Source organism: Python bivittatus, unplaced genomic scaffold, assembly GCF_059951505.1.
Source record: "Python bivittatus isolate LINGU-HERP-01145 unplaced genomic scaffold, Pbiv_v1 ctg000680_np1212, whole genome shotgun sequence".
NCBI classification, from domain to species: Eukaryota; Metazoa; Chordata; class Lepidosauria; order Squamata; family Pythonidae; genus Python; species Python bivittatus.
The window spans coordinates 10,045,208-10,289,713 of NW_028277095.1; the positions used below are offsets into that span (position 1 = coordinate 10,045,208).

Sequence of the window (244,506 nt, forward strand, 5' to 3'; positions counted from 1 at the left end):
TTGGGGGCCTTCGCCTCTCCTGCAGAAATGGGCGGGACGGTGGTGCAGCTCTTCCCACCACCTGCCGGGGGGCTCTCCCTCCGGCCGCTCCAGAGAGCAGGAAACCGAGCCGGAGCTCTCTGGATTCTTGGCTGGTGCCTGCAAGCGAAGATGCGCAGGGATGCCTGAAGGGTTTTTGAATCGTTGCTGCTGAACTGGGCAGGGTCCGTGCAGCACGTGGAGCTTGGCGTGATGTCTCCCTTGCAACTCAGCCATGCTCCGTATTCCCTTGGGACTCCCCGTAGAACAGTTAACAGGGCAGCGAAACACACAAAGGCCTAGTTTAAATTAAGGGAGGAAAGCAAAGCCCTGGAGGTCCGCCGGAGGTTCGCCGGAGGTCAAGGGGGATGCCGCGGAGGGAGGACCAAGCTGGACCACCTTCCCATCCCGTTCTGCCCCATGTGAGCTGCTGGGCCACCCTGTAAAAGCGGCAGGGAGGAAGGGCCGGACTGGAGTTTCAGAACTGAAGGGCAGAAGCAGCACCCTGGGCTGCGGGGTCCTTCTGCCCGCAGTCCTCTGGCTGCCTCCTGTTGCTAGAAAACGAGGGGAACAAGTGGAAACACCTGAGGCCGCCTCAACCGCCGTTTAGGGCTGGAAGTAACTCTAGACAGCTTAGATATTAAGGTTAAAATAACAGTAGAAAATAGTAAGAAAACCACATCCAAACAGCACTAGTAAATAGAGACGAGGAGGACATAAAGACATCGGGAGGAAACTCCACCATAATCCACGACTGAAACACCCTGGCAGGGAGTGCATGGCCTCTCCTCCCCCTGTGCCTGATGAAACAGATGGGTTTTTACAGCTTTGCAACAGCCCAACAGGGTCAGGGCCATGAAAACCAGAGCTGGGGAGAGATGCTGTTCCACAGGGCAGGCACAGCTGCAGAAGTCCCAGTGTGCCAGCTCGATTATGGCCAATTCCCTGTCCACAAGCAGAAGGGACCAAGGAAGGTCAGGCTGGCTCAGAGTCTCCCTTGGGGTCAAGAGGAGATCCCCCCCACCTCCTCCTGCAGAGCTAACCCAGCCTGTGGAGCAGACAGTTGTTTGCACCTCCTTGGTCTTCTGCTCCTGTTTTTCAGTGCTGCCTGGCAGATTGCGGTCCCAGGAATTTCCTCTCCTAGCAGGCGTCCCTCAGGGTTTGTTCCTGGTCCTCTTGCTTACTCCTTACGCCCTTTCCTCAGGTGCCTAGTTCACCACCAAGATTTTCGGTATCACAGTTATACTGGTAAGGGTCAGGGGCAACAGTCTCTGTGGACATGGATGTCCTGTCACCTCAAGCTAAACATGAGCACAATGGAGATTGTTCTTTCCAGCCTGAGGGCCCTTCCTTTCCTCTATTATCTCTTCCCTCTATTTATCTCCAGGGCTCCCAGATCACTCCTGGTCCATAGATTCATAGGAAGGGGCCTTGGAGGTCTTCTAGTCCAGCCTACAGCAAGAATCCTCAGACCATCCCATCGTGCCTGGGTACTTGAGGGGCCTCCTGTCTCCCATAGTATCTGCCTAGCCAATTCAGTCTGGCAGGTTGGCACACTCTGGGTTCCTTTGATTAAACAATGCCATCGATCGGGACCCTGGAAGCGGGTCTGCTCTCTGAAATGAGGTTCCCCCTGAGATCCAAATGGCCCCAACCCTACTGGTGTTTCAAAGGCCCTTGAAAGTTAGGGTGAGTGAGCCCCCTTTTTAGATTGCGTGGGTGGTTTTCCTTCATTGCTGTCCAGTTTTGTCATCCTTGCCATTTTTACTTTTCAGTTTTGTCTCTTCTTTTTTTAATGTTTTATTGGTAAACTGCCCAGAGTCACTGGGAGTTGGGCAGCATATAAATGATGATGATGATGACGACGATGATGATGATACCCCCAGTGAGGCACTACCTTGATGTGGTTCTGGGGTTTGAGTGCTCCAAGGAAGATGAGAGCCGTGCCATACTGGACAGGTCTCATCAGAGGAGCCAGACGAAGAATGCCTCTCCCATAAACAGTATGGTGAGACATAATTTACAGAAACCCATACTGGATTGGTCGTCACCCGGGTCAACAAGGACCGCGCTAGGTGTTCTGGTTCCTGGATATCTGGTGACCAGTGGGCTACAGGACTCAGGACTGTTGGCTGAGCAACCGGGGCCAGCAGCTGCAATGGAGTTTGGACTGGACAAATGTGCCACCCTTACCATCAACAGGGGAAAAACAGTGAAAACTGAAGGAAGCAAGATGCCCAATGGAAATAACATCAAGAGCCTGGATGAGGAAGATCTCTATAAATACTTGGGCGTCCTTCAGGCTGACAACATCAAGCACACTGAAGTCAAGAAGAAGCTGAGTAGTGAATATATCAGAAGAGTGAAGATCTTAAAGTCCAAACTCAGTGGCGGAAATACCATCGAGGTGATTAACATCTGGGCAATTCCAGTCATTAGATGTACAGCTGGAATAGCGGACTGGGCTCAAGCTGAACTAAAAGCCCTGGATAGGAAGACCAGAAAAATAATGACAATGAATCATCCACGCAGCGATGTTGACAGACTCTACTTACCAAGGAGCATAGGTGGGTGTGGAATGTTACAACTACACCAGACAGCTGAAGAAGAAAAAAGGGCACCGGAAGAATATCTGAAGGACAGTGAAGAAGATGCACTGAACCATGAAGGTTTACTGAATACCGAAGAGATCAAACTGGCCTACAAGAAAGACTAAATGAAGAATAGAAAAGAGACATGGCAAGGCAAAATATTACATGCCCAGTACACACAAAAACTAGCAGGCAAAGCAGATAACAACAAGACCTGGCAATGTCCAAGAGAGGAAAGTTGAAGAAAGAGACAGAGGAGCTAATTGTCAGAACCTCGCAATTTACTGCTTTGCTTAATGTTATAGCTGGCTTGCTCAGTTCTGCCGTAATTAGATGGGCGGGGGGGCAGGATCCCAAGAAGGTGTATAACAGTTAGTGCAGATGGCTTTGCTTTATCTAGGCTGCAGGAATGTCAAGGTCGTACCAGCATATGAGAGCAAGTGAAGGCGCCAGAAAATTAAGAAACCAAAGAAGGGGAAAAGGGGGGCAAGTAGAAGGGTTAAAAAAGAGTTGCTTTGTGCAGGCTTTTCAGTTGCAGCAATTTTATTGCCAAGGACTGTATGCTAATCTTCAATAAACTGACTTTCTTTTTGGACTGACTGAGTCTCTGGAGAATGTTTCTGTTTCATTGGGATTAAAGTCTGTGGTACCTGACACTAATTCTGGCTGCACAAGACCAAGCCTTAAGAACAAATGCATATAAAGCCAGAATTGAGAAGACAGCAACAGGCAGCAAATGCTGCCTCTGCAAAGAAGCTGAAGAAACAGTGGACCATCTAGTCAGCTGCTGCAAGAAGATCGCACAGACTGGCTACAAAAAATGGCATGACAAAGTACCAGCTCTGGTGCATTGGAATATCTGCAAGAAATACCATTTGCCTGCAAGCAAGAACTGGTGGGACCCCAAAACAGACAAAGTCATAGAAAATGAAGAAGCTAAAGTGCTCTGGGATTTTTGAATTCAAGCAGACAAGCACCTGCCACACAACGCCCCAGACTTAACAGTTGTTGATAAGAAAGGCAAAAAAGTCTGGATAGTAGACATTGCAATACCTGGAGAGAGCAGAAGAGAAGAGAAAGAATTGGAGAAAATCAGAAAATATAAAGACCTGCAAACAGAAGTAGAACAACTGTGGCAAAAGAAAGCAAAGACAGTACCAATAGTTATAGGTGCCTTAGGTGCAATCCCAAAACATCTGGAGCCCCACTTGAACACCATCAGCACTGACAAAATCACCGTCGGTCAACTGCAAAGGCAGCTTTACTTGGAACAGCTTCCATCCTGCGACGGTCCCTTTAACACCGTCAAACCACAACATCTGCCTATCCCAGGTCCTTGGGAAGGACTCAGTAGGTGGATAAAAATGCCAAATCCTATCTTCCAGTCTAAACATCTGGCTGACTGTGCGACCAACCTTAATAATATCAACAATAACAATAATATCCCAGACAAGTGGGTTCAAATCTTTTCTTGGAACCCCCCAATGCTCCAGTGATGGTGCACCCATGACTTTAGGAGGCAGGTTGGTTCACTGCTTTGTAGCTCTCACCTGTCAGGAAATTCCTCCTTATTTCAGGTTTGAATTTCTCTGTGTAAAGCTTCCACCTATTGATTCTCCTCCTATGCTTAGGCCATATGGAAAATAATCTATACCCTCTTCCTTGTAATAGGCCTTCAAGTATTGGAAGATGGCTGTCATGTCTTCCCTTAGCCTTCTCTCTTTTAAGGCTGCCAAGTTTCTTCAAACGTTCTTCATAGGATTTAGCCTCCAAGCCCATTACCATCCTTGTCACTCTTCCCTGCAGTCTTTCCAGTTCCTCAGCATGCTTTTTGTATACTAGCAATCAGAATTGGACCCAGTATTCCAGGTAGTCTGACCAATGCAGCATTCAGCAGAAAGATCACTTCCTATGATCTTGACATGGTCCCTCCAAAACTCTGTTGGCTCTTGGCAGCTGTGGTACATTGCTGTCTCATGTTTAATTTGTGGTCTACCAAGACCATGGGACATACAGTCCAGATCATGGGAAGTAATTATCCTGCTCTACTCTGCCCTAATCAGGGCTCACTTGGAGCACTGTGTTCAATTCTGCACATCCCAGTTTAAACAAGACATTGTTAAACTGGAGCAAGTCCAGAGAAGAGTTACCAAGTTGGTGAAAGGACTGGAAACCAAGTCCTTTGAGGAATGGTTAAAGGACCCAGGTATGTTTAGCTTGCAGAAAAGAAGATTAAGAGGGGCGTGATAACTCTTCAAATGCCTGAAGTGCTGTTAACATTGTACAGGGTTCAGATTTATTCTCACTTGCTCCAGAGGGTAAGACTAGAATAAATGGGATAAAACTTTAAGGGTGCAGGTACAGATGAGACACTGGGAAGAACTTGACAGTAAGAGCTATCAACCACTGGAATAGGCTACCACAGGGCATGGTTTCTTCCTCTTCACTGGAGGTTTTCAAACAGGCTGGATGGGATGCTGTACTGAATCCTGCAGTGTGCAGGGGTTGGACTTGATGACCCTTTATTTCTCTTCCAGTTCTAGCTTCTATGAAGACTATGAAGATTCCCAGATCCTTCTTGTAAATCCTTCTTGCAAGTACTACTGCTAAGCCAGATACCAGAAAGCTTGTGCATCTGGTTTTTCCTACCTAAGAGCAGAAGCTTTCTTTACTCAAAACTGAATAGCATTGTGCTGGATAGAGCCCAATGTTCAAATCTATCAAGATCCTTTTGAATCTTGAGCCTGTCTTCTGGAGTGTTAGGAAAGATCACTAATTTCATCCCATGATTATTCATGGAATCTGGGAGTTCTGACAGGAGATTAGCTTTATTGGTTGTTTCGCGCCTGTAATAATGTGGGTGTTCCTGATTCCTCTCTGTTCCTAACCTAGTCCAGAACAGCGCATTTGGTCTGTTTTGGATCTTTCATGATATGCCCACATTTCAAGACATCACAAGGCTACTCCCTGCCTCCCCCTCCAAACCCAAGCCGGGGTCTGTCTGCCCTGAATTTCTCTGTGTAGCCTGCTTGTTCCAGAGGCTCCTCCGGGGAGGGTAACCTTCTGTTCCTGTCTCTGGGACCAGCAGTCCCTAACCCTTTGCCCCTGTGGGAGTTTGATGCCCTTTAAAAGAGGTTTCAATAGCTTTTCTATGTGTGCAGGGCCTAGTTAGCACACCCTATTCTTATTAATCTTGGCTAATCCCTCTTTTATTTTAATTTTGGGTACAAATGCATTTGTTCCTATCACAGAGTATTGTTTTAAATATGTGTGGTGGTTGTGTTTGGGTGTTTTAATTGTTCATATTTGTTTACTGGTTTGGCTGTTAAGCTGTGAATGGATTTTATTTAATGCAACGTTGCAACTCTTTTTGAGTCATACCCTCCTTTGGCAAAGTCACATAACAGATGAGCATAGTGGTGATGATTTTGCAAACCTTCAGGTCTCTCTGAGAGGTACATTGCAGAGAAGGATCCGGAGGCCATGGGGGGGTTGGGGGTGAGCATGGGGCCCCAGGGCTGCTTGCCTCCATCTGCTGGAGGTGCAGAAAAGACAGGGCAGGGAGGGCAACATGATGTGTGGATGAGGCAGAAGCTAACTCTTGGAGATTTGCCAAAAGGTGCCTCAGGCCAAGTGCGCCATACATCAGTCAAGGAAAGCACAGCTAGAATGTTGCTGCAGTTTAGATCTCTAAACAAGACAATGGTTTTTGAATATGCTGGGTCTCATCTGAGGCCATGCCCTCTCCCCACATGACACTCTTGGACCCTTGAACTTTCCTTCTGATAGATGTTGTTCTTCATGAATTTTGTATAGAATCCACCTGAAACTATCATTGTTATATCCAGCTGCATCTAGAGAGCCAAAGCCAGGTGGATCTGATGCTTCTCAGCATCACCCTGATGCAAAAACAGATCCGAGGCAGAGATCTTCATACACCACCCTAAATCCAAGGAAGGCCAATGCTTGGGACTGCAGACTCAGGACACACCTGATGGCCACTTTGGAGGGCTTTCCTCTAGTCCACGAGACAGCCAAAGGGTGCCAGCATCATCTACTCTCCCCCGCCCTGACAGGTGGCCCCTCTTCCACTTAAGTAAAGAGACTGGCAAATGGGGCTGTCCTGACAAGTTTCATGGGGGACCAGCAAAGGAAAGTGATTGATGGATTTCCTGCTGGCGGGAAAAACAGTAGCCAATGGCTCTCCTTAGTATGAAGAGGGGCGACGGTGGGGGAGAGGTGAGTTGGACAGGTGGCTGGACCCAGGATTTGGTTGTCTGTCCAAAGTTGGTGGATCCTTTCTCTGTTTTCTGGCTCAGCTCCATTTGCTCTGCGAATCAGGTACCGCAGCCTCCCACAACCGTGATCCACAGCTTCTCTCTCATGCTCAGTCTTGCCCTCTCACTTGACCTTTCGCTCTTTTGAACATTTGTTCTCATGATAGTGTCTCTCTTGCTGTGTCAAAACTAGTTGATAACAGGTGGACTCCCCACTTCTTCTGCCCCCTTCGTTGTAGCTCATCCTGTCCCCCCTTCCTATTGCCAGGACAGCAATTAAACCTTCATGGGTGAACTTTGGATGGACTCAATTTAACAAATGAGAAGAACAGGAGTAATTTAACACAGAGAGCTCCCTTTCTCTTTGGAAGATTAAATTCTCCAGGCAGTTGCCAGGCTGAAACCTGTGGCCATGTCCACTGCATCTGAAAGCAGCCCACAGAACTGCCCCCAACGGGCCAGAAACCATGCAAGAGTTGGGAGAAGACGCAAAATGCCGCTCAGTGCTCAGCGGGCCCTGGCTGCGGGTCGGGGGGAAGAGAAGCTTCGGACGCCTTCCAGAAGCAGCTCCTGGAGCAGCTGCAGGTGCAGACTCGAGGGAGGGTCCTCCTACCCTGCCAAGGCTTCCCTGGCCAGGCATTCGCAGTATCCTTGGAGTGGCCTGGCAGCCCCCATTTCCCCCAGCTGGGCCTAGCTTGTCCTGCTGTCTCGCATTTGGTCTCTTTAGCCTGCTCTTTTCAGACGGCGACACACACATCCGGGTCAGAATGCTGAGACCAGGAGACCGAAGCCATGTGCAGGGCAGAGAAGGGGAGACCCTGGATGGCCCTCTGGTCGCAAAAGGCTGTTCTGGGTGGGACGCTTGTCTGCAGCCAAGCCTGACGGGCAAATTGGATTAGAAGAGCCACGAGCAAGGCCAGACTTTCTGCTGAAGCCAGCCGTCAGTTAACACTACCTCCCTGTGAGGAACTTATTCCTGCCATTTACATTATTACTATATCATCCAGTCACACGTTGTGCCTACCAGCCAAAGGATGCCTGGAGCTCTGTGCCCCAGCAGAAGACAAGAGGAGGGTTGGTGGCACTGAGGCACCAGGACTGGGAATTCTGGAATCCCAGGAATCCAGGGCAGGTTGGACAGCCTCCAGCCCTGGTCCTAGAAGCAGCACAGCAGCTGCTGCCCCAAGAAACGCTGCCCTGGCCCTGGGGCTTTGCCACCTCCTTCAGCCCTCCAGGGTTGCCAGGCCTGGGAAGTTGCTGGGGGCCTCTCAAGCATTACACTGCCCCACTGCATTCAGGTCTGTTCTGATCTGCTAAGCTTCCAAAGTCGATTGCTGGAAAAGCTTTCGCCATGGCTTTGGGATCTGTTCATGCTTCCCAACTTACCTACTTTTTTGCTGAGCTGGGTTTTTAAAATAAGACCATTAGGGCACGATTTTTTTATTTTATTTTATTTTTTCCTGCAACTCAAGTATCTGTTGCCTTGACACAGTGACATATCTGATTCCATGTGTGGAAGGTGATAGGAGAAGAATTAGAACTGGAAAAGCTAAATATAATTGCAAAATAGGGAAACCTATACCATGGGTTTCTCCATGGCCTCTAAACCTGGGAAAGTATCACACTGCATGTACAATGGAAGTCATTATCTCAGATTTTAATAGAGGGCAAATATTCTCCAAGCTGGATCCCATCAACTTGGGTTGTGTCTGGAGTCTCAATAAATCACTGTATTCACCATTTAAGTTGGTTTGCTGTGATTCAAAAGGCTTGGTTTTGGTGTCTCATTTGCTGTAGAGTTATTTCAGAATGCTATCCATGAAACTCTGGCAGAACTACCTGGAATGATGTGGAGGAGCACAGAGATGACTTTGGAGGAGGTATGTGGAGATCATTAGCAAAACCTGAGCCCAGTCCAGGAAAACAAGACAGCATAAGAAGGAAGGTTAAAGTTGCCCACCTTGATTCTCTTTGGTATCTTTGGGAGGAGACACATCAGTCCTTCTTGTGGTGTCTCTTGAACGGCTGACAAGGACTGAATCTTAGAGAGGACTTTCTTCGTTTCGCCAGTCAGAACATGATGACCAGCTTGCCTCTGTTTTTGATTGTTTGCAACAGTTTAGTCTTACAATCGATCCTGACAAATGCAAATTAAATTAAATTAAATTCTTTGGTTACATCTTTTCAGCTTCTGATGTTGCACAAGCCCCAAGGACATTAGCTCAATCAAGAAGGCCACAGAGCCTCCACATCTGTCAGAACTCTGGAATCTTCTTTGTCCTGCTGCATACTCTGTTTGTTTCACCCCAGAGCCAGCTACCTTCAGGAAAGCAAAGTTGCAGTAATGGATGTCCTCTCACTGAAAAATCATATGGAAAGATTTCTCCTTCTAGAATAACTGCCATGTCATACTTCAGTCCTTATTGTAGATGCCAGCCCTGTTAGTGTGGCTGCTATTCTAACACAGATTAAATTGGCCACATTTTCACCATTGCTGATACCAGCAACACTATCTGATTTGATGCCAGCTAGTCAAAATGCACTTCCTGTTGTGTGGGGCTGTTCACATTTTCATTTATATTTGCTTGGCCAGCTATTTGCAGTCATCACTCACCATAAGTCTTGGCAGCCTGTGTTTACCAATGTTTTGGTTGAATCCCATGCTCCACTGAACATAGATGATATGCTTAGAGTTTGATCTTATTTATTGCCCACTGATTATTTTCTAGGCATTTTTGTCCTAGTCATCCTGCCATGGACACAGCAGAAGCACATGAGTTATTGTCATGTCTAATGCCATTTCCCCAAGGCTATGGCACTAAAACAGATATAAAAAGGCACAGATACAACCCTTGTTTACACGCTTGAAAACCAAAGTTGAGCAATGAAAATGAGCTTTTCTGAAAGTTGTAGGGGGCATTCGCTGTTAGGATTATCTTCTTCCACAATCTTCTCACAATATCAAAACAAGAGCCCACTGGGTGCAAATGGGTGCAAATTTTCTTTGTGGAACTGGCCTTTGGGAACCTATTGTCTCTTGAGCATATGAAGGACATCAAAGCATTGTAAAATCTAAACAGCTCCTGAAAGAGAAGGTCTGACTTCCAAGGATGGACGAAGAAATGGGCACCTGGATTGGATCTTGTCTCTTTCGTTAGGCAGCACTGGATTTCTCAGGTCATGACTTCAGATAACGTTTTTGCCTTCTTACTGCTGGCAAGAAGACAGCCTTGGTTTTTGCACTTTCCTCCCTTCAGGTTCGGAGCCTCTCAGTGACTGATGCTTTCCAGTCATTAGCTAGTTTCTGTCTCAGTTCAGCTATGGCGGTCATGCTCCATCTCAAAACCATCCTCGTAGCCCATGGCATATCTGAAATGATCAAAACATATCAAATGATCTGATCTGAAATGATCAAACCAGCTCTCCTTTTGATGGCACTTCTCAACATTTGCTAGTTATCTGGGTTTTCATAATCAGAAAGGCCATGGGCCAATTGTGAGGTGTAAACTTTCATGTCCGCATCAAGAAAGTACTATGAATTGCAGAGGTTGAAGAACAAAATGCCAACCAGCATTACAAAAAATTCTGCAAAATTACAAGACAACACCACAGCTGTCAGTGAAGAAAAAGGACAAAGATATCCTTAGGAACGGAGGTAGAGCACAGTGACAGTGGGTGAAGAGAATGCAGAAGAGCCCAGAGGTTAAACAATTCTCTCATGCGATAGGGAGATATGTTTTAATGAAACACTTGCAGCCACAGATCAAATCATCTCCGCTTCATGTCTCACCCATGCAAAAGGTACCATGGCCAATGCTTAACAGGGACGCTCAGAATACTTCTCATTTTCAGAGGCAGTTCTCTGTGTGTGTGTGTCCCTGCCTTTGAGTCAGCATTGACTCCCAGTGACTGCCTGGCTAGCCCATGCAGTTTTCTTGGCAAGGTTTTCTGGAAGCGGTTTGCCCTTTCTTCTTCCTAGGGCTGAGAGAGAGGGACTGGCCCAAGATCAGCTGGCTTTGAGCCTTAGGCAGGACTAGAACTCATAGTCTCCCGGTTTCTAGCCTGGTGCCTTAACCACAACACCAGAGAAAGTGGGCTTCAACTCCATCCAAGAACAAGAGGTGGATTCAGACTGGGTTGCTCAGAAGTGATGGCACCTGGTGAAGATGATGGACTTTGGTGTCCAAGTCACCTGAATATAGAATGTTTCAAAGACTATGTTATAACCTAAAACCTATCTAATCTCTTCTCTTTCTGACGTGTCATTGTGTAACCAGGTGAACAGTTTGTGCACAATTTAATGTACGGTTGGAGCGACTTAATTTTTTAAATTAAAAATGGGATGGATGTAATGTTTGAAAATGCAGGCCAGGCTTTTGAAGTGTTTATTTGAAGGATTAGGATTTGGAAACAATCCAGTCCAAATTTTGTTAGCAGCAATATGGCTGCAGATAAGAAAGCAGCATTCCCTGAATGTCCTGAGGATACCCAATTACCTTCCTTCCTAAACCCGTGCATTTAATTTGTTTTCCTTCTGCAGGTGTCTCTCTTAAGTTTCATTCTGTTATCTTCGGATCCGCTTCTCCAGCCCAGGTATTAATGAAATGCTGGAGCAGGACTGCATCCCGTGCGAGGTCTCCCTCCAGTTTGACAAGGACCTGAAGATAAGCCCTCTGAATAGGGTTTCAGGCTAGGTGGACACAGCCAATAAACCATGGAGCTGGGCAAATCACTCCTCGAAGCCACACAACAGCTACAGCTGCTGAGAGGCTCGGCTTGGCTGCTTCGAACTTTCCTAGGCCATTGGAGGCGCACGCATGGGCTACCTTCTCATCCGCCCTGAAGAATTGTCTCTTGGACACCGACGTGCATGCCAAGGGATATTTATCTGTTTACTTGTTTATCTAATAAGTTGTCTGCCCACTCTAGTACAATAGTGTACAAGTTAAAACACATTGAATATGATAAGGAACAACAGAACGTGATAATTAAATGTGGGGCTAAAATGCTCTACGTGTTTATAACATTCCCACTTTACACACAGTGATGGAAAAGGCCTAACGGAGCTCAGCCATTCAGAAGAGTTCTGGAGTCCAGAAAGAGATTCAGGGTAACTCCGCCTTAATTATGCTAGATGCAAGTCAAGCTGGAGAACCGCTCTGGCAGACTTTCAAGATTCAGTTACATTACCCGACCAGCAATGAAGAGCTTTCCAGAAATCCAAGTGGTTCTTGTTTCCAGAGTTTGGCAGCCTTGCAGGGCCTGAGGCAAACCAGGACAGTCACACCCCCTCCATTCTGGTTCTGCCGGTAATCATCTACAAGTGTGATCAATACTGTCTCCACCCTAGATCCTGGCCTGAAATGTGACTGGAAGGGATCCTGATAAACTGATTTCTCCAGGGCAAGTGACCAGGTTAATAGTCCCGAGGATCCTGTCCACTTCCCAGAGCTCATCAGGAGAGCTTTGAGCAGCTAGGATTCAAGGGGCCCACTTCACTTCAAACATTTTATCAAATGATTTGTATAGGCCTAGTAGAGATCTAGCCCATACCTAAATCATTTACATTACTTAACTAGCTTAAGATACTTAACTAATAAGCCTATGCAAAGAGAGATTTGCTTCAGCCAATCTCTCACTGCTAGTTCCCAGGCTGGGGAGCTTCAGGACTCTACCCATCAGGCATCCAAACTGCCATCCTGGAAGAACTTCAGAACTGATGAGCAGTTCAGAGGAGGCACCAAGCTGTGTGGGTGCAGTACACATGCTTAAGTTGCTGAATGTGCCAGCAAATGTGAGAGCTGGTTTGGTCTAGTGGTTAAGGCCCCAGGCTAGAAAGCAGGAGATGGTGAGTTCTAGTCCTGCCTTAGGCATGAAAGGTGGCTGGGTGACTTGGGCCAATCACTTTCTCTCAGCCCAACTCACCTCACAGGGTGGTTGTAGGGAAAGTAGGAGCAGGAAGGAGTATTAGGTATGTTCGCCGCCTTGAGTTATTTATAAAAATAATAAAGGCGGGATTAAGAAAAACCTAAAATCTAAGTCAGTGAGGAAGCCGTATTGCTTTGCAAAGAAACTTTGAGTGGGATGCTCAAAGCTTCACTGAAGTGAAGCACCCCTCAAAAGCTTTGCAGAGCCCTATTAAGTAGTTTGGTGATAAGGGAAAGACCGCTGAGTCCAGCCCCTGCTCAGTGGAGGAATCTAAATTAAAGCTTCCCAGATATACGGTTGTCTCACTGCTGTTTCAACACAACCAGTGAAGGGGAGCTCACCACCAACTGTCTGAACATCATGATTCCATGACATTACACACTCGTTGGACGTAGTGACAATGTTGTGGCATTAACAGAGTGATTCACAATTAGCATAGTTTTATGCAGTTAACCCGTTCCAACGGGCTGTGTCTTCCCAGCTGGCCCCATTTGCAATGTAGCTGCGCAGCCTGGAAGCCCTTTGGCCAGCCCTGGGGGAGAAGCCTGGAGTGGGACCTGCTGCTGCAGCACTGGCCCAAGTCAGATTCAGGAGATGCCAGCGGCTTTGTCAAGGCAAATCCTGTGGTTCTGTGCTTCCGCAAGGAGAATCTCATGGTCTCCAGAGCATGAGTCTCTCTACTGAAGCCATCTCAGTTGCCTTGCACAGGTCCTGCTGCTTTGTAACTTGTAAGAAAATCACACTAGAACCAAGTGTGGCACAAGGACATCTATATGCATGCAAAAAACAACAATTTGAGGCAATAAATACTGCTTGTTTTTGAAAACTAGATTTGGAATGCCTGCTGTTTAAAGCCCTCATATCTATTTATCCTCACTACTGAGAGCGCTAACGTCAGCAGACTGAGCTAAGGAATTGTTCAGGCAGGAAAAAAATTGTAAGCCGCCAGAGAAAAAGGGAACCTCAGCAGAAAAGCTGGGTAGGGTCAGTGCTGAAGGGACACTGCAACCAGTTTAGGAAAGATCTGCCTTCTTTGCCCTGTTAGTGGTTGGTTGTTTAAAGTACTTATATGCCACCTATCCTCTGTGTCCCAGGTAACACGCCACATCAATAAACCTCAGAAATGCAAAGCCACAAAACAAGAAGCGGTTTTGCTTAACACCAGTCTTGACGGAAGACAGTTCACAGACCTTGCCAGGTTGGAACCTCACCCACCAGACTGTCTTCCAGATGTGGCCAGGCGGTTCCCCCTCCCCATCAGCAGTTGAGGGTGACTGAGAGTATGGCTGGCAAGGTATGCCTGGCTGATGAGAGCCAGGCTTTTTAACACCCACACACATACAGTACCCACAAGGGAACCCACAGCTTTCACCACTGTCATCTTGTTAGTAGCGTGCTTGTATTTCTTCCTTAACCATCATCAGCTGTTCTCCTCACTAAGGAAGATTAATATTATGGCTGGGCTTTTAATTTACATTCTTACACGTGCTGTATAGATACTAAAACATGCTGTTCCACTCTGTCCCTCAAATACCGTAAATGTGATCCACATGATTGTCTTCTGCTTTCGGCTCTCCAGTTTCTCTCCCTTTGATGGTTCCTCCTCTCCTTTCTGGAAGTCCAGTCATAACATCAAACTGCCTGCCGGGTCATTTTTGGTGGTTCTGAGGCAGACCAACAAAGCGAGAAGATGGCCAGACCTAAGTCAGAGAATGATCCGACGAGGAAGGACAGTCCCTTTACCTTGGAAAAGAAAGGGCAATTCCTTGAAAAGCTGTGGCTCCCTCATTTGTAATCATATATTGTCATTTGTAAATCTATTGAACAACACAGGGCCTACAAGAGATCTCCTTGATGCACCGCTCAACGCTTCCTTGCAGCTTGACAAGGTGATGTCAAGCATAATCTACTTCCTATACTAGAATCTCATGGGAGACTTTGTTTTAAGGACGTCAAGATACTGTATTCCATAGCATTCATTTGACTTGATTAAATGGATTATTCTATCAAAAGAAGAGATCAGATTGGTTTGGCAGGATTTTAACTCATGCAAGCATTCTTTCAGTGTTTGCAAACCAGATGCTTAATTATCTGTTCCAGAGTTTTGCTAGTATCAACATCAAATTGACCCCCACAATAATACCACTTTTGTTTCCTCTTGCTTGTATCCTTATCCAAATGCTCTTGACTCAGCTTCTTGTGCTCCAATTCCTGGACCTTAATTCATGCTCATTCTTCTTTCACAAATAATCACCATTCCTCCCTCCACTTTGGTCTGGTATGTTTTTTTTCCCCATAGCTTTGAGTAGCTACCCACCTGTCTCAGCATTTGACTTCTGAGTTTCATACATCAGGATTCAGTAATACTGTCTAAATCAGTTGCCTTTCTGCATTAAGACTTCTAGTTCTTCTCTTTGTTCCCATATTCTCTGCATTTGTACAGAGACATTAGAATCTTTGGGCCAGGTAACTTGGCCCACTAATTTCTTTTGTCCAGACAGTTATGAGCATGGTCCCTGGAGAACCCATCCAATTACCCTTTGTTTTTAGTATTATCCACCCATAGTATTTTTTAAAATGTAGTAAATTTTCAGTAGTCTTTTGATACGTGTAGCACAAGTTTGAGGAGGAACTGAAGTTGAGAAAATATGGCTTAGTTAAGGTCAATTCCATTTACAGCAGAGACTAAATTCAAGCTGTAAACACTCTAGGGTCATTGGCAGAAACATATTAGACTGGTACTGTGAAGCGCCATTAACTCACAGATGCTGAACTCCCCAGTTGTTGTCTTCTGATGCTATTCCTTTTTATTATTCCTTCCAACTCAATGGAAGGTTGTAAAGGAATTGTGTAAAGGAGCTCAGCACAGTAAACAGGATAAAACTCCAAAAAGAAAACAGAAATGGATCAAATTTGGTGTGATGGGTTGGAAGAAAAACAAGTTTGAAAATGGGACTGAAGGGGGAAAAGATTCCAGAAAAAAAACTCCCCAGTGCATCCTGATGGCCCAAGCAGAGCAACTCACCCTTGTCTTTTCTTCTTGCTTCAATTCGCTTAGCACCCTGGAAAGATCAAAGGCCAGGGGCCCCAAGTCACCTCTGTGGATGGCAGAGACCTTGAGATCAATGTTGCTGCTTTCCTCTTCCAGCACTAAAACTATTTTGCATAGACAGCCATCAGGTGACAAGCGGCTCATTAAAGGGTGTGAGGCTTCAGATGTTCCTGGAGGTCAAACAGCTGGGGGTGTGCTGAGCCTAGGAGCCCAAGGAAAATGCCTGGTGCACCTGGGAATCCCTAGGCAAAAAGGCTGTGCAGAGAGGATACAAAGGAGAGGAAGACCCAGCTGGTGCTGAGATGTGGCACTGAGGCTGGAGGAGACAGGTCAACGTATGAGCTTTGGGGCCAGAACTAGAGGCCAGCAACTATGGGTACCTCAGCGTGTAATTGCTACGATGATGCAACTGATTCCATGAGGCAGGCAATGCTCCTTGCCATGCAAAATGGCTGAGAAGCCCAACTTATGGAGTTCTGAAAAAGAGGGAGGGGATCTTAGCTGCTCATCACTCTCCCTCCCCTGCTTCTGCAGTTGCTGGATCCCTTTTGGACAGGATGCAGTTCCAACATAGCTCTGCCCTCTCATATCCTGAACCAGTCAACCCTCAGGCAGGGCTGTGTGAGTCTGCAGAAATATAGTCTGTGGAGGAGTATCTGCCCCCTTTCAGAACGTTTGCATATCTTTGTCCCTGAGGGTTCTCCAAGTTTCATGTGGGCCCTGGGGTCAGACTTCTCTCCAAGGCAAGTTAAGGAATTTCAGGTCTCCAGAAACTCTACTCTGTAGCAGCAGAAACTTCAAGGACTTAAGAAAGAGAGTTAAATTGCTTTATTGCTCACCAAGAGACAGGAAAGAGCCAGCTTCAAGTTCACCCTCAGCTATAGAAGCTCCCTGGAGGACTTTGGGCCAGCCACTCTTTTCAGCCTAGCCTACCTCACCAATACATGCATGCATAAGCTCCAGCATGTCTCCCATAAGCAGCTTGCAGAGGACATCAGAAGCACCAGAGCCTCTGGCTTTGGTGGGATGGCAGAATTCCTTTCCATGTGGGCTTAGAGTCAGGTTTGCTGAAGCAGCAGAGCATCCCCTGCTTGGCAGAGCTCATGTTCCTGCCACCAGCAGGCAAGCAGCAGCAGCAACAGCAGCAGGTGGACAGCCATTGGCCAATGGAAGGAAATGTCCAGGTTCCCTATTTCCTTCTCTGGGAGACTTGACACTGTAATGAGCAGCTTGCTGTCTGGTTCAGATCTTCTGCTTTCCTCCTGTTTGATTAACTGCTTTCATTCCTGTTGGCAGCGGAAGCTGAGCTTAATTAAATGCGTCTGATTTGCATTAATAACCTTTGCAGTTACGCAAGTTAAGACAGTGAGCTCCTGAGAAAAAGCACAAGTAGCAGTTCCAACCATTGGCAAAGGCTGGAGTGCATTGTTCCTTCAGACTCCCAGGAAAACTAATCCACGAGGATTAGAGGAAGGGTTCCTGGAAAGTAGCACAACCTTATCCCAGGTGGTGAAACAACATCTCAGCACAGGGCATTGCCCAAGTCTGGTCTTGTAAGCGCTGCTGGACATGACTATCAGCAGAAGCCTTTCTAGTCCCAAGAAATAAGGAGTCTTGAGTGAGAGAAGAGAATTGGAAGGGTCTTCAAAGAGTGTGTGATCCCATCCCCTGTCAGTGCAGAAAATCCCCTGAAATCAGGTCCCGGGAAAGTGGCCATCCCGACTCTCCCACAAAGAGAGGACAGGGTATCCTAGAATCACAGAGCTGAGAGGAGTCCATCAAGCAGGAATCCACTTGAAAGTACCTTTGACAAAACAGAACATCTGAGAGCCCTCAGCCAGGAGACCTGGAGATGGGTTCCAGTTAGAAAATGCTTCCACCTGTTGACCCAAGTGCCAGTCAGGCAAAGTGGCTGAAGGCTCTTCCAGGAGCCTCGTGTATGGTAATGAACCGCAGTAGCTAATGTGGATATTACCAGCCAAAACAGGCAGGCAAAAGAAGGGCAACTTGAAACAGGCAGGGCAATGGGCAGATACCCTGTACACTTTTGTAAATCAGCCAAGCGGCATTGGAGAGGGATTTGCCCTTAGCGGCAGTCTAGAAATGTTTAAATAAATGTTGTAATGAATTAATTAAATCTGAGAACTTCCACTGCACACATTTCTGAAGTAAATAATAAAAGATGAGCTTTGTTTCTCAAGGGTGCTGACTGTTGGAATTGCTTCCCTTAAACATTGCGGGAAATAAGGCCTTGGTAGTTGTTAGGCAGTCCTGATTAGGGTTTGGGTAGTTTTTCTTCTGAGCCCCCCATCTGGATCCAGAGGAGATGCGAGCCTGCAGATAACTTGGGGGGGGGGGTGCTCCAGGCAGGAAAAAGGAAATAACACAACCCTGAGGGGGCCAAGACCCCCCTTTAAGAAGTTCCCCAGAATAAAGATTCAGGTCCCCATGAAGGAAAATGCTTGAAGTTGGGGACTGGCACCTTTCTTTTGCAATATTTATTATTGTTATTATTATCAAGAGCATACATGGGTGAAATTAGCACCAAACAAAACAATGGATCAGTATATATTAACAAAGTGATCACATCCCATTTTGAGACATAAGTGGTAAGCATGTAAAATTTATTTATCTGAATATGTATGTTTAAAAGATTGACAGGTCAAGAGGGGGTGTTAAGGAAAAATGGTCATGAAAAATATATGATGAAACTGATAGCAGACAGTGTAAGAGTCACACTGGAGTTCCAAGTCCAACAAGTCCATTTCTCTAGCCATAAATGAGCAACTAGTCTTGGCGCTGTGCACCATCACCTGCCTGGGAACCAGAGCACAAACTTCTTCAACATAGATCACAGCATTAACTGAAGCCCAGGATTCAGCACCAGTTCTTTCCAGGAGATCTACATTCAACATCTGCTGAGTCCTCACAGCTCCTGTAACACAATTGTCAGCCCTATGAGGTAGACCAGACCAAGAAACAGACTGCAGATGTGCCTAAAACTACTTTTACTAAGATTGGCTATTGTAACAGAATCTTGCAAGTCTGGATGTGCTTCTCCTCTTCCTCTCTTTTTTATCTTCATGTGAATTGGGGGGTGACTATCTGAGATGCTTTTGGCCCCCTCCCCCCTCATCTAGGTTTCTGCAATGTTTATTTGCTCATTGCCTTGGTAACAGATCTTCTCTTTCTCCCTCAAGGTCATCCTCTTTACCCTCTACATCACCTCCTCCATCAACTGCAGGCCCCCCTTCCTGTGTTCCCAGAAAAATCCATGTCAGGGCCTTGGGAACGAATTGCAGATGTGTTGCTCACTTTCTCTGCCAGCAACTAACCTAGATCACTGGGGACAAGTCCTGTAATGCAACTGTACCCCAAGAGGTGACTCTCCCCCATTCCTGCTTTGCAGCCTGATCTTCATCTGCCATCTGGCAGTCCTTGCCTGCCCCCAGTCCAGTCTTTGGAGCTGGCAAAGTTTCCCTGTTCCCCACTTGTGCACTTGTCTGCTCTGTGTTCTCCCCAACCCAGAGAAGTCAGAACCTTGGTCATTCTGGGATGCCCAAGTCTTTTTTAATGGTGGCAGTTCATGTGACCAGTTTTCCTGGACATTGCAAGTGAAACTAATCATCAATTGTGGGGCATGCATATCCCTCTGACTTTGAATAGCCTTTCCGCTAGGTCAGATATTCCAAAATTTTCCCTTGTGCTTCAAGTCCATAATAGCCTCCACTTCATACTCTTCAACTCCATCCACCAGGAGAGGGGAAGGCGGAGTGCTTCTAGTTTGCCAAGTGCAGTGGGGGAGTGTTTCTCTCATAAGCAATGATAGAAAACAGGCTAAACCTTCATTGATACTGGAAGTTGCAAATGGAAGACTACAAGATCTAATCTCTGGGAAGGAGCCAACAACCTTTGAGTCAAGCTTCTTCCCTGGTTGGGCAGATGACAAGGGTTTTGTATAAAACCACGCCAGATCCCCCTTGGCAATCCTTACCTCTCCTGCCTGTGTGTGGCTCCAGCCCCTTTGCATGCCACCTGTACCAGATCCAGCTGCCTCTTCAACAGGCACTAGGCCGCTTGCCTCTCCTGCATGAAATCTGAGGCATGGGAACTGTTAATTTCTGAGTTGCAGAGGACAACACATGGGAGTGGTAACTGTAAGTCACCTGAAATGGAGACATGCCGATGGAGGAATGTACTGAACTGTTGTAGGCAAATTCTGCAAACTGCAATATTTCAGTCCAGTTGTCATGTCAATAGGAGATGTAGCATCTTAAATATTGCTGGAATAATTGGTTCACTCTCTCAGCCTTTCCATTAGATGTTAGATGATGCAAGGATGACAAATGAATTTTAATTTTTAATAAGTGGAAGAGGCTTTCCAAAACCTGGATGTAAATTGCGACCTGCAATCTGAAATGACATGATTGACTAGACTTCTGTATCTAAAAATGTTGTCCAAAAAAAGCTGTGTTGTTTCTTGAGCTGTGGGGAGGCCTTTGCAAGGGATCAAATGGTAAACAGATCCACTACTACTAGAATGCTGGTATATTCCTCTATCGTGGGGAAATCAGTAATAAAATCCAGTGATACTGTGTCCCAGGATCATGAAGGGGCATCTAGAGACTGCAGCAAGAACAGGTATAGATTTTGCTCTGTGACAGACATGACCAGATGAAACACAATCCCTGATATCTGCCCTCACTCTTGAATACCATAAGTCCCTAAGGATGTGATTCTAATCTTAAACACGTGTGCATGCACACACACACATACACATGTCTGGCCATTCTATTCTTGTGGTAAAGTTGTTCTCTTAAAGGAAGCAGGACATACAAACATCCATTGTGCAACACCTGCCCCTTTACCATGAAAAGTGATAAATTGTCTTGCAAGTCTCCTTGGAGATCATCCATCTGAGCACTGGCATAAGCATCATGCTAATGCTAAGCTTTAATCTGATCTAAGAGATCAAAGCCTGCCTCCCCGCTTCCAGTTTTTCTGGAGGATCTGACCTCTGGGGGACTCAAAGTTGCTTAGTTTCAGTATGGTGGTTGGGGGAGGTGAGTAGGAGAGGTCATATTCAGGCTTACATGATAGGGCATCTAGAAGTTTGTTCTATGAGCCAGGAGATAAGAAATATAAAAATCAAAAAGAGAGAAAAAAAGTGTCCACCTGATTTGTCGAGGAGTGAGGGATTGTGCTGTCTGCAGAACTTCTAAATTCTTGTGGTCTGGTGTACTTGTACTGGGTAGGCAGCCCCTTCCAAAAAGTGCCTCCATTGTGCCAACAACTGCTCACTGAAGATGTCATATTTCCTTTTTGCTAGTAGAAGCAACCAGGAGTAAATTGCTCATGGTCAGAAATATGTTCCCCTTTCCTTCTTTGCCTGAAGGAGAATTGCTCCAACCACCACATCTGAAGTGTCAGTCTACACTACTAACTGGTGGGTAGGGTCTCAGTGCCTGAGCAGCAACTGTGAAGAGATCTTTCCATTTTTGATATGCTGTCTGCTTTTGAGTAGACTACGTGAACTTACAACCCTGTTTTAGGAGTTAAGACAGCCTTATGTGGTCTGCAAAATTAGGGATAAACTTCTAATAGAAATTAGCAAAGCTCAGAAAGTATGTCTTTCACATTAAGGGGGGGGGGGTGCCATCACGTTATGGACTATACCTTTGCAGGATCCATCTGTATACCTTCAGCAGGATTAGTGCATTGCAACACCAGCCCTGTGGTCAATGTCATCTATTATCTCTGCCATCATAGTCTTCTTGAGAGTCTACTGTAGGTGGCAATTTTATTATCAAGGCTTCATATATGACATTAGTGGTTTCTCCTCAGTCCAAAAGAGCAGAGTTTATTCTCTGGCCTGAATCTAACCAAGGAGTAACAGGAGCAATAAAATGTGCTTGCCTGTTCTCGGCCATCTGAGTTCTCCTTAGTTGCTATGGGTCCTCTTTGGAATTCTTGGGAGAGGGCCCTGTGAAGTTTCTGACACTGCTGCCTTGAAGCAAGTTGGGCATTGCTCACTATGTGCTCCACAGAGTTACATTTCTGCATTTTGTCCCTAAATCAGGGGTTTGGATTTTAGCTGTGCATGATCTGGCTATATGCCTAATGTCAGAACCTGCAGCAATCAAAATGTATATAAACTAGAGGACTGTTTTACTAAGGGCTCCACAGTAAAAGCATGAATGTAGATCTCCTTTTCTTTGTTTCTCTCCTAGTGACATGGATCTATTGGCTGCTCCGATTTACATAGGCTCTCCTGCATTGGATTCTGAACAGGCCACTGGGAGGAGGTCTATGAAAAAAGAGAGGCTGTAAAACCTCTTCTCCTTGTCATTTCTCCCCTGCCTCAACTCTTCTGGTCATCCATCTATTATCACACAATGTTGGAATAGGTCTTCCAAATTATGTGGGGTACCTTGCCTCATCAATTCATCTTTCAGCTCATCAGCAAATCCTTCTCCAAATTGGTCAGTCAGAGACAAATCATTCCACCCCACATCTCTGGCAATTTAAACATTTTAAATTGTTATACAGGTAGTCCTCAACTTACGACCATTCATTTAGCGATCTTTTGAAGTTACAACGGCACTGAAAAAAGTGACTTATGACTGGTCCTTGTGCTTACGACCATTGCAGCATCCCCGCGGTCACATGATCAGAATTCAGGTGCTTGGCAACCAGCATGTATTTATGACAGTTGCAGCATCCCGGAGTCACGTGATCACCATTTGTGACCTTCCCAGCTGGCTTCCAACAAGTAAAATCAATGGGAAACTGCATGATTTGCTTAATGACCATGTGATTCAGTTAATGACCACTGTGGTTTGCTTAACAACCATGATGATTCACTTAACAACCACCTCAAAAAATGTTGTAAAATCAGGTGTGGTCACGTGATGCCTCACTTAACGATCATACTACTTAACAATGAATTTTCCAGTCCCTACTGTGGTCATAAATTGAGGACTACCTGTATGTATAGCCGCACTCTACTCTGACCTTGCCCAAATTTGCAGATCTCACAGCTGGCAGTTAGGTGTCGTATGGTATCATCAAAGGAACTTTTAAATCTTTGCATGAAATCTACATGGGGCTACCCTTGAAGAGTATCTGGAAGCTACAGCTGGTGCAGAATGCGGCAGCGCGGACAGTTCTCAATGCCCCTAGGAGGGCACATATAACACCGCTGTTGCATGAGCTGCATTGGTTACCAGTTTGTTTCCGGGTCCAATTCAAGGTGTTGGTCATCACCTTTAAAGCCCTTCATGGCACAGGACCAGGTTATCTGAGGAACCGTCTCGCCCCGGCTATTTCAGCCCGCCCCACTCGGTCCAGCAGAAGGGGCAGGTTGCAGACCCCACCGGTCAAGGAATTTCGATTGGTGGGGTCTAGGCAGAGAGCCTTTTCTGCTGTGGCTCCCGCCCTATGGAACATCTTGCCTCCCGAGGTCCGGTGTGCCCCCTCCCTCATGGCCTTCAGAAAAGGGGTTAAATCCTGGCTCTACCAGAAGGCCTGGGGGCCGGATGGGGGCTCGCATCTGTGGAGACGGCTGGTGGGGTGATGGGTTCCCCCCCCCAGCATCTTGAAGGTTTTAGGGCTAAAATTTATAGAGTTTTTTTAGGATATTTTTAATGCATGTTTCTATTTTTATTATTTGTGGATTTTAGCCATTGTTGGAGGGATTGGTGTTTTTTCCTTTTTTGTTATTGTGAGCCGCCCAGAGTCACCCATTGGGGGAGATGGGCGGCATACAAGTTTAACAATAAATAAATAAATAAAATAAAACCTATCATTTTCTAGCAGCGTCCCATTGCCCTTATGACCGGTACAGCCCATTTGGCTGCCCCTTCTTTTAGTAAGTAAAAGTCACCTTTGTGTGATTCATGGGAAACTCCACTGCCCAACGCACCACAGACAGTTCGCCCTGAGTCGTGACGGTCAGGAATTGGTCCAAACGTCTCTGGCAAACTCCCATGAGGACACAGAAGTACCGGCTGGCCTGCTGCTGGTCGAGGTACATCCTGTCCCAACCTTTGTAGTAGTTGCATCAGCACATTTTGAAAGTTGGTTATTTGTACATCTACCTGTCGTTGGTATTGCAACAATGCTGCAGCAGGGTGTTCAGTGGCAGCTGCATGCCAGTGACGGCCAGAGATGGCCAGGATCAGAGGCCATCCCCAATAATGAAAGTGAGATCTTCGACCTCACTTAAAAGAGAGCACGAGACTTGCACAGTTGATGTCAGCCTTATAAGGTAGACCGGACCAAGAAACAGACACCCGCAGGGCTGACTCCTGCTCGCAAGATAGGTATAGATCAACCTCTTTATGATCTGCTCTAGGATCTTTCCAGACAGATTTGAAGTTTCCTGGATTTTCCTTAGTCCTTTTTTTAAGACTGACAACATTTCCTCTATTCCAGTCATCTGGCACTTCACCAGTTCTTTAGGATTATTCAACAGTAATACATAATACATGATCCTGGAGATTTAAACTCCTTTAAAATAAAGAAGTATTCCCTGACCAATCCTTCATCCCGCCCTTCATGGCTTTCTGGTGTGAAAGAAGGCTGAAGCAAAATAGGCACTGAACAGCCTTTGTTTTTTCTTTTTTCCATGAGCTGCCTTCATTGATCAGCTTTCCTTTCCTTTTCTGAACTTACATCTGACAACGCTTTGCAGGACCTGCTTTTCTTTCATACTGTTGTTCTGAATTTCACTGAACATTTTGTGGAGTGGCTTCTGCTGTCCTCTTGCTTTTAGGATCTCCTTCCTTAGTAACTAACGTGTTTTGAGCTTCTTTTTCCATCAGCTTCTCGTGCCATGAGCTCCCAGTTATCGTTGCTCTGAGTTTATGAAAAGTCTGACGTTTGGGTGTTGAAGCCCAGGATATGCGGGTGCTATTTTTCCTTTGTTCAGCTCTGACCTGACTCAGGCAAACCTGAGGATCTGGCCCAGATAGACCCCAATCCTGTAGCAATGAAGTTGTAAAAGTCAGGGGAAAGGAGGGTCTCCAGCAGTCCTAGGCTAGATGAGGCCATGGCGCACAGGAGGAGCAGCCAACTGTGCCCCATCAAGAGAGCAGCTCTCTAGAGCAGAGGAGCCACGTGGCTGTTTGCAGCAGTGGCTTTCTTTGAAAGGGCCAGTAAGAGAAACATATAACTGAAAAGCTGCTGCATATAAAACATGTTTCCTGACATTTGCAGAAAAGCAGCTGAAGGAAATTTCATTTGACGTTCTACTAAATGTCAGTTTTATATGAGATCCAAACCTGAAGATGAATCCTCCAAACATTAATTGGAGACATGAGGCTCCCATTAGCTAGGACAAAGCAGTGTGTCCCTATTGCTTCTGATGCCTTGACTGATAAAATTATTCTTTTATAGTCTAATTAATCAGAATGTCATTCTGTCTGCTGGAATTTGTTCTTGAATTCACGTTGCTCCAAGATTTCCCCCAGCAGCACTATAAAACAGTTCTCCTGAGACTGGCATACTGTATGGGTCAAAGGACCCAACGGGACTGTTGTATCGCAGAAAAGGTTCCTTAGGAGTACGTGCCCACCGGCTTTCATTCCTCTTCCATGTCAAAGCATTCCTTTCCAGATCAATGACATAGGATGGGCAGACACTACCTGGAGTAAATGGTTGCAGAGATAACAAAGACCAGACTGGTGCAATACACAACCTGCCACCTGCCCCTCTCTTGGCCTTGCTATTGAGACCACTGATGGACCCAAAACCTGGGTGGGCAGATATCAAAAGAGATCAACAACACTACCCTTGCCCACCCAGGTCTTAGAAATACACAGCAGCTCTGCCTGCTTATCCACCACCAAATTGTGGATGAACATGGTCTCTAATCCTCTGGCAATATCCCCATCCTCCATGTTTCCTCAAACTTCACAGAAAGAGGTTCTGAGATGACATCTGCAATTCCTTCAAGGCTCTTAGATGTAATTGATTTACTCCTGGAACTAAAACTCTAACCATCTCTTTATTTACCTCTAAGGATCAGCACAAATCCAGGGGCAGTTGAGGGGGCAAATGGCTGCAGGCCTGGGCGGAACAAAAGGGTCTATGACCTGATGCAAGCAAATGAAAAAAATACTTGAGGAAGTTCCTAACTCTGCCAGGCAATGAGTAATCAACCTATGAAGCACCCCCCCCCCCAACCCCCAGAGTTTGATTCTCACAAAATCTGTTAGCCAGATTCATTGCAAGGAAAAAGGGGTCAGGTTATAGAACCTTGACAACTCCTAGAAAGGCTTGTACTTTAATCCTGCTTTTACCAGCAAGTACTGGTGGGTCCTCCCTGATGCCTCTTATCCTCTCTTTCACTTTTTCCCTCTCTCCTTTTTAAAAAATATTGTTTTATTGTATTATAAGACTCAAATAATACATCATATTATTTGTGTACAGTGGTATTTATACAACTATTAATACTGTGATGACTTATGTAACTTAAACCTTTAAAGATAAGGAAAAAGTTTATATCAATATTAACTATGCTTTCTAAAATGTTAATAAACACTCTTTTTCACTTTCTCTTGATTTAGGCAGGGACTGGTTAACTGTCTGAAAGAATGTTTTTGCTCCACTTTGTTTTGCAAATGTTCATTCTGGTTCTCAGGCTCAGAAGGTTCCATTTGACCACCTTAAGGTGGCAAAAGTCTCCCTCCCTAAGGACCCGAGGCATGTTCCAGCTGGCCTGGCCTGCCTATTGACTGCATTCTCACAAGTACATGGGGAGAGGAGGGTTGGATGGGTGGATGGTCAGGAAAAAGGATGTACAACCTATGGAGCAACAGTGCAATGCACCAGCCAAATGGAGCTCATTCATTCATTCATTCATTCATTCATTCATTCATTCATTCATTCATTCAATCAATTTATATAGCTGCTCATCTTAACAAGTGACTCTGAGCAGCAAACAAAATTAAAATTAAATTAAAAACAATTACTGTACACCAACAATACAAAAATTAAAATACATAGCAGCCAAGGAAGGGATCAAGTCGACAGCCATTAATGCAACCAGGAGATGGGCCCCTTCACACTTTCGGGGCCCCAGGCTCAAAGCCAGGTCTTTAGGGTCTTACCAAAGGCCAGAGGATCAGGACCATCCTAATCTCCATGCACTCCATGTTCCTAAAGCTCATTCAATTTGAGGAGCAGCCACCAATGAGAACCTTGAAGCCCACCCTGAGAGCGGTCACATGCACATTTGTCTACCTGGGACATTTAAACCTGTATTGCAAACTAGCCCCCAAAAGCCCCTCTGAATCTGTGAGGGGAAAACATGCCGCAGCTCCCTGGGGTACGTCTGTAATGTTTGAAAAAAGCAAAGCCGATTCTGCCCTTGGCCTGAGACTTCAAGCCTGCAGGGTATCAGCCAATGGCCTGGCGACATTCTGCCCACCTGGCCCCAGCAGCCTCTTCTGACAGAGGGGGAAAGTGCGGAGATCGGACACGCCGGCCAGAAATGCCTCTTGCGCCAGATCCTGGCAAGTAGCATTGGGGAGCCGGCTTTGTTTCTCCCCCGCTCAGCTTTTGCCTAACTAGCTACAGGTAAACCATGTTTGACCACAGATCTGCTACTTGACAAACAGTTTATTTTATTTATGTCTTTGTTCTTTATTTATTGATTTTGTATCTATATGCTCCCAACAAAGCCAAATCTATATGCTCCCAACAAAGCATGGCCAGTTTAGAAAAGCAGATCATTGTTAATGGAGTAATTTAAAGTGATGAAATGTTGCAGATCTAATTAAGACTAAAACCTTCAAGAACCCGCTGGATTATCAAGAAAGTGGCCTGCAGAATATCTCTATTCTCTCTTTGGGAGCCTCCTTGTCTCTGTTCAGGTATGATGGGAAGTCACCCATAAACAAGTCCCAGACAATGAAAAGGCCCCTTGGCCTCCAGTTCTGAGCGGGTGCAATGTCTCCCTCTTCCTCTCCGCCCAGCAGCCAGCGGCTTCGGGGGAAGGTCTGCCCTGTTTTTTCTGTGAGTTGTTTCCAAGAATTCTGCCAGCGCTGAGGATTTTCAAACCAGGTGGACGGGAAGCAGTGCTCGTAATCTGCCGTACTTGAGAGGCCCTGTGTTGAGCCACCCCGAGCCGCAGGAAGATGCCCTGCACTGGCATTTACCCACACAGCTTTTGCCTAGAACTCCAGGAGGGCAATGGCGGCGGCCTCTCCTTCTGCTTCAGGGAAGGTGAACGTCCGGCACAGCTGAGCCCCAGCTTCGTTCTACTCCCCTCCTCCCTCCTCATCAAGGGAAGGAACCAGGGAGGAGCCCCAGCTCTCACCCTCCACCCCAACTCTTACCTCTGGCCTCAAAAAAGTGGGGCAGACTCTTCCAACGTTTGGCTGGTGGAGCTGTTTCTGCCGCTTGTCACTCCCAAGTTCCCCAACAGCAATTAAGGGAAGCTCGCTGTGGGAGGGGGGAGCTCTTTCTCTTCTCATTCTTATCCAAATCCCCTTCCCCAACCCTGCTGTTAACTCTCCCCCCAAGATTCAAGGTATGAACAGAAACCCTATTTTTACACTCCTGCATTTCAGAACCAAAGAGAGTTTTGCTCCCTGCATTAAAACAATAACCATAGAGAACTACCCAGATTTACAAAGATCCATACTCAAGAATGACTTTACACAAGAGGAGCTACTGAATGCCCCTTGGCCTCCAGTCCTGAGCGGATGCAACCTCTTCCTCTCGCTCTCTGCCCAGCAGCCAACCAGCTTCTTTCTGAAGCCGGTACTTTTTAAACCCAAGCACATTCACACAATTCAGCCGCTTCAGCTGCCTTGCAAAGGGCTTACAGAGCAGTTCCCTGTACCCCTTCTTGGTTTGGTTTGATTCCTCTTGCATGTCCGCCTTGTGGGGCCCCACCCGAATCTGAATTGGCTGCTCCTCAGTTCTCCCACAGCCTGGTCCCATGGGACTTGCCCACCCAGCCAGCTCTCTGGAAGCAAAGCTACTGGCTGGCACAGAGAAAGTCCTGCACATTCTCCCTTTACCACTTGCTCATAAGTAATAGCACTTATTCCTCATGGGAACGCTTTGTCTCTCCACTTCCTTCTGTCTCCTGTCTCCTGTTCTGCCCCCTTTGCCTCCTTTCTCCCTGATTCCTGAGCGCAGTTTCTTCTCCCCTCCAACCTCTGCCCCCTTTCCTTCCCAGGTCGCTCCCTGCTCTCTTTCCTAGCTGTTTCTTCCCTGCCCAGTCTCTTTGGGTCAAGCCTGCCTGCATCATGCAGGGTCTCCAGATGTGTTCTTGCCCCTCAGTTTAGGTGATCTCCTTAAAGCTGCACCTGCATGCATGCCAGTCTTGGCGCCCATAATGCCACACCTTTCATACTTTTTCCAAACTCTCAGTTTAGTTTCTTCCTCTCACCTTTCACAGAGTGGCCTCACTGCTCCTCTCCAATAGACCCCCCTTTTTTTTTCTTTGAAGGCTCTATTTGCCTCTTATCTCATTCTTTGACCCAGTTACTTTATTCCCTCCCCCATATTTACTTTGTATGCTCTTTCCTCTGAATTTCAAAATCTTAGGTTGGAAAGTACCCTGGAGGTCTTCTAGAATCTTCATAGTATCCCAGAGAAATAGCTGTGCAACCTTTGCTTGAAAATTCCAGTGATGGAACACCCATGTGAGAAGGCAGGGAGAAGTGAGGGCCTCAAACGAACCATGTTTGCTAGGGGAGAGCGCTGTGCACCATGGGGCAGCCTTGGGGGGGGGCGGCAGGAGGGAGGATGGGCAGAAGGCACACTCGCACCAGAGTGAAGAGAAACGGCAGGGGGCGGCTGTTGGGTCAAGTGGGTATTGCAATGTGTATGGCGCTGATTGGATTCGGAAAGTGGAATGTCTGCGGTTTTGCGGTTAATTAGCGGCGCTCTGGGGCGGTAAAAAAGGTGAGATTGTGAGCCAAGCCCTTGTAGGAGGGGGAGGACAGATAGGGGGTATAAAAACCTGTCAGACCTTGTTTCGGGGTTCCTCCATTGCTGCGGGAGGGACCCACCTTTGCAAACGTGCCCAATAAAAAAACTTCTGTCTACTGGACAACCGAACCTGTGTCTGTTGTTTTCTGACAAAATTGGCAAGCCAGGCAGGAGTCCTCGACGTGGACCGGACTGTGGGGAACTGGTGAGTAATCGGCCGTAACACCCCATTGAGGTGTCTCCCGTTTTCCCCGGAGTCGGGTCCGGGACGGGACTCCAATCGCCAGTCAGACAGAAGTAAAGAGGAAGTCGGCCGATGCGGGGACCTCCGGGAGGTCTGGTGAGTACAGCCTACCCATAATCTCGGGGAGATTAGCGTGGTTACGAGGCGTTGGACGCCGCAAGGGGACAGAAGAGTCCGGGACCTTCTGTAAGGTGGGAAACATAGTCAGGAAGGATGGGTAAGGCGCAGAGTAAGAGTGTAAGGCCAGGGGCCAGTGGGAAAAACACAGTAGGGGGAATCCCCACGGATTCTCCATTAGGACAATTGTTGCAACAATGGGAGACACCCTGGTTGTGTCCATTCACCAGGGGTCTGGAAAAACCGACCATGATAACTTTGTGCACTAAAGAATGGCCAAAATATCCACTAGTGGACCCCGAATTCCCCTACCATTGGGATACTCTTGGAATCCCCAGTAATTACTGGGTGACCCAACTAAAAAAAACTACATTGTGGAGCATAAATTGTTAACCAAGGATGTGGAAGTCTGGTTCCATGTTCATTGGGAGGGGCCTCGACCCAAGTTAGCCAAAATTTTTGTCCAAAAAGAACAGGAGGATGAGGAGGACCTCTGGCTGACTGGACCCCAATGGGGGCCGCCACCTCCTCCTCCTCCTCCTCTTCCTACCGCTCCCCCTCCGGCGCCCCCACCCTATCCCGGGCTGCGGAAAGAGCTGGACCAGCTGAACCAAGACATTCAGAACTTGCCCTTTATTCTAAGGTCGGCCAGTGCCTTCCCCGTCCGGGAGGTCCCGAACGGAACGAACGCACAGGGGGTGGCCGTCACCAGTTACATAACAGTTCCCATCAAACCCAGTGAGTTGAGGGAATTAAAAAAGACCCTCCCTCGTATGCAAGAGAACGCCCATACCGCCGCCGAACAATTGGAACTTTTTCTCGGCCCAGTGAAATACTCCTGGGGGGAACTGAATTACATTTTAGCCCACCTCTATACGCCAGAAGAGAGGGGCCAGATTCGGCGAGCTGCGCTTGGGGCTTGGGAGCGAAGGAATGCAAATGTCCCAAATGCCCCGGCCGCAAATACTAAATTCCCTCTGGCAGACCCAAATTGGAATCCCAATAATGCTGAACATCGGGAGAACATGAGAGGAGTTTCCCCCTGTACGACTAGGGGGGTCATGGTTCCCCAACCGGGACCCACGGGGAACCCTTGGTAAACATCACGGTGGGTCCCACCGGCGAGGAACGGCAGTTCCTCGTGGATACCGGAGCCTCTCGAACATCGCTGTGCCAACCGATCCCAGGGATTGCGAAATCCCGGGGTGCGTCGGTATCGGTGATGGGGGTGGGAGGCTCTCCGGTCAAGGCAGACGTACTGGAGGGAGTGAGACTGGAGTGGAATGGGAAGGAGGTAACTGCAGATGTGTTACTGATCCCACAGGTGAGAGTGAACTTGCTGGGAAGGGATCTAATGGGTAGTTTAGGAGTGGAGTTGTGGAATGTGGAACAGGCAGAAAGGATGTGTTTGTTGCAGGAGGTGGACGTGGAGGTTGTGAACCCTGAGGTATGGGCAGGGGAGGGGGGGCGGGTCGGTTTCACATCGCCCCAATTATCATCCCCTTGAAACCAAGGGTGACGGGTTTGCGGCAAGCCCAATACCCGCTGTCCCGGGATGGGAGGCGCGGGCTGAAGCTCATCATAGATGGGCTGAGGCGGCAAGGGCTGTTGGAACCGGCTATGTCCCCCTTCAACTCCCCTATCTTAGCTGTGAAGAAGAAGGACAATAGTTACAGGCTGGTGCAGGACCTGCAGGAGGTCCCGCTGGAGGAGGGTGAGGTCTGATTTGTGGATGGGTCTAGCCGAGTAGAGCAGGGACAAAGGAAGTCAGGGTATGCGATAGTGGCGGCGGAGGGAGAGACAGTAGAGAAGGGGGCACTACCAGTGGACTGGTCGGCCCAGCTGTGTGAAGTGCACGCTTTGAAACGGGCACTAGAGTTGGGAAAGGGAGTGTCCCTCACCGTTTACACAGACTCGCGATACGCCTGAGGAGTAGTGCATACTTTCGGGAAAATTTGGCTGGAACGGGGTTTACTCACAGCTGCTGGAAAGGGAAGGTTGCAGGGAGGAAGCAGGTCATTGGGTTACAATTGAGGGGACCCCAGTAGTGAGCTGTGCTGACATGAGGGGGATGGTGGAGAAACTGCACGAAGGGTCTCACGGGGGGGTGCAGGCTTTGGTAGACACTGTAAAGCCGTGGTACTGGAGCCTAGGGGTTCAATGGGAACTCCACACCCCTTGGCATCCTGACTCCAGTGAGAAAGTGGAAAGGGCCAACGGGGTGTTGAAGCAACATCTCACCAAACTGGGATTGGAAACAGGGCTACCTTGGACAAAGACACTTCCGGTTGCCCTGCTTCGAATGCGGACAGCCCCTCGCAAGGATGTGGGGGTCTTCCCGTTCGAGTTGATGATGGGAAGACCTTTCCTGGCTCCAATGGGAGAGCCTATCCCTGAGCTAAAGGATGCCTTCCTAAGAAAGTATCTCTTGGTACTGTCACAATCTCTCTTGTCTCTAAGAAAACAGGGACTCCTCGCTCAACGGCCCCCTTGCTGAAAGACCAACACCCCCACAAGCCAGAGGATTGGGTCCTGATAAAGACGTGGAAGGATGAGAAGCTGAAACCGTCTTGGGAGGGACCATACCAAGTTCTCCTGACAACTGAATCAGCGGTTCGGACACGACAGGGGGGTTGGACCCACTACCATCGGGTTAAGCGAGCTCCCGACCCCCGACCGTGGACTGCCCAACCGGGAGAAGGACTCAAAGTAAAACTTAAAAGGAACTGAACTAAGGCAGGGGAGGAGATGACCAACATAAAGGCTTGCATCCAGGTTATTCTGTTATGTCACTGCTTAGATGCTCTACAGCACAGCTCTAACAACAATTTTTTTGTAGAATTGGCACAGACAGCTTTGAACAGCACAACTTTTTGTGTGGGGCAACTCTTGACTGTGAATGGTGTCACCTCCACCTGTTTCTTTGGAATGCCCATCAGCTTGGAAGCACTGAAGAATGTTACTCGGATAGCGAATATTGATATCACTGGGGATGATCCCCCGTGGGGGGGGATGTTCTATCATTTTGGGTCTTCTCCCACACCAAGACCCTGGACTAATCAAAGGCAAATGGCTCTAAATCTCTTGGGGATAACCAATGCAACTCAATGTGTATATTTCAACAATACCCAGAACCGTACCCACCCACTGCCCTCAAAAGGTCCTGCTTTCACTTGTGGAGGGGTCTATAATATCCCTTACGCCTCAACCCCTCTATACCTACCTAAAGGTTTCTTTTTGTTATGTGGACATGAAGCTTACACCTATGTTCCAGCCTATAGTTCAGGGGGCCCTTGTGCCATAGGGCACCTGACCTCTCTATATGCCCTGCCTCCAATGCAAGCGCACCCATCAAAAGAAAAAAGAAAAAGGGAGCTGCCATCTGATTGTGAGAGTGATGTGACACTCTTGTCTGAAACAGAAGCCATGGCTCTGGCCCTCTCCTTAGTAGGGGTTCCTGCACTAAGCGGAAGAACTTACCTGGACCTAAGGAAGGTGGCCTGCCTCCTGGCTAAAAGTGTCAACCTTACATCCTCTCTCATTGCAGCCCTCACTGAAGAAGTCACTGAGATCAGGAGGGCGGTCATTCAAAATCGGTTAGCTATAGACTATCTCCTATTAAGGGCAGGACAAGGCTGTGAATCTTTTCAAGGTCTTTGTTGCTTTAACCTAACCAACAATGAGAATTATATTGAAGCAAAACTAGCCAAGTTGAGGACCTTAGCCTCTCGCATATCCGAGGATCCAGAGGGATGGAATTGGTCGTGGCTCACTAGTTGGTTACCTAACTTTGCTTGGTTAAAACAACTTTCTGTGCTAGCTATTGGCTTCATTGCCTTACTGGTCCTAGTATGTTGCTTAATGCAATGCCTCCCTGCTTCCCCACTGGGAATTACCTGTCCCAGTGTGTGAAGCCCCGGGTCCGGGACGAGGGAGCAATCCTGTTAGCCAGGTTTGAGGCCCAACAGAGGCGTGAAAAGAAAAAGGGGGGATTGTGAGAAGGCAGGGAGAAGTGAGGGCCTCAAACGAACCATGTTTGCTAGGGGAGAGCGCTGTGCACCATGGGGCAGCCTTGGGGGGGGCGGCAGGAGGGAGGATGGGCAGAAGGCACACTCGCACCAGAGTGAAGAGGGACGGCAGGAGGGAGGAAATACTGCAGGCAAAAGGCACGTTCGCACCAGAGTGAAGAGAAACGGCAGGGGGCGGCTGTCGGGTCAAGTGGGTATTGCAATGTGTATGGCGCTGATTGGATTAGGAAGTGGAATGTCTGCGGTTTTGCGGTTAATTAGCGGCACTCCGGGGCGGTAAAAAAAGATGAGATTGTGAGCCAAGCCCTCTTAGGAGGGGGAGGACAGAAAGGGGGTATAAAAACCTGTCAGACCTTGTTTCGGGGTTCCTCCATTGCTGCGGGAGGGACCCACCTTTGCAAACGTGCCCAATAAAAAAACTTCTGTCTACTGGACAACTGAACCCATGTCTGTCGTTTTCTGACACCCATAACTTAATAGCTCACATAGGAAATTTCTCCTTAGTTCAAGTTTGGTTCTCTCTATAAAGCTTCCACCTGTTGATTCCTACCTGCCCAGGGGAGCTCTGGAGAATAAATCCACACCCTCTTCCTTGTGACAGTCTTTCGAGCATTAGAAGATTGCTGTCATGTCTGCTCTTAATCTTCTCTCCTTTAGGCTAAACATACCCAGTTCCTTTAACCATTCTTCATAAGATTTAGCCTCCAAGCCCCTCATCATCTTTATTGCTCTTCTCTGCACTCTTTACAATTCCTTGGTGTTCTTCTTGTATTATGGTGACCAGAACTGGACAGCATGTCCCAGGTGCGGTCTGATCAGTGCAGCACAGACCAGAACTATCACTTCCTGTGATCTTGACATTATACCTCTGTTGATACAGCTCAGGATTGCTTTAGTTTTTTATGGCAGCTGCAGCCTACTGCTGGCTCATGCTTAATATGTGGTCTACTATGACACCCAGATCCTTTTCATGGGAACTGTTGCCAAGCTAGATACCACCTATCTTGTACCTACACATCTTGATATTTCCTACCTAAGTGCAAAATATTACATTTCTCACCACTGAGCTGCATAGTGTTGGACAGAGACCAATATTTAAGTCTATCGAGATCCTCGTGAACATTGAGTCTGTCTTCTGACATATTAGCAAGCCCTCTCAGCTTTCTGTCATCTGCAAATCTGGTGAGCATCCCTTCTATCACCACCTCTAAGTTCTTTATGAAAATGTTGAAGAACACGGGGCCCAGGACAGCATGTAGGGTACGCCTCTGCATATTTCCCTTCACGGAGACATAGATCCATTAAGGACCATATATTGGGTATGGGTGTTCAACCAACTGTGAATCCATCTGGTGGTGGGGCCACCCATCCCACATTATTCCATTTTATCCAGAAGGAAATCTTGGTGGACTTTTATCAAACTCCTTAGTAAAGTCTACTCTACATTGACAGCATACTGTTGGTCTACTCATTTACTCTCTTTGTCAAAAATAGCAATAGGATTTGCCTGGCATAACCTATTTTTAGGTCTTTCTAATCATAAACCCTGGACATCCAGATTCCAAGTACTCAGGTTAATTCCATGCTTCTCATCATAAACCCCTACTAGTTTGCACCCTGATTTCCCCAATGTCCTGTTTCAGGTTTCAGACTCATACAAACACAGTTGCTAGGTGAGAATAGCAATTTACTGAAAGCTGAGTAGATAACCGGCAGACAAGAAACAGAACATAAATCAAAATAGAGTCTTTGGGAAAGAAAGCTTGTCTGGGTAATTTCACTTTCAACAGAAGAGAAGACAAAATCCAGTCCAAAGTTCAGAAAGCCAAGTTAGGTTTGTCAGCCAGTAGTTTTGGGGTTCACAAGCAGAATTCACAGGAACGACACACCAGAGCAGGAGATCAGATGGTTGTTTCCAATGGAGACACACAGGTCAGGGCTGCCTCTGAAATCAGGCTGCTGCCAGCTATCTTTAATTAAGAGAGCTATTCCCTTGCTCAGCAAGGAGTCTCATTCAGTGTATATATGTATGTATATATGTATGTATTTAATTTGTATGCCACCCATCTCTCCCAGGGGATGACTCTGGGCATCTCTGCTCTGCTCTCTGTTCTACTCACCAAGTCCAAGGGCTTAGTGGCCATATATCATCATCTGACTGCTCCAGCTATTCTGATAGTGCTTGTGTTTGATCAGCCTCACGTGATTCTTGGCTTGGTGTCTCCTGAGGCTGACATTCCACTGGTTCAGCTGGAATAGCTTTTTCAGAGTCAGAGTCTGCGTCCTGGGCCATAAGACTATCCCCCTCCACAGAACCCCCTAAACTGTCAGTTATAGGTTTGGGCTTCTGGGAGTATCGTCAATGGAATTGACCTACTAGATGTGGTACATGGACTTGGGATGCATCCTCCCAGGACCATTCCTCCAGGCCATATCCCTTCCAGTCTACCAGATATTGTAATTATCGTTGACACCATTGGGAGTCAAAAATACATGTCACCTTGTACTCAGGCTCACTATCATGACAGGTGTTGGAGGTGGAACATCAGATTGATGAGTATTTACTGGAGCATCAAGAACCAACAATGATCTGTGAAAGACTCCATGCACTTTGATTGATGCAGGTAGTTTAACCTGATAGGCTTCTGCGTTAAAAACAGCTTCAGTGGGAAAAGAACCAAGGAACCAGTGGTCTAGTTTTTTAGATGACCAGTGGTCATCAGGTAGCTAGATGCCAGGTGGATATCCAAACCAAGTCCCCAACTGACAAGGTAGCTCCAGGTTGTCAATGGTGATCAGCAAAGTATTTAGATGTGATGGAATGTGAGGGTTACCTTGGAAGATGGGGGGAAGAGATGCTGGGCATGAAGCAACATATTGCTCTACCTCCGTCCAGAGAAGTGGCCACCAGAAACCTCTAGCCACCTCTAGCAGCTTCTTCAGAGTCAGAGTCTGAGTCCTGGGCCATGACATCCAACATTGCTGCAACTCCTGGGTTATTTCAGCTTGCAGCAAGAAACCTCTTGGGAAGTCAAGCCATGTCAAAGAGCATCTCTGCTTTTGGTGATGGTGATGATGATGATGATGATGATGATGATGATGATGCTATGATGAAGTGGAGCTTGGCTTTGCAGAGAGAAGGAAGAGGAGGATAATGTCAGGTTCGGTCAGCACGGGGCTTCAGGGAAGCACGGGGCTTCAGGGAAGCTCGCAGCCAGACCACGCGGAATCCACCGGCGGTAGCTAGCGGGGAAAAGAGGAACCGAAAGCGCCGCTAATTAACGGGCCACCTGCGCCCAGCCAAACAGGAAAACCGCAGCGGAAGCTTTTAACTATAAACTGATAACGGCGCGAGCCAGCAATGAACGGGGCCGCAGGCAGCGAAACAAGATCGCAACGCAGCACAGAACCCGCGGGCTTGCACGTAACGGGGAGGAACCAACCCAGCCGGAGGGGGACTGGCAATCAAGGACAATAGACCCTGACCGATCCTGCCATCATGAACAATCAAGGGGGATTATTGGGGGCCCATAATCCGCAGCTGCAACGTGATCGCGGGGCGGGAAAAAAGCGCGGGAAGGGGGGAATATAACAAGTGATGCAATTGTACCAAGCCAGTCCTGGCTTTGCTTGTGACTACTACGTTACGCATGAGTAAACCTTCTTTGTGAACCACACGTGTCACGAGAGTTTCTCTGTCGAACGGGGCAAACCTTACATAAAGCCAGGACTCACCGTTAGCGCTACCCGGTACCACCGAGGAGCGTTTCCTTTTCCAATACAGGCATGACCAGCGACGAGGAATCCGTGGGTCAGCTGGAGCACGAGGAACCCAGGCTCGAGGAGGGACGGTCGGAGCCACCCGGGAGCGACGGGACAGCGGCCAGGACCGGGCGCCCTCCAGCCGAGCGGTGGTCGATGGGCGTGAACCAAGGGCCAGACGGTTCAGGCGTCACGATGACCCGAGGTTCAGGATCCCGGAACCGCGAGTGGGACGAGAAGTTCGCCCGACTAGAGGAGAGAGTCGAGCGGCGCCTAGACGCCATGGAGGCGATGCTCCAGACCCTGCTACAGAGAGTGGGACCACCTGCGGTGAGCGAGGGGGCGAGCAACAGGGGTGGCGGTCCGGCACCTCAGCCGGCACCGCCCACGACGCCCGGTCGGTGGACCGACGGGCGGCAGACGCCCTGAGACTTCGAGGTATCACTGGGAAGTTCTCAGGGGACCCTGAACAGCTGCCGCACTTTTTGACGCACGTTAGGGGGTTCATGCAGAGGGGTGGTCACCTATTCGCTAGGGACGAGGATAGAGTATCCTACGTGGCCGAGCTGCTAGATGGTCAAGCAGCTAGCTGGGTGATCGGACTATACGATGCCAACGCGGCGGAACTACGGAGTTTCCCGGACTTCATGCAGGCGCTCCGGGACAGATTCGAGGACACATTGAGCGCCAAGCGGGCGGAGGACGACATCCTGCAGTTCAGACAGTGGGGCAAGTCGGTATCAGAGTACGCCCTGGAGTTCCGGAGATTGGCAGAGAAGCTCACGGACTGGCCGGAGTCCCTGAGGGTGAAGTATTTTAAGAGGGGGCTCAATCCAGAGATCCTGGAGCGGGCACTAGGGCGGGACGACCCGTCCACAGTAAAAGATTGGATCTGGCTGGCCGGAACGGCGGAATCGGCGTGGCGGCAGATCCAACAGAGCGCGAGGCGACGGGACCAGCCGAGGGACCAGCTGAGGGAGAGAACCCCCGAGGAAAGGCGGAGCAGTCGGCAGCAGTCCACCGGGGTGCGAGAGGCGACCAGAGCCCCGAACCTGTGCTTCCGGTGCAGAGGCAGAGGCCACCGAGCGGCGCAGTGCCCGACGGAGCGAGAAGGAGCCCCACCACGGCCTGAAGTCAAGCCCCCGCGTGCGACCGGGAAAAGGGCCGGCGACCGACCGCGGAAGGGGGCAGTGGCGGCGGTGACCGAGAAAGGACGCGGGGGGTGGTCGACCCCGGAGACGGCGTCCTCCGGAGAGGACTCGGAGCCGGCGGGAAACGAGGCGCGCTCGCACTGAACGGCGTCCCAGTGCGAGCAGAGGAGTCGAGGCACGCGGACCCAATAGGAGATGAGGACTGCCCTCCGTTCCGGGTGAGAATACACATCCGGGGGGTGAGATCCGGAGGGGAGGCACAGCTGCGGGCGCTACTGGACTCAGGCTGCACCCACTGCTTAATGCACCCAGCTGTGGTCTCGGGGCTCGGACTACAGCTGAGGCGCCTCCGGGAGCCCATTGCATTCAGCCAGCTAGACGGCACGCTAGCAGGGGGGGGCCCAGCTCAGTATTACACCGAGCCGGTCCAGATGACGATCGGGAGTCACCGGGAAGAACTGAGATTTGTGGTGGTCCCGGTGGCCGACTACGCGGTGGTACTCGGCTTGGCGTGGCTACGACGACGGAACCCACGGGTCGACTGGACGGCGGAGGCAGTGCGGTTCGGGGTCGACAGGCCGGCGAAGTGCGAGAGCCGAGGGGACCGAGCCGGGGAGACGGGTGCGGCCGCAACCACAGACGGTCAAGTGGAGGATCCGGGACACCGGGAGATGGGGCGAGAGCAGACGGAGCCTGAGACCCGGCCGGCAGCAGCAGCAGCAGCAGCGCCGGGACCCCAGAGACCCGCAACGATCCCGAGGCGTGGGGAGGCAGCGGCGACTGGCGAGACAACCGCAAAGAGAGAGGCCGGGCCCGGGGAACCCACGACGGGCGGCGGAATCCCGAGGCAGTATCGAGACCTGGCGGCAGCGTTCGGGGAGAAGGAGTCCGACCAGCTCCCACCACACCGGCCCAGTGATTGCGCCATCGAGTTAGAGCCAGGGGCGACCCTGCCTAAGCCGAAAATGTACTCCCTGTCAAGGAGAGAAATGGGGGCTCTGCGGGAGTTCATAGACAAGAACCTGGCGTGGGGGTTCATCCAACCCGCGAAGTCGCCATTAGCGGCCCCGGTACTATTCCGGGAGAAGAAGGATGGCTCGCTTCGAATGTGCGTGGACTACCGGGGGCTGAACGCAATCAGCACGGAGTACAAATACCCCCTCCCCCTGATGAAGGACTTGATGTCGCATCTGTCTAAGGGGAGGGTGTTCACAAAACTGGACTTGCGCGAAGCTTACTTCAGAGTCAGGATCCGCGCAAAAGATGAGTGGAAGACGGCGTTCAACACACCGCTCGGAAGCTACCAGTTTTCCGTGATGCCGTTTGGATTAAAAGGGGCCCCGGGGGTATTTATGCAGCTAATAAATGAGGTGCTGCACGATCTACTCTATCGGGGCGTCCTGGTCTACCTGGACGACATCCTCATCTACACCGAAACCCTGGCGGAGCACGTGAGCCTGGTACGCACGGTGCTCCAGAGACTGCTGAAGGCACAGCTGTACGCGAAGCTATCGAAATGCGAGTTCCATCGAGAGCAACTAGACTACCTCGGCTACCGAATATCCAGCCGGGGAATTGAGATGGACCCGGCGAAAGTGAAGGATGTCCTGGGCTGGGAAGCGCCGCGAACCCGGAGGCAACTCCAAAGCTTCCTAGGGTTTGCGAACTTCTATAGACAGTTTATCCCGAACTTCGCCCAAATCGCCCTTCCCCTAACCGACCTGCTGAAGACCAAGGGCACTGGGAAACCCCCCAAGCCCAGCATGGCACTTGCGTGGACTGCAGAATGCCAGGGGGCGTTTGAGGAGCTAAAACGGCGGTTCACAGCGGAGCCGATCCTGCGCCACCCTGACCCAGATCGGCGGTTTATAATCCAAGTGGATGCGTCAGACGTGGCAACGGGGGCAGTCCTGCTCCAGCCCAGCCCAGAGGGGGCCATCCACCCATGCGCCTACGCCTCCCGCAAATTCACCGAGACAGAGAGAAGGTGGATGGTGTGGGAGAAAGAGGCGTACGCAGTCAAGTGGGCACTGGCCACGTAGAGGCATCTACTGGAGGGGGCAGCTGAACCGTTTGAGGTGTGGACGGACCATAAGAACCTCGAGGCCCTGAAGACCCCGCGTAAGCTATCCCCCAAACAGGCGCGGTGGTCCCAGTACTTCGGGAGGTTCAGGTTCACACTAAAACACATCCCCGGGAAGCGCAACTTCCTAGCAGATGGACTGTCTCGCATGCCCCAGCACGCCAGCCTACAGGAGGAGATCGTGGACTCCATCATCCCTGCCAGCAGACTGGCTGCAAAGGCGGTGACCCGAAGCCAGACCAAGGGGGAGCGACGGGACGCGGCGCCTGAAGTAAGGCGAGGGTTCGCGGAGGCGGCGGAGCGGGACGCTTGGCTCAAGCAGAACCGAGAGGCGCTAACCTGCCAAGAGGGGTTGTGGTGGCACGAAGGAAAGCTGTACGTGCCCGAGGGTTGCCGACGGGAGGTCATGGAAAGAGCCCACGACAGCCGGAGCGCGGGGCATTACGGCTTCGTAAAGACGCTCCACTTGATCCGGCGGCAATTTTGGTGGCCCACGCTCCGTAAGGACGTGGAGGCGTACTCGGGGGGTTGCCCGGTGTGCGCGACGGCGAAAGGGGCCAAAGGCAAACCTAGAGGGCTACTCCAGTCGGTAGCGGAACCCAACGGCCCATGGCAAGAGGTCGCCATGGAGTTCATAGTAGAGCTCCCGGAGAGTAAGGGGAAGACCGCCATTTGGGTGGTTACGGACTTATTCTCTAAACAAGCGCACTTTGTAGCGTGCCGGCGAGTCCCCACGGCAGAGGGGTTGGCAAGACTGTTCGTGCAACATGTTTACCGGCTCCACGGCGCGCCCCGATGGGTCGTCAGCGATCGGGGCGGCAACTTCATCGCGCGGTTCTGGAGGGAGTTCCTGAAGCGGGTGGGGACGAAACAAGCCCTTTCTTCCGCGGCGCATCCGCAGACGGACGGAGCCACGGAACGCCTGAACGGGGGGCTCGAACAGTACCTGCGCTGCTACGTGGGGCACCAACAGGACGATTGGGTGGAGCTACTACCATTCGCGGAAGTGGCATACAACAATGCCGTCCACAAGAGTACCGGGTTCTCTCCGTTCAAAGTAGCCACCGGGAGAGACTTCGTCCCCATGCCGGAGTTGCCTCAGCTGGAATCCCAGATCAACTCCCTGGACGCCTGGTTCGCCCAAATCGACGCGACCCGGCGAGCGGCGCACGCGGCACTGCAAAGAGCCAAAGCCGACTACAAGAAACACGCGGACCACAAGAGGCTCCCCGAGGAGCCGTGGAAAGTGGGGGACCAGGTGTATCTGTCAACCAAAAACCTAAAGACGCACCAGGCATCGAAAAAACTCAGCCCAAGGTTTGTGGGGCTGTTCCCCATTGCAGAGGTCATCAATCCAGTAACCGTCAGGCTGACGCTCCCGAAAAGCCTCGGAAGGATCCACCCGGTGTTTCATTGCAGCCTGCTAAAGCTGCACCAGCCGGGGAACGCCTGGCACAAGACAGAGGGAGTGCCACCACCCATCATGGTCGGGGGGGAGCAGCATTTCGAGATCAACCAGATACTGGACGCCCGGAGGCACAAGGGGCAGACCCAGCTCCTAGTGCATTGGAAACATTTTCCCAAGTCCCACAGCGAATGGGTGAGTAAAACCCACATAAGGGCACCGGACCTAGTGCGGGACTTTTACAAGAAATACCCCGGGAAGCCGAAATAGAGCCGGGGGGAATTGTCTTCAGGGGGGCGGTATGTCAGGTTCGGTCAGCACGGGGCTTCAGGGAAGCACGGGGCTTCAGGGAAGCTCGCAGCCAGACCACGCGGAATCCACCGGTGGTAGCTAGCGGGGAAAAGAGGAACTGAAAGCGCCGCTAATTAACGGGCCACCTGCGCCCAGCCAAACAGGAAAACCGCAGCGGAAGCTTTTAACTATAAACTGATAACGGCGCGAGCCAGCAATGAACGGGGCCGCAGGCAGCGAAACAAGATCGCAACGCAGCACAGAACCCGCGGGCTTGCACGTAACGGGGAGGAACCAACCCAGCCGGAGGGGGACTGGCAATCAAGGACAATAGACCCTGACCGATCCTGCCATCATGAACAATCAAGGGGGATTATTGGGGGCCCATAATCCGCAGCTGCAACGTGATCGCGGGGCGGGAAAAAAGCGCGGGAAGGGGGGAATATAACAAGTGATGCAATTGTACCAAGCCAGTCCTGGCTTTGCTTGTGACTACTACGTTACGCATGAGTAAACCTTCTTTGTGAACCACACGTGTCACGAGAGTTTCTCTGTCGAACGGGGCAAACCTTACAGATAGACCCTTCCATTTGGGTGACTTGCTAGTCAGTCTCTTTGGATTAGCCATTTTTATGTCACAAATTCCAACTTCTGGGCTTGGTAAGAAATACAGGTAGTCCTCAGTTAACCACAGCAATTTTTTAAAAGTATTTATTTATTTATTTATTAAATTTATATGCCACCCATCTCCCCCAGAGGGTGACTCTGGGTGGCTCACAATTAAAATCCAAATGCTAAAAGCAGTAAAAATCTAAATATCCATATTAAATTAGCTAAAAAAGTAATTCTATATAAAAAGACTATATACAATTCAAGATGATGGGGTGAGTCAGAATCGATTATCCCACCAGCCAATTCCAACAATGTGAGCCCCCATCAGGCCCCCAGGCCATCTGGCATAGCCAAGATTTCACACTCTTCTGGAAGGCTGTGAGAATGGGGGCGGACTGCACCTCAGGTGATAAGTTGTTCCACAGAGCAGGGCCCATGGCAGAAAAGACCCTCTTCCTAAACCCTGCCAGCTGAAATTCCTTGACTGGTGGGATCCGCAACATCTGCCGGACCAAGTGGGGCAGGCAGACAACTTCTGCCGGACCAAGTGGGGCAGGCTGATGTAATGGGGGCAAGACAGCTCCTCAGATAACCTGGTCCTGCGCCATGAAGGGCTTTAAAGGTAATAACCAACACCTTGAATTGGACCCACAAACAAACTGGCAACCAATGCAGCTCGCGTAACAGAGGTGTTATATGTGCCCCCCAGGGGTGTTCAAAACTGTCCACACCCTACATTTTGTGCCAGCTGTAGCTTCCAGATACAATTAGGACACGAATTGCCATTGCTAAGCAACATGGTCATAAAGCATGATGTCACATGACCATGCCGCTTAGCAACAGCAATTCCAACACTCTTGGTTGCCATTGTTAAACGAGGATGTCATGAGGTCACCATTTGCGATCTCCTGCCGGCTTTCTCATTGACTTTGTTTGCTAGAAGCTAGTAAAGAAGGTTGCAAGTGGCAACCACATGACTACGGGATGCTGCAACAACTGGGACTCCAAGAACCAGTCATAAGTACTACGCATTCAGTGCTGTCACAAATTAAAACAGTCGTTGAACAAGTGGACATTAAGTGAGGACCAACTGTATGAGGTTTAGCAACTATACTGAGCAAGTGACAGAAATTACTGGATGGCATTTTCCAAGCAACTAGAGTGACCAGCCCTGTGGAACAACTGGGTCCGTCCTACATTTCTGAATGAGAAAGCCCTGGTGCCCTTCCTTTCCCTGCAGAAAATGCAGGCACCTGAAAGGCTCTTGAGCAAGGGGGCAAGCCTAGCTCCTCATATTTTCTGCATACATCCCTTTACTCTAAACACACATTTCTCTATCTTGGCATCTCTGTGTGCTACAAACCAATACAAACTTACTCATAGGTCCATCAGGATTCAGAAACACCTGGCAAACCTACATTTATCTCTGTTTAGAACCTGCTCTCAAATGGAAGAGAAGGAGGAGGTGCTTCAGAGCCTAGTGATTCTGAGCAAGGCACCACTGCTTCTCTTCCAGGATTTCTGTATTTTGATGTAAAGGACTGTAGAGATGACCTAGCGATGGATGAACTGTTAAGGGAGGGAAAACAGCAACTCAGTCCTGGGAAGGTAGTAAGCACGAGAAAGAAACTCAAAATAGCTCCTCCTTGATTCTGTCTGGTATCAGATGGGGCAGAAAGAAACTCTGAGAGGCTCCCAAGAGCAATGCCAGTCCTTCCAAGTAGGAACCACAGGCTAGGAAACAACCAGCGCAAGGATTCCAGGAATGCTACCTTTTTGTTATAGGGTATAAAACAGAATCACTGAAACCTGAACATTAAAAAACTGAATTGTCATTTTTCATCCTTTAATGTTCGCCTGTTCCTTCCCCAAGGTCATTTCTATGTTCCTTTATAACTGGAGCTTTCTTGCCTTGCTCCTTTTGTCTGGGGGCAGCTGAGTGGGAGATGGGGGTCACGGGAGGCATGTGGAGGAGCCTCCAAGCAAGCAGCTCTTCCGCTGCCATTCAGTCCCAAGCCTCTCGCTGTTTGCCTGGAGAAAGCTACTCCACTTGGAGCAGATGCCTTCAGTGGCCGTGGTGAAGGCCAGCACTTCAGCAGAGCAGCCCCATCCCACAAATTATGCTGACCAGAAGGAGACTCTGGGGGGGGGCTACCCCCGTCCTCCCATATGTCTCCTGGCAAAGATTATCTGGTAGATAGTTTCAGAACCAAACCAGGCCTAAAGGAAAGGGACCTAGAAAATTGTTTCATCCAAAAGCATCTGGACCGGGTCAAGAAACACATTTCAGGTACTTTGTCCAGAAGAGAGATGTTGGCCACTGGCTTAAAATTATTCCATTGGGGTTTCAATTCCAGCTCCACTTTCCCCAAGCTTTGGAGTAATTAGTGCCTCCTTTAAACACCTTAGGGCCTCTTCTCTTGTAAAGAGGAACTTCCCGCCATTAATGGTGAAGAAGTAGCACTGCATTTGACAAAGTATCCCTTGCCATTCTAATTAGCAAGCTGCATCCTTTATCTATAAGAGGATCCACAGTTTCTTGAAAACCGTACTCAGCAGTGGTTCCTCATCATGCAAGAGTAAGGTATCAAGCAGGAGCCACAACAATTGATTCTAAGCTCTGTGATCATACGATGCCTTGTATGAAGGGGTTGCTTATTTGATTAGTAGATGCACAAATTGGGTGGGATAGAAGATAGAAAAACAATTCCAAACTATCTTGGTAGATTAGAGAAATAGGCTAAAATAGCACAATGAAATGTGACAAAGAAATGTGAATTCCTTTACCTAGGAAATAAAAATCCAAAGCCCAGGTGGGAAATATCTGGATTCAACATATGAAAAGAACATGGAATAATTGTTGGTTAGAAACTGAATATGAGTCAGCAGTGGGATATGGCTTCATAAAAGGTGGTTAAGCTATGTAGTTTTCAAGTTCCACATTATTCCATTATTCTGCATGAGTTAGATCCTACCTTAAGTACAGTTCTGGACACCACACTATAAAAGATTCAGAGAAATGCACCAGGGATAATCAAGGATTAGAAAGTAAGTCCTATGAAGAAAGGTAGAAGGTGGAGGATATATTTAGCCTTGAGAAATGAGTGAGGAGGATATGATAGCACTCTTCAAATACTTGAAAAGATGTCACATAGAAGGACAAATGCTCTCTTCTTCCAGGGTGCAGGACACAAATTGTAAGTTACAGAGAGGCAGAGTCTGAATGAACGTGTATTGATATATTATGTGCTATCAAGTCAGTGTTGACTCGTAGCAACCACTAAGAGATTTTCTCCATAGCTATCTCTCCCCAGTCTGGTCCTTCAGGTCTCCCAATGGCGCACCCATCACCACTGTAACTGAGTCCATCCATTTTCTTGTTGTCAACCTCTTCTTCTCTTTCCTTCCACCTTTCCCAGCATTAGAGCCTTCTCCAGAGAGCTGGGTCTTTGCATAATGTGTCCAATGTATGATTTATCTGTGTGTACTGTGACTTCTAGGTTTTGTATGAGGTTTATAGGTTTTGCATGAGGACAATGCAAAAATAGGTTTTGCATGAGGACAATAAGATGTTCTGGGATTCCCATTTTTCTAAGCACATTCTACAGTGTGACATGATCAACACAATTGAAGGCCTTTGACTTCTGATTCTAATATTTATTTCTTTTTGGTATTCTTTGGCTTTCTCAATTTTCCAGAGTGCAATAATGTCTCATATTCCTCGGCCTTTTCTAAAGCCCACTTGAACATCTGGCATCTCTTTTTCCATGTAGGTCTCTAATCTGTGTTGGATGATCCTAAGCATTATTTTGCTAGCATGTGAAATTAAGGATAATGCACAATAGTTTGCACATTCTGATAAGTCTTTTTGATATTGGAATATAGATTGACCTCTTCTAATCTGTTGGACAGTGTGTTGTTCTCCAGATTTGCTGGCATAGCTTGGTTAGAACCTTGACTGATTCTTCTTCTGTTGCTTGCCATATTTCTGTGGGTATTCCATCAGTTCCTTTAGCCTTCCAACTTGGTAAGGACTGGAGTGCTGGCCTATTTAATAAGTATTTATTTATTTATTGCATTTGTTAGGATTGCCCAACTCTAAGAAGATTCTGGACATAGTACAAAAGGTCTAACTTCATTTTCTAATATTAGAATTTCTTGTAAATAGGGAATATCTTCTAAGGTATCTTGGATGTTGACATCTCTACTGTACAGTTATTTCCGAATATTCCTTCCATATTGTCTTTGGTCTTCTTTGAATTGGTTATTATCTGTCCATTGGTATACCAATTCAAGGTTGGAACCTCCTTCTCCTTCTAAGTCTTCTATTGGAAGACTTTACTTGTTTTTCCATGTCTGTTTCCATCTTCAGTGTCTTTACAAATGTTATAATACTGCTTATTGTCTCTTCTAACAACCTTCTGAAATTCTTTGTAAAGTTTTTTCCTAATATTTTTTTCTTTCTTGGCTTTGGCTTTTCTGTTCTTGACAATTTCCATGGTTTGGGTTAGGGTTTGTTCTGACATCCAGTTTGCTTTCTTCTGTTTCTTCATTTTTGGCAGTCTGTTTTCACATTCCTCCTTAAAGCTTCTTTACATTCATACCACACTTCTGCTGGTTCTCTATCAATGAAGTTCAGGACTTTAAAGCAATTCCTGATATTCTCCTTGAAAATGGTGGGCATATCCTCAAGATCATATCATGGAAACTGGTTGGCTTTCTTCTTCTTTAGCTTAACTTGGAACTTGTACATGAGCAGTTTGTGATCTGTTCCACTGTCCTGGCCATGCCTTTGATGCTGTGACTGAGTCCCTCCACCTCCTTTTAGCAATAATATAGTAAATTTGATTTCTATGCACTCCATCTGGTGATGTCTATGTATACAGTCTTCATTTTGGTTCTTTGAAGACAGTGTTGGCTATGAAAAAAATCATTGGAGTAGCAGAAATGGATAAGTCAGTCTCCTGCTTCATTTTGGTTTCTTAAACCATACAATCCAACTATATTTTTCCTCGATATTTCCAGCTTTGGTATTTCAGTCTTCAATCACAAGCAGCACATCTTTCTTTCATGTTCTGTCAATTTCAAATTGAACTTGATCATAAACTCATCAACCTCCTCTTCTTCTACATCAGTATTCAGAGCATAAACTTGAATGATCATCATATTAAAGGGTTGTCCATGAAGTGTAATCAATATTATTTTGTCATTGATTGCACTGTAGCCCAGTACTGTTCCTGCTATATCCTCGCTAACTATAAATGCATTTCTTCTTTGTTTTTCATGTCCTGAGTAATAAACAGTGTGATCTTTTGACTGAAAGTGTCCCATCCGAGTCCATCTCAATTCGCTGATGCCTCAGATGTCAATCTGTAGTTGTTTCATTTCATCTTCCACTGTGCTGAGCTTTCCCGTGTTCAAACTTCTTACGTTCCACGTTCCGACCATAATTCTATCTTTGCAGCTTCGGATTTTCTTTTCCTGCATGGCAACATCGGTAACTAGACGTCCCAAAGGCTTTCATCTAGCCACGTCATAAACACCATCTGAAAGACCCAGCTCTTCCTCAGTAGCAAGTTGAGTGCCATCATCCAGCACTATATCGTCAATTGTTTTATATTTTCTATCCATGTGGTTTTCTTGGTAAAAACACAGGAGTGGTTTGCCTTCTCCTGAACAGTATGACTGGATGCCTTTGCCATTTTTCCCTAAAGGGATCCTCTGCCTCCAGCATCTTCCTCTATCGTTGCTGCCCAATAGAGGTGCCAGCTGGCTTTAGCCAGGGAGTTGGGATGACCTTCACACCTTGGGTGTCCCTGCTGAGAATATATAATTATATAATTATATATAATATATAATTCCTGGATCGGGATGCCCTTCGAACAGTCACTCACGCCCTTGTTGTCTCCCAGATAGACTACTGCAATGCGCTCTACGTGGGGCTACCCTTGAAGAGTATCCAGAAGCTACAGCTGGTCCAGAATGCAGCCACACAGGCTATTGTTGGAGCCCCAAGGAGGGCCCATATAACACCTCTGCTCCACGAGCTGCATTGGGTGCCAGTTTGCTTCTGGATCCAATTCAAGGTGGATTGGTTATCACCTTTAAAGCCCTACATGGCATGGGACCAGGTTATCTAAGGGACCGCCTCTCCCCTATGACTTCAACCCGTCCCACCCAATCGCACAGAGAGGGCATGCTTCGGACCCCTTCGGTGAAAGAACTTCGACTGGTGGGGTCCAGAAGGTGGGCCTTCTCTGCAGTAGCCCCCGCTCTTTGGAACATCCTGCCCCCAGAGGTGCGATTGGCCCCCACACTCCTGGCCTTCCGTAAGGCTTTGAAGATCTGGTTCTGCCAGCTGGCCTGGGGTGGGGTGAGAATTCCTCAATCTTGGGGATGGCTAGCCCCATAGAGGCCTCGTCCTTCAGCCTCAGGTTTTCATCCCCTTGGTCTCTCCTTCTTCTTTTTAGTTATGTTAATTTAATTTAAGGTTTTATGTGTTTATATATTTTATGTTCTAATGTTTATTGTGAATCGCCCAGAGTTCCCCCATTGGGGGGAGATGGGCGGTTGAAAATTGTAATAAATAAATAAATAAATAAAATAAAAATAATCTTGGCATACATGGATCCTATGCCCTCACTGGCTTTTTACAGTTCTGGGATTCTATGAAATGCTGGTGGGTTGACTTTTTCTGCCTCTGCCCCCACCATGGCAGGAAACCTCCACTTGTGCGATTTGTTCTGTGGGGCAACAGCTATAATTTCAAAGCAGCAGTTAAGGATGACGTTGTTGTATGGCTCAGGTGTGCTATGCAGGCACGAATCTAACTGTTGTTTGTTTTATTCTATTTCATTATTCACATTACTATGCTGATCTACTCTGACAACTCAGAGCAGTATACACAGAGAGAGAGAGAAAGACATGAAACCCCAAAGGACTAAATTCAATTAATTTTTGTGAAAGAGTTGCTGAAATTCTTGACCCAATTTTCCAGAAATCACATGCTTCTGTTCTAGCCCAAAACTATCTGTGAGCAGCTGAGTGTATTTTGGACCCAAGGTTGCCTTCAGAGTTGACCCAGCTAAAATTGGCATCTTCTTGCCAAGAATCCTCCCCCCTTCCAGATGCCGGCAGAGCCCCCTCTGCCTGAGGGCCAAGGCTGACCCCACTGCAGCCACAGCAGGAACTGGAACCTGCCAAAGGAGCTGGGATGGGTGGAGGAACTGGGCTGGCTCTCCCCCTCTTCAAGACACTCTCTGCTTTGCCTCCATATCCTGCGGGACACTGATGAGCCACGAATCAGACTTCTGGACTGGGTCAGCAGGAAAAGTGCTGCTGCCAGTGCTCTTCTTCAGTCTGCATCACTCCCTGGGGAACCAGTTCTTGAACAGGCAGTCGGCTGTTTCTCCATGTGGCAGGCCTGCCTTGCTATGGCCTCTCTCCCCAGATTCACTCTTCTGGAGGGCCTTGAATGAACATGCAAGCAAGCACGTTTGGAGTGTAGCCTTCGCCCATGGGGCAGTCTGGGAGCCCTACCTCACACCATCACAAGCAAATGGTCTGATACCTGACCAGTCCATCGGCACAACAGAGTTGGGTGGAAACCACCTCTCCCGCCTAAAACAGAGGGATTCAAGCCCATTGCCCCACACAAGGCAAGAGAAATTGAACACTGGTTTCCTTATCAACAGCACTTCCTTTTATTCACAGCAGTCCCAGGGATTCTTTCTTAAAGGCTGCATTAGCTTTCCTGCAGCATCTGCCCTTGGAAGGCTTTTCTTGCAGCTTCTTGCCTAGCTGGTGGAGAGAAATCTGACAGGCAGGGGTCTCCCGAGACCCTTCCCTTCATACCAAGGTGGAAGCTCCTGAACTCAGCCCCCAGCTGAATGGTCTGCTCTGTGCCCTCTTCTGGGCAACGGTTCATCATGCCAGGCTTGACAAGTTCTTCTAGGTTGCCTTTGTATTTTACATGCATGCTGTAAAATGGCAGGTTCAGGATCACAGCAGCTGGTTAGAGAACAGTTCCCTCCATTCTTGCTTTCCTTCGGCGTTTCCACTTCCTATGAGCTCTTTGCTATGGAGGAGAAGGAGGAGATTCCAGCTGCAACTCAGAGGTGTTGTGTCAAATGTCCCCATCCTCTTTGCCACCCCAAATGGTGCAGCCTAGCAGTGAGAGAGGTGAGGCCTGGTTTGGGGGATGTCTGAGCTCACACTCCCGTGTCCCATGCAAGGATCCTGAGAGGCCACAGAATCCAGAGAAAAAAGGAGGAAAAAGAACCATGGAGAGGTAAGGAGGGTGAGCCTGGAAGGAGAAGAAAAGGCAGAGAGAAAGCATAGAAGGCAACAGTGCACGGAAGGGAGCAATTCAGGCCTCACCCAGGGAGAGGAAGTTGGGCACCAAGGGCCCTGCAAGTCTGGGCTGAGAGTTGGATCATGGGGTGGGGAAAGCTCAGAACACCCTTGCCAGGACTGAAGGAGCTGTTGCCTGGTGTTGGATCCATCATCCCCGTCCACCAATTTGTTTCTTCATGGTGCAGAATAGAGGAGGGATCACTGAATGTCCTGCTTTCTATGTCTATAAAGCTGGAATAACCAAAGGCCACTCCCTTTGGGACGGTACCCAACAGCATTGTTCCCAGGGCCTCTGAACCTCTGTGCCTTTTAATATAGGGATAGATATATACAGTTGTGTGAAAAAGAAAGTACACCCTCTTTGAGTTCTATGGTTTTACATATCAGGACATAATAAAAATAATCTGGTCCTTAGCAGTTCTCAAAAGTAGGTAAATACAACCTCAGATGAACAACACAAATGGAGACACCATGTGTGAAAAACTAAGTACACCTTATGATTCAATAGCTTGTAGAACCACCTTTAGCAGCAATAACTTGAAGTAATTGTTTCCTGTGTGACTTTATCAGTCTCTCACATTGTTGTGGAGGAATTTTGGCCCACTCTTCTTTACAACATTGCTTCAGTTCATTGAGGTTTGCGGGCATTTGTTTATGCACAGCTCTCTTGAGGTCCAGCCACAGCATTTCAATTGGGTTGAGGTCTAGACTTTGACTGGGCCATTGCGACACCTTGATTCTTTTCTTTTTCAGCCATTCTGTTATAGATTTGCTGGTGCACTTGGGATCATTGTCCTGTTGCATGACCCAATGTCAGCCAAGCTTCAGCTGTCAGACAGATGGCCTCACATTTGACTCTAGAATACTTTGGTATACAGAGGAGTTCATGGTCGACTCAATGACTGCAAGGTGCCTAGGTCCTGTGGCTGCAAAACAAGCCCAAATCATCACCCCTCCACCACCGTGCTTGACGGTTGGTATGAGATGTTTGTGTTGATATGCTATGTTTGGTTTTCACCAAACGTGGCACTGTGCATGATGGCCAAACATCTCCACTTTGGTCTCGTCTGTCCAAAGGACAGTGTTCCAGAAGTCTTGTGATTTGTTCAGATGCAACTTTGCAAACCTAAGCCATGCTGCCATGTTCTTTTTAGAGAGAAGAGACTTTCTCCTGGCAACCCTTCCAAACAAACCATACTTGTTCGGTCTTTTTCTAATTGTACTGTCATGAACTTGAACATTTAACATGCTAACTGAAGCCTGTAGAGTGTGAGATGTAACTCTTGGATTTTTTGCAATTTCAATTGCCCAGTCTGACCTTGGGGTGAATTTGCTGGGACGTCCACTCCTGGGAAGATTGGCAACGGTCTTGAATGTTTTCCACTTGTGAATAATCTTCCTCACTGTAGAATGATGGACTTTAAATTGTCTGGAAATGGCCTTATAACCTTTCCCAGATTGATGGGCAGCAACAATTGCTTCTCTAAGATCATTACTGATGTCTTTACTCTTTGGCATTGTGTTAACACACACCTCAGTACTCAAGACCAGCAAACTCCTAAAACCTTGGCTTTTATAGAGGTAGTCACACTTGCTGATGATCAATTGATCAAGGGCATTTGATTAGTAGCACCTGGCTGCTACTTAGCCTCTTCATACCTATGGAAGCAGTAAGGATGTACTTAGTTTTTCACACACGGCTTCTCCATTTTGGCTTTATTTTTGTAAAATAAATGATGATATGGTGTAATATGTCATGTGTTGTTGTTCATCTGAGGTTGTATTTACCTACTTTTGAGAACTGCTAAAGACCAGATGATTTTTATTATGTCCTGCTACGTAAAACCATAGAACTCAAAGAGAGTGTACTTTCTTTTTCACACGACTGTAGACAATGGAGATGGCTGCACCTCTTCCACCCCTTGATCTCTTACCTGTGGCTCATGCCTCTCCCTGCTTCTGCCTGCCTTTTGCCAGTTACCTATTTTTGATGGGACATCAAGCTATCTTTTTTTGCTAGCTGCATGGAATGGCATGTGCACTTAGCTGTGGTGGGATGCAGGGAGTGGGCTGGGGGCAAACACAACTGGGCAGTGGGGTTAGCACAGGGCAGTTTTGCTTCCTTTAGGATTGCTGGCCATCAGGGGCCAGGAATCGTAAGCTAGAAGAGGAAAAGCTGGCTAAAAGTAGGGGGGCTCAGCAATACTGGGGGTACAGATGTGCAGCTCAGGGTGGGGAATGGGAGGAACCTGAGCTGGGGAAGCTACTTTACTTCATGAATCCTTCTGGCCTGGCCTGCCCAAGTGAGCTACACAGGTATGAGCTTGGAGACCACGAGGCCCACCCCACTTGGCCAGATTCCTCTGGCATCCATTATGGACCATGGAAGTATCTGTGGGAACGTTCCCTCTTCAAAAAGAGTCCTTGCCAGTCCCTATGTATAATTCTGGATAAGGTGCATGTAGTGCTGGGCCAAAATCTGCCTTTCAGTTTCTCAACCCATTGATTTCCCTTCAGGAGAAGCTTCATCAGAGGACAAACATTTTTAGAACAGATTTCACTTGGGTGTGTTTCTGAGTGGGCTGTGTGGTTGAATGCAGTGGTGCCTGCAGGGGCCACATGATGGAAACAGTGTTGTGTTGTTGCAATGAATGCCCCACCCCTTTTGTATATGCATTGCAAATGTGTAGGACAGCTGGGAGGGTGACACAATGTTGCCACACTGATCAGAGGTGGTAGAGGATCACCTTTTACTGACTCTATGACATCTTGGGTAACCCAAAGAGAAGGAGATTGTACTGTGAAAAGCAGGACGTTTACACACATTACTTTGCCACCTCATCTCTAAATAAGTGCAAGATACAGAATTCCTCTATGAGAATGTCAGTATGACTCTTTAAAACAAATTTCACACCCAATTAATCTTTCACCATACTGACTACATTTGATTTGATTGACTATGTGCTATCAAGTCGGTATTAATTCTTAACAACCACATAGATAGATTTTCTCCATGATGATCTGTCCTTCAGCTCTTCCAACAGTGCACTCATCGCTACTGTGACTGAGTCCATTCACCTTGCTGCTGGTCATCCTCTTCTTCTCTTTCCTTTTACCTTTCTCAGCATTAGAGCCTTTTCCAGAAAGCTGGGTCTTAGGGATAATTTGAGCCTGGTCATTTGTGCCTTGAGTGAGAACTCTGGGTTGATTTGTTCAATGATCCACTTGTTTTCTTGTCTGTCATGATATTCTCAGGAGTCTTCTCCAAAACCAATGTTCAAAAGTGTCAATACTCTTCCTATCCTGCACTAGTATAAAAATGCAAGAGACTTTTTCTGCAAGGTAGTTGCTAGGTGGGTCTACACAGAATAGAAACCCATGTTCCTATCAGTTTAAAAGGAAGAGCATTTTAAACAGTTCGGATTAGTTTCAAATAGTTAGGTGTTTATGTAAATGTGTAATTTTTGCAAGAATGCTGTCACATGAGATTTGTCAGATCCCTTGACAGTATCTGCTAGATGGAAACTAGAATAAGTCAACCCAGGACCTTGCACCATGGACCATATTTGGGGGAAGGATCATGGCATAGGAAGGGGGAGGGGGATTTTGACTCATCTTTGAATGAGTGAAGAAGGAAGAGAGGTCACCTGAAGTACAATTGACCTGGGACAGTGGGCTCCCTAAGTTTGTGCAGGTCCCACAATCTGAGGCCACACTGGATGGTGGAACAGACCACCCAGCCGAGAAGGATTGCTGCTGGGGCTGGAACAGACAGGTCCAGATGTCGTGGTTGGATCCCCAACTCTTCACTGAATGGCCTTGAGCGGAAGACAGTCAGGAGCTGTTTCTTTGTGGGGAGGATAAAACCCCCCTCCCAGGTCCACAGCCTGGGGAGGGAACAGCAGCAACTCCTGCTTCCTGATCTGGTGGCAGGAAAAATGCCATGCCTTAGGTAATTGCGTGGGGGAAGGAGGGCAAGGGTAGCCGGCCACCCATTTGTTCTCTACTTCTGCTCTCCCAGTAGGGAACCTATTTCTGGAGGAGATATTTCTCTTCTCTATGGCAATGCCTCTAGCTACATTTAATGGCTGAAACAAATCAATGTAGCTGTGACCAATTTAAATCCAAGTTGGGTGACTGCCTCTAGTTAGCTCACAGAAGCGTGGAATCCTAGGGTGGGAAGGTCTTCTACTCCAGCCTCTGCCCATGACAAGAATCCTCAAACCATCCTGTAAAAATATCTGACGAACCCCCAGTGATGGAGTCCCCACGACTCCCGAAGACAGGCTGCTCCACTGCTTAATAACACTCATCATCAGGAAATTCCTCCTTATTTCAAGCTTGATCTCTCTCTCTGTTAAGCTTCCCTGGGTGCCATGTAGAATAAATCTGCACTCTTTGCCCTGTGACAGGCCACCAAGTATTGGAAGGCTGCTGTCATGTTATCTTTAGCTTTCTCTCTTTTAAGGCTAAATTTACCAAGTCCTTCAAACATTCTTCATAGGATTTAGCCTCCAAGCCCATTACCATGGTTGTGACACTTTGCTGCAGTCTTTCCAGTTCCTCAGCATCCTTTTTGTATCAAGGCAACCAGAACTGGACCCAGTATTCCAGATGGTTGATCAGTGCAGCATTCAGCAGAATGATCACTTCCTGTGATCTTGACACGATCCCTCTGTCAGTGCAACTCCAAAACTGCATTGGCTGTTTTGGCAGCTACGGTATGTTGCAGGCTCATGTTTAATTTGTGGTCTAAGACTCCCAGATCCTTCCTGCAAGTACTGTTGTTAAGCCAGGTACTACCTATTTTGCACCTGTGCATCTGTTGTTGTTGTTGTTTTCCTGTCTAAATGCAGAACCTTATATTTCTTACCATTGAACAGCATATTGTTGAATTGGCCCAATGTTCAAATCTGTCAAAATCCTTTTGAATCTTCAGCCTGTCTTCTGGAGTGTTAGCAACCTCCACTCCCCCAGCTTTGCATCATCTATACAGTTTGTGAGCATCCCTTTTATTCCCTCTTCTAAGTCATTTATTTTAGTATTTTATTTATTTATTATTAAATTTGTATGCCGCCCATCTCCCCCCAACAGGTGACTGTGGAGATGTGAAGAGCAGAGTCCAGGACAGAACCCTGAGGTGTCCCATTGCATCCTCCGCGCCATGTGAACATACACCCATAAAGGATGGTGCATTGGCTACAGTTGTTCAGCCAACCATGATTCCATCTGGCAGTGGGACCATTCATCCCACTTTGTTCCAGTTTATGAAGAAGGAGGATATGATCTATTTTATCAAATACCTTATTAAAGTCTAAGTACACTACATCCACAACTGTCCCTGGGTCAACTAATCTAGGCCCATTGTCAAAGAAAGCAGTAAGATTTGTCTGGCATGACTTGTCTTCAATAAATCCATGCTGGCAATCTGGTAATCACCCTGTTCATTGTTAAGTGCTTACACACCCACTGCTTGATTACCTTTTCTAGCATTTCCCAGGTATTGATTTCAAACTGATTGGTCTGTAATTTCCTGGATCCACTTTTTTCCTTTTTTTAAATATTGAGCAAGATCAGCTCCTCCCCAGTCTTCTGCCACTTCCCACGTGCTCCAGGATTTCTCAAAGATTGTAATCAGTGGCTTTAAGAGGACATCCGTCAGTTCCTATAACACCCTGGGATGTAATCTTTCCAGTCCATACTGCAAAAAGTATGTCCAAATGAAACAGCCACTATAAAATCTGAAACAGATGCCACACTGAGAGAGCAGCAAATAAAGCTGACTTGAAAGCACTACACACAGAGACTCAGCAAAAGAGCAGGACAAGTTCTAAAGGATAAGGTTGCAGCAAACCCTTGATTTCCACAAACAAGGCATTATTTAGACTAAATGATTTGAGACCACATGAAAAAAGTGGGATAAAAATTATCCAGATAGAAGTAGGAGACGGAGATTGACCTTACAGAGGAAGGTCCTTGGGACAGACACAGCCAAGTTAAAAAAATATATACAATTTAGTCAAAATGAAGTAATTAAGCTATCGCTGATAGTGATGGAAGTGTTAAGCACATGTTGTCGAAGGCTTTCATGGCTGGAATACGATGACTGGTGTGGGTCTTCCGGGCTGTGTGGCCATGTTCTGGAAGTTTTGTTTCCTAACGTTTCGCCAGCACCTATGACCGGCATCTTCAGAGAGCAGGAGCACAGACAGGAGCAGTTCTCTCTGTGCCCAGGATGTGTCCTGGGCACAGAGAGAACTGTTCCTGTCTGTGCTCCTGCTCTCTGAAGATGCCAGTCACAGATGCTGGTGAAACGTTAGGAAACAAAACTTCCAGAACACGGCCACACAGCCCGGAAGACCCACACCAGCCATCGTTAAGCACATACTTAAATATTTCTCTAAAAGGAAGAGAGCATGAAAGTGCATGCCTCTGGATCATACCCAAATATTTAAAAAGGAGGCCACTCAATGACCCTAATCCTACAGGAGGATCAGAACAAGGATCATCAGATGCCCCCTCAGCCATGAACCTAATTGACCAAGGAGATATTGCCAAACAGCATAACAGGCTAAAGGAAGACCTCCATCCTTTGTGGTCAGCAGCCTTTGAGGTGCCAAGCCTTAGGACTTCTTTGCGGAAGAAGAATATTATTTGCCTAGGAGCTCTGGGTCTATAATCAAAGGGCAAATCATTGGGAGAGCAATCAATGCTAACATTTGAAAAGGGTTTCAAAGAGATACAGAAGGGCCCCAACCTGACCAGACTACACACTGGCCAGGTGAATGAAGCCAAGATGGTTTTACTACCATTACTGCTGGATGTTCCTGCAGTTTCTGAGCCAGTTCTGCTCTCTGGCCTCACATTCAGATATTTGAAAGCTCCTCAGGAAGCATCTGTGCCCACTTTGGGGAGTGCTGCCAGCAGCTGAGGGTCCCCCTGTTTCAAAGAGCTGTCCTGTCCTCTGCTTTGTGCGGTCAGGCTGGGCTATGGTAGCTATGAAATCTGGGCTGGAGCCTGGGGGGAAGTTTGCCATCCAAGTGAGGTACAGGGATGCTTGTTTGGAAGGGCAGGCAATGAACAGTCTTCAGAGGAATGATTCCACTTAAAGGCCAGGAAACAAAGCCAACTCTTGGAACTCCTGGGCACACTGAAGCCAACCCTCTGACCACACCATGCAGGCATGCAAAGAAGTGGAACTTTTTCCTGCTTGATTTTCAGAAACCTTCAAGTTTATAGTTTTAATTGACTTTCCATAGAGACCCAAGCATGGATGACTTAAAAGATATGGATAGCCAATAAGTCCTACTGTTTTATTGAGAATAAGGACTGAATTAGTAGAGGGGATCCTCCCTGGGAATCTTTAGACCAGCCCCTGTCTTTCCAGCCAGCCTTGCAGGGTGGTGATTGTGAGGAGGGAGTACTTCTGTCTACCCCATTAAAGAGTGTAATGAAATCTAATTAATATAATGTAATTTAAGGAGATCACTTGTTGTGGGTGGTCACATTCCACTACCGTATCTTCGGTAGAGTGCCTTTCCTCCATCTTTCCCAGATGGGCTTCCAAGTGACACATCCTTTTACTATTCTCCCCCAGCACGTCCTGCTTTCCGCCCTCTCTTCCTTCCTATCTCTTACACCATGCTGAAGGGCCCCTTAGGACTCTTGCTTTTCCTTCCTTCTACTGGGGGGTTAACTGAGCCATCGCTGTAGTTTATTTTGCACATAACCAATGCTCCACCCTTCATGGTTTTTTGCAGCAAGATATTCAACCTGCAAAGTTTCAGCAATTTCATGCAGTCAGTTTTTCAGGTAGAGAAAGAACGCACAAGGAGAGCACAGCAGCCCCAAAATGGTCCAATGAAGAACCAAGAGAGAAGGGCTGAAACAATGTACCAAGGGTCCTACTCCAATTCTTTCTTTCTTTCAAAAATTCTTCCCCCCGCCCCCCATCTTCCAAGGCCTTGCTTTTCTGGGCTGGCGGATTATTAACATGATGCCTTGGCATTCTTCTGAGGAAGTGGCTACATGCTGCTTATGTCACAATTTTTAAACAAATCTGAGAAGTGTGTATTATCATGGTTGTGCTTATACATTATGCATATCTCTGCTACATACATTATGCAGCAGTCCAACAGCAAGCATATACAGGGAGTCCCCAGCTGAAGACCGCATTCCAGTCCCAAGGCCTGTCCTTAAGTCAGATTTGTATGTAAGCCAGAACAGTATGAGTGTATAACATTGTATACCGTGTAATTAACTTGTACCATTGTGCATTTAATTCAAATTTTGCTACAGTAGGCTCCATTCTTAACTATGGGTCTTCTGTGACCCAGGCCTTCTTAACCCGGGGGATTCCTTGTAATCTCAAACCCTGTCAAGCAGTGTAGAAGTTTCACTCTCCCAGTTCAAGTAGCAGAAGAAAAGCACGAGGGAAGGGAGGGGAGGATGAAAGGCATACTATTGCAGTAATCGAGAGAGCTGATATGCTGGACACAGGGACGAACAGGGACAACATTCTAGGCCAAGACAAATGCAGACTGAGCTAAGGAAAGCTTGGGCCACAAGGGAGAGCAGAGCAGATTAAAAGAGGATCAGCCTGAGAGCTCTTTCACACAGCCCCCTAACCCCTGCTGAAAGATGCCTCCCTAACCATTCTTTAAGGCTGTGTCCTTAACAATCCAGACTTGCTCTTTGCTTGGCTTTGCATTTAGCTGAAGTGGTGTTTTCCACCTTCTCCTGACCTAAGCCTTGCTACAGGCAAAAGGTTGGTGCTTCAGCAGCAGATATGGTGATGATACAGTTGGGCTAAAGATCTGCCCGGCAACTTTCAAAGAGGTGAAAATCAAATCACCAATTAAATGTTTCATACAAGTCTACTTGCCATCATCCGCTCATTATAACAGATGGAATCTGGCTGTCAGAGAGACTTTTCTTTTAAAAAGCAGGCTACAGGCTATTTTTTTCTCCACAAACCTCCCATTTCCAAGTACTTATCAATCATGCACTGACAGACACAACAGTGACACGTGCCAACTTCTTTCTATCAGTACCATTCTAACGCTCTTCCTTCACAGAAAGCTAATGAAGAGTAGATATGGTTCTGTGCTCCTTCAACAAAACTGTCTGCAATGGTCTTGCTTTTCTGGGGCTCATCCAGGGTTCAGACAGGGATTATCTTGGAATCCAGCAAGGCTTTACTGCACACGTAACAAGTGTAGACTTGCTGTATGTTGATCAGTTTCTCACTGTCTTCCAAAAAATAGCTTACCCTATAAGCCAATGCAGGATTAACAGGAACAGGAGAAGATACCCCCAACCGCAAATCCATGCCTGAGTGCTCTATCTAATACCTTAGGCCTATGACCCACTGACTCTTCACTGAATCACCACTGATGTTCTTGCAAGTCCTGCCATGGGTAAGGCCAGGAAGCTGGGCATGTGTGTCAACCCATAGAATCATAGAATCATAGGGTTGGAAGGGACCTTGGAGGTCTTCTAGTCCAACACTCCACCAAAGGCAGGAGTCCTCATACCACCTCAGACAAATGGGTGTCCAATCTTTTCTTGAAAACCTCCAGTGATGGAGCACCCACAACTCTGGGAGGCAAGCTGTTCCACTGCTTAATAGTTCTCACTGTCAGGAAATTCCTCCTTATTTCCAGGTTGGATCTCCCTCTGATGAGCTTCCACCCATTGCTTCTTGTCCTACCCTCAGGTGCTATGGAGAATAAATCGATGCCCTCTTCTCTGATGCAGCCTTTCAAGTATTGGAAGACTGTTATCATGTCTCCTTTCAGTCTTCTCTTTGTTAAGCTAAACATACCTAGTTCCTTTAGCTGTTCTTCATAGAATTTAGCCTCCGGACCCCTTATCATCTTTTAAAAATATTTTTATTCAAGTTTTTATATATATATATATATATATATATATATATATATATATATATATATATATAAAACTAATACAAAACTAAAAAACCTACAACAAAAAGAAAGAAGAAAGAAGAAAGAAGAAAGAAGAAAGAAGAAAGAAGAAAGAAAAAAGATGACTTTCTCCTCCCTCCAAACAAGTATATGAATTAACAGTAATTTAATAACATCTGTAATATTACTAAAAAAAAGCCCTTTCTCATCCCTAAACAATAATCAAATTATGAAAAATATTCAACAATCAATATAATCAGCAAAAGCATTACAAGTGCTAGTAATAATTAACTATATATTTTAACCTTAAAGAAATAGGTCTATTTTGCATTTTAGCTTCTAAGTTTTTTCTGAGAAATAAAACCTAAAAGATCTCTCCCCTTAAGCATACAAAAGACCAATAATAATCACACGTGTTTTAAACTAAACTAAATAAATCACTTTTACAGATATAAACCATCGTCTTATAATCCTGGTCAGAAAAAGAAAATTCAATATTAACAATCCAAGATCAAAATATGGACAATTTAACCTTGTTCTGATAAATCCACTTTGAATTCCTTTCTCTTCTTTTGAAAAGCTCAGTCTTCAGTCTCTTCTCCAAATAAAACCCCAAATAACAATCTCTTATCGTTCTCTTCCTACCTATTTTCAGAAAAGGTTTCAGAGATTTGGTATTTCCATTCTGTATGTCCAAAATAGCATAATTCTCAAAGTCAGTCTTCCAGTCCATTACAGCTTCTTTCTCCATATCATTCTCATAATCAAGCAACTTTGAATCCAGATCCACAGCATCTTTTTCCATATCTTCCATATCTCTCTTATAATCTGGCATTTCTTTAAAGTCCATTTTAGAATCCTTATTCAAGTTGTCCTCCACTGCTATTTTATCCAGTAAAATCTTTTCTTCTTCTACAACCTCTGTTAGTCCCAATTTTAAAAATAGTTCCTGGATACACTGACTAGAAACAGCTAAAAATTCTTCTTTGAAAGAAGGATACTCTTCCATTATGAGATATATTCCTTTAGTCTCCATTCCCTCTGACCTTGAAAGTTCAGTCTTATCTTGTGTTTATTTTCAGAAGCAAAACTTTCCCAGGGCAGATTTTCTTGCAATTAAATCCAAATTCACTTACTATATTTTCTTAAACATTTAAAACTTTAAAAAGCTGTTTCAAATTCATCTAGCCTCTTAACTGCCACCAATCAACATTCTTAATTGCCTTTTGCTGTTTCCAAATGCTAAAATATTTATTTTTGATCTTTAAACTTTCCTTGGTCTTTTTTCTCCCAGGATAGTAGGAAATTCTCTCAGTGTACAGCAACTTGTCTCAGGAGGTCTTTAATTGCCAAATAAATCACAAATAGGCAGTTTATGATGTTAGTTAAAAGAGGAAGTAAAACAAATCTAGTGTCCTTTTGAAGGCTCTGCAATCTCTTCACAGGGAATCTCTGTAAGGAGTACCTCTGGGTGATCCTGTCAATCTCCTTTATCTGGAGATGATTCTGAAAAGCTGAACTGATGTCAGCTCCTCTAATTGCTGTGGGCTCCACAAAGAACAGAGCCATTTCTTCCCTGGAACCCAAACCCCTTATTATTTTTGTTGCTCTTCTCTGCACTCTTTCTAGGGCCTCAGCAACTTTTTTGTATTGTGGGGACCAAAACTGGACACAGTATTCCAAATGTGGTCTTACCAGTGCAGTGTAAAGTGGTACTATCACTTCCCTTGATCTTGATACTATCCCTCTGTTGATGCAGCCCAGGACTATGTTGGCTTTTTTGGCAGCTGCAGCACACTGCTGACTCATACTTAAGTGGTGGTCCACCAGGACACCTAGATCCTTCTCATAGGCACTACTGTTGAGCCAGGTACTGCCTATCATGTACCTGTGCATCTGGTTTTCCTGCCTAACTGCAGGACCTTACTTTTCTCTCCACTGAACTGCATCTTGTGGGATAGGGCCCAATGCTCAAGTCTGTCAAGACCCTTCTGAATCTTGAATCTATCTTCTGAAGTGTTAGCAATTCCCCCCAGCTTTGTGTCATCCGCAAAATTGATGAGCGCCCCTTCAATCCCCTCATCTAGGTCATTTAGGAAGATGTTGAAGAGCACTGGGCCCGAGACAGAACCTGGAGGTACCCCACTGCATACTTCCCTCCACGTAGATGTAGTTCCATTAAGGACCACACGCTGAGTGCGGTTAGTCAGCCAACTGCAAACCCATCTGGAGGTGGTATTGTCTATCCCACATTGTTCTATCTTACCAAGAAGTAGGCTGTGGTCTACTTTATCAAATGCCTTACTAAAATCTAAGTATACCATATCCACAGCATTTCCTCAGTCCACTAATTTAGTCACTTTATCAAAGAAGGGAATTAGATTTGTTTGGCATGACCTGTTTTTCACAAACCCATGCTGGCTTCCAGTAATCACCTTGTTCATTTCTAGGTGCTCACAAACCCACTGCTTGATTATCTTTTCCAGGATTTTCCCAGGTATTGATGTCAAGCTGATTGGTCTGTAGTTTCCTGGATCCACTTTTTCCCCTTTTTAAGGATTGGAACCACCTCAGCTCTTTTCCAGTCCTCTGGCAGTTCCCCCGTGCTCCAGGAGCTCTCAAAGATTTCATTCAGCGGTTCTGAGATCACATCTGCCAGCTCCTTTAGTATCCTGGCATGTAAACCATCTGCTCCAGGAGACTTGAACTCGTTCAGAGCAACTAGATGTTCTCTAACCAATTCCTTACCTATTTTGACCTGCATTCCTCTTCTGCCTCCCACGGTGCTGCTTTTGACAAGCTGGACTATTTTTTCCTTTTGCGTAAGGACAGATGCAAAAAAGGAATTAAGCAGTTCCCCCTTCTCCCTGCTGCCTGTCACCTTCCTGGCATCTTCTCCCACTAGTGGACCAACCATTTCTTGACTTTCCTCTTGCTCCTTAGATATCGAAAGAAACTTTTGTTGTTGTTGTTGTTGTTGTTGTTGTTGTTGTTGTTTTTGGCATTTGTTGCAAGTCTTAGCTCATTCTGAGCCTTAGCCTTCCTTGCAGATTCGGGCTATTTGCTCTAGTTACAAGCCCCTCTTTCCATTTTTTAGACTTGTCCTTTTGAACCGACATCAATCTAATAAATGAAGCTCCTTCCCAGACAAGGTCTTAGTCATTTATAGAGTCCACTTCAGGTTATTTACTCATTGGTCCATGATCACTCATCCAGAACACGTCCAACTCTTTCCCCTTTGTTCTGACTGAGAGTTTTAGTATACTTCTGAGGATCTTGCGTGATACCAACAGGGCCTCCATTTCTCTCTGAATTTCAGCTCCAGACATTTCTGCCAGTCCTACATGACTTGGGATCCTAGCCTGCAGCCCTCTCTTCTTCCCAGGCACCCATCTCTTTTCTTCTCTCCCTCTCTGTCTTTCCAGAAGAAAATTTGTCTGCACTACTCGTCCTCCCTCAGCCTGTTCCCTGCTTCCCTTGGGCTGTCAGCTTCCTTATCTTAGCCAAGTTGCCTGAGTCCTGCAGACCTACTACAGGCTATCTAGCCTAGACAGGCACCTCCTGCCTAACCTAGCCATGATCAGCATCCAAGACTGCCACTTATTCTTCTCCTGTATATCAATGGGGACAGTTTTGATAACATTTTAGCATACATTACAGGTGACTGCAATTTAATAGCCAAAATACTTAATATGGCTGCATTCTTACATAAATGTAAGTTGGACTATAAGGCATTTCGCAGCTTTCTCAACCTGACCTCTGGTCAACTCTGCAGCAGTGGCAGCTGTTGGAAAGCCCTTGCACAGAATCTGGGGCAACCAAGCTCAGGCAGTCATCCACTCCTCCCCCTCCCCCCCCCCCCCCCAATAAAGGATGAACTTAATGTCCAAGAAAACATGAGTTCAGCACCTAAAGAGTTGGTGCCAGGGACTTGTGCAGTTGACCACGGAGAGCTCCAGAAAGGAATGAAAGACAAATCTATCTTGAAGGGGGACGTCTGACTCCTGGCAACCGAAGGAGGTTCTGCACTTGCTATTCTGCCTGTTTCCCCTCCTCGCCATTGCTAGGCATTCTGTGATCTTCAAGGGGAGAAAACCTCTTCATGGTTAATAACCAGGAACAGAAATGGTCACCAGCAAATGCTCTCCTCATCTACTGTATCATAAGCTATTCCTATGAACTATGGCCTGACTGATTGATCGAAGCTGAGGAACCAGGAAAGGCAAGGCAAGTCCTCCCTTTATCCCCCCTGCTGCAAGTTGCCTTGGAACGACAGGTCATCTCTTGCTGAGGCCCCAAATGCTATTAATGTTACACTAGCCACTGACCAGCAGGAGGCACTACATGAGCTTGTTGTTGTTTAGTCGTTAAGTCATGTCCGACTCTTCGTGACCCCATGAACCATATTGCGCCAGGCCTTCCTGCCCTTCACTGCCTCCCTGAGTTTGCTCAGTTTCATGCTCATTGCTTCAGTGATGCTATCTAACCATCTCATCCTCTGCCGTCCTCTTCTCCTTTTGCCTTCAATCTTTCCCAGCATCAGGGTCTTCTCCAAAGAGATCTCTCTTCGCATTAGGTGGCCAAAATATCTGAGCTTGAGCTTCATTATCGATCCTTCCAATGAGCAATCAGGGTTGATTTCCTTTAAGATTGACTGGTTTGACCTCCTAGCAGTCCAGGGGACTCTCAAGAGTCTTCTCCAGCACCACAGTTCAAAGGCATCAATTCTTCGGCGCTCAGCCTTTTTTATGGTCCAGCTCTCACAGCCATACATTACTACTGGAAAAACCATAGCTTTGACTATGCGGATCTTTGTCGGCAAGGTGACATCTCTGCTTTTTAATATGCTATCTAGGCTTGCCATAGCTTTCCTCCCAAGGAGCAAGCGTCTTTTAATTTCATGGCTGCAGTCTCCATCCGCGGTGATCTTGGAGCCCAAAGAAATGAAGTCTGTTACTGCTTCCATTTCTACCCCTTCTATTTGCCAGGAATTGATGGGTCCAGATGCCATGATCTTCGTTTTTTTAATGTTGAGTTTCAAGCCAACTTTCGGACTCTCCTCTTTCACCCTCATCAAGAGGCTCTTTAGTTCTTCTTCACTTTCTGCCATTAGGGTGGTATCGTCCGCATATCTGAGGTTGTTGATGATTCTCCCTGCAATCTTAATTCCGGCTTGTGATTCTTCCAGCCTGGCATTTCTCATGATGTACTCTGCATATAGGTTAAATAAGCAGGGTGACAGTATACAGCCTTGTCGTACACCTTTCCCTATTTTGAACCAATCGGTTGTTCCATGACCGGTTCTAACTGTTGCTTCTTGGCCCGCATACAGATTTCTCAGGAGACAGGTAAGGTGGTCTGGTATTCCCATCTCTTTAAGAATTTGCCACAGTTTGTTGTGATCCACACAATCAAAGGCTTTTGCATAGTCAATGAAGCAGAAGTAGATATTTTTCTGGAACTCTCGTGCTTTCTCCATGATCCAGCGAATGTTGGCGATTTGATCTCTAGTTCCTCTGCCTCTTCGAAACCCAGCTTGTACATCCGGTAGTTCTCGGTTCATGTATTGCTGAAGCCTAGCTTGTAGGATTTTGAGCATAACCTTGCTAGCATGTGAAATGAGTGCAATTGTGCGATAGTTTGAGCATTCTTTGGCGTTGCCTTTCTTTGGAATTGGAACGTAAACTGACCTTTTCCAATCCCGTGGCCACTGTTGCGTTTTCCAAACTTGCTGGCATATTGAGTGCAGCACTTTAACACCATCATCTTTTAGTATTTTAAATAACTCAGCTGGAATACTGTCATCTCCACTAGCTTTGTTGTTAGCAATGCTTCCTAAGGCCCACTTGACTTCACTCTCTAGGATGTCTGGCTCAAGGTCAGTGATCACACCAGCGTGGACATCAGGGACATTAAGATCTTTCTTGTATAGTTCTTCTGTGTATTCTTGCCACCTCTTCTTAATCTCTTCTGCTTCTGTTAGGCCCCTGCCTTTTTTGTCCTTTATCATGCCCATCTTTGCACTAAACGTTCCTTTCATATCTCCAATTTTCTTGTAGAGATCTCTAGTCTTCCCCATTCTATTGTTTTCCTCAATTTCTTTGCATTGTTCATTTAAGAAGGCCTTCTTATCTCTCCTGGCTATTCTCTGGAAATCTGCATTCAGTTGCTTATATCTTTCCCTTTCACCCTTGCTTTTCGCATTCCTTCTTTCCACAGCTATTTGTAAAGCCTCATCAGACAGCCATTTTGCTTTCTTGCATTTCTTTTTCTTTGGGATGGTTTTAGTTGCTGCCTCCTGTACAATGTTACGGACCTCCGTCCATAGTTCTTCAGGCACTCTGTCTACCAAATCTAATCCTCTAAATCTATTCATCACCTTCACTGTGTACTCACAAGGAATATGATCTAAGTCATACCTGAGTGGTCTAGTGGTTTTCCCTACATTCTTCAATTTAAGCCTAAATTTTGCAGTAAGAAGCTCATGATCTGAGCCACAGTCAGCTCCTGGTCTTGTTTTTGCTGTCTGTATAGAGCTTCTCCATCTTTGGCTGCAAAGTATGTAATCAATCTGGTTTCGGTATTGACCATCTGGTGATGTCCATGTGTAGAGTCGTCTCTTGTGTTGTTGGAAAAGAGTGTTTGCTATGACCAGCTTGTTCTCTTGACAGAACTCTATTAGCCTTTGCCCTGCTTCATTTTGTACTCCAAGGCCAAATTTGCCTGTTATTCCGATTACTCCTTGACTTCCTACTTTAGCATTCCAATCCCCTATGATGAAAAGGACATCTTTTTTTGGTGCCAGTTCTAGAAGGTGTTGTAGGTCTTCATAGAAGCGGTCAACGTCAGCTTCTTCAGCATCAGTGGTTGGGGCATAGACTTGGATGACTGTGATATTGAATGGTTTGCCTTGGATACGCACTGAGATCATTCTGTCGTTTTTGAGGTTGTACCCCATTACTGCCTTTCCCACTCTCTTATTGACTATGAGTGCAACTCCATTTCTTCTAAGGGTTTCTTGCCCACAGTAGTAGATATAATGGTCACCCGAATTAAATTCACCCATTCCCATCCATTTCAGTTCGCTGATTCCCAAGATGTCGACGTTCAGTCTTGTCATCTCATGTTTGACCACATCCAGCTTGCCTTGGTTCATAGATCTTACATTCCAGGTACCTATACAATATTGTTCTTTGCAGCATCGGACCTTCTTTTCGCTTCCAGATACATCCACAGCTGAACGTCCTTTCGGCTTTGGCCCAGCCGCTTCACTCTTTCTGGAGCTACTTGGAATTGCCCTCTGCTCTTCCCCAGTAGCATATTGGACACCTTCCGACCTGAGGGGCTCGTCTTCCGGCATCATATCTTTTAGCCTTTTGACATTGTCCATGGGGTTTTCTTGGCAAGGATCCTGGAGTGGGTTGCCATTTCCTTCTCCAGTGGACCACATTTTGTCAGAACTCTCTGTCATGACCTGTCCGTCTTGGGTGGCCCTGCACGGTATAGCTCATGGCTTCACTGAGTTACGCAAGCCCCTTCGCCACGACAAGGCAGTGATCCATGAAGGGGACTACATGAGCAGTTTCATCTTATTGGGACTCTTCAGGTAAAGGGTCCTCCCTGCTAGATGTTCAGCGTCCAACCCCTTATGGCGATTTGAACCCACAGCCCTTGCACTTGATGACTGCACGGTGCATTCAGCTCTCTTGGCCTGGCTGTCAGTAGCTTGCAGGAAGAGAGGTCTTACTCAAGCCATGGAAGTGGGCCTTCCTTCTTTTTTTTCTATATGCTCTCATACTAGAGAGTTTTGTGATTTGTCATTATTTTTTAACTACTGACAGCCAGGCCAAGAAAGCTCTACAGCTAAAGGAGGGGTGGGCTGGAGGCTTCTAGCATGAGGCCAGACCAACAGAAATCACAAAACTCTTCTTGTATGAGGACACAGAGGGGAAAAAGGAGGGCGTAGCTGCAGAGCTTCTACAGAGTGCTTTTTCTGGGGAAAACAGGAAAAAGTTTCAACGTGTGTTTTAGTATCTATGAATTGATACTGCCACTGAATGTTTGCACATATATAGTCCTGATTTATTGTTTTATTTTAAACTCATTATATTCAATTCATAAAAATTGGGGATGCTAGTAGTAAACAATGAACAGCAAAACCACAAGTATGGAAGAGAATTAGGAGGTAACTAGTTAAGCTCCTTTCCCAAGTATTTAGTTTTAATCTCATGCCACTAATATAAATAAAGTTTCACCTGAAGTAAAGCCAGGGCTCACCCCAGCCAGAAAACAGCATTCGTAGATGGGATTGTCTGGAGGGTGGCAGAGCTTTAAGGAACTATTCCCTGCCTCCTGGCACCCCAACATTCCTGCCCTTTCCAACTTTGCCTGGGGTCTTCAGGGGAGGGCGAGGAGGAGGAAGCTTTTCTGTTCTCTCATAGGATCTTTCTCTGGCCCTTGGCCTGAGAAAAGCAGCCCTGCCCTTGCCTGCCCTGCGTGAAGCAGAACTCTGCCTCCAGTTGGGTCCACAGCAGGGACCGCCGGATTGCAGGCATTTGGCACAGGAGGTGCTGGGAAGTTGGGGCTCCAAGCATCTTTTGCTGCTTATCTGCAGAGCTAGAGGAGCGGCAGTAGTAGTCAGCAGTGCCATTCTCAGCTCTCAGTGGCTGCTATGGCCGGTGTTTATGGAGAATTGGCATTCATTATCTGGGGCAACAGCAATGGCCGTTTTGCCCTGTCGTCCCTCAGCTGCTTCTGGAAATAAAAGGAACTGCTGAAAGAGGAGCTAAGAGGTCCACAGCTGCAGACGGAGGGAAGAGGGTCTGAAGGCGTCCCTAGGGTTTTAGCAAACACATGGAGGCCAGAGGAGGGCAACTCTGAGCTGGTGGATGGTGGCAGCCTGCCCGCCACTCCTCTGCCCTTGCTGGACAGGCCAAAAAGCAGCGGGCTGAAGGCAGCCGCACTTCCCTCTGTCTTCCGGCTGCAGGCGGAAGCGCCTTCTCTCCGCCTTTCCTTGCTCTGCTTGTCTCAGGGCAGACTGGAAGTTGCGTGGGGATGCAGGAAGTGAGGCGTGAGCCTGAAAGGGGTAAGGGCCCATTTCCCATGGGTTCAGCCTATTTCCCCTGCAGGGACCTATCCAAAGCTCCTTGCAATCTGCAGGCTTCTCCTGCAGGAAGAAAAGGCCTCTTATGATTGTTGAAGCAGGACAGGATCCTCCTGAGGTGAGGAAGGATGGCGGTTGCTGCTCCTGACTGCCAAGGAGCCAAGCAGGGCACAGCCTGCAGCCCCTCACGAGGGCACCGCCCTTGAGCCAGGTGTGGAGAGTTTGCCTAGGCATAGCGTTTTTATTGACCTGAGTCCGGTGGTAAACAACAGGCAACTCTTTGGCACTAACATAATAAATCAGTTAAATAAGTAAAATTTCAGCCCCTGTGTCCGAGGCATCCCTGGGCATTGCGCAGGCCACGTGCTCAGATGAGCGGCATCTGGCAGGCGAGTCGGTGAGCAGGGCCCGCTTGGAGCTGTCCAAGGTCCTCCTTCCTGCCACCTCTGGCTGGGCTTGGGTTTTTTAAAAAGTAAATGTATTAAAGTTTTAATGACAGTTTAGCATCATCACAGATCATATTATGTATTTCACATAACCTGGGGGTTGATATCATTTATAAACCAAATATAAACCCTTTGGATCCTGTGGAATGACAGCTTGCCATCCTGTTTCTTCAAAGTATGAATTTTATCTGATATTTTTTCAAGAACAACTACTGACCAAATTGTATTTATGCCATTTTTCAATTGATATATTAAATTATCCAAACATTTCCAAAGCTGAGCAATTCACAGTTTAGCAGCTCAGATTCAACTATCTTTTGAGTGGGCTTTTCCCTGCTTTCACCTCACACAACTGACTTCTTGTATGAACCTCAGGTTTAGAAATTCTGGAAACTGTAGGGAAGGTTTGGATTAAGGTCAAGAAGAACACAAGCAAACATCAGATAATAACTACTCAGGATCATCAGAGCTGAGCCTTGGTCTGAACAGTGCAAACCTGCCTGTGGAATGAGAGCTGGATTTAATGGACACCAAGCTTAGTCCCACAACTTCCAGCTATGAATGAGAGCTCACCCCTATGAGAAATTATCCAAATATTATGTGTCTTTTCCATGGGCCACCTGGACTTCTTTTATAGGATAATCACAGATGCCATTTAGTCCAAACTCCTCCTCAGTGTAGAAGTCACTGCAGGACCTCTGGCAGATGACTATCCCACCCGTTTGAAGATCTTCAGCAAAGGAAAACTCACCACTTCATGCCAGCTCAAAAAATCATAAGTTTCCTCCTGGTATCCAACCTTTATAATCTTAACCCCTTGTTTCTGGTCCCACCCTCTGGCACAATAGAGAATAAATCTACTCCTTCTTCCGTGTGATAACATTTCAGAAATTTAAGATTGCTATCATCTCTCTCCTTAATCGTCTTTTCTGGGCAAGGCTAAACATGCACAGCTCCTTTAACTCTTCCTCATAGCTTTTGGTTTCCAACCTCCACCCTCTTGGTCAACCCCTAGGAACCCCCTCCAATTTGCTACTATCCTTTGAAAAATGCAATGGCCAGAACTGGATACAGCACTCCAAATGGGATCACCGGTGGTCCAGATTACCTCCTGGGATTTGGACTTTGTGTTCCTGTTCATGCCCCCCGAGAAGAGCATTTGCCTTTTTTAGCAGCTGCATCGTCTGCTGGCTCATAGTTGACTTGTGGTTGACAAGTGCAACCAGATCCTTTCACAAGTACCACTGAACATCAGGTTCCCCATCCTGGACTTTCATTTTTCTCCCTAGAGAAAGGTAGAAAACTTTTGCAGATTTTCAAAAAATCTCTGAAAAGGTTTTTCAACTTGTGCAAAACTTGGTCTTTCTCCCTGCTCATTCAGCCCACTGCTAAAGCCTGTCTGGATCTCTGTGAATCTCTCTCTCTCCCCTAAAGTGTTCACCACCCCTCCCAGTATTTATTTATTTATTTATTTATTTATTTATTTATTTATTTTTAAACTTGTATGCCGCCCATCTCCCCCAACGGGTGACTCTCGGTGGCTCAGAGTTATGTGCTGTTTGCAAGCTTAACAAGCACCCTCTCAATCCCCTTATCCAAGTCATGGACCAAAATGTTATACTGTGTCCTTGCAATGCACCTGTGTTTTTTTCTTACTCCTGTGAAAGCATGTTTTGACCCACTCTTGTGGAAAGCAGCCAAGCCTTGGCTGGAGCCTTGTTTCCTTTTCACAGGATTGCTAGTCAGTGCTGCAGCTGCTAAATCAAAGAAGGACATGGGAGGATACGTCTGCCATGGAGCATGGGGACCTGCTCTGAAAGGTCCAGACTCAGGTGGAGAACATCTGCTTCACCCACAGAGGTCCCAGCTTCAGAACTCCTGCCATGGGGGCTGCTGGTCTTCTCCACCACGTACCCTTGCAAGGCCCAGCAGGTCTACTGTCTTGAGAGACCAGGTCTTGCCTATTACTCCCCTCCTCACAGGGCCACCTAAAGGATGGTGATTGAAGCAGTGGGAAGCTGAGGAAAATGGTGATAGCAAGTCATAGGCCACTAGCAAGAGGCACCAAATCTCACCCAGCCCATCTGGTACCTTGCTGAAAAAATGTTTGGGGTCTGCTCTCCTTTGGCGCCCCAAAAGTGAGCTTCCTTCCTCCATCAGAGAAAGAGGAACAAACTCAATTCTATTCCTGGACTAGGAATGGCACTGATTTCTGAGAGTCCAAGGATGGAAGTGCACATGCACAGAGGGTCTGCTTTCTCTCAGGGCTGATACGTGGTTGCTGTTTGCTGCTGCATACCAGGAATGCCAACACTGTGGTCAGGCCTGGAAGGATGATGGGGCTGGGGGAAGGAAAGAGGACCCTTACTCACACGCCTCGCCACTACAGTGATAGGCTTGGATTGTGTTATGATGGAGTCATTTCACAAATGTGATGGTGGGGTGGCTGCAGCTAAGAGATCATCCATCCCCGTTTCTGAAGAGTGGTGAATTATCACCTGCAGTAATACTGGACAACTCTTCTTTCAGTGCCCCCCGATTCAGCAGAAATGTATGCATTGATTAATGCCGTGACTTCCTACTTCCAAAGACTCTCAGAGGCTTATCTAATTGCATGAAACCATGAAAACATAACATATAAAACCAGGCATCTTGTAGCAACTTCCTCCTTCTCTATGAAAAACTTTGCCAAAGAGTGTGTGGTCCTTTCAGCAGGTCATATGCAAATCATCTTCAAGCCAACAACCTGGCGAGGGGGCCAAGAGAGGCAGCTCTGGGAATCAGAGAAAGCAGTGCCTGATTGGTCACTGGGAAGAAGGGGTACCCTCTGCAAAGGTGGAAGACCCTCACTCAGCCCCCAGCAAGGAGGTTAGACAAACATGTCAGCCTAAAACAGGCCATTATCCGGCCTCCTTGTGTCCATCCCAGCTCTGGGAAACCTCTTCCAATATGGGGGCGCTGTGGTGGTGCACATTGCTCATTCCCACTGCATGCAGCACCATCTGGATTGGATTGCTCCCACCACCACCACACTGTGGAGGATTGTTAACAGAAAGCATATGTTATGTTTGAAATTAATAATCATTTTCATTTTCACCAGCTGCTGGTAATTGGCTTCCTTTGCACAAAGAAAACTGAGAACAGCAGGGTGGAAATTCAACCTCTCCTCAAATGAAATGAGAACCCATTGGCAGGAGAGATACTCAGATGCTCTTCCAGAATGAGGTGCAGCTGCAGACCCACAGTGATTACACCCACTGGATTCATGTGCTATTCATGAACTACGATCCAGGTTGTGGAGATCTGGTGAAAAAGTAAAATCCGTTGACCCAGATAGCACTCAAGGCTTTCGGCTGCTGTCCATATTCTGTTGGGCCAAGTGATCCAGTGCAGTGCAAATTCAATCAGAACACAAATCTGGGGGTGAGTGACAAACCCTCCTTTGCTATATCAATCAGGTTCTGTCAGGTTTACTTAATGGCTTTTGGGGGTCAGAATGTCCAAGCATCATTTTAAAAGACTGCTAATGATGTCATCAAAGTAGATAAAAAATGGAAATCCACAGGTAATAGACTCATAGAACCATAACATCTAAGGGTTGGAAGGGACCTTGGCAATCCCTGAGAGATGCCCACCTGGACTTGGTTTAAACAACTCCAGCATAGGAGAGTCAACCACTTGAGGAAATCTGTTCCATTATCAAACAGTTCTTATCATTACAAAGTTCTCCTTGATGTCCAACTAAAATGGACATTAAATTCCTTGTAATTTAAACCCATTGCTTCTTGTCCTATCTTCTGGATCAACACTGAAACTACCTCTTCATGGTAGCCCTTCAGATACTTGAAAGTATAGTATACTATCACCTCTCCCTGCAGTTTTTTATTCTCCAGACTAAAAAAATAAATGTCTTTTTCCTTTCAAGTTCCTTATCATCTTAGTTGCTATCTTCTGGGCATACTCAAGTTTGTCAAAGCCAGTACTTGGAACTGAATGCAAAATTCTAGGTGCAATCAGCCCAACACAGTATAGAGAGGAACAATAACTTCTATTGATCTTGACTCAAGACTTCTGTTTATACAGCCCAGTATTGCTTTTTTTTTTTTTGCAGCTGCATCACACTCTTGGCTCATGCGCATCTTGTGATCCATCAAGACACTCGGATTATTTCTTCACATATCACTGCTTAGTGTCTCCTTTCATCCTGTACTTATGCCTTTGTTGTGCAACTTTGCATTTGTCCATACTGAAAGTCATCTTGCTAGACCCTGTACATTGTTCCAACTTGACAAGGTCCTCTTAAATCATGATGATATTCTCTCAGATGTTTGCTATTTCCCTATCTTTCTGTGTTATCTGCAAATTGATCCAGCACACTTTGCCATCTTCCCTACTAAGATCTCATGGGAAACTTTGTGGAAAGCTTTACTGAAGTTAAGCAATAACCAAAACGATACGAAACCATGCGCTAGTTTTCAGTTTCACCAACAGTTTTCAACATTACTTTTTTAAAAAAAAGGAGATGAGGAAGTACTAAAAGTCCACAAGTCAGGTGACCCTCACAACCTCTAGCCTGCTGTCAGACTCAGTCTCAGGACATTATTTGTCAGTATGATTAATATCAGGTCACTGAACTGTTGGGGACAGTTCAAATGGTGGCTTTGGCCATGCAACCGTAGCCCCCGTCCTGTCACAGGACTTGGGTGGAGCCCTCATTTTGGGAGATGTCGCAGTCCACTAAGGATGTAAGCGTGTTCAAATGACTGAAGACCATTTCCAGAAAAACCAAATAGCAACAGCTGTAACAGATGCACTTGTAAAGTGGTTGGATCACCAAACTGTTTTTCACACTGATCAAAGCTGTCTCAAGAAGTGTGCCAACAGCTACAGAGGAGGTAAGCACTGCCCACCCAAGAAATAAAGGGGGAGCGAATCTTGGAAGGCTGCGAGGCAAATGTTCTATAGTTGGGTTTTCTATAGGTCGTGAGCATGTAGCTATTCAATCATGTCCTTAAGAAGTTATGTCTGGACTTCACTTCTTTGACTCTGTTTGCAGACAACAGGAACAAGCCAGCTTGCAGTGCTGATGGAGAGATAGATGTCATGGAAATGATGTGAGTGAAAACATCGGATTTGACAACTGGAGTGGAAACTCAAGGGAAATTGTGAAGTATGAAAGTAAGTGACCTTGCCTTGTTGCTCGAGAAAGACCATATTAGCTCTTTCGCAGATCCTGGAGGACAAGTGCAGTGATTTAATGAAAGAAAAAGGCAGACTGGCTGCAGAAGAGGTTCAACAACCCCCCACCACCACCACCACAGGGCCCAGCAGAGAAATAAGGGAGGGATGCTTACACTGGGGCTCCCTCCCAAGAAGGTCAAGCTCTGAGAAGAAGGTTTGAATGCTCTTGGAGCATGGCAGTGTGCTGACTCGGTTTGGCCTGCTAGCTCAGCCTCAGCTCAGGGTTGTTCCCTGACTGTAGATAAGGAGGGGGGCAGGGAAACATATATCAGATGTTAGGAATGTGTTCATGAAGCCACGTGTCTCAGTCAGGAAAAGGGTTGCACTGATCCTGTAGGCCACCTTGAACCAACCGGCATTGCTATCTACAGCATTTCTGATGGCCCGTGCTTCTGTATCTCCTCGGGGGCTACAGTGTCTGCCGAAGCCCTGCCCTGTCCCTGGGACAGTGGCCCTTTTAGTTAAGGATTTCAAAGCAGAGGCCAAAGACCCTCAGCAAGACACCGCAGTTTCCCCCTGTTGGCCTCCCCCATCCCCACCATCAAGCAGAGAAATCGAGGAGCAGAGAGAAATCAAGGAGAAAATGGCAGCTTGCCTGGCAAACCAGCTCCCGACCCCAGAAAGCCTCAGAACTAGCCAGCCAGGGCAGGTGTTCAGGTGTGGACCAGACTTAAATCCATACCCAGCCACAGAAGCTCCCTCTGGGCTAATTTGGGCTAACCCCTCCCTCTCAGCCCAACCTACCTCACAGGATTGTGGTGGAAAAAAAAGGCAGAGTAAGCATTCTCTGTGTCTCCCTGAGCTCCTGAAGGAAAGCTGGGGTAGGCATCCAGCCAATGAGAGAGCCAGGGAAGATGCTGGACTAGGAGTGGGAGTTAGCCCTGCGAGGTAATCCAGACAAGAGGCACAACCAGGAGCGCTAACCCTTATTTCTACTTTAAGGTTCCAGTAACAAAATCTTGCAAGACTGAAAGAATTTCTCCCCTCCTTTCCTTTTTCTCTGGAAAACTGGGGGGGGGGGGTCCCTTCTGAAATGCTCCCCCCTCCCCCTTTCTGTGGGCTGTCCCATCTGCGGTTGTCCCTCCTGCCCCCCAGGTCATTCCCGCAGACCATTCCAGCAGGAGAGCCAGGCTCTGTGGCACCCTTAGCCCCAGAGGCTCCCTGGGTGACTTGGGCGAGTTGTTCTCCCTCGGCCTAACTACCCCATTGGCTGCTGCTGGGGAGCAAAATGATGAGACGAGGCCCACGTCAATTGCCTGGAGCTCCAGAGGAACCATGGGACACAGCAAACCACCCAACAGCACTTGTGAGGAGGGGTGGGACATCCGCCACCCGCTGACCTGATGCCAAGGGAAGAGCCCCAGCTGCCCGCATGCTGGGGCACAGGGAAAGAGCGTTGCTCCCCTGTCTCCCTCTTGGGGCTTCCACCTTACCTGGCCTCCTCAAGCTGGTATTTTCAGCTACTCTTGGATTTCTCTCTCAGTCCCATTAGGGTCAGACTGATACTGTTAATGGCATTTCCATAGCTGAACAAGAAGCATGGCTGTGCAATATCTTGAGAGCTGAAATGCTCTCCAGGGCTCCATCAGCCCAGCTTTAATGCAGTTTATGGTTATTTTAGCCTTCGTCAAATATTCAGCAGCAGCTGGAAAAAAACTGCAGGCTAACAGGCAGTGAAATATGGGACCTGTTAGCCAAAGGAAGAGCATTTGTGTTCAGTTGAAGCCAGTCGCGGCACCAGCCCCTCCCCAGAAAGAGCCCATGGCCAACGGCCAGCAACTCTCTGGCCTCCTCGCTAGCCCTGGCAAGGAGCCCTCGGCCTCACCCCACCGGGGCTTGTGCAAGGCCTGGCCCCTGCCTTTGAGACCGGAGCACACCCAGAGGGTAGGCAGAGGCAGCCAATTTGTGAGCTCTGTGTCCAGCGAGAGAGAGAGCTCTCTCTACCAGAAGGAGAAGTGTGGATACCCTAACACATATGATTACACAAAAGCAATAGGAAAGCCACCCAATAGTAAGTGTCTTTGGGACTCAGGTGGCACATACAAGAGGGCACTCTCGGCCACCCCCACTGCTTCAAGCACTAACTCTGAATGAGTCATTTTTAAAAGCTGCTGAACCAGCCTGGAAAGGGTCCTGCGCTCAGGGTCTTCCTTCCACCTGTGATTCCTGGGCTTCATGTCCTACCTTTCCAGCCCAAATCCCGAAGTGACTTAATTTTAAGCAATATAATTTCAGAATCAAAGAATTACAAAGCTGGAGGGGCAATTTAGGGCCCCCGATGTGCCTGGCTGGCCTTCCCCTAAACTGTCCCAGTGTCTTCGATTCCTTCTTAAAGAAGATGTCCAAAACTGGACACACCACACACTGTGTAAAGTGGGGCGATTCCTCCCCAACCATGCTTTAGAAGTACCCTAACCCCTAACACTGTATTCAGGGAAACGAGATCTGGGGCAAAAATGGGCAGTGAGTGGGACGGGATGGTGCGTTATCTGTATCATAATAAAAAGATTTTCTAGAATGAAACCAGGCATGTGGACTGGGGGTGATGTGTAACCTGGTTGCCTTGATTTCACCCCATAGCCATGCTGAGCACCACCTTTGGAACTTTTTTTTTTTCAGGTAAAACTGGGTTTGCGTTTTACGGAAGGTCTGTAAAATATGCCAGGAACAAAGGGTGTTAGGTTTACTGATCTAGCTATTACAGGTAGTAAATTAAATAGAGGGAAAGTGTCTCCATCTCTCAAATGAGTTGTTCTAGGAAAAGCTGCACCTGTAGAAAGTAGGTCATTAATTTAATTAAGAGCCATGACTTTAATTCACAAAGATGGGCTTTGAAATAAAGTCAGGCCTGGAAAGTAAAACAACCTAATGAATGAACCCTAACCCTACCTTTTTCTAGCCCATGGAAATTCATAACTGAAGTATTGCTCACCACACTTTTCTTAGAAAGATGGTTGGGCCATGGACGTTGTAGTCCTCAGCCAGAGCCTAATACCCCCTTCCTGAATCACCCTGGGCCAGCTGGGACTTGTTCTGTTCCTGTGAGAAATACATATTGCAATCCCATTTGACAGGTATTCCAGGTTTTCTACAGTTCAAAACAAGTCTAATGCGGACAAGGGCGATGATTCATGTTACAGTAGAAATGCAATTGAGGATCCTCTGAGTCAAGAATGGACGCTTGGACGCTGGTGGCTTTGAGGGGATCAGAAATGGTAAGGATAAAGAGCTGTGATTTTGAGCTGCTGCTGTCTTCCAATAGAGGGTTCCCAGGATGGCTGGTCCCTGTGAGGGATCCCTGTGATGATTGCATTGCGCCAGGCTGGGCTAAGCAGCAGTGGGTTTTAGGGTTCAGGCAGCTGTAACTGAGACGGTTACGCCCATTACAATGAATGGGGAAATCAGTGCTAGGAATGGGAGGATAGATTGAAAGGGCAGGAACAACGTGCAAGGCATTTGGCACAGTGCAGGCCTTTGGGGACCTTGCTCACTAAGCTTGCCCTGAGGCACTTCATGTCTTGGCACCTCTTGGGCTTGCAGCCAAGCCTTAAGATCAGCTTGGGGTTTTCTTGAAGCTTCCTCTTCCTCTCTTCATCCTATTCTGGTGCCTCCTCACTAGACTGCAACTGAACCTTAATGGAATCTGCTATATACATATACTCTGAGGGGAGATTCCTCAACCAATGATAAGAGAGAAATTTCTGAATGCACTAATGGGGAGATGTCAGAAAGGGATTTGGAAGCTGAGACTGTCCCTGGTCATCTTTAAACTGGGCAAAATCATAGGAAGTCTTTAGAACCCTATCTCAGGGGTACCTGCACACCCACAGGATGGTCAAAGGGTTATCTGAGGGACTGCCCCCCCCCCAATTATTTCTGCCTGTCCCGTCAGATCTGGCAGAAGAGGCATGCTGCGGGTCCCGTCTGTTAGGGAACTGCACTTGGCGGGTCCCAGGAGGCGGGCCCTCTCTGCCACGGCACCTACTTTATGGAATCTTCTCTCCCCAGAATTGAGGTTAGCTACATCCCTTTTGACATTCTGCAAGTCCCTCATGACCTGGTTATGCCATCAGGCCTGGGGGTCCCAGGATACTGAGGAGATGTTGCGATGGCTCCCTTACTGCAGCTAACATCATCCGCTCCTGTTTTTGTGTTTTTTGTACTTTTTAATAATGAATGTTTTTATATGGTTGTTTTATTAATTGTTATATGCCACCCAGAGTCACTTTTTGTGACATGGGTGCCCATATAAATTTGATAAATAAATAAATCTGTTACTTGACACTACTTGAATGAGTGCACCCATCCTGACCTTCTCATTTGCAGTCAAGTTGTATCTCTGTTCTTGTGTGAATATGCTGTTCTTGGAGAGCCTCCCAACAGAGAGATGGGATGTGGAACTCACAAGCCTGTTTCAGAAAACTGGAAGGAGTTGAGGGCTAGGAACCTGTCCCAAGCATCTGGAAAGCAGCTGCCTTCTCTCTCACCTGGCTTCAGGGATCACTGCTGCAGGGCCAGCCATATCCTGTGCCTTGGTGTTCCATGGTGTCTGGTGGAGTGTCAACCAAACCATAGGCAAGCATAACAGATGGCCACCACACTTGCCCAGGATGGTGCTCGTGGTCATTCTCCAGCCCCACTCAATATGTGGCATACCAGAACATCACAATGTCCATGTTCTTCCCTTTCTGCACCTACATAATAGATGTATGAATAAAGTAGTCAACAGAAATTCAGTCTTGTAATGGGAAGAAAGAGTATCAGTCTTTCTAAGTGCCTGAGTGACAGAAGGCACTTCCACACCAGAGCTTTCTGCCATTTTGGGGTCAGCTCCAGACCTGATTGATTTCATAGCATTAGTTTTAAAGAACTATATTTATTTCTGACTCTGCTCTGATGTACTTGAAACCAAACCAAAGCTAGCATTTTCTGCAGACCTTGTGTCTGTGTTTCCAATGGGAGAACTCAGGGAACCCAATTCTCAGCTGCAAGGCTCAGGTCAACCATTACTCTCCCCCCACCTCGCAATTCACATTGGCTAGAATGCATCGCCCAGCCCCCAATCCAGCCACTGCAGCAACTACAGTCAGAGCTATTGGAAAAGACACAAAATTGTCAACATGTTCTAATGTTACAACCTATAGGTCTTTGTTTGTTTGTTTGTTTGTTTTTAATCCATCTGAAGAATGGCAGTAAGGAGGCTGGGAAGACATTGGAGGGTTTCAGTGTGGTTCATGTTTCTTACAACCAAACTTCCTTGCAGAATATTTCACCCCAGCAGTGTCTCCATTTATTTGCAGACCATCGGATAAAAAGAAATATTGGTATGAACCCTGGCATAAACTTATCACAGTAACCATTTTTATATGCCATGTCCTCGGGACATTGCCTTCACTTAATTCCCAGCCCACAATAGAGCAGCTTAAAGTTGTCTTTAGCTGTTCCGTTTTGAAAAAAAAAAGTGTTTTCCCTCTTCTTCCAACACAATTTTGGTCATGAATTCAACCTAGATCGTGAGGTTCTGCTCACAGTTAGTCATGCCCTCATCACCTCCCAAATGGACTATTGCAATGTGCTTTACATGGGGTTGCCCTTGAAGAGTATCTGGAAGCTCCAGCTGGTACAAAATGCAGCGGCACGGGCAGTTATACATGCCCCTAGAAGGGCACATGTTACACCTCTGCTCCGCAAGCTGCATTGGCTGCCGGTTTCCTTCCAGGTCCAATTCAAGGTGCTGGTTTTGACCTTTAAAGCCCTACATGGCCTGGGGCCTGGTTACCCGAGGGACCGCCTCTCCCCGACTACATCCACCCATCCCATCAGGTCTGGCAGGAAGGGTATGTTGCGGGTCCCATCTGCGAGGGACTCCATCTGTCGGGGCCTAACAGATGAGCCTTTTCTGCATGGCACCCGCTCTCTGGAACATCGTCCCTCCTGAGGCGAGGTTGGCCCCCGTCCTTGTGACCGTCCAGAGAGCTCTTAAAACCTGTTTTTGTCCAGCAAGCCTGGGGATCCGCTGGTGAGAGGGAGCCTGCACACTGACTATATTATACATAATATCTCCCCTCTTGTAATCTTGCCTTATTTATTTTGTTTTTAATCTATGTCTATTGTTTAACTATTAAATGTTTTAATCCTGGTTTTATTGTATGCCACCCAGAGTCACTTTGAGTGAGATGAGCAGTCATATAAATTTGATAAATAAATAAATAAACAAACACACAAACCTAGCATGCTCCACTGACAATCTAGGTGTGATCTGCTCAGTTCTTACTGGCCACACTAGGCTGCTGCAGACATGCTCCTCCCATCTAGTCCCTGGTCACTGACCTCCATCATCACTGCAAGGGAGACTAAACACCTGGCTTCTGCAGATCCATCTGGCCATGTATTGCCTGACTGGGGCTTTCTGAAGCATTAGTCAGGTTTTATGTGGGTTCCTTATAGACATGGTTTTAGCACTCTTTTGAGAAAGCACAAGTGGCCAACTTAAACTGGGAAAGAGAGCTGGGTTCTGCCACTGTGTGTCACTGGCTTTGTCACCATCATCTGCATGACAGGTTTTCTCCTCCTTGCATTAGCAAAAACTTTCACCTGGCTGAATTTTTGACAGTTTTGATTACTTTGTGGGAAAAGCAGCACCATTTTGCCTCATCCACAGCCATATATCAGCTACTTCCAAGGACCATAAGCTGTAAAGCCAAAAATGGTCTCACTGCCAGCATGCCCATTTCAAGGACAGAACCCATTCCTCATTCCCTCTGTGGCCTCCTTCATACCCATGACCTGCCAATCAGGGTATTTCTGAATACAGATCTAGCCCTCTTCTAAAAGAGCACTAAACCCATGTCCCAAAATAGCTCAGTTAAGTTTGAGGCACCTCCGTGCCCACAACCTTTAGTCAGGCAACTTGACAGGTGTTTAAACACACCATTCCAAGCACCCCACTACGCTCACCAACCCTGCCCTACCCCCATTTAAGGAGAGTGACTGGCATTAGGGGAGCTCTTTACTTGCCCAGGCTCTGAACTGTAAGGACAGCGCAACGGCTGGCCTTGTTACTGTGGCAGAACAGGGCATGGCCATCAGGACAGCCAGTTGCCACCCCAGCAATCTTTTCTGCCAGCTCAAGGACCGGTGGATTGCAGGCTGTGGCTGCAGCTGGAGGTAAAATGCCTAGAATAATAACTTTTCAACAGAAAGATATAGGGAACTTGCTGCAAAATACTTGTTTTGTTTTCTAACATAAGCTTTGTAACTGGAAAATGAATCAATCAGGACTATAAACATTCAATACGTATGATTTAAACAGTATTAGTAAAAGGAAGAAAATAATGAGATACTATTTCTTCTTATAGGAAAATGTATTTCTTTAATAAGCTCCAGCTAACCTTTCCAACTCTGCTGGAGGATAGTGTTGCTCAATCATTAGCTGCCTTACTTTTCTGCTTCACAAACTTACTGGATTTTTTAAATGTGTAACTACAATTATGATAGCAATTGCAAATGATGGACTTTCTACTTTTCTGTGAGATCCTGAAGACCCTCCTTTTTGATGATGGTACCCAACCACCTGGGAGGCAGCCTCCTGGCAAAGGGGGAACACCACAGCCTGAGGGATGCAGCCCTCAAATGCCTCCCCTCGCCCCGGCAGGTCAGGAAGCCAGCCCTGCCCTGCTGCCGCTGGTCCCGGCCACCAGCAGCCCAGAGGCCACTGCAAGAGGCCGAGAAAAAGGTTGCCCTTTCGGTCAGGCGTTTGGTGTCAGCAGGCTTAGTGCATGAATTGTTTGCATCCGAGGAGGCACCAAAGCATCACTCCTTTGAGAGCTGCTAACAGATTCTAAGAGCCCCGAGGGGGAAAGTCTCCTGGAATGATTCAGGAGCAAACCGAGCAAGAATGGGCTCCCAGCACAAGAGAGCGAGGCTGGCAGACGGCCTGGGCTGGCAGAGAGGCGCAGGCCCAATGCCTCCTCTGGGCAGTCAGGGTTTGGGCTGCAGCGAATGCGCTAAGTGGTGTCAGTGGAGCAGAAGCAGCAACAGCATCCATGCACGGTTCAGGAAACACAGCCGGGCCTTGGCAACTACTGTTGCAGGAAAGATTTGCTGGGGTGTTCACAGGCCTTTGGTAATTAACAATTAATTTCACTCAAGCAATTATAAAGGTGGGGGCAGGAAAGGGCTTCTTTCTGGAAGAACCAGGCAGCAGCCCCAAAGCAACTGGTGACAAAGTCCCCCTCCCTTTGCTGACTTGCTTTAAAGAGGGCCATCGAGGGGAGGGAGGGAGGGAGGGAAGGAGGGTCTCCCTGCCATTTCATTGTAAGGAGATGTTCATTTGGATTCCTGCACTAAGCAGCAGGTTGGACAAAGCAGCCTAAATGCCCCCACCCCCACCCCAATTTCAGGAGTATTGTGATTCTACAAATGATACATGCTGTGAATTGAACCAATAGCAGGAACAATCCTTCAAAGATTTTTAAAGAATTTTTAAGGCTAGCCTTAAAAGTTGCAAAAAGGAATTTTTCAACAGATTGCAAAAAAGTCTCGCCTTGTCTCTTTGCCCAGGAATCGTACCTTTGCGCACAATTGTCGTTAGAATCGGCCAGGTCTATCCCTTACGGCTACCCCAGTTTTCTTGGAAGCAGTCAATTTTGGGGCCAAGGGCCGCAGGGAGGACGCTCCCTTCTGCACGAAGGGTCTTTGTCCTAAAACGAACCCTTGGCAAAAGTCAGAGGAGACTAGGAAGTGCTAGCCTGAATCAAAGGGCAAACATAGAACAATTTGTTTAAGATGTCCAAAGAGGCAAAGCGGCATTGGTAGGCATTTTTCTTTCCATCAGTTTTCTTGCAATTTTCTTTCAAAATCAGCTGAAGTCACATCTTGCTGCCCTTTTGCTCATCAGGATCAATGCACTGAGTGTACAAAGGGTAGACCTGATTCCCCCAATGGGGAGTGATCAAGATCCCCTATCCAACAAGCAGCCCTTCCATTCCTGGAAGGGGGTGTATGGGAGGAAAGCAACTCCATGACTGCTGAGGGCCCCCCCAGCTGGGAAAAGCAGCAGTATCTGTTGAACTAAAGGAGGGTCTCCCTCCCCACCCCCTGCATGACTGCCCCCCCTCCCTTGCCAGGCCAAGGAAACATGCCCGGGGTCCAACCAAAAGAGGCAGGCCCTCCCAATCAGGGACCCCATTTGGCCTCACCGTGATCCGCTGGAGTGAGATTAATCCCAGTGTTGTGTGCCTGGGGAGGGGCTGTCATTTAGCACCTCTAATACTTCCTGGGTAATGGCATTACTGCCCCCTTGCCGAGACACTAATGTGGTTTGCAGCTGCGCGCAGTGGCGCCTGAGATGCGGCGGCTGCCCAAAGATTGTGTGGGAAAGGAGGGGAAGCCTAATCCGAGAAGACAGCAAGGGGGAGAACTGACAAAATGGGCTCTGGCAAGCTCAGGCCAGAGGGTCCTCCTGCCTCAGCGCAGCATTTCCCAAGGGGAGGGGTGAGGCCCTCGGGCCCCCTAGGGCTACAGAGCATGACTTGTGAGGACACCTCTCAGGCTCCTTTGGCCCCAGAGGGTGGAATAGGATTTCCACAGGCCCACAGGTTGGGGAGGTGGTCCTCAGGGCATGGCCACCCTTGGGCCACCAAAATGTTTGTGACTGCTGGCATCAGGCACGGGCAAGTGTGCTGCTGGTCCCACCTCCCAGGGCAACTACAGCCATTGCAGCCCAAAAACTTCGCATCATCCAGCCCCTGAACTGGACGCGACTTCCTTCTAGGTTCTGGTGGGCTGAGCCACCCACAGGCATTGTGTGCTGGAATAAAGCTTCTCGGTCAAGTCCCTGGGGGGTTCCCCAGATAACACCCTCCAGGCTCAAGGCCCTACCTGGCCTTTTTACATTTTTTTAAAAATGAAAACATTTTTGGAAGCCAGTCTCCACCACCACCTTTTTCTAGGAAATCCAAATGGGCCCCCTATGTTCTTCTTACATCACTTGGACATACGCCTGAGCCGGCCTAGGCAGCGAACAGAGAAGGTACCAGGAAGCATGCTGGTGATCAGGTGCTTGGTAACTGAACCCACACACTTGGAGCCTCTTGGGGATGGGCAATACCCTGCCCACAGCAGAAAGTTTGCAAGCATAACCACAACAGATTCTCAAAATCCCAAATGAGCCCACCAGTTCAAAAGTTATAAATATGTAAATATAAATATAATATAAATCCACATTTTTCCTTTTTTCCATTCTGGAGCAAATGTTTCAGGCTGCAAATTGTCCACTGGAGCTGTGGCCCTCCTTCACCTCCCACTTCCTGGGGTTGCTGGTCTCACTTTCCCCCTGAGAAGCAGCCATGCTGGATATATGTTTTGATTAGCCAAGCTCCAAAATGCATTAATCAGCATAACCCAATCAAGGCAGCCCAAGTCTCTAATCAGATTACATTCCTCTGCTGATGGCAGCTGGTGCCTCTGTTGAGCCATTGCAAATTCAGACTGGTGTGTCTTCTTGGAGGCCTTCAGCTCACCAGAAGCATTTCTTGGCACCTTCAGGGTGCCTCAGCAACACCAGCCCAAGGGCCTTGGCTTGGCAAATGCATCAGCCTGGGCTCTTTTAGCATCACCTTGCCAGGAAAGGCAGGAATCAGCTCAACTGTAAGGATTCAGCCTTCCTTGCAGAAATTCCCCTGGACCCCAACAGAAAAGAGGGGACAGGTCCAGAGACCTCCTAGGAAAACAGGATGGTGTGGCCTGTGGTCAGGGATTTCATCTTAGTATTAAATGGCCTTTTTAAAGGTGGGGGGGGGGATTCTATTAGCCCCACAGCTTTCAAGAGTTGGGAAGGCAATTAGGAAGATCCACTGTTAACTGGTAGAAAGAGCAATTTGGTATGACTGGTTGGAATGAGGAAGGGAGGTGAATTAGGACCAAAAGGTGAATTAGGACCAAGCAAACGAGGTCCCTGCTCATCTGTTTGAAGAGAGGGAGGGAGTCTGAGAGCATTTAAGAGGGAGGCAGCAGGGAGACCCTTGGAAGAATGGGTTAAAGTTGGTGCAAAGAGAGGAGGAGGAGGAGCAGGTTGGGACTGCATTACAGCAATAGTGAGACAAGCACTGCAGTAGGAGGGAGCAGCTTTAACCCAGCAGTGAACCCCAAAGCCAGCCCACCCCCCACCGGGAGGCAGCACCCAAGACCCAGCAGGAGCAAAGGCAAGACAGCATCCCTCTCCTCCTAAGCACTGATTGGCTGCCCACAGCAGCCTAGCTGGCCAACAGGAAGAGTTCTTCAGGAGAATGAGCTTCCCATGGCCTCTTCCAGACCCTTGGCTGGGGCTGACCTGTGAAGCCTGCTATGCGCAGACCCCAGGGATTGGGTCAGTCAGGGTTTTGCATTTGGGGGCTCATGCCTCATTGCTGCCTCAAAGTCAAGCTCTTGTCTTTCAGCCTCACGTTTTGCTTCCATGGAATGGATGGTTTATGACTAGGACACCCACAATGGCAACCTTCTAATTAATAGACATGTGTTCCTTAAAAGCCAGGTTGCAACCAGAGCCAAACTCCAGATGTGGGCCCATGAGGATCAGGAAGTACCATCTGAGGAATCAGGATGCTCAGTTAGGCATCCTTATCATCCAGTCCGGGATTAGGACCATCCACATTTCACTACTCCTCAGACTGCTTTACCAAGGCCCTACATACAAACACAGAAAAAGATGTGACTGAATGTCAAACCTACATTGTTTTGGTGTTTTTGAGTCAGTGTTGATGCCTGGCAACTGCCTGGACAACTCCCTGCAGTTTTCTTCGCACGATTTCAGAAGTGGCTTGCCATTGCCTCCTTCTTAGGGCTCAGAGAGAGTGACTGGCCCAAAGTCACCCAGATGGCTTCATGCCTTCACTTAAGGCAGGACTAGAACTCACAGTCTCCAGGTTTCTAGCCTGATGCTTTAACCATTACGCCAAACTGGCCTACATTAGCCTTCACCAATCTGGCGGCCTTCAAATGCTATGGTCCTTAAGCCACAACTACCTTGACCTTTGGACATAATAGAATATGAAGACTTGTAGTCCAACATATGTAGAAGAGACTAAATTGGGAAGGGTGGTTATGTTATGTCAGGGTTGTAGAGTTCTTCCATCCTGGGAAGTACTTCCTTTTCTTCTACTAACAAAAAGAAATGTAAGTGGAAAGTGAGGTTGTGGAAGAGGCCCTGAGCAGCCCCTGCAGCCCACATTGGGGTTTCTAAGGAATTGGAGGCCCAGTGGTACCTCACTGAAAACTAAGAGCTGCAAGGCCATGGATTAAGAACAGCCCAGGCCGATGGCAGTGAACTCATATGGTGACTTTGGTACTAGTAGGGCTACCATCTTTGGCTGCAAAAATTCAGGCAACCATTAGCAAGCAATTTTGGAAAGTAATCCTTTGCTATCTAGTGGTTATGTGGAGTTTTGCACCCAGATATGGTAGCCATAATGGGGGAAAACCTAGATGGTTATTTTCTGCTGAGTCTGTTGCTAATTTTACAGAGTTGTATTTTTTTTGTTTGTTTGATGGGATTGTTTTGATTTTTATTGTTTAAATTGTGCTGAGTAATGTAAAAGCATTAGAGGGTGATTGGTGGCATATCCATTTTCTAAAGCAATTACTGGCAATAGCATGGCCTAACTTGATAAAAGAATGATTCACTGTTGAAGCAGTGTTGATCCCTATCAACCAGGCTTTGAGTTGGGCAGGAGAAATTATGTCCCTTTTCCCAAGTAACAACCTGTGACCCATCACCTTTAAGCACAGCCTATCGACAAGGGACTGGGGCCTTCCACTGAGCTATCAGATCTGGGCTGAAAAAGTCTGGATGGTTACTAACGGCAGCAAAGAGATACCAACAACTTTATGTCTCTGTTGCCATCTAGTCGTGTTCTGGATTTTGGCCACCCAGATCTGGTGGCCTGTTGCCTCTGCTCCTCATTTTTCCAGTCCTTTCTGCTTCTTCAACATGGCAACCTACAAACCCTGAGCAGATAGTATTTTAGAAGGAAGTACCAGAAGCCCTCCAACCTTCCCTCTGCATTCTCTTCTTGTACAGGCATCTCTGGATTCATTCTCCCCAGATCTGTTCCTGTTCCTCATAGCCAACAAGCCAGCACACGTTAAATTCTAAATGTTTGTAATTGATGTACCTTGCCTGTAAAAGAACCTGGGGAAGTAATTAGCAGGGGTTATCCATGTTGCTATAGAAACATAATGATGGAAATGAAGCAGAGGATAGAGTCTTTCCAGGCACACAAACAGGGAAGATTGGCCTGCAGGACTCACACCCATTGCAAGCGCTTCGGGTTCGGCTGCAGGGATTTCAGGAATACTCTGTCTTGATGTAGGGGAGGATGACAGAATCTTGAAAGCCTGTCAGAGTTTCTCTCTCCCCATCTTACACCAAGCAACCAAAATTAAGGCAGAGTTTTTTCTTTCTCAGGGCTGAATAATCTTTTCCCCTCCCATAACTATGTCTTGTTCCCTTCCCCCTGCTCAAGGCCAGGTCCACAATCTTTCACACAGCCTTCACTCTTGCTTTTGGTTCATCTGGCTCCAGGCAGATATTTTCCAAAACCCTCCAGTGTCTCCACCCTGCTTTCCTAGCCTCTAGACTCCCTTAGTAAGATACGCTGCCAAGGACTGAATTGGGGCACTCCCAAAAGCAAAGATGAATGGTGGGAAATTTAAGACAGAAAAATGACAAATTCAAGGAACAGATCATGGGAAATAAATTCATGGTGGTTGCATATTATTTTCAGGTTCATGCTTCTTCATGCCAGTTGCTGGAGAACTGCAGTTATTATGACAAGTAGGATGGCCTCCCAGGGACATCTGGTTGGAAACGCTGTGAGAAACAAGTCCTGGTCATTGGTCTTCAGATGCTCTGACAGAAGTGATTGTATTTAGTCCTATCTCCCAGATTGGGCAGAAACAGAATGGAAATAGGCCCAATTGCTCTGCTTCTGGTTGTAAATGACAGAAATAAGGAGGAATGGAAGTTAATTCCCTCTCCCTTCCAGGAGCTGGGGTTCTTGAGAAATATGAGGTCAAGGTCTAATGACATTGGGGAATGCAAAACAGCCCCATTCACCCACAATGTTAATGGAGCCTCATGTCAATGAAACAGCACAAGTAGTTTCAGTGCCACATAATTCTACACGAATAAATAACCAAGTGGATTAAGTACATCAGTGGACTGCAAAATGAGAAGCCTCAACAATTCAGCAAGATTGACATTTTCTCCATATTTTTTTTCTGATTTCTGAAATATTTTCTGACTTCTGTTGAATTGCATCAAGTTCATGGGTTCTCCTGTTGGAGTTTGGGAGGCATTCTTTCCTGTCTTGGTGTCCTGAATGGTCTAGCCAGCTCATAGCAAGATTGTGATGGGAATGGCCTTTTAAGGATTGAGATGGTTAAGATGCAAATGAAACGATATATGCTAAACCAAACATTTGATATGTTATTAATCCTTCATTTCTTGCAATATTGTCCTTTTGTGACAGCATGTCAGTCAACTCTGTCTCAGAGTAATTTAGCATATAAACTTGCAATTTCTGTGTGAGAAGCAGCAGCCTTATCATTGTAATTCAGAATCAGTGCTGCCTTTCCCCATTACCTTCAGCTAACATTAATTTTCAGTGCAAGTGCTCTTTTCCATTTTTCTTTTGCCGTGTTTGGCTCTAGAATAAATCAGTCCCTGGAGGACATTTCTGTTTTGCTCACTGCAGCCCATGAGTGTGACTTGAAGCGACCCTGAAGGAGAGTTGGGAAGAAAAATCTCTGAGTGCTGACAGCTGTGTCGCTCCTGAGCTGGAAGAGCTTCCCATGTTGCTCAGGGCGCGGTGTGGCCATGTTCCCAGGAAGTGGCAGTGCACAATTCTGTTCAGCCTGTGACAGTCATCCTTTGGGGACCCAGAAGCAATATCTTGCCCAAGGCACTACACGACACCATGAGGGCAATGCCATCACTGCCAACTGGTCAATGACCCACCATCTTTTCTTCAGACTCAAATGCCAGCTCAAGTTCAAATTCAGTTTTCAATGGTTTCCGTATGCAGTTAAGAGAACAATTTAAAGTAGACAATGGGACATTTGGAATTGAGCAGCAGAAGACAACATTTGAAGTTGAATTATGTACAACATGTGATTGCTAAAATGTATAAAGAACTTTGTTTATAACATACTGCTGGAACAGTGGGAAAACATGTGGTTGAAAGATTGAAATTCACATTATGCGAATTTAAATTTAAAAGAGAATTTTTATAAAATGATGTACCATTGGTATATGACTCCAGAAAAATTATCTAGAATGTATAAAGGTACTTCAAATTTATGTTGGAAATGTAGATAACATGAAGAGTCATTTTATCATGCCTGGTGAACTTGTAAAAAAGCCAGACAATTTTGGGTTCAAATACATACAACAATACAAAGAATTGTAAAGACTAATATTCAACTGATATCAGATTTTTTGTTTTGCTGGGACTAATGGACAGACAATTAGAAAAGAGCCATGGAAGATTATTTTTATAAATGATCACTGCTGTGAGACAACAATATGCGCAAAAATGAAAAGACTCTGAAATACTCACAGTGGAAGAATGGTTGGTGAAGATGACGGAACTAGCAGAGATGGCAAAATTAACTTGTTTTGAGAAAGATCAACAACTGCATTTATTAGTGACTGGAACCCCCTTATGGACTTTTTGCTGAAAAAATAAAAAAAAATGAACTGGTGATTTATGGATTTGATTAGAAAGGGTAGATTATGGAAAGAAGAAAATTATGATGTAAACTTAGAGAGGGTAAAATATAAATGTACTTATAACAGCTGTTAAGAAGATTGGGAGCCACTTTATTGCTTTTTTCTTTCTTTTCTATTTCTTTTGCCTTATTTCTTTCTCATTTTCTTATTAATTTTCCCTATTCTTTTTTTCTTCAGTTCAAAATTTGTATTGTTTTTATTCTGTTGAAAACTTGAGAACAGTTCTATGAACATCTCCAATAGTTCCTTCCAAATCCTTGGAATCCTATGTGACCCACATAGCTATTTTTAATTTCTTTGCAGAAGCAGCTGTCATAAAAACTATTGCATTCTTTTGCTGAGTCTACCTTTTTACAAAAATTGAGAACTTCATGTAATTTACCAGGAGCAGGTCCCGTGTGTTAGAATAGGAGCATGGAAAGCTGCCTTCTGCCTGGCTTGGTACCCACCCATCCCCATCACGCTGCTATTCATGTCCAAACTGGCAGTGTTATCCAAAGTGCCAAAATGGGTGAAGTCCTTGGTGCACTCTGAGCTTGGTGGTTTGCTTGCAGACACCTCATTACCTGACTAGGTAATGTCATCAGTGTGAGTGAGTGTGGGGTGTGAATGCCAAGCTTCCTGGAATTCCCTAGCGTTTTTGGATTTAGCTTGGTCTAGGATGTCCAGAGTTCCCCAGTTGAAACTATGGTTGAGTCTGTCTATGTGTTAGGAGATTAAGGCATTTTCATCGTATCTTCTGACTGCTAGTTGATCTTCATGGATGCACTTGGCTAGATTTCTGCCTGTCTGTCCTAAATAGTGGCTGTTACAGCCCGTACATGTTGTAGATGACTCCTTTAGCTAGGGAATTCCTGGAAGCTTGGCATTCAGACAAATCAGCCATCAATAGACACATAGAGATAAACCACATTTACACACCATTCAAAAGAGACAGTAAGAAAGATAAGAAGGAACCAAAAAGGACCAGAACACATCCCTCCAGTAGCCAACACCCAGATAAGCAGGGATTAACACCAGAATACAAACAAGCAGAAAACAATGTCCCAATCAAGGAACCACCAAGGAGAAAAGCTAGTGTATAAAAAGAGGGAGCAAACCCCACCCTCCCTCACACTGATGATGTCAGCTAGCCGGGTAATGAAATGTCTGCAAGCAAACAATCAAGCTCAGAGAGCACCAAGGGCTCCAATTTTTCCATTTTTATTGCCTTAATACTACTACAACAGAATGGAAAAAAGAACATTTAAAAAGATAAGAAAAGAATCAAATAACTACTGAAAGTAACACAACTGAGCATTTATTATCATTTTGCCTTTAATTAAACAGAGCAGATTAGAAATAGAAAAAGGAAAAAGGAAAAGAAATAAAGAAAGCAAAAGCGTACTTTGCAGTTTATAAAGCAAAACTTTATAGTTTGCGTGGAATTCCACAATATGTATAAAGAGAGAGAGAAATTGAAAACGTTTTCAGAAATTCAGCACATAACCCACACCACACATAACCCACATAAATGTTATAGAGTTCTTGAGTTCTAAAGATACATTTGAAAAAGATGTAATTGTCTACTAAATATGTATTTACTAGAACCAAATTTTGGATAACTTCACTCAATATTAATTCTCTTTCCTGGGCCCTTTTGAAATATTCACACCTAATGACTTTGGTTAATTGAAGTGTTTTGGATTTAAAATATAATAGATTAGATTATCCTGTCATTGTTGCATTAGTACAAATGTGCTAAACTATTTTCAGAAATTGTGCATTTTGATCCATTTTCTCATGTCATGGGGGTAAACCAGATCTGAAAATTAGTACCCCCCCCCCCGCATTATATGGAAGATTTTGATGGATGTTGGGATTTTTACTGTAGATCTATTACTAGCTGATAACAATGAGTTTTTCTGATTTCCTATGATAGAGGATGAATGTAATTTATCTGTTGGCACTCACTGGCAGTCTTTATAACCACAATCTACTGACATCTCGGTTTGAATCAGTAGCATTTTCAACTTTAGAGACATCTACATGATTAAAGTGATCACCAAATCTTATGAGACAAAAAAGCCCACTGTTAATCTTTAAAAGCACTTGTTTATTGACAAATAAATTTGATATGCAAAATTTAAAGATTAAGTGGAACAAGGAATTGGGGATCCCCATTTTGTCTAAACAATGGGAAACTTTCTTAACATCTGTACCAGAAATTTCAATAGACATTAAGCTATTCAACAAAAATAATATTTTTGTGATGTTGGAGATGCAGTAAGAATAACCTATCATTAAAACCATGTTTCTGTAATGTCCTAGAACTGATATATTCAGGGAAAAACTCTGAACTGCTGTGTCAGGTTCGGTCAGCACGAGGCTTCAGGGAAGCACGGGGCTGCAGGGAAGCTCGCAACCAGACCACGCGGAATCCACCGGCGGTAGCTAGCGGGGAAAAGAGGAACCGAAAGCGCCGCTAATTAACGAGCCACCTGCGGCCAGCTAAACAGGAAACCCGCAGCGGAAGTTTTTAACTATGAACTGATAACGGCGCGAGCAAGCAAGGAACGGGGCCGCAGGGCAGCGAAACAAGATCGCAACGCAGCACAGAACCCGCGGGTCTGCACGTAGCAGGGAGGGACCAACCCAGCCGGAGGGGGACTGGCAATCAAGGACAATGGACTCTGACCGACCCTGCCATCATGAACGATCAGGGGGGACATTGGGGGGCCTAATAGCCCACAGCCGCAACGCGATCACGAGGCGGGAAAACGCGCGGGAAGGGGGGAATATAACAAGTGATGCAATTGTACCAAGCCAGTCCTGGCTTTGCTTGTGACTACTACGTTACGCATGAGTAAACCTTCTTTGTGAACCACACGTGTCACGAGAGTTTCTCTGTCGAACGGGGCAAATCTCACATAAAGCCAGGACTCACCGTCAGCGCTACCCGGTACCACCGAGGAGCGTTTTCTTTCTCAATACAGGCATGACCAGCGACGAGGAACACGTGGGTCAGCTGGAGCGCGAGGGATCCAGGCTCGCGGAAGGGCGGTCGGAGCCGCCCGGGAGCGACGGGGCAGCGGCCAGGGCCGGGCGCACTCCATCCGAGCGGTGGTCGATGGGCGTGAACCAAGGACCAGACGATTCAGGCGTTACGATGACCCGGGGTTCGGGGTTCCGGAACCGTGAGTGGAGCGAGGAATTCGCCCGACTAGAGGAGAGAGTCGAGCGACGCCTAGACGCCGTGGAGGCGATGCTCCAGACCCTACTACAGAGAGTGGGGCCACCGGCGGTGAACGAGGAGGCGAGCGACAGGGGGGGCGGTCCGACACCGCCGCCGGCACCACCCACGGCGCCCCGGTCGGAGGACCAACGGGCGGCAGACGCCCTGAGACTTCGAGGTATCACTGGGAAGTTCTCAGGGGACCCCGAACAGCTGCCGCACTTTCTGACGCACGTCAGGGGGTTCATGCAGAGGGGTGGTCACCTATTCGCTAGAGACGAGGACAGGGTATCCTACGTGGCCGAGCTGCTAGATGGCCAAGCCGCCAGCTGGGTGATCGGGCTGTACGATGCCAACGCGGCGGAACTACGGAGTTTCCCGGACTTCATGCAGGCGCTCCGGGACAGATTCGAGGACACATTGAGCGCCAAGCGGGCGGAGGACGACATCCTACAATTCAGACAGCGGGGCAAATCGGTATCGGAATATGCCCTGGAGTTCCGGAGGTTGGCCGAGAAGCTCGCGGACTGGCCGGAGTCCCTGAAGGTGAAGTATTTTAAGAGGGGACTCAACCCAGAGATCCTGGAACGGGCACTGGGGCGGGACGACCCGTCCACAGTGAAGGATTGGATCTGGCTGGCCGGAATGGCGGAATCGGCGTGGCGGCAGATCCAACAGAGCACAAGACGACGGGACCAGACGAGGGACCGGCCGAGGGAGAGGACCCCCGAGGAGAGACGGAGCGGTCGACGGCAGTCCACCGGGAGGCGAGAGGCGACCAGAGCCCCGAATCTGTGCTTCCGATGCGGAGGCAGAGGCCACCGAGCGGCGCAGTGCCCGACGGAGCGGGAAGGCGCCCCACCACGGCCCGAAGTCAAAACCCCGCGTGCGAACGGGAAAAGGACCGGTGACCGACCGCGGAAGGGGGCAGTGGCGGCGGTGACCGAGAAAGGACGCGGGGGGTGGTCGACCCCGGAGACAGCATCCTCCGGAGAGGACTCGGAGCCGGCGGGAAACGAGGCGCGCTCGCACTGAACGGCGTCCCAGTGCGAGCAGGGGAGTCGAGGCGCGCGGACCCAATAGGAGACGAGGACTGCCCACCGTTCCGGGTGAGGATACACGTCCGGGGGGTGAGATCCGGAGGGGAGGCGCAGCTACGGGCGCTACTGGACTCGGGCTGCACCCACTGCTTGATGCACCCAGCGGTGGTCTCGGGGCTCGGGCTACAGCTGAGGCGCCTCCGGGAGCCCATTTCAGCCAGATGGCACGCTGGCAAGGGGGGGGCCAGCTCAGTATTACACCGAGCCGGTCCAGATGACGATCGGGAGTCACCGGGAAGAACTGAGGTTCGTGGTGGTCCCGGTGGCCGACTACGCGGTGGTACTCGGCTTGGCGTGGCTGCGGCGGCGGAACCCACGAGTCGACTGGACGGCGGAGGCAGTGCGGTTCGGGGTCGACAGACCGGCGAGGGGCGAGAGCAGAGGGGACCGAGCCGTGGAGACGGAGGCAGCCGCAACCACCGGCGGACAAGCGGAGGGTCCGGGACACCGGGAGACGGGGCGAGAGCAGATGGGGCCCGAGACCCGGGCGGCAACAGCAGCAGCAGCAGCGCCGGGACCCCGGAGACCCGCCACGATCCCGAGGCGAGGGGAGGCAGCGGCGACTGGCGAGGCGACCGCAAAGCGAGGGGCCGGACCCGGGGAACCCCCGACGGGCGGCGGAATCCCGAGGCAGTATCGAGACCTGGCGGCAGCGTTCGGGGAGAAGGAGTCCGACCAGCTCCCACCACACCGGCCCAGTGATTGCGCCATCGAGCGACCCTGCCTAAGCCGAAAATGTACTCCCTGTCGAGGAGGGAGATGGGGGCCCTGCGCGAGTTCATAGACAAGAACCTAGCGCGGGGATTCATCCAACCCGCGAAGTCACCATTAGCGGCCCCAGTGTTATTCCGGGAGAAGAAGGACGGCTCGCTCCATATGTGCGTAGACTACCGGGGGCTGAACGCAATCAGCACGGAGTACAAATACCCCCTCCCCCTGATGAAGGACTTGATGTCGCATCTGTCGAAGGGGAGGGTGTTCACAAAACTGGACTTGCGCGAAGCCTACTTCAGAGTTAGGATCCGCGCAAAAGATGAGTGGAAGACGGCGTTCAACACCCCGCTCGGAAGCTACCAGTTTTCCGTGATGCCGTTCGGATTAAAAGGGGCCCCGGGGGTATTTATGCAGCTAATAAATGAGGTGCTGCACGACCTACTCTACCGGGGCGTCCTGGTCTACCTGGACGACATCCTCATCTACACCGAGACCCTGGCGGAGCACGTGAGCCTGGTGCGCACGGTGCTCCAGAGACTGCTGAAGGCACAGCTGTACGCAAAGCTCTCGAAATGCGAGTTCCATCGAGAGCAACTAGACTACCTCGGCTACCGAATATCCAGCCGGGGAATTGAGATGGACCCGGCGAAAGTAAGGGATGTCCTGGGCTGGGAAGCGCCGCGAACCCGGAGGCAACTCCAAAGCTTCCTAGGGTTTGCGAACTTCTATCGTCAGTTCATCCCGAACTTCGCCCAAATCGCCCTTCCCCTAACCGACCTGCTAAAAACCAAGGGCACTGGGAAACACCCCAAGCCCAGCATGGCACTCGCGTGGACTGCAGAATGCCAGGGGGCGTTTGAGGAACTAAAACGGCGGTTCACCGCGGAGCCGATCCTGCGCCATCCCGACCCAGACCGGCGGTTTATAATCCAAGTGGATGCATCAGACGTGGCAACGGGAGCAGTCCTGCTCCAACCCAGCCCGGAGGGGCCATCCACCCGTGCGCCTACGCCTCCCGCAAATTCACCGAGACGGAGAGGAGGTGGATGGTGTGGGAGAAAGAGGCGTACGCGGTCAAGTGGGCGCTGGCCACGTGGAGGCATCTACTGGAGGGGGCAACTGAACTGTTCGAGGTGTGGACGGACCATAAGAACCTCGAGGCCCTGAAGACCCCGCGTAAGCTATCCCCCAAACAGGCACGGTGGTCCCAATACTTCGGGAGGTTCAGGTTCACACTGAAACACATCCCCGGGAAGCGCAACTTCTTAGCGGATGGACTGTCTCGCATGCCCCAACACGCCAGCCTACGGGAGGAGATCGTGGACTCCGTCATCCCCGCCAGCAGGCTGGCTGCAAAGGCGGTGACCCGAAGCCAGACCAAGGGGGAGCGACGGGACGCGGCGTCTGAAGTAAGGCAAGGGTTCGCGGAGGCGGCGGAGCGGGACGGTTGGCTCAAGCAGAACCGAGAGGCGCTAACCGGCCAAGAGGGGTTGTGGTGGCACGAAGGAAAGCTGTACGTGCCCGAGGGTTGCCGACGGGAGGTCATGGAGAGAGCCCACGACAGCCGGAGCGCGGGGCATTACGGCTTCGTAAAGACACTCCACTTAATCCGGCGGCAGTTTTGGTGGCCCACGCTCCGGAAGGACGTGGAGGCGTACTCGGGGGGTTGCCCGGTGTGCGCAACAGCGAAAGGAGCCAAAGGCAAACCTAGAGGCCTACTCCAGCCGGTAGCGGAACCCGACGGCCCTTGGCAAGAGGTCGCCATGGACTTCATAGTGGAGCTCCCGGAGAGTAAGGGGAAGACCGCCATTTGGGTGGTCACGGACTTATTCTCCAAACAAGCGCACTTTGTAGCGTGCCGGCGAGTCCCCACGGCCGAGGGGCTGGCGAAACTGTTCGTGCAACATGTCTACCGACTCCACGGTGCACCTCGACGTATCGTCAGCGATCGGGGCGGCAACTTCATCGCGCGGTTCTGGCGGGAGTTCCTGAAGCGGGTGGGGACGAAACAAGCCCTATCCTCCGCGGCGCACCCGCAGACGGACGGAGCCACGGAACGCCTGAACGGGGGGCTCGAACAGTACCTGCGCTGCTACGTGGGGCACCAACAGGACGATTGGGCGGAGCTACTACCATTCGCGGAGGTGGCATACAACAACGCCGTCCACAAGAGCACCGGGTTCTCTCCGTTCAAAGTAGCCACCGGGAGAGATTTCGTCCCCATGCCGGAGCTGCCTCAGCCGGAATCCCAGATCAACTCCCTGGACGCCTGGTTCGCCCAAATCGACGAGACCCGGCGAGCGGCGCACGCGGCATTGCAAAGAGCCAAAGCCGACTACAAGAAGCACGCGGACCGCAAGAGGCTCCCCGAGGAAAAGTGGAAAGTGGGGGACCAGGTGTATCTGTCAACCAAAAACCTAAAGACGCACCAGGCATCGAATAAACTCAGCCCGAGGTTTGTGGGGCCGTTCCCCATTTCGGAGGTCATCAATCCGGTGACCGTCAGGCTGACGCTCCCGAAAAGCCTCGGGAAGATCCACCCAGTGTTCCATTGCAGCCTGCTAAAGTTGCACCAGCCGGGGAACGCCTGGCACAAGGCGGAGGGAGTACCACCACCCATCATGGTCGGTGGTGAGCAGCATTTCGAAATCAACCGGATACTGGACGCCCGGAGGCACAAGGGGCAGACCCAGCTCCTAGTGCAATGGAAACATTTCCCCAAGTCCCACAGCGAATGGGTGAGTAAAACCCACATAAGGGCGCCGGACCTAGTGCGGGACTTTTACAGTAAATACCCCGGGAAGCCGAAATAGGACCGAGGGGGGGGAGTTGTCGTCAGGGGGGCGGCATGTCAGGTTCGGTCAGCACGAGGCTTCAGGGAAGCACGGGGCTGCAGGGAAGCTCGCAACCAGACCACGCGGAATCCACCGGCGGTAGCTAGCGGGGAAAAGAGGAACCGAAAGCGCCGCTAATTAACGAGCCACCTGCGGCCAGCTAAACAGGAAAACCGCAGCGGAAGTTTTTAACTATGAACTGATAACGGCGCGAGCAAGCAAGGAACGGGGCCGCAGGGCAGCGAAAAAAAATAATATTTTTGTGATGTTGGAGATGCAGTAAGAATAACCTATCATTAAAACCATGTTTCTGTAATGTCCTAGAACTGATATATTCAGGGAAAAACTCTGAACTGCTGAACGTAAACATGGACATGTATGGGAAATTCCTCTTCATCAAAGAAGAATACAAGCAGTCTCCAGAAACCCTAGGAACTCTGTCAGAAAAGCTAAAGCTAAGCAATTCCACCTTCATTATGCAAGGTATAAGTTGATCTGGAAAATTGCTTTAGCCGGCTTTCAAGATTTGGTTACATTATCCTCATAGCAATAAAGGTAGTTCTTCTTTCTAAGTTTGCCAGCCTCACGAGGTTTGACAGAAAGCAGAACTTCTTAATTCCGATTTTGTGTCTGCCTCATTTCAGAAGGCAAATTGAGCCTTAGCTGTCATAGATATGCCAGTGGAAGGAGGGAACTGCAACTTAGGAGAGACCAAGAGATCAATAGAAGAGAATATGTGTAGCTCAGGGTTGAACTGTGGAGTCCTTGGGGTTCTCTGAGCTTGGTTGTTTTCTTGCAAATGTTTTGTTACCTGGCTAGCTGACATCATCAGTGTGAGAGTGTGGGGTTTGCTGCCTCTTTATATACACTAGCTTGCTCTGCCAAGTGTTGGTGGGGGTGTGGTTTTCTCCTTGGTAGTTCCTTGATTGGGACATTGTTTTCTGCTTGTTTGTATTCTGGTGTTAATCCCTGCTTATCTGGGTGTTGGCTACTGGAGGGATGTGTTCTGGTCCTTTTTGGTTCCTTCTTATCTTTCTTACTGTCTCTTTTGAATGGTGTGTAAATGTGGTTTATCTCTATGTGTCTATTGATGGCTGATTTGTCTGAATGCCAAGCTTCCAGGAATTCCCTAGCTAAAGGAGTCATCTACAACATGTACGGGCTGTAACAGCCACTATTTAGGACAGACAGGCAGAAATCTAGCCAAGTGCATCCATGAAGATCAACTAGCAGTCAGAAGATACGATGAAAATGCCTTAATCTCCTAACACATAGACAGACTCAACCATAGTTTCAACTGGGGAACTCTGGACATCCTAGACCAAGCTAAATCCAAAAACGCTAGGGAATTCCAGGAAGCTTGGCATTCACACCCCACACTCACTCACACTGATGACATTACCTAGTCAGGTAATGAGGTGTCTGCAAGCAAACCACCAAGCTCAGAGTGCACCAAGGACTTCACCCATTTTGGCACTTTGGATAACACTGCCAGTTTGGACATGAATAGCAGCGTGATGGGGATGGGTGGGTACCAAGCCAGGCAGAAGGCAGCTTTCCATGCTCCTATTCTAACACATGGGACCTGCTCCTGGTAAATTACATGAAGTTCTCAATTTTTGTAAAAAGGTAGACTCAGCAAAAGAATGCAATAGTTTTTATGACAGCTGCTTCTGCAAAGAAATTAAAAATAGCTATGTGGTCATAGTAGCATGCAAACTGCATGCAAATTAAATCACACTATCCACTGCAGCTTAGCCCCTATCCTAGAAGAAACTCTGCAGAAGCTGGTGCGTGGGCAGTAGCCCAGGGAGGGCCTCTGCTCACCTAGGTGAGCAGCAGTCAGCCTGCCCGGACAAGAATGCCTCCCATCTAAGGAAGTAAGGTAGTAGTTTCTCTGCCCCTGGAAAGTTGGGTGTCCTCTGGAGCCAAGGGCATCTTGGAGGGGCTTAAACTGGCCTGCCTGGAATAAGGCAGCTTGGCCTGATTTGGATCATTGAAAGTCATGTGTGTTTGGCTGCCTGCAAAGGACACCCAGAAAAATTCATCTAGTACAGAAGATGGCAGCTGCACTGGAATGACCAACAGGCCACCTTCTGCCAACCCAGGTGGAGCACTTCTTTCAGGGCTGTAGGCCCTCAAGCCAGAGCATCCAAAGGCCACCACACCTTCCTCCCAAGGTCCCACAGCTATCTTCAGAGGCCCATGCCTGGGTGGCCTCACCTGTGAAAGGGAGCCAGAGGGAAGTCCCTTGGGCTTTTCTAAGGTTAGGCTGCCAGCAATGAAGGAAGGACTGCCTGGTTCTGCACTGTGCATTTTAAAGGACCAGCAAGGGGTTGTGTAGCCCTCAGTCCCTTTCTTTCTTCTGAGGCCCAGTGATGTCCTCAGTGCATTTCATTCCTGCTCTATTTAACTAGTTTTATTAAAATTGCATTACAGCCTTGCATAGTTTTCATTTGTATTTTTGTGCCTCGTTTTGAAACTTTTTTCTTGTATGGTGGCTAACAGTACATTTTAAAAAGCAGATTTAGTAAGAGGCAAAGTAACATCAACCCTCTGTCTACACTGTTTGCAAAGTTAGAACGGTGGATGGAAAGTCTTTTTCATGTTGTTTTGGCCCCAGTTCAAACTCAGGAAAAGAAGAACTTCTAACTTCTGTTAACTTCATTTCACCTCTTCACAGTCAGATCAGCAATTTGTCTAAGTTATGTCCACACCATTGCTTAGCAATTAAATCCACATTTGGTTTGATGTTCGTACTCCATGTGGGAACATTCTGTGTCAGGACCCTGAAAGGATTAAGCAAAGGGCAGCCTCCAGTTGGCCCTTTTGCAGTTTGTGTTTCCTCCTCAGAGGCTCCAGGAAGCTTCACTTGGGCAAAGTCCACCTGCGCCAACCCAGCAGGAATTTAATGAATTTGGGGAATGAACCAGGATCAGTGAAGCCTGCCTGGTTGTTGAGGGACCCCAGGGCCAGGGACGCTCCCTCTGAGGTCAAACTCATCAGAGATCTTTCATCCCTTCCAACTTCCTTTGCATCTCTGATCTTCAGGACACTTGCCCCCCACCCCATCCAGCGGGGGCGGAATCCGTGAGGCTTCAGCCAGCATACACTGCCCATTACCACCATATAATCCAGAAAGAGTTATGCCCTACAGACGCCACCCTATCCCCTCGGATACCAGGGATGATCAAAGGAGAGTGACCTGGGAAAAATGACCCTGTGGCCAACACAAGGCCTTCTGGCTGCCCAGCAAGGCCAAAGAGCAGCCAGTACTACTTCGACAGCCTTTGCCCTGCAAGGTAGTCCAGACAAGAAGCACGACCAGGAATACTAACTCTATCTTTAGTGTAAGGTTACATTAACACAATCTTGCAGGACTAAAAGTATTTCTCTCTGCAAAACTAGGGAGGTTTCCTTCTGAAATGTTTCCCATGCCATCCCCCCTTCTGTGGGCTGAGACATCTTTTATAGGCCAGTTGCCCAGCCAGCGGCTCTTCCTCCTGTCTCCCAAGGTTGTTCCCACCTACCATTACAAAAAGCCCTAACCATGTTATGGCTCCAGCACCATCCAGAAGGTTGTGCAGCTTTCTGTGTGGCAGAAGCTGGGTTGTTATTGCTCGAGACAAAAATCTCCCCTCTGAAGATCAATGCAGTGAGTCCTGCCTCTGCCAGTGCTGGTCCAGCGCGAGGCTCCGCTGCTGCAGGCTGTGATGGAAAGTCACTGACATCAGGATGACAATAAAGCAAAGTGGGCTGTTAATAATTCAGAAGCAGCTGGAAATGGTTTTTCAAAAAATAGCTGAGGCTCTCAAAACAGTGTCTCTTCACTAGAACAGGGACTTCCAGAAAGAGGGCCTCAGCCTCAGTCCTCTGAAGTACCTCCCAGGGCGCAGGGCACAGAAAGGCGGCCCCGCTTGACAGATCTCATGCCTGCATCCAGTGACACAAAGCGCAGCTGATGGAGAACTGCTTTCCTGCCTTCTGGCCTGGGAGGTTCCCCGAGACGGCCAGTGTGGAAGCAGAGGCTGCAGCTAGTTGCTCCTCTTTCCGGGGGAAGGAGCTTTCTTCAGCTCGCAGCAGCAGAATTTCCAATGATCGGTCCGTTCCTGGTTCAGGGGAGGCAGCAGAGCCAGGACAGCAGGGAAAGAAGCAGAGTCAAGGGGCTTCTCTGTAGGAATAGCAGCCCTTTGCTCCAGAGCTGGGGATGCTAGAAGGGATGGGAGACTTAGACAACCATGGGAATAGCTAGGCAAAAATCTGTAACCTTTACCCCAAATTACAATTTAAGAGAAAACAGGTATAAAATGTTATATAGGTGGTATACAACTCCATCAATAATCGCCAAAATAGGCAAATCATATAGTAATAAAAGTTGGAAATGCCATGAGACAGAAAGAGCATTCTGCCCTATGTGGCAGACATTCAAAAAAACTCAACAGTACTAGAAAGAAATACAGAGCGCTCCTTTTAGAAACTTAATTTAGATTCAGGGGATATAGACATGCTAGAAAGAGTCACATACAGGTAGCCCTTGCTTACTGACCATTCATTCAGTGACCATTTGACATTACGACGGTGCTGAAAAAATAACTTTATGGCCCACTTATGACCATTTATGACCTTCGCAGTATCCCTCAGTCTCATGACTGCCATTACAGTCAGTACCCATTGTCCTGTGCCTGACCTGTGGTTCCCCTCCCCCCCCCACTTGCAGAGCAGCGAGACTGGAGAGAAAGGAATTGCAAGAGGGTAAGCTGTTTGCTCTTCAACACATCAAAAGCAATGTGACCATGACGGCAGCCCAGGGCTGGGAGCCGTGAAAACGCTACACAAACAGCTTACAGAATTCTCTTGAAATCCCTTCCTCCCCAAACTCTGTGCCCTGTGAGGGTGGGGTGGGGAGGAAAAAAGCAAGTGATTTCTGTAGGCAATCTCTCCTTTTCCTGACCCTTTCAAGAGAAAACTACAAGCTGCTTGTGTAGTGTAGCTGGGGCTCCCAGCCCTGGGCTGCCGGTGCAATAGCACCGCTTTCAGTATGTACAAGACAGCAAACAGGCACTGAGCATTCCAAAGGGCGGGAGAGGGGCTAGGAGGCAAACAAAAGCCAAAGGTGTGAAACTGAGTAGCCTTGTCTCTTTCCAGCTGGAAAGCACAGTCGCAGTCCCGTGATTTCCTATGTAGCGACTGCTTCACTTAGCAGCAGTGTTGCTGGTCCCAATTAGGGTCGTTAACCAAGGACTACCTGTAAAGAAAGATGAGTGGCCCACCCTGAGCATGCAGCAAGCTGGGTCCTGGAAACTGGCAAGCTGAAGCTGATAGGCTGCTGCCTCCCTTTTTGGGCGGGGTTTCGCAACTGACAAATATGGGGAGCCTGGCAAATAAATGCAAACACCAGCTGACCCTGCTTCTTCTCCCTCCTCTCTGCTCTCTTGTTTGAAGCCTACAAAGAAGCTGCTTTTGAGAATTAAATTGTGTATGTGGTGACTAATAAAGGGCCATGCAGACCAATGCTATGCGGGAGGCTGGCAAGTGACCAGATGGGAAGGGTGAGCTCACCCCTCCAATCATCCCCAACTGAATCAAAGTAATTGTTAGCAAACTGTAGCAGGTTTACACATCTTAATGGGAAACCATCACGTTAACAATGATTTAAAACTCTCCCCCTCTTGAAACAGCACAAGGAAGGAAATGGTGTTGTGAGAACACAATTGTGTTGTGGTTAAGTACAAGAGGGGAGAGTCACAGCCACAGAACAAGGACAAAAAGTACTGTGATGCCTTCAATGTTCATTAAAGCAATGCAATGAGCAAGATTATCTGTATTTATTTAATAAATCTCTCACACTGCATTAAAAATCAAAAGTCTCTAAGAGCTCTGGGGATGCAGGCAACCCCAGATCTGCAGCTGGGTAGACCCAAGGTTGAGCATCCCTTGGCTCGGTGCCCATTAAGACAGCTGAGATTAATGCCGCCCTTACTCTGGACTTGGGAGCCAACTTGAGAGTGAGATGATCTGTCTTCCATCACTTGGAATGCATTTGTTTCTAATTAGCCATTGTTGTTGTTGTTTAGTCGTTAAGTCGTGTCCGACTCTTCGTGACCCCATGAACCATATTGCGCCAGGCCTTCCTGTCCTTCACTGCCTCCCTGAGTTTGCTCAGTTTCATGCTCATTGCTTCAGTGATGCTATCTAACCATCTCATCCTCTGCCGTCCTCTTCTCCTTTTGCCTTCAATCTTTCCCAGCATCAGGGTCTTCTCCAAAGAGATCTCTCTTCGCATTAGGTGACCAAAATATCTGAGCTTGAGCTTCATTATCGATCCTTCCAATGAGCAATCAGGGTTGATTTCCTTTAAGATTGACTGGTTTGACCTCCTAGCAGTCCAGGGGACTCTCAAGAGTCTTCTCCAGCACCACAGTTCAAAGGCATCAATTCTTCGGCGCTCAGCCTTTTTATGGTCCAGCTCTCACAGCCATACATTACTACTGGAAAAACCATAGCTTTGACTATGCGGATCTTTGTCGGCAAGGTGACATCTCTGCTTTTTAATATGCTATCTAGGCTTGCCATAGCTTTCCTCCCAAGGAGCAAGCGTCTTTTAATTTCATGGCTGCAGTCTCCGTCCGCGGTGATCTTGGAGCCCAAAGAAATGAAGTCTGTTACTGCTTCCATTTCTACCCCTTCTATTTGCCAGGAATTGATGGGTCCAGATGCCATGATCTTCGTTTTTTTAATGTTGAGTTTCAAGCCAACTTTCGGACTCTCCTCTTTCACCCTCATCAAGAGGCTCTTTAGTTCTTCTTCACTTTCTGCCATTAGGGTGGTATCGTCCGCATATCTGAGGTTGTTGATGATTCTCCCTGCAATCTTGATTCCGGCTTGTGATTCTTCCAGCCTGGCATTTCTCATGATGTACTCTGCATATAGGTTAAATAAGCAGGGTGACAGTATACAGCCTTGTCGTACACCTTTCCCTATTTTGAACCAATCGGTTGTTCCATGACCGGTTCTAACTGTTGCTTCTTGGCCCGCATACAGATTTCTCAGGAGACAGGTAAGGTGGTCTGGTACCCCCATCTCTTTAAGAATTTGCCACAGTTTGTTGTGATCCACACAATCAAAGGCTTTTGCATAGTCAATGAAGCAGAAGTAGATATTTTTCTGGAACTCTCGTGCTTTCTCCATGATCCAGCGAATGTTGGCGATTTGATCTCTAGTTCCTCTGCCTCTTCAAAACCCAGCTTGTACATCCGGTAGTTCTCGGTTCATGTATTGCTGAAGCCTAGCTTGTAGGATTTTGAGCATAACCTTGCTAGCATGTGAAATGAGTGCAATTGTGCGATAGTTTGAGCATTCTTTGGCGTTGCCCTTCTTTGGAATTGGAACATAAACTGACCTTTTCCAATCCCGTGGCCACTGTTGTGTTTTCCAAACTTGCTGGCATATTGAGTGCAGCACTTTAACACCATCATCTTTTAGTATTTTAAATAACTCAGCTGGAATACTGTCATCTCCACTAGCTTTGTTGTTAGCAATGCTTCCTAAGGCCCACTTGACTTCACTCTCTAGGATGTCTGGCTCAAGGTCAGTGATCACACCAGCGTGGACATCAGGGACATTAAGATCTTTCTTGTATAGTCCTTCTGTGTATTCTTGCCACCTCTTCTTAATCTCTTCTGCTTCTGTTAGGTCCCTGCCTTTTTTGTCCTTTATCATGCCCATCTTTGCACTAAACGTTCCTTTCATATCTCCAATTTTCTTGTAGAGATCTCTAGTCTTCCCCATTCTATTGTTTTCCTCAATTTCTTTGCATTGTTCATTTAAGAAGGCCTTCTTATCTCTCCTTGCTATTCTCTGGAAATCTGCATTCAGTTGCTTATATCTTTCCCTTTCACCCTTGCTTTTCGCATTCCTTCTTTCCACAGCTATTTGTAAAGCCTCATCAGACAGCCATTTTGCTTTCTTACATTTCTTTTTCTTTGGGATGGTTTTAGTTGCTGCCTCCTGTACAATGTTACGGACCTCCGTCCATAGTTCTTCAGGCACTCTGTCTACCAAATCTAATCCTCTAAATCTATTCATCACCTTCACTGTGTACTCACAAGGAATATGATCTAAGTCATACCTGAGTGGTCTAGTGGTTTTCCCTACATTCTTCAATTTAAGCCTAAATTTTGCAGTAAGAAGCTCATGATCTGAGCCACAGTCAGCTCCTGGTCTTGTTTTTGCTGTCTGTATAGAGCTTCTCCATCTTTGGCTGCAAAGTATGTAATCAATCTGGTTTCGGTATTGACCATCTGGTGATGTCCATGTGTAGAGTCGTCTCTTGTGTTGTTGGAAAAGAGTGTTTGCTATGACTAGCTTGTTCTCTTGACAGAACTCTATTAGCCTTTGCCCTGCTTCATTTTGTACTCCAAGGCCAAACTTGCCTGTTATTCCGATTACTCCTTGACTTCCTACTTTAGCATTCCAATCCCCTATGATGAAAAGGACATCTTTTTTTGGTGCTAGTTCTAGAAGATGTTGTAGGTCTTCATAGAAGCGGTCAACGTCAGCTTCTTCAGCATCAGTGGTTGGGGCATAGACTTGGATGACTGTGATATTGAATGGTTTGCCTTGGATACGCACTGAGATCATTCTGTCGTTTTTGAGGTTGTACCCCATTACTGCCTTTCCCACTCTCTTATTGACTATGAGTGCAACTCCATTTCTTCTAAGGGTTTCTTGCCCACAGTAGTAGATATAACGGTCACCCGAATTAAATTCACCCATTCCCGTCCATTTCAGTTCGCTGATTCCCAAGATGTCGATGTTCAGTCTTGTCATCTCATGCTTGACCACATCCAGCTTGCCTTGGTTCATAGATCTTACATTCCAGGTACCTATACAATATTGTTCTTTGCAGCATCGGGCCTTCTTTTCGCTTCCAGATACATCCACAGCTGAACGTCCTTTCGGCTTTGGCCCAGCCGCTTCACTCTTTCTGGAGCTACTTGGAATTGCCCTCCGCTCTTCCCCAGTAGCATATTGGACACCTTCCGACCTGAGGGGCTCATCTTCCGGCGTCATATCTTTTAGCCTTTTGACATTGTCCATGGGGTTTTCTTGGCAAGGATACTGGAGTGGGCTGCCATTTCCTTCTCCAGTGGACCACATTTTGTCAGAACTCTCTGTCATGACCTGTCCGTCTTGGGTGGCCCTGCACGGTATAGCTCATGGCTTCACTGAGTTACGCAAGCCCCTTCGCCACAACAAGGCAGTGATCCATGAAGGGGAATTAGCCATTGCTGCATTTTAATGAGGGGTCTGGAGATATTTTAAATCCCAAGATCTCCTCTTCCTCTTTATGCAAAGAAACAATGATCCGGTTCCAAATGATTTGTGAAATTCAAACATGAGGACCCTACAGCAACAGTAACATTATGCCCCTAGGGGCACTCTTAGCCTCTGTTGAGCTAAACAATGATTGTATGCCCATCAAGAGACCCCCAGTCCCGTACTTTCAAGGCTCTGGTACTGAACACACTCCACCTCTTGCTTGCCCAGAGAATAAGAGAGCTGGACAAAGTCTTGATCTCACACCAATTGTTCTCTTTGTGAGAACTTTTCCAACTATTGGAGCACAATGCCAAACTGAGGACTTGCAGTTGGGAGCCCTTTCAGCCTTTCCTGTGCAGGGTGGGGTGTCCAGGGTGGAAAACAGCCCAAGGCCACAGAAGAAACAGTACCTACCATTGGTTTGTGCTGGAAGGGAATCTGTGCTCCAGTTGCTAGATTCTTCTTTTTTCCTGTTGGAGGTCCAAACCCAATGGCGCTGACTCTCCAGACTGCCGGCTACAGGGGGCAAGTGAGGGGAAATTAGAGGTTTCCTTTGGGTCTCTATCCCTCTGCCTGTTCTTCATTTGAGATTGCTAATCTGTGGTCACTTCCTTCTGCCTTCCTTCCCGGGTGCATTTTATCTATCAAATTTATATAGTTGCCCATCTACCCAAGGAACTCTGAGTGCCAAAGAGAAATAAAAATAAACCAACTCTACAGATCCATTAAAAAGAAACTGGGTTGAGGCCCCTCAAAATGACACTATCAACTTATCAACCAAATCCAAAATTTAATAAATACAGTACCCATGCCAGAGCTCCTGACATCTTGATCTCAGTGCCTGGAGGGAAAAGCCAGGTCTTTGTAGCCTTCTGGAAGGCTAACAGGGTCAGGCCTGTCCCTCTCTCGGGGGGACTGTTCTACAAGGTAGGTGCCATGACAGAGAAGTCACACTTCCTAGGGCCTACCAGGCAACTGTCAGAATCCTCCCAATCACTTGTGCTGCTAGTTTGCTTGCTTCATTTCTGCCATTACAGAGAGAGGGAGGAAAGGGGGGAAGGATGGGAATGTTAATTGCTAAGCCCAGGTGGGCTGTTATCTCGCTCTCAGGGATACCCAAGGTCCTACCAACATGAGAACCTGAGAACATCTGCAGCATGCACAAGAGAGATTCCAAGACTGAAGGGGAGGGGTGAAATGGGAGTGAGGTAAAACTAAGTTTTGGTGTGCATGGGACTCGGTTCTGTTACACACGCTGCTCCCAGGTTCGGCTTATGGTCACTCACTCACACACTCGCAGCCTGTTGAGGCACGTGGATCTTGTCAGCCCCCCTTGCTTTCTACCTGGGTTTTCCCGATAGGTGCGGCTGGAGCAGACAGACACACAGCCCTGGTCAACAGCGGGGAAATAATTAGGGATACACACAAATCACTTCCAACTGAACACTGAGGCACAAGAGGTTCTTTGTAATACACGGAGGCCCAGTGAATTTAAAATAACAGCAAAACTTTACTGGTTGCAAGGTACATTTGCTCTTCCTCATACACACACACGCACTTACCCACGTCCTTCCCAACTAGGCTGCCAGGCACTAGCTAGAGGGACGGAAACCGCCAAGTCTGGATCCAAAGATGACTCAGATGACTAAGACGACTCAGAATGGGTGGGCTTTGGGACCCCTTTTATCCCCAAAAGTCCTTGCTGGGTTGATTTACAAGTTGATGGGATTGGGGTGAGGGCTTCCATGTGCTCAGGCCCAACTTCCTCTTTCTGGTTCAGGTCCTTTGTTTTTTCCTTAACGACTTGCGGTTTCTTATCTACCTCCCTGAAGGGATCTCATAGACAAGATTCCTGGCTTTTGTCCTCTCTGCTTACTGCCTACTTCATCTTTAGGTTATGGCAGCTTCAGCCTAGTCTCACAGTTCCAGCTATGCTTTAGATCTGTTCACTACCTTCCAATAAATGAACTTTCTTTTGAACCTGCATTGGTTTCAATAGGAGTTGCTTTTATTGGGAATTGAGTACCGCAGTTCTTACACTGCTTCACCAATGGGACTCAGAGCATCCCCACTCAGCCAGATCTAGAAGAAGAACAAGAATAAGAATAAGAATAGGAAGAGGAAGAGGAAGAGGAAGAGGAGGAGGAGGAGGAGGAGGAGGAGGAGGAGCACCCCCCCCCCAGTGAGGCACTACCTTGACATGGTTGAGTGCTCCAAGGAGGATGAGAGCTATGCCAGAGGTTCAAACCATACTGGACAAGTCTCATCAGAGAAGCCAGACAAAGAGTGTCTCTCCCATAAACAGTATGGTGAGACATAATTTATAGAAACCCATACCTGATCGGCCATTGCCTGGGTCCTGGACATCTGGTGACAAGTGGCTATAGGACTCAGGACTGTTGGCTAAGCAACCAGGGCCAGCAGCTGCAATGGAGTTTGGACTGGACAAATGTGGCACCCTTACCATCAACAGGGGAAAAATAGTGAAAACTGAAGGAATCACAATGCCCTATGGAAATAACATCAAGAATCTGGATGAGGAAGATCTCTACAAATACCTGGGCATCCTTCAGGCTGACAACATCAAGCACACTGAAGACAAGAAGAAGCTTAGTAGTGAATACATCAGAAGAGTGAAGAAGATCTTAAAGTCCAAACTCAGTGGCGGAAATACCATCAAGGCAATTAACACCTGGGCAATTCCAGTCATTAGATATATAGCTGGAATAGTGGACTGGACTCAAACTGAACTAAAAGCCCCTGGATAGGAAGACCAGAAAAATAATGACAATGAATCATGCCCTTCATCCACGTAGCAACGCTGACAGACTACTTACCAAGGACCATAGGTGGGTGTGGAATGTCCCAAGTACACCAGGCAGCTGAAAAAGAAAAAAGGGCATTTGAAAAATATCTGAAGGACAGTGAAGAAGATGCACTGAACCATGAAGGTTTACTGAATACCAAAGAAAACAAACTGGCCTATCAGAAAGACCAAATGAAGAATAGAAAAGAGACATGGCAAGGCAAAATATTACATGGCCAGTGTCAGGTTCGGTCAGCACGAGGTTTCAGGGAAGCACGGGGCTGCAGGGAAGCTCGCAACCAGACCACGCGGAATCCACCGGCGGTAGCTAGCGGGGAAAAGAGGAACCGAAAGCGCCGCTAATTAACGAGCCACCTGCGGCCAGCTAAACAGGAAAACCGCAGCGGAAGCTTTTAATTACGAACTGATAACGGCGCGAGCAAGCAAGGAACGGGGCCGCAGGGCAGCGAAACAAGATCGCAACGCAGCACAGAACCCGCGGTCTGCACGTAGCAGGGAGGGGCCAACCCAGCCGGAGGGGGACTGGCAATCAAGGACAATGGACTCTGACCGACCCTGCCATCATGAACGATCAGGGGGGACATTGGGGGGCCTAATAGCCCACAGCCGCAACGCGATCACGAGGCGGGAAAAAGCGCGGGAAGGGGGGAATATAACAAGTGATGCAATTGTACCAAGCCAGTCCTGGCTTTGCTTGTGACTACTACGTTACGCATGAGTAAACCTTCTTTGTGAACCACACGTGTCACGAGAGTTTCTCTGTCGAACGGGGCAAATCTCACATAAAGCCAGGACTCACTGTCAGCGCTACCCGGTACCACCGAGGAGCGTTTTCTTTCTCAATACAGGCATGACCAGCGACGAGGAATCCGTGGGTCAGCTGGAGCGCGAGGAATCCAGGCTCGCGGAAGGGCGGTCGGAGCCGCCCAGGAGCGACGGGGCAGCGGCCAGGGCCGGGCGCACTCCATCCGAGCGGTGGTCGATGGGCGTGAATCAAGGACCAGACGATTCGGGCGTTACGATGACCCGGGGTTCGGGGTTCCGGAACCGTGAGTGGAGCGAGAAATTCGCCCGACTAGAGGAGAGAGTCGAGCGACGCCTAGACGCCGTGGAGGCGATGCTCCAGACCCTACTACAGAGAGTGGGGCCACCGGCGGTGAACGAGGAGGCGAGCGACAGGGGGGGCGGTCCGACACCCCCGCCGGCACCACCCACGGCGCCCCGGTCGGAGGACCAACGGGCGGCAGACGCCCTGAGACTTCGAGGTATCACTGGGAAGTTCTCAGGGGACCCCGAACAGCTGCCGCACTTTCTGACGCACGTCAGGGGGTTCATGCAGAGGGGTGGTCACCTATTCGCTAGAGACGAGGACAGGGTATCCTACGTGGCCGAGCTGCTAGATGGCCAAGCCGCCAGCTGGGTGATCGGGCTGTACGATGCCAACGCGGCGGAACTACGGAGTTTCCCGGACTTCATGCAGGCGCTCCGGGACAGATTCGAGGACACATTGAGCGCCAAGCGGGCGGAGGACGACATCCTACAATTCAGGAAGCGGGGCAAATCGGTATCGGAATATGCCCTGGAGTTCCGGAGGTTGGCCGAGAAGCTCGCGGACTGGCCGGAGTCTCTGAAGGTGAAGTATTTTAAGAGGGGACTCAACCCAGAGATCCTGGAACGGGCACTGGGGCGGGACGACCCGGCCACAGTGAAGGATTGGATCTGGCTGGCCGGAACGGTGGAATCGGCGTGGCGGCAGATCCAACAGAGCACAAGACGACGGGACCAGACGAGGGACCGGCCGAGGGAGAGGACCCCCGAGGAGAGACGGAGCGGTCGACGGCAGTCCACCGGGAGGCGAGAGGCGACCAGAGCCCCGAATCTGTGCTTCCGATGCGGAGGCAGAGGCCACCGAGCGGCGCAGTGCCCGACGGAGCGGGAAGGCGCCCCACCACGGCCCGAAGTCAAAACCCCGCGTGCGAACGGGAAAAGGACCGGTGACCGACCGCGGAAGGGGGCAGTGGCGGCGGTGACCGAGAAAGGACGCGGGGGTTGGTCGACCCCGGAGACAGCATCCTCCGGAGAGGACTCGGAGCCGGCGGGAAACGAGGCGCGCTCGCACTGAACGGCGTCCCAGTGCGAGCAGGGGAGTCGAGGCGCGCGGACCCAATAGGAGACGAGGACTGCCCACCGTTCCGGGTGAGGATACACGTCCGGGGGGTGAGATCCGGAGGGAGGCGCAGCTACGGGCGCTACTGGACTCGGGCTGCACCCACTGCTTGATGCACCCAGCGGTGGTCTCGGGGCTCGGGCTACAGCTGAGGCGCCTCCGGGAGCCCATTTCATTCAGCCAGTTAGATGGCACGATGGCAAGGGGGGGGCCAGCTCAGTATTACACCGAGCCGGTCCAGATGACGATCGGGAGTCACCGGGAAGAACTGAGGTTCGTGGTGGTCCCGGTGGCCGACTACGCGGTGGTACTCGGCTTGGCGTGGCTGCGGCGGCGGAACCCACGAGTCGACTGGACGGCGGAGGCAGTGCGGTTCGGGGTCGACAGACCGGCGAGGGCGAGAACAGAGGGGACCGAGCCGTGGAGACGGAGGCAGCCGCAACCACCGGCGGACAAGCGGAGGGTCCGGGACACCGGGAGACGGGGCGAGAGCAGATGGGGCCCGAGACCCGGGCGGCAACAGCAACAGCAGCAGCAGCAGCGCCGGGACCCCGGAGACCCGCCACGATCCCGAGGCGAGGGAGGCAGCGGCGACTGGCGAGGCAACCGCAAAGCGAGGGGCCGGACCCGGGGAACCCCGACGGGCGGCGGAATCCCGAGGCAGTATCGAGACCTGGCGGCAGCGTTCGGGGAGAAGGAGTCTGACCAGCTCCCACCACACCGGCCCAGTGATTGCGCCATCGAGCTAGAGCCAGGAGCGACCCTGCCTAAGCCAAAAATGTACTCCCTGTCGAGGAGGGAGATGGGAGCCCTGCGCGAGTTCATAGACAAGAACCTAGCACGGGGATTCATCCAACCCGCGAAGTCACCATTAGCGGCCCCGGTGTTATTCCGGGAGAAGAAGGACGGCTCGCTCCGTATGTGCGTAGACTACCGGGGGCTGAACGCAATCAGCACGGAGTACAAATACCCCCTCCCCTGATGAAGGACTTGATGTCGCATCTGTCGAAGGGGAGGGTGTTCACAAAACTGGACTTGCGCGAAGCCTACTTCAGAGTTAGGATCCGCGCAAAAGATGAGTGGAAGACGGCGTTCAACACCCCGCTCGGAAGCTACCAGTTTTCCGTGATGCCGTTCGGATTAAAAGGGGCCCCGGGAGTATTTATGCAGCTAATTAATGAGGTGCTGCACGACCTACTCTACCGGGGCGTCCTGGTCTACCTGGACGACATCCTCATCTACACCGAGACCCTGGCGGAGCACGTGAGCCTGGTGCGCACGGTGCTCCAGAGACTGCTGAAGGCACAGCTGTACGCAAAGCTCTCGAAATGTGAGTTCCATCGAGAGCAACTAGACTACCTCGGCTACCGAATATCCAGCCGGGGAATTGAGATGGACCCGGCGAAAGTAAGGGATGTCCTGGGCTGGGAAGCGCCGCGAACCCGGAGGCAACTCCAAAGCTTCCTAGGGTTTGCGAACTTCTATCGTCAGTTCATCCCGAACTTCGCCCAAATCGCCCTTCCCCTAACCGACCTGCTAAAAACCAAGGGCACTGGGAAACCCCCCAAGCCCAGCATGGCACTCGCGTGGACGGCAGAATGCCAGGGGGCGTTTGAGGAACTAAAACAGCGGTTCACCGCGGAGCCGATCCTGCGCCATCCCGACCCAGACCGGCGGTTTATAATCCAAGTGGATGCATCAGACGTGGCAACGGGAGCAGTCCTGCTCCAACCCAGCCCGGAGGGGGCCATCCACCCGTGCGCCTACGCCTCCCGCAAATTCACCGAGACGGAGAAGAGGTGGATGGTGTGGGAGAAAGAGGCGTACGCGGTCAAGTGGGCGCTGGCCACGTGGAGGCATCTACTGGAGGGGGCAACTGAACCGTTCGAGGTGTGGACGGACCATAAGAACCTCGAGGCCCTGAAGACCCCGCGTAAGCTATCCCCCAAACAGGCACGGTGGTCCCAATACTTCGGGAGGTTCAGGTTCACACTGAAACACATCCCCGGGAAGCGCAACTTCTTAGCGGATGGACTGTCTCGCATGCCCCAACACGCCAGCCTACGGGAGGAGATCGTGGACTCCGTCATCCCCGCCAGCAGGCTGGCTGCAAAGGCGGTGACCCGAAGCCAGACCAAGGGGGAGCGACGGGACGCGGCGTCTGAAGTAAGGCAAGGGTTCGCGGAGGCAGCGGAGCGGGACGGTTGGCTCAAGCAGAACCGAGAGGCGCTAACCGGCCAAGAGGGGTTGTGGTGGCACGAAGGAAAGCTGTACGTGCCCGAGGGTTGCCGACGGGAGGTCATGGAGAGAGCCCACGACAGCCGGAGCGCGGGGCATTACGGCTTCGTAAAGACACTCCACTTAATCCGGCGGCAGTTTTGGTGGCCCACGCTCCGGAAGGACGTGGAGGCGTACTCGGGGGTTGCCCGGTGTGCGCAACAGCGAAAGGAGCCAAAGGCAAACCTAGAGGCCTACTCCAGCCGGTAGCGGAACCCGACGGCCCTTGGCAAGAGGTCGCCATGGACTTCATAGTGGAGCTCCCGGAGAGTAAGGGGAAGACCGCCATTTGGGTGGTCACGGACTTATTCTCCAAACAAGCGCACTTTGTAGCGTGCCGGCGAGTCCCCACGGCCGAGGGGCTGGCGAAACTGTTCGTGCAACATGTCTACCGACTCCACGGCGCACCTCGACGTATCGTCAGCGATCGGGGCGGCAACTTCATCGCGCGGTTCTGGCGGGAGTTCCTGAAGCGGGTGGGGACGAAACAAGCCCTATCCTCCGCGGCGCACCCGCAGACGGACGGAGCCACGGAACGCCTGAACGGGGGGCTCGAACAGTACCTGCGCTGCTACGTGGGGCACCAACAGGACGATTGGGCGGAGCTACTACCATTCGCGGAGGTGGCATACAACAACGCCGTCCACAAGAGCACCGGGTTCTCTCCGTTCAAAGTAGCCACCGGGAGAGAATTCGTCCCCATGCCGGAGCTGCCTCAGCCGGAATCCCAGATCAACTCCCTGGACGCCTGGTTCGCCCAAATCAACGAGACCCGGCGAGCGGCGCACGCGGGATTGCAAAGAGCCAAAGCCGACTACAAGAAGCACGCGGACCGCAAGAGGCTCCCCGAGGAAAAGTGGAAAGTGGGGGACCAGGTGTATCTGTCAACCAAAAACCTAAAGACGCACCAGGCATCGAAAAAACTCAGCCCGAGGTTTGTGGGGCCGTTCCCCATTTCGGAGATCATCAATCCGGTGACCGTCAGGCTGACGCTCCCGAAAAGCCTCGGGAAGATCCACCCGGTGTTCCATTGCAGCCTGCTAAAGTTGCACCAGCCGGGGAACGCCTGGCACAAGGCGGAGGGAGTACCACCACCCATCATGGTCGGGGGGGAGCAGCATTTCGAAATCAACCGGATACTGGACGCCCGGAGGCACAAGGGGCAGACCCAGCTCCTAGTGCAATGGAAACATTTCCCCAAGTCTCACAGCGAATGGGTGAGTAAAACCCACATAAGGGCGCCGGACCTAGTGCGGGACTTTTACAGTAAATACCCCGGGAAGCCGAAATAGGACCGAGGGGGGGAGTTGTCAGGGGGGCGGCATGTCAGGTTCGGTCAGCACGAGGTTTCAGGGAAGCACGGGGCTGCAGGGAAGCTCGCAACCAGACCACGCGGAATCCACCGGCGGTAGCTAGCGGGGAAAAGAGGAACCGAAAGCGCCGCTAATTAACGAGCCACCTGCGGCCAGCTAAACAGGAAAACCGCAGCGGAAGCTTTTAATTACGAACTGATAACGGCGCGAGCAAGCAAGGAACGGGGCCGCAGGGCAGCGAAACAAGATCGCAACGCAGCACAGAACCCGCGGTCTGCACGTAGCAGGGAGGGGCCAACCCAGCCGGAGGGGGACTGGCAATCAAGGACAATGGACTCTGACCGACCCTGCCATCATGAACGATCAGGGGGGACATTGGGGGGCCTAATAGCCCACAGCCGCAACGCGATCACGAGGCGGGAAAAAGCGCGGGAAGGGGGGAATATAACAAGTGATGCAATTGTACCAAGCCAGTCCTGGCTTTGCTTGTGACTACTACGTTACGCATGAGTAAACCTTCTTTGTGAACCACACGTGTCACGAGAGTTTCTCTGTCGAACGGGGCAAATCTCACAGCCAGTACACACAAAAACTAGCAGGCAAAGCAGATAACAAGACCTGGCAATGGCCAAGAGAGGAAAGTTGAAGAAAGAGACAGAGGGACTAATTCTGACTGCATAAGACCAAGCCTTAAGAACAAATGCATATAAAGCCAGAATCAAGAAGACAGCAACAGACAGCAAATGCCATCTCTGCAAAAAGCTGGAGAAACAGTGGACCACTTAGTAAGCTGCTGCAAGAAGATCACACAGACTGACTACAAACAATGTCATGACAAAGTAGCAACAATGGTGCATTGGAATATCTGCAAGAAATACCATTTGCCTACAAGCAAAAACTGGTGGGACCACAAAACAAACAAAGTAATAGAAAATGAAGAGTGCTCTGGGACTTTAGAATTCAAACAGACAAGCACCTGCCACAAAACACCCCAGACTTAACCATTATTGGTAGGAAAGACAAAGAAGTCTGGATAGTGGAGATTGCAATACCTGGAGACAGCAGAAGAGAAAAGAAAGAATTGGAGAAAATCAGAAAATATAAAGACCTGCAAATAGAAGTAGAACAACTGTGGCAAAAGAAAGCAAAGATAGTACCAATAGTAATAGGCACCTTGGGTGCAATCCCAAAACATCTGGAGCCCCACTTGAACACCATCAGCATTGACAAAATCACCATCAGTCAATTGCCAAAGGCAGCTTTACTTGGAACAGTTTTTATCCTGCAACAATACCTTTAACACCATCAAACAACATCTACCTATCCAAGGTCCTTAGGAAGGACTCGATAGATGGATAAAAATGCCAAATTCAGTCTAAACATCTGGCTGACTGTGCAACCAACTATAATAATAATAGGCTGATTGTGTGATCAACAATAATAATTTATTAAACTTTTATGCCAACCAACTCTCAAAGACTCTGGGTGGCTCACAACAAAGGTCAAAAATGGAATATCCCCAGATCTGGGCAGTTCAATAGCCACTCAGTCTCAGCAGGATTGACTTGGAGATGGTTCCTCCCCATCCGAACCTGCACAGCCTCCAAGCACTGGAACAGAACCTTGACAGCCTCACTTGGCTGGCCCAGGGTCAAAAGACACAATTGGGTAACATCAGCATACTGATGATACTGAACCCCAAACCAGTGGATGACCACCCCAAACCAGTGGATGACCTCACCCAGCAATTTCATGTAGATGAAAAGGAGGGGAGACAGGGTAGAACCCATCCCACACAGGAGAGGCCTAGGGAGCGATCTGTTCCCCCCAACCAAAGCAAAGACTGGAACCAGCCCCGGAGAAGGGAAGAGAACCACCATAAAACGGTACCCCCAATCCCCAACCCACAGAGCTGGATCAGAAAGATACCATGGTCGACAGGATCAAAAGCCACTGAGAGATCAAGGAGCACAAGGATGGATACATCACCCCCATCCCAGTTCCACCACAGGTCATCAACAAGTGCAACCAAAGCTGTCTCAGTACTAAATCCTAGGTTGAAACCCAACTGAAATGGGTCTAGATAACCATTTCCTCCTGGGTTCTCATCAGCTGCAGATCAACCACCTTCTCAAAACCTTCCCCCAAAAGAGAAAGTTGGAGACTGGTCAGTAGTTCTCACAAACTGTTGGGTCCAAGGATGGCCTCTTGACAAGAGGACACACCACTGCCTCTTTCAAGACAGGAAGTATCACCCGCTCCCTCAGAGAGGCCAGCACCATGGCATGGATCCAACTGTGGGTCACCCCTTGGCCACTTTTAAAATCCAGGAGGGGCCCAGATTCAGTAAACAGGTGGCCAAGCTGACAGCACAGAGAACCCTGTCCACTTAATTGAAAGTTACTAGCTCAAATTCATCCTAAATCACACCCCCAGAATGTGCCCCAGGCAACTAAGCCTGCTTTGCCCAGTAAGAATCCAAGTTGGAGCAAATCTGAGTGACTTTATCCATCGGATAACCTGAATAATCCTCACAGTGGCCCAATAGGTATTCTGATGGGCCCTCCCTATCCAATAGGATGGGCAGAAGCCATTGATAACCTGGCCCTATGCCATGTAGGGCTTTAAAGGTGACAACCAGTACTTTGAATTGCACCCAGAACCCACTGGGAGCCCATGTAGCTCACATAGCAATGGTATTACATTGGTGTATTGTGCTGTACCTACTACCACATGAACTGTTGCATTTTGGATCAGCTGAAGCTTACAAAAGCTCTTCAAGGACAGCCCCATATACAACATGTTGCAATAGTCCAAACAGGAGGTGCCTAAGCGTTACTCAAGTAAGTGTAAGCAGTACCTCCCAATCTAGGAATGGGCACAACTGGTGCACAAGATGTAACTGTGCAAAGGCCCCCTTGGCCATAGCTGTCAGATTCAGCCTGCATGGCACAGCTAGGAACTTGCCCAGCCACACTTAGTCAGTTTCACCACTTGAGCGCTAGCAAGGGAAGGGGAAGTGAGAAACCGCAAACTGATTAATGGGCCAGCTGGCGCCGCTTAACTAAACCGCAAGCGGATACTTTGTGTCAACGCCAAATTGCCGCAGGCACTGTAGACAAAGGGGAGAGCAGCGGATTAGAGATAAAGCAATCAGTGTGTGATTGGGAACTCCCAGCTTGCGAGCAACAGACCACAACAACAACGTCATCGATAGAAAGCAATCAAGAACACAAAAGAGCTGGACTGAATCTGCCATTTGAGTAAAGGAGGGGATTACTGCGGGTAATCTGTAACCAAGCAACAGGGGCTAAGCATGGGAACGGGGAACTATAAATTATATTGTAAAATGTGCCAAGCCAGTCCTGGCTTTGTCTGTAATTACGTACGTTACGCTTGAGTAAACTTCTTTGCTGAACACACGTCACGAGAGTTTCTCTGAGTCGAATGGGGTAAACCTTACATAAAGCCAGGACTCACCTTTGAATGCTACCTGGTACACACCAAGGAGCACTCACCTTTTTCCCTGTAGCCAGAACCGGAGAGGAACCGATTGACGGCACCAGGAGATGGCCAGCGACGGGGAAGGTGCTAGCCAGCAGGGCAATGAGAAGCCCGGACCCGAAGGCGCGATGGCAGGACTGGCCCAGGGCAAGGGGCGCACGGGCTCAGCCGAGAGGGCGCCAGAGGACAGGTGGTCGTTTACCATGGGCGTGGGCCCTGACGGGTCGCCAGGATGGGGGGCCATGACAAGCGGTGGCTCGGGATACAAGACCTGGGAGCTGGAGGAACAGCTCACCCGACTGGAGGACAAGTTCAAACACCGGAAGCCGTCCAGGCGATGCTGCAGGCCATACTTCGGGGGGGCGTGGCCCCTACAGCAGAGACGCAGGTGGAAGAGAAATCGGGTGATGCCAGCGGTGGCCCAGCCGACACTGGGGATGCACCTCAGAGCAGGAGATCGACGGGCGGCAGACGCACTGAGACTCCGGGATCTTACCGGGAAGTTCTCGGGGGACCCCGAACAACTACCTTGCCTCCTGACGCAAGTGCGGAATTTCATGAAGCAGACTGGGCACCTGTTTGCCGACGATGAGGGGAGAGTCGCCTACGTGGCGGATTTGTTGGGGGGGCCAAGCCGCTGGTTGAGTAGTCCGATTGTACGATGCTGACGCGGCAGAGCTAAAGAGGTTCCCGGAGTTCATGCAGGCACTCCGGGATAGATTTGAAGACACGCTGAGTGCCAGGTGGGCCAGGGACGACATCCAACGCCTGAGGCAGAGGGAGAAGTCAGTGGCCAAGTACCCCTTGGAGTTCCAGCGCCTTGCTGAGAAACTGATTGGCCGGAGTCCCTGAGGGTGGACTGCTTCAAAAACGGCCTCAATTCAGAGGTTCTCAAGAGAGCGCTTGGTCGGGACGACCTGACCACACTAAAAGAGTGGATCTGGCTGGCCGGGACGGCAGAGGTGGCATGGCAGCAGATCAAGCAGAGAGCGAGGAACTGAGAGCTGACTAAAGACGAGTTGGGTGACGGGGCTGCAGCAGAGGTGGAGCAGCTGACAGCAACCCATGGGGGTATGGGAGGCTCCGAAGAAATCCCGCCTGTTTCCAGTGCGGGGGTCGAGGCCAACAGGTGGCACAATGCCCGATGGAGCAAGATGGGGTCCTGAAGACCCCGAGATGGCGTGCCCCTGACCAGCCACAGAAAGGAGCCGGGGCAGCAGCAGCAGAACACAGCGGGACCAGGTGGTCCACTCCTTAGACAGCGTTATCGGGGGAAGAGACGGAGCTGGTGGGAAACAAGTGGCGCCCGCACTGAATGGCGCCCGAGGGCAGAGGAGCCGAGGCGCGCAGATCCGATAGCAGACGAGGACTGCCCTCCCATGCAGGTGAGGGTACATAACCTTGGGGTAAGATCGGGGGCTGACGCATGATTGCAGGCACTACTGGACTCTGGGTGTACCTACTGCCTGATACACCCGGTGCTAGTATCGGGGCTAGGTCTCCAGGTGCGGAGACTCAAGGAGCCCATTGCATTCAGTCAGCTTGACGGCTCACTTGCGGGGGGGGCCGGCTCAGTATTACACCGAGCCGGTCTGAATGACTATCAGGGATCATCAAGAAGACCTGCAGTTTGTGGTGGTCCCAATTGCCAATTGCGTGGTGGTGCTTGGCTTGGCGTGGCTGAAGTGACGGAACCCGCTCGTCGACTGGGCGTCGGAGGGGCTGAGATTCAGAGACGCGGAGGAGTGGGAACAAGAGTGCCAGAAACGCCCACAGTCGACGATGAGGGGAGGAGTGGTCGTGGAGGAGAAGTCGGTGGAGCCGGAGCGTCTAGTGTGGGGACGCTAGCGAGCCACGACGGAAGCCACAGCAGCGGCAACAGTGAGGCCGGGATCCTGCGAGGTGGCGGCATCGGAACCAAGGGGCCCTAACACAACGGCAGCCTACCAGATGACTGCAGCGGGCGGTTCTGTGACGGGGAAGACGGCGGAACCGGAGGGCATTGAGAGCATCCCGCACCAGTACCGGGACTTGACGGCAGCGTTCGGCAAGGAGAAGTCAGATCAACTCCTGCCCCACAGACCCAGTGACTGCGCCATTGAGCTAGAGCCGGGGGCCAAGCTACCCAAGCCGAAGATGTACTCCCTGTCGGGGAAGGAGATGGGCGCCCTTCGGGAGTTTGTGGACAAGAATCTCGCATGGGGCTTTATCCAGCCCGTGAAGTCCCCACTGGCGGCCTCGGTGTTGTTCCGGGAAAAGAAAGACGGCTCGCTCCGAATGTGCATGGACTATCGGGGCTGAATGCCATAAGCACGGAATACAATTACCCTCTCCCCTGGATAAAGGACTTGTTATCCCACCTATCCAAGGGGAGGGTAATCACAAAACTGGACTTGCGCAAGGCGCACTTCAGGGTCAGGATCCGCGCAGATGAGTGGAAAACGGCTTTCAACTGCCCGCCTGGACGTTTCCTGTTCCGCGTGATGCCGTTCGGGTTAAAAGGGGCCCCAGGGGTATTCATGCAATTAATAAACAATAAAATAAACAACAACATGACCTACTTTATCGGGGCGTCCTGGTCTACCTGGACATCTTGATATATTCTGAGACCCTGACTGAGCACGTGAAATTAGTACGCACAGTGCTCCAGAGACTACTAAAATCACAGCTATACGCCAAGCTCTCAAAGTGCGAGTTCCATCAGGAGCAGTTGGACCACCTCAGCTATCGAATATCCAGCCGAGGCATCGAGATGGACCCAGCGAAGGTGAAGGATGTGCTGGGCTGGGAGGTGCCGCGGACCCGGAGGCAACTCCAAAGCTTCTTAGGGTTCGCGAACTTCTACAGGCAGTTCATCCCAAACTTCACCCAGGTCGCCCTCCCATTAACGGACTTGCTCAAGACTCGGGGCAGCAGGAAACCCCCCAAATCCAGCATGCCTCTTGCGTGGACCCCGGAGTGCCAAGAGGCGTTTGAGGATCTGAAGCGCAGATTCACGATTGAGCCCATCCTACACCACCCCGACCCAGACCGGCGGTTTGTGATTCAGATTGATGCTTCCAACGTGGCAGCGGGAGCAGTCCTGCTGCAGCCCGGACCTGAGGGGCCCATCCACCCATGCGCCTACGCCTCCCACAAGTTCACCGAGATGGAAAGGAGGTGGATGGTGTGGGAGAAGGAAGTGTTTGCAGTCAAGTGGGCCCTATCCACCTGGAGGCATCTGTTGGAGGGGGCAGCCCAGCCGTTCGAGGTGTGGACTGACCATAAGCACCTCGAAGTGCTGAAAGCCCCACGGAAGCTGTCGCCAAAGCAGGCACACTGGTCCCAGTACTTCAGGAGGTTTGACTTCACCCTCAAGCACATCCTGGGGAAAAGGAACTTTTTGGCAGATGGGTTGTCCCGAATGCCCCAGCATGCCAGCCAGCGGGAGGAGGTTGTGGATTCAGTCATCCCCACAAACCGACTGGCCGCAAAAGCAGTCACCCGGAGCCAAACAAAGAAGAGGGGAAGGGACACAGAACCAGGGCTCAAACAAACTTTCCAAGAAGCCGGGGAGCAGGACACTTGGCTCGCGGCGGACCAAGGTTCATTGACTGATCAGGGGGGCTTGTGGTGGCACGAGGACAAACTCTATGTGCCGGAAGGGTGCCGGAGGGAAGTCATGGAGAGACCCCACGATAACAAGAACGCGGGACATTATGGATTTGTAAAGACTCTCCACCTGATCCGGAGACAGTTTTGGTGGCCGACGCCATGAGTCAAACACATAGGTAGAACTCACAGTCTCGAGGTTCCAGTCCACTTGCCTGGGAATCACTGGATCACTCAGCCCAGATAACTGGACAAGATTAAGCCCGTCATTTCCATAGGACCAGCACAGCTGGAGATCAGCTCTGAGTAATTTTATCTGACAGATGCTTGACATAACACATGCAGTGGCCTTGCAGGAATTTCCCCAAACCCTCCTTACCCAGAAGGGACCAAGTTACCCAAGTTACCGAAAACAGGGTCCTCAGGGGACTATCTGTGGATGCAGTAAGAGCAGAGAAATACAGTCAGGTCCAGAAATATTGGGACATCGACACAATTCTAACATCTTTGGCTCTATACACCACCACAATGGATTTGGAATGAAACAAACACAATGTGCTGTAACTGCAGACTGTCAGCTTTAATGTGAGGGTATGTACATCCAACTCAGGTGAACGGTGTAGGAATTACAACAGTTTTCATATGTGCCTCCCACTTGTTAAGGGACCAAAAGTAATGGGACAGAATAATAATCATAAATCAAACTTTCCCTTTTTAATACTTGGTTGCAAATCCGTTGCAGTCAATCACAGCCTGAAGCCTGGAATGCATAGACATCACCAGACGCTGGGTTTCATCCCTGGTGATGCTCTGCCAGGCCTCTACTGCAACTGTCTTCAGTTCCTGCTTGTTCTTGGGGCATTTTCCCTTCAGTTTTGTCTTCAGCAAGTGAAATGCATGCTCAATGGGATTCAGGTCAGATGATTGACTTGGCCATTCATAACATTCCACTTCTGTCCCTTCAAAAACTCTTTGGTTGCTTTTGCAGTATGCTTTGGGTCATTGTCCATCTGTACTGTGAAGCGCCGTCCAATGAGTTCTGCAGCATTTGGCTGAATGTGAGCAGATAATATTGCCCGAAACACTGCAGAATTCATCCTGCTGCTTTTGTCAGCAGTCACATCATCAATAAATACAAGAGAACCAGTTCCATTGGCAGCCATACATGCCCACGCCATGACACTACCACCACCATGCTTCACTGATGAGGTGGTATGCTTAGGATCATGAGCAGTTCCTTTCCTTCTCCATACTCTTCTCTTCCCATCACTCATCTTGGTCTCATCTGTCCATAGGATGTTGTTCCAGAACTGTGAAGGCTTTTTTAGATGTCGTTTGGCAAACTCTAATCTGGCCTTCCTGTTTTTGAGGCTCACATTTTGTGGTGAACCCTCTGTATTCACTCTGGTGAAGTCTTCTTTTGATTGTTGACTTTGACACACATACACCTACCTCCTGGAGAGTGTTCTTGATCTGGCCAACTGTTGTGAAGGGTGTTTTCTTCACCAGGGAAAGGATTCTTCGGTCATCCACCACAGTTGTTTTCCGTTGTCTCCCGGGTCTTTTGGTGTTGCTGAGCTCACCGGTGCGTTCCTTCTTTTTGAGAATGTTCCAAACAGTTGTTTTGGCCACGCCTAATGTTCTTGCTATCTCTCTGATAGGTTTGTTTCTTCAGCCTAATGATGGCTTGCTTCACTGTAGTGACAGCTCTTTGGATCTCATCTTGAGAGTTGACAGCAACAGATTCCAAATGCAAATAGCACACTTGAAATGAACTCTGGGCCTTTTATCTGCACATTGTAATTGGGGTACTGAGGGAACATCACACACCTGGCCATGGAACAGCTGAGAAGCCAATTGTCCCATTACTTTTGGTCCCTTAACAAGTGGGAGGCACATATGCAAACTGTTGTAATTCCTACACTGTTCACCTGAGTTGGATGTACATACCCTCAAATTAAAGCTGACAGTCTGCAGTTAAGGCACATTGTGTTTATTTCATTCCAAATCCATTGTGGTGGTGTATAGAGCCAAAGATGTTAGAATTGTGTGGATGTCCCAATATTTCTGGACCTGACTGTAAGTATATTTCACCACCCTCATCACCATAAGGTAGTCCTTAATACAGGGTCTTACATGTGCTTGGTCAGGTTCACTCTTCATCTTTCTCCAGTGGTGCTCTGGGCATTTCTTAATGCTGCTTCATCTCCCAGAGTTCTTCTGAGAACCAGGGGACTCCCTGGGATACCCTCACATAGAGTCCAATCCAAGGCTGTTGTTACTTGCTCATTCCATGCAGCATCTCAGTTGAAGTGTGTACCAGAGCTTTAGGAACTATCCTAAATTCCCTCTGAAACCCTCTGGGTCCCTCAGGTACCTGGGCAGTCTGACCAAATAATTACTTCGCCACTGCAGCATGGGGCAGAACACTCCAAGGCTAGCAGAGAGTGATCCACCCATGACAAGGGACTGATGACAATATCCCTCAACTCCAGATCACATTACCATCCCCAAGACAAAAACCAGATTTAGAGTCATTCACTCACTCTCTCACAAACACATACACTGTGAGTTGGACCATCAATAACTTGGACCAGGTTCATAGTTGCCATGGTGTCTGTGAACTTCAGAGCCACCTCTGACTCTGGGCCCAGCAAAGGCAGGTTGAAATTCCCCAGAACCATGAGCCTGGGAAATTCCACTGCCAGCCCAGCCACAGAGTGAAGCAGCTCCAACAAAGAGGCTGCTGTGTGGCAGGGAGGCTGGGACACAAGCAGCAATCCCCTCTGTTCCTTATAACCCAATTTCATAAATAGGATTTTCACATCCAGCTGAGCCAGAAAGGGCAAACTTGACTGGCTGGTGGTTTTCTGCAAACTAGATTGCAAACATGTACACTTTCCTGTTCTCGTAGCATCTGATGACTTAGTGGATCTGAACATACTATAGTCAAAATTGCCTGGGTCATCTTGAGTTCACTTAAACTGGATTTAGCAGGTTTGGGAGATGGAAAAGCTGTTTGTCTGGAAGAGTCAGGCCATGGTCAGCACATATGATCTCCCAGTTTGCCTCTCTACAAGCTTTTTCTGTTTGTCCACCCTGAGTTACTGTATATATTTCAAAAGATCCAGATTGCTTTCAGTTGTCTCCATTCACATTAATAGTGTATTCTAGTTTTTTTCCTATCATTTTTATCATACCAGCAAACATGTCCTCTTAACTGAATGGCAGAGGAGAAATGGGACAAACATATTCTATCCCCACATTTGGCTGCCTCAGGAGTATGTTTCTGAGAGGGTACCATAGCGCAGGAAGTCAGTAAAGTATGTGAATAAATCGTTTTAATCCAATGTGAAGAACGCAGCATTCTTTATTTACTTAGGAAATAAAACCTGCTCAGTAGAGTCTTTAAATAGGGTCCGCAAGGTGCAGGAGGCAGGAGAACATGATGGAATGCTGAAAGGGCCTTGGGAACCCAGAGGAGGTAGCAGGACAGTTCAGGGAGGAAAGAGAAGAGATTCTAGAGTCCAGGGGAAGGAAGAACCTAACAGTATCTTGAAAGCCTGCTAAAGCAATTCTCCAGCTCAACCTACACCTAGAGTAATTAAAGCAGAGTTGCTTCCCTGGACTCTTCTCTAACAGCCTCCTCTGTGCTCCCCAACTCTGTTAAACGTTCTATCACAGATAGGCCACAAAGTAGCTGCCTGTACTAGGCACATTTCCCACAACTGTGGGGAAAGCAAGGCTCCCCCCAATACTGCTGAGCATCATCTCCCAGCAGCCCCAGCTGGGGATGGTAGGTTACTCAATGGATGACTCCAAGGCTAAGAGGAAAAAAGAGGCTGCTTCTGAAACCAAAAAAGCTCTGAGATTTTCAAAAGCAGGAGCTGATATCCCTGCAGGAGACTTTCTTCTGAATGACAGTGAGTAATGAATTAGCAAGTAATGGACTGAATACAGCAGCAAAGTGAAGTGTTGGGGAAATTACTAGTTTAACAAAGAAAATACAGACAAAAAAGAAAAAAAGAAAAGGCAGATTGAACACAGGGTGTCTAACCCATTATCTTAAATGTCTCTATGCTAATGCACAAAGCATGGGTAACAAGGGAAGAGAACCAGATGATAAAACAGGGATAACAGAGACACGGTGGGATGAATGTCACCAGTGGAACATTGGACTTGACAGGCACAACCTGTTTCACAAGAGGCAACACAAGAGAGGAAATGGTATGCCAGAGTATACCAGGAATACCCTCCCCTGTACACAGATCCACCTGCACTGATCCAAGGACTAATGGGAACACAAGTACTGAAAGCATCTGGGCAAAATATAGAAGGGATCTCTTGCTCAGAGTCTGCTACCCACCATCAACTGAGACAGAAGCTCTAGAGGAAGGTCTATTAAAGCAGGTAACTGAAGTCTCAACCAAGTGGTTATGATGGGTAGATTTCAACTCTCCACACATTTGTTGGAAGATTACTTCTGCCAAACACAAATTGTCAGTTAAATTTTTAAACTTGTGTTGGTGATAATTTTCTCTCTCAGAAGGTTAAGGCTACCTTGGATTTGGGCCTCGCTAACAGAGAGGAGTTGACTGAAGATATTAAAGTGGTTGAGTACAAGGGATCACACACTGATTTTATAAAAAGCTTGGTTAAAAAAAAAGGCAAACACAAACCATGGATTTTAGAAAGGCTGATTTTAATAAACTAAGAGAAATAGCAAGGAAAATGTTATTAGAAGAAAAACTTAAAGGCAAAGGTGATGTAGCCTGCTGGGACATCCTGAAAAGTGAATTAAGGATAATGCAGTCCCAAACAATACCATACCAGCTTGGAAGAAAACTAGGAGACATCTAAAGAAGCCAATGTGAATGAATCAGCAGCTTGTGAAGGAGCTAACCCCCCCCCCCAAAAAAACATGATTACTAAAAAAGGAAGGAAAAGCTAATGACTGAGGAAGTTGACAAAGCTTCTACTGAGAAATGTAGGAATGAGGTCATGAAAGCAAAAGCAGAAAATGAGGTAAGGCTAGCAAGAAAGGCAAAATCTAGCAAGAAAAGGTTCTTCAAATAAGTTAACAGCAAGAGAAAGACAAAGGGCTCACTTAACAGATGACCAAGAAGAAAGAGAAGAACTCCACTCCTTTTCTGTTTTTGTGTTTACTCCCAAAAGAAATAAGTGATCTGAGTACATGATTTGTGATCTGGAACAATGTGGGATGGGTGGTCCCACTACCAGCTGGATTTGTCATTGGCTGAACAATCGTACTCATGCATGGTCTTCAATGAATCTATGTCTACATGGAAGGAGGTATGCAGTGGGGTACCCCAGGGTTCTGTTCTGGGTCCAGTGCTCTTCAACATTTTCATGAATGACTTAAGAGATTTTAGAAGGGATGCTCATCAAATGTTCAGGTGATATAAAGCTGAGAAGGACTGCTAATATATCAGAAGATAGGCTCAAAGTTCAAGAATATATTGGTAGTCTTGAATATTGGGCCCTATCTAACACTGAAACCTTATGAAAAAGGGCTTTCAGTTTCCCTTATCTTTATTTTCTTATATTTGAAAGCCAAAGGGATAACAAGGAAACTGATGTTCATGAACCTTCACACATTTCCCTCATCTCTGTTATGTTGAAAGGCTTTAGGCAGACATCCTGTCTCCTTAAGTGTCAAGGCCATAAAGATATGGGAGTGACCCCAATATGCATTCTAGGAAACAATAAAATTCAGAAGATCAGAGGGGGGTGCCCCCGAACTCTGACTAGTAACCAATAGGTCATCAGGAAGATATGTTTCCCCCAGTAATGAGGAGGATCCAAAACTTATGCCAATTTCAGCCAATCATTTGTTAATTTCTGTATCTCTTTGTAAGAAACATGTATAAAAACATCTTCTTTGGGTGTGACCGGGGTTCTTCTCTGTCTCAAGGGGAGACCCCAGCTGACTCTATTGGCAGGCTTTCAATAAAACTTTAAAATCTCAGCTGGTATTTTCATGTCTGATCTTCTGCTGGACTGAATCCGAATTAAGGAGAGTCAAAAACTCTCAAATTTAGCTAACAGAAATGGGGGCTTGTCCGGGATTGTGTTAAGTGTCCGGTGGTCCTGAAAGTGGGGGAGGCCCTTTGGGCCCGGTAACCCCTAAGGGACCCACAAAGGGAGGATCTGATGATTCCTGACTGGGAATTTCCCTTGAGCTGTGCCAGAACAGGTGAGTACAGTTGGGTACTCCAGTGGTTTTTCCGGTTGAAAGGAAAAACCAGGTGGTCCGGTTAAAAGGAATGATGTGTCTATCTATTGTCTTGCCTCCCAGGGGCGACCAAGCTAAATGGGATATAGACGCCCCAATTTTGGCATGAGGTCTGAGACCAATGACTGCCAGAGTTGAAAGCATGTGTTCCGTTCGCCAGTAGCGTGTCCCACCTCGCTGCAAGTGACGGTGTGTGTATGTGAGTGAAAGCAAGTCGGACCAGTAGAGGAAAAATCCTAGCGCTAGGTGTGCAGAAGACTTCTGGCATGGGCAGTAGTGTCAGTAAGCCACACCCTCACAGGGGGATGCCTCTTGGGTGTGCAATTAAGAATTGGCGAGCTCTGGGAGATTCCCGGTCCGGGATGATGAAAGAAAGATTAATTTATCTTTGTAACAATGATTGGCCATCTCAAAAGGAAATTTTCCCTCTGTGGCCAGAGGAGGGAAGCTTAGAGGCAGAGAACATTGGGGCACTGATTGATTGGTGCAGACTAACTCCAGGCAAAATAGAAAGAGGAGATTTGGCATATGCAGGATGCTTTGCGTCAATAATGAACCCAAAACCCAGTGATGGGACTATGCTAATGGTTCAGCAGAGACCTCTGAAACTCCATAATCCCTATGGAGATGCAAACTCTGAGGAGCCAAAAAGGATCCTTTATGGGTCTCTTGAAAGCATTCTGCCAGCATACCCCACAATCCCGACTGCACCCCCGGCTCAGGCTGCTTTAACGGACCAGCAATGGGGAAGAGCCGGTGCGAAAGTAGGACAGAGTGCCTCAGGCATGGGGGTTCGACGGTCCCCTGCTCATCTTCCTCTTCCTCAATGGTGCAGTTACCAGTCAGAGAGAACAGGAAGGGGGGGTTTCCTCCAGCCACCTGGGCAGGGAAGATTTTCCACCTCCCCGGAGGATTTATTTTCCTCCATGGAAGAGACAGAAATGAAGGAAAAAGGAAAGCAGGAACCAGGGGCGGGTTCTCCCACAGTCGCCAGAAGTAAAAAGGCCCTTATGAAGAAGAAAGGAAAGGAGGGAAGTGAGGAAGAATGGGACAAGAGGGAGGCAAGAATGCTCCCTTTGAGAGAACAGGTGGTGGTGAAACCTAACAGTGAAACCTCTAAAGCCTATGTATATGTACCCTTTTCCACAGCAGACCTCTTTAATTGGCAAACTCATACGCCCTCTTATTCTAATGACCCAGAATGGATGACTCAATTGTTTGCAGGGATAATGCTCTCTCATCAGCCCACTTGGGGAGATGTAATGCACCTATTGAATGTTCTCTTCACGGAGGCGGAGAAGACCTTAATTTAGGAGGCTGCCAAAAAGTATGGAAAAGATAAATGGAAGACTGATAATAATCAAACTTATATACCGGTAGAAGACATAGTGAGGGACTCAAAGTCGGTTTGGGATCAGGGCCAGACTGAGGAACACCAAAGGTTTTTGTCCCGCTTCCATGTGTTCTTGAGGGGCTCCGAAAGGGTTTCCCAAAACAGCTGGCTAGCCACAAAGTTTATGAGGTCTTTCAGAAAGTGGATGAAAATCCAGCTGATTATCTCGAATGCATTATGCGGGCCTACCAGCAATATACAAATTTAGACCTGGAGAGCAAAGGGGCAAAAACCATGCTTAATTCTGTATTCATTCAAAATTCAACCCCTGATATTAACAGAAAATTGAATAAGATGGATGGGGCTCTAACTGCCCACATACATACTTTAGTTGAAGTGGCTTTCAAAGTCTTTAATCACAGACCTCAGGAGGTACAAAAGAAATGGGCAAAAGACAAGAGGTCCTTCATCGCTGCCATGCGGGGCATTGATGAAGAGGCAGACAGAGGTAGAGGGAGGGGCAGGGGCCGAGGAGGAAGGCCCTCCCTAAGAAGAGATCAGTGCAGGATCTGCAAAAAGATGGGGCACTGGGGTAGAGACTGCCCGGAAAAAGGAAGAGGCGCCCAGCTAGCCCTTAGAACTGAAGACAGTGCCTGACGGGGTCCCGGGGGCTTTACTTTACCACCTGGGGACCCTGTGGTAGAATTAATGGTGGGGGAACAACAACTCAATTGTCAGTAGACACAGGTACCACGTATTCTGTTTTGACTGAAATCCCCCGAACAAAACCCACTTTATCAATGGCTAAAGGGAAAACAGTAGTGGGAAAGCTACTCTGGGAAAACAGAAAGGGTGTCCTTGATGGAATCTGTGCCTATAGAAGTCAACAGGAAAAGGCTGGAACATTAGTTCCTCTATATGGACAAACGCCCCGCCAGTCTTTTGGGACAAGACTTATTGATGAAATTACAAGCTAAAATTGAGTTCTCTGATGATGGCTGTACTATCCAATTTGGGAATCCTGAGGCACGCAATTTTATTTTAACACTTAAAAGCCAGCCGTGCTCAACTGGATTAGATGAAATTATAGATCAGGTTGTCCCCTGGGTGTGGGCACATGGGTTTCCAGGACGGGCAAAAAGAGCCACCCCAGTGAAAGTACAGTTGAACACCTCAGTATGCAATTCAATACAGATAATCCTTGCTTACTGACCACAATTGGGATTGACAGCTCTGTCGCTAAGCAAAGCAGTTGCTAAATGGAAAACCATGTAACCACAACACTCCCCCCTCCCTTTGGAATGCTCACCCCAGCCCTGGGATAGCCAGCTAGCAGCTCCTGCCTGTAACTGACAAGACTAATCAGTTTCACACTTTCAGCTTTTGTTTGCCTACTTTACTTCAGCTTCCCTTTTCCCCCACTCCCCCACCCTTTGGAATCTGCTGGAATAATTACTAAGAAGGTAATTAATGTTTGACCTTAATTGGAGAGGAAGGGATTACAAGAGACCAGGCAGGCATACAATGAGGAATACACATCGAAAAGAATGTGGTGGGATCCATGAGCGCATTATGTAAACAGCCAAATATATTCCTCATTGTGTGCCTGCTTACTCTCTTGTAATCCCTTCCTCTTCAATCTCTCTGCTTTGTGAGGAGGGGAGAAGGAAAAAACTGGGTCAGATGCAGGAGAGATTGCTTACAGAGATTGCTTTTTTTTTCTTTTTTCCCTCCTTGCTTGTTTGAGCAATCTCTCTGCTCTGCGAGGGGGGGAAAAGGAAAAAACAGGTTGGGCACAGGACAATGTGTACTGACTGTAATGGTGATCACGTGACTGAGGGATGCTGTGAAGGTCATAAATGTGGGCATTGGTCATAAAGTTATATTTTAGCACCACTGTTAATTTTGAACAGTTGCTGAACAAGGCAGTTGAGAAGCAAAGTCTACCTGTAGTGAGAAATGAAAGGTTCTGTGCTTAGGTGGAAAAAATAAGATGCACAAGTACAAGGTAAGCAATACCCAGCTTGGCAACAGTACTTGTGAAGGGATCTGAGCATTTTGATAGACCACAAATTAAACATGAGCCAGCAGTGTGGCGCAGCTGGCAAAAATTATTTTCATTTTGTTCTCCACCCAGAATTCTTTCTGGTAGATGGGCAGCTATATAAGTTTGTTTAATAAATAAATAAATAAATTTAAAAGCCAGTGCAACCTTAAAGTGCATCAAGAGAGGTATAATGTCAAGATGGCAAGGAGAGAACATTCCACTGAATGCTACACTAGTCAGACCACACCTGGAGTACTGTGTCCAGCTCTGGTTACCACAATATAGAAAGGGCACTGTGGAATTAGAGAGAGTGCAGAGAAGAATGACAGATGGTTTGGAGACTAAATCCTATGAAGAATGGTTAGTGTATTTAATGTGTAAATGTGTTTTTTATAAATTTTAACTGTATATTTATTTATTGTTTTAATATGCTGTAAGCCGCTCAGAGTCCCCCATTGGGGGGAGATGGGCGGGGATAAGTCTGATGGATGGATGGATGGATGGATGGATGAACTGGGTATATTTAGCTTAAAAGAGAGAGAAGTCAGCAGTATAAGACAGCTGCTTGAAGGGTTAATGCACTTCTGGGCTACATTATTCCTCTTATTAGTCATTATTCCTCTCTACTTAGTGCTGGTAAGACCATACTGCGTATGGTCCTGTGTATGATTCTGAGCACCACATTTTCAGAAGACTGTTCACAGATTAGAGAGGGTTCAGAGCATGTCCCCTGAAGACAGGCTGAAGAAACTTGGGATGTTAGTCTGGAAAAAGACAACTAGGGGAAGACTGATAGCTGCATTCAGTACATAAAGCAAAACTAAGGAAAAATGACTAAGAATTATTTTTCACGGCCAGAGAAATTAGGTCTAGAAATAACAGGTATAAGTTGCAGCAACCTAGGCAACCTAGATTTCATTTCAACGTAAAGAAAAAATTCATGACTGTAAGATCTGTACAACAGTGGAAGATTGTGGAGTTTATAAATTTATTAAGATTATGGAGACTATGAGTTCAGCTCTCAAGGTTTTTAAGAAGAGGCTGAACAGCAACCTTTGGAGGATTTTTTTATATATATATATATATATGTATATTACTGTGTGTTGGACTAGATGATCCTCGTGTTCCCTTCCAACCATAATTCTATGATTACTGGGAATCATAGAAAGACATCTACAGAAAAAATTCTGTGTGACCTCTGGAGAAGAAAATGAGAGCCTCCCCGGCCCTCATCACACAAGAAAAAGGACCACTGGGCCAGAAGACAGCAGGGAAAAGCTGATACAGATGGTAGAAGCTAACTGTACTGTAGGCATCTCCCTGCTCCCAAGGTATGGAAAATTAGGGAGTACAGGAGATTCTTCCTTCTGCCCATCATCCAGCTGTAGACATAACCTGGCCAAATTGGCATGAACCCTAACCCTGGTGCCACACCTCTCAGTTAGGCAAAGGCCCAAGTCTGCTCTGGCTGAGCACAGTGACTGCTGCAGAAGACTCCCTTCCCTTGGCAGGAGGTGCCAAAAACCCTTTCCAACTATCTGCTGTGGTTAATGCCATGGACTTCCTGAGGCTGGAGCACACCCCACATTTGCATATGTCCTCTGCCCTTGCAAGGCCTGCAGCTTCACTTCAGGCATCTTGTTTAAACCACACAGGTTGGAAATTTTCCCAGAATTTCAGTGTGTCTGCAGTAACAGATCACATTCCTAGCAAAAAAGGCACGACCACAAACCAAATGTGCTGATACTGATTTTTTAAATTGAACTAAGATCTCTCTTACTCCTTCTCCAAACCAACTTCATGCCCAGAAAATGTTAGAAAGAAGGAAAAAAAGGGCACGGAGCCTCTAAAAATGTGCAAAGAATATTTTCATCCCTTTCAAGATATAGCCCAACTTTTGAAGATGTTGCCTAGTCTCAAGAAAGAACCCCACCAATTGCTCTGAGCAACACTAGCAGTGATTTTGAATGGTTCAGGATTCATGCAACCTTCAAGAATGGCTGGAGGGAACTATGCAGGAGGATTAGGGCACTCAAGGGAAAGCGAAAACTGAAGCTGGCCCAAAGAGCAAGCATCCATTAGCAGATGTTGCCTCCAAGTGGCCAGAGAGGGACAAACTTAGCCCTGCCAAATATTGAGAACTAATGACAGAGGTGCTTTGCACCTGAGAAAAAGACTGGGTGGCACAACCTGATTCTAACCCTAACTCTTGTGCATAGGCTGCCCAGGTGAGGATTTGCATGCTTTGTGACCCCTGGCAGGATCAGCCCAAAACAGATTCCAGTCCTGGAGGCAGCTTCCTCCTGCCTGCTCAGAAGCCTCTTCTGACCAAGAGTGGGCCAAGGTTGCCCTCTGGTGGCAGAGGGTGCTCACAGCTTCCCGGCTCTTCTGGACTATGCTCCTTGAGGAATCCAAATGAGAAGTGTCTGGACCAGCAAGGCTATGTCAGTCATGGCAAGTGGCTCTGCTTGTGGCCAGCCAGCCCACTCAGTTCTCTATGCCCATGACCCCAGGCTATCCTGAAACATCAGCCTGAGTGGCCACAGTGCATAATGGCAGGTTTTGCCCACTCCACTGTAAAAGCTGTGTGCCTGAAGGCCCCCTCCTTAGATGCCTGACCGTTATTTGCTCTGCTGACTGGTAGTCCCGAACTGCCTGTTAATATCCAGGCTCTGTCCCTAGAACCTGTCCATTTTGCTCCCAATTTACCAAATCCTGACTTTGGGAAAGTTTTTAGGAATCCCAAGAAGCCACCCCTCCCAGAGCAGAAAATAAGAAGAGCTACTTCCTCCTCCGATTTGCATAAGGTACTCTGAACAATGGAAAGGCTCTGGGTTCTGGATTAGCAGCTACCTGACCGAGCACAAGGGGGCCACTAGAGAAAAAAAAATGATGCTCCAAAGGCCACATTAGGATAGCACAAGAAGAAGGGCAAAAAAGGAGATAGTCATTTATCAACCAAGCAATTGTAATCCCAAACTGTGCATCTATGCAAAGGAGCTGTGGATGATATTATTGCACTTCAAATATTTTAAATCACAAAAGATGAAGAGGCAGAACTAAGGCTTTCTGAATCACCCAGGCCTCTCCTCTGAAAAGGAAGCAACCATTGCCTGCATTTGAGGTCCGTCTCCCTGCAAGACCTTTCTCCTGTTCCAGCCACATTTCACTCTAGCTCTGGGGGCCACAGACTGCTAGGAGAGAGAAGAGAAGCCCAAGTGCTTAAGGCTGCACAAGCGGCTTTCAGTCTTCAGCGTTTAAACTAGCTTTCCTTTTTTCAAACTACTGTGCCCTTCAGTTTTCTGTCAAAGTATCAGGAAACCGCACAGAATTACTTTATTAGACTTACACTGCTGGCAAATCACAGACGTAAACAACACGTCCACCTCCTCCCCTCGGTGTCTAACCCAGCTATTGACCCTATTTCGGCCTCCCCAAAGAGCCAGCACGGCAGAGGTACGCTTCAGAAAGGGTCGCATTTATTGCCTATCCGCCTCCGGGAAAGCCAGTTCCAGATGCCGCTGCAAGGTCTCGCAGGCACCATGCCACCAAAGGGTACTCTCCTAATTTGGGGGTAGAGGACATATGAAAGAGAGGGGTCGGGGGTCTCTCTGCCTTGCTTCCTTCCCCGCACCCCAAACTTTATCAGCCAGCAGGAAAACAGCCACCGCTGCTGCCCTCAACGAAGGATGCTTCCGGGGTTGGGAAGAAGGCCAGACTGCCAGGCTCGGGGCTCGGGCGCCTGCCGAAGCGCCCCGCGGCCTCCTGCGAACGTCCCCAGGGCCGCTCAACGCGCCGTCCGGGCGCACCAAGCCGCGCACTCGCGCCAGGTTCCGCCGCGCGTTTCGCCCCCAGCCTCGCGCCGCCTCCGCGATGCCCACCGGAACACGGAGGCTCTGCCCGGCGGCGCCGACGGGTTCACCTTTCCGGGGCCGTTCCGGGCGCATTAGCGAGGGGCGGCGGCGGCGGCACGTCCCTCTTCCCGGCCGACCCGGACGCAGCGCTCCGTTCCGGCGGCACCGCGCGGCCTCGCCCGGACGGGTGCCCGGCCCTTCTCCGGGGCAGCCGCGGACGGGTTCGGCCCCAAGGCCCAGTCCGCCGCCCGGCGCCCGGCTAGGCCGCCTCGACGCCCCCAGTCCACGCCGCTCCCTCACGCCGCCGAGCACGCGCGGCTCCCCCGCCTGGGGACGGTCCGGAACGAGGCGCGGGAGAACTTCCGGGGGTGCTGCGCTCCCCGGCCGGCCAGCCGGCCCCGCTTCCCCAGGACTCGGCCACGGCGCCCACCCGCGCGGCTCCGTCACAGGCTTCCCGGCGACGAGCGGCCCCGCTCCGGCGCTCTTCTGCCGAGGCAGAGGGGTCGGCTCCGCGCAGGCGCATTCGAGGCCCCAGCCGACGCGCGGCCCCTTTAAGACGCAGGTAAACACAGCCCGGGCCCACCCCCTCCCCTCCCCCCGCGCGTCAGCCGACGTCGCTGCTGCGCGACCGGCCCTCTTACGCCGCTGCACTGAACCGCGCTATTCTCTAACCTCACGCGGCCGCGGCGCTGCCGCTGGCGCTCGGGGAACCCTTACGCCGAATGCGTGGGGAGGCCGCCGGCCGCGCGCACGCGCAGCAACCTTGCCTAGGTCGCCTGCGGGAGGGGGAGGCGGCGGCGGCGGCAGCGGAGGAGCAGAACATGAATGGAGCAAAATGGCGGATCATGTGCAGGTGAGGCGGAGGGGCCCGCGGCGCGCCCGCCGACGACACCCGGCGCCCGCCGCCGCTCCGCAGGCCCGCCGCCCCGCTGCCCAGGGCCGAGCGGGCGGGCCGAGGGCCGCCGCGGCGCCCACTCGAGGCGCGCCGGCCCGGCCGTCCCTTCCGAGCCCGCGCGGCCGCCGGCCCCCCGCGGGAGACAGGCCCGGACGCCGGGGCGCGCGCGCAGCAGGCCTGGCCCGGGTGGGGCGTCCCTGCCGGCCTGCCGGCGCGGGGGATCTCGGGGGGCCCGGGGCGCCGAGGGGGCGTGGGGCCGCCCGGCGGGCCGCCCTCGGCTCGAATCCGCAAGGAGAAGCGGGGGAGCCTTTCCCTCGGGCTCGGGCGGCCGCGCGTCTCTGCCGGTGACGGGCCATCCCGGCCTCCCCTTCCCACCCCCAGGGCGGTCCGGCCTTTCAGCCCCCGCTCGGGCGGCGCGCGAACCGCTGCTCGTCCGCCGTCTCGTCCTTCGCGCGGCCGGTGGGGAAGTCCCGCCTCGGGGTCGGTCTTGCCGGAGCCCGAGCTCTTCTCCCGTCGCGAGGGGGCTCCGCGCTGGCTCGGGACGCCGGGAGGAACAGGTGGATGGCCGTGGAGGCGCGCCGGTCCTGCCTCGCGAGGGGCCCGGAGCGCGCCTCGGGCTCCTCGACCTGCTGGCGGCCGCTGTGTTTCCACGTGCCCCAGCTTGCCAGGCATTCGGGTACTGGCGAAGTAACGGAGGTGGAAGCCGTGTGCTGCATTTCTGTCCCGGGTAGAATTTGGTTACGCGGAAGAATAAACCTGCATGAGCAGTGTCTGGTCCAGAAGCAATTCTTGGGTGGTGGGTGGGTGGGTCGGTCGGTTGGTAGTTGAAAGGGTTACCCAGAGATCTTGTGCCCACCCCTTGCCTTCCTCATCCCTCCAGTAAATCCTGGAGAAGCGTCTTCTTGCTGTAAGTATCCCCTTGCCCCCAGGTGTCCTTGGGCTGATATGATATCCTGAGGGTAAAGTCAGGTCTCCCTTGAGTCAAGATGAGATCCTGGGGGCACATCTGTGTATTTTCTTGGCAACAATATGGAACTGATTGCCCATCCCTTTCTCCAAATTTTGTGATTGGTTTTTGTTTTTGTTTTAAACTTTGAGCCTGGGTTATAACTTGTTTGATTTCCTGGTAGCCTCACATCCAGGTGCTAACCAGGCCCATCCTCTTTAGCACTCATGATAATTCAGGGTGCTGTCATACAAGATTACGGGCATAGTTAAACAGGTTAGAGTGGGGGGAAACGGTATAATGTACATAGAGAAACAATAATGTCAATATCCAATCTTAGAGTGTAAATCAGCAATATCCAGTATCAGCAGCAAAAATATGACAGGTCAAGTCAAAAGTCAGGAGGTTCCATAAAGTATGAATAAGGCTTAGAAACATGTTTTTTCTATATATATTTGACTGTAGAGGTTTAAATATCAGATGCTCCTGTCTCGAGCTGAATTTGGCTAGTGCTGTTCAAAGCAAATTGCAGGAACTGGATTACTCATAGAAATTACCTACTCTTAAGGGGTCCCTCCAAATAACCTGGCATTCCTATTGTCTCTCTGTCCTTTGGCTCTTGAGAAGGATATTTTCACAGGCTCGGAAGCCATATCTGTGATAGGGCTGTGGTGTCAGAGGCCATGGATGAAAATTTCACCACAATTCCCATTCGTGATACTTGCGACAATGGCACAAACTTGCTTGGCTCTTACCAGTTCCTGTTCTTCCCCCTGTCTTTAGAAGACAGTTTGTCTGAAGAGCCATGACTTCAGAACTTTGAAGCTCCTATCCTCAGCTTATCTTTCTTTGTGGCAATAATTGTGTTGAATAGAAAAAGTGGATCCAAGTGATATGTTTTAAATTTAAAGTTTACTTAATCACAATTTGACTTTCTATGCAATGTGTAAATTGGTTATTTATTTCTGTCCTGCATACATAACTGGTGTTTTCTGGACAAACTGAAAGTCACTGGAACATTCCAAAAAGGAGAAAAAAATAATCCCATCATATTTGTTCAAGACTTAATTTACAGTCAAGATTAGTTTCAAACTCTAGACAAGCTGTACTTTTGAAAATTCTGGTGTTAGATTTCTTCCTTAAAAAATAGTGAAGGGTTGAGGTGACTTGCTTTAAGGACTGCTGGACAGAACCTAGTTTCACAGTCACTAATCCTTAAATGAATACTAATAAATATATTGTTTCATCTTGTAGTTTGGTGTGGGTTTTGGTTTTTTTGGCTAATAAGTTTAGGGGCTAACTTAGAAAGCTGTAACACCAGAGCTAACATTTATTTTCTGAGTAAAGCTATTTTCTCAGTTATTTTCTCTTATTTCATTATATTGAAGTAATGGGTGCCCCAGTTTAGGAAGGTTTAATTAGCCATTTTGTATTGGTACTCAAGATGCTGCCGTGAAGCAAAGAAATATTCAGAGTGATATCAGACTGTTGTGTACAAAAGTATGGCAAAGCCTTGTTCTGCTCTGCTGAGTGACAGCTGTAGCCCCATGTTAAACAGCAGGTTCTATAGGAGTCTCAGAAACCCTATACGGGAACTGTTGCCCATCCTCCTCCTCTACCACATTTCTCCTTTCTCTCTAGTCTCATGTTCCTCAAAGGTAGAGGACCTCCTATTATATATAATTGTATTAATTATATTACATCTATATTATGTCTATTATATATAAGAGTATAACCAGAGCCCTCTTGGGTAGAAGGGACTTGGAGGTGTACCTACAGGGTCGTGTGGAAGATTTTGCAGAGCATCTGTCAAAGAAAATGCTTGGATTCATTGCCAGTTAGATGCTGGTCTTGGTACAGTTCCTGTGGAGGTGCATGGGATGCAGTCAAGCCACGCTATCTGAGAGGAGTTTGAGTGTGTTAGACCTGAGGACCTGGATAGGGTCTTCATGACTGTGAGCTTGGCCACCGGCTTGTTAGACTTATGCCCCTCCTGGCCGGCAAAGGCTTCCCAGGAACTGATGTGTGGTTGGATTTTAATGGTGGTAAATTCTTCAAGAGAGGAAGTGGTTCCTCCACCCCTTAAAGAGACATTGGTCCATCCCCTCTTCAAGAAGCCATCGCTAGATCCAGCTGTACAGGACAAGTGTCAACCAGTATCCAGGTGGTTGCACAGCAGCTTCAGGGGATCCTGAGTGAAACAGTTTCAGACCTGGGTATGGGACTGAAACAGCATTTGTCATACTTTTAGATGACCTCTGGCAGGAGCAGTATGGGTAGTGCATCCATCCTTACTCGACTTGACTTCACGGCAGCCTTTGATAACATTGACCGTGATATCTCTCTGGACTGGCTGTAAGGGTTGGGGGTGGGCGGCACTGTATTGTGCTGATTCTCCTACCCTCACGGCCGGCTCCAGTCAGTGAACCCGCCCTCGGCCCCTACATTGTGGGGTGCCACAGTTAGGTAGTTAGGTACTTTCTCAGCTCCTGTTTAACATCTATATGAAGCTGCTGGGTAAGGTCATCCATAGCCATGGAGTGAGATATCATCAGTATGCTGATGATACCCAGCTGTATATTTCCACCCCTGGTGAAGTAAGTGATGTTGTTTTGGTGCCTGGAGGCTGGGGGGTTTGGACAGGGAACCACACGCTTCAACTCAGCCCTGGCAAGACTGAGTGGCTTTGGGTTTTGGGGCCACCAGTATCTGGGAATTTACTGTCATTAGTTCTGGATGGGGTGACACCCTCCTGCAGTTTACTGGGGGAGCAGTGTTATGGTTTTTTATGGTTTTTATTGTTTTTTAATTATTTTTGTTGGTTTAGGTTATTTTGTTGTTTTGGTTATTTAGTTGTATTGTCTTTGTGTTTTTAACTTCATACACTGCTCAGAGTCACATATGTGAGATGGGTGACTATATAAATTTACCAAATAAATAAATATCTTGCTGTTCGTCACCGAAGACAAATTCCTTGTATATATTTTATACTTGGTCATTAAAGTATTTTGTATTTTGTATTTGTTGTAAATAAATATTGGATTGCCAGCTCACCATATAAACATGGATGGCAATGGGCATTGCACAAGTAATTTGAGTTTTGAAAATGAAAATCTACCAAACACCCTCTTCAACAACATTTTTTCTAACACTACAGAAAATTATTTCTGTGGCATTCTCTTTCTCAGAATGAAATGTATAGCTGCTTTTTCACATTTCTCATTGATTATGAAATAGGTTACTTATTTATTTATATGTCACATTTATATAGCCACCCATCTCACACAAAGCGACTCTGGGCAGTGTACAACAATTAAATTTAAAAAAATAAATAAAAACAAGCATTATAAAGATAAAAAGTTATTAAAATAAAAACATCACAAATGTTTTAAAAATTCAGATTTTAAAATATACAAACCCCACAGAGAGAGCAGAATATCAATTACAGTGGAGTCATCTAAGAATGTCTCCAGTTCCCAAAGACCCCCAGGCCTGATGACACAACCAGGTCTTGAGGGACTTCCTAAACAACAGCAGGGAAGGGGCGAGCCTGACTTCAGGAGGGAGAATGTTCCACAAGGAGGGAGCCACGGCAGAGAAGGCCTGCCTCCTGGGACCCACCAAATGCAAGTCCCTGGCTGATGGAACACGTAGCATACTTCCCCTGCTGGATCTAATGGGATGGGCTGATGTAATTGGGGAGAGGCGGTCCCTCAAATAACCTGGCCCTATGCCATGAAGGGCTTTAAAGGCCAAAAACAACACCTTGAATTGGACCTGGAAGCAAACCGGCAGCCAGTGCAACTCACAGAGCAGACATGTAACGTGTGCTATTCTAGAAGCACACATAATTGCCCGCACTGCCGCATTATTAGGTTGTTATTCTCTCAGGTTCTGCTGAGAGAAAGTGATTGTAACATTTTTGAGACTAACCCTGTAGCTTCTGAATCTTAATCATTAAGTACTGTAAGGCTTCCAAGTTGCGTGTCAGAGGTGGGCATGGAACACATTATGACCTGATAACTCCCATTTATGATCCCTAGAGACTATCCCCATTAAAATAGATTTGGAATTTGAGGCCTTACCTTGCATACCTATGGGGAGATCAACTCTGCTGTTTAAAATAATATATTTTTAATTTGTGGCCTATAATCTTCAGGTGGGTGAAATATTCTAGGTTGGCCAATCTAGAGGGAAAAATCATAAGTGCTAAGGCACAGGAAAAAAAGGATGAATTATGTTGTATAAAATAAATGTAACAGCATGGATTAAGCTCTAATGTGATTGTTACTGTCTTTTTAAACATTTAATTCCTCTGGTTTCAGTGCATATACTTTGTGTATATTTACATTTGCCATTGAGTCAGTGTTGACTCCTGGCAACTGCCTGGACCCTGCAGTTTTCTTGGCAAGGTTCAGAAATGGGTTGCCATTGCCTGCTTCCTAAGGCTGAGAGAGAATGACTGGCCCAAGGTCACCTGGCTGGCTTTGTGCTTAAGGTGGGACTAGAACTCACAGTCTCCTGGTTTCTTGCCTGATGCCTTAACCACTACAGGTAGTCCTCGCTTAATGACAATTGAGACTGGCAACTCCATCACTATGTGATGCAGTCATTAAGCGAGACATGTGACTGTGACTTGTGATTTTACTGCTGGCTTCTCCATTGACTCAGAAGCCTACTGTGAAACGCATAAATGGCAATCATGGGACCACAAGACACTGCAACGGTCATAAACACCCACTGGTTGCAAAGTGCCTGAATTTTGATCCCATGAACACTGGGACACTGTGATGGTTGTAAGTGTGAGACTGGTCATAAATTTTACTTTTTCAGCACCATTGTATCTTTGAACTGTCGCTAAACAGGGCAGTTGTTAAGTGAGGACTACCAAACTAGGTCTCATAGTTACCATAGTTGTATAAAATACAAACTGTGAGGGGGATTCTGAAAATGGACTTAATGCCTCATGGCAAGTATTCCAGTTACAGTAGATTGCTCCAACTTAAGAACATAGAGCAAGCCACATAATGGGACAGAAAGCACATAAACAGCCATCTCAAGTTTGCCAAAATACACTAAGATGATCCAGCAGACCATTGGAACAGTGTTCTGTGAACAAGTGAAGCAAAAGTGCAACTTTCTGGTATTAATGAGAAATATTATGTTTGGAGAAGATGAAACACTGTATTTCATCCAAAACACTTCATTGGCGTATCATGGTTTGGGTCTGCTTTGCAGCTTCAGGACCTGAATGACTTGCAGTCATTGAGTGAATAATAAATTTTGAACTGCACCAGTGAGCTCTACAGAAGCATGTTGCAGTATCCATCCTCGAGCTGAAGCTTAAACAGATGTGAGTCGTGATCCTCAACACATAAGTAAACTCTACAATGAAATGGCTGAAGCAGAAGAAATTCTGCATTTGGGAATGGGCATCCTAAAGCACGGACCCTAACCCAACTGAAATGCCGTGGTGTGATCTGAAGCGAAACCACCCCAAAATACCAGCGTGCTAAAACATTTCTGCACTGTAATGAGGAATGGGTCAAAATCCCCAAGCCAATATGTGGGATTGGTTAATAAGTACGGAAGCATTTGGTTGAAGTCATTGCTGCTGAAAGAAGTGCCACCAGTCACTACCTCTAAAACTTCACATGTTTCTTCCAGTGAAAACAGTGTTAAGCAGAGACATGACACTTTACACGGGCTGGTGTGTTTGTTTAACCAGAATCCTTCATCTATTAATCAGACATAGATGAAGTTCAGCTCCTGCTGTAAGTCACAGCACTGCAGTATTATTAATAGTTTTAATGGGTTTGAAAACTTCTTCTCACCATTCTGTGTGTAGTTTATATATGCTTACCATATTTACTTACTTACACACCTGTTTCATCATAGTCCCATCACCATGTTCTCTTGAAGTTTATCTGTCAATACCAATTCATGTAGTTTGAATGTCTGTCTAGCTGAATTTGTAGAACCAATGATTTTCATAGTATTGGGGAAAGAACAAGCCAGCATCACAAAATGGCAGCTTGTGGAACTAGGATTAAGCAGTGGTTCTCAGCTTTTTGTATTTTAAATTCCACAAGTTATTCCTTCAAAGAACATGGGACCCACTACAATAGGAACAAAAAGACCACTTTTTTGAGCAGGGCATCTATCTGTTTGCAGGCATCCTGATATATTTATCATTTACAATGAACTTGAAGATGTTATTAAAGTTTTTATTATTAAAGTTATTAAAGCGATTTTCCCTGAGGTAGAGATCATTTTTGGTATGTGTGTCATTAGTCGAGAATCACTGGGCTGATACGTTTACGATTGTTATACCTTAAAAAATGATGGCTTACTTCAGTGGAAGGAGGGGTTGCTGTAGAGCTGCAGAGAAGAGGTAAAATGTTTGCAGTAAGTGCAGACATTAACTCTTGTTAATGCATTCATTGAAGGGTGAGTTCGGTGCTGCAGGATGCTTATTTTCCTCACAGAGCTATATAAGGACAAGTTATAGAGATCAGTGAGGCTACAGAGAAATCAGTACAGTGGTACCTCGGGATACGAACTTAATCCGTTCCGTGACTCTGGTTGCAACTCGAGTTGGTCTCAAGTCGAGGTAAAGTTTCCCATAGGGTTCAATGTAAATCCGGTTAATCCGTGCCGCCCTCCGCCCGAATTTGGTCGCAACCCGAGGCAATTTTCTCTTCAGAGCCTTACTCCCGCCAAGCCTGCTCTGCATTTTCTTTGGAGCCATGCTAACACGCACACCAAAAACCTTCGCAAAACACCGCAAAACACACCACAAGCCTCACCGAACGTCTCCTTGCTACCGCGACCTCACCCACAGGAAGCCGCGACCGCGTGGCAGCAGGGAAAATGGCTGCGGATCCGGTTCGTAAGTAGAGGCGTTCGTATCCCGAGGTACCACTGTATTTCCAATAGAAGAGAATATAGGTAGCTCATGGTTGAACTGTTGGGTTCTTGGTGCTCTCTGAACTTGGTTGTCTTCATGCAACGTTTCATTACCAGGCTAGGTAATATCATCAGTGTGAGGAAGAGTGGGGTTTGCTGGCTTCTTATATATAGTTTGACTTTTTAACTACATTAATGTGGATGTTTATATTTTTAACTGTTTTTGAGGTTTTATTTTAATTGTGAGCTGCCCAGAGTTACCCTCTGGGGGAGATGGGTAGCATATAAATTTAATAAATAAATAGAATCTGAGGGTTGGAAGAGACTTGGGAGGTCTTCCAGTCCAACTCCCTGCCCAGGGCAAGAATTCTCTGACTGTTCCAGACAAATGGCTGTCTGGTCTTTTCTTGAAAACCTCCAGAGATGGAGCCCCCAAAATTCCAAGAGGCAGGCTAGTCCAGAGTCAGGAAATTCCTCCTTAGTTCAAGTTTGGATCTCAAGCTTCCACCCATTGGTTCTGGTCTTACCCTCAGGTGCTAGGAAGAATCAATCTGCTGCCTCTTCCCTGTGACATCCTTTCAGGTATTGGAAGGCTGCTATCATGCCTTCCCATCGCCTAAGCTAAACAGACCAAGTTTCTTTAACCGCTCTTCACAGAATTTAGCCTCCAAGCTCCTTACCATCTTTGTACTCTTTCTATAATAGCTTGCCCTGCGAGTCTTGGTGGGGTGTGGCTTCTATGCAGAGCAGTTCCACCTATGTCTGCTAACTTCAACAGGACTTATTCCCAAGGGGGCATGGATAAAGTGAAAGTTGCCAGTTCCTTTAAAAAACAGGAGAGAGCAAAAAGGGAGTGTCCCCAAGTGTCAGTAAAAATACTTTGGCTCAGTGCATTTCAAAATTACTCCTTGATCAAGGGCACACTATGTGCATTGTGTATTGTAAATATATATACGTACCCACACAATATATATATGCAATATAACTACCCTTTGTTAGTTCTTCTAGATAGTCTAGAAAACTCATCTAAATAACATGAGCAAAGTACAAAGGATTCATTTGGGATCAAAGTAGATTACACTTAATCTACTTGGCAAAAAAATATGGATAAACAAGGAAAAGAATAAGAAAGAATTCCAAGTTCATCTTACTCAAGAATCCTTAGGAGGAACAAACTGCCCATAACTTTAGCAGTATAGTTCTGCTCTTGATTTCAGAGCTTGTCAGTGCAGGAAGTCCATCTGGGTTCAATATTTAGTATGAGATCAAGGTATATTTAATAAAAAATTAGTAACTTTTTGCAAAGTCCTGGAAGAAGATCCTAATCTTGAATTTCAAACGTTAACAAAAAAAGTTTGAAAAGTCTCCTAAAACACATTGTATGCCGTCAGTATGCTGACAATGTAGAGTACTAAAGAAAGGAGAAGTTCATGGCTGAATTTTGCTAAGAATGATTATTGCCTGTTTGTTTTTATACAGGTCATTTTGGCTATTCATTAGCATTTTAAAAAAAACTGGAAAAGGTCAGTCAATGTTACATGAAAACAATTAATATAAATACATCAGGGGAAGTTGGACTAGACCACAGACCAGTCTTCAAACAGACCATGATGTCATACATTAAAGTTTACTATGCTTGTAGAACAGTATCATAAATGATGCCCTGTATTAGCCACCCTTAAATTATTTCACTGCCCTCATTTATTACTATAATCCAAATTAGTGCCACATATAATCATTAAGGCAGTGATTTTACCAGGAAAGTATATGCAGAAGGAAGCACAAAGTATCCTCCGTTAGTTTTTGTTTTTTTTAAAGCTGCTCTTAAGTTCATAATAGCTGTATGGCCATCCACTTTCACCTACATTTCATGCACATCTAGAAAATAACACTTTAGATTTATTCTAATCAATTACCAACTGTTTCTTTAGTACCTACAATATCCTAGAAAGTAGGTAACAGCGAAACTGGGTGAATTCATGGTTGTGAAAGCAAAACTGCATAACACCTGACATGCTCTTCAAGCAAAAATAATTGGTTAACTCTAAATAAAGGTCAAAACATCCTTAAGTCCTAGTGATGATATAGATACAAACATGCAGCTTTCTTGGTTGTTCTGCAGAAGTGCCTTCTGAGGCGGGGGGGGGAGGTTCTCCCTCTCCAGACTACTTTGTAGCCCTGGGATTCCCATCCAGATGGGAAGTCCTGCTTGATGTCTGCCTAGAAAAGGTTGGCTGGTCCTGTCATTGCCATGAATTGGAACTATTCAAGGATTGAATGAGAAACAAAAGCCGATCATTATTTGTGTTTTTGTCTCATTTGAACTATGATATAACAAAAGTTTGAAAAGTAAACTAATGTTGCGTGCATAGGCATAAGGTTTTGTGTAATTTTATGTTTTTTGTTTGATCCCCCAAAGAGATACTTTTTCAAATATTTCCCCTCAAGTTGGGCATCCTCTTTATAAACATATAAAGTTACACAACCACATGAGGAATAATTGTACTTCATTATAAACAGTATTCACATTCATTTAGCATCTGGCTAAACTGTTGTATTCTCAGGCTTTTTAAGCGATGTTAATGTCTTGTTACTCAGCCGGTTTCATGCTAATAGTGGTTTTAGCTCCTTTCCTGATAGATTCTTCATAGATATTATGATTTATATTATATTGTTGGTATATTAAAGATGGGAGGATTTTTAGGATTAGCTATTAGATCGATCGATCTATCTTCTATGATACCTGGAGAACTTGCTAGACAATATCACTATAGGAGTCCATTTTTTTTTTAAAATTAATTACTACACATAGCAGTTAAATCCAAACATTTTAATCCATACATTCACATGGACAAAAAGCACACTTGTTGAAGGCAGAAGTGTTTTGGAGTCAGAAGATTAGAAAAAAGGCAAGGTTAAGGGACCAGGGCTGTACTGCATTTGAACTCAAGGGCAGCAGGATATGGCAGTAGCAGCTAAGTGGAGGTGGGAAAGGATGGTGCTGGAAAGTACAAGGGAAAGGGAGGATGGACCAGTTGGATATGCTGTCCTTGAATTTTATGTATTTATTTTATTCAGTTTGGATGCTGCCCAACTCCAGTCGACTCTAGGTGGTTCACAACATAAAAACCAAACCAACAAATATGTAGTCAAAAAGCCTGAAGAATATAACAGTGACAAGATGGCAGATCTAGTCAACAACAACAACAGCAAAATATTATATACTCAACAAGGGGCTCCAAGCACCCTAACCCAATCCTTTGGAGAAGAGCCAGGATTCAGGGGTGCTGGTAACTAAGCTGAGTTGAGGAAAGGAAGGCACTGGGAAGATTGGTGAATGGACTGGCATTCAGGAGAAGGATAGACCCGTTCAAATTTTGTTGCAGCTGAAACATGAAACAATCAAAATAGTAATGCCTGGGTTTCAGCTTAGCCAAACTATGATCTATCTGGAACAGTCAGTTGAACTTCCAAACTATAGTGTATTTGCTTGAGGTTCAGACAATACCCATATTCTGGTTTATACATTCTTATCTATTATTACCCATCTAACCAAGAAAATTATGTGGATGGTGCTTCCAAAACAAACTGAAGCTCTTTCAAAGGGGCATGAAATAATAAAAAATGGAAAACTTTAATACCCTTCAATTTTTGGAAGACAAATTCTTCAGAACAAAATTTGCCAGACTTTGTTTGATCTCATGGTTAACTTCTAATTAAATTTTGGGAATATTGTAGACCCAGAGGAAATGAACAGGAGTTTGGCAGAGGTGTCCATTTGAGGAAAGTGAAGAGGAAGAGCTGAAGAGGGGAGGGACTGATGACTGATTGGTGCTGATTGCCCATTTTTGTATGATTGGAGCATTGCTTCCTGCTTAGTTAATTGTGGCAACTTCCAGAGAGTGAGCTCACTGAGCCAATGAACAGGGAATGCAAACAGGAGTTTGGTAGGGGAGGCTTTTCCTCCCTTTCTTTCCTATTCATCTGAAGATGACAAGAACCCTGTATGTTGCAGATGCAAGCTGACTGCCCTCTTGGAAGAGAAGGTGAATGGGCTGAAAGCAAAACTTTCCTTTCCAGCTTATCAGGGTAGATGAGGAATTCTTAAGTCAGACACAGGAAACACTTGTGGAGAACAACAGCATCAGAAAATCTCTTAGAAGATAAAAGAAACCCTTTGCGCAACTTTGTGTTGTGTACCAGTTGTACCTGCTCCTGGACCAAGAGGCTCTACTCACAGTCACTTTTGCCTTGGTCACCTCCCAAATGGACTGTAATACACTCTACATAGGGCTGCCCTTGAAGAGTATCCAGAAGCTACAGCTAGAACATGGCCATGTGCTCCTTGGTCAGCACACATTACAACTCTGCTCCATGAGCTGCGTGGCTGCCAGTAGGCTTCCAGGTTCAATTCAAGATGCTGGTGATGACCTATAAAGCCTGTCATGGCATGACCTCGGTTATTTGAGGGGCCACCTCTCCCCAGTTACATCTACTCGTCCAATCAGGTTCAGCAGGAGAGCCATGCTCCAAGTCCCGCCTACTAGGAAGAGCCATCTGGCAGGACCTGGGAAGAGCGCCTTTTTTGTCATGGCACCTGCCCTTTGGAATATGATTCCCCCACAGTAAGTTTTAATATTTTTTTATATTGTATTTTGTAAGTGTTGTAAGCTGCCCAGAGTCACGTGTGTGTGATGTGCAGCTATATGAATTGAAGTAATAAATAAATGTGAGTGGGATGGAGGAAAACAGCACAAAGAACCAAGCCTGTTATGAAGAACTTTTTTCCTTTGGAGAATCAGAATAGGCTCCAGAGCCTCCCCACTGAGAATGTATTCCAGATTCCTGGATGAAGAACAGTTGACTCAAGCCTAGCCTCAGGGACTGAGAAAGAGAATTCTATGGGCTTGCGAAGCTTGCCCTAAGGAGGAGGAAGTAACAGCTGCTGGTGATCAGAGACTCCTTTAAGGAGAGGGACAAAGCAGCAATCTCTCAGCTTGGTAGCCTGTCAAGAGGAGTGCTGCTTTCCTGAGACTCACCTTCAGGACTCTCAAAATATTTTAATTCCACTGACAAATATCCCTTCCTACTGATGCAATTTGGAACAAATGACACAGCCTTGAAGACACTGCAAGGGAGCATGAAGTGTTGGACAGGATGGTGAAGCTGGGGCATAGGTGGTGCGTTCTTCACTCTTTCTTGCTGAAGAATGTGGCCCAGGAAGAGAAAATACTGGAAGCAAATAACTGGCTACGCAGATGATGCCAGTGGGAATTACTTGGATTCTTCAATCATGGGATGCGTTTCCATGATGAGGGATTCTTGATAGGACACAAGTTGCACCTCAGTAGAACTGGGAAGAATGTTTTTGGAAGGTACCTTACAAGCCTGATTTCAGATGAATCCTGTGTAGGGGAGAGAAGAAAACCCAGAAAATGGTACAATGCCAAGTATAGGGAATGGGAGTTATACACAAGATGTGGATGTACCCAATAACAAGCATATAAATACAGGAAGGAACATGACCCAAAGTTTCTAGTTTCTAGTATTCTAGGGTGACCTTGGGCCAATCACTTCCTCTGAGCCCTAGGAAGAAGGCAAGGGCAAACCATTGCCAAGAAAACTGCATGGACTTGTCCCGGCAGTTGCCAAAAGTCAAAAGTGATTTGAAGGCACAAATATGTGTGTGTGCGTGTGCATATGTATATATGTATATGCATATGTATGTATGTAATTTATATATATGGGGGGAAGCACAGCTAAGAATATAAGATGGGGAGCCATACTGAGCAGCAGTAGGTGTTACATAGATCTGGGTTTCTTGGTGGAGCCAACAGTATGATGCACCGTGATGCTCCCACTGATCCATCTGTATGTTATAACCAAAGTTTTTAGCCCATTTCATCATGCAATCTTTAACCACTTTGGTCTAGTGTTTAAGGCCCTAAGCTAGAAAGCAGGAGATGGTGAGTTCTAGTCCTGCCTTAGGCATGAAAGCTGGCTGGGTGACTTTGGGCCAGCCCCTCTCTCTCAGCCCAACTCACCTCACAGGGTTGTTGTTGTAGGGGAAATAGGAGGAGGAAGGAGTATTAGGTATGTTTGCCACCCTGACTTATTTATAAAAATAAGGTGGGATAAAAAAAATATTAAAAAAACTTGTTCAAATCTCAACAAAAGTTTATACGTTTTTGCAATCACATGTTCATCATTTGTACATCAGTTTCAAATTCTGTCTTATGTTGTTCAATTGCAGTTACCTTTTTATCTGCATTAAATCTTTCTCTTAGTTGCGCATATGAAAACCATTGAATCCCTCTGCAGTCAGTTGTTCTCTTGACTTCATCTTAAGTTCTCCATGTTCTTATACTAACAAATCTTGATATATTAACCATTTCTCTTTGCCCGCTGTTTCTTTTCTGTAAAATGCTTCTTGTGCTGAGAGCAGTAAAGGTATTTTTGGGCACAGCCTGGGCTTGTATCTATTCCATAGTCTTAATATGGCACTTCTCACATAATGATTTTAAAAATCTATATTAACTTTAGTGTGCCATAAGAAGCTATGCCAACCAATCCTCATGTTATATTCTTCTAATTCTAACAGTTTCTTGTTTCTCAGCAACACTCTTTCATCCAAACTAAACAGCAAACTGCAATATACAATTTGAAATTTGGCAGTCTTAGTCCTCCTCTTTCCTTTGCATCTTGAAGAATTTTATATTTAATCCTTTGTTTCTTCCTCTGTCATATAAATCTAGATATATCTTTTTGCCATTTCTTAAAAGGTGCATCATTTTTCAAAACAGGTGTTGTTTGAAATGCCCCAATATTTTACTTTTTTAATCTGAAAACCATTTTTTCAATTAAGTCCTTTTGATCTTCCATTCTCATATTTTTTTGTTTTCATCTTCATTTTCTCCTTATTCATTTTAAATCCAACTAATGTACTAAATTCCTTCAACTTTTCCATTAATCTATTCCTTCCATAGGCTTTTCCAAAATTAAAACCAAATCATCTGCAAATGCCCTTAATTTATATACTTCTCATTTAACCTTCACCCCAGCTATTCTCCCATCTTGTCTTATTTCTCTGTTCAAAACTTTAAGAGCCAAAATGAACAGCAGTGGCGAAAGCGGGCATCCTTGACTTGTCTCTTCTTGTATAGCACAGGGTTTTGTCAATTCTGCATTAACTATTATTTGTGCTGTTTGTAATGTATATATCGATTTCACCCCTTTAATAAAGTTTTATCCAAATTCCATATTTTCCAAGATTTTAAATAGAAAAGTCCAATTCAAACCATCAAAAGCTTTTTCTGCATCAGCGTGGTTTGTTTTTCATTATGATGTTCCAAATATTCTAAGATATTAAGAATATTTCTAATATTATCTCTTAACTATCTTTTAGGCAAAAAGCTACATTGGTCTTTGTAGGACGCTTTTCATCCTTTCAGCTAAAATCACAGTAAATATTTTATAATCATTCAATAATGATATAGGTTGATAATTTTTTATTAAGGTCAGGTCCTGACTTTGTGAATTAATGCTTCATTTGCATCTGTCCAGCTTTCAGGTATCCTTTCCCTTTCCAAAATGGAATTTGTTTTCTGAAGAGATTGCAACATTGTTCAAAATTTTTATAATAGGAGGCTGGCAATCCATCTAGGCCAGGACCTTTCCCTATTTTAGTCTTTTTTATAGCCTCACAGATTTCCCTTATTGTTATAAGTCCGTTCATCATCTGATTTTGTCTGCCCATTATCTTTGGTAAATTTTGTTTCTTTAAATATTTCTCTACTTTTACCAGGGAATCTCTTCTCCTTTGTAAAGTTTTGCATAATACTGGTGAAATATTCTTTGCATATTTTTTGTAGATTTTTTATCCCACCTTTATTATTTTTATACATAACTCAAGATGGAGAACATATGTAATGCTCCTTCCTCCTCCTATTTTCCCCACAACAACAACCCTGTGAGGTGAGTTGGACTGAGATAGAGAGACTGGCCTAAAGTCACCCAGCCGACTTTCGTGTCTAAGGCAGGATGAGAACTCACTGTCTCCTGGTTTCTAGCCTGGTGCCTTCACCACTAGACCAAACTGGCTCTCAGTTGGTAACAGTATTTGCCTTATCTGTTACCATAGCATTCCCATTTTGTAATTTTAATATTTTCTTCTCACTTTATTTTCTCACCTTATATACTAACCATTTCCCCAGTTTATTTGCTGTCTCAAAGTTCTTTTGTTTTGCAAAATTAATTTTTGTGTCCATTTCTTTAATTGTTAACATAGAAAGCTAGCACTGTAAAAGTTTAATTTGCTATGATATACTTTTTCTTCCTGGAGACCTCTTTAGTTCTTCCTCTTTCATTTTTACCTCCTTGAAGATTTTCTGCATCTTCTCTTCTCTTTGTCTTTCCAATTTGCTATTTTGCTGTATAAATGCCCTCATAAAGGCTTTACTAGCATCCCATACTGTCCTTATATCAGTGCCTTTATTTAGATTAATCTCAATTTTTTTTCCAATTTCCTTTTACAGTCCTCAATTATTGATTCTTTTTGTAACAGAGTTTCATTTAGCCTCCATCTATAAGTTCTAACTTTCCATTTGACAATGGGTTATGATCTGAAAAAGTCCTTGGCAATATCTCCACTTTGTTAATACATGTAGTAAGCTTATTAGGAGTCCAAATATCTATTCTTGACAAAGATCTGTGTATTTTAGAGAAGTATGTGTATTCTTTAGAATCACAATTTGTATGTTGCCAACTATTTATAAGCTCAAAGTTATCCATCATTTCAAAAAATATTTTCGGTAGTTTACCTTGTGTTAATTTAATTCCTTTCATAGAGGTTCTGTCTTTTTTGGGCAAACCACTCCATTCCAGTCTCCCCAAAATCACCAATTTTCATAAGGTATTTCTATCCATTTTTCCATAAGTCCTTTAAAAATATAGCTTTATTTTCATTTGGGCATATATTCCCATTATCATAATCTTAGTTTCATTCAAATTAATTTCAGCCCCTACATATCGCCCATGATCATCATTCATAATCAAATTTGGTTGTAATTGTGGATTTATGTATAATACAACTCCATTTTTCTTAGTTGTCCCTGCCAAAATAAATTCTTGTCCCAAATATTTATGTCAAATATTTTTTAATCTTTTTTTCATAGAAGTCTTTCCTGTAGGCAAATTTATTTATATTTCAAATTTAGTCACCACCCATCTCACTCAGCAACTCTGGGCAGTTTACAATAAAATAAGAATAAAAAGCAATAAAAATACAATAAAAACAGTAATCAGAAGTCACCCAACATTATATCTTGTTTTAGTTTAAAGAAAAATTCCTTTTTTCTTTTTTGTGGAGTTTTTGCTTCCATTTACAGTATATCCCATTGTTTAAAACCCATGTTCATGTTGTAAACTTAGAAAAGTCTATACCTGTAGCGCCTAACACATTTGTTTCCTCCTGATCTTCTTGCTGTATTTATTGTATAGTTCCCTCCTTTTGATCCAATTGCATCTCCTCCAGTTCCTCTTTAGATCTTTCATAAAAATCTTTCGCCTTCTGGATTGAATTAATTTGGCATCTTTGTTGCTTAAAGGTTAAAATTACTCATTCCAATTTGTCCCAGCGGAATGGAATCCTCCTCTGTTTAAGTTTGTCTGTCAAAAAGGTGTATTCTTTTTTCTTGTGCAGTATTAGGTATTTTATTGAGCAGAATTACTTGTGAATTACTTATTCTTAACTTAGTTTTGAAATGTTGTAGAACCTGGACTCTTGTCTTCTTCCTAACAAAGTGCACAAGTATATCTCTTGGTACTTTTCTTAATTTTGCATATTTTCTATTGATTCTGTGCACCTTATACATTTCTGCATCCATATCTTCTTCATCACATTCCAAAAACTTCGTTAGAGATTCAGCAACTCTCTCTGATATCTTTGCCAGGTTCCTCTGGAACCGTTTTCAGTCTTAAATAAAATTCTCTCTCTCTTAATTCCAGCAATGCCACATTATCTAAATCTTTTTCCATCTTACAATTTATTATTTGTCTTGTTTTCCAAAATTTCTATTTTTTCTTTGATTTGTTTAACCTCTTCACTCATCTATATTACAGATTCTTCAATTTTTTTATTCATAATTTCTTCCATATTTACAAATATTTCCTCCACCAGTGCAGTAACTAATGCAGTTACTGATGCTGTAACATTCTTCCCCAATTCTTCAAACATCCTTTGTAAAATGTCTGGTGTAATTCCTTTTTCTGTTATTTGTTGTCCCTCTGTAAATGATCCTCTCCTCCCTTCTGTAATTTTTCTGCTCTTCTGATAGTCCTTTTTCTAATTTATAATCCAGAAAGAAGTAAACAGTAAAAGAAAGGCTCCCCCCTGCCCATATTCTTAACTCTGTTGTCCCTTTCAGATTCTGTTGTCCCTTTCAGCACCCCCTATATCTGTGGTCACAAGATCTTTCCCAGCTTCCTGTTTCCCTTCTTTCTCTACTTATCTCTTTGTTGAGCAAAGTCAGCCAATCATCATCTTAAGCAAGTTTAAACAATCCTTTTTCCCACGGAGGTATGTATTATTTATTTAATTAATTCAAAAGTATTTTAAATAAAGCAATATTCCAAATGTAGCTGTTCCTTTAGTCCATTTTTAACTTTCATATTTCAAACTCTTGGCAAGCTTTTTGCTATTAATTCTTTTTAAATTCTCATAATTGTTTCCTCACTTTTTACGTTAATCTTTCCCGTGGATTGAAAAGGTGCACTCACCAGGTGGCTTAAGGCACTCTGCTGCATGGAAGATCTTTGTACATTATAAATTTTCTCCACTCCAGTGTGCTCTAGAAGGTGGAGTGGGCAAACTCAGTATCCTTTAGGCAGGCTCTGCTTGAGGCTGTGAGCATGCTGTTTCCTTCCTTGGCTCCTGGCACTTCTCGCAAGTCACCTGCAGGTCCCCACCAGATCCCATGGGTTTCTTTGTAAGTACCTGCCTTGCAGAGTTCAAGTGGGTAATCTCACAACTTTCTCCTTGTCCAGAGAAGCTTTGTCACCCCGGGCTTGCCGCCCAGCCTCTAGTCTTTGCCTCAGTCATCCCCACAGTGCGGAGGCGTATTAGTCTGCCATGATTTCCACCCAGAAGCCCTTGTTTAGATGTTTCTGTTAGGTGTAATAATAGAAAACATTAAAAATGTAACAATTTTGAAGATATATGTTGGCCACAGCAAGAATAAACATTAATGGTATATATCTACAATAGAAGTCTAACTTTGTTTAAGCAAGAATAGCTCCTTTACATATATCACAGACCAAGGGAGATAATCTATTATAATTTTTTTTTTTTTTGCTCCTATTTGTATCACCTCAAAGGTATTTATATAAACCATCTGGAAGTTCTGCACCTTCTGTAGAAATAACTGAATCATAAGAGAATATAATCCATTCTGAGATCCATGTTAAACAACTAGCATGGTATTATAATTTGAAATTGGAATCTCCTCACTCTCTCAAATCCTGCAAAATCTTGAATTTAATCCTTGATCTTTTGTTGGACTATATGTAATCCATTACTTATCTGTGCCAATCACCTTATTTTCAGTATGTACAGTATTTGAAAAAGAAAATTGAGATTTGGTAAAATGTTCTTTTTAGTGGCTGCAATTCTTCCCAAACAAGATAAGTTTAGTATTTTTCATCTAGAAATACCTGCTATTACAGTTTTCCAACTTGGTAAATAATTATTTTTGAATAAATCCTTGTCAGATAAATTTCTAAACATGAATTGAAATAATAAATAGTTGCCCTTCTTTATAGTAGTATTAAAGCTCGTTATGTGGTAGAAGTATTGCTTTTCTTCCTCTGTCAAGTTGCAGGTTGGCATTTGTTTTTTCTTTATTAATCTTAATTATACAGGAACATACTGCAGTATACATTTCATTAACAATATTGAAGAGTCTTTAGGGTGAGTAATTGTAAGTACAAGGTCATCAGCAAGATGATTCCAAATTGTAAAAGGCTTTTTCTGAATCAGGAAAAATCATAGCCAGCAGATGTAATCCTAGGCTGCATGAAGTGTCAGTCTTAAAAGCTAGACCACATCTAGAATGTTGTATCCAGCTCTAGGCATCACATTTTAGGAAGGACATTGACAAACTGGATTTAGTCTAGAAGAGAACAGCCAAGGTGACAAGGAGCCTGAGAGAGAGAACTAATGAGGAGTATTTGGAGACATCAGGTATATTTAGCCTGAACAAGAGAAGACAGAAACAATAGCTGTCTTCGTGTACCTGAAAAGCTATCATGTAAAAGATGGAGCAGAATAGTTCAGAATCATTCCACAAGGCAGAACAAAAATCAATATCGTTGAATTACAAGGAAGTAGATTTCAGGTGAACATCAGAAATCAACATTTCTCGTGATGAGAGCTCTTCAACAATGGCACAGACTACCTCAGGATATGGTGAGCTAGATCTTTGAGGAGATGCTAAATAACCATCTCTTGGGGATGCATTAGTATGGGATTCCTCTATTGCTTGAGGTCAGACAAGAAGTTCTCCAGTGCCTCTATCAACCCTTATATTATATGATCATTAATCTTAACTTAGGCAGTGAATTTGACAAAGTATCACATGACATGCTGATTTTGTGAATGGAATCACATAATTGGTTTTTAGAAACCAATCTTTTTTTTTCCCTATGTGTTGTAATCAAGATGATTTTGAATTTGGTTTCTATATTCTAGAGTATTAGTCATTTTGTCCAGTTTTGTGTCACTTGAAATGTTGATAAGCTTTCTCTCCACCTCCTCAATCAGATCATTAATAAAAATGTTGAAGAGCTCAGAGCCTAGTAGTCTCCACTCAATACCTCACTCTCATTTGATGAGAATGAAATCAGCTATGTATGCACTTATTTGTTGCACCATCCAGCACCAGTTTAATTAGCTTGCTAATCAGAATGTCATGGGTTATTTTGTCAAATGCCTTTGCTGAAATATTTTCAGCCTTTAGCTGTAGAAGATGTTCTGTGCATTTGCAGTATCCTTACGTGTGATGCCATAGATAGCCCTAACACAATTACCAGTATGCCTCCTACCATTTCTTTATTTTAATACGGTTACATTATTATTTGTCCAGAAGGCCTCTAAAGGTAGTCAGGTCTACTGTCCTGAACTCCTAAGATATTTATGCTCAAGGTAACTTCATGCTTTGCTCATCAACAACTAAATTGGAGATTAAAATAAAATGCCACTGGGCATACCCTTATTTGGTATTGGTATTGAGCATTGCATTACAGTTTTCTTGGTAGAATCTATTCTGCTTAATCTGAATGTATGTTTGATATCTTTCAGCTAAGCTAAATAGAAATGCCTTTCTCTGTTTGTAAGGCTTGATGAGTGCAATATCTCCTCTGGGAAGCTGATGCTGTATGGTAGAACAGCGGAAGTCTTGGATGTGGACCAAGGCAATCCAGTTTCAAATTTCCATTCAGCCTTGTAGTTCACTGGGCAAGTTTGGGCTACTTGCTGTATCTCCTATGAGGGTAGTTGAGAAGTTGAAATGAGAGGTGGGTGGATGGAACACAGTTTCAGCTCCACAGAGCAGAAGTGAGCATTTGGAGGCTTGGTGGTCCTGAGACTGTTTTTTTTTTTTCTTTAAGAACTGCCTGTGACCGCAATTGCTAAAAATTGATTGTACAGCCTCCTGTAATTTTGAGGTTGGAGATGCACAAAGCTGTTAATGAAAGTCATAAAATACGCTTAAAACTAGGTCTTCCTAGAAGCCCAAGAAACTCCCTATAAGATCCCAGCCCATAGCCTCATCAAAAAGTTGCCTGCCTGCAATTCTTTATATTTTTAACATATAAATGTTTTAAAAAATAATAAAAGTCTGCACAAAGAGAGGCAATACTTGGTATATTTTGTTGAGAGATTTTGTGTTGGAATACATTGGCTTTTCATTACATTCAGGCTAGCTGTTTCATGCTTTAGCCCTTATCTAATATGTACAGACTCCTTTGCTAGATAGTCTGTATGCCCAGTATGACTATTATCATGGCTCCAAGAACTGATGTTGTCCAACCACATTGAAGAATAATTCCCACCCTTTGTTTGTCCCAGCCCTTGTCTTCATTAGTTAGCAATTGGGAAATAAGTGTGTAAGCTAATTTAGTGTCAGTCCAAAATTATCTGCAGTACTTTGTTGCTGGGAGGAAGATGTAGAATCGAGCACAAGAGAGTTGAATTGTTCTTCATATTTTATCATTTAAGAAGAGAAAGTCTCTCAAAACCATCTTGAAAAATGTTTGAAGTAAAAAATGTTTGAAATGTTTGAAGTTAGTCTTTTCATATAACCATATAATGAATTCTAGCTCTGATGTGATCTAATGGAACTTCATATTGACAGTTTATTCTGCTGTTTACCTTTATTTGATCCACTTATATTCCACCTTTCCTTCAGGACCTGGAGATTATATACTTGACATACTTTCCTCCCTGCAGGCTTAAATATTGTCCAGATTTGTTTGCTCCTTGGTTTTTGTGATATAGTTCATTAAACTTTTCCTGAATGAGACTGTTGATTCAGGATGTTATGTACTTATGAACATCTCAATTCTGGGGTGCCGGTGCAAAATATATGAGTGTGGCTGGGTGGGTAGAGGTTGTTTTTGGCTTTTCTTAGACTGATCTAAGTATGCAGGTCCCATAAGGTAGACTTCATCCTTCAAATTTCAGTTCTTATTAAATGCAGCACACTTCTTGAGAAATGAATGGTCCAATCGAGAAATTCCACTGTCACATCTTTTTTCCCAAACATCTTTGATATTTCACAATAGTCGGTCCCACTGTTGAAATAGCTCTGTTACATTGTCAAAGAGCCTGTAAGTTTCAAACAAAAGTTACAGTTTGTTAAGCTTAGTAGTGTCAGGTGTTACAAGAATTATATTTTAGTAGGATTTGCAGTAGTGATAACACAAAACCAGAGACTGTATATTAGGTTTTTTAAAGTGTCTGGTGGAGCTCTGCTTTTCCTATCATGATATGATATTCCAGAGTGGCAGACCCACCAAATCTTAACTAAATTCTCTTTGGTTTGTTCCAGAGTCTAGCCCAGCTAGAGAATCTGTGCAAGCAACTGTATGAGACAACTGACACCACCACACGGCTCCAGGCAGAGAAAGCCTTGGTTGAATTTACCAATAGCCCAGATTGCTTGAACAAGTGCCAGCTTCTCCTTGAAAGAGGGAGTGTATGTAGACAAATAATCCCACAAAACTACTTTTGAAATGGCTGGATGTTTTCTGCATGTTTAGGGATATATGCTGATGACTTGGTACAGGAAAGCATTGGAAATAGCAGGTTCTGGACTACATTCATTCTTTAAATTGAGGGTCATGCCAAATATGTCTGTAGGTTCTCTACAGTTATTGGGACATCTAGTATTTAAGTTGTTAGGTGAAAGATCTTTTTATGAAAAATGGCACAGCATTATCCCTTATTGTTGGACAGAGGGTCCTAGTATGGGGATGGAAGACAAGTGACTCGTGGCTCCTTCATCCCCCTAATTCTATAGGGAATGTGGAGATATAGAGTGAAGGGCCACGGGAGTGAGGCCATAGAATTTGCAAGGGATTATTTGCAATGAGATCAGTCTAGAATATTGGTACATCACATAATTCATAATAATTAATAGTTCATAATTTTTCATAAAAACTTGCTTTTTACTGACTCTGAACCAGTCATTTCTCCTATTCAATTCATATGTTTCAATCTATTTTCCTTGAACAAGCGCAGTAAAGTAGAAACCCAGAACCTCCATGGTGCCTTCATTGCATGTATATTGAACATTTGTTGCATGTACATGTACTTGAGGCATTCTCTTTATCATGACTGTCATAAACTGAAGAGGGCATAATGAAAAAGCAGTGGAAATGCATTCCTGAACTGGTCCTCATTTATTTATGTGCTTCAGTCAAGGCAACTGTAAGTAGTATATAAGTTGCAGCTTTAGAGCAGGATAAAAGACACTTCCTTGTAACTGGAACTGTCCAATAGGATTTGTGATAAAAAAAATAAACTTTAAGTCGAGAGAAAGGAAAATGAAACTGATAGGCTTCAAGCCATATCTACATCTTACATAAAAGAACTGTCACAGTAGAAATTAAATTTCTAGGGTAGCCTTTCTTCTGTATAATTTGATACAGGAGGTCTCCAGATTAAGTAAATAAGACTCCATTAATTCTTCAGGTTAGCTGATCAGAGCTTAGACGTGCTTGCTATAATATGCATGACGAAAGTCTCCATGTGCCAGGATCCCATCACTTAGGAATCCACACACAAACTGAGTTCTGTATTTCCTTAAAGGTTTGCAAGCCTTCAGGATAAATTATTTCAGTGACACATTTGCCTATACCCTTAGGCTAAAGCAAAATAGCCAAAGCTGTCTTCATTCTTTATTGAAATATTGAAGCCATATTGTGCTTGTTGTAAATATTTTGAATATTGAATATTATTCTAGAGCTTGCTTGCTCTTGCCTTCTTTAGTGCAGTCTTGCCTGTGTGAATGTTTGTGAGGATCACCAAAAGCTGTCAGTAGAATCACAGAATTTATCCTTAGATATGAATCCTTTGTTTTCTTTGCCTTTGTTTTACAGTCATCCTATTCCCAATTATTGGCAGCTACATGCCTTACAAAACTGGTGTCACGCACAAACAACCCTTTGCCCTTGGAACAGCGCATAGACATACGTAAGTAAAGCAGAGCTGAATGGTTCAGCCCAGTGTGCCTAGGATCAGGATTGGCTGTTGGAAAAGCTTAAGAATACATACTGGGAAAGGAAGTGAACACTAACATAATCCTCTCTTTTAATGTTTTTTTAAAGTTACCTGTAGTGTGAGAAAAAGAATGAATTTGCCTTGCCTTGCCTATCTTATTTATACATGCATGGTTCCCTGTTCCTTGATAGCACATATTAAAATTAAAATTTGACAAGCTGAGAAATACTGTTTAGAATATACTGTACCATACAGTGGTGTTTAAAAAGTCTCTGTGAACAGTGTGAGGGAGTGTTGGACACCAAAAGAAATGTTAAGTCCAGTCCCATCAAAAATGCCTTCAGAAGCACCCTCCTCCTTGGTCTGCCTGGCTCTTTCAAGGCAGTTTTGCTATAGGTGGGCAGGTTCATGCAGGAACTGTCAGTCTTTTAGATGTCACCCCAAGGGCTTTGACTGATCAGAGCAGCTCTACATTTGGCCTGGCAGGAAATGCAGCTCTTTCTTGGAAGCTCTGTGGACCTTCACATTAAACGCTGCTGCCCTTGGATAAAGTGTAATCTAGACATGGTGTAATTAAACCACAAGTAACTTTGACCAGATGTTACCTGATGTTTCCATTCCAAGCTGAATGGTGTGCTCCTCTGGCTGAGGTCTCACTACAGAGCCACTCCTCTTCCCCTCACCATTTGGTTTTTCCCCATATAGGGTGTGTGGTGGGTCTTCCATGCAACAAGTAACAGATGCTGTTTGTAACATAGCCCCAGTTGCAAGCGTTTGCTTCAGTGACTTACCAGTTTCTGCCTAAACACTTCTTCATTTGATGCACACATTTCAGGAAACTATGTGCTCAATTATCTTGCTACCAGACCTAAGCTGGCCACGTTCGTTACGCAAGCACTAATTCAGCTCTATGCCAGGATCACAAAGCTGGGCTGGTTTGACTGCCAGAAGGATGAATATGTTTTCAGAAATGTCATCACTGACGTCACAAGATTTTTGCAGGTTAGTTGTCAATATCTATCTCTTCCACTTCTCATTTGCATATAATGGTTTTGCTAGGAGGTTTCTATTCTTGTTTCCTTGATAATAGGCTTGTTTCTCACAACCAGTGTTCATCAGTACCGTTCTAGATATCAGGCCAGCAAAAAGACAACCGCAGATCCAAATGCTGAAATTCTTATCTGCCCCAATCACTAGGTCTCTGATAGTTTAGATCAGAGGTATACACCATCTAACATCCTGTTTCTCACAGTGCCCAACCAGAAGCTTCCAGGAAGAGGAATTAGGATGTACTGAATGTTTAGGTGAGGACCAGTGGCTATTGATTTACTCCAAAGCCATCTAATTCAATGTCCCCCACCCCCATGCAAAATGTAGCTGCAGAATCCCCAACAGAAAAGACCCCAATGCTTTCTAAAACAGCCTCCTTCTGTGTTTGGAATTTATTTTCTGATGCTTAGCCAAAATTTGCTCCCCTGCATTGTCTATCCTTTGGCCTACCTACTGGAATGAGAAAATGACTTAACTTCATCCTCTGTGAAACATATTTGTAGGTATTTGAAGAGCAGAAATCAGAATGAAAGGGCACGACAGACTCCTGTTCTGCCTTGAATTGTATAACAAGCTGTTAGCATCTGTCAGATATATAAGAAAAATAAAATTAAAAAGACAGTGCAGCATCTGCTGGGCCCATAGCTGGATTTTGCCATAGATCTACTGGCTATCAAAACAATTACTATAGGGGGCAGAGCTGTGGTGACAAGTTGTGGGTGAATCTCAATTGCTTGCAAAATGTGGTTGGAGGCCTTCCTGATGCCCAGTAAAGAAAATTCTAGTGCTACCCCACTTCCCTTTGGAGAAGGGATGCAGTTATTACTTGTAAGGATGCCTGCCAGACAGCACTGTTTATTTATTTAACTAAATATTGTTACTGTACCTCTCAATGTCATCCACAGTAATAAATTTAAGCCATAAAACACAACAATAGAATGCTGAGCATACACCTATTTCTGCCAAAGGGACCTTTTCTGCTTTGGTTGCATGATGGTAAGGGTCTTCTTTGTGCCCACTCACCAATCCAACTCCATCCCTTCCTTCTCCAGGACAGTGTTGAGCACTGCATCATAGGAGTGACAATCTTGTCTCAGCTAACAAATGAAATTAATCAAGTAAGTGCTTCAGCCTTCCTCAGTGAAGTAAGTGTCAACTTTATTCATTTATTTTGCCTTGCGCTGCTTTGTGTCTATGCGCTGATTTGTCTGTATAGACATGTCTTTGGTAAGAAACTGGCATTCTACTGACATTTACCATCTCTGGCCTTTTCTGGCACAATTCCTGAGGCTATAGAAGCAGTACTTTTGATGGAACGGTGATCTCGGAAGAGATAACCCACTATTCGGTAATATTGTTTAGGTTCACAAAGAACTTCCTATTTTTGTAGCTGCTCCTTTGGAGAAGTCTTTCATAATATCTGCTCGCTTCCATCCTGTATGGTAATGATGCAGGGTTCTGGGAAAACTCAAAGGCTAGAGTATTCTCCACACCGAAGCACAGGTGGCAACCTCTGTCCTCCAAGCTTTGTTAGGTCTGGAACATGCCACTCCTTCAGCAGTCCTAGGCTTCTACTGTGATATCTCTACATAATGTAGAGAGGCTTGGAGGAACTTGGCTGCCAAGTAGTCAAGAGGGACCAGGGGTATTGGTTTGGACTCCTGGCTTTCTGTTTGATGTGCAGAGGATGCTGTTTGAACTCTGAAACTGTAGTTCTGTAGCTGTGCCAAGGAACATTGCCTCTCTTTCAAAGGCCATGCTGATTGGAAGTAGGCTTGTCCACTATATTGCAGGAAAGTACAATGTAGTAAAGGGAGTTTAATGCTACAGTGAGCATGAAAACTCAGGGAGACAGTGAAGGACAGGAAGGACAGGAGTGATAATGGTTCATGGGGTCACGAAGAGTCGGACACAACTTAACGACTGAACAACAGCAACAACAAATGCTACAGTCTTAAATGTTTTTAATGCTACACTCTTAAATGTTGCTGCAAACCTGGCTGCACTTTTTTTCCTAATCTCAAAGCTGGTTTCTACTAACAAGTATGCAGATATTTGACTACCCATGGCTTGAAAGCTATAAAATTTAATGGAGCTGTTTGTATATTGACAGCTGTTGAGAAAAAGTGGGATCTTTCATTTGATGGTCTCTATAGCAGGTTGAAACTTGAAATTAGGCTAATTGCTCAGTACTTGGCGGCAAGCACTTAAAAAGCACTTCTCTTTTCATGTAGCAGCAAGCTGTCAGAACCAAGGGAAGGGGATGTTATGCAAAGGGTAGGCACATCTCTTTCCAGGGAAGCTGGGGAAAGTGCCTCTGCTGCTGATTCTCAGCAGCCATTGTAGCTTCAGCAGATATGGGCAGCGGGCTTCCAGGCGTGAAAAGAGTGATGGGCAGATGTAGTCTAGGAAGACGATGGTCCCCTATCTGGTGTAGCAAGGAGATGAAATTCAGGCACCAACCCTGGTGAAACCTATTGATTGATTGATTGATTGGATTTGTATGCCCCCCAACTCCCAACTCTGGGTTGCTCAGAGTTGTTTAAGTAAAAATACCTTTACAAATACAATAAGAAAAATAATGAAGAAAAGATGGCAAAAATGACAAGGTCCAGACAGGAATGGGGAAAAAAAACCCCCATGCAATCCAAGGGGGCTTTGCTCACCCTTACCAAAGGCCTAGGAGAAGAGCCAGGTCCTGAATCTCCTTCAACACACCAGCAGCTGGGGCCATCTGGATCTCGAGGAGAACCTCATTTCAGTGGGTAGGCACTGCTACAGAGAAGGCACACTTCTGGGGTCCTGGTAGATTACACTGTTTAATCAAAGGAATCTAGAATGCACCAGCCCAGCCAGATTGAATCAGTCAGGCAGATACTATCTGCTGCTTAAACAAAAATATATTTTGTACTTTCCATGTAGCGTATTTCAGTTCTTGCATGACCCTTGTTATGTCCCTATAGACTGCTATACCACAATTAATATACACTATAGTACTGAGCAACTCTTTTGTGTTACTGCGGTTTTTTAGATTCTGTCAGTGTACAGATATAATAATTCATATCATTTATCCTTTTCTTCGAAAGAGAAATGGAAGCAAATGTGACAGTGCCAGGCTAGCCTCTCCTGATAGTTGAATGGGGAATGGGACTGTATGACTGTTCACAGGCAGTGGGTAATGTGCCCTATAATCAGCCCATGGCAAACCTACCCAGATTAGATCTCCATTTTCTTCAGCACTATTGTCCTAAAAGAATAGGGATTCTATCTGACAAGTCTGTAGAAAGGCACCTATAGGATGTTCTGCTATCCCAGCCTTACCTCTACTAGCATCCTTCCTATGACTCCTTGCTTTTGTTCTCTCTTTTTTCAATATAATTTTTATTGAAGGTTTTAATTACAATAGTAAAAGCAAATACATACTAAACTCAGAGAGAGAAGAAGAAATAGAAAGAAAGAATAAAAATGCAAGGAAAGAAAAAGAAGAAAAAGAAATATATAAAGAAGCAACTTCTGATTTTCATCACGAGTAAAAACAGATTTAATATCTCTTCACCTCCTATAAGGTTACAAACAAATATCTCTTCTTCCCATAACCCCTCCCTTATCTTTGTGCAAATCCATAAATCATCAAGTCCTGGTATCAGCAAAAAGTCCGTAAAGGATTACCACAGCTTTATAAAAATGTCTTATTTTAACCTTGGTCGAACAAACCAAATTTATATCCCTTCCTTTTACTTCTGACAATCTTGATATTTAATTTACTCAGATGTTGTCATAGGATTTGGTCTCTCTTCAATTTTTCTTTTTCCCAACCGAAAGACTTCTTTGAAGCTTTAGCTTCAAAGCTTTTTGTAAATCCAGTAAAAAGTCATTATCCAGGTCACGCTCTTGGTTTATTCTCTTGGTATTTCCACTTCGATTTTCAAAACTTTAACCAACTTTTTTTGTATATCCAGTAGAAAGTCCTTATTCAGGTCATTCTCTTGACTTGCCATTTGTTTCCATTTTAGCTGCCTTCTCTGTCTTATAATCCACACTTTTTTTTTATTATCTAGTATTTCTGGTTCTAATATTTCTGCATCAGGCAAAATTTGTTCCACATCTGTAATTCCTTCATTACATCTTTTGGACATAGTCTATCCGTAGAAGGAAGAAATCATTGCTGACATTACTGACATTGTAGCTACTAATTTCTGGCCCCATTCTTTGAAAATCTCCTGGAGTATTTCAAATGTTATAGCATGTTATGTCATTTTGTAAATCCCCGTACTAACCAAATACCAAAGGCAAGTTTACACTTTTTTTTCTTTTCTGCCTAGAGTTTTTAGTCCCCTCCAGTGTCCAATTTCTGAAAGCCTAAGTCTCAAATCTCTGTTATGACTTAAGGTAGACAAAACAGTTTGGTTCCCATGAAAAGCTGCTTATTTTATATAATTATTTCCAAAATCTTATAGTAAAAGTCTCAATATTCTAAATTTGTCTGGACCCTTAATTTGTTTATAACTTTCTTAGATCAAACTCTTATTTATTTCCAATTCTTTAAATTCTTAAACTTATGGTTAATTTTTCTTTTGTTAAAAAATGAAGGTAAACTCACCAGGTGGCTTTTCAAATTTGTCATTCCAAAAGTCTCTGATAGCCTTAAGATAGTTAATAGACAATTTCCGAAAGTGATTAGAAAGTGAGGTTAGCTAACCCAGTGTCTTTTAAAAGGCTCCAGCACGGTTGTGAGCATAATGGCTGATCCCTTCATCCCCCAGAACTCAAACCTGCAGGAGACTGCTGTCCTGCAGTCTCCCTGCAAGGAGCAGCTGTCCAGAGCACATCCTCTCCTTGTCCAGAGAGGTTCCGAAGAACCGGTCGTTGTCTCCGCTCTTTCGGAGACTTGCTTAATTCACTATGCCTCCCCCAGAAGTCCTTGCTCTTGTTCTCTTAGCAAGTATTTGAAGTCTAATGATAATCTGTCTTTCTGTTTCTCCTTTTTGCAATCTCCAGGCAGACACTACACATCCTTTGACCAAGCACAGGAAAATTGCCTCCTCGTTCCGAGACTCATCTTTGTTTGATATTTTCACACTCTCTTGCAATTTACTGAAACAGGTAAGAAAATTTGAGATCTTAGTGTTCATACTAAGATCTCAAATAATAAAATGGTTTAGGCAAAATGATTACTGTGGATTTAGAGCTCTGAAATTCTCTCTATCTGCAGCCTGGTATGTCAGCAGCTGTGCATGATAAAGTAGGATTATTAGGCTGTGCTGACAAGACATTGTGCTAATGTTCTGAAACCGTAGCAGTAGCATGGAGGTGGAGCTCAGGTGTTTCTGTGGGAACCCAGAAGAACTGCTCAGGCATCTATGAGTTGCCAACGAGTTGCATGCTCATAACTCTGCATTGCCTGTTTCTCAGCACATCCCAGTCTGGAGCCAGTCATAGGTACTGAGAGACCTCATTCTCATTTGGTAAGAGGGCTACTAGCAATTTCTGAAACAAATAACAGGTGCAAACTGCCCCACCTTCACAAAAGAAGCAAACCTCATCCCTTTCACATAAAAAATGTGTGCAAAAATGAACCAGAATCTTGCCTTCTTTAATTGCCTATTTATAGGTTTCTCACTTGAAGACTTGTTGGAATTCTTGTGTTGTGGCCTGAATTCTCTTTCCAGTCAGAGCTCTGAGAGGCTCTAGTTGTTTCTAGTCAGATTGCTACAAGAGATATCTGTGCAGCATCTATAGTGATAGGCAGCTCTTTCAGAAGTCTGCACTGGCTTGCTGAGAGTTTGGTCTAGGGTATGTGTCCAAGGTCTACCAGGCAACTTTAAAGCAGCATGTAGATATTTGGCTTGTTATGTGTTACGTTATTTGTTTATTTACAGTCCAAGACCATGACACAAAATTTAAAATACAGCACACCATTAATACATACATATATAAAAGGAAGAAACCCTATAAAATTAACAATTCATTGAAGGTACCAAACGGTTTCTATAAGCTAAGGCTACAAATAAAATTTTGCTACTGCCTTCAAAAGGAATAAGATTGAGGTATTCTTACTAAACGATCAGTACTCAGGTGTTTCGATATTTGGCTTGTAGATTTAAATGGGAAGAATACAGGATAGGACTGACTCATAGTTCCTTAGGAAAGCAACCAGAAACTTGAAATAAAACCATACTAATATTTTTTTTTAGTTTCACACTCAGCTGATATCTTAAAATGTGTGCCCATTTCACTTTTCTTTCTTTAGGCTTCAGGGAAAAACCTGAATTTGAATGATGAAAGCCAGCATGGCCTTCTTATGCAGCTTCTCAAGCTCACACACAATTGTCTGAACTTTGATTTCATTGGTACATCAACAGATGAGTCATCAGATGATCTCTGCACAGTGCAGATCCCTACCAGCTGGAGATCAGGTAGAGGGTTGTCTTGTTCTGTTTTTTTAAGTTGCATTAAAGGCTTGCAGTTGTATGGATCTCTTGATCATTGTAGACATAATTCGAGTCTTGTGCATGCATTCACCAATCTCTGGCCTTGGGAGACCTTTGCCTTAGTGTTGGCATAGCATATGGAGAGTGACTAACTCCAATTTGGCCAATTCTGCAAACTGCCTAAATGGGTCTACAAAAATAATAATTCTTGGCAATACCTGCAAGATGAAGAAAATATGTACCTCGCTTAGAGAATTACTGTGATCATTATAGAGAGAAAATAATGTCATTCAAATATTGAAAAGCATTTCTGTAATATGTAGTAGAGGCAGCGTGTGCAACAAGTTTAGAATCTTTAGATTACTGCTCATTCCAGGTGAGAGAAGAGGTTCTCTCCAGAATGGCTAGTGGAATAGGGATCTTTAACCCAGAACAGTCTGTTCTGGTCTTCTTTTTGGAGGAAAAAAAAATCTGTTTCTGCATATTCCATTTAGCCATCCATCACTAAATATTAAAAAATTTCCATCTTGTTTTTATTATACTTAAAGTTTTGTTTCCTACACCAGTAGACAATTGAAAAACAAACAAAAAACCAGCAGTGTTATGACTGATTAATTTTTGTTTCTTATAATATGGAATATTAGCTAAGTGCACCATGGCCTTTGGAGAGTTGGGGTTCCATCCTTGTGAGGTTAGAATGCATAGGGGGACTGAGGAAGGGAGGCAGAGTTCCCTTCTTCTAATGAGCAATTTATAAAAAGTGTGTTTTGGAGCAAATGAATGGGGAGGAACACCTTAGCAGTGGTTGGTAGGGTTTTCTTTACTCTCATCAAAGAGAAAGCAAGACCAAGCCAAGAGCTAACCTTCAACACAGAGCATTAATTTTTGCCATTGCCAGAAACCCAACTGTACCTAGGAGATAATAAATGGTGATATTCCTGAATAATTGGATTCTTTTTGTAAATGTTTTGACTGTCAGTAAGTCTTACATATCTGAGCATTCTGGTGCATAAGGAAAAAAATAAGCTAGAGTATATTTTTGCAGTAGGAAGGTGATATAGTTCAGTCATCAGAGAGAAAAAAAATTGGCTGCAGATATATTTAGTCATACGTAATGGCTGTGCAGAATTTTAAGATAAATGATATACCATCTTTCATTGATTTGTCATGGAATGACCCAGGTGTGCCCTGTGATAAATGTATGCTCATCTACAGTTCATACCATAAATGCTTTTTAAAGATGTGTGCTGGTTGAAAATAGAATAATATTTTCAAGCATACTCCTTAACATCGATATGCAGTTAATTGAGGTAGCAACCTCTAGGCTTTTTCTGGTATGCCTCCTTCAGGAGCCTCTGAAAGCAGCTTCTCCTCAGCATCACTTTTCCCCTTGTCTTTTCAGCAGAATTGCCTTATGCTTTAACTCAGCACTTCAGAAAGCATTCTCCCACTGAATTAGGGCCAAACTCATTGCCATGGGCATCTAAAAGATGGAGGCTGGGAAACTTAACTTACAGGAAAATAAAGGGCATGTAACATAAAAGAAAATAAAATGTTCAGAGTCTCTGGTTTTAAAACCAGTCTGTGGAGGAGGAATGGGTCATACTGTTTAAATGGAGACAACATGGTGGAATGGCTGCTTAAAGGTATTGCTTGCCCACAGAATCTTCCGGCAAGGGAAGTAGCGCTTATTGTTGCCCTAAGTCCAGCTCTGCACTGAGTGTTGGTCCTGAAGGATGTTTGCAATGCCCTCTTTCAAGTCTGCCATGAAATTATGCTTGACTCTCTTTTAGCCTTTCTAGATTCTTCAACCTTGCAGCTGTTTTTTGATCTGTACCATTCCATCCCTCCCACGTTTTCACCCCTGGTGAGTATGGCTCTGTCTCATAGATTTTCCCTGGAAAATGATCAGTGGGTGGGTGGGACCCCAGCAGTATTACAGATCTGGACCCAGCTACATCCAAAGACAGGAAGAAATGGTTTGCTCTTCCTGCCTGTCCTCCCACAGCTCTCACCATAAGAGGACAATTGATGGTTGCCTTTCCACAGTCTTCAGGTCCGTTCATATACAATTTTTGCTCAGGGCCTAACTCATTCCAAACGATTCATCATTTTTATTTTATTCCCCTTGCTTAGGTCCTGTCATGTCTAGTGCAAATTGCTTCAGTCCGTAGGTCCCTATTTAATAATGCAGAAAGAGCTAAGTTCCTGTCACACCTCGTTGATGGCGTCAAGCGCATACTGGAAAATCCCCAAGTAAGTCAAAATGTGAACATGAACAAATTTATGTGGATGTCACAAATTGTCCTTTGAAGCTTCAGATGGGTGTCCTGAAACTCATCCTGGGTGTCTGCCTCCAGCATAGCACAGGGAATAAGGAAGAGCCATTCAGAGGGATGATGGAGTTGAGCTTTGAGTTAGATGCTTTGCATGCATATTGTAGGGGAGATGGGCGGGAGAGAAATCCAATAAATAAATAAATAAAATGTCCACCACAAAGCAACCTGGCCAAGGATTAGAGGATGTAAAAGTACAAGAGTGGTGATTGATAGGACTTTAAATCTATTAGACCAACGGTCTTAAACATATGACCTGCACACAGCCCACTGAGTACTTTTGTGAAGGCCGTGACAGCTCAACAATTTAAAGTGCTGCTGAAGCTCAAATCCTGCTGGGGTAGCTCGGCAGGCCCATGCTCTCCACTGTGGCTGTCTGCCAGAGACTGTGCCAGCATGTGATGGATGTGTAAGTGCGCAGAGGGAACATTGCTGGTGATGTCACCAGTTTTCTGTATGGGTAGGTCGTGATTAATGTGAGTTCAAATAGTTTGATATTCAATTTAGTGTGAATTCTAAATTGATACAGGGTCGCATTTAATGCGAACCAAAATTCAATTAATGCAAGGCTAGTACATGCAGTTGAGGCTAGCACATGCGCAGTTGCCGTTGGGGTTTGTGACGCTAGTCGTTGTGTGTGCAAAATGGAGGAAAGGAAGGTTCCATTCAAGGAAAGTTCAGAAAAAGAAGAGGTTAATTTTGAAGAACTACAGGAGAATACAAGAGATAGCAGGTATGCTTTCGATAAGGTTTGTCCTCTAGCTTGTCCTTTGTTCACTTGATTTATTTATTTTAAATATTTATGAGATTTATCTAGAACATCTCATAGCAGGTTATAATCCATTAGAAAGCAATAAAAAAACACTAAAACAGCATAAAAAATAACTGAAGGATGGTTTAGGCCAAGGGTCCCCAACCCCCGAACCACAGACCAGTACCAGTCTGTGGCCTGTTAGGAACCGGGCCGCACAGCAGGAGGTGAGCGGTGGGCGAGCGAGCAAAAACAGCCACTCTCCATCACTCGTGTTACCACCTGAGCTCCGCCTCCTGTCAGATCAGTGGCGGTATTAGATTCTCATAGGAACACGAACCCTACTGTGAACTGCACATGCGAGGGATCTGGGTTGCGCACTCAGAATCTGACACTTATTTTACTCCACGCGTCGCCCGCCCATTATTTTATTTACCGCTTCCATCCGCGCCTCTTTCCCGCACTGCGCACTTGTCTCAAACACAGTTTTGGTAAGCCCACAAGCTTTTTTTTAAAAAAATTTTTTTTAATCTGCTCAGTCATGTCCGATTCTTTGGAGACTGCCTGGACAAGTCCCTGCAGTTTTTCTGGCAAGGTTTTTTTCAGAAGTGGCTTGCAGTTGCCTCCTACCTAGGGCTGAGCCCAGCTGGCGGTCACAGGGGAGTCGGATCTTCCATTGTGTCGCATCTTTCCAACGTTCGCATCTAAGCAAGACCAGCACCGATTCCTATCCCCGCGCAAAGCACTGCCAACATTTCCTCCCACTGAAATAATAATAATAGAAATAATAATAGAAATAATAATAATAGGAATAATAGAAATAATAATAATGATAATAGAAATAATGATAATAGAAATAAAGTGCACAATAAATGTAATGCACTTGAATCATCCCAAAAATTGTCTTCCACGAAACCGGTCCCTGGTGCCAAAAAGGTTGGGGACCGCTGGTCTAGGCAACAATTTTGCTACCACTTCCTGCATTACATGGCAAAGATGTTTTTGTCGGTGTAAGCTTATCTTTAGGAATGATACTTTAAAAAAAAATTGTTTTTATTTTGCTTTCTATAACTACTCCATGACTTTGTTAAAAATGAATTTAAGTTGTAAATGTATTCTTTTAATCTTTTACTTTTATATTTCATTGGTAAACATATAAAATTTATGTTAAACTTTTTCCATTGCCTATTTCTGTGGAGCTGGAACCAATTCCCCTATTTTCCATTGAAATATTACTTCAAATAGTGGGAATTCAAATAATGTGATCATTTCGTTCATTATCAGCAGTAACTGAGATCTGCCTGTACTAGTTGGTGCTGGGGAGGTGGGGGGATAGCAGACAGGGCAGAATTGCAGCCACAGCAACATAGTATTTTGCTGTTTTACAGTAGGCAACATATTTTTTTCCTTTATTAATTATCAGTAAAATATTACTGAGAGCCCATTTGGTGTAATGGTTAAGGCATCAGGCTAGAAACAAGGGGACCATGAGTTTTAGTCCTGCCGTAGGCACAAAGCTAGCTAGGTGACCTGGGGCCAGTCCCTCTCGCTTAGGAAGCAGGCAATGGCAGACCACTTCTGAAAAATCTTGCCAAGAAAATTGCATGGACTAATCCAGGCAGTCACTAGGAGTCAAAAGCTGACTGGAAGGCACACAAAAAAAGTCATTATTGTCAAGAAGAAACATGATTACAGAGGAAAAATGGATTTTCTAAGATAAATGGGAAAATTTATATACTGTTATAGGGATGAAAGATAAAATTCAATTTCTCATTTGTTTTGCAACCCTTTTTGGTTGTAAAGGAATATAATGTGTATAGACTTTAACAACACAATGTATTGAGAACAGTATGCAGTGATAATTGGCAAAATGCAAGATGAAAAAGTTCAACTCAGAAGTAGCTCTTGCAAAACAATGAACCTTTTTCACAAATACTGACAAATCCAGTGAAGATTCCATAAGAGCAAGCTTTGTCTTGTGAAACATTCACAAAGTCATCGCTGTGAGGTTTGCCCCGTTCGACAGAGAAACTCTCGTGACACGTGTGGTTCACAAAGAAGGTTTACTCATGCGTAACGTAGTAGTCACAAGCAAAGCCAGGACTGGCTTGGTACAATTGCATTACTTGTTATATTCCCCCCTTCCCGCGCTTTTTTCCCGCCTCGCGATCACGTTGCTGCTGCGGATTATCGGCCCCCCAATAATCCCCCTTGATTGTCCATGATGGCAGGTCCGGTCAGGGTCCATTGTCCTTGATTGCCAGTTCCCCTCCGTCTGGGTTGGTCCCCCCCCATTACGTGCAAGCCCGAGGGTTCTGTGCTGCGTTGCGATCTTGTTTCGCTGCCTGCGGCCCCGTTCATTGTTGGCTCGCGCCGTTATCAGTTTATAGTTAAAAGCTTCCGCTGCGGTTTTCCTGTTTGGCTGGGCGCAGGTGGCCCGTTAACTAGCGGCGCTTTCAGTTCCTCTTTTCCCCGCTAGCTACCGCCGGTGGATTCCGCGTGGTCTGGCTGCGAGCTTCCCCGAAGCCCCGTGCTGACCGAACCTGACAATTGCGACTATTCACCAAAGACCAATTTATAGAAGATTGCTTTATATAAGCAAGCAGCGTCCTTTGCCCCATTAATTAATTAATTAATATTTGATGGCATATGTTTGTCTGCAAATATAGTTGCTAGCAGGATTACTGAATTAGCCAGTAATATGCATGGACAACCAATAGTACTTGTAAACGATATCGAAGCATTTTCCATTGCACTTGACAAGACTACCAGTGTTTCCTGTGCTGTTACTGTGCCATTCAAGGTGTTACCCAAAACCTGAACATGACCGAAGAATTATTGGATTTACTACCCCTGAAAGACCAACAATGGGAGGTGACATTTTTCAAGAACTGGAAAACTCAGGACTGATGTGGAATAAAGTTGTGTCAGAGCCATGGACGGTGCTCTTACAATGTGTTCTGGTGTGGTGGGATTACTGAAAGCAAAATTGAACAATCCTGGTGTGTTGGGTACCTTCAGTGCTATTCACTGCATTTTGTATCAGGAAGCAATGTGTGGTGAAAGTATACAAATGGAGGAAGTTGTAGATGTTGTGGTTAAGATGGTTAATTGTTTATGTTCAAAGGGTTCAGAGCTGTTCATTTATCATGGCAATGTTTGACAATATTTGTACTTCATGTGTACAGTTTTTCTCATCAATGAAGATTAACAAATTAGCTTTGCAGTTGAGACTCACTGGTGAATATTTGCAAGCAGCTTTGCAACTGGCTAGTTCACGTGATGTCAGGTCCAGTGTTGACATTCTGGACTCTGCAAAATGCTGTCACAAAGCAGCCAGAATAAAAACCTTCAAAAATGACCATACATGACAATGAGTATGTTGAATAACGTTACCCAACATGTTCCAAATAAAAAAGTCAGTTTCAATTCAGGTTTAATAATACATATTTATTTCATTTAATTATTTTGTTAGTATAATTAAAATTGTTTTATTTTATTTTATTAAATTATTTTAGCATCTACCCATCAATATGGGCTCCATTCCTTCCCTTGGTTTGATAGCGAGTGCAAAGGGGCAAAGCACAAGCTGCTGTGTATTGCTGAAGAACATAAACTGACTCCTACAGAATCCATGACACAAGAGCTAATTAAAATAAAAAAGATAAGCAACTGCTTTCTCAGAAGAGGAAAGACACCGTTAGGATCCGCAGAAATTCTTTGATCTCAGAGGCTCTTTTCTGGCACATGGTCTCCAAACAAACACAATGTGGAAATCCTCTTCCAGCTCTGCAGATATCTCCAGCCATGTGGGAAATGTGTTTCTGCTCCCTGGAAGACCCTTTTGCTGAATACACAGCTAATATAACTTCCCAGCTGACTCCCACCATCATGTGAAGAGAGAGATTCAGTTAGCTGCATGAAGGCTGGAAGGCCCCTGACTGTGATATCATTACTACAGAAATCATATGCAAGAACATGGAGGGTTGGACCCCAGTCCTTGCTTCACTTTTTCATTAATGGATAGGTCTCCAAGAACCTTGGAGGACTGGGGAGTTGCAGTTTCGTGACACTCTATAAAAAAGGGAGAAACTGCAAATTATCATCCAGTTAGCTTACTGAGTGTAATCAGTAAACTCTGTGCAGGGCACTTAAATGACAAATTAGTAGATTGGCTGGATTTGGAATGGATTATTCATGAGCAGCAGGTTGGCTTTAGACCAGGAAGATCTCCTTTAGGCCGTGGTTTGTACTAAGCAACTGGTCCAGAAACACAGTCTATCCTAAACAAGCTTTATGTGCTGTCTTTGTTGACCTCAAATTGGCATTTGATTCCATCTCTAGGTCTAGACCAGGGGAAAAGCTGTGCTCACAAGCAATTATACCTGCTAATCTATAAACTGCACAAATGGAATTACATTAAAATAAGTACCTCACCAAAGTTATCTCTGTTTCTTAAGAGTTCAGCAGGGTTACATCTTAGCACCTCCATTGTTTAGCTTTTATATAAATTTGATGGTTGGTTCTTCAACAGGCACATACCATATTATATGCCAATGATGTGGCCATATTGTTGCAAAGCCCATTAGGCTAAGGCAAGCTCTACAATCACTAGGAGGAAAAGTGATTGATAAATCACTCTAAAACTAAGTTTAGGTTTTCTCTAAGCAGCTGCAAATCCATAAATGACAAATACATGGAAAAGACATTGAACAAGTAAAAACAATTCAATATCTAGGAGTCATTCTTCAAGTATCCAGCAGCTGCACTGCCCACAGAATTCACCATGCAAAATACTTTGAAGTCTGCTCCACTATAGCTATCTTCCATGGAACTAATGGTGCTTTTTCCCAGGAACCATAAAACTCTGCTTGGCTGGATTAATCCCTCAGCTATTGTACAGAGCCCAAATAGGACTATACCACAACTGTGCCTCTTTGCAGACAATTCAGTCTAAATTTTTGCAAAAAAAATTAGATCCCTCAAAGTGTTCCTACTGAAAATAAAGGTAATCATGAGCCAAGCTTTCCTATTTGCTCTAAAAAAATTGTTTTACCCAGTCTGACTGATTCCCCTTGCGGTGGGTGACAGTTCTATCATACACTGAAGTGATGGAGAGAGCGCTTCATTCCCAAGGGCTATCTTCTCAGTCTGTCTTCTTATGCATTAACTTACAGTCAGGCAGCCCAAATTATAAGTTCAGGCATACTGAATGGCAAACTAATTCTGCCTTCTTGCCCAAGCAACTTTCCTTGAGCCACTCTACCCCTGTGTGGAAACCAGTGAGCTACCTGAACCACATAACGGTACCTAAATTCAGAAGAGTCTTTACTCTGGCTCGCTATGATGCCTTATTTGCTGCTGTCGAGAAGGGAAATTTAAGAAACCTTTATGAGGGTCAGTTATGCCTTTGCAGGTCAAACACAGTAGAATCTTTAAGTTGTGTTTTATTATATTTTATAGAGATATCAGAAATTGGTATATTGCACCTCATCTAATGGACTGTCCAAGACATACAGACCATTTCTGCATTCAACCATTGCTGGATAATGAGTATGACTCCATATCCTTGGCGGTGGCCAAATTCTGTTATACTCCTTTTAAGATTACAAGTCAAATCTTGATTCTGTTCCTGAATAAAATTTTAGTTTTTCCTTCTGCCTGGCTTTATAAGCTGCATTAGGTGCCAGTTTGCTTCCGGTTCCCATTCAAGGTGTTGGTTTAAAGCCTTTAAAGCCCTACATGGCATGGGACCAGGTTACCTGAGGGACCATTTTGCCCCCATTATATTGACCTGTCCCACCTGGTCAAGCAGAGAAGGTATGCTGCGGACCCTGTCGATGAAAGAATGTCGACTGGTGGGGCCGAGAAGGAGAGCCTTCTCTGCCATGGCCCCCGCTGTATGGAATACCCACCCTCCAGAGGTGAGGCAGGCCCCTACTCTCTCAACCTTCCAGAAAACATCTAAAACCTGGCTCTGCCAACTTGCATGGGGTGAGAAAAGGGGCAACCAACCCTGGGGTGGCTAGCACCTTGAAGATGCTCCTGTATGTTAATATCCTTTCTACCAGCAGCACCTTGGAATATATTATTATTTATGTGTGAATATGGTTTTTATTGTATTTTAATTAATATTTATTTTTTGTTTTTACTGTAAACCACCCAGAGTCACTTCCTAGTGAGATGGGCAGTGACCAAATTTGAGAGAGAGGGGGGGAGGGAGGGAGAGAAAATAACTGTTTTATCTGTAAGGCACATTTTCTTTTATCTTTCTTCTTTATATATTTAGTCTATGACCATACATTGAATAAACAAACAAAAATATTAATATTTAATTGTTGCATTTTTGAATGTTTATGAACAAAGCCTACTGAGTAGTGCATTTTATGTAGTGTGGCCCCCATATTCATTTGAGTGGGACCCCTGTGTTAGAATCATGAAGAGGCCATAGATAGACAACTATGAAACATCCTAAGACTGAGATGGATGCTTTTTTCTGAACATGCTATAATTCTGTGCCAAGGAAAGGGGGATTCTGCTGCCTGGGCACCAGTGGGAAGTCCTTGGGGAGAGGGGGCTTTCCTTTCAAGGGTCCAGTCACTCCATTTTTCTGATGTCACTCAAATCCCACAGCCACCCAGCATCCTTTGCCTTCATCAGGCTGTTCCAAGGCTCTCTCCTGCCATCCCATAACTTTTTCTAAACTTTTTGGAACGTTAGGAGATCCTGGGATTTCCTCCAGACTATGGATGTTTTCTGCTTGTGTGTGAATGCTGCCATGTGTCCACCTACCTAAGCGCTGCAGGAATGATTTTGGTATGGCCTGGATGGCCACCATGTTAATTTTCTCCAGCAAAAATACTCATCAAAATTATCCCTTAAGCGAACCTTCCGGCTGTCTGTGGGTGTTCCACCTCCACCTCAGGGCTACCTGGGATGTCTGAGTGGCATCTGCGGGCAAAGGCAGCTGTTTATCCCACACAGCATGTGCACTGACTTGTGACAGACAGCTCTGTGTAACTCAGAAGTTTGGGTGGCCAAAATTGTGTTGCAGCCACATAAATTAGATGGCAGCTTCTTACCGGACCAAGATCCGGGGGAACTGCAGCCATCTTAATGGTGGACACTTTGTGTTTGGCATCATGGAACAACCTTAGTCAGTATCAAGCTATATAAGGGCTTCAAGGAACAGCTCCAGTGTTCCCCTTTAATGGAAAATGGGCTACAGAACTGATGATTCTCGTGCTGTGGACCATCCAAGCATGATGGCCTGACTGAGTCTTTGCTTTTTCTTTCTCAGAGTTTGTCAGACCCAAACAACTATCATGAATTCTGTCGGCTTTTAGCTCGTCTGAAAAGCAACTATCAGCTAGGAGAGCTGGTAAAGGTGGAAAACTATCCTGAGGTCATCCGACTCATTGCCAACTTCACGGTCACCAGCTTGCAGGTGGGAAACTGCATGGTTTGCTTTGCTAAAGCGAGTCTGTGGGCAGGAGGTGGAGCACAGATGCAGCAGCCATCACTTGACACCCCCCCCAAGCCTGCTTGTAAGAGTGCTCTTTGTCGTGCTGGTTCCTGTTTCATCACAGTAGGGGGCATTTTGGACTCAGATGGGCAGTTGAGCAAGGAGAGGCAGCCTTCCATTAGAACCACCTGTCTTTAGAATATACATTTTGCTCTGTGGCCAGAACTGGCAAAGCTGTGTCCAGGCAGAGTTCCTAGCCCCAGAAAATGGAACAAGTGTTTATTCCATTCAGACACTTAATATTGACAAAGAATCCAAACATACTGATCTTGGTTCCCCTTTAGAAGCCTGTAAGCAGCCAGTGTCCTTTATAAGTTTTACTTGCAAATAGCTTGAACAGACCTGTTCCCCTAGATACAAAGAGCTTGGTGTGCTGACAGGCAGGCAGACTGCATTTGCTTTCTTCCCTTTCTTTCTGTAGCACTGGGAATTTGCTCCAAACAGCGTGCACTATCTCCTCAGTCTGTGGCAGCGTCTGGCAGCGTCTGTTCCCTATGTTAAAGCCACCGAGCCACACATGCTGGAGACGTACACCCCAGAAGTTACCAAAGCATACATCACCTCCAGGCTGGAGTCCGTCCATATCATACTGAGGTAAGGTGCTCTGGTGGTCAGCTGGGAATTTCTGAAAGTAATACTGCAGGAGAAGTAACTGCAACTGGGAGGGAAGTGAGGCCTTGCTGTGTCCACATTTTTCACTGCAAGTCTACAGGCCTCTTCAGCGGAGCTCCATGGCAGGAGGAGGATACCTCTTGGTGGTGGTTTTCCACCATGGAACTTGAGGGAGATCCATTGCTCCTCCGTCTTTGGAAAGGGAGTGTCTGGCGTAGGCTTCTTTTTCCAACTTGCTGTTTTCTCTGCCCACAGAGATGGCTTAGAAGATCCACTGGACGACACAGGTTTGGTGCAACAGCAGCTTGACCAGCTGTCCACTATTGGACGCTGTGAATATGAGAAGACTTGTGCCCTCCTTGTGCAGCTGTTTGACCAGTCAGCTCAGTCCTACCAGGAGTTGCTGCAGAGCGCGACAGCAATCCCGGTAGATGTGGCTGTACAGGAGGGTGAGTGCGTGGAAGACTCCTATCTTGGGTTTTGCCTATTTCATAGGGGAAGGCTCCAGGGTTGGAACTTCATCAAGTAGTCCGGTCTCTTTTGTGGATAGGCTTTCCCTTGCATCGTTTCCCTAGCACAGCTGCGCATGGTGGGGGGTTGTAATTTTTGCAAAAATGGAGCAATGGAACCAATGCAGGACAGATCTGAGGAGCTGCTAAACGTTAGTGCAGAGATGAAATTAAAGGAAGAGGATGCCAGAGGGAGATATCAGTACAGTGTTAGTTCCTACCTAATGAAAAGCAACAGCAAAAGAACCATAAAAGTGTTTTTTTTAGATTTAGATATTTTTTTAATCCCACCTTTATTATATTTATAAATAACTCAAGATAGTGAACATACCTAGTACTCCTGCCTCTTCCTACTTTCCCTACCACAACAGCCCTGTGAGGTGGGGTGGGGTGGGGTGGGCTGGGCTGAGAGAAAGGGGCTGGCCCAAAGTCACCCAGCCAACTTTCGTGCCTCAGGCGGGACAAGAACTCACTGTTTCCTGCTTTCTAGCCTGGCGCCCAAACCACTAGACCAAGCTGGCCCTTCTACCTAATCTGCCCTTGAAACTGCCCTAATCTGCCCTAATTAATCTGATTAAACTGATTAATCTGCCCTAATCTGCTTCTAAGCATCAGAGCAGTGTACCACTATCACCTGTTCTCCCGGAAAACCGCAGAATCTTCTTCCCTTCCAGTTCGAAAAAGAACCAGAAAGTCTGACTGAGAAGCCAGCAGGTCTGCTTCTTGGCCTTTTGGCTAATATCAAGTCTTACCAGTTTAATATCTGAAAAGCTTAAAACTCTCCTGGCTAGGACTTTGGGTGACAATAAAAATAAATATATCGCTCAAGATAAACTTCTTATTTCGAATGGCACCAATTCAAATCCCAGATAAAAAAAAATTGTAGGATTGGCAAAGAACAAACCTAACAAACCTAGTGAGATGGGCGGTATATGTACATTTGAAAAATTAATAACATTAATAAATAAAATTAATAGATTTACATGAAATTGGGAAAAAACCAAGAGTAAGATTCAGAATTTTGCAAGACTTAAAAGAGGCGGACTAGCTTTTACCAATCTCAGATTGTATGATAGAGCAAGTTGTCTATCATGGATAACAGAATGGATAAAGTGTCCTAACAGCAGACAGTCAACTATAGAAGGAGCAGGCTTAGCCAATGGTAATTATGATATAAGGAAACAAAAGAAGAGAAGAATCTGAAGGGACTATTTATTATAAGAGAAAGTCTGTTAAAAATTTGGAATACCTTAAAAGCAAGGATAAGTCCAACGATTTCACCGCTAGCATCACCGTCAAAGGCTTTTTAATTCAAGGATAATTGCAGTAAAAAAGATCTGATCACATATGTCAACATGGTACTGTATATATGGACCTAAGAAATAGACCAAAGATACAAAAAAATTGCTTAATAAGGGAAGGAATCTAACAGTTAATGTATTTGCAAATATCTAGAAAAATGAAAAGCAATCTTAAAAACAGAGGGACACTAAAAAAGATGACATAATTTAAAATACATATGTAGAATCAAGATAATTTATTAGGACATATTTACAAATTGTTATTCAATTATGATAAGAAACAGAGCAAATCAACAATTGTGTGATTAAATGGATGCAAATCTTCAAATAAGTAATAGCAGTGGAACAGTGGAAAATTGATTATGGAAAAAATCGATAAAATTTATACCAAGTTACAGTTTGAGGGAAAATTGATATAAAATCTTCTACAGATGGTATATAACTCTGTCAACGATTGCCAAGATGACAAATCATACAATAATAAATGTTGAAAATGCCATAGCAAACAAAGAGTGTTTTATCATATATGATGGTTATGCAAAAAGACTCAAAACTACTAGAAAAAATAACCCAAACATCTAAAATATTCTAAAAATAAAATTTGAAATAAAACCACAAATGCTTTTAAAAAGGGTTTTATAACCATGTTATTTTCATTTCAACCTTCAGTCTAGCATAAAGTTCATTTTATGTATGCATTTGTTTTTGCTCTTTTGTTTTTTATTCTAATCAGTTTTTAAAAATGGGGTGGGGGGGAAGAACCCCGCCCTCCTCAGTCATTGGCCTGCTTGCTGTTTATCATTTTTTCCAGCCTGAAGGTGGGGAACCTCCCGAGATGATCGGATTGCGCTGAAGCCTGGCAGGGCTGGATGGGGAAGAATGGGCTTCAGCTCAACCCCAGCAAGATCGACTGGCTGTAGATTTTAGGGCCCCCTGCATCTGGTGATTTAGTTCTGGGGAAGGTTGCACTACCCCAGGCACAGCCAGTGTTCAGTTTGGGGGTCCTCTTGGACTTGTGACTCCAATTAGGGGACCAGGTGGCAGCTGTGCCCAGGAGAGCTTTTGTACAATTTCATGTTCTCTACCAACCGTACTCCTCCTTGGATTGGGGGGCACCATGCTTGGTCAGTCATGCTTTGGTCACTTCTGGAGTAGGCTACTGCAATGCACTTTACTGGGGCTGCCCTTGAAGAACATCCAGAGGCTGCAGCCAGTCCAGAATGCGGTGCCACAAGCAATTGCGGTCACACTTTGGTTTACCCATGTTACTCCTTTGCTTCACAAACTTCACTGGCCCCCAGTAGGCTTCCAGGTGCAATTTATGCTATAGGTTGTCACTCATAAAGCCCTTCATGGCTTGGGGCTGGGATTTGTAAGGGTCCGCCTCTGTGCAGGGATTCAGTCTGGTAGGAGAGGCATGCTTCAGGTCCCATCTATTACAGAGCGTCATCTTGGGGGCCCAGGAGGCATACCTTTTCAGTCACAGTGCCTGTCCTCTGGAACATCATTCCATCAGAAATTAGACTGGCCCTGCTGGCCTTTCATACAGCCCTTAACACCTGGATTTTCTCCCAGGCATGAGGTTCTAGAGGTAGTTGGGCTTATTTATGTGGATAGGTTTATGCTTTTTGCTTTGTATGTGTTTATGTGAGGGTTGGCAGTGGGGTGTGTGGTTATGTGTATTATATGGATGGTTTTAGTGTGTTAGCTGCCCAGAGTCACTTGGCAAGATGGGCAACCTTCTAAATCTTAATAAAACAAATACATGTTTCAGGGAAGACTGGTTTGTGGATCAGCTCTATTACTTTTTCTGGCTTCAGGGCGTCTGACCTGGCTTGTCTACATCATTGGGGCTGTGATTGGCGGGCGGGTATCATTTGCCAGCACAGATGAGCAAGATGCAATGGATGGCGAGCTGGTTTGTCGGTAAGAGCCCCTGTCTTACTAGGCCTCTAATAATTGAGCATTCCTGGAGGGCTTCTGTACTGGCTGTTCACATTGACAGCATCCACAACCTGAACATAAGTGTTATGGAACAGCTGGGTGTGTAACTGGGTGTGCACTTCATTGTGGCTTCTGCGGAACAAATGTAGGCTCCGCGGTTTTGGATGCAGAATGTAGTATTGTACATTGAAAATAGGTGGGTTGCTGGCTTTGTAATGGAAAAGTTGGTCCTTGGACATTTGTGGCCAGAGCACAGCAATTTTTCCAAGAGAAAGTGAAATAGCTTGTGTTCTCACCCACCGCTAGAAGAAAGAGAAAAGGAAATACAGAAGATGTAGAAGGGTGGTAGCAATTAGGTGATCTAAGCTTTCCTTCTGCTGATTTTTTTAACCTTCTCCAAAACATAACCTGTCAAGTAAAAGTTATAAATTCTAAGATTAAAACATGTTGAAAGCATTCTTTTTCTGATGATTCCTTAATGGATGAAGACAAAAAGTTTTCCATAGGTCAGATATTCCTGAGTCCCTTAAGGCCTCCTTGATGACCCTGCATGAAATTCTGAGTAGGGAAAAATTATCATAGTGGTTTTCAGTGTACAAGGAGTGTCATGCTTTTGGAACTGCGCTGACCATCCTCATTCTTCTGTATCCCTGAAGCAGCAGCTGACTTCACTAGCTTGGTGGTTTCCAAGGAAATGCTGCAGTGACTATAGCCTTCCCTTGGGATTCATCCTCCTAATCTTTTTCGATGGACCAGCTTTGCAATGGCTACAAATTCAGCCAGATATGGAAAGGCAGGAGCCTGCTGTTAGCCATCTGTCTTCTGAATAGAAGGCCCTGGCTGATTGCCATCATCTATGTCCTTATTGGTTGCACTGAAAATAGGTGGAAGAGCAATTTGGACTTATGCACTCAGCACTGTGATGTTCCTCACCCTTTCTCTTACTACCTTTCCAGGGTTCTTCAGCTCATGAACCTGACAGATTCACGTCTGGCTCAGGCAGGCAATGAGAAGCTGGAGCTAGCCATGCTGAGCTTCTTTGAGCAGTTCCGAAAAATTTACATAGGAGACCAGGTGCAGAAATCCTCTAAGGTAAATGCCTTGTAGTGGACCTCTTCTCATTGCAGAATTTTTATTTATTTATACATCACATTTATATAGCCACCCACCTCACAAAGCAACTCTGGATGTCAATTTTTTTCATTAAGAATTTTTCATAATGTTTTCATAACCTCCAGCTGTAAAACTCTTCATCTGCAAATGATTCTTGAGGTTGGGCAGTGTCAGGCTTCAGAATTTAGTGACCGTGGTCTAGAGGACAGATTTCCTAACATTTTGCCAACAACTGTGGCTCACATCTTCAAAGACAAAGCAGCCTATCACACAGACCACAGGCAACTAAGCAGGGACTGACTGGGTTCCTGTCTTTATAGCCAGGTGTCCTGACTCCTCATTGGCCTTTAGGCAAGCTGGTTTCCGATTGGTGCAGGTTGGTGAGGGCTTGTCCCTGATTGGTTCTTTGTTTGTGCCTGATCCTGATTGGTTATTTTGGTGGTGTTGGTTCCTGATTGGTCCTTTATTCATGCCAGCTTCTGATTGGTCATTTTTGGAGTGCTAATTCCTGATTGGTTCTTGGTTGGTGCTGGGTTTCTGGTTGGTTAGTCTGAGCAGCTGGGTCCTGACTAGGCCCTATTCCAGGCAAGTTTCTGATTTGCCCAGTTTGGGGAGCTGTTCCTGGCTAGTCCTGTTTTTTGAGCAAGATCTTGATGTGGCGCAGGGAAGGTAACCAGGCTTGTTAACTTTCAGACTTTCTTCTTTCTTGTTGAAGCTGTTGGGATATTTATGGATCTCAATAGCCTCTCTGTGCAGGTGTACATCATAGTTTGATGTTGTTGACAGCACTTGTATATCCTTGAACTGAATTTTATTATCATGGTGCAGCGCATGTTCTGCAACTGATGATTTTTTGGGCTGTTGGAGTCTGCAGTGCTCCTTCAGTTGGGTGTGGAAACTGTGTTTTGTGGTACCAGTGTATACTTGTCCACAGCTGTAGGGGATGCTGTGAGCGGCCCTCTGCTGTCCTTGGCCGTTCAGATGGTTTCCTGGATTTTCTTAGTTGGCCTGCAGCTGGCTTTAACATTGTGCTTTGCTAATAATTTCCCTAAATTTTCCTATTCAGTCAGTGACCTTCTCTATGTAGGGGAGAAATGCCCTCCCTATTGGGGATGGTTTGTCCATGGATGCATCTGCTTTATTGCTGTTCTCCTGCTTTGGTTGTGACGCTCACCTGACCTCACTCATGGAGTATCCATCAGCTTGTAGAGCCTGATTAAGATGTCTTAATTCCTCGGATGATTTCTCAGGCTCACAGATACATCAGGCACGGTCACCTAGCGCTTTGATCATACTTCTCTTCTGGCTGGGATGATGATTGAAATCTTTGTATAGGTAGTGATCCGTATGAGTAGGTTTCTGGAATACTGTGTGACAGCTGTAGATTCTTGTTTTTGGTGATTAGGACATCCAAAAAGGGAGTTTCCCATCCTTTTCCACAGTGAATTGAATCTTTGGGTGGATGCCATTAAGGAATTTCCCAAGGTCTTCTTCACTGTAGCTCCAGATCACAAAGATGTCATCTACATATCGGAACCATCATGATGGTTTTAGGGGTGCCGCGTCCAGTGCCTGTTGTTCAGATTTTTCCATGAAGAAGTTGGCTATGACTGGATTCCCATAGCGACTCCCTCAATTCAGAACATTCGTTATTCCATTGGAAGTAGCACGCAGTGATGAAACAGGTTGGTGATGTCCTCAAGGAAGATTTCTTTATATCAGGTTCAGCCCAAAGAACTCCATGAGACAGTACAGGTATAGTTACATTGCATTTATTAGCTTCAGCCTCTCAGACAGAATCTCTCCAGACTGAATCTAGACTTCCCAAGCCAGCCAGCCAAAACACTGCGAATTCCTTAGGGTGGTGCCAGTCTCATCTTCTTTACCTTCCCATGCTCCTGCTGGGGGCTGAGGAAATGCTTATCTCTCCGAGCGCAGCCTTCATCAAACCATTCCATCACACTTTGATAGGTAGTAATGTCTCTTTAATTGGCACATTAGTGAAGAGGGACTCCAAATCATAACTGATCAGACTGTCGTTTGGACCAAGACTGAGCTTTTTCAGTTTCTCAGTGAAACAAGTTGAGTCTCTGATGTATGCATGTGTTTGTCCAATATATGATTGCAGGAGAGTTGCCAGGTATTTGGCAACAAGGTATGTGGGGGAGTCAATGGTGCTAATGATCGGACGTAATGGCACCTATTTTTTATTAATCTTGGGAAGCCCATATAGCCGGGGTGGCAGAGCTTTGGTCCCGTGTAGATATCTCTGTACTTTGAGTGAGAATGATTAAGTCATGATAAGACAGTTTTTCATAGCACGTTTGTTGTGGGATCGCACTTGAGTGTTTTGTAGGTTGTCAGGTCTAAAACATCCTGTATCTTCTTCTTTGGAAACCAGCTCGGCTAAAGGCCAATCAGGAGTCAGGACGCCCAGCTATAAAGACAGGAGCCCAGTCAGTCCCTGCTCAGTTGCCTCTGAAAGTGCCAACCATAGTTGCCAGCAAAATGTTGGGAAAACTGTTCTCTAGACCACAGTCACTAAACCTTGAAGCCCAACAGATACCAGCCATAAAAGCCTACAGCAGTGTATGATTCTTGAGGTTTTGGCTTTTGGAATTTGCTGACAGACCATTAAAAAAAAAAGTTTGCACAAAGCAGCTTCATAAGGCCTGCTTCCTGGGCAACTACAGTATCCAAGGTTATCTTCTTCAAGACCAGTTCCTTGGAACTGCCACATAGAGGAGAGGCAGTGGCTGCCAGATGGGGAATTGCAGGCCATTGGAACTGGTATTCTGGAGACAGAAGAAGGGAAGCCACGCCCTTTTTTCAGTCAAGTCCCCAGTGAGCTGCTTGACCCTGAGGCATCCAGACCTGCTTTTTGCTGTGGGGGGACAGGCAGCTGATCTCCTCCAGGAACCTACCTCAGGGTTGAAACTGTGGATTCACAAGACCATCTGAGCTGAAATCAGTTTTCCACTCCTAGCTGTATCGCCGGCTCTCGGAAGTCCTGGGACTGAATGATGAGACAATGGTCCTGAGCGTCTTCATAGGGAAAATGTAAGTGCTTTTGCTGTCCCCTGAGTATTGGCTACATCCTGCAATTTGGGCCTGTATAAAAGTTTTCTGCCCATGTTGGTTTGTTCTGCTGGAAAAGCTATTTGTGGACTGGCAGTCTGCCCTTAAGATTCTCATGCTCCTGCTGCAGGTATTGGTCCTATAGGCAGACCCTGTACATGAGACCATGCAGCTTTTGAACTAAGATGTTCTGATGGTTGAGTGATTTTACCCCAGCATCTCCTGAGCTTCCTGTTGACTAGAATGTTGGGGAAGAGAAAGGGTTGAGGTGCAAGAAAGCAGTCACTGAACAGTGTGCATTTCCTCTCCCTGTAGTATCACTAACTTGAAGTACTGGGGACGCTGTGAACCAATCACTTCCAAGACGTTACAGCTTCTCAATGATCTCTCCATTGGATATCCTTTTCAGCAGACCTCCTTGGGTTTGGGCATGGTGGCTCCAGGCATCCTGTGTATCACCACAAGGGTGCAAGGGTTGGGAGAACCCAGCTTCTTCACTTGGATGTTTTTCAATGTCTGCTATCCCATAACTCATTTTTTATAATATGATTTCTTTCAAAATTACCATTGATTCCACAGTGTAAATTGGCAGAAAAGACTGGCAGTTCTTTCTGTTACAAATTCCAGACTATTTTATGGTTATTTTTAGACTAGAATAGGGTTAGAATATTACTCAGCAGCAGATAAAATATGTCGCTTTAATTACGTATTCATAAGGTGGAGATAAAATTGGGGTGGGGTGGGTTCAAATGGTTCAAATACAAAGATGCGTTTAAAGTAAAGAAACAGACAATTAAAAATTATTTCAGTTCTGTTCCAGTCCTTTACCAAAATATTATATGGTCCTGTCCAGCAATCTCAGCAATCATGATCATAACTAGGGAACAGAATATATTACAGATAGTCCTTGATCAGCGACCACTTGTTCAGCAACCATTTGAAGTTACCATAATAGCATGTGGGAATGACCTTGGGAGACAGCAGTAAGAGCAACAGCCAGGGGAATTATCAGATAAAAGGCAGCTTAGCCCACAACAGGAATGTGGGCAGGGCAGACGTCTCAGAAGGGACCCTCCCTAGTTTCATGAGCTGTAAAGGTGATGGGAGAAATGTACTTTCAGACTTGCAAGATTCTGTTAACATAACCTTACAATAAAGTAGAATTAGTTCATCTGGCCATGTTTCCTGCCTGGACTACCTTGCAAGGTTGACAGTTACGGCAGTGCTGAACGAGGGGACTTACAGTTGTTTCTCATAGTTGCAGCCATCGCAGCGTCCTAGTGGTCATGTGATCGTGATTCAGATGCTTGGTAACTGGCTCGCAATTATGACAGTTGCAGCATCCTGCAGTCACGTGATTGCTATTTGCGACTGGCAGGAGATCACGAATGGTGATCATGTGACTGCGGGATGCTGCAACCACACTGGATTCGCCTAATGATGGTAAGTGGAACTGCTCAACTGCTGTTGTAAGTCAGCACAGTCCCAGGATATCATGGTTTATGACCATGTCGCTTAGCAGTGGAGCTGCCAGTCCCAATTACCATTGTTAAGCGAGGACTACCTGTATAAGGAGATACTTGCAGACAAATACTGTTGCATGCACAAGTTTAGGCATCCCTGGTCAAACTCTATATTTCAGTGAATTCCTTAGTAAACAGAAGCTGAAAGTTAAAAGTGACATCTTTCTGCAAATTTGCATGCATATTTATTGTTTATGTACCAGGTGTTTACAGATTCAGAATAAGAGTGAATGCAGTTTGACCAGCGGTGCTAAGCTTTATTATACTCCTATACCTGGATGGAGAGATCAGCTGATATTCTTCTGATAGTTGGGACTCAGTTCCCAGCAGTAGATCCAGTGACAGTCTATCGGAGGGCTTATTGACCTAATATCTGGAGTCACAGTTTCATGCTACAATTCTTAGCTGCCATGGAGGGGAAATACGATTTATTAATGAGAACTACTTTCATGCTACACCTCTGAAATTTTCTAACTAGGCTGATGTCTTGCTGTTTCCTTAACATCACTTCTACCTACAGCAGCGTTAGGAAACTGGTGAAACTGAGCGCTGTGCAGTTTATGCTGAACAATCACACGGTTAGTTGTCAAGTTGTCTGGCAAAGGAGTCCCCCCATGACTGCTTCCAAAGGCTCTTTCTGGAGGAGCTCTCTTCCAAATTCTGTCAGCGGGTGCCTCCTTCGAAGGACTCCTCTTTGTGATGTGCTTGCCATTCTTCTTTGCACAAGAGTTACCTGAACTGGTGTCCCTGAGTGTGAAATAGACTTTGCATTGCCAGACTGGCAATGGATGATCTGGGTAGTTCACGAATCAGTAGAGGAGGCGAGGACTGAAGCAGCAGCTGCATTGGGAAGCAGGATGAGGGCCTGCACCTGAAGTCCATGCCTTCAGCCTTTGGGGAATTGCCCTGTGGATTATTCCAGAGAATTATCCTGCCAATACTGCCCTTCAGGATTGTCGGAAGTGGTTCTTGGACAAAACAAAGCGTTGGGTTTTCTAGCAAGGCTTCCCCTGGCTGTATGGCCACAGAGCTCGGGGCTCTGACTTTGACTGTCATTGACTGGTAACTCTCTTGAAGGGCCTTGTCAAGAAGGACACAAATGACCTTTTCACCAGTCTATTGCAGTTGGCTGTGGGGTATTCGTATTCTAGCTGATAAAAGTTTTCCAGCATGGTGCCTGCAGAAGGCTTCTCCATGCTCAGGCTACTCAAGAAGTAACTCTGTTTAAGAAAGCCTCCCTCTTCCTATGCTCTGCTGCTGCCCATTAGTGTCCATTAACACCCCCACCCCCATAGTGTACTTCTGGTGTCAAAATGGCCCCCACTTGACCTGGGTACACCAGAGCATTTGAAATCTGTCTTCATCATTTCTCATCCTTACGACCCAGAGCGGAAGATTAAATGGAAAGAAAGTATTTCCTGGTTTCTTGGGTGGATGAATCTGAGCCCTGTGTTTCCATCCCGTTTCACAGGCAGGTGAAGACTCTGGGAACCTGGTTACTGAATTACCATTTTCTGGGTTTGCATAATACATTGAACCATAAACTAGCCAAATGGGCTTGATTTACACAAACCGCTAAGCAACCATTAAAAAAAAGAAAGCAATCTTAAAACTGTTTTGCATTTGATACAAATGTAGCTGATAGATCTTTAACTGATCTAGTTAAGTATGTTGTGTGAATACAACCTCAGTCTTGCAAGCTTGATTCTAGAGCAGTAGTTCTTAAACTTTTGTCCCAATTACCCCTTTTCCTGGTCTTGAATAACATCATTACCCCTACCCCCCAAAACAACAGACTGTTGTTTTACACTAGTGGCAGTGGCAGCCCCAAACTGGATCTTTGATTCACAAATGAGCAATTACAAATTACCCTATTACCCCCAGTTTAAGAATCATTGCTCTAGGAGTCAGCTGCCTAATTCTTAAGGTAGCATTTCAAATAAACAAAGGAATGTTGCTTGTCAAACACCATAAATAATGCAAGTTACATTAAACAGATAATTTTCATTGAAATATGAAAATAAATTGTTTTAGGTGTTGAGTTAGGATTGTCCAGATTCAGTGACAGGCTTTGGATTGGATTCTGCCAGAAGCATGGAAAAAGCCCAGTGTTTGCAATTGTGTAGTTCCTTAGCAAATACAAGGGCAAGGAAAGCAGGAACTTGTGGCCTGATTTTCCAGTGTTCCCATACAGCAAGGATGCATCTTGTTTCTGTCCCTGAACATACCTCATTAATACGATTTTTGTTCTTCAACAGAGTGAGCACTTTTCCTTCTTGGGTATTAACAATCAATCCAACCTGAGTGATATGAGATGTCGGACTACTTTCTATACGGCACTTGGGCGCCTCCTCATGGTGGACCTCGGTACTGCAACCCATTCCTGTGCTCCCAAACACATGCCACTGAGTTCTTCTCATTCTAATCATAACTAATTAGATGGGAACAGTTAATCAGTCAACTTTCTATAAAGCATTATTATTCAATGTGAAAAAGTTCATCCAGTTACCCTGCCCCAAATGTTATCTATTGCAAGTGTAGATCTGAATCTCCTGGAGGATCATAGTATCCCCAAGGTTCACCAGGTGAATCTATCAAATGGCATCATGTTCCAAGAATGATTTTAGATTTTTAGCATGGGTTGCAAAGCACAGGGCTGTTGAAGATAATTGTTTTTCATGTCTCTTCCAGGGGAGGATGAAGATCAGTATGAGCAATTCATGTTGCCCCTCACTGCTGCCTTTGAAACTGTGGCACAGATGTTCAGCACCAACACCTTCAATGAGCAAGAAGCAAAGGTAGGGAAGGTTCGGAAAGGCTCACTTCAGGTGTGTGTTACAATCTTCATAGGTTAGATGAAGGCAATCTAGAACTTTTCAGACTCTTAAGGCTGTAATTCTTCTCTTCCATTGGCCATTAGGGTTGAAGTCCAAAACTTCTGGATGATCTGGATTTCCCGTCATGGTCTAGAGCTACCTACATCCCTACCAGTCCTCTAAACTCTCTGTGTATAGTCTGAGCCATGGACGTTCTGTCCTCTATATTTCCAAGGCTTGGGAGTCTGTTACAGAACTTACCTGTTTGTGGACAATGACCTTACCTGCTCCAACTTGGGCTCAAAGATACGTATGCTTCAAGTTTTGGCTCTGCCTGTTCTTAAAGCAGATGTTCTTTCTTATCACCCAGTTTGATTTTTTTCTTTTTTAACCATTAAGACCCCTTGTCTCTGCCTGCAAAGAAAAATCCATGCTTTTAAGCACTGCCCGCCTGATTCCAACTGGTTCAGACAACAAAGTTCTGAATTTTGTCTCCATATCACAGCCCTGAACCGCCCCATGACAAGATTAGAGAGTTCAGCTCTTCATAGGCAGCAAATACTAGCCTAAATGCTCTCTGCCTTCCTGTCTGTTCCATAGCAGCAGATTTTATACCTAGAAATCCCTGAAACAAAGATGTTAAAGTAGTGTTGCCATGGCTCTTTTTTAATCAAGTTTTTATACATCACAGGGGAAGAAGCCCTCAGATATACTGAGACCTGTTCCACATAGAGCAACACCACCTATCCCTAAGAAAGAGAGGGGCCAACCTGTAAAATAGCAATATGAGCAAGTGTGAATTACAAGAACAATCATTCCAAATCAGTAATGGAAACACATTTCATTTTTAATAATGAAAATGTCCTGCATACCTATTCCTGGGTTTATTCTAATATTCTTTATTCTTGTTATTGTCCAAGAAAAACTATCTGTACTCACTTTCCACTGACCTCAAGTGCCTTAAAATGACTCTGATGCCTTAAACTCTTCATACAAAACTTCCTCTGCATCTTGGAAGCCTGCATCCCAAATATTCCCTTCCCCTCCCAGGCTGTCCCAAACACGGGTCTGGTGCTAGTTCTGAGTGCCTCTTGTGGTTTCACTGCGGGCCTGCTTACATCTTTGTTTCTCTACCACTCTTTCCCCTTAACTTGGGTGAACTTTTCCAGCATTGCTCCTTCCCTGAGTCAGATAGGCAGACTATTCAGAAGACAATAAACAGCTTCCCAGCCTTGGTTCCAGAAGAGAATGTGAAGCCAGTGGCTTTGGCGTTCTTCCTCCTGCACACATGGGCATTGCTTTTCCCTGGGTGAGATCCCAGCAGTGTCTTCTCCTCTGGAAAGGTGACATTTCGGGTTGGAAGGGCCCTTCATATTCCTCTCCTCTGGCACAAAGAGCTTTCCTTGGGTGCCGTTACAAAGGCCGTGGGAAATGGCAGTTGGGACTTGATTTGTGAAGCCATCGGGAAAGATTTCCCAGGGGATGTCAAAGACTTTTTGGCATTGCTACCTGGCTGAGGAGTGGGCTGCAGACTCAGGAGTGCACCCCCCTCTCCCCCCCCCTTAGATCCTCAGGGCGAGCATTCGTGTCCTGCCCAGCCAGGGTTTTGTTAGTAGTGAGCACTTCTGCCTCTCTTGAATTTAACGTCTTTCTACTTCACAGCACTGCTCTTTTTAGAACGGGGATGGGATGGGTGGGTTATGCCCTTGCCTTTATGTGTTTCTCAGGCTGAGATTATAGCTCCAAGCTTCACATACAGACACCAATTTTGGTCCATCCATGGGAGAGAATACAGAGTAAATGTTAAGGATTTTTAAAATCTCTTTTTAATTAGACATTAATTAAAATTAGTTAGAGAAAGAGTTATCAGCAAAGACAAATATAACAATAAGAGTAAAATACAAATGGGTAAACAAGGGATCTAAAATGTCATGGAGGTTACAGTTTTCCAATATCAATTACTTATGAAAAGTGAATGTATTGTATCACTTTAGAAGGCTCACTATTAAAGCTTTGAGGTGAGAATAAATATCAGGAACCCTGATCAACACAGTATATGGGATTTAAGAGATAGGTTTAATGTGCTTTGCATACCTCACCAACTAGAATCTGATATGCCTTTAATTAAGGCAAGGGCATGAGTATTGTATTTTAATTATTGGATAGACATAATATTTTCCTCAGATTCCTTATGCTGAGTGGCTACTTTCACTTGCAGTGGAGAAAAATCCTAATACAAAATCTTAATGACTGCAGTTTTTTGCCTCATTTTGTAACTTCTCTGGGGACAGACAGAGCTAAAGGTGTCCTAAAACAAAGAGTAGCTCTTTAGAATTTTAAATTAGGTGCCTTTGCTTTCATCACCACTAGGCAAAGAGAAGGCTTATACCCCAGCTTTATATCCATATATTCTGACATCAAACCATTTGTTTTGGCCCCCAATTTAGACATCTCTAAATCAAGTTAAAAAACAACAAAAGTGTGTGTTTGTATATCTATTTAACCATAAAATATAAACACCAGGTACATCAATTACATTAGAAAAGTATTCCAGAACTTTAAAATGTCCCAACCCACAAGGCCTGCTGGAAGAGCTATGTTTGAATGGCTTTCCTAAAAACCCAAAGAGCAAGAGCAGTCTGGATATCTGGAAGGATGCTGTTCCACACAATGGGGACAGCAGTTAAGAACCCTACCTCCATGATCCCTGTTGAAGACATTCTCTGAAATAAGGAATAGAGAGACAGAGAGATCTTACTGGACTGGCTGATACAGTTGGGAATAGGCAGTCCCAAAGCTACCCAGGTCCAGAGCCAAGTAACATGACAATCAGTAGCTTGAATTGTATGCAGAAGCCAAGTGACCACCAACTTTCAAAGTAGTGTCAATATATCTGAACTGAGATTGTGCCCATGACTACTATGGACCAGCTACAGCTTCCATCTAGAGCACATTGCAGCAGTCCAAGCAAGAGGTCACAAAGTCATGAGTGGCTAAAGAGAGCCTTCCACTCCAGCAGGGGTCATAATTGGCACACAGAATGGAGTTGTGCAAAGGCCCTCCTAGCGACAGCTACTACTTGCTCATCAAGCCAGAGCTGTGAGTCATGGAGAACCCCCAAATTACAGGTCAGTTGTATCCAAGGGAATGTGACCCTGTCCAGAACAAAAGATGGAATCTCTCTGAATTGGATGGTCCCCACATTTGAAAACCCCTCTCTTTTATTGGGATTGAGCATAAACTTGTTCCTCCCTAACAGCCACCTGGCACTGGGATAGCACCTTGACAATATCACCTGTTCTACCTGCAGTCGAGATGTAAAGTTCAGTATCTGCAAGCTGATACCAGACCCTGCATCAACAGATGACTCAGTAGCAATGGAGGCGAATATGTGTAGCTCAGGGTTGAACTGTGAAGTCCTTGGGGTTCTCTAAGCTTGGTTCTTTTCTTGCAAACGTTTCATTACCTGGCTAGGTAACATCTTCAGTGCTAAAATGGGATGAGGTTTGCTGTCTATTTATCTGCTGACTCAGTAGTTTTACGTAGTTGTTAAATAGGAGCAGGGAAAGCATTGAGCAGTGGAGAAGTCTAGGGAGTCCATCTCTCTCCACCACCACCACCAACTGGAATCAGCTTTTTAGGAAGGAGAAGAACCACTCCAAAACAGTGGACTCCACTCCCAACTTAAAGAAGAATTCCATGAAGGCTACCTAAAGTTCAGCCAACACCAAGATACTTAGTTATTTATTTGATTGACATTTTATTATATTGTGCTCATCCCCAAAGGCTCTTCTTTGAGGACTCCCTTGCTATGATAGACCAGTTTTGGTTTTCTGAGGTTCTGTCCTGAGCAGTTTAGGTTTTGTGAATGTCTGTTCCTCACACTTTATTCAGATTTTCATCTACATTGTTTAATTTTGCTGTTCCAACAGCATTGCATCCTTGACCTGAGCAAGGCTACTGTTATAATGATTTTGTTGGACTGTTTTACACAAGCCTTGGTTTGAGAGTGGATAGGTAAAGAGAATCTTCCCAAATTCTCTCCATCCATAGCAATCAAGTTAAAATGTACCTCTCTGGGAAAGGAAGAATGTAAATTGGGAGTATAGGTGCAGACTCTCCAAGAGGTTCTGTTCCCCTGGACTAATGAGGAGGTGCAGTGTGTGCCAGGTTTTTCCAGAGCTGAGAGAGAAGCCAATGGGCCAAACTCTGTTCTGTTACCATTCTTCCAGGTAACAAATAAAGGTATTGTTCATCTTTGAGGATTTGGGAGTTGATTGTGGTAAGAACGCATGAAGTGATGCTTCTTTCCTCTAATCGGCATCTTTCCCATCATGCAGAGGACGTTGGTTGGCCTTGTGAGAGACCTAAGGGGGATTGCCTTTGCCTTCAATGCCAAGACTAGTTTTATGATGCTCTTCGAGTGGATGTATCCTTAACTCTTGTGCATGTCTCCTCCCCTACCTCCTGGAAATGGTGTCAAGGCTGACTAGTGAATTCTAGAATCTCCAGTTCTCTCTGATGACTCAAGTGATGGTGACTACCACACCAAGCTTGAATTTCCCAGGGCTGGTCAAAAAGCCACACCTGCACGACATAGCAGTTCTGCTTCTGGCATATATGAGTCGGTAGCTGAAATAATGTAGATTCAGGCAGACATGATGAGGATGATGCTTAACACTTATTGACTCTTACCTGAAGTGATCATTTGGCCCTTCTTCAAGCCCTTTATTTGCAAACTGAGTCTGTGGTGTCAACTTTGCAGTAATCTGGCCATCTTGGATGGTCCCACTTGAAGAACAAAGCCATAAGGGGAGAAGTCTTGAATGTCTGAGTTGCTCCTGGAAGTAGTGTTGGTCCTTAGCTTCAGTCTTACAGCTACCCATCCTACATGCCAATCTTGCAGCGGGCTGTTGAGCTCTGGTACCATGACCCAGCCTGCACCACCCCTGTACTCAAGTTGATGGCTGAGCTGGTGCACAATAGGTAGGTGAATTCCAAGCTGCCTCCTTGGATACCTAGATAAATGCTGCCCTACAGGGACTGACCCAGCAGGGGAGAGAGGGGGCACGAGGAGGAAAAGTTTTAATTATTAGCTCTAGAAAACATAAATATTGATGAGATTTTAGTTGAAAGTGCTAGGATGAATTTCCAGTACTTTCAGACAGTCACTAAAGAACTACTAGGGTTCTGCCAGACAGTAAAACAGCTTTAGAGCTAATAAAAGATGGGACTAAAAACAGTAACAGCCAAAATGGGGGCAGGGGCATGCAAGAGCTAATGTCTGATAGCATTTGGCCTCAGGCCAGCTTCCGTGGAAAGAGTCCCACAGGTGCAGTGATTCTTCCTAGACTCATCCACCCTTTCTGTGTGAGGGGAGGGCACCCCGAGGCTTTTCCATCAGTGCATTTGTGGAATTTGGTAAGGGAGCTGGAAAAGGCTACTAAGTATAAGGCTTTTTAAAAGAATGGTAACAATCCATGGAGGGCAGCTTTATGCATGAAGCTTAGCCATGATGACTCAGCAGAACATCCTTGTTCAGAACCCGGGGCCCAGCCCAGGCAGCCGAGCCAATGCCACCTATCCAGTTGTTCAGGGCTTGGGCTGCCCAATCTGGTGTCCCCTTATGCTGTAGCTGCTCATAGTCCAGCTCTGTTTTCAACCAAGGCACAACTCATTCACTTGCTTTCAGGTCCCAGAGGTTGCAATTTGATGTCTCCTCCCCAAATGGCATCCTGCTCTTCCGGGAGACGAGTAAAATGATAACTACCTACGGTGAGTGTCTTTCCCTTCACAGCCATTGGGTTGAGTCAGATTGGAAGGAAGTGCCAAGGACTGCCTAGCCCAGTCACTGCTGTGGCTTTGAATTGGTGGGTGAGAGCTTCTGTTGAAAAGTCTTCAGTAGCAGAAGAGAAGGGAAGCCACGGCAAGAATTTCTCTCCCTTGAAGCCTTTTTCGGTTCAACAGAACTCTGCATTTGCAGTTCTGCCAAGATGATTTGGTTTTGATTAGACTTGACCAAATGCAGCTATTTTTTGGTTACAGTAACATTCTGTGAACATTGACTAGTGGCTTATCAACTTCTAGGAGAATCATAAGAAAACTATCCTTTGAGGGAATGTTTTTGAGATATCTGCCTTTCTTTTTGCAGGAAACCGTATCCTGACTTTGGGGGAAGTTCCAAAGGATCAAGTTTATGCCTTGAAGCTCAAGGGGGTTTCCATCTGCTTCTCCATGCTAAAAGCTGCCCTGAGTGGCAGCTACGTCAATTTCGGTGTCTTCCGCCTCTATGGAGACGATGCACTTGATAATGCCTTGCAAACCTTCATCAAGCTCCTGCTCTCCATCCCACACAGCGACCTGCTGGTAAGAATGCATAGCTCTGCCTCCTGCCGGGCCCTCTGATCCTCACCTTCATCCTGTGAAGCACCTATCACAGTTCAGCTTCCACTTGATGTTTCTTCCCTGAGAATTGCTCACCGCTGTTGCTGATGTGGATCAGTAAGCACTTCAGCATGACCCCCCAAGCTGTGACAGGGTGGAGTTGAAATCTGGACTCTTACATAATGGTGGCATTACGATCTGGCCTTCCTCATAGCGTAATGACAGCTGCGCTCCAAATTGATCTTTGCATATTCTGGTACTCGGACATTTCTCAAGAAGCTAGGGGCAAGTTTGGATTAGAAAGCTAATAATGCCCCTTCCTGAGCAGAGTCATCTTGCTGTAAGCTGCCCCAGCTGAGGGACAAGGGCATTAGCTAATTCGACATAAGTTTGCCCTGGAGATGGGCTGCTTGAGGTATAAGATAAAAGCAGCCTTGGACAAAAACGAGGATTGGTTTCTTACCCTCACTTGACTTCTTGCATAATGCAGCAGTACAAGTTCAAATACGATGTTGGAAACTATGTACTGAATGCAGAATCAAAAATCAGTCTCTTCCCTCCCATTTACCTGTAATGTCGCAGTGGTTGGTGAGCTGATGCCAAGTAGGCCTGTGATCCTGGGAAAAGACATCTTTGGCTTAAGGTGTTCCCAGTGGTTGCTGTAGGGCTTTTCACATCTGATTTACTGCACCGCTCTGTTGCCAAAACCTTTAAATAATAATGAGATTGAAAGGATTCTTAGGGTTAAAGATTCACATGATATAGACGCAGAGGAATATATACTAAAATACCACATAAAACCTCCAAGATGAGGGCATAGTAACAGTTCTACTTCTGTAGTCAGGGAGTTCGCATAAAAAAGGGTTATATTACCTACAGATAATTCGTCAATAACTTGGAAGCTGTACCTTCAGTGGTCATAAAGTAAAAAACTTTGAAAATCACTGCCTCAGAAACTCGGATTGTAGGGGGGGGTCTGGATTGCTCCCCAAGCCCCAGCATGTCTGAATGTGTCACATACCCTGTGCCCATAAAACTCCTCTGAAAACTCTCCTGATGCCTTTCTTTCATTTATCTGTTTCCAGGATTACCCTAAGCTCAGTCAGTCCTATTATTCATTACTGGAAGTTCTTACTCAAGATCACATGAATTTTATAGCTAGCCTGGAACCACACGTAATCATGTATATTCTTTCTTCCATTTCAGAAGGTCTCACAGCACTAGGTGAGTGCATACCTTCTTTATTTTGTAGTTTGAGGGCATCTGTTCAGAGCATAGGAAGGGCTGCGAAAGAAGCCCTGAAAAGTCATCAGTTTATGGTTGGGGGCTGGAATATGCACTGAGATTTTGTTGTTCTCCAGCAGCGTCAAAGGAATGTAGAAGCCAACTCTACCTGATTTAGATACCATCAGAACATCTAAATCTTCCCTTAATTCCCTCATAATTCCTGGTTTGGTGTCTTCATTTTGATGTAAGGATTTGGTTTCTGGGAAAGATGGTCATTTCCTTAATCCGTCATGTGCAGAGTGGGTGATGGAGCAATACCAAAGGTTCATATCTTTATTCCTCTGCCCTCTCTCCATTGGTTTTCTCAGGCAGCCTTAACTAGCTGACAATCAGCTCTTGAGGAGAGACTAACGTTTCTGAAGGATGGGTTCACACTGATAATTTTTGTGAGGCTTGTGCTGGTATAGCCACCCCTGATACAGCATAATGGTCTTTCAAGATTTGAGCACAGAACCATGTATATAAGAGATTTTAATAAGAATTCCACAACACTTGAGATCTATTCACTTCTCAATTTGCCCTCAAACAGTCATTTCATTATGTCTTAGCGAAATTGTCTGTTTGTTTGTTTGTTTGTTTATTGTTAAACTTGTATGCCGCCCATCTCCCCCAACGGGTGACTCTGGGCGGCTCACAATAACAAGAAAAGGAAAAAACACCAATCCTTCCAGCAATGGCTAAAATCCATAAATAATAAAAATAGAAACATACATTAAAAATGTCCTAAAACCCCCCTGTAATTTTAGCCCTAAAACCTTCAAGATGCTGGGAGGGAGGAACCCATCACCCCACCAGCCGTCTCCACAGATGCGAGCCCCCATCCGGCCCCCAGGCCTTCTGGTAGAGCCAGGATTTAACCCCTTTTCTGAAGGCCATGAGGGAGGGGGCACACCGAACCTCGGGAGGCAAGATGTTCCATAGGGTGGGAGCCACAGCAGAAAAGGCTCTCTGCCTAGACCCCACCAATCGAAATTCCTTGACCAGTGGTCAAGGTGGGGTCTGCAACCTGCCCCTTCTGCTGGACCGAGTGGGGTGGGCTGAAATAACCGGGGCGAGACGGTTCTTCAGATAACCTGGTCCTGTGCCATGAAGGGCTTTAAAGGTGATGACCAACACCTTGAATTGGACCCAGAAACAAACTGGCAACCAATGCAGCTCACGCAACAGCAGTGTTATATGTGCCCTCCTAGGGGCATTAAGAACTGTCCGCGCCGCCGCATTCTGCACCAGCTGTAGCTTCCGGATACTCTTCAAGGGTAGCCCCATGTAGAGCACGTTACAGTAGTCCAAACCAGAGGTGACCAGGGCATGAGTGATCATGCGGAGGGCCTCCTGATCCAGGAAGGGGTGTAACTGCCGCACAACACCCAATCGTGCAAAGGCCCTCCTAGCCACAACTACCACCTGCTCTTCGAGCAGGACTCGTGAGTCCAGGAGGACCCCCAGATTACGCACCGGGTCTGTCTGGGGTAGTGCGACCCCATCAAGAACCAAAGATGACAAACTGTTAGATCTTGAGGCTCCCCGTACCCACAGCCACTCCATCTTACCAGGGTTCAGTCAAAGCCTGTTGTCCCCCATCCAGGCCCCCACAGCCTTCAGGCACCGTGAGAGGGCAGTCACAGCACCACTTAAGGCACCTGGGATGGAGATGTATAATTGGGTATCATCAGCATACTGATGATACCTCATCCCATGGTGCCGGATGATCTCACCCAACGGTTTCATGTAAATGTTAAATAGGAGCGGTGAACGCACCGAACCCTGAGGCACCCCACAAAGTAGGGGCCGGGGGCTGGACCTCTCGCTCCCTATCAACACCGATTGGGTTTGGCCTTGGAGAAAGGAGCTGAACCAGCACAACACTGTGCCACCCAGACCCAACTCCTGCAGCCGACCCAAAAGGATACCATGGTCAATGGTATCGAAAGCCGCCAAGAGGTCAAGAAGAGCAAGGATGGATGCACTCCCCATAGTATATACTATGAAACTTACAACAACAGGATCTTCTTCATCTTAAAAACAAGTTATGCTTTGCTTTAACTTATGAGCAAGGCATGCAACCTGTCCCAGGATAAGTCCTGGGTTCAAGAAATCATGCCAAGAGAATAATAGTACATGGTGTTCACAGCTTGCTTGGTAGACATGAGGAACACCGGCCATGAGGCTGCTACTGCCCATCAAGGTTTTTTGGCCAAGGAAATGATCCAACTACTTGTAATGGGCATTTCTGACCCTGTGTAACACTGGCATCTTTTTCTCATAGACACCATGGTTTGCACTGGATGCTGCTCCTGCTTGGACCACATTGTCACTTATCTCTTCAAGCAGCTGTCCCGCAGTACCAAAAAGAGGTCTGCCCCATTGACCCAGGAAAGCGATCGGTTCCTACACATCATGCAGCAGCACCCAGAGATGATTCAACAGGTCAGGACAAGGAGTACAGTGCTAGTGGGTTTTTTCAGGGCCAGCTCCTCGTAGCCCTTAAGTTGAGTAGTATATATAAGCCTAAAAAACTTGCCTAGGGTATTTACACACAGGTCACAAAAAGCAAGTCCTCTATCCCCGTGGAATTACTGCAGAACTTTTCATCTCCCCATTTTCAATATTTGCTTGAGGGTGAATTCTCCAGAAAATGTTTGGTCACCTCCAACTCTCCTTGGCCCAGAGGACAATAGTTTGCCAGGACTGTCTGTCAGAAACTGCTTGTAAGCTCATGCTTATGGTAGCAAAGATAATATCTAGCCATCTTGTTTTCTGACAGCCTCTTTTTCTGTTGCCTTTGATTTTTCAAAGCTTCAGGATGCTTTTCAGAGACTCTTGCTTCCACATTCTGTCCAAGATATTTAAGCTTTTTTTTTTTTAATCTGCGCTCAGTCGTTACCGACTCTGCAGTGACTGCTTGGACGAGTCCTTTTGCAGTTTTCAAGGCAAGGTGTTTCAGAAGTGGTTTGCCAGAGCCTCCTTCCTAGAGCAGAGCCCAGCTGGCGAGCGCGGGAGGCGGGGTTTCCATTGCTTCGCGCCCTTTTCGGGCTCGCGCAGTTTTTCGCGCTTACCGGCAACTGCTCCCGACTCCTTTTTTGCAAGGCGCTGCCAGCATTTTTCCTCCCACCGGAGTGAGAGTACCCATTTATCTACTCAAGTGAGTTTTCAAACTCTTGGGTTTACAGGAACTGGGGAGGAAACAGGAGCTCACCCTGCTAACGCGAAGGCTGGACTCGAACCGCTGAAGCGTCGACCGTTTCTGGCCGGCAACTTTCAGCGTCATTAAGCCGCTGCGCCACCGTGTCCCCCTATTTAAGCTTTAGCTTGATTATTAATGCTTCCAGTGAGTTGTGTGATTTTGTTCCACATACTATTAAATGATTTGTTCTTCTGGCAGTTCAAGGCACTTCCAGTAACTTTCTTCAGTTCAAAGGGGTCAATTTTTCTTCGTTCATCCTTTCAATAGTCCAACTTTCACAGCCATGTTATGACTGGGAGATTTCTTACATCTTGCAACATTCCTCAGCATTTCTGAGGTTGTTAATATTTCTTCCAATAATTTTAATTCCAGTTTCTTTTTGTTCTAGTGTAGCATTTCTCAAGATACATTTCACATATATAATGGATGACAGTGGTTGATCCACATTCTGTTCTAACCATTGCTTCCTGGTCAGCATACAAATTATTCAATTTGCAAATGAGAGGGTCTAGTACACCCATGTTTTTAAGGACTGTGGTCTGTGTAGCCAAAAGTAATTGTATAATCAATAAATAAACAAGGTACGTGTCTTTGGAACTCTCTTGCTCCATTGGACACGTGGAGAGTGATCCTAATGCTTCCTTCTCTTTGGAAACCAGCTTGTACTTCTGGCAGTTGCTCCAGGTATTGTGGAAGCCTAGATTGCAAGAATCTGGTGCATTATCTTGTGGAAACATGAAGAGTGCAGTTGTTTGATAGGTTGAGCATTCCTTAGCACTGCCTTTCTTCTTATGGTATTGTATTTTCCACACTGGCTCATAAACTCTGGGCGGCACTGTAACAGCATCAACTTTCAGGGTTTTAGAACAGTTCCTGCAGCTGTCTTAGCACTATTTTCTAGGGCTCGTTAACTTGGTTTTCAAAAACGTCTGGGACAGTACTTGAGTACTGAGTGGGACTGGGAATCTTTTTTCTGTAGTTCTCCTGTACATTCATGCCTTTTCTTCTTTATATGTTTCTCCATTAGATCTTTGCCTTTGTCTTACCATGCCAATCTAAGAGGTTCCCTTGATTTCTCTGATTTTCGTAAATCCTATTTGATTGTTGTTCTTGTTCAGATGTAACTCATATCTTCTTGTTCTTCTCTGGCATTTGGCATTCACTTAGGTAATTTTTCTTCTGTTGCTTTGGTTTCGTGCGTTTCATCTTCCCTCGTCTGTTTTGAGTGACTGCCATTTTGCTGCCTTTTGCTTTTTGCAACATGACACCTGGTGCTCCTTGGGCACGAAGTGACTCGTGGCAGTCCATTTCGGGGTGCCGATAGCTAGAATATCCATCTCTCCTCTGATGGCAGCAGCTGGACGTCCTTTGGGATTTAATCCAGCCACATCATAAATACCTGTGATTATTTGTCCTCTGCTTTTCCCCAACAGCTCATTGCATACCTTCTGGCCCGAGGGCTCATCTTCCAGTCTCATACAAATATTATCTTGGTTGTGTATGTTCATTTGGTCTTCTTCCACTGGATTGTTTCAGGCTGATTTCTTGTCTAAGACCCTTTGGGGGTTTGCACTTCCAGTTGCAAAGCTGAGAGCATCATTGGGATGCACAAGCTCCTTTACCATACAAGGAAGAGGGTACAGAAAATAGGCATTGTGGATTACTGATTTATAAAGAGGACTGGAAACTGGAGACTATGGAGGCCACCTGGATGGCTTTGGGACCACCTAGGAGGAAAGGGGCGAGGGCAAACCACTTCCCACAATGCTGTCTAGAAAACCATGGACTTGTCCATATAGCCACCAGGAATCAAGAGGGACTCTGATTTTTGCTGTAATGCAGCAAATGCTTGGGAGAAGTGTGAGGTTCTGTGTTCCAGTACAGGAAAGAAACTAAAGAAATGTCATTGTCTTTAAATTAGTCCATCCTTCTGCCAGGGCCTCTGCTCATAGATGTGCTGGAGAGTCTTTCTGCTTCAGCTCCACTGTGTGTCCCTTTCCAATTATGCATCCCAGACAATCTGCTGCTAGGGATGGGATTCAGTAGGGATTTCTACTGGCCAGGGGAAGTTTAGTTTTGAAGGAGAGTAAGGATAGTTTTAAACAGATATAAAGTATTCCTGTCAGGACCCACGCAGCTGGGCAAGATCAAGAAAGCAAAAACTAAACAGATTTCAGTAAGGGCTCTATAATGCTGCTCTGTGGTAAATACAGAATCCTGGAAACTGTAGGAGGAATTTCCCACACTCGTTTGTAGTGAGTAAATTAAGGCAGTGCTTCTTTGAATACCGTATTTTTCCGACTATAAGACAATACTTTTTTCTAAAATCCTTATGCTAAAAATTGAAGGGCGACAAGGAAGTCAGCCAAGGAGAGAACCGCACGGTTGCAAAACTGCCCATATTTTGTGTCTGCAAACAGGCTTCCTCCTATTGCTAGCCTCCAGTCACGAGTGAAATAGCTTGACTCTGCAAACGGACTTCCTCCAATCACGAGCCTTATGTAACTGATGTCAGCTGATGCTGAACAAACCAATTAGAGGAAGTCTGTTTGCAGAGACAAGGTATCGGCAGTTTCACTCGTGATTGAATGTAATCAGTTATGCAAAAGAGCATGGAAATAGAGCTGCAGAGAGACAGTTTGGACCTCCTCCCACCGAGTATATCAGGTAAATGTTAACTAATTACTAAATAAAAATGTGTTCTGCACTATCTTTAAAATATTGATTTCTTAATTTTGAGTTGGAAAAGTGGGGGTCATCTTGTACATGGGGGCGTCTTATTGACCGAAAAATACAGTACTTTTAAATGCTTCTTCCCAGACTTCTCTCCACTGGGCTGAATTACTGTTTATGAGATAAGCTGTCATGACTCACCCACTGCTACCTCTTCTGCTCCTTCCCAGCTTGAGCTCAGTAGGTCTGTACAGCTGACTGGATTGTGTTTGATCCTTCCAGATGCTATCCACGGTGTTGAATATCATCATATTTGAAGATTGCAGGAATCAGTGGTCTATGTCCCGGCCCCTGCTTGGCTTGATACTACTCAATGAAAAGGTAAGGCTTCTGATTAGTGTGGAGTGTTAATGTGGGCTGGAGGTCCTTTGGGCACAGTGTCCCGGATAACTCACTGTGTCAACTTCTCCCTTGCAGTATTTTTCAGATTTAAGGAATAGCATAGTCAACAGCCAGCCCCCTGAGAAACAACAAGCTATGCACCTCTGCTTTGAAAATCTCATGGAAGGCATTGAGCGCAATTTGCTGACAAAGAATCGTGATAGGTCAGTATCTCTTCACAAAATGCAGCCTGCAGGAGTTGAGGTCTGGTGGCCTTATTTGGAGATAACTAACAGCCCTGCCTCCGCAGAGATCCCATCCTCTTTTAGTTGCATTCTAATCGAGGAGTGTCGCTGAAGGACAGCTTAGGACCTGAATTCCAGGACAGGACTGGCCAATCACCCAGGGGCCAAGTACCACATGCCTCCTCCACATGTGGCTCCAGCACCTCTTTTGACCCGTATTGCAAGAAACTACTGCGCTGACAAAATACCTCACTATACTGAGGCTCCAAACCCCATCATAAACTTAACAGAATCAAAAAGGGAAAGCACGCGCATCATTCCCTGCCCACTGTGGCCCCTGGCTCAAAAGGGTTGCCTACCCCAGGAGTGGGGGAAGAGAGAGGGGCAGCTTCAGCCTTTGAATAAGCTGTCCAGCCTGATGCAGCCACTCCTCATTGCTTTGCACAATGCTTTTCCCTCTCAGCAGAACATAAGAAATATCCTTATCCCCAGTTGGAAGAAGTTAAGGAATAGGGTAAATTATTCTTTCACAAGCATTAGGTACCTGTGGTGAAGGAACCCAGTTGGTGCTTTCCCAAATTTATAAAGTAGCTACACTTCGCTTAATTATGTGTTAAAAATTCAGATTTCCAAATTGGAAAATTTCCAACAGTGTCCAAGAGAAAACCGAAGGAAATGGGAGGAGCTGAAGAAGTATCAACTTGCCCTGTTTTCAAAGCTGTAATCCAGAACATTAGAAAATTGAGCTTTTGCCAGAAACTGGACTGTTGATTTTTGTTTTAGCAATTCTTTGGGAATGAATACTGCTCCACCCAGTACCTCTCTGTTGTTGGACGGAAGGGCAGGTCAGAGGTTTGCCCCTTTCCTAACTTATGTTTCTTCGACAGGTTTACACAGAACCTTTCTGCGTTCCGCCGAGAGGTAAATGATTCTATGAAGAATTCTGCCTATGGGGTAAACAGCAATGACATGATGAGCTGACATCTCGCAAGAAGCCACTCTCTGGGCTGGGGAGGTTAACTTTTCCGATGGAAAGACAAAAGGGCATTTCCGATCCCTGCTGGTCCTTGGGGCTAGGCTGCAGGAGGGAGGGGTGTAAAAGGTTCACTAGGAGAGGGTTTTTTTCCTTGGGGAGGCACAATTGGCACCTCCCTGCGTGAATGTCGGAGGAACCCCGTGTCCTGCCACAGCCTGCCTTGTATAAACATGTACATTTTTTCATAACATTTTGAACAAGGTTTATATTGACTCAAGTTTAAAAAAGTGTGACTGAAATTTTTACATAGTGCACCAGTGCTAGAGTGAGGATTGTATGCAAGTGAAGCAGCTGGGTCTCCTGGCTACCTGCCACATTACGGAGCAAGGGGGTGTGAAAGTACAGAGCTATATTTAGTAACCAGTATAGAGGCACAAGTGTAAAATTCCAAATGTATATTTTTCTTATACATCCCTTGGACTTGGACCATCCTTCCCAGCCTTCCCTCATTAGGAACTCAAAGCCATGCCACATTCATGCTGTTCCAAGTGCATCCGCACCCCCTCCCCCCCTTTGCTTCAGTCTGGTCTCCATCGCCAGCTGGGAGGCCAAGCTTGACCACCTCCCTTACTGCACAGCACCAGGCTCTCCCCTCAGGTTCATGCAAGTCTCCCAGATTCTAGGCTGCCGGGAGACAGAGGACTCGGCTATCTTCTTTCCTCCCCAGAAGGCGGCAATGGCAGCAGCCGTGAACCACCTGTTCTTGCACCGTTGCTCACTGAGTGTCCTGGAGCTCCGTCTACTTCTTTGGAAGCAACGGGCAGGTTCTCTGCAACAAGGCAGGCCTAACAAGATGTGCACCGTAACTCCTTCAGACAAATCTGTTTTCCCCCCTAATGCTGCGGTAACATTTCGGCTATTTAAATTTAGTAAAAACAATGGGTGAGACCTGTTCACCTTGTACCTACCCTGTTTTCTTGCTGCTAGTTTTCTGTACCCCCAAGCCCAGATCTAATCTGTCCCTGGTTTCTCTTCCCAAATAGCACCTCCTTGATGGGGGGAGAATTATTTTCTCTGGCGATTGTGTGCTGGGTCCTTTTTGTGTGACCAGATTGCTGGATGATTTGTACGGATGTTTGCTGCATACAGTGTAAGCATTGTGGCTGCAAATAAATTTCAGTGGTTTCTACTGAACTGTGTGGAGCTAGGCCAGAACATTACTCTTAGATGATACCAACGGCAGAGTAACCAGGAGGAGGGGCCTGCCCGGAAACCACCATCCCTGCGCAAGGTACGCCCGAGGACCTGGGCCCCATCTTCAAAAAACAAGCCAGGCGACATGTTAACTTTTGAAATCGCTGTTGTTTACAAGCCAAGACTCAGCCCAGGTCGGTTCTGCTGATCCAGCAGAAGCCGCACAGGCGGTTTTGCCTGAGGAGGGGGCAGGGTTCACAGGCTGCAGGGGGCGTCTCCATCCCTCAGGTAGGAGAGAAAAGGGGTTGCTTAGCTGTCCAGCTCTTCTTTCGGGATGGGCAGCTACAGAAGAGCCCCTTAGCAGAAAGGCACTCAACCGTCGGAGGGTCCGGGATTTCTGAGAAGGCAGACGGGCCCCCCACCATTCTAGGCTGCACCGGGGATGGAAGGGGGGGAAGGGGAGCCAGCGATGCCGCGAGCGGGATGCCTGGTCAGAGGCTTGCTCTGTCATCCAGGGTCAGGCGTGCTTCACAGCCAAGTCCTGCATCTTCCCTCTGGCGCCCGCCAATGGCCCGCAAGATCCCAGTGCGGCTCCTGAGTGTGGCGCCAAGAGAACGGCTCTCCCTCGCCGCACAGAAGCAGCGTCTGAGCAGAGGGTCTCAGCGGGGCCCAGCTGGCTCAGGGATGGGGCCAGCTTCCGGGGCTCCTCCGTGGCGGTACACGGCAGCGTTGCAGCCTTCACGGTTGCGTGCGATCTCGATGGCCAGGAACTGGATCCTGGGCACTGTGGAGGGAGCCCTGGCCGTCATCCAGCCTGCCGTCGGCCCAACCCAGCCCAGCCCTAACCCAGCACTCACCCAGTACGGTGTTCTCCTCAGAGTAGCCACGGCGGCAGTCCAGGCGCAGGAGCGTCCCAAAGTTGAAGTCCTCCACTGCCCCCTCAAACTGCAGGCAGAACGGGCGCCACTTCTGCAGGGAGGGAGGGAAGAGGTCACCCTTGCCCCCCGCCCTTGCCCCCACCCTTGCCCCCCGCCCGCCGCCGCACCTCTTTAGCTGGCTCGGACTTAAGGTCCTCGACGTCTAGCAGGTCGACACGTAGGTCGGCGAAGCTCCGCCGAAAGGCCGCGTAGATTCGGTCGTCGGCCCGGGTGAGCTTCAGGCCCGCGGGGTCCGCGGAGGAGAGCAGCTGCGGGCGAGACGAGGCGGCCGTCAGCGGCGCCCGGCCCCCCGCCCCCCCCGGCCCCGGCCCCGGCACTCACGTGGAAGTAGACCTGCGCGTGCTGCAGGGCCCGCCTGGCCCAGGCCGCCTCCACTCGCGGCTGCGGAGAGAGAGCGCGTCAGCCCCGGGCCCCCCGGGCCCCCAGCCCCCCAGCCCCGGCCGCCACTCACGTCGTTCCCGAAGGCCTCGGCCGGCAGTGAGAGCGCGTGGGCCACGGAGGCCGCTTCCCGGGCGCCCTGCGGGGAGGAGAGGAGAAGAGGGGAAGGGAGGTGAGGTGAGGTGAGGTGAGGCGGCCAGAGGGGGCCCGCGCCCGCTCGGCCCGGCCCGGCCCGGCTCACCAGCGCGCCCAGCCCGCCCGGCCCTCGCCCCGCCGCCGCCATCGCCGGAGCGCCGAGCGCAGGACGGGGGGCGGCGCCGGAGGAGGGGGCGGGCCCGGCCCGGGGCTCTCCGCGGCCCTCCCGCTGGGCGCGGAGACCTTCGCGGCCGCCCCCCCGGCCCTCGCCCTCCCCCTGCGACGGCGCGGGCCCTCCCCGCCGGCCGGGGGCCGAGCCCCCCTCGCAGCGGGGAAGACCGGGGGCGGCTGGGGAGGGAGCAGAAGCCGCCTCGCTCCGCCGCGCGGATCCGCCGGGTCCCGGTCTCTTTGCGCGGCATCCGCGGGGAGCCGCCGCCTGGGCCCGGCGGATTCCCGGGTCGGGTGCCGAGGGGGGAGGCGGCCGTCGAGGGCGCTTCAGGCGTTAGGCCCGGCGGGCAAAGGGTGGCCCGGTGTGCGGGGGGAGGGGAGCGATTCCTTCAGCCGCGGGAGGCTCTGCGCCCGTGAGGCAGAGATCAGGGCCAGCGCCTCGCAGGGCCGGCAGCGATCCCGGGAGGAGCTCTCGCTCTGCTGCCTTGCTACCGGGTTGCGCTTTGCACGAACCCGTTGACGGCCTCCGGCCTCGCAGCTGCCCACAGCGCCGGCGCTCGGAAAGGGCGCCCCAGAGCCGCCTGCGGAGGCCCCGTCCTCTCCGGCCGCCGGATGGGAGTCCGCGCCTGCTGGGAAGCGCCCCCAGCCGCTCCCTCCCGCCCGAGCAAGGAAGGCCCCCGGCTGGGGAGGGGAGAGACGGGGTCCCGGAGCAGTCCAAGGGAGCCGGCCGAGGACCGCTGCCCTCGGCCGCCGTCCGGCGCTGGGGCTGCCGGCGGTAACGCCCCGGTGCGCGAAACGCTGATTTTATTTGCTGCGCCCGGATGGACCAAGTTGCCTTCAGTCGGGCGCCCGCCTGAGCCGCCTCGGAAGGGGACTTTAGACGGCGCGGGGGGGCGAAGGCGTCAGAGAGCCCGGGTCTTAAATGCCTCCCGCAAAGGACGGGCGACGAGCGAAACGAGCCGGGCGTCAAGCGGCCCAAACGCGAACGGACGCGCAGGCAGGCCTCGCTCGATGAGGGTAATTGGGGCCGAAAGTCCCGTCGCTAAGCGCGACGTCATGTGATCGCATTGCCTAGTAGTGGCAATCCCAGCGGTCCCCGTTGCCATCATTAAGCGAGGATCTTCTCACAACATCCTGCCGGCTTCCAACAAGCGAAGGCAATGGGGAAGCAGGCAGGAAGCTGCAAGTCTTGCAAGCAGGCCGAGCGCGCAGGTAAGTGGCTGCTGTGGTGTGGTGCGAGCATAGCGTTGGGTGGTTGCTGCCAGGTGTGAGGGAAGGTACACAGGCAGCCACCCCTGTTGCCGTGTGAGTGCGCTGGGGCCAGGGGTGGCTGCTGCTGCGTAGGGGGAGGGAGCACAGGGGGCCGCCATGAGTGGGGGTTGCTGCAGGTGCACGCGCATTATGGAGTATGAGATCCCCGTGATCTCATACTCTGGAGCCGGGCTCCTTGGGAGAAAAAGCCGCAGCAGCGCGAGTGACTTACAGGAGCATCTTGTGACCTTCCCTGCCAGCTTCCCCATTGACTTTGCTTATAGGAAGCCATCAGGGAAGGTCACAAATGGTGATCATGTGACTGCAGGGTGCTGCAACCATCATAAGTGCAAGCCTTTTGCCAAGTGTCTGGATTGCGATCACATGACCGCGGGGATGCTGGGATGGTCCAAACTTTGAGGACAAGTCGTAAGTCCCCCTTGTTCAGCGCCATAGTTAACTTCAGACAGTCACTGAATGAGTGGTCATTAACGAAGGACTACCTGTAATAGGGATTACAGAAACATCCCACCAGTGGAATATTGGGCTTGTTGGATATAGGAACAGGTAATGCAAGAAAGAAGGTGGTGCAGCATTGTCTGTCACGGATGAACTGACCTGGCGAAGGTCCGCTGGACTGATGGTAACGTGAGTGTTGAAAGCATCTTGGTTAAGATAAAAAGGGAAGCAAATAGAAAGGATTGCTTGCTCTGCTGCAATATGAAAACAGAGATCCTTCACACAAATCTTCATGATTTTTATAAAGTATCTCCCTGATCAACTAAGCCATGCATTCCCTTTGTGATTGGATATGGCGTTTCAAACATGGTGGCTTGGGAATAAACCCACGTGCAAGTCATGAAGGTCAATGTCTGGATATGGTTTGGGGCATCATGATGGTGTTGGGCATCATTTCTGCAAGGCAGGCCAGTATTGAAGGTTAGAGATGGACCAGACGGTTATAAGTACCGCAAATTAGCAGATATATAAAAGGGGGGAAGTCAGAAATTCAACAGCTTCTTGGGGTTTTTTCCTGTTTTTTATGTTTTCTTTAGCTTTTTTCCTAATTTTATTTTTTAGTATTTCAAAATTGCTAGTTTTTTCTTTTGTTAACAGGTATAAAAACATATACATCCATATTCATACACACACACGTACACACACACACATACCATGCAACAACATGTTGGAGATTTTAATAACAATCTCCATAAGGTAATTTACCTTAAGACCAAAACTATTATTGTAAAACAAATGCCTTGAAGTATGCTCTTCTCCCATTTTTTTCATTTCATTATATATTCATTATATTTAATTTTGAAGAAAATTCAAATAATTATAATGCTTAGAACATTAGCTTTCAAAATTTAATTATACTTACAGAATATCCTTTTCTTTTAACTTATCTGCATTTAATACTCTAAGGTGACTACATAATAGAATATTAAGAATTTAAGTATATAAATACCATTGTATCAAAATTACATATTGTACTAAAACTGAGAAGAGGGACCAATAGAGGGTCTATATGACTAGATTTAATTAGTTAAAGGACTGAGCCAGTTTCTACAAACATTACTCGTTGATTTATTTATTTTATTAATCAAATTTATACGCCGCCCATCTCACTGTATAAGTGACTCTAGGCAGCTTACAAATAAAAAAGTGATAAGAACAATAAAAATTTTTACAAAAATATACAAAGTTAAAAGACAGAGCATCCTCAAGCCACCAACCAACCGCACTGGTTCCCCATGCCAGTTGGCAGAGCCAGGTCTTAACGCTCTTCCGGAAGGCCAGAAGAGTGGGGGCCAATCTCACCTCAGGGGGCAAGTTGTTCCGCAGGGTGGGGGGCATGGCATAAAAGGCTCTCCTCCTAGACCCCGCCAGTTGAAATTCTTTAGCCGACGGGGTCTGTAACATGCCCTTCCTGCCGGACCGGGTGGGACAGGCCAATGTAACTGCAATGAGGTGGTTCCTCAGATAACCTGGGCCTATGCCAAGAATGGCTTTAAAGATCATAACCAACACCTTGAATTGGACCCGGAAGCAAACTGGCACCCAATGCGGCTCACACAGCAGAGGTGTTATATGTGCACCCCTAGACGTGCCCACAACTGCCCGTGCTGCCGCATTCTGCACCAGCTGCAGCTTCTGGATATTTTTCAAGGATAGTCCCATGTAGAGCACATTGCAATGGTCCATATGGGAGATGACCAGGGCATTAGTGACCAAGAGAAGGGCTTCTGATCCAGGAATGGGCACAACTGGTGCACAACATGGAGTTGAGCAAAGGCCGTCCTAGCCATGACTGTCATGGCTGGGGCAATGAGGAGTAAGAGTCGTGAGTCCAGGAGGCCCCCCAGATTATCACTAGCTCTGTCTGGGGCAGTGCAACCCCATCCAGGACCCAAGGTGGTAAGCCCCCAAATGCTGAACCCTCAGCCACTCCATCTTACCAGGGTTCAGTTGAAGCCTCTTGTTCCCCATCCAGACCCCAATAGCCTCCAAGCACTGCAAAAGATTTTACTAACTCTGCTATATTTTTGGTTGTACTTTCATATCTTTTGTTTACTTATCAATAAATTCATTTTTAAAAAAAAAGCCTCCAAGCACCGCAAAAGAACATCCACAGCATCACTTAGTTCACCTAGGAGAGGGATGCTTCATGTAGATATCAAAAAGAACTGGTCCCCAAGTTCTGCCATCTCACAAGGCCAAGAATTCACTTGGTCACTGCCTGAGGACCAAGGACCAGCTACCTCCTTTACCTCCCTCCATTCCTGTGCATAATTGTGCTGGCTAGAATTCAACTCAAGCACAGGAATTCTAAATAAGGACTCCCTGAGAGATGGCTGTTCAGCCTCTACAGAAACCTATCCAGTGGAAGCCCCCACCACCACCACAAGTCATCAACTCTCTGGTCCCTGACTCCACTCTTCAATTGCTCTTTTTTAATTTTTTTTTTAATTTATTGAATTTGTCACCGCCCATCTCATTAAGCGACTCTGGGCGGTTTACAAAAACAAAATCAATTAAAATTACAATATTACAATAATAAATACAAAATAAAAAGATAATTGGCGATCACTCAGGGAGCATCATCAGGGTGCTAGCCACCCCCAGGATTGGGTAGAGTTATCACCCCACGCAGGTTCAGCCCAAGAATCACACGAGTCAGTCCAGAATGCAGCTCAGCTTCTTTATTAGCTTGCACCTAATAGACGGAATCTCGCCAGACTCACTCTAATCCCCCAGCGACAGCAACTATAACCATGATGCCCTTGTGGGGGACGGTCTCTCTCCTCCTCTTGACTTTCACACAGTCCGGCTGGGGGCTGAGGAGGTGCTTTCCTTGGGGTGTCTCTCCCCCCTCCCTGTAGCCTTGAAGCTCCATTCCAGAACCCTCCTCACTCAGGCCTTCCATTACAGTTGGCAGAGCCAGGTCTTCATTTCAGCAGACTGGGACCCAATGCAGCTCGCGTAGTAAAGGTGTTATATGCGCCATTCTTGGGGCACTCAAAATTATCCACGCAGCCGCATCTTGGACCCACTGTAGCTTCCAGATACTTTTCAAATGTAGCCCCATGTGTAGAGTACATTGCAATAGTCTAGCCAAGAGATCACCAGGGCATGAGTGACTGACTGGAGAGCCTCCTGATCCAGGAAGGGGTGTAACTGGTGTACCACACGAAGGTGGGCAAAGGCTCTCCTGGCCACAACTGCCACCTGCTTGAGCAGGAGTCATGAGTCCAGGAAGACCCCCAGATTACGCACCAGGTCCATCCGGGGCAGTACAACCGTGTCCAAAATCAAAGATGGTAAATCCTTGGATACAGAGGGGCCTCCAATCCATAGCCACTCTTACCAGCGTTCAGCTGAAGCCTGTTGCACCCCATCCAGACCCCCACAGCCTCCAGGCACCGCGAAAGGGTGGTCATGGCATCATTCACCTCACCCGGAATGGAGATGTATAACTGGGTATCATCAGCATATTGATGATACCTTATCCCATGGTGACAGATGATCTCACCCAGTGGTTTTGTGTAGATATTAAAAAGGAGCGGAGAGAGTACTGAACCCTGGGGCACCCCACAAAGGAGGGGCCCAATCAACACCGATTGGGATTGACCTTGGAGGAAGGAAGAGAACCAGTGCAAAACTGCCACCCACTCCCAACTCCCCAAGTCGACCCAAAAGGATACCTACCATTGTCAATGGTATCAAAAGCCACTGAGAGGTCAAGAAGAGCAAGGATGGATGAACTACCCCATCCCGCTTCTCCCAGAGATCATCCATGAGTGCAACCAATGCTGTTTCCGTCCTGTATCCGGGCCTGAAACCTGACTGAAAAGGGTCCAGATAATCTGTTTCCTCCAGGATCTTCTGGAGCTTCCACACAACCAAAAAGGGGAGGTGGGAGACTGGATGAAAATTGTCCAGTATGGTCGGATCCAGTGATGGCTTCTTGAGGAGGGGGTGCACCAGCACCTCCTTAGAGGCAGCTGAAAACACCCCCTCCCTCAAGGATTAATTCACCATTGCCTGGACCTACCCACATGTCACCTCCCAGGAAGCTTTAACTAGCCAGGAAGGACATGGATCTAGTTGGCAGGTGGTGGCATTGACCGTCCGGAGGACCCTGTCCACTTCCTCAGGTTCAACAAGATCAAACTGTTCCCAGATAACAGGGCAAGTCCATACCCTGGACATCTCCATAGGCCATGCCCCACGCTTGGAATCCAGCTGGGAATGGATCTAAGCAAGATGCCCAGAAACTCCTCTGTGCGGCCCAGTAAATAGGCCACCGAGCCCTCCTTTCCCAAAAGGGACTGAGAAATATTGATGTTTCGCAGCTCTTACCACCACAAGGCAGGCCTTAACAGCAGCTCTAGCTTGTGTTCAGTTGGATTCAGTCCTCGTTTTCCTCCAACAGCGCTCTAGATGTCTCTTAATCCTTTTCAAGACCCTCAACTCCTCCGTAAACCATGGGGACTGTCGGGCTCGATGGAACAAGGTCACATGGGCGCAATCTTGTCCAAGGCCTTGGCCACTTTCCTATTCCAGGTAGTGGCCAAGGGCTCTGCTAGACCATGCAGCAGACTCTTGGGTAGCTGGGTCCATCAGTTACCAGGGGCGGACTGATTGAATGGACCCTACCTCTTTTCTTAGGATGTTTTTGTTATGCAGAGTGCAGCTATGACCACAGCTCATGCTAAAACACACACCACCGTTAGAGAGATTTAAAGAATGCAATGTCCTTATCTTGTTCTCCAAAGAAATCCAGCCAGAAAGTATAAAATATCTGGTTGTTTATTGAGAAAAGTAAAAACTACATAAAATGCAAGTTTAATGCAAAACATAGAAAAAATAACTTCTTCTCATATCTCATCCAAGACTTATCCACTACACAAGTTTAACAAAGTCTCTAGCCAAAAACTCTCAGAGAAGAGGTACACTACTTGGTTATTAGTTACTACTACATAACCCATAAAACTGATTACATGATGGCTAAAATTCTACTGAGCAGTGAGACATGTAATCCTCACACTTTAAATAACACTATGCACCACCCCTTGAGTAACTTGCATACAGACGCCAATAGGTGGCAGTAAATAGCAGTCTACATGGACACTAACAATAATAATTGCAGATGGCCTGACTTGTAAGCCATAACAGTATGTTTGAAGATAGTGAGATGCATTTCTTCCCATGAGAAACTTCTAACAGTTTTTCTGACATTCATTTGGAATCTGTCTTTCTATCACTTAAGTTCACTATTCCATGTCTTGGACCATGATGTCTTTCCAGAATTAATCATTCCCAATTCCTTCAATCTCCATTGGATTTAGTTCCTATCCTATTATCATTTTCATCACCTTTGAGTAAAACTTGACAAAAATACTTGAGGGGTGTGTGTGTTGGGGGGGGGGGTGTTGACCAATGTAGATTAAAGTGAAATAATTACTTCCTATGTTTCCAACCCAGCAGTTTGAAAACTTATGTGAGTAGATAAATGGGTACTCTCACCCTGGTGGGAGGAAAAATGCTGGCGGCACCTTGCAAAGGAGACGGGACCAGTTGCCAGTAACGCGGAAGCCGCGCACACCCGAAAAAGGCGCGAAGCAACGGAAACCCCGCCTCCTGCGCTCGCCAGCTGGGCTCTGCTCTAGGAAGGAAGCAATGGCAAACCACTTCCAAAACACCTTGCCTTGAAAACTGCAAGGACTCATCCAGGCAGTCGCCGCAGAATTGGTAACGATTGAGTGCGGATTAAAAAAAAAAGTTTCACAAAGGCATGATTTCCACCTTTGTATAGTCTTTTCTCTCTCTCTTTTATTGGCATTGTAAGGTGCGGTTTTGCTGTCCGCATCAGGGTGGGCCACTCATGGGGTCTCGACAGGCGAGAGTGAAGACAAACACGCAGGTTTTCCTCGAGGTGAGTGAGCCCAGAGCGTGTTCTGAACTACTCTTTTATTGGGTATTACAAGTCAGGAAGCAGGTTGTGGGGGCAGGTTGTGGGGGCATATAGCCTTTTATAGTCATGCAACAGCTTTAAGCAACACTATTGGTTTATTCTATGTTTCCTGTATAGCCTGTCATGGTTATACGTTTCCCTACTTGCTTACGTGGCATCAGGTATTTCTCAAGCAGTGATCGCCTTATCGTGCTTTTAGGTGCTTTTATTATCTGGTACCTTCCCTCATCCTAGGTTTCTGGTTCGTGTGCCGGCCACTGGCCTGGCCACACTGCAGAAGCCTGAATCAAGTTTCTGATAAGCAAGCATTTTATTCCAACAGTAAGGTCAGTTACATGTTTCATTTGCAAGCCTGGGAATCAAATTAAACAATATTTGATTATAGTAGCTTCATCTCCCTTTCTGATAAACAGTGGTAAAACAATAAACCCAAGGATATGTTACAGCCTACTGCCTAAATGCTATTGCTATTTCTAGATTCCTACTTAAAGTTAAGAAAGGGGAAATTACTCTAGTTTCCCTTCTCACTCTCAGGTTGGCAGGACATCATTCTTCTTCTTGTGTAGCATCCCACCTCCAGTGGTAGAACTGCTCTTTGTTGCCCCCTTTCTTCCTCCAGACCCTCCACTTACCTCTGCTTCCACAGTCCTGCCCCAGGTGCTCCAGGACCAGCACACCTTCAACAGCCAAGGCTGTCTAGAGTTAATTTTCGGGTTTGGCCAGCCATTCCTCCTCCCCAGAGATTTCTCTCCCACCCGCAGAGCATCAGCCTTTTCTTATGGGAAGTACATTTGCATGCCCCTGTGACAGGATGACAAATAGCCTTGGGCTACTGCATGCTGTCACACTGTGATATGGAAATTATTTATTTAATCTTTTATTTATTTGCTTTATTGCATTTGCCATTTTTGCAGCTATATTACAGTGCTTATTCCTTTCCACTTGTAACCAACTTGAATTGAATTGAATTGAACCCAACTGAATTTGTTTCAGTAGGGTTTCTGTAATAGACTGTAAGAATAACCTTGGGAGACAGGAGGAAGAGGCGCAGCCTACACAATAGTTTGATAAACAAAATTATTTTTCCAAACCAGAAATGTAATTTGAGAATACGTCTTAGAATTGTCCCTCCCTAGTTCTCTGGAATGGAAAGTGGGGGGAGTTTCTTGCACAGTAACTTGTAAGAACATGGAACGCATAAACTTTTCTCAGTTGGCTGGCAATAGTATCTGTCTCATTCTAATGACAATAGTGCCAGATTCTTGATAATTCTATAAGCAACTGATACTTATCAGGGGAAATTAGCAAAAACCCTTGCTCTTGGTTTGTGGTGCAAGGGGGAATGCATAGGCAATTAACAGTTGAGTGGGAAATGACATTCACTCACTGTTCAGCCAGGATTACTTTTGTCTTTAAGGTGACTAGCTATCTTGGCAAGGTAGAAAGCCCACCAAAAGGCATTTTTTCTCCCTTTCTCAGAACTTGCTACATTGTCTTTTTTCTGACAACAGAAATTAAATCCTAATTATTCCTTCATTCTATGAATCCTGCATGTAAAAGTAAGAAAATTCAGTACCATATTCACTCCTGGATTGTAATTGTATCTGCTGTGAAAAGTCTCAGAATTTGCAAGGTGCAAAATGGTCTCCAGGTGCTGCAAATCTCTTACAAGCAATTAGATGTACAAATGTACTCAGCCAGCCATGTCCTCCTTTGCTTATAACATATTTGCCAGGAAAGTAACAAGGACTTTTTATGAAATATCAAATCAGCGTAAGGACACCAGACAAAGGGATGGGTTCACAAGTCAGAGCTTCTTCCCAATTGCACTTGTCTTTAAACTCCAGCTAAATAATTTATAAAGTGGCATTAAGGGATTGGGGGGGGGGGGGGCAAGCCATGCACACACAGCTAATGAATTCTGATGTTCCCCAAATTCTCATTTCCTGAATGAGAACTGCCTTCCATACTCACAGTGTCTCTTCCTGGAGCCAGCCAGGACAAACCTGATTAAAGTGAAATTCAGAATCACTCTTCTCTCACACACAATGCATACATAGTCTTGCCTGTGCAAGAAAAAGGTGCCAGGAAAAGCCTAGCTTTTGAAAAGTGCCACAGTCCCTTTGTTCATGTATGCTGGAGGGAGTGGGAAAATGGAGCAGACTTTGTCAAAAGAAAGAAGACAATGAAAGTAAGAAAAGAAGCTTAGGAGTTACAGTTGCTCTGTGGTCCTTGAGTTTGTAGAGGAGCCTGATCGTGCTGGAGGACAGAGGGGCCTGGGAATGCTCTTGTAGCAGAGGACGCATTTGGGAAGGTATACCCATCTTCCATCTTCATGGTGGCATACTCCATGCTTGCAGGGAACCCAGGATAAAAACTCATCTTTTGGTGGCTGATATAGCTGATGGCTTGTGGGCTGTAACAGGCCCCACCAGCTTTTCCAAAGCTCCCATTCTCACCAACTAGATAAAAATTCTGGGGACTACCGTAGACCTGGTGGTCACTATTATAATTCTGGTTATTGCTATAATTTTGATTGCTGGTGAAGTTCTCATGCACAGCACCCAGTGAATGGATATTCCTGGCTTCACCAATATTGTAACCTTCATGATAGCTTGAGTTTATGTCCAAATAACTGTTCTGAGCTTGGCACATCCCTTTTCTCATCCACAGAGTTTCTTTCTGGGTTTGCTTAAACTTCATCCATTGATTCTGAAACCATGTTTTTACTTGTTTGTGAGTTTCAGGGCTGCAGCCAGTTCTTGGATCTGCTGTGGACTGAGATGCTTTTGGCTCTGGAACCTGTGGTGCAGGATCTCTTTCTCTCTGCTCTTGAGAGAAAGCTGTGCGTGTTTTGACTTTCCTGCCTCCTGGATTCTCCTCCTTGCAGCTCTGGGGTGTAGAAGTCAGCTGTGGAGAAGAGGACTGCCTGTTGGGACTGGTGGCAGAGTCAGGGGTGTAAAGAATTAATAGTCCAGAACTGGAGGACCTTGGAGAAAGATTTGGTTTTTGGGGGGATCCCTTTTCCTCCATGTCACCTAAATCTTCTGGGGGAGGGCCCCCCTCCGAGCTGTGCACCGGCTCCTGCTCTTTCTCCTCTGAGGAAGGCCAGTAGTACTGCTCATAACCCATTCCAGTGGCCGCCACTCCCAAGTGGGGGGAGCACTTTCAGACTTGCAAGATTCTGTTACTGTAGCCTTATAATAAAGGTAGTATTAGTACTCATGGTTTTGGTTTCCTGTCTGGACTACCTTGAAGGGCTGACAGTTTCAGACTGGGGTATAGTGCATGTTGCTGACCTTTGGTGAAGTCGGAATGGGGATGGTGTATCCATGCTTGTACACCTTGATTGCTCAGTGGCTTTCAATATCCCCAACCATGGTATCCTTCTGGACTGGTTGCAGGGGTTGGGAGTGGGAGGCACTGTGTTACAGTATTGATAGGAGAGGAGAGATCGCACCCACAACCCCTCACTTGGGGTGCCTCAAGGTTCAACGTTCTCTCCTGTTTAACATCTACATGAAACCACTGGAGGAAGTTGTCTGTCAGTTCAGGGTTGTTTTCTGAAATTCTCGCATTGCAGACTAATTGAGAATTTGCAGGATGGGTACCAAAGCAGGTGCCAGGACTGAAACAAGATAATGTTTATTAAAACTGTTCCCATTAATTACTTACAGCACCAGGGGTCCTTCCCTAACTAGCCACGGTGAGCCTGAGTGGAGAGGGCAGTCTCCAGAATTTGACTCACAAAAAGGTTGCTTTGGTTGGGCAAGTTTTCCTCTCTCTCCCTCCACCCGCAGAGTTGCTTAGTTTAGGCATCAATATGAGGAGGTTACATTCTTCTCATATTGATTAATATGATTAAGTGCCTAGCCTGCTACAGCAAAAGAAGGAAATAATTATCTAATTGAGGTTATTGCTGGAAGTTTGTTATCTCACAGCTCCTGAGAATATGCAGCCTCTCTTCCAGGTGTTAATTTAAAAACGCAGATCAGTCTCAGGACAGAGGTTTGGTATCATCAGTATACTGTACATTGTACCCAACTGTACATTTCAAACGTGGAATGCACAGGCGAAGCTGTCAATGTACCAACCCAGTGTCTGGAGGCTGTTTGGGTCTGAATAAGGAGGAAAAGACTTTGGCTCAATCCTGACAAGGCTGAGTGGCTATGGCTGTTTGGCCCCCTGGGTTTGGTCTTAGATGGGGTAGCACTTCCCCATTCCAGACTGGTACACAACTTGGGAGTCCTTCTGGACTCATAGCTCTTGATCTAAGAGCAGGTGGCAGCTGTGGCCAGCAGGCCTTTGCACTAGTTCATCTTGTGCACCAGTTGCACCCTTTCTTCAACCAGGAGGCCCTTCAGATGGTCAGTCATGCCCTGATCACCTCACAACTGGACTATTGCAATGTGCTGTACGTGGGATTGCCCTTGAAGACCTTCTGGAAGCTACAGCTGGTTCAGAATGCAGCAGCGCAAGCAACAATGGGCACTTTTCATTATGCCCATGTATCATCACCGCTACATGAGCTGCACTGGTTACCAATGGCTTCTGGGTGCAATTCCAAGGTGCTGGTCATCACCTATAATGCTCTTCGTGGCACAGGGCCTGGTTATCTGAGGGACTGCCTCTCTCCAGTTGTTTCTGCCTGTCTGGTAGATTCCAGCATAGCATCCCTGCAGAGATATGGTCCGAAAAGCCCTGAAGACCTGGCTTTGGTCTCAGGCCTGGGGTTAATGCGGTATAATTTACTGTTGTAGTTTTGTACTTTTTGTTGTATTTTCTGTGGCTTCTGTAAGCCATGGGCAGCCATATTAAATGGAATTAATTAAATTAAAGGGATTGGTGCAGCAGTCCCTCCAATGGCCCCATTGCCTGTGGACTGATGCCTCTTCCAGTGACCTGCTGAGGCAACATCTAGGAGTGCCACTGCAGGTCTTCTCCATGATATGCCTCTGTTGCTTTGCCCAAAGCCCCCACATGGCTTCCCCCCTTGTTCCTGTTGGACTGTTCCTTCTGAGCAGTAACAGCCACTCCCCAAAGTCTGAGGCAGAGGAAGGTCCATCTCAGCCTGGCTGTTCCCAGTTGGGAAGGGAGGATTCCTCTGTGGTGCTTGGTTCCTAAGCTACAGTCATCCTGGGTGTGGGGTCTTCTGCTCAGTGCTGTAGTGGAAGTGCAGCCCATAAAGCCCCCTCCCAACTGATCATGGCACTGGCCTGGCCTCTTTCCAGACAATGCTGCTTTTCCACAGATCACAAAGGCAGTGTTTAGCAACTCAGGGCAAAGCAGGTGTTTGGGGAAAGCTTTAAATTGTTCACTAAATTTGCACAACACTCTAACAGCATGAATATAATCCCTTTTCTGGATTTGCACAATACATTGAACCATAAATTAACAAAAGGGGCTGAGTTCATCAACACATCACATCCCAAGAATAAACTGGGTGTAGTTGGTGTGAGTGCATCTGTTAGGTTTGTAACTGAAGTGGGTAAGAGTGGCTTGTGAACAGCACCACTCAAGCTTTGAGATACATCGGCTCTGTCTTTCCATTCATTCCATTGATCGGCAGCAGAGGACACCAGAACCCTTCCATCTCTCCAGGCACGGAAGGAAAAACCGCAATCTGCGCCCTGGCTGGGCTGTGGTCCGTCCGCCAGTCGCTTGCACCGCAGGCTGTTTGCAGGGAGACTAAGGCGAGGCACGAACTCTGCCCCTTTTCCTGGGCTCGCTCCCACGACGAAACGCGGTCACAAACCAGATGCCACATATTCCAAAATATACCCTCACCGCCCCAGTCAAGGGCCCCGGGCCATCCCGAGCGCCCACCTGGTCGGTCTTCCAGCGCTGCGAATACCCAACGGGGAGGCGGGCGCCTTTGGTCAGCGCGCGTGCGGCTGCGCCCGCGGAGGCGAAGCGTCCCAGGCAGCCCCTAGAGAGAGACCGCGCCCCGCGCCCCCTTCTCTCTCCGCCCTGCGGGGAAAACTCGCCTTTTCCAGAGCGGGCGCGAGCCGGTTGCAGGTGGGACGAGGGGCAGCGCGTTGCTGAGCGCGGCGGCTTTCTGGGGCGGCGCCTTCTCGGGAGCGGCGCGGGTGGGCAAGGGCACGCGTCTACCGGGGGACCCTGAGCCGCCCCCTCACCCCGTCAGCCAGCCAGCCAAGCAGGAAGGCGGAACCGCGGCTGTTTCTGGGCCGCGACCAATGACAGGAGGCGGCGGCGGCGGCGGCGGCGGCTCAGTCGCATAGGCGACGGGCGCGGCAGCTGGGAAGAGATGCTCGCCGCCGTGAGGATGGCGCCGCCAGGACGGAGCGGCCGGCTCGCACGAACCCCGCGGCTCCTGTGAAGGTAGGCCCCAGGGAGGGCGAGGGAGGCGAAACCGGGGGGCTTGAGGGGCGGGAAGGGTGCGCGCGGAGGCGACTGGAGCAAGGGGGAGGCTCCATGTCGGGCGGCCCAGCTGGCCCCTGCGCTTTGGCCCAGGGCTCGGTTCTCCAGAGCTCTCGGGCTGCGGCGCAGGGGCTGGACAGACAGGGCGCGCGGCCCCGAGAGGGCTCCGGGAAAGCCAGGGTCAGCAGGGCCGACCGACTTCTGCAGGAGCCGCTGCCTTTGGGGCTTTCCAGCGGGACGAAACGGGCTTGGGGCCGGGGCCAGAGGCGTCTTTCTGCTGCGTGCCGCGGGCACGCTTTCCTCTCCGAAGAAAGCGGACCGAGGTGCTGGGAGGAAAGGACCGGAGGCGTCGGGAAAAGTCGAGGAGGGCTTCAGGCGAAAGAGCAGCTGCTCCTCCTGCCGAACGCCTCCCTGCGGGCCCGCCAGAGGCGACGGCTTGCCGCCCTTCTGCTCCGCGGCGTCCCCCAGCCCTCCTGCGCCTGACTGGCAGTGTGCGCGGCGCCCGAAGTGCCTGCGTCGCGGGGAAAATGCCTCGGAGGCTCGGCAGGACTGCGGCGATGGCGGAGGGGCGCCTGGGATGCTGCTAACCCCCGACCGGCCCGACGCAAAGCCGCCTTGCGGAGCACCGCCAGCTCCCTTCCCGGCCGGCCAGAGAGAACCCGGGGCCAGCCCCGATCCCCGGGTCTCCGTCGCCAGAGCCGGGCAGCCGCCTCTTCTAGGCGCGCCCCAGCCTTGCTTCGTCACCGCGCGTCTCGTGTCCCCTCGGCCCTCCCGCCGAGCCGGCCCCGCGGCAGAGCCGCAGGGGGCGGGCAAAGGGAGCGGCTCTGGCTCAGCGCGCGTCCTCGGAGGGGGCAGCTTCGTCGTCCGGTGTCCGGCGCGTCCCGTCCCTGCCTGTTCCTTGCGCACTCGGCCGCTGGAGACTCCAGTCTCGGCCCGGTAAGTAGGGCGCCTGCCCGGGTTGGGGTGGGGTGGGGGGACGGCCGCTTCTCCGGGAGGCAGCGTGGCGACGCTACACCTGCCGATCCCGTTCGGCGCGAGAGCAGCGGAGCCTCCCCTCCCTCAGCAAGGCCTCCTTTTGGACAAACTCGCCGCCCAAGAAGCGGGTTCTGCGGGGAGCCACGCTCGTCGGCTGGCTGCGGGGCGCGTTCTCCGGCGGGACCCTGCGGCTCGCCGAAAGTTGGCGGCTGCTCTTTGTTGCTCCGGCTGGCATGGCGGCGCGCCCTGTCCGGGAGATTGGCGCGCGGCCTTCCCCCTAGTTTGTGCAGGGCTCTTCGGCCTTTCCCGGCCAAAGGAGGGCTCAGTGCCGGAGGGAGGCGGTCTTGCAGGGCGAGCGGGGCCCGGCAGTCTGCGGGCGGCTGCTCCGGCGGGGCTGGGAGACTCCCCTGGGCAGCCCCTTCCAAGTTCGGGTTAAACGCCCTTGGTTGGAGCCGCAGCTTCCGCGTGGCCGCGAAATAGCAGGAAACCCTCGCCCGCGCCGCCCTCGGGGTCCTGGGCCAGCGAAGCCCGGCCGCGCCTGCCCAGCGCTTCAACGCACTTGCGGCCGTGGGTAAGGTTGTGGAAGAGGCGCGCATGCGCCTGTCTTTGTCGCCGCGGGGAGCCGCCTGCCCGAGCTGCGTCGAGCCCGCATTCCTGTCGGTCGCAGTGGAGCGCTCCGCATGGGAAATGGGGATCCCGTTCCCGGATCTAATCCTGCCACTCGCTCTGTTGTCCTGCTTCGCTAACGCCTCGCCGCTCCGCCACTGCCAGGCAACCGTCTGCCCGCCTTAGGGTCTGGAGACAGGACGCGCTACCCGCTTCCTTGGCGACGCTCGAGGAGTCTTAGAGGGGGAAACTGCCGAGGATGATGGTGCCTTGGCTCGGCTGTCCCTTAATTCCCCCCCCCCCACACACACACACACATACACACAAGCACACATACACACACTCAGCCCTGCGAGAAAAGGAAGCCTCTGGGATTTCGCACATTGCGAGGCTGCTCCGGAACGGTGCTGGTTCTGGGTGTTGCCGAAGGGGGCGAGCCCGGCTTGTTTCAGGGCGGCGAGGGGCTCCTTCCTCTGGCTTGGCTGCTACCGCCTTTGGGCGCCTTGCCAGGTACCCATCCGGGCGCTGCGGCAGGATTGGTTGTCTGAATCTGGCCCCTCGGGAGTCTCACGGGTTAAAGTTAAAGCGATGCGAAATAAGGGAGGATTCAGGGCTGGAAGAGCAGGATTGCTGCTGGGCTGATCCAGTTAGCTGGGCTGGTAGAGGAGGAACTGAACCTGCCGGGTGGGTCAACTGCAGGGAAATGGGCCTCCAGGCACCATCTTCTGCCCTCCCTCTATGCCTCGCCTCGTTCCACCCAGAAGGGGAGGGGGAGGGGGAGGGGGAGGGGGAGGGGGGGCACTTCCAAAGCTCTCAAGCACAAGGCCCGGACTGGGAGGGAAATGGTGAAGGGGGAGCCTGGGCAGCACCTGTGGGGTCAGGCAAGCCTCCCAATGCTCCCTCAGCCCCCCTCCTGTCCCGCCCACCACAAATCAGCTGACCTGCTTCCAAGATCCTGCTGGTGAGATTTGGGACACCTGGAGGCTCTCAGTGGAAGGGAAAGGATGACTTCTGCAGCTGGGCCAGGAGAGGAAATGGGGTCTGGAGGGAGTGGTTGTCCAAATGAGAACAGGGCCTGAGTCTCTTCACACTGTGATTGTTTACATAAGCATTATGATACTGGCAGTTTGTTTTTAATTCATTCCTAAATGAACCACAGTAGAGAATCTACTTTTTTCTTCAGCAATCACATATTGGGATGCTTTGATCACCACAACCTAAAACTGCTTCCTTTTTACTACCTTTCCTCTAAAATTTGGAGGGGGATCATGAAAAATTGGGAATGGCAGGGAAACTAAAATTAAATGTCACTGGAAGCGAAACTTGAATTTCAAAAAAATGGAATTTAACTTAAAACAATTATAAATAAGATTCGTTCCTATTATTCTGTTATAGCCTTTACTTCAGGAGATCAGGGAGGACTGTACATGGCAGCCCCTCCCCCCATTTTCCCCACAACAACCACTTAGTGAGGTAGGTTGACTGAGTGGAAGCACTTGCCAAGTGACCCAATAAGCTTCTGTGGCTGAGTAGTCTCGAAGTTGGCCCAACATTTTAACCATTATACTGTACTGTACTTTTCTCTTTGGTAGCAGGAGAAACCAACAAAGCTTTAGTGAAAATCTGTAAACAGAAAAAAAAATGCACAATAGGTTATCCAGAATACAGCCTGAAACTGTAAGTTGATTGTAGGAATGTTGTAGACATAATGTAACTTGATTTCAAGCAAAGCATTAAACAAAGTACCCCAGCACATGGGGTCAGCAAGCGAATTGTGAGCTGCTGGGCATCAAGAGTTCTGCATAGCTGCCTTGAGAATCATGCCCAAAGGTGCTGATCAATGGGTCTTCTTCAAATTGGAATGGGGTATCAAGTGGGGTGCTACAAGGGTCAGTCCCGGCTCCTCTGCTCTTCAACATTTATACTAATGATTGATGGAAGAATGGAAGGGTGGCTCATTAGATTTTCAGAGGAAACAAAATTAGGTCAGATAACTTGAACACAACTAGACAGAAATAAATTGAAAAACATCTTGATAGCAGAGAGATAATGAAAATGCCTTCATTTAAATGAAAATTAAATACATAAGTATAAGATGGAGGCTACCTGGCATGGTAACAGGTCTTTAAACAGTAGTGGATTGCACACTGATGTGGCACTCTTAAAACTCTTGAAGGAACATCAAAGCCTGCTGTCTCTTGTTCTAGAGTGGAAGATGCAGAAAAATAATAATTTATATTACAGAATGGCAGGTTGTGATGAAATAGCAGGGAAAAAATGTATTCAGGAGAAAGCAAAGTATACTGAAGCCACTTTCAGCAAAATCTACAAGAATAAAGTGCTATGGAACCTTGGAAATTATGAGAATACGCAAGCTTAGTAACTGGCCAAGCTACTTTTAAGATTCTGGGCAACTATACAATCAAGAAGCAAGGGGTTGCATGTCCAAATAAATAATAGCTGATGTTCTTGTTGCATGAACTCAGTTGGAGCTGGTTGCCACTTCCCACCTACCATCTCTGGGGCTCAAGTAAAAACCTTCCAATTCTCATGGCATTCTGGGTGGAATTACTGCCATTAAAAAGTCCTTTAGGTAGGGAGGGGCAAGTTCTCTCCTCCCAAACCCCAATTGGGGGTGAATTTCCACACTTCCTGAGCAAGTAATTACCAAACCCCAAGGCATAAATTATGACTGTAAATCTACAGGTTCATCCACACAGGAGCCATGACGGGACTGTTGATTTGTGCAGTCTTCCTGGACTTGGGGAGGGGCGTGAGTAAAGGCCACCCCTACTTTCCCATTGGTATCCAAGCCCAAGTCAAGTTGATGCTTCTTTCTTTTAAAGCCTTCAGTAGCTTGGGATCCAACCACACCTGATGGAATGCCTTCCACTCCTCCCTCCTCAAAACTCAGCCTTTGAGTTCACTTACTAAGAAGAACTCTACTTGGGACACCTTTGTAAGAGAGCATTCTCCCAGGGTGAGAGGCTTCCTACCAAGGTGCTTCCTCTGGCCCCGAGGCATCACTGTTATGAACATGGTGGTTTCTTGGAACTAGACGGCATCTTCTGATTTGGATAGGTATTTCAGGTAGGGCCTGCCAGCTAGCCCTCTGATGTTTGAGCTCTTGCATCGTAAGAACTTTACCATGCTTCCACATGCCCAGCTGATGAAGCTCTCAAGATAGAAATATTGCACTTTTTATGGTGCATTTTATTTTTCTATGCTCTATTTCATATTTAGCATCCAAAAACAGTAGTTTAAAATTACTGCTAATAAATTACTAGATAATTGCCCAGAGAAAATGTGTTTATAGTAGAGAAAATGTCTACCACAGGTGAAGAGCTTAAACAGCCATTTCCTGTGTCAGCCAAGGGCAACATGGCTGCATTTCTCCATACCAGGTGACCATGTATTTATCAGTGTGGCTTCAGAAATCTCAAAGGGAGATGGAAGCTTCAAGACCCACAAAGGTCATATGGAGGTCAAGCATAGAAAGGAGTCCAGGTGGATTGCAGGATGTGTCCTCCTCAAAGCCCCCATATGCTTCTGGGGCCTCCCATCAGATATGTCTGCAAGAAGAGATTCCTCATCACCATCATCAAGACCATCTTCAGATTACATACAGACCCAATCCAGTGGGGAATTATTTACAGAATACCACTGAAGAAAAGAAAGGTGCTTTTTCACCACTCCCATTTGTTTCACCAGACTTTGGGTAGGACTTCAGGGATGCAGATACCCCATGAAGCCTGTCTGCTCAGCTTCCCTTCAGTCTAATCAGTAGCACCTCTCCTCCAGGGCTTAACTTGGGCTGCCCATCTCTCCACCTTTCCCCCTTGGCAGTTGCTGGATCATTGGTTGCGCAGCCCAGCAGCAGTAGCAGCTCCCTGAAGTCACAGATCCCAAGGCAGGCACCTCTTCCAGAGCAGCAGGAAGCAACAGAAAGTAGGAGGGCACCAAGTTAATTCTTCAGGGATGACAAGGGAGCTCGCAAATGAGAGATGGAAGTTCAATCCTGAGCTACACATATTCTCTTCTATTAGATGGAACTATTTCCAGACTTCTATTAGGCTTCTGCAGAAAAAGCTGACAGTGCTCCATTGAACTCTTGCAACACTTAGTTCAAGGGGAGACACCCCACAACCATGTGTACCCTCAGGTCTACTTTTGGGGCCCAAGCCTCCTCCATCCAGGACTATTGAAAACTAATAGCAGTTTTCTGTCATTTCAAGGTAGGAAACTGTAGCATGAGTCCTAAATAGGCCTATACCAATTGTGGAGAAAAATAAAACCCTAAACTCCCCACAAGATACGAGCCTCCCTTAATCCAGCTCTTGGCCAGCAACCCCCTTGGTGAACTCTCTTTAGAGCTGTTGTAACAGAGTGAGAAGATAGCTGACTGGAATATTTGTGCATGTTTCATTTGTGGTGTGTCTTGAGGTGGTGGCAGGACAGGTGATGGTACTCTTTCCCACCTGCCGCTGCTCTCCATTGACTCCAGGGTAGTTAACTGTGGCAGCTCTCATTGTCTCTGATGGGCTTGACTGAAGGAGGAGAGGGGAGACAGCAGTTGCTTGGCCATTAAGAAATCCACATTGTGGACATAAGCTGGAATCAATGCACAAATACAGGCTTTTCAAACAAAATAATGTATTTAAGATACAATCTTTTTACAGAGATGATTGAACTGTTTAAATCAATTGAGCAAGACCACTCTTGTATTCATACTGCACGCTGAGGAGAACAACATCTAAGTCTTTTCTTGTCTGGGGGAAGTCAGTTCTAATGCTCCCTTTGGAAGAGCTATCTGGTTTGGCCTCCTTGCTAGGTCAGTTGCTAGAGGCATGGCTGGCTGGCAGGATCTCATTGATGGGATAAATGGGCATTCACCCTCCTGGATGAGGCAGATGCTCAAGACCCTCTTAGGCCCTCCTTTCTTCGATGCAGTGAGGGAATCCCCTCAGAAATTCATGCCACCCTAATTTTTGCATAGATAATTTCTGTATTTATAGATGAAGCGAAATAAAGCCCATCCACATTAGTTATTTTGGCACAACAATAGGTGGATAACTCTAGAAGACGGTATAAATCTTTAGTAAAGAAATGAAGACGGAGACTTAAGCTGCATCAAGTCTTTGGTCATCCCAGATGGAGTGGCAGGCACTCCTGTCGCAGGATGGGAAGGGTGCGCGAGCCTGGAGGAAGCAGTTGGTTAGCAGTGCTGCCCAGCTAAGTCTCCTATGGTTGGTTGGTTGGTTGGTAGGTAAGAGAATTCCTTGAACTTTGCACTGCCTCCTCTGAGCATTTCCACAGGAGGGTAGAAATTCCTGGGGCAGGGAGGGAGGAAGAAAAGAAGGGGTCTTGGATCAATGTGAGTGATGCAGCTTTGGGATGCTGGGCGCTACACTTTGTGGCTTCCTTGGCAAGCCGTGGGAGTGGGCACCCTGCATAATCCCCATTCTGGCACAGAAAAACCGTTATGCTTCCCATAAAAATCTTACAGGGAGCAGGACAGTCGCTCAACATGTTTTAAACATAAGGTGGGAAAGCCAACTGACAGGAAGGAAGGAAGGGGCCCTGGGAATGGAGGCGTCAGCTGCCTTTCCACGGGAAGCCCTGGGGGCGATTTTTCTAGTCCTTTTTTCTCTGCAGTCCCCAGCTGGATTTGGCCCATTTTCAAACTCCTCTCGTCTTCTGCCGGCGCCAACTCCCCCCGGCCAAATGTGGTCCTGTTTGGTTCAGTAGTGGGAGGGAGAGGCATTCTGCCGACGGAGGAACAAGCAGACCTCTAGAGACTTTCCACCCTTCCGTCGGGTTGGAAGAAAGCAAAGACCAACGCGACGAGCAGCTTCTGCCGCGACGGGCGAGCGAGCTCCGGAGCTGCGCGGCTCGCCCGCCCGCCCGGGCGCTCTCCACCAGTTTCCCCTGGGAGCCGCCACTAGTTCCGCGGACCGGCCGCGGGAGGAAGCGCCCTGCCTGGGCAGGCCTCGACGCTGCGCAGCTCCCCCCAAACAAGCCCTCCAAGCACGCTGCCCGCGAGGCCGGAGCTCCGAAGGGGAGGGGGTTTCCAGCCTCGCGCCCAGCGAATGGGACGCCGGTTCTCGTGGCGTCCTCGGGCGCCCGCCCTTATCTGCCTTCTCCAGAGCGGGGCGGGCCGGCCGATTGCGCGCCCCGATCTGGAGGGGCAGCTGCTGGCTGCTGATTCGGGCGTGGCCCCCGCTGAGCGATCCCGATAAGCGGAGCGGCGGGAGCCGCGCCGAAGAAGGACCCACATCCGCTCGGCCTGCCGCTCCCGGGGGTGCCTTTGGTCCGCTTTGCTTCGCCCCCGGCTGCGCCTCCCTCCCGGGCTGCTGTAAGGGAAGGTCACCTGGGCCGCCCTTGGCGCTTCGGAGCGGGGCCCGCCTTGTCCGCGGACCGGATTAGGGCGAGGGCAGAATAGCAGCCAGAGCAGATCAGACGGTTGACTCCAACTGAGACACCCGTGGGTCAGGGTTGCCTCTTAAATCAGGCTGAACCAGCTGTCTTCAAGTAAGATAGTTACTCAATTAAGACAGTTATTCAAGGAGCCTCATTGAGATTCTTTGCTCTGCTCTCCGCTCTGTTGGCCTTGTCTGAGGGCTTGGAGGCCATACCTCATTGTCTGAATGCTCCCACTATTCTGATGGGGCCTGTCTTTGATCAGCCTCTGGTGACACCTGGCCTGGTGTCTCCTGAGGCTGATGTTCCACTCGTTCAGCTGGAGCAGCCTATCCAGACTCAGTGAGTCCTGGGCTGTGACAGCCCTGCTTGATGGAAGCCAGCACTGGGTCTTCATGTGGCAGGCAGTGAGTGGAGGGCTCTCACCAACTACTTTCAGGAGGCGGCCTCATGGCACAGCCTTATGGGTGAAGGTGACCAGAGAAGGAGGCGTTGCCATAACTAGTGACGGTGGGAAAGGCTACGTGGTGGCGATAGGAAGACACTCCTAGTTGGTGTCACATCAGCACAAGACTGATGGAATGACTCCTCATGGTGTCTTCAGCAACAGCAAAGAGCAGGTCAGGCTTGGACCATCTTCTCCAACTTGATTGTCCAGAACGTTCCTCATGGGAAAAGTTCTTGAGGGCACTGTATTTTCACAAGATGAGGCTGCCGAAGTCAGGAGGCGGTGTTTTCATGTAATGGTTCCGGGAATGTGGGAAGTCCCCTTTGGAATATTAGGTTTGCCCCTGGCTGGCTGGCTGGCTGGCTGGCTGGTTGGCTGGCTTTATTTATCTATTTATCTATCAATCAGTCAATCAATCAATCAAATTTGTCACCACCCATCTTGTGAAACAACTCTGGGCAGTTTACAAGAAGATAAAAATTCATTAAAATATAACATAAAAACAGTCCTAAAAATAAATAAGTTCCAAGAAGATGGAAAATTGGCAAGTAATTCCAGGGAGCATCATCAGGGTGCTAACCACCCCCAGAGATGGGTAGAGCCCATATCACCCCATACACGCTGACAGAGCCAGGTCTTTAAACCTTTTTGGAAAGCTGGGAGGGTCGGGGCCTGCCGCACCTCTGGGGGGAGAATATTCCAAAGGGCGGGGGCAACAGCAGAGAAGGCTCTCCTCCTGGGCCCCGCCAGTCAACATTCCCTCGCTGACGGAATCTGCAACATGCCCTCTCTGCCAGACCAGGTGGGATGGGTTGATGTAATGGTGATGAGATGGTCCCTTGGGTAACCTGGACCCATAATGGCCTTCCAGAAAGCAGTCAGAGCTGAATTGTTCTGGGTCTCATCTTGCTGGTGTAGACTGATTTCCAGCTATGATATGAGTTATAATTTAATTGTGCTTTTGATGATATGGGCTTTGTGTTTGTCTTTAGCCTGCACGTTTTAATTTTTTTGCAAACCACCATGACTCTGCAGGAATTTGGCAGCATAGAAATTCAACAAATAACCTGGCACCATGTTTACAAAGCCACGGAAATAAGAGCTAGGCAAAAATGTCAAAAGATCACCCTGGTTTTAAAGCTCCTACGTGAGGCACCCAAAAGACTGCTTTGTCTGCCTCTGGCACCACTGTGGCATTGGCTAAGCCTCATGCCAACATGAGTAGCGCATCAGGAAAAGCTCCTGGTTCAAGAAGTTGGGTGGTGTTTTCCCACAAGGTAATGTTCAAGCTAGAGAAGATCTCATGGGAATTAGATCTCTAAGCAGAGAAATCATATCTAAGGTATCTAAGTGTGCAATTTGGGCTCAGGCAGCCCCTGCCTCCACCAAGATAAAGCAAACTCTAATTCGATGGCTGGTGTGGGTCTTCCGGGCTGTGTGGCCGTGGTCTTGAAGTTTTGTTTCCTAACGTTTCGCCAGCACCTGTGACCGGCATCTTCAGAGAGCAGGAGCACAGACAGGAGCAGTTCTCTCTGTGCCCAGGGTGAAGTGACCCTTCTGTGGGTATTTATAGAGATCGGGGGGGGGGGGGTGGGGGTGTGTGGGGGGGGTGGGTTACTGAGTGGCTGCTTGTTTTGGTGTCAGCATCTATGTGTATTTTCCTGGGGCAGGGTTTTCCTGGGGCAGGGTTTTTTCTTCTACTGAATTGTTAATGAGGGGCTGCTGGGGGTGATTAGCAAGTTCATTGTGTGAACTGTTCACATGTCCTGGTGGTTGAGCTGAGTTCGTTGACTTTTTGCAGGCTGTATTTTTCAGGATTGGTAGCCAGGTTTTGTTGATTTTTAGACTCTCCTCTTTTTTATTGAAACTGTGCTGGTGTTTGTGAATCTCAATGGCTTCCCGGTATAGCCTGGTATAGTGACTGTTGGTGTTGTCCAGTATCTCTGTGTTTTCAAATAGGATTTTGTGTCCAGTGTGCTTGAGAGAATGTTCGGCTACTGCAGATTTTTCTGGTTGCTGTAGTCTGCAGTGTCTTTCGTGTTCTTTTATCCTGGTATGGATGCTGTGTTTTGTGGTCCCGATGTATACTTGCCCGCAACTGCATGGTATGCGGTATACTCCGGCAGCGGTGAGGGGATCCCTTTTGTCTTTTGCAAAAGCCATCGTATGCCGGCCGTGAAAGCCTTCGACAATACATCAAACTCTAATTCGCTCTGGGTTGCAGCTGCAGGATGAATACCGAGACACAGAACCATGTCCACTGCAGAACGCCAGGCCAACTCTCTTCTCCTCCAGCTGTTGGCACATCAATAGGGTGCTTCCAGGGGGCGGTGAAATGGCCCAGGCCAACTTGTGCTGGCTCCCTTGGACATGGGGGAGGAGCCTGCTTGGAAGGCTCTTTGGCTTCAATGTTGCCCCCGCTTCTTGCCTCTCTCCCTCTTGGCTGCATCCCCCAGACACTGCGGAGTTCAAGATTGAGGGCCCTCCCTTTTGCGAATGGGAGCATCAACCCAGTGGGAGAAGTGTGGGAGCTCAAACCACTGCTTGGATTGGATTTTTTTCAGCTTCTGGTGCAGTCTTATTGCAGTTGCCGAAAATCAGTGGCCTGCCACTTTGAGGCAGAAACAATCCTATTTTGGTTTGATGCAGCCTTTAAAAAAAAAAAACTTTCACAGAAATGCCCAGTTAATCCCACAAGCTAGTTCATTTGGATCATTGTCCTGCCCTTCCACCAAAGGTGGAATGCATTCCTAGCTTCAAAATATTGTATTTAAGTAATTAAACATATTTTTAAGGCTACCTGACTCCAGTTGACCCTGGGTGGCTAACAAGAATAAGAAGAGGAAAGAAAACAAGCCAGTGCGGCAAAGATTGTGGTTAACTCAGTGTCCTCAAGGAGCCTGGGAAAAAAGTGAGGTGCAGAGAGCGATCCTTTGGGGTAGCACTGCGGTCACACAGTCGTTCAGGGCGTGCCAGCCCCAGCAAAGGGAGTTCTGAGGCTACAACACCTGCTGGTGCATGGGGTGCTGTGTGGAAGAGGGAACATCTAAATGGCCACCTGTTGCCCTGCTGGTGCTGCCGCTGGCGACCTCTCAAGAACCAACACATGAGGTGGTGGCCGCTGCCCAAGCCCTCCTGAAAGCAGAGGACAGTTCTCCCCGCAGGCAGGCAGGCAGGCAGGCAGGCCACCCTGTTGTGCGCTGTGGAAAAAGTGAGCTCAGGGCTGCTGGGGGCCCAGCCAGACAATGCTGCCTTATCTGGTGCTTTTATATTTCCTACTGCACACAGACTAGGCATTGAGGGGGGAGGAGGAGCAGTCCCCCCATCTCTTCGGTGTAGGATTCCAGCGGGCAGCCTATTTATTCACAGGATGACCAAGACTTCAGTTGTTCCCCAAAGACCAGACCCATGACATGCAAAACACAGCAGGGGGGAAAGGCAGGGTGAGAGAGAGACCAGGGTGGGAGCCAGAGGTCAACTCTTACCTTCATGCAGACATCTCCGTCTGTCCTCAGCCTTTGCTCCTACAAGTTCTCAGCAACAGGGGGCTGATGGGACCCATCTTTGGAGGCTTTTCATTCACAGCCAGTCGATCTGAGTGACTGTGGCAGAAGATGTGGGGTTCCATTCTCTCCCTGAGAATTGTTCCTGATTTCATCAGGTGGACCCAATCTCCGATGGATGGAATGAAATCCAGAAAATGTGCAAGTTGTTCAGTGCCTAAATGCTTTTCTTGTTCCTCCTAGTTCAGACACTGAATTCTTGTAATACTTTAAGGATTACAGATGGTGGCTTGCTGTCACAAGTCAAAAAATCTGAACTTCAGTCTAGGGTGAAATTGGGAGAATCGGAACAAGGCTTGAGTGCTAGTTTAAAGAACCGAGCCATAAACACTTGATGCTCCGTCTGGTGGCAGAGAAGGCCAGTACAGGGGTTGGGGGGGTGGGAGTGGTGGGCCTTTGAAGCACTGCCTGCTTGAAATGGGAATCGCAATTTAGTTTTTCTCCTTCGGGAGCCGGCACCCTGCTCTTTGGTTCAAAGAATTCCAAAATGACGAACGTAGCACCACAACAGCACCACCAGCTTTATTTATTATTTCTCATACTTGCACCAGCCTCAACCACAGGGCTCCAATTAAGTCAACAACCGAGCATCAGACAGGCAGCATATGGTGAGGAGGAGGATTAATGCTTGTCCCTCATGTATTTACCTTTGGTGGAGAAAAATGAACAGCTGATAAAGCAAGGGCCCCCCTCAAGGCACAGCCAGAACCCCTGCTCCGTGCAGAGATGGGGGCTAGACTTCACAGAGGTGGGGGATCCAAACAAGCCCGCCCTTCTCCACCGGGATGGCTTCCCTCTGGAGCAGAAGGAGCTTGTTTGTGACAACAGCCACAGCTTCTCCTCCTCCAGGCTGCTGCAATGTTGTCCCTTTGCAGAAGCAACAGCTGCTCCGTTGCCAGGGCTGCCTCTGCAGCCTTCCCTGGCATGTGCCACTTCCCACAAAGGTCAGTTAACCCTTTATAGCAGAAGCGAACCGTCGTCGGCCTTGGCAGCCAGTCAACGGGCAAGGCTGGGTGGAGCCATCTCTCCGCCCCTGAGTGCAGGGGGCCCTGCCTAGTGCCCAGCTGGGTCTAGGAGAAGAGCAGGTGGGTGGGAGCCAGAGGTCAACAGCCGCATGGCCAGGTCTGAGGAGAGGGGGACGGTAGGGGTATGACCAAACAGATCAGTCGGAGCCAGGGCTTCCTGGTTATACCAGTCCAGGGGCAGTGTGGCATTGAGTTGCCAGCACAATCATGGGAAACTCTGCAATGTGACTCAGCAGCCAAAGAATCGTGTTTCGTTTTGCAGGCTGAATTTGCCCCTCCTCCCCTGCTTCTCTTCCCCCCCCCCTCTCTCCCCCTCCCTCCCTCTCAAAGAAGGGAATCTCTTGTGCTGCCCTTCAATGTCCACAAGTTTTCCGCTGGGCAGACAGGATGGAGGGCAGTCCAAGAGGCTGAAGTCCAAATCATCTGAGAGGGATGTGGACATTCAGGGAACAAGGCCATGGACAAGCCTCCCACTGCTTCTCCCTGGAGCACTAGAAGCAATTTGGTTTCACTGTCACCAACTGGGAGACCACTGCCTCCACCTGCCCCTCTTGCCCACCTCCCCCCCATCAGTCATCTTAGCTCCCCAGACCTTAGAGGACAAACCTGACACAGGTATGTCTCCAGCCGAGGCCTCGGAGCTAAGAACGCCCGGATTACGGACAACCTGAAGTTAAGAATGGAGCCTATTGTAGCAAAATTTGAGTTAAATACACCATGGTTCAAATTAAATACACGGTGGTTCGAGTTCATTACTACCTATACAATACTTACATACAAATTCAGCTTAAGGCAGACCTTGGGAACAGAACTCGTTCTTCAACCGGGGATTCCCTGTACTGCCTTCCTGCCTGCCTGGCTTGTGTGCAAAGCTCCTGGGGGTCTTAAAGAGCCTCCCAGCTGGGTCTGACTGAGGGGCTGCCCACTGAAAAAAAGGGGGGTCGGTGGGAAGAAGAACTGGCACCTGAGAAGACCCATGTGCCCATGTTCCTCTCACCCATAATTATCCCTTTTCATTTAGTGTACGTTCACAATCACTTCTGAGTTCTAGGTCATGCTGCCTATGAGAATACCTCTATGAGAATATGGCAGTGGCTAAAGACTGAGGTCATGTTGTCTTCCTGGGTCACAGTGACTGACTCTGGGGAGTCAAGCTAGCCCTTTGAAATGCCCTGGGGAAAACTTACCACCATCTTATTTTCTCACTCCCTCGTTTCAATCTGGCTCTGCAGGAAGGGTATCCAAGTCAGTGAACTTCTGGTTGTAGTTTCCAATCCCAAGCAAATGAGTCAAGTTGGGTGGTTTCTGGTTCTAAATCAGGAAGGGGCTTGTTTTCCTCCCCAAATAAGGGTTCCTTGTGAGTTTCCGCTCTTCCATTGTACAGGTGGGAAAACAGGCCGCTCTGCCCAGTTGGAGGCCGGTTCCCAGGCTGCGATTGGCCAGCCGGAAACCAAAGGCTCCCAAAAGCTGAGGCACAGCTCATCTCACCCCCCACCCCCATTTTCTGTCTCCAGAGATTCCCTGCCGACTCCAGGCATCCGTCTGCTAACACCCCTGCCTCTTTTTTCCCTGCCTAGCGCTTGGCGAGCCACCTGGAGCTGCCGACAGGGAGGCTGAATGGAAAAGTTGCAGAAGGTAACTTCTCAGGAGCGGTGGGCTTGTTTGTTCCATGGATTTGGAAAACGCGGCTCGCGCAGAAGCTATTTGCAGCGATGTGGCAAGGGATCCCCCAGAAGCAGAGGAGTGCCTGCCCACCCCCGCCCCCACCCCGCTTGGCCCCTGCAGACCAGTCGCCCTAGCAGTAACTAGCTGTTGCAGGGTTTCGGTCATCCCCACGCCCCAGACAGAAACGGGCCCCGGGGTTCGTTCTGCTCATGCTGTGGGGAAGCGGGGGTGCGGGCAGCATCCAGAGAAGGGCAAAGGTTAGCCTAGGTTGGATTCATTGGTTACCTACAGAAGGGACCCCAGTTAGGACTTCTGTGGTGACCCCCAGGGCACTTGGTCGGAGGCGTGATGGTGGGAGCAGGCAGGTGCTGGGCCCCTTCCGCCGATGAGGGTGGACAGAGAAAGGGGGAGGGGGTCACATAGCCCCCCACCGCACCCTGGCCCCCTCGGTCCATCCCGACGGAGCAGAGGAGGCTCCTTCCCCCTTGTAAAAGGGAACACACCTGCAGCATAGCCCTTTTGCCAGCCGGATCCCCGCAAAGCCAGCCACTCAATCAGTTTCAACATCCTCCTGGCGTTTGTGATGGCAGCCATCTGCTCACCTTTCCTTTCCTTCCGTGTCTGCCTGCCCCAGGGTCCCCTTTTGACAGTGCCAAAGAATGGTTTGTCCCATGTTCAGAATCTTGTCACCTTCACTAATTCTCTGTCTTTCATCATGTGTTTCCAAAGGGATTATGCTGTCAGAGGCAGAGGCAGAGGCAGAGGCAGCATTAATAAAGTAGGCCCAAACCACATTAGTGAGACAAACAGACCTTCATTGAAGCAGAGACTCACCAAACAATCCCCATTTAGATTTGTTCTTGGATTGCACCGACCAGTCCCTTTTTCTGAACTCGCTCCCACCCTCCATGCATGTGACTGACAGCATAGTGTTTCCCCCGAAGCTGCATTCGTTCAGGAGGTGGCCCACTTCCTCGCCCCATCCCGCCTCTGGATCATGCCACCCTCGGGCTGGCTCAACAGTTCCCTGGGGAGTAGCACAGTACCCTGGTTCAGCCACCCATAGCTCACAAAAGCTTATGCTCTTGAATAAAATGTGTTAGTCTGACAAGGCATTGCGGGACTCCTAGCATGAGCCAATGAATTCCCACTGTCCGCAGCTTGTTTCTAAAGCGTTGTCCGAAGGTAGTGGTCAGTTGTCGCTTTCAACCTCCACCGTGTCCCCTTGAAGAGTCAGGGTGGGACAGCATAGCCTCTGGGGGAGATGGGCAGCATATAAATTGAACAAACAAACAAAGAGCCCCTGCCTTCCCTCTGCGGCCCTAAGGAGCAGTGTCCACAAGGTAGTCTCGCCTCTGGCCTGGCCTCCCCTCCTCTTCTGCTTCAGCTGGGAGATCTCCAAATGGAGGCCGACTGGCTAGCTGGGGAAGCTCAGGCAGAGTCGTGGGGGAGACCCTCCCCTTTCCTGCCCCCGCTGACATCTTGAAAGGGACAGTAGCCCAACTCAGAGAGGAGCACCACGTCCACTGGCCACAGCAACTTCATCCAGCAGGGCTAGGCAGACTCAAGAGGGGCGGGAGGGGGATACCCAGTTGGAGCAGTGCAATCTGTAATGGTGTTGGCTGGTCGTCCTGCCTTGCTGCATTCCCCAGGTGTCCAAGGTGGGTAGCTTCCCACTGGGGAACTGAGGCTCCCTGCGAACAGTCGGAGGAGCCTGACCTGCCTCCTGCATTTCCAGACGGACGAGGCAGGGCGATCCCTTTTCTGACGTTTGTCTTCCCCATGCGGCATCGGATAGGTTCCAGGGCGCCGGGCAACTGAATGGCCAACCTTGTGGTTTCCATCAGCTTCCTGGGCCTCCTAATGTCCTGCTGTCTTCTTTTTTTTTCTTGACCCAACCCAAAATGTGTCCCTTTCCTAGAGGAACCTTTTCGTTCAGGAGCACGCAGCCCCAGATTGCACTGCTAACATTTTAAGGCACTGTTTGATTTTTGAGGCAAAATAAGGGGGGAGGGAGAAGATGTGTTAAGTTAATGTGCACCCTCTCCAGCCCTCACCAAAAAGAAAAGGAGCCCTTTGGCCTCACACCAAATACAGCTGAAAGTGCTTTGGAAACCACCCCAGAAGCTCCTAAGGACAAACGCAGGCACCCTTCTTTAGCTAGAGAGACTTCAGACCAAGCTTCCTCCCGTTTCCTTGCAGCAACTGACTTCCCCAAGGAGCATCAGCTCGGCTCGGGGCTCCAGTGCCCCTGGATCTCCCTCCAGCATCATGGTGAGAGCATGCAGATGACTTGCTTCTTTTCCCCATTTATTTATAGTTATATCCCACTTTACAAACAGAACAATGAGAGCAGAGGGCAAAAAGAAGCTGCCCCATGGGAGAGGGGGCAGGAAAACAGCTCTGGTTGAGGCCTACAGTGGGGTGTGCCATAGCCTTTTGGGGTCTCTTTTTTCACCAGTTTGAGGGGTCAAAGCTGATCTTATGGGGGAGGAATGAGCAAAGCT

At 47.1% G+C, this 244,506-nt stretch overlaps 3 protein-coding genes, 1 long non-coding RNA gene and 1 pseudogene across 6 annotated transcripts; 1 reads left to right on the forward strand and 4 right to left on the reverse strand.

Moving 5' to 3' along the window:
- Positions 1-69,561: 69,561 nt before the first annotated feature.
- On the reverse strand, positions 69,562-139,551 carry LOC112542916 (uncharacterized). Its single transcript, XM_088151905.1, has 8 exons — positions 139,411-139,551; positions 138,797-139,277; positions 112,397-112,441; positions 109,974-110,075; positions 103,788-104,448; positions 92,204-92,320; positions 81,071-81,277; positions 69,562-76,575 (listed from the first exon to the last, which is right to left on the reverse strand). The coding sequence occupies exons 1-5, from the start codon at positions 139,549-139,551 to the stop codon at positions 104,273-104,275; spliced, it is 945 nt and encodes a 314-aa protein (XP_088008031.1). The 3' UTR covers positions 69,562-76,575; positions 81,071-81,277; positions 92,204-92,320; positions 103,788-104,272.
- XPO7 (exportin 7) lies at positions 139,388-210,832 on the forward strand. 2 transcript variants are annotated; one of them, XM_088151958.1, is made up of 28 exons: positions 139,388-139,581; positions 162,583-162,729; positions 164,135-164,228; positions 165,091-165,257; positions 166,358-166,450; positions 170,304-170,408; positions 171,556-171,721; positions 173,530-173,603; positions 173,873-173,992; positions 182,124-182,270; positions 182,770-182,942; positions 183,216-183,409; positions 186,591-186,696; positions 187,671-187,806; positions 190,814-190,887; positions 191,221-191,301; positions 192,943-193,006; positions 194,687-194,795; positions 195,120-195,226; positions 199,585-199,673; positions 200,123-200,230; positions 200,937-201,019; positions 201,396-201,610; positions 202,714-202,852; positions 205,182-205,342; positions 209,055-209,153; positions 209,250-209,377; positions 210,286-210,832. In XM_088151958.1, exons 1-28 carry the CDS (start codon positions 139,564-139,566, stop codon positions 210,377-210,379), a joined length of 3,291 nt encoding a protein of 1,096 aa, XP_088008084.1. In that variant the 5' UTR covers positions 139,388-139,563; the 3' UTR covers positions 210,380-210,832. The 2 variants fall into 2 exon arrangements, with proteins under 2 accessions (XP_088008084.1, XP_088008085.1); XM_088151959.1 differs by having other exon boundaries at positions 166,358-166,423.
- LOC148214419 (uncharacterized) lies at positions 197,725-209,126 on the reverse strand. Its single transcript, XR_015798127.1, has 2 exons — positions 208,974-209,126; positions 197,725-202,336 (listed from the first exon to the last, which is right to left on the reverse strand). It is a non-coding gene; the product is annotated as an uncharacterized LOC148214419 (long non-coding RNA).
- A 433-nt stretch (positions 210,833-211,265) lies between the features above and the next one.
- On the reverse strand, positions 211,266-213,838 carry PBDC1 (polysaccharide biosynthesis domain containing 1). 2 transcript variants are annotated; one of them, XM_088151960.1, is made up of 6 exons: positions 213,126-213,834; positions 212,958-213,023; positions 212,828-212,887; positions 212,614-212,754; positions 212,426-212,537; positions 211,266-212,352 (listed from the first exon to the last, which is right to left on the reverse strand). In XM_088151960.1, the coding sequence occupies exons 1-6, from the start codon at positions 213,165-213,167 to the stop codon at positions 212,228-212,230; spliced, it is 546 nt and encodes a 181-aa protein (XP_088008086.1). In that variant the 5' UTR covers positions 213,168-213,834; the 3' UTR covers positions 211,266-212,227. The 2 variants fall into 2 exon arrangements, with proteins under 2 accessions (XP_088008086.1, XP_088008087.1); XM_088151961.1 differs by lacking the exon at positions 212,828-212,887 and having other exon boundaries at positions 213,126-213,838.
- A 9,283-nt stretch (positions 213,839-223,121) lies between these two features.
- LOC107326274 (homeobox protein NANOG pseudogene) lies at positions 223,122-224,951 on the reverse strand (annotated as a pseudogene).
- Positions 224,952-244,506: the final 19,555 nt, after the last annotated feature.

Bases quoted from the DNA above. Each gene is read 5' to 3' on its own strand.
- LOC112542916 (XM_088151905.1), bottom strand. From the start codon at position 139,551: ATGTTCTGCTCCTCCGCTGCCGCCGCCGCCGCCTCCCCCTCCCGCAGG. The intron at 110,076-112,396 runs GTAAGTAGTCTG...TGCCCCCTGTAG, and splicing joins ACACCCACCTATGGTCCTTG to CCGGCAGTCTGGAGAGTCAG. The intron at 104,449-109,973 runs GTAGGTACTGTT...CATCCCTTCTAG, and splicing joins CCTTCCAGCACAAACCAATG to CATCCCCAGCTCTGGAGCAA.
- XPO7 (XM_088151958.1), top strand. The intron at 162,730-164,134 runs GTATGTAGACAA...TTTGTTTTACAG, and splicing joins TTCTCCTTGAAAGAGGGAGT to TCATCCTATTCCCAATTATT. The intron at 201,611-202,713 runs GTAAGAATGCAT...ATCTGTTTCCAG, and splicing joins TCCCACACAGCGACCTGCTG to GATTACCCTAAGCTCAGTCA.
- PBDC1 (XM_088151960.1), bottom strand. From the start codon at position 213,167: ATGGCGGCGGCGGGGCGAGGGCCGGGCGGGCTGGGCGCGCTG. The intron at 212,888-212,957 runs GTGAGTGGCGGC...CTCTCTCCGCAG, and splicing joins CCGAGGCCTTCGGGAACGAC to CCGCGAGTGGAGGCGGCCTG. The intron at 212,755-212,827 runs GTGAGTGCCGGG...TCTCGCCCGCAG, and splicing joins ACGCGCAGGTCTACTTCCAC to CTGCTCTCCTCCGCGGACCC.